At 42.1% G+C, this 288358-nt stretch overlaps 1 protein-coding gene, 1 long non-coding RNA gene and 1 other non-coding gene across 11 annotated transcripts; 1 reads left to right on the top strand and 2 right to left on the bottom strand.

The window, feature by feature from the left end:
- Nucleotides 1–56961: 56961 nt before the first annotated feature.
- Nucleotides 56962–103147, bottom strand: LOC124088827 (uncharacterized). Its single transcript, XR_006850478.2, has 3 exons — nt 102834–103147; nt 69755–69802; nt 56962–58246 (listed from the first exon to the last, which is right to left on the bottom strand). It is a non-coding gene; the product is annotated as an uncharacterized LOC124088827 (long non-coding RNA).
- Arnt2 (aryl hydrocarbon receptor nuclear translocator 2) lies at nt 102004–276380 on the top strand. Of its 9 annotated transcripts, none has more exons than XM_046438588.1 (19): nt 102004–102146; nt 152253–152367; nt 159126–159173; nt 171902–172115; nt 175989–176202; nt 206977–207079; nt 211044–211109; nt 211436–211521; nt 230553–230629; nt 231988–232122; nt 234546–234620; nt 241856–242007; nt 250354–250426; nt 251290–251416; nt 255241–255340; nt 258920–259058; nt 259754–259919; nt 270594–270730; nt 272491–276380. In XM_046438588.1, the coding sequence occupies exons 1-19, from the start codon at nt 102116–102118 to the stop codon at nt 272587–272589; spliced, it is 2157 nt and encodes a 718-aa protein (XP_046294544.1). In that variant the 5' UTR covers nt 102004–102115; the 3' UTR covers nt 272590–276380. The 9 variants fall into 9 exon arrangements, with proteins under 9 accessions (XP_046294544.1, XP_046294515.1, XP_058433617.1 ...); XM_046438559.1 differs by lacking the exon at nt 102004–102146 and adding an exon at nt 107796–107922; XM_058577634.1 differs by lacking the exon at nt 102004–102146 and adding an exon at nt 140862–141019.
- An 8672-nt stretch (nt 276381–285052) lies between these two features.
- On the bottom strand, nt 285053–285154 carry LOC124089548 (U6 spliceosomal RNA). Its single transcript, XR_006850779.1, has one exon. It is a non-coding gene; the product is annotated as a U6 spliceosomal RNA (small nuclear RNA).
- Nucleotides 285155–288358: the final 3204 nt, after the last annotated feature.

Here is a 288358-nt window from a genome sequence, read left to right as displayed (position 1 = left end):
ACTTCCTGGAACTTAGAGTTTATTGGGGGATGGAGGACTGGCTATAGACAAGTCAACAAAGAGTCTTCAGAAAGTGGCCAGTGATATAAGAACAAACAGGACAAGGGGCATGGTGAGTAGTGGGACATGGGGTGGAGGGTGGGTTTGCTGTTCGTGTGGTGTGACCAGGGAAGGTCAGCACCAGAGACTTTCCATCAGATCCCATTTCAGATGTCACCTCCAGGAAGCTTGTTTCTACTTGGACTTTGGACTCTTGACCCCTTAGATTCAAATCTCATCGCTGCATTTTATCAGCTGCATAAACTCAAACAAATAAACACCTTAGATTCTTCAGCTATAAGGTACAAATTATAATGGGTCTTATAATAATTATAATAAATAATAATTATGATAGTTGTTATAATAAATTAAATAAGTTAATATAGTGCACATGGAACCCAATGAATGGTACCTGACCACAATATACCTTTTTTTCTTGTGCTTTTACTTTTTTGCTTTCTATTTCTCTTTCTCCCAATTATTCTTTGCTATGTTGCTAACATTTTTTTCATGCTGCTTTTTTTTTCCTCATGTGTTTCAGAAGCTATACATCTCATTTTATTGCACTAGTTATTACCTTTAAGGAAAAATATAGAGTTGAACTTGTGTTTTTCTGCTTAAGTGAAAAATAAAATAAAAAATTTAATATGATTTTAAGACTCTCATTCGCCCCTTAATTTAACACTATATTTTGTCAAAAAAAAAACTATGCTCTTAGATCTAGAATATTAGCAGCTTTTTATTCTATAATTTTTGAAGATATATTTAGTGTTTTCATTAAGTTAATATCCATGTTAATAGAAGCTGTTTAAACACTGTCTATGCATTGTACATGTTTAACTTCTATAATTTGTCTCCACCATTCTTGAAGTCTTATTCTATCAGTTTTCTTTTGGGGACTATGGAGCAGGCAGAGCACCGTCAGTTCTCCACTAAAAACTGGTTCCTTCTTAGGGAGGCAGAGGTGCCGGGATGAAGAGCAGGCTCTGGGGTCAGTCTGCTGGATTCTAGGCCAACCCTACCTTCTTCTACTCTACTGTGGTCATACCTCTACCATAGCCTCATCTAGAGTGGAAGTCACTTCTCTTTCCCTTGACTTTGACCATGAACACGTGGCTTATGTTGGCCAGTGATATATTCATGAAAATGAAAGCTGTCAGTTCTGAGTTTGGACTTCAAAAGCCTATTTCTGCCTTCTTTTTTGCCCCTTTGTTTGCACCAGGAGAGCACAAGCCCTTGCTCACATATTGATCTCAGGCTGAGGGTAACAGATGTGTACAGCAAAGCCTGTCAACCAGCAGACCTGTAAGGAGAAGTAGCACTGTTCCACCATGTCCCTTCAGTGTCTGCCAAACCCAGGAACCACAAATTTGTGAGTGCCAACAAATGACTGTGTGATGGTAATTTTATGTGTGGCTCTCAGTGGGCCACAGGGAGCCCAGGCCAAACAGAGTTTCTGGGTATGCCTGTAAGAATGTCTTTGAACATGAACTGAGTAAAGTGTGGTTTCGCAATGTGGGTGGGAATCATCCAATCCATTGAAGGCCTGAAGAGAACAAAAGGTTCCTCTTCTGACAGAAGGAGGAATTTTCCCCTTTTTACCTGCTTCCTGCTTGAGCTGGGACATCTCATCCAGGATTCTTCTGCCCTTGAACTGGAATTTATACCATTGGCTCTCCTGGTTCTCAGGCCTTTGGCTTGGACTAAATTATATCATCAACTTTCCTGAATCTTCAATTTGCAGATAGAAGATCATGGGACTTTTCAACCTGCATAATCATGTTACCCAATTCTTCACAAATCTCCTCTCTCTCTAATATACTTCTATCTCTATATATCTGTCTGTCTTTCTGTTTTTCCCTCCTATGAGTCCATTTCTCTGGAGAATCCTGCTAATATATTAGTTTTGGGGTAGTTTGTTATGAAATAATAGGTAACCAGTACATAGGAATTCTAGACAGGATAAATAAATGGTATATTTTCTAAACTCTTTCACATTAGAAAGATCTTGTGCTCTGTTGTTTGGGGGCATTTAATATTGTGAAAAAGCAACTGAATTTTACCTTTTACCCTTGATAGTTCACTTCTCACAACTTCCTGGCACTCCCCCAAATGAGATGCTTAACAATTTCTTTTTTCTTCAGGATGTCTGGGTACTAATCTATTTTCGTTGTCCTTGCTCTTTCAATCTTGTCCTCTTGTTTTTTGTTTTTGTTTTCCACAGTACAATTTTTTTTCTTTAAGTATTTTTTCTTCCCCATCCCCTCTGTTCTCTACTTCTGGAATCACTTTTGCACCTTTATTGGAGCTTATACCACAATATTCACACTCGGCCATAGATAAATCTTTTTCTCCTGCCTTGTGAGAAAAGGGGCTGAGTTCATTTTCTTATTCTGTGATGTTGTTTCTGCAAAACCCAATCTGTTTTCTGTCTACTAACTTTTATCACCTCTGGTTTTAAAATTTCACAATAGCATTTTGCATCTGAAAACAATCTTTCCTGGTGTTGGATTGTTTTTTTCCTCTTCTTATGTATAAATTTTTCCACATAATATCAATAAAAAGGGAAAATAGAGATTTGGGGGGGATTTTTAAAACTTTTTTCCTCCTCTTTCTTAAATGTGTTTCATGGAAGAATTGTGCTTTTATTCAATGGATTGGTTCCTTCTTAGGGAGCAAGCAGGTACAAAGGTGAACAAGATGGGCTCTGGCATCAGACTGCTGGGTTCAAGGCCAACTCTACCACTTTGGGCCGTGTGGTCTAAGGCAAGTGACCTGATTGCTCTGAGTCTCAGTTACTATACCTTTTAAGTGGAAACAACTACAGGTCCTGCCGCATTAGATAGTTTTGGTAATGAGATGAGTTTAATATTCATTTAGCCTTTAGGACAGTCCTGACACTTAGTATCATTACAATCACATTTGATAAAGAAAATGAAGGTGTGGATTCATTCACATTTCTCTTTGCCCACCTTTATCTTTGCCTACTACTGAGAGTTTATGTTGGATCCACCATACTTAAATCTTATGCTATATATATTTTTGCATTGCTGCTTGGCAGTCTCATGGGCCAGGAACAAGAGAAGGAATACAGAGCCACATGCAGAGAAGTTCTCAGCAGGCTGTTGGTTGCTGTCTCATAGTCGTGGCAGCTCCTGGTGAGTAGGACAGAACATCCTGATCCAGCTGTGTCCCTGTGTTCCTCAGCTGATACCTGCACTAGGGGAGGCCCTAGGAAGCCTGTGTTCATCCTAAACAGATACTGGCTGTTTGCAAAGTTTTTTCATTTGTACCACACCCACCTTCATCCTCAGTCTCTATTGTATACAACAAAAAGAATAGATCATAAATGGAGAGTCTCAGTTCATTAGTCCTTAGGTAGAAGAAATTTCTTTCATTTCTGACCTGTTGATGGACTCCTTTCATTTTATCTGGCATCAATGCAGATATTTTTAAAAACTTTATATATATATATATATATATATATATATATATATATATATATATATATAGAGAGAGAGAGAGAGAGAGAGAGAGAGAGAGAGAGAGGAGAGAGAGAGAGAGAGAGAGAGAGAGAGAGAGAGAGAGAGTTTTCTTAATTTCAGTAAGAATTTGGGAAGATTTGGAGCTTAGCTGTGGATTCAAATCTTTCTTGTTGGAAAGGACAGTTAAAAGGATGGTGGAATGTGATAGACATCATCATCCAAAGTACATGTACGAAGACACGAATTGGTGTCAACATACTTTATATACAACCAGAAATATGAAAATTATGCTGTATACATGTAATAAGAATTGTAATGCATTCTACTGTCATTTATTTTTTAATCAATTAAAAAAGGACAGTTACAGTCTCCTAACTGGTCCACTCTCCTCCCTCTCCGTCCATCTGTCTTCCTGCAGGTGAAAGAAATTATCCATGCAGCCTGCTGGTCTCTCTTCAAAGCATCTGCCACATGATAGACCAAGAACTCAGCAAGGACACAGGCCCCCATACTGTGGCTTGCTGGACTCAAGATTTTTCCATCTCTGTGTAGCCCCTTTCTCTAACCACATGGAGTCACTGTGCCTCTGGTACCTTTGGAACTTCTTATGTGCTACCAATAGTCTTTGTACCCATCCTCATAGGCCTGCCAAACCCCTGCCTTTCTAGGGCCTTAGGCAAGCTCTGGAGTCCAGCCTTTCTTGTTCATTTACTGTCAATTTGTTATTACTTATCTACAACCTGTTCCCTTCCTGGACCGCCAGTCCTTGGAGAGTAAAAATTGTGTCCTTTTTAGTGCCTGACAGAGGGCTTAATACCTCCTAATGGATCTTTTTCTGAGTGTTTTACCATCCCTTAGAATTCTTAGTGACAGTCATGCTGTTTAAGTCAACTTTTGTACCACTGTGACCAAAGACCTGACAAGAACAACATAAGGAGGGAAAGCTTATTTTGGCTCATGATTTCAGAGTTTCAGTTCATGGTCAACCAACTTGATATCTCTGGGCCTGAGGTGAGGTAGAATATCATGGCAGAAGAGTATGGTATAGAAGAGCAGCTCAGGTCCTGGGATTGTATACACAGGTAGAAGTATATTTCACTCTTTTTACAGTCTAGGCAGGATGTACAATATGGCCCACACCTGTAATCCCAGCAACTCAGGAGACTGAAGTAAGGAGGAGTTTGAGGCCAGCATCAAAACTTAGCAAGACCCTATCTCAAAATAAAAAATAAAAAGGGCTAGGGATGTAACTCAGTGGTAGAGCACCCCTGGGTTCAGTCCCAGTTACTTCAAAAAATAAAAGTGTAGGCTGTTACTGTAGCTCTGCTCATAGTCATCACACTAGCAAGTCTCTGGTCAACATGTCCTGTTGATGCTAACTTGTAACTCCCTTTTGCTAGTACAATTAGGTGCTATTTCTGGGCATAGACCTTAAGAGTACTGGCAGTTTTGTCACTATTTGGGGATTCAGTCTTCATATAAAGAAACTCGGATGAGACTACTGAATTATGAGAGACTGCTTGGGGACAGTGAGAAAGAAATGGGGGATCCAGCCAGTCCCCAACCTATTCCAGCACCCCCAACACATGCACCAACTAAGATACCAGATCTAGCTACTTCTGAATGTAGCTGCCTATATACTCGCTACCAAGAGTATCCAGCAGCAGAGTGCCACAGATGATGTTTAATGTGAGAAATAGTAAAACCTTGTTTAAGTCACTAAGTTTTGGGGTGATTTGTTATTCAACAATAGATAATGATTAAGCAAGGAACAAATGCTGAGAGACAATTAGGAGTTCCATTCATGGAATTTCATGAGCTCTTCTGTATTTATGACTACCAGGCATATATAGTGCAGCTCTGACCCTAAGAGACATATGCTGAGGCTGAAAGCTTGCCGTGGCCCTTAGTGTGAAAGCAGCCACCTTAACACAAAGCCTGTGGTACATCCCATACAAACACATTTGAGGACCAGGAACTGGCTCAGAAGGGTATCTGGGGAGCAGATTCCATTGCTGATTCTAGTGGTTTACCTCTACCAAGGACAAGAGAGAGGATATGGCACTAACCACCCACTAAAAACTAAGGCTGAGGGGTGTCCTCTTTCCAAAATCTGCAAGGAATCCAAGTTTTAATAAATATAGTGGGGAGGGAAAAAGAAAACTTTAAAAAAAACACCTGAGGGTGTAGCTCAGTGGTAGAGCACCCCTGGGTTAAATTTCCCATCAAGAAAGAAAGAGAGAGTGAAAGAGAGAGAGAGAGAGAGAGAGAGAGAGAGAGAGAGAGAGAGAGAAGAAAGGAAAGCAGAAGGAAGGAAGGAAGGAAGGAAGGAAGGAAGGAAGGAAGGAAGGAAGGAAGGAAGGAAACGAAACATAACAGAAGAAAAGAATATAGTGATATTCCATTAGGTTGCTACAAAAGCAATCTCCTTGCCCACACCTCAAACTTGAGATACTCAGGCTAGGTGACATCCACCACACCGGGAAAGTTAAAGGACAAGGAGTTGACTCTGCTTATACAGAACAGACTGGAGAGAAGAGAATGTAAGAGGTGAGAGGAAAATAACAGGGCATTGGGCATGAAACACAGACTGCCAGGCTTCCTGCCAGGCTTCCTTTTATGATGGCTCAACTTATAGTTCTGTGACTTCCTGATGGTGTGAAATGATACGAGTTCAGTAGGAACCATACTTCAAATTTTTTTGGTACCAGGGATTGAACTCAGGGGCACTCAACTACTGAGCTACATCCCCAGACCTATTTTGTATTTTATTTAGAGACAGGGTCTCACTGAATTGCTTAACACCTCACTTTTGCTGAGACTGGCTTTGAACTTGCAATAATCCTCCAGCCTCAGTCTCCAAAACCGTTGGAATTACAGACGTGCACCACTGCGCCCAGCTCACACTTTGAATTTTGAATGTGAATCTTTTCCCTGGCTAGCCACGTGCACTATAATCATCTCTCCAGATGCTGGACAGACTGCTCCCAATCAGCCCCACCATCACAAGGGGCATAACTAATGTCCTACTGTGCTGTGTTGCTAAACTAGGTTGTTCAGCAGGTTAGGAGTATTCAATGCCCTCTCAGCTTATTTTCAACTTGCAGTGGATTTAATGAGACATAATTCCATCTAAGTCAAGCAGCATCTGTATAATCCCCCTACGGTCTGAAGACAACATGAGGATGTCGTTTAAAAAAAAAAAATTCAGCTGAGAGAGGTGGTTCGTGTTTGTAATCCCAGTGACTCAGGAAGCTGAAGCAGGAAGATTGCAACTTAGCAAGGCACTAAGCAACTGAGCAAAACACTATCTCTAAATAAAATATTTAAAATGGCTGGGGGTGTGGCTCAGTGATTGAGTGCCCCTGGGTTCAATCCCCAGTACCAAAAATAAATAAATAAAATAGAATAAGTAAAAATTCAAACGGAAAATGTGGAGACATCTAGTTATATGAAGAACTGAACACCCATGCAGGCTCTTTCAAGAAACTAAGAGCCCCTAAAAGAGAAGACTTTTCCACTCCCCATCTCTATGTCCACATGAATGATGAGAGTCACTGCCTCACTGGCCAGAAAGTTAGGCAGACTTGTCCCTGACCACAGGTGTAATCTGGAAGTGGCCTGGTCCTAGTGTACTTCTTGTCATACTTCTATATGCAGAGTCTTCAGAGCTCTGTTGAAATGCAGGAAGGCAGGTGAAAAGTATAGTAAATGTGGTTGGTGACTGTACTCTGCACATTGCATTTAGCATTGTCCCTACAAGGAGTGCTTCCAAAAGCAGAGCAAGAGGTGGACTCATAATGGTTTAAGAGAATTCTCTAACATGAGGAAGAATAACTCTCAAAATGATAGCCAGACTGTGATGGCTTTCCCTTAAAGCCAGGAACAAATGGATAACCCTTAACAATATAACCCTACTCTATCACTCAACCAAGAAAGAGAAGGAAGGATAGCCATGAGAAAGAAGGGAAAAGCATTCGAAATTCAAAAAGACATATTTGTCTTAGCAATAAATACATAGAAAATAAAATACACTCCACGAAAAATAGCAATACAATTAATAAAATACATAGAAGTAAACTTAACAGTTGGCTGGGTCTTTATTTTTAACAATGGTCTGCTTTCTTACTTAATAATCTACTTGAATAATTAAAGAAATACCTTCAGGCAACAGAACAGTTATTGCCAAGATTCTCCCCAAACTAATTTCTAGGTAAAATGTGATTCTAACAAAATTTAAAACAAGAGGGTTATATTTAGAAACTTGTCAAATAGATTAAGTTCATCTGAAAGATTAAAGGACCCTAAAAAGTCAAGGAATTTTTGAGAAAATAAATACAATAATGCCAGTAATTGTGCTACCAGTGTTCATTCAAAATTATGACAACTAAAATGGTTTGGTTCTGGAAATCCATATGTAGCCAAATAAAATTAAACCTTTATCTCTCACCCTGCACAAAACTCAACTCAAAGTGAATCAAAGACTTAGACACTAGACCAGAGACCCTGCGCCTAATAGAAGAAAAGTAGACACAAATCTTCACCATATCAGCTTAGGAACTGACTTCCTTAACACCACTCCTAAAGTGCAAGAAGTAAAATCAAGAATCAATAAATGGGATGGATTCAAACTAAACAGCTTCTCAGCAAAGGAAACAATCAATAAAGTAAAGAGAGAACCTACATAATAGGAGAAATTCTTTACCACTAGATAGAGCACTAAACTCCAGGATATATTTTATATATATCTCAAAAAACTTAACTCCAAAAAAAAAATAACCCAATCAATAAGTGGGCTAAGGAACCGGACAGAAGAAACACAATTGATCAACAAATATATAAAAAAATGTTCAACATCTCTAGCAATTAGAGAAATGCAAATCAAAACTACACTGTGGTTCCATCTTACACAAGTCAGAATGGCAATTATCAAGAATATAAGTATTAATAAATGTTGGCAAGGATGTGGGGGGAAAAGTACACTCACACTTTGCTGGTGGGACTGCAAATTGGTGCAGCCAAATTAGAAAGCAGTATGGAGATTCCTTGGAAACCTGGGAATGGAACCACTATTTGACCCAGCTATCCTACTCCTTGGTTAATACCCAAAGTACTTAAAATCAGCATACTGTGGTGACTCAGCCACATCAATGTTTATAGCAGCTCAGCTCACAATAGCTAAACTATGGGACCAACATAGGTGCTCTTCAACAGATGAATGAATAAGAAAATGAGATATATATATACAATGGAATATTACTCAGCCTTAAAGAAGAATGGAATGATAGCATTTGCAGGTAAATGGATGGAGCTGGAGAATATCCTACTAAGCAAAATAAGCCAATCCCAAAGAACCAAAGGCCGAATGTTTTCTCTGATATCAGATACTAATTCACAATGGAGTATATTTATGGAAAAATAGAGGTATTTTGGATTAGATAGAGAAGAGTAAAGGAAGGGAAGGGGATGTGGGGGTAGAAAGGACAGTAGAATGAATAGGACATTATTACCCTAAGTACATATATGACTACACAACCAGTGTGATTCTACATCATGTACAACCAAAAGAATGAGAAATAATACTCCATTTATGCATAACGTGCCCAAAACTTATCTACAAAAATGCTCATAGAAATGAACCATCAAAATGCTCAGTGATAAAATATTCACTATATACAGATCTATATAAGGAGAGAGTATGCCATCATCAAAAATAATATTGTGAAAGATAACATGTTCTGGGAAAATACTCAAGATCAATTGCTGACTATTAAGATGGAGCTCAGGGCACATGTTGAGTCTGATACTGCTTTCGTAAAAATTACATTTTTACATATGTGTTACAAAGACTGAAATTATAGATGATTTAAATTTCCTTCTTTTTGTTCTGTAAATTTCTAAATTGTCTTTGATTTATGTAATCAAACTTATGTGATTACAAAAAAATTACATGATTAAAAAAGAAAAGATGAGGTAGCTGGTAGAGGAGCTCGTCATACGAGGAAAAGGTTAGACATTTTAGGACTGGGGGTGCAATTCCATGGTGCACACTTGCCTATCTGGGAGAGGCCCTGGATTCAACCTCCAGTACAGAAAGAAAGAAAAGAAAGAAGGAAGGGAGAGAGGGAGGATCAGAGGGAGGGAAGGAGTAGAAGGGGAGGGAGGAGAGAGAAGAAGGAGAGCAAAAGAGAGAGGAAGGAAGGAAAGAGGGAGGGACTGAGGGAGGGAGGATACCATTAGTATAAAGGCCAAGGATTCCCCCATCTAGGTCTTCCTCAGCAGTGAGGTCCTGACCACTGTGCCCTCCTTAGCCTGCTTCTCTACTGTCCTTGGTCCTGAGACCTATTCCTAAGAGGTCTAGGACCTTACCTGGAGAGGTCTCCAAAACTCTCCTAATCCACCCACACAACAGTCCACCTGCTCTATGACTTCTGGCCACCTGAGACTCATATGCCAAGTTGAGTTATCATTTTTACTTTCACTTTTAAGAATAGAACAAATTTGTCATTTAATGAAAGACTTAAATAAATATCATATGCCATGTATTTTATTCTCGTTGCAAATTTAACCAATTCCCCTCAAATGTATTTCTGCCTTCAGTAGCATTTGTCCAAAATAAACTTCTTTAGTACTATTTTCTTTCATTCATTCCTTTTTTATTGTTTTATTTTAACAATGGGAAATAAGATTTCTGTGACCTAACAAAGGTTAACAAGTATTAACAAATAAGATTTCTGTGACCTTGGGTGCCAGGAGGCATCTGAGTGCCATGTATTTCAAATCCCATCCTGGTCACTCCTTTACAGGAATAACACTGAAGCTCAGAGAAGATAATTTCTTACTATCCCAGTCAGTTGATGGCTGAATCTTTTCTCTGAATTAGGCACCACTGTTCATTTCTCTTCCGCTTTAAGTGGCTCCTCGGCTAGAATCTCCCACCAGCTTGTCTTCTGATTGCTCGTCTAATTGGTTAGTCTCAAAGTCTTTTTTTTCTCCTGCTATGAAAAATCTTTGCTGTGATGTGCACAAGAAACTAGATAGCCATGACCACTGCTGCTGAGTTTTCAATGACTGAATGACAACCTGGATTAAATACCTGGGTACCACAAAAAGAAAAGGCGCGGGGGGGGGGGAAGCTTCTTTCTAAATGGTCCCCTTTCCTCTGCAAAGGAGTTGGAATCATGTGAAAAGAGTGAAGAGGGAGCCAGGCGTGATGATGAATGCCTCTAATCCCAGTGGCACAGGAGGCTGAGGCAGGATCACACATTCAAAGCCAGCCTCAGCAAAAACAAGGCACTAAGTAAGCAACTCAGTGAGACCCTGTCTCTAAGTAAAATACAAAATAGGGCTGGGGATGTGGCTCAGTGGTCAAGTGGCCCTAAGTTCAATCTTTGGTACCCTGACAAAAATTAAATAAATAAAAAAGAGTGAAGAGGGAGGAGTGAGGGGCAAGGTATTTGAGCCCTCATCATACTCACCTCCATTTATCATCTCCATCAGGGTCAATTCTGTTTGACATTAACAACCTGCATCCCATGAGAAGTGACTGTTCTTAGAAAAGGCAATGGTGGCCCTTGAAGTTTGCCTGGAGCTCACCCACACAGCAAGTGGCAAAGACAGACTCAGCTGTAGAACCTTAGAGAACTGTCCTGTGTCCAGACACCTATGCCTAGTGGCTTTTTATGCAATTATCTTTCATTTTTCCTCCTTCTGCTGGTTATAAATATCAGTGTATACATTATCTTTCTTAACTTTATTCTCAATCTCATATAATCTCCTTCCAGAATTGTGAGTTCCTAATTCTACTTTCCATTTTCCTTCTTGAAATTTTGCCACTTTTCTGATTGTTCAGCCTGTTTTCATCTTTACCTTCTCACTACCCTCCTCTTTTGAAGATATTCTTCACAAATACTATTTTTTACTTAATCTGATCATCTTATGTAATGATGTTGTTTGGTAACAATTTTACTGAGATATAATTCATGTGGCATACAATCTACCCATTTAAAACATTAAATTCCATGGCTTTTAGTACAGTCATAGTTAATGTGACCATCCATACAATCCATTTGAAAATATTTTCATCACCACTGCAAAAACTCCAGCCATTATTAGTCCCTATTCATTTCCCCACATTCCTTATTCTCAGGCCACAAGTTACCTATGTCCATCTTTATGGGTCTGCCTATTGGGGACATTTCATGTAAGTGGAAACATATGAAAAGACTGGCCTCTTTCACTCAACACAGTGTTTTCAAGGTTAATCCATGTCCTAGCATGTGTCAGTATGTCATTCCTCTTTATTACTGAATAATATTCTGGTCTATGGATATATGTTTTATTTATACATTTATCAGTTGATGGACATTTGGATTATTTCAATTTGGGGTCATTATGAGTAATGCTCCTATAAATATTCAAGTGCAAGTTGTTTTGTGGACAAAAGCTAAGAATGGAATCAATGGGTCATATGGTAACTCTACATTTAGCCACTTGAGGGCGGACAGACTGTTTTCCAAAGTGGCTGCATCATTTAAATCTTTTATTTTTATTTTTTCCTTCTTATGTGAATATTTTTTAAATTGAGAAAAATTTCATATGTTTGTAATGTGTGATATGATGCTTTGGAATATGCATTATGTATATGTATTATGGAATAATTAAATTAAACTTACTAACATATCCATTGTCTCATATATTTGTCTTTTTTTGTGGTGAAAACACTTAAAATTGACTTTTACCAATTTTCAAATATATAATGCATTGCTATTAAGTCCTGTTTGTCCATTTTTTCTTATGTTGCTAGTGATTTTGTCTTATCAAGGAAACCACCAAGTCACAGAGGTTAATGTACATATGACCTTGTGAAAGTGTTGCACTTTAACTCTTTGATTTATTTTTTAGTTATATAATATGAGGTAGGAATTCAATTTATTCTTTTAGATATAAATATACAGTTGTCCCAGCATCCTTCGTTAAAAGAATTTTCCTCATTAAATTTTATTGTCAGAAGTCAATAGACCACAAATATGAAAATTTGTTTCTATACTCTCAACTCTATTCCATTGACCAGTCCTTATGCTCTAAGTCGATCCCCATTGACTCTAGTCCATTGACCAGTTCTCAAAATCACACTATCTCAATGACTATAGTTTGAAGCAAGCTTTGAAATCATTAAACGTGAATCTGCCAATCTTGTTCTTTTTTCAAGAATGATTTGGTTACTCTGGATCCCTTGATTTCTTACAAATTTTAGACTTAGCTCATTAATTTCTGCAAAGAAGTCAGCTAAAGTCTTGGTAAAGATTGTGTCAAAACCACGTATCAATGGGGCTGGGGTTGTGGCTCAGTGGTAGAGTGTTCAGCTAGCATGTGTGAGGCACTGCATTCAATCCTTAACACCATATATAAATAAATAAAATATTGTGTCCACCTACAACTAAAAAATAAATAAATAAATAAAAATAAAACTGTATATCAAGTTGGGATTTATTGCCATCTTAACAATAAATCCTTCAATCATAAACAAAGATTGTCTTTCCATTTATGTGTTTAAATTTTATTTTAACAATATCTTATAGTGTTTAGACTATATAAGTTTTACATTCCTTTCATAAAATTTGTCACTAAGTGTTTTATTCTCTTTTTAATGTTACATTAAACCCAATTGCTTTCTTAATTTTCAAAGTGTTCATTTCAATGTAGAGAAATGCAACTGAATTGTTATTGTATTAATGTAAATGCAATATTGAAGTTGTACCATGAAAATATGTTGAACTTGTTTATTACTGTTGGCTATGCCTTTCTGACTTGTATTTCCTAGTCTATTTTATCTACAATTAATATAATCTTCTTTTTGATTCTTCTTCTTCAGTATATTTCATTTAAAATCTATCTATAAAAGGAGACCAAGACAAATTAAATAGGCCAATGTGAAAAGTAAACTAAAGGAACCTAAAGTATTAAAACTTTAATAGAGACAGAAGTAACCCAAACTGCATAGCTATTGCTGGTAAAATCAGGATTATATTTGCCTTAAAATTTTCTAAAGTCAAATTTATTTCTAATTAATGATATTTGAAGAAAATATAGAAATAAAAGTGAGTGCTTTTCATTCCAGTGGAAATGTTTATTTCTTTGATAGCAAAAGAATGGGTCCTCTTTGAAATTGTGGCTTATTTCCAACAAAGAGACCAGTTTCTTCTACCTTAGTACATTCCCTAATGGTGATATTTCCAGGATTCTAACAATAAATTTGCCATCTTCAGAAAACTCCCAAGGGGCTAGGCAAAAATGAAATTGTGGCCATGCTGAATTTACTTCCAGCCACATGTGAACATTGTCAGACGCTTGAATTGACAGGACCTGATCACTTTCAGCATCTGCTACCCTCATTGGCCTTAATTCTCTTCTTGGTATCATCTGAAAGCCATGTCAGCTCTCATACTCCTCAGACAAATGTACATATAAGATGCAATTAGCTCCAGACAGCTGGAATAATTGAGGAACTGTAATGAAGAAATCAATGCAATTGAGTTGTACAATGCAATGCAGTATCAATAATGGATGACTACATGTCACACAGGTCTGAAGAGAATACTGATTCTAGTGTATCATGAGGAGCAATTTCTAATGCCAAATGAGGAGGAGAATGTGGATACTCATAAACTTTCCCATACACTTTCAACTTTTGTACTGAGATCATTGAAACTGATTTACTGGGAGTCTCTGAGACATTTCCAAGTTTATGAAAGGAAGATTAAATTCATTTGTCATAAAGGCAAAATAAATGGTATCTTAATTAAATATATAAACTCAACAGATTAAAATGCACAGCTACTATTTATCTGTGCCGTAGAGTCAGTGTTGCCAAGCAACTCTATGTCAAAAGTTGTTAAATTACTAACTTACAACTCATTCCCTTGATTAAGTCAAATTTGTAACATTTTGTAAACAGGAGTCCTGGTGTGTACGTACATTATTTAAGAAACATATATAAAGAACACTTGAGGAGGCTCTTCTCTAGGGTCTTTTCATCTCCTAATGGCAAGACTAGTAAGACTTCCTCTAGGAACTTCCAAGTTTAGGTCAAAGCCATCAAGCAGCAAAAGGAGATGAAAAGCTGCATTGAATCCATTTTAATTCCCTCCCTCACTTTCTCATTCCCTTTCTCCTCTGTTTCACACATTGTGTCTTATAAGCCTAAGAGTCTTTGGAGATATATGGAACAAATATGAAGTGAATAGTCTCTATAAATAAGAAGGTATCTCATATGTCTCCTCTTTTCAAATCAATCTCTTTCTCTTCCATCAATCTATTTTTCTATGTATTTCCTCACTTCAGTTCCACTGTCATTAATTTCTTACATACCTCTCCAGAGTACAAATTCAAATATACATCTAATTTCCCATTCTCCCTCTTTTATATAAAAGGCAGAATAGTATCCACAGTGTTCTGTACTTTGTTGTTGTTGACTCTCTAATTCAGCAAGAAGATTTATCTATTTTCAACCCTTGGAGGCAGAGTATTCCATCTTAGAGATGCACCACCATATTTTCAAAATTTTAACCTGTTTTTGTTTGATGGGCATTTTAATCATTTGTAATATTTTGACATTACAAGTTTAGAACTGCAATGAGTGATTTAGTATGTATGTTATTTTGTATAGGTGCCAGAGTATCTGTGGGATGCATTCCCAGAAGTGAAATTGCTGGATGAAGGAGAAAGCACATTCATAACTTAGATATGCCCCATTATCTTCCTGAAGGAGGAAAATGCATCAATTTCTCCTCCTGCCCAGAGGCATAACAAGGGCATAGAGATATGGGAAGCCTGCCCCCAGTGCAGGTAAAAGAGATGCAATGTCTATATAAAATTTAGGAGCCAGCAGCAGGCATTGGAGATGTAGCTCAGTGGGAGAGCACTTGCTTATCATGTGCAAGGTCCTGGGTTCCATACCCAGAAATAGAAAAAAAAGCCAATAATAAAATCAATGAAAATCAGTGTGCTTCTTATTGACACCCTGAACTAAAAATTCTACAAACGTGGCTTCCTCCTATGTTAGTCAGATTATCATTGCTGTGACCAAAGTACCTGGGGATAACAACCTAGCGAAGGAAAAGTTTTATGGGGATCATGGTTCCAGAGCTTTAGACTATGGTCAGCCCACAGTATTGTTCTGGGTCCAAGATGAGGCACAACATCGTGGCACACAACGAAGGAAGAGGAGTGCTATTCATGGCTGCCAGGAAGCAGAGAGAGAGGAAAGGAGCCACAGAGAAGATGCAACCTTCCAGGGCATGCCCCAAAAGACCCATCTTATCCAGCCACTCCCCACCTTGTCTTCAGTTACCACCCAGTCAATCCATTCTAGTTTGAATGGACTGGTTAAGTTTCACCTCTCATAATCTAAAATTTCCTCTCCTCTGAACATTTCTGCATTATTAACACAGAAGGTTTTGGGGAACACCTCATATCCAAACCATAATACCCCTCAAAATCCTTGATTAATTTCCATTCTAAATAATTGTTGTAGTTACTTTGGGGTTATACCAACCTACATGTCATTATCGCATTTTAGCTTCAGGGAAGTTAATTTGGAGAAGTCTTAGTCATGTGGGTGGCCCTCTTTGGACTTGATTCTACATTCATGTTTTACAGTAAGAGCAGAAAGGTTCTGAAATCAAAGTGCACAGGTCCACAGCAGCTTGCTTCAAGCTCACTTCAAGTCTTCAGACCCCATGGTCCTACACATGCCTGCTTTTAAAAGTAGATTCAAAATGGTCAGGATAATGCAATGAGTATAAAGAAGAAATGGAACACTAGTTACCTATTACCTCAATTCTGCCCTTCTGTGTGACCATGGAAGCTTCAATTAAGCCTTAGAAAAAGTTAAGGATTAAAAAGAAAAGCCTCAATGGTTTTATTTACTACTGTGACATAGCAATATATGGACTAAAAATGTTAATGAAATTAACTTTTGCTTTCTGTACCGTAATATTCACCTTTTTTTTTAACCTTTTTACCTTCCTTACTGGTATGATTGATTATGTAAAGGAAATTCAAGAACAACAACAACAACAACAAAACACATTTCTTTGCTGACCATAATCATAGACCTTTGCTTTATTTCATTTTTACTGAAAATAATTCATATGTATAATAATTCATAAATGATGCATAATAACTCACATATATAGAGGAGGGAATATTTAAAGTTATCTGCTTTGGCTGTAAAAAAAAATACACCTTCTATCTACTCTTCCCCAGCTAAGTATCAGGGCTATATCAGTCACCTTAACATTGAGTTGTGTCATGTAAGTTTTGAAATGTAGCTCAGTGGTGGAGCATTTGCCTCGCATGTACAAGGCCCTGGGTTTAATCCCAAGTATTGAAAAAAAAAATGTGTCTTGTAGCATTCGGCCCTCTGCCCACCTGGATGAACATTGAAAAAAATGGGATTTGTTTTCTATTTTTCCTATGATGAATGTTATGGTTTGAACTTGTGTTGTCCCCCTGTATTAATGAAGGGTTGCTCAGAGATGAAATTAGTGGATTGTGAGGCTGTAACCACATTAGTCTGTCCTAGTTTGAATGAACTGACTGGATGGTAACTGTAAGCAAGTGGGGCATGGCTGGAGGAGGTGGGTCACTGAGGCTCGTCCTGGAAGGGTGCACCTTCCCTGTGGCCCCTCCTCACTCCTCTGCTCCCTTACTCTTGTGAGCTGCTTTCCTCCACCACACCCTTTCCCATGATGTGCTGCTTCATCAGCTGACCATGGACTAAACATCTGGAACTCTGAGCCCAAATAAACTTATGCTCCTCTAGGTTGTTCTTGTTGAATATTTTGGTCATAGTAACACAAACCTGACTAACATAGTGAATGAGAGCAAGCACTTATTCACATATTGAACAGCCTTTTGCATTTCCTCTAGTTTACTAAACTTGAGACACAAGGCTTTTTAATTCTTGAGTTGTTTCCTCTCGTTTTCTTCTGGATAAGTTTCACTTTCAGCTGTCTGAGCACCAAATGAAGTCCTAGTTCATCTTCTCCCTTGTTGGACACTCCACTTCTATTAATACAGCCTCAGTATCCACTATTAGCAGCTTGTTCAACTGTTGGCTAATACTGAATTTAGAGTCAACCTAACCCCTTAATTCCACTGAATAATGACCTTGCTTAGTTATTATATCTACATTTCTGTATGTGAGCAATCAACTCTTTGAACCCAATCAAGAGTGTATTGTTGTTTGAACATTTGGTTTCATTAAATTTATAATATTGTTCCAGCTTGTTGAGATTATTTTAACTTTTGCCTCAGGCATCTGTGGCAGCTTCTAAGGCAAATTTGAATAATCAGAATCATCTATCCTCATTCTGACCATTTAAAAAAATTGGACCATAAATGGCAAAACCAGAACCTTGGGGCCTGTTAGGAGATGATTCCATCAGCTGGCATTCTCCCACTTGTAAACACTGCACAGGAATGGCCCTAACACATTTTTGGTGCTTTACCATCATTTAGGAATAAATAGATGGTTATTAGAGAAAATTTAGAAGATATAGGAAAACATGAAGTAAAAGGTAGAACAACCCCCTCCAGAAAAGACACGGCTAACACTTTAGTGTTCTCATGATATGCACCTATGCTGTTTAATTCAGTAACTATTAGCTATGTGAGCTATGAACCACCTGAAAATATGGCTTGCCCAAACTGAAATGTGGTATAAGTGTAAAATACACACTAGAGTTTAAAGACAGCATAACAGAATACAATATCTAGTTAATATTAATTTATTACACATTGAAATAATATTATTTTGATGTTAGGCAAAATATATTAATAAAATAAACTTGAATTGCTTCTTTTGACTTTTTAAATTTTTATGACTTTTTTCTCTTGACAATTTTTTTCAATTTTATGCATTATATAGTAGTGAGGATCGTTTTGATATGTTCATAAATGCATATAACATAGTTTCTTCCATTTCAATTCCCAATACTAATCCCTTCCCACCCTTCCCCCATACCCTGACCCCCTTGATCCCCTATTCCTCTGGTCCCCTGATCCCCTTCCTCCACTGTATTGATCTTCCTTCTATTTGTTTATTTTTAATTGGTGCATTATAGTTATAAATAAAATTGGAAGTCATTATGGTGTATTCATGCACTTATTATAATTTAGTCAACTTCATCCTCCAGTTCTTCCTCTTTTTCCCCTTCTTCCTCCTTCTTGGTCCCCGTTTCTGCTCTACTGCTCTCCCTTCTCTTTTGGCATGATTTACATTTTTTATTCTTTTATTTTTCTTTGATTTCTACATGTGAGAGAAATATTTCACCCTTGACTCCCTGGGTCTGGCTTATTTCACTTAGCATGATGTTCTCCAGTTCCATCCATTTGTCATTCTCTTTTATGGTTGATTACAACTCCATGGTATATAGGTACCACATCCTCTTTATCCATTCATCTGTCAACTGCACCTAGGCTGATTCCATAACTTGGCTACTGCGAATTGTGCTGCTATGGACACTGGTACAGACAAATGATCTACCACTCTCAAAAAAAGAAATTATCTTTTTAATTTTTAAAGTAAAACCAATTATCTTAGCAATGGATTGTGTCACTACACTGTAGCATGTCTGCCAATCTGATTGAACATTGAAAAATGTCTTCTCAGTGTTGCTTTGTTTTAGATTCCTCTAATGTTGGTTGAGGATGAAAATTTAAAATTACTAATGTTGGAGACACCTCTGTTGTATATTCTTTTTTTTTTTTCAATGCTGACAATTGAACCCAGGGCTTTATGCATATTTGGTGACTGTTTTGTCCCTGAACTATAGGCTCAGCCCTATTTTCTGTGTGTTAACCCTTCTTGGTTTGATGATATCTGAGAAGTCCTGAAGGAGCTTGACATGGATGGGAGCATCCACATACTTTTTTAGCCATGAATCTATGCAGAACTCTGTAGGAAAGCACCTTGCCACCATCTTAGTCCTTGAGACTCTGGTAGACCTGAATTCACACATGGCTTAGAGATACGACAGTCATCCAGGCCTGGCCAACTGACATAGTCCACTCTTCAATCAGCCTAGGCATGTAGACAGAGGAGACAATTAGAGCCATTCTCTGTACTTCTACAACTGCTGGGAAAGAGACAAATTATTTCTGTTGGCATGACCCACAGAATAAAATTCTGATCTTCTAGTGACCATTGCTAACTATGCACAGAATGACTGCATAAGAAAGAAGTCAGCAAAGAAGACACAGATGGGGACAGGCCACCTTTTTAGTTTACCTGAGTATAGCTCTTCCTAAAGTTGGCAGCCTCTGACTTTTTGCGTTATAAGAGTCAATATATTCTCTTCTTTTTTTTCCTGTTCTATCCTCATATTTCTTTAGAATATACAAATATACAGATCAAAAATCATTTCTTATAGGAAAATATGTTGTATTTTCAATTTAAAATTAGTAATTTATAATATTGTATCTTAAATTTTAAGATCCAAAAAGTAGTTACTGCAAAATGTGCATTTGATCCTTTTGATGCAAGAAAACTATAAAATGTAAAATCAAGAATCAACTGTATATGCAGTGACACTCCCCAAAATTCTACCCAGTTAAGGAGGAGAAATGTTACTATATTTATATAATTGAATAATATGAGTTATTAATTATTACATTTTCAAGCTGGGGACAGAGGCCCATGCCTATAATCCTAGCAACTTGGGAGGCTGTGGCAGGAGGGTCACAAGTTTGAGGCCAACCTCAGCAACTTAGCAATATCCTCAATTTAGATCCTGTCTCAAAAAACAAAAAGGACTAGAGGTATATCTCAGTGGTAAAGGGACCCCTAGCTTCAATCCTCAGTAAAAAAAATCCATTTTCAAATGTTTTCAACAACTCTGCGTTAAAAATTCATAAGCTTTATAGATAGCATGAAGTATGCACACAGAATAGATCCAGACACAAGCAGTATAGATAGAGCCAATGAAAGGCAAAGTAGACCTCTGAACTCATGCTGACATTTTCAGCAGCTTCTATCTCTGCTAATAACATCTAATAACTGCCTAAAATACAATAAAATATTAGAACACTTCAGTTTTTCCTCAGTTGTATCATCAGCAGAGCAGTTGGCTTGGGTGGGTGCATGAGAAGAAAAAATTCCCAAAATTCATGTTTTTATTAGTTGCAGCAATTAATAACATAAGCAAAATAATAATGAATGGGAGTGATCTCAATTTAAGACCTGGCCCATTGCCATGTTCTCTTACCGCTGAAACATTTGGCTCCACACAAAAACTTCATAGGATATAAACTAGCCAGGACTTTTCAGATTGCAAGTGACAGAAACTCAACGGAAATGAAATTAAGGGTCAAAAACAGGTGGAGAATAGAATATATTGATTCTTGTAACTGAAATGTCCAGAGGCTCCCAACTTATAAATTTATGTATACACATGGAGTTCTGGTGATTCAGTAAGAATTTAATCCCTTAATTTGTCTGTTTTATCTGTAATACATGATAGCACTGTGATAAAATCTCCCAGTATTAATAAGGGCAAATATAATGGGTGACTTTGAGAAGGGCTTTTATTCTTTCTTATTCTCTATAAGCTTTCAACTCCCAAAATCCCAAAGAAACATGACTTCAGTAAAAACCTAACTTGTTCTGCTTTAAGATAAATCCCCAGTCTTTCTTCCAACCAAACTGCTATTGTAAAAACCTTTCCATATGGATAATTTGAAACCTACTGCAAATGTGATTCTGGTAAGTTGTTTTAAAATCCTTGAAGAAATAGTTTCTTTCATTGCTTATACTTTAAGCAATGTGGAAGATTTTAGTTTCTCTTTGCAAGCTAAATAAGTTGGGCTTGAACTATGTTTTATTCTAATTTATATATAGTTTTATGCCTGTTATACCTTTTATTGATCACAATGCCTCTCAATTTCAATGACTTTTCCCCATGTATAGGGACACACAATGTATGGGCTACCATTTTATCCTCTCTCAACTCCCCATATACCTTTCATTGTTCTGCTTTGTTTTACTGGAAACTAACCCCATAAATGTGATATATGGTATGTATTTGATACTGCTACTTGAATGACAAATTTTTTCTATAACTTAAATATTGCCCCTCAAACTCAGTGATTCTATTCCATCAAAATGATCAATATTATCTGACTCCATGTAATAATGCCTTTGTTATTACTATAACAACCTTTGTAGTCACTAACTACAGTCTTCCATCGATTGAATAATCAGCAAATGTTTTCTGAGGCCCTTATATTTGTACAGTATTATTTAGGGAAAGGATCATAAATTAATTCATTATGAAGTACTTGCAATTTGCCAGGTTTTAGCCTAGGAATGTGAATACACAGGTGAAGGCAAGTGTGCATTTGTAGGAAGATGGATATAGGGATGAAGGCAGGAATGTGCTTCTGAAGGCAAGTATGCACCTCTGGGAATGTGGGTACAGAGATGAAGGCAACTTTGCACTCTGACAGCCCCTGGGAAGGTGGGAGGGAACCTAAATGCTCTGCAAGATCCTTTTTAGCAGTGGAAACAAAGAGCAATGCAAAGAAGGAAGAAAAGGGAAGTTTTCCTGCTACAGGAACTTTCCAGCCTCCTGCCCACCCTGGAGGTGGACTGCTCCTCATCTTTGGTGTTCTTTGAGACCAGCACAGTGCCCATCAGGGAGCAGGTTCTTGGCATCATCAGTAACTCAATATGTGAGTGGAGCTCGAACTCAAGCCATAAATAAAAGCTACAATAATTTTCACACTATAAACCTGTTTCCACTCACTGGGGAAATAGGACTTGAATCTTTCCAGAGAGGAGTGCTCAATACCTTCAAGTAGGGACACACCAATTATGTCTCAGAAAATTCTCAGTTCTGCACCATGCTTTGGAAACTATTTCTATCACTGAGTCATATGAACAAAGAAAGTAGCCTAGTCAGGCATTTAGTGACAGAGGATGGCAGGCAAAAGGGGACAGAGTAATTTATGTTGCATAGTCCTTCATTCCTTTAGACCAGTGATTTCAGAATCAAGGAGTAAGGCCAGAGGTGGTGGCACACACCCATAAACCCAGCAAACTGGGAGACTAAGCAAGGAGCATCACAAATTGGAGGCCAGCCTCAGCAACTTAGAGAGACCCTGCCTCAAAATACACAATAAATGGACTGGGGTTGTGGGGATGTAGCTCAGTGGTAAAGTGCCCCTGGGTTCAATCCCCAATACCAAAAAAAAGGAAGTAATAACTTGGAAAGCAATTGAGTTAGGAAATGAAAAGTGTAAAAGAAATGATTTGTGCCTGAATGAGAGTGATTCATCGGCTGTAATTTCATTTTTAATTTCCAGTAAGCTTGCCTAATCTCACTTCCTCTGCTATCAACTGAAATATTAAGTGTAATTTCATCACATTTATTCCTAGTGATATTAAATAAAACTGAAAGCTCAATGACACCTTAGTATGCACATAGAGTGTGGACTACAGACTAATAAGCCTAATTTAAAGGAACTCAGGTCATGGCATTTATTTTTAATTAAGTAAAAAAGAACTTGGAGGTATTCTCTTGAGCAAATGCATCTCCTTTAAATAGACCAGTAACCACTCCAGCAGGATGCTATAAAAATCCATGCCTCTGAAAAGCTGACACTTTAATTTCTAATTAAATCTAATTTAATTTCTAAATTCATTTCTACCTAACTTACACTTAATTTCTACTTAACTTATACCATAATTTCTAATTCTGTGGTCAATAACGTACAAACATCAGGCTGAGAGATGACCTAAATGGAAAATCACAGGATACTTAAATGTTATAACTGAGCTATCCTTACATCCCCTGCCTCACTTCATAGAGGGAAGATAGAGACTGGGACTGGGTGGAAAAAGTGACTGACCCAAAATGGATAGCACCCAGCTCTGCAAAACCAGACAAGATGAGAAGAAGAAAAAAAATAAAGCAGCAGCAACAACTGGAAAGAACAAGACACTCCTTTCAAACAAAAGTAAGAACAAAACTTCTAGTTCAAATTCCAAAATGTTTTGTTAAAGATTAGTTGTTAAAGCACTTCAAGAAGAATGTGCCTCTCCAAATCATTTATTTCATCTGAGGATATTTGTCTTCCTCCTTCGATACTCTCAAGCATGAATTTAATAACTTTACCCTAAAACAAATAGGCCCATAAAGCTCAAAGGACAGGAGAGATATTACAATCCACAAAGTCCAATAAGATCATTAATTATTTTGCTGACCACTGAGCACTGATCCTCTGAGTTGCTTGAAAAATTATAGGCTAAAAGCCCATCAACATGTCCTGTGTCATTAGAATCCATTATCCACACGCTGAATGCATATGGGTCCTCAGTAGATGGTCTACCTCCAGTCCCTTGTCACCATCGCTGAACAGTGTTTGGAGTGTCTGTTGCTTCTGAGCCTCTGCACATGCTCAAGGCCTCAGGATCTGTCCATGTGTCTTGACTCTAGTCACATCTCTGCCTGGTCTTCAGTGGGACTCCTACCTCCTGGTCCAACATTCATCTCAGACTCTCTTAAATAAATCCCCCATCCCAGGCCCCAGAAAAACTTTTCCTTAATACTCTGTGAGCACCCCAGAAGGGGGAGTCTGTCCCTCCACTCCACACTCCATAATGACCTTCTTCTACCCCAGCCCTGTCCTCAAGTCATAAATACATAGATACCAGAGTGAATTATCAGAGGTGTTCTTGTAAGCCACCTCTTATTTTACATTTTCCTATAGGATGGATATTACAACCATAACCTGGTGATGCCTGATGGTTTTAGAATATCTCACCAATAGAGGTACCAACCGTTAAAAGTTGTCAAATGGTCTTTATTCGCAAACAACTTCAGGGTATTTGGGGGAAAAAAATAAGAGAACCAGAGAAGAGAGAATGTCTGAATAATCATGTGGATTCTGCCAGGAAGCACTCAACACCAAACACACAAATTTTCCCTCTTTAAGTCACAGACAAGTCTCCCCGGCGCCCCCACATTGCAGTTGTGCCAGGGCAGTGGGATAGGATGCAGACAGGCCAAAGAAGTGCCCAGAGGCAGTGTGAACAATATATGGTTTGTTGAGGAAAGCTCACAAGAGATCAGTGACTGCTCCAAGAAGAGCTCAGTGGCAATGGGCTGACAGGACCTCAGTCCCTCATGGTGTTTTTCCATCTCCCTCTCAGTATATTGTCCAATGGCGGTCAGCAGGATGAGTAACACATACCCTTTCCACGGTGTCCTCAGATCTGTGCCTGTCCTCCCAATTCAGAAAGAAGTATTATATGTTAGGCTGCAGAAGCAATGACATCATCATCATTATCTTACTTAGTTTGCTAGTCTGACCAGCATCCCAAGGAGCAACTGTCCCAGTGTTCGTGCAAGCAAGTAGTTTTCTACAGATAACACTAACTTGCCCTAGTTCCCAGTGTACATAAGAGAAAGCCAGTGGCCTTTAAAATAATATGTATCTGGACTTTCCAGCCCATAATTCCTCTCATTGTTCTCTTAACTTGGCTAGGTTCTGGGGAACAGAAAGCGGGTATTCAGGAACATAGTGTCCTACTGTTCCCCTTTGCTTTAGGGATGATGATACCTTCATGGTTTGATGGTAGAAGTAGATATTCTAGTACAACACAAGTGAGAAAAGACAAGCCCACCCCTCGTGGTACTAAATAGAGAAGAGTGAATAACAAGAGAAACTCAGTTGGAGAAATCTGCACAGTTGAGACAGGCCACTTTTGTTCTTGGAATCATGATCAGGGAAGCTACTGAACCAAAAGACTGAGAATGTCCTGGAACCAGATTGTCAGTTCTGAGACCACAAACATGAGTCAATTTGGCAAGCAGGAACAGGAAACACAGGTGAAAGAATCATGAAGAATAAGGAGGATGAAATAAGCCAAGAGCCAGGGCATGATCAGAATGTGGCTATGCTAGCACTTCAACTGGCTGAGAGGAGGCAAAGTTTCAAAGGAAAAGGAATGTCCAGATCCACGCTGCAGTGTCTGGCAAGGGCCTTTGAATGATTCCTCCTCATCCACCTCTTGTTCAGGAGTAGGCTTTACTTTAGAATGGAGTAATTTTCAAAAGTAGGTTTGGTGAAAGAAAAGGTTGGGATCCTCCCTCATCCCAATGTTCGGATGGAGAACGTGCTGGGCAGGGGTTCTGTGTTCCTCAGCTCTCCACTGGCCTCTCATTTTAGGCATGTATTGAACAGCTTTACCAGTGAAGGGCACACAAACTACTTGGACCAGCATTAGGGGAATGGGTGCGGCAGTTACTACAACTACCTCAGTCTATTTGGAAGGCTACAACAAAATACCACAGGCTCATAGATGGGTTTGTTTATAAACAACAGAAATTTATTGTTCACAATTCTGGAGGCTAGAAAGTCCTAGATCAAAGTGCCAGCATATTTGGCATCTAGCAATGCCTGTGAATGTTAATTTTATAGAATGAAGCCAAGAAGTCATGGGGGGAAATACTCATGTGCCTGTTTCAAAAACTACCTCACTAACTCATTCCAAAACTGCAGGGTTCTAGCCTTAACTCCAGATTACAAATCCTACCTAGCAACAAGAGAGTCACCAAACAGAACTTTTCAGCTCTTGTAAGCCACTGCTGGCACCAATAAACTTTTCTTCAAAACAACTTATACCACCTCCTCTCTCCCCAGTAAAACCCTAACATTTCCTCCGATCTCTGAACATACCAGAGGCCCACCCTCGGCTGCATATATTCTGAACTGAAATTCAACTTCTTATATGTCATTCCCAAATAAATCCTTTTGTGGGGGATTTTTGTCCTCTGTAGACAAGGCCCACCTCTTGGTTCAGAGGCCACTATCTTCTGTGTCCTTGCATGTTGGAAGGGACAAGAGAGTTTTCCCAGGCTCTTTAACAAAGGCACTTATCCCAGCCAGGAGGGCTTGACCTTTCTAAGGCCCCACTTCCAAATACAATCATTATGGTGGTTAGGATGTAATATGTGAATTTCAGGGGAGCATAAGCATTAAACTTAGGAGCAACTATCTGGGAATGTGGAACATGGAAACCTTGGCTCTCATGGGAAGTTGGAACCACCTGGCCTGGGTATATCTCCAGGGATCCCTGGTCCTATTCAGGTTAGTGTTGGGACCATCAGTGGTCCCAGGGTTATTTTCTGACTCTCTCTGTTTCTGTATCACAGTAAATCAGGGTAACTTCCTAGAATAATGGCGGATTCCAGTCAGGTGTCAAATTATCCAAGTGGGAAATGTGAGATGTGGGAACTAAAAAAGCATGAGTTTCATCAAAGGGGACAGCATCCATGAGGCTCAGGCTACTTGTCTTCCAAAAGAGTCTGGATTCTGGGAAGGGAGGGAGGGAGGGAGGGAGGGAGGGAGAGAGAGAGAGAGAGAGAGAGAGAGAGAGAAGGAAGGAAGGAAGGAAGGAAGGAAGGAAGGAAGGAAGGAAGGAAGGAAGGGAGGGAGAGAAATAAAGGAAGAAAAGACAGAAAGGAAGAAAGGAAGAGAGAGAGAGAGAGAGAGAGAGAGAGAGAGAGAGAGAGTGAAGGGAGGGAAGGGAGGGAAGAAAGGGGGAAGAAAGGAAGAAGAAAAACCTGATCTCCACATCCTTTTAATGTGAAATCTCCCCTGTAATCCCAGTGACTCAGGAGACTGAGGCAGAAGGATCACAAGTTTGAGGCCAGCCTGGGCAATTTAGCAAGACTGTCTCAAAATAAAAATAAGAGCTGAAGATGTAGCTCAGTGATAGAGCACCCCTGGATTCAATCCCCAGTAATACAAAAAAAAAAAAAAAGAATCTCTTGATGTTAAGGAACTCATTAATAAAAACTGCATGAGCCTAATAAAATCATCCATGAGCTAGATGCAGCCATGGCTGCCACTGTCAGCCTGTCCTGTAAGCTATAATTTGCAATGTGTTTTAATTCAGCAAACATTTTCTTACTACTCATTTTTGCAAATTTCATTCCCCTCTCCCTGTGAACACAGATATCAGTCTCTTATCTAGAATCCCATGGGTTTTGGAGTGGGAAAAGGCAGTGCTGCCCAGAGCAGGGCTCACAGTTATTGGTTTTGTTTTTGTTTGGTTTGGTATTTTTTTTTTGTAGCAGAACTCTCCTTTTCAAATAAAACCTTCTGTAGCACTCTAATATATAAAGCCCATAAAAGTGATAAATGAGTTCTTTTATTTCCACAGTTAAATAGATGTTTTTTCCCCTGCTGATTATAAAAATAGCACATGGTTGCTAGGGTAGGGAGGAATAAAAAATATAATACACTGTAAGGGGAAAAAGGGCTAAAGTCACTGAAATCAGATCCCCTGAATGGAACCTCATTACCTTTTCCATCATCTTCCTTTTGTGCATCTCCTTGTGTGTGTGCAAATACACATGCACATATATACACATACACACAAGTTTTCACAAATGGTCATATTCTGAATTTACTATAGATAACATTTCAAATGCTTATTTGAATTTTTTTCTTGCCCATCCCCTCCTCTCTTCTATCTTTCCCCTTTACTTTCCCACTTCTCTGTCTCCATTCCTATCTGCAACACCTGTTAAGAAACTAATGGGCTTGCCTTGCATGCACAAGGTCCTGGTATCAATCCAGCACCACAAAATAATAATAATAATAATCTAATGAGTAATTTTCCATTTCTATTTTTCTTTTTCTCTTTATATCTATGTCAATGCTTACATGTACACCTTGTATTCATCCATGTATCTGTGCACCTGTATGATGTGTCTATATCATGTGGGATAAATATTTTTTAAATCTCTAAAGTCAAATTTGGGGGATCATTGATTTTGAAAAATGATCTCTGCATGCTTTCCTGCATGCTGCTTTTGTTACTGAACCTGGGCACTGGCACACAAACTAGTCTTTAACTGCACGGGCTGCCAGGGTCCTAATGCATCCACTTAGTTCACATCTCCTTTACCAACACACAGCCATGTTAATTATGGGCCACTACAAATACACTGTGATAAGCATCCTTGTACATGAGATTTTATGTCTTAGAGCATATTTTTCCCTGTGGGTAGAATCTCAGGCATGAGATAATAGGATCAAGTGTATATTGCCAATTTTAATTTTAAAATATGCTGAGAGCCATAGCCAAGTAGGAATGACGCATGGCAATTTCCTTGTCAGCCTACCCAATGTTGCTTAGAGGGACGACTCTCCATTGTGGAAATGGGCTTGCCTTGGACCCAGGTCATTTGCAGTGACATTGCATGAATGTTTGAGAGTTTTGATTTGAAAGGTGACCTTGCTCAGGGATTAGGGTGGATCTGGGTTTAGGGTGGATCTGGGTTTAGTGTGGATCCTGCTAGGAATAGGGCATATCCTGCTGCCTCAGGCGCCCGCTCCTTGAGTTCCCGTTCAGTTCTCACTGGGTTCTGAGAGTTTTTGGGATGCAGAGCCCGGTGGAGGAAAAATTTTCCAAGAACGTGCGTGTAGAGAGCCAGTGAGAGTCGGGAATAAAGAGTTGCTGTTGGAATCTACAAGTTTGTGTGGTGGCTCGGTTATTTTGTGCCCAGCCAGACTGCGGCAAAAATATACTTTCAGATTATTTTCTAATAGTCTAAAATAATCCCCATTTCTATCAGCAGTGAGTCAGTCATCTGTTTCTCCGAAAGTTTACCAGACAGAGTGTTTGCAATTCATCTCAATTTTGCCAGTTGGTCTTAAGAGAATAGCACATTATTTGATTTGCAATTCTCTTATTTCTAAGGGTTCTGGGCATCTTCTCATAGGCTCAGCCACCATTTGGCTATGCTTGGCCTAATCTCATCCTTTTAATATAGATTTGAACACTATGTATAACTGGTTACTTACAATATGTGTTGAGTTTTCCCTAGTCAATTTATCTGTTGAATATATGGGTTTCAGGTTTTTCTGTGAAATTAGAAATATAAATCAGTTACTTTGATTTTGGTGTCTTTTGCCATGGAAAATTAAAACATTGTGCAATTGGTTCTCCACATGTGCAGTTCCCACATCCATTGATTCAACTAGCAGTAGATTAATAATAGTATGGGAGGAAAATGCATCTATACTGAGTATGTACAGAATTTTTTCTTGTCATTATTACCTAAATAATACAGTATAACTTCTATTTACGTAACATTTACATTGTATTAGACATTGTAAATACTGTAGAATAATCTAATGTAGATGGGAAGATGTGTAAGGGTAAAAGAAATTGAAGTTAAAGTGTAAAAGTTAAAGTATAAAAGACCGGGCATTGTAAAGTTTCTAAGCTGCAAGGCCTGAGTTAAAATGTAAAGGACCAGGTATTGTTAAATTCCTATGCTACATGTAAAACCTGAAATTCCTGTAGCTGTTAGGACAATTCACTGGAACTGCCCGGTAAATATTCCCCCGACCGCCTGGTTGTTTAATAACTTAGGGCCCTGTGTGACTTGGCACGTAGGCATCGCAGGGCCTGAACCAATCAGTTTGAATGTGTACTCTGCTTTAGTACTGACCTATCACTCCCGCCCAACCTGTTCCCGCCAATGAATGAACTAATCATGTTTAGGAGTTGTTGTTTGATTTTCCCGCGGTGTATGATGATTTGTTAAAGGAGACTGTGATGTATGTAAAGTCCCCGCCCTCCCCAAAAAGTGTACTTAAGCATTGCTCAACCCCTGCTCTGGGCTCTGGGCTGCTCTCCCTTCTTGAGTGAGCATGGAGCCCCAGCGCACTGGATTGGATCCTCAATAAATAAACCCCTTTTGCTGTTGCATGAGCCGCGGTCTCGTGGCGGTCTCTCCCTCCGACGTTCACCAGACCCTTACAGATGCAGGTAATACTACACTATTTTAGATACAAGGCCTTATACATGCTAGGGAAGTACTCTACCAAATTGAGCATTTGCAGATTTGGACAGTGCCAGCCAAGAAGAAAGTCTTATTGAAAGTGATACCAATCACTTTTGCTATATTCTATCTTTAGAAACAGGTCACCAGGTCCATCCCCAGCTAGGGAGAAAGTATGAAAACCAGGAGATGGGAATCATTGCAGACCATCTTAGAAACTCGTCTGCCACCAGCACAATTACATCAGTGCATGCGCTTCTGTTTGGAAAGGAAAGTTATTTTGTCCTGAAGGAGAATCTCACATTTGGTTTTTTGTTTGTTCTACCTCTAGACTTTACATTGAGTCAATTTATTTTTGTGATGGTGTGTGTGTGTGTGTGTGTGTGTGTATGTGTGGTACTTACTGGGGATTGAACCCAAGGCCTTATACATGCTAGGGAAGTACTCTACCACACAGATATCAGCCACATCCCCAGCCCTAGTCAATTTATTTTTATGAAAATTGTTGCATTGTTTTTGTGGGAATTTTTTCTTCTCTGTGTATTAAAAAACATATCTTCAAAGACCTCATTCATTCAAAGACTGAGTTTGGGAACCACTGGATTAGAAGTTCCTTTCTGATTTTCAAACTCTACCTCACTTTCCCACCAGAAATTAACTTTCAAATGTAGCAGTGCTCAACAAAATGCATTTCATCCATTACAGATGTGGCTTTATCATCTAATTAAGCTGCTTAGGATTTAGTGAGCAGAGAGTCCATAACCAGCTTCTCTCTCCATTCATTATGCAGATGCCATTTGATGTGCATTTTGAAGCTGATTCATTGACTTTTTATATTTTCATTTAAAAGAGAAAGGCTTTATTTAGCCTTGTGCAAACTACATCAGAACAAATTCATCAATAAGCATGGAAATGTGAAACTTAATCAAGCCCCAATGTATTAGGAATTACACTTACACTAATATTTTCTTAGTAAATAAATGTTAGCTCAAAGCATAAGACTAAACTGGAAGGGCATTATTGTGCATTTATAATTTTATTTAGCTGCACATATTTGTGAATTTGTTTACTTGCTGGAGTTTACAATAACCAGGATAGAATGTTGTTTGAAGCTGCTTAAAGAACTAAGTAAAGAAAAGAGGATTTATTTTAATGTGGGGAAAAATGACCCATCTTAAGGATGCTTCACTGTACTTGAAGGGAAAACAAAAGATTCATGAAACATATGGTGAGAGACATTTTATTATGAAAAGCAGCCTTTGTTCAGGGAAATAAATTATGCTACTTTAAATCATCTCAAGAGGATAACATTTGCATAATTAAACTAGTAGTATAGACATCAGATAAACACAAGCATGACAGATTTATTTCAAAATTAATCAGAAAATAAAAAGGCATGTTAAAGATTTTCATAAATGTGTGTTATTCTGATACCCACAGAATACCAGCCTAATTAATGCTACCCAATGCATGTACTCACCACTCATTCTTATTTCATTTAAATTTTTAGACCTTTTTTTAGACTTTTTATTTTATTATTAATTTTGAGACAGAGCCTTGCTAAGTTGCTGAGGCTGGCCTTGAATTGAGATCCTCCTGCCTGAGCCTCCCCAGTCACTGGGATTACAGGCTCGTACCACTGCAACAGGATTTTTAATTAAATTTTTGCACATTTATTGAGGTATATCTGACATTCAGTGACTTGTACATTTTAGAGTGTACAATTAGATAAGTTTTGACCTACAAAAAAATCAGCAGCACAACCAAGATAATGGATTTCTATATCAACTACCAAGGTTTCTTTATGTCCGTGATTTCCTCAACCAACCTCACTCCTACTGTCCCCAATCAGCCAACCATCAATGTTCCAACACTTCACATTGGTTTTCATTTTACAGAATATTTCATAAATGGAATTATTCAATATCTTTTCTTTGTTGTCTTGTTTCTTTCACCGCACAATTACTTTGAGATACAACCATGTTGCTCTATATATCAATAGCTTTGTTCCTTTTCTGATGCTAAGAAGTTGTCTATAGTATGAATATCCAAAATTTGCTATCCATTCACCTATTGATGAACATTTAGATTGTTTCTAGCTTGCAGTGACAAATAGAAGTACCATTAACATTCATATATAAGTGTTTTGTGGACATATATTTTCATTCCTATTGAGGAATATTTAGCAGTGGGATGTATGAGTCTTATGGTAGGGCAGTTATAACCTTTTAATAAACTACCAAATCTCATCTTCTAAAGTGTTTGTATAATTTTACACTCCCCCTACTTAGCAGGCACAAGACCACCACCTCTTTTCAGTAGCACCACCCTAGGGATCAAGCCCTTAAAACATGGGCTCTTAGAGGGATTTACCCAAGCCAGGCAGTCCCCATTTCTTCTTAATTCAATGAGACTCAGAAAGCTCCTATTTTAATTTAAAGAGATTTTCTGTGTGTGTGGCAAGGGTTGGGGTTGCATTTAGAGTGTGAGCTTTGAAATCAGGTTGCTTTGTTTGAACTCGACTTCTGTCACTGATAATTGTGTTGCCTCAGTTTCTATACTGTAAAATGTATTAAACAACAATGTCTATCTTACAGAATTTGGGGACAATAAATACTTTAATACAGCAGGACACTATGTTCTGGGCACATAAAAATTAATAAGTGTTACTTACATTTATACAGAATAGATGAGCTATAGTCCCTTGCAGTTCTTATTTTAAAAATAGGATTTGAGCCTTTATCCTAGAGATGAGAAAGGGATTACTTGTAAAGTTATTGGATCTCAATTTTTATGAACATTTTTTTATTGACTATACATACTATATATTCATTATACAGAATTTGGAAAGCAGAATTTTGGCAACATGTCAGGTGGGCTGACATACAAAAATTTCTCCTATTACAACTACATGGAAATAGTGGATATAATAAAATGAAACAATTTTGAAAAATATACAACTAAGCCTCTGGTAATAGTAAGCTAGGGAAGTCTGATCATCTTTTTTGAGGAAAAATACTGAAGTTGAACAAAATACTGAAACTAAAACAAAGCATCTATTGGAGTTGCCATGTTGCTAAGAAGATAGAAAAGAATGACAGGAGTGTGGGACCCCATAAGCACCCTTTACTTGGGGCTGGGACCTACAAGGGCTGCAAAATGTGAGTGAGAGTGGGAAGTAGGAAGGCTTTCAGTGGGATTTAGCTCAAATCATTTGGCTCCCTGGACCTGCTCTGAAGGGATTCTGGATTGGTATTCACCCTAGGGACCCAGCAAAAATAAACATAAATTTGCTCTAGACAAAGATAAGAACCCCTTAGACATCAAATTATTTCTGTAAACAACTTTGCAAAAATAACCAATAAGCAGTAAGCAATAAAGAGTAAGCAAGCCAAGAGGAGAAACAGCAACAGGAACAAAATAGAGCAAAAACAATTAACTGTGGAAATGAACTCACAGAGACTCAGTTACTGAGTTTTTAGAAGAGATGTCTTTAAGACACCTATGTTTGCTAGAGTCAAGGAGAAAAAAGTTAAAACAGAACTTTGACAGAGAACTTGAAACTGCAAAACAGAAAAAAAAACCTGTAATTTTTAAAATTTGACATATAATAATTGCACATATTTATAGAACATATTGTGATAGTTCAATACATGTATACAATGTGTAATGACCCAAACAGGGTAATTAGCATTTCCATTTCCTTAAATATTTATCACATCTCTATACTGGGAATTTTCAAACTCCCCTCTTCTAGTTCTTTACAAAACATGTCATCAATTTTTGTGAAGTATAGTCACTTTACTGTGCTATAAAACACTAGTACATATTCCTCCTAACTGTGGAGTAAAAAGTAATTCTTACATGCAAAACTAATCAAAATTAAAAATTCCCAATAAGTGAGTGTGATAGTAGAACAGACACAACTTAATAACTAGTAACTTGGAAGGTCAGAATATCCAAAATGAAGCATATGGAGACAGAGGAGGTAACAGAAAAGAACAGGAACAAATGATAAAGGATACAATAAGGAGTTCTAACACACATGTATGTGGGTCTCATAAGGAAAGGAGAGAGAATGGATCAGAAGGAATAGCTGAAGAGAAAATGACTGAAATTTTTCAAAAGCTAATGAAAGACATCAAGGTACTGATCAAATCCCTTTGAATCTCAAGCTCAAAATGTAAAAACAAAACAAAAACCCAAACCAAAACAACAGCATGAAAATAAAACACCTGGGACTGGGGTTGTGGCTCAGTAGTAGAGCACTTACCTAGCATGTATGAGGCACTGTATTCAGCTCCACATAAAAATAAAATAAAGGTATGTGTACATCTACTACAAAAAAAAAGATTTAAATAAGAAAGAAAATAAAACACCTAACAGTACCATTTGAATTTTTTTGAAAAAAGTCAAAAAGAAAAAATATTAAGTGACCAGATTAAAAAGATAAATGTTCTTGAAATAAGTGATAACTAGATCTAGCAGCTGAACTCTTAATGGAAATCATGGAAGAAACCTAAACTGCAATGCGGTACTGAAAAAAGAAATAAGGACATTTTCAGATATCATCAGCTATTAAGAAGGCTGAGATAGGAGGATTGCAAGTTCAAGGCCAGTTTCATAAACTTAGTGAGATCCTGTCTCAAAATGAAAAATAAAAAGCTCAGCTCAGTGTAGAGCACCCCTGAGTTCAATCCCCAGTGCGTGTGTGTGTGTGTGTGTGTGTGTGTATGAAATACCTTCCAATAATAAGGAAATTGAACCTTTAAGAAAAAAAAACACCTAAGCATGTTGGTAAATCTAAATGAGATTCAATTACTAAAAATAAGGTTCTAGTTAGGGATAGAAGAGTAGTCAGGAGGAGGAGAAGAAGAAGGGAGAGTTATGGATGAATGTTGAGCAAAGTATGCTATAAGCATGTACAAATATGCCACAATGAAACCCAATGCACTGTGTTATTAAAAAGCACTAGAAAGAAAGAGAGAGAGAGATAAACAGGCACACTCTAGGGTAGGGCTGCAACCCAGTGGAAGAGCACTTGCATGGCATGCAAGAGGCCCTAGATTCAATTCCCTTTAAAACACACACACACACACACACACACACCCCACACACACTTGTGCTAGAGGTAAATCCTAAGCTACTACTAGATAGTAAATGACTAAACTACTTCACAACATTAGCAAGAAAAAAAATGAATAAGGAAAGTTTGAGCATGCCAATAAGAATCTGGAATGGTAAGAAAAGTAAAAAAAAAAATGAAGTAAGCAGAAATATAAAATTTAATATTAGCAGTAAGCCTAAATATAAATACAAATATATATTTATAAGAAATACAACACACAATAAGAAAAAATTTTAAAGAAATAAAAAATTTCCTAGCAGGAAAATAATAAGAAAACATTAGTTGTAGCAACAAACATAGTCATTCAACTTATGCATAGAGCACTGTCCATTAAGATGATCTGGGCATTGTTCTTAAGACATTCTAGGAAAGTCCAGGGAAAGCTGCACTTGGAGAATTGCCAACTGCCCAGGTTCCTGCAGATTTCAGTCATCATGTGATCCAGAAAAGAAGTTCTGCATTCTGAAATCTCCAGGAGCAAACAGAGGGCCATGCACTGGGCCCCAGAGACAGACAGGAATGACTAGTCTCCCTGATTCTCAGGTGGTTCATTGTTGCTCAGCCTCTGTGGAGGTCATCCTCGGGGGCTGAAGTACAAACTTAGATTACAGAGAAGCAGTAGCATCTAAAAACAACTAAAATCTCCTGCAGGGACCATATGATGGAATTTGAATTCATCTGCTTGGCTACAGCCTAAATCTTCACTAGAGGTTCTTGGGATAGTGGTACCTGGTCAACACAGGGGCACTAGTCAGGAATCATGAAAGCTAGCTAACTGGCTGTATGGCTTCAGACAAAACATACTCCCAAAAAGGCAATAAAACTAGTCAATTCCCAGTGCCCTTTTCAGATAATTTTGTGACATAGTAACCTTGATGAAGGCAGGAATGTTTGGAAGATGGCAATGACAATTCTTGGCCTTGAACAAGCCATTCAACCTACCTAAGTAATAGCCTGCTATTCCCAAAAATAAGAGAAATAATCTCTCTGACTTTGAGAGTGGTTTTAAGTGGAAAAAATTGAATATATACACATAGGACTTTGACATATGTTTTGTAGAGCCACAGCATATTATTGAAAAGGCTGTGCACTACACAACCCTGGGCATGGCTTTTGTGCAGACTGTGAAGAAAATGGCAAACCCTGGCAGTTGTGGAACACCATGTCCTAGGTCACGGACACTCTATAAATAACAGTAGAAAATCACAACTTATGCCCTCTCTTTAACAATCTGCAGATCTGCTCATTTCACTCAATGACTCCTTGACTCTCCTCTTGTCAAAAAATCAGATGTTAGAAAATTCAGAGATTATATTGCTTTCAGAACTCCTGTTTACTCACTTTGAAAACTTCTGAAGGGTGAGCTTGAGCTGAAGCAGGAATTTTTATTTTGAGGGGATGACTTTTGAACATTTGTATACACAGCTAAGACAAGGCATCTCAGGGCTCCAAAGTCCTGCAGTGTGAGCCCAAGAAGCTCTCTCTCCAAAGCAAAGGGAAAAGTGGCCATTAAATTGGTGCAGGCAGAAACTTACATTTTTCTATTGCTTCATTATGTAAACTTCCTTCTTATTTAATCCAGAATCATATGAAAATACCCACCATTTTCTTATCCCTTTTTCACTGATGTAAAAAAATACAGCAGGGCAAAGTTAACATACCCACCAACATTCATTTATTCATACATTTTTTCATTCATTTAACAAATATTTTTGTGTGCTTCCTATCTAGATGCTAGATACAGTCCAGTACACTAGGGACACATGGACAGAAGAGACACATTCCCATCTTCTCAGACATTCCTGGGTGTGAAAGAGGCAAGCAAAACAACACATAAATAAAAGAATAGCAGAGTGGGGTACCTATCATTTTAGAAGAGTGCCACATTATCTCTTCCTCATTATGAACTTGTGAGCTCTGCCAAAAGGATTCTGTGAACTCAAAAATATGAAAAATAATTTTCATTTATTTTACTGATTTTATCTGATGCCCTGTTGTCTCTCTTTATCTTTCTAACTATAGTTATGCAGCTTACAGTGGACACAAAGCAATTATTTCAGGGAATCTGAAAGACGTTCTTCGTGGAAGTATGAGGGACTAATTCATAATTCTAGTAATTTCCAAGGGGTGAAGATGCTGGATGGCAAGAACAGAGAGTTATTGCAGGAGCTTGACAGAGCCATCTCTCCTCTTTGCATCTCCTCCCTTATATTATGACACTCTAGAAATTCTGTTTCTATTATCTTATAACTTGTAAGAAGCCTACGGGGATTCTTCTGCAGGGCTCTTTTAACATGTATGGCAAGATAATTTATTAAACATGAAATTGCATATAAAATCTTCCTGTATTTTCTTTCTGCTCAACTTCATTTCAAGGAAGTGAGTGGGCTCAGCAAAACTGCTTAAGTACATGTATTTAGGATCTGTTGTAAAATCCTCATGCCGCTGAAGTGAAGGGTAGGAAGAAGTGAATTTTAGGTACTCAAAGGGGCAGACTCTGTTTCTGGACTGAGCCCTGGAGTAGATGACCATATATACCCTTCGTAATGACAATACCTAGGGAGACACAGATCCTGTCATGAAACTTTGAGCTTTTTCAGATGCTGTTATATGGAAGCCAGAGAGTTGTGTTTCTAGAGATACCATGCAGGCTAGAATAAGAGCCTGAGGATCTTCCCCAGTACCTTCCTTGTTTATTAGACCCTAGCACAAATCTGTGTGAGGTAGACTACAAGAATAATCAAACTTAAATTCACTACTTATTGGAGAAGCAAGAAGACCGGAGATGCGATGGTTTAATATCATAAATAAGATATCTTTTGCATTCCTGACATTATGAATAGTTTCACATTTTCATATATATAGTTACCCAGCCATTCCTTGAGGACAGATTTACTGCAAATAGATAATACCAGACCCTGCCAGAGATGCTTTTTTAAAAAAATTTCTTAGTTGTACACAATACCTTTATTTTGTTTGTTTATTTTTAATGTGGTGCTGAGGATCAAACCCAGGGCCTCACACGTGCAAGATGAGTGCTCTACTGCTGAGCCACAACCCCCGCCCCCAGAGATGCTTTTGATTCAGAAATGACTTAGAGAAGGTTCCTCACTGTAGGTGAGGGACATGGCCAATTAACAGGCGTATCAATTATCTGATGCTGGGTAAGAAATTACTCCAAAATGTAATGGCTTAAAGACACAAACCTTGGGGATGGGGATGTGGCTCAAGCGGTAGCACGCTCGCCTGGCATGCTCGTGGCGCTGGGTTTAATACTCAGCACCACATAAAAATAAAAGTAAAGATGTTGTTTCCACCAAAAACTAAAAAATAAATATTAAAAAATTCTCTCTCTAAAAAAAAAAAAAAAAAGACAAACCTTGCGCAGAACAGACCAGCTGAACAGCTGCTCGCTACAGACAGGCGGAATTGAGCGCTGTGGAGTTCTGACAGCATAGAGAAGCAGAGTTTCAGATCCTGTGGAGATAGAGTGCACCAGACTGCCACCTGCATCTCCACAGGGCACCAGACCGAGGACTGAAGTTTGGACTTAGTGGAGAAACAGCCCAGTTCCCTCCTCCGCACCAGACACCCTGGCGCAGAAAAGGGCGGTGGCCGTCTTGGAGAATCTACCTCATCAGCTTTGGGCGGGTCTCACAGGCAGCGAGATTGGCGACAGAACAGGTGTGTGACCCCCAGTCGCCACCTCCACCCAGCTGGGATAACTCAAAAACTTTCTCGCCAGCTCTCGGTGGGCATGAAAATCAGAGCCGAGTGAAACTGAAAAGGTGCCTGATCTCCAATTCCCCCTCCCTCAGCAGCAATAACCAAAACCTTTCTCGCCAGCTCTCGGTGGGCATGGCTATCAGAGGGAATAAGTAAAAACAGGTTGCCAGTTTCCAACTCCCTCTCTCCACAGCGTGATGATGGGTGACTACCCAAAAAAGAGAGCACTCAGTTGATCACAAGCATGGGGCGGCCAGGGCGCCGCATGCCCAGAATAAACCCAGAGCTTTGGAGAAAAGTCCCAGTAATTGGGGCCTGGTGGGAAGGAGAAGTGAGGGGGGATAGAGACTGGGAACAACCCAAAGAGACCGGGATTGGAGAGGCACCTGGCAGGGGAGGGAGAGCTGTCCCATACGGATTGCTTCCTACATCCTGAGGGCAGTGACTCAACCTGGAATGAACAATGCCACCTACTGGAGGAGAAGAAAACAGAATTTTAAGAGAGCATTTTTTTCTCTCTCTTTCTTTCTTCTTCTTTTCTTGTACTTTGTACTTTTCTTCCACCTTCTCTTCCCCTCCCAACCTCCCAACCATTACTACTTCTACTACATGTAATTTACTAAATGAAAATATGTGAATGTTTTTGTGCTTCTTATAGTCCTCCCAAGTACTTAGCTAACCCAAAATACTCCTGTCTATTCTCCTCTTAATAATCCCCTTCATTAGAGCTCTCCTCCAAAGTAGTAGATATATTAACCCCCATATCCTCACATCTTTCCCTCTAAACATAAAGTCCTACGTCCAACCCTCAGTTCTCTATATGCCACCGGAATCTGTATGCCTTTTATGAAGCTAATGAATTTACTTTAAATTATGACAAAACCCAACATCTCTAGACGTTGTCTCCCATCACAAAGGAGAGACCTCGAAGAAAGCAAAACAAATTTATAGGAGAAAATAATAACACAGCAGTCACACAGAGATGGAAAGAAACGTGAGCATCATTTAAAAAAAAAAACAATGCAGGACAACTTAACAATAGAGTACTTGGTAGCTACAGCAGAGAAAATGTCAGATAAATATTTCAAAATATACATGCTTCAGATGATCTTGAGTCTCAAGGAAGACCTTATACAGCAAATGCAGACAATGAAAGATCACTTTGTAATACAAGGGGGAGAAATGAATGACAGTAGAGGGGGTAGAGAGAGAAGAGGGGAGGGGAGGGGAGGGGAGGGGGGGTAGTAGAGGATAGAAAGGCAGCAGAATACAACAGACACTAGTATGGCAATATGTAAATCAATGGATGTGTAACTGATGTGATTCTGCAATCTGTATACGGGGTAAAAATAGGAGTTCATAACCCACTTGAATCAAAGTGTGAAATATGACATATCAAGAACTATGTAATGTTTTGAACAACCAACAATAAAAATTAAAAAAAAATAACAAAGAGAGGGGCTGGGTGGTGACTCAGTGGTAGAATGCTTGCCTAGTATGAATGAGGCACTGAGTTCGATCCTCAGCACCACATAAAAACAAACTAATGTATTCACCTAAAACTAAAGATACGTTAATAAATAAATATTTTAAAAAATTAAAAAAAGAAAGATCACTTTGATAATGAATTGCATAAACAAATCCAAGAAGCAAAAGATCAACTCTAAAGGGACACAGAGGTTATACAAAAAAATGAAACAGAAGTCCTGGAAATGAAGGAAATAATAAACCAAATTAAAAACTCAAATGAGAGTATCACCAGCAGAGTAGAACTCTTAGAAGTCAGAACAACAGACAACGAAGACAAAGTATATCTTCTTGAAAAGATTGTAGACAGCTCAGAAAGGTTGATAAGAAACCACAAGCAGAACATCCAAGAAATTTGGGATAACATAAAAAGACCAAATTTAAGAGTTATTGGGATAGAGGAAGGTATAGAGATCCAATCCAAAGGAATGAGCAATCTGTTCAATGAAATAATTTTAGAAAACTTTCCAGACATGAAGTATGAAATGGAAATCCAAATCCTAGAAGCTTACAGGATGCCGAATGTACAAAACCACAAGAGACCCACACCAAGACACATTATAATGAAAATGTCCAACATACAGAACAAGGAGAGAATTTTAAAAGCCACAAGAGAAAGGAGGCAGATTACATTTAAGGGTAAACCAATTAGGTTAATGGCTGATTTCTCAACACAGACGCTGAAAGTTAGAAGAGCCTGGAACAACGTATCGCAAACGCTGAGAGATAATGGGTTCCAACCAAGAATCTTGTATCCAGCAAAATTAAGCTTCAGGTTTCATGATGAAATAAAAACCTTCCAGGATAAACAAAAGTTAAAAGAATTTGCAGATAGAAAACCGGCACTGCAAAGCATCCTGGGCAAAACATTACATGAAGAGGAAATGAAAAACAACAACAAAAATCAACAGTGGGAGGTAGCACAGTAAAGGGAAAAACTAATCAAAGAGGAAAAACAAATCAAGTTAAATAACAAAAATAAACAAACATGGCTGGAAGTACAAACCATATCTCAATAGTAACACTAAATGTTAATGGCTTAACTCACCAATCAAAAGACATAGGCTAGTAGGCTGGATTAAAAAAAAAAAAAAAAGATCCAACAATATGTTGCCTACAGGAGACTCATCTGATAGGAAAAGATACACAGACTGAAGGTGAAAGGTTGGGAAAAATCATACCACTCACATGGAACTTGGAAGCAAGCAGGGGTATCCATACTCATAGCACATAAAATAGACTTCAAGCCAAAGTTAATCAGAAGGAATAAAGAAGGACACTATATACTGCTAAAGGGAACCATTCACCAACAAGACATAACAATCATTAATATATATGCCCCAAACAATGGTGCAGCTATGTTCATCAAACAAACTCTTCTCAAGTTCAAGAAACAAATAGACCACAACACAATAAACATGGGTGACTTTAACACACCTCTCTCAACACTGGACAGATCTTCCAAATGAAAGTTGAGTAAAGAAACTATAGAACTCAATAACACAATTAATAACTTAGACTTAATTGACATATATAGAATATACCAACAAACATCAAGCGGATACACGTTTTTCTCAGCAGCACATGTATCATTCTCAAAAATAGACCATATATTATGCCATAGGGCAACTCTTAGCAAATATAAAGGAGTAGAGGTATTACCATGCATTTTATCTGATCATAATGGAATGAAATTGGAAATCAATGATAAAATAAAGAAGAAAAATTCCTACATCACTTGGAGAATGAACAATATGCTACTAAATGAACAATGGATTACAGAAGACATCAAGGAGGAAATTTAAAAATTCTTAGAGATAAATGAAAACAAAGACACAACATACCGAAATCTATGGGACACTATGAAAGCAGTACTAAGAGGAAAATCCATTGCATGGAGTTCATTCTTCAAAAAAGAAAAGCCAACAAATAAATGATCTCACACTACATCTCAAAGCCCTAGAAAAAGAAGAGCAAATCAGCAGCAAATGCAGTAGAAGGCAAGAAATAATTAAAATCAGAGCGGAAATCAATGAAATCAAAATAAAAGAAACAACTGAAAAAATTGACAAAACTAAAAGTTGGTTCTTTGAAAAAATAAATAAGATTGACAGACCCTTAGCCATGCTAACGAGAAGAAAAGAGAGAACCCAAATTACTAGCATACAGGATGAAAAAGGTAATATCACAAGAGACACTACAGAAATACAGAAGATAATTAGAAATTATTTTGAAACCTTATACTCCAATAAAATAGAAGATAGTGAAGGCATCGATAAATTTCTTAAGTCATATGATCTTCCCAGATTGACTCAGGAGGATATACATAATGTAAACAGACCAATATCAAGTGAGGAAATAGAAGAAGCCATCAAAAGATTACCAACTAAGAAAAGCCCAGGACTGGACGGGTATACAGCGGAGTATTACAAGACCTTTAAAGAAGAGCTAATACCAATATTCTTCAATCTATTTCAGGAAATAGAAAAAGAGGGAGCACTTCCAAATTCATTCTATGAGGCCAATATCACCCCTATTCCAAAACCAGACAAAGACACTTCAAAGAAAGAAAACTTCACACCATTATCTCTAATGAATATAGATGCAAAAATCCTCAATAAAATTCTGGCAAATCGGATACAAAAACATATCAAAAAGATCGTACACCATGATCAAGTGGGTTTCATCCCCAGGATTCAAGGCTGGTTCAACATATGGAAATCAATAAATGTAATTCACCACATCAATAGATTTAGAGATAAGAACCATATGATCATCTCGATAGATACAGAAAAAGCATTCGACAATATATAGCATCCCTTTATGTTTAAAACACTAGAAAAACTAGGGATAACAGGAACTTACCTCAACATCGTAAAAGCTATCTACGCTAAGCCTCAGGCCAGCATCATTCTAAATGGAGAAAAATTGAAGGCATTCCATCTAAAATTTGGAACAAGACAGGGATGCCCTCTCTCACCACTTCTGTTCAACATAGTTCTGGAAGCACTAGCCATAGCAATTAGACAGATGAAAGAAATTAAATGTATAACTATAGGAAAATAAGAACTTAATCCAGAACCATTTGCTGATGATATGATCCTATCAGACCCAAAAGGTTCTACCAAGAAACTTCAAGAACTAGTAAATGAATTCAGCAAAGTGGCAGGATATAAAATCAACACCCATAATCAAAGGCATTCCTGTATATCAGTAACAAATCCTCTGAAATGGAAATGAGGAAAACTACCCCATTCACAATGTCCTAAAAAAATAAAATACTTGGGAATCAACTTAACAAAAGAGGTGAAAGATCTATACAGTGAAAACTACAGAACCCTAAAGAGAGAAATAGAAGAAGACCCTAGAAGATGGAAAGATCTACCTTGCTCATGGATAGGCAGAAATAATATTATTAAAATGGCCATATTACCAAAAGCACTTACAGATTCAATGAAATTCTGATCAAAATCCCAACAGCATTCCTCACAGAAATAGCAAAAGCAATTATGAAATTCATCTGGAAAAATAAGAGACCCAGAATAGCTAGAGCAATTCTAAGCAGGAAGAGTAAAATTGGCGGTATAACTATACCAGATCTTAAACTATACTACAGAGCAATAGTTACAAAAACAGCATGGTACTGGCACCAAAACAGGCTGGTAGACCAATGGTACAGAATAGAGGACACAGAGACCAACCCACACAATTACAGCTACATTATATTAGACAACCGTGCTAAAAGCATGCAATGGAGAAAGGATAGCATCTTCAACAAATGGTGCTGGGAGAACTAGAAATCCATATGCAACAAAATGAAATTGAATCCCTATCTCTCACCATGCACAAAAATTAACTCAAAATGTATCAAGGATCTAGGAATCAAACCAGAGACTCTGAGTCTAATAGAAGAAAAAGTTGGCCCTACTCTCCATCAGTGAGGTTAGGCCCCAAGTTCCTTAATAGGACACCTATAGCACAAGAATTAAAACCAAGAATCAACAAATGGGACGAATTCAAACTAAAAAGTTTTTTCTCAGCAAGAGAAATAATAAGTGAAGTGAATAGGGAGCCTACATCCTGGGGATAAATTTTTACCCCTCAAACATCAGATAGAGCTCTAATCTCTAGGGTATACAAAGAACTCAAAAGTTAAACAACAAAAAACCCATAACCCAATCAACAAATGGGCCAAGGACCTGAATAGACACTTCTCAGAAGAGGATGTACAATTAATCAACAAATACAGGAAAAAATGCTCACTATCTCTAGCAATCAGAGAAATGCAAATTAAAACTACTCTAAGATACCATCTCACTCCAGTAAGAATAGCAGCCATGATGAAGACAAACAACAACAAGTGCTGGCGAGGATGACGGTGGGGGGAAGGTACACTCATACATTGCTGGTGGGACTGCAAATTGGTGCAGCCAATTTGGAAAGCAGTGTGGAGATTCCTTGAAAAACTGGGAATGGAACCAACATTTGACCCAGCTATTCCTCTTCTTGGACTATTCCCAAAAGACCTAAAAACAGCATACTATAGGGACACAGCCACATCAATGTTTATAGCAGCACAATTATAGCTAGACTGTGGAACCAACCTAGTTCCCTTCAATGGATGAATAAATTTTTAAAATGTGGCATTTATACACAATGGAATATTACTCAGCACTAAAAAAATAACAAGATCATGGCATTTTCAGGGAAATGGAAGGCATTAGAGCAGATTTATGCTAAGTGAAGTTAGCCAATCCCAAAAAAACAAATGCCAAATGTCTTTTCTGATATAAGGGGGGTGATTCAAAATGGGGTAGGGAGGAAGAGCATGAGAAGAAGATTACCACTAAATAGGGAAGAAAGGTGGGAGGGAAAGGGAGGGAAAAGGGGAATTGCACGGAAGATGGAAGGAGACCCTCATCGTTATACAGAATACATGTATGATGATGTGAAGGAAAAAAAAGAAGTGTGTCACATTAGATTGGGTAGAGAGAAGTGATGGGAGGGGAGGAGAGGGGAGGAGAATGGGGGAAAGGAAGGACAACATAATAAAATAGACATTATTATTGCTGTGTGTATATACGTGACTGCATGACCAATGTGATTCTGCAACCTGTTCACTCAGAAAAATGAGAAATTATACCCCATCTGATTCAAATATCATATATCAAGATCATTGTACTGTCTTGTGTAATTAATTAAAACAAATAAAAAAGTTAAAATTAAAAAAAAAAACACAAACCTTTGGAGCTGGGGTTGTGGCTCAGCAGTAGAGCTCTCACCTAGCACGTGCAGGTTGCTGGGTTCGATCCTCAGCACCACATAAAAATAAAATAAAGGGATTGTGTCAAACTACAACTAAAAAAATATATATTTAAAAAAAACACACAAACCTTAGGCTGGGCACGGTGGTGCATGCCTGTAATATCAGCAGCTCAGGAGGTAGAGGCAGGAGGATCACGAATTCAAAGCAAGCCTTAGCAATTTAGCAGGGAGCTAAGCAATTCAGTGTCTCTAAGTAAAATACAAAATAGGGCTGGGATGTGGCTCAGGGGTCGAGTGCCCCTGAGTTCAATCCCTAGTACTCCCCTGCCCACCCTCCACAAAAACCTTTAATAAGCTTATAAATTCCCAGGTTGACATATTGGGTTCTTTAGGCCATGCTCCACTGATCTCAGCTGGATTGACCCATAAGTCTGCAATCCTCTAGAGGTTGACATCTCAAAAAATCATCCAGCTACAAAAGCCCCCTCCTATCTACAAGGTCTTTCACCACTTAGCAAGCTGACTAGGACTTGTTCCCAAGGGTTCTTTGGATATGAAGAACATCAGAGGGCTGCCCCAGTCGATCAGCCTGACTCAAGTCTCAGCTGCTTCAGGTTTCATACTGTCCCAGAGACCAATCATAAGCTCAGCTATAACTCAAAAGAAGAAAAAAGACTCCCAATATCAAAGGGAGTGGAAGAATTGTACTAGAAAGGGGCAGATACAGAGGCAAAAAGATTATATGGACATTTTCATAATCACAAGATATAAATGCAATCAAATATATTTCAAGCTATAGAAAAGTATTTCCTGAGGAAAATAGAGTCCACTAAAGGGAGTGGAAAATTCTACGTGGGACAAATATGGGGAAGGCTTCAACCTAGAAGTGGTTCTTGAACCAGATTTTAAAATTCAAGTAGACAGTAAGGGCTGGGAAATGGCCTGTTGTACACTGGAAACTCCAAGGGCTGTTCTGAGAGCACAGTGCAAGGTGAGAATTAGCATGGGGAGGGAAAATCCTGAAGAGACAGGATGGGTTCCTGAGCGTTTCCTTTATCCATAACCAAGCCCAGATCTTCCCTGTTCCATGTGCTTCTGACCACTTGTCCCTGTATGGCCCTCTCTCTTCCCCATTTTGCTTTGCATATTCAGTCTCCTCCCTTCCATTGCCCCAATGTTATATAACGTTCATTGAAAGTTTTGCAATATGCTGCTTCCTGATCAAGACAGCCTCCAGAGCAAAAACAGAGTCCAGGCAAAGCAGAGCTCAAAAGCTTTCCCCCACATGTCCTCCTAACCTCCTAGACAGGGCCACAGGAAAACACAGGGATACTCAGGAGCTTTAGATCACATTTTCTGAAACCTGAGGTTGGGGATGCACAGGTTGTGGAGCAGCAGCCCTGGGCCCACCCTTGAGTAATGGCACCAGAACAGAGTCAAATTCTATATCAAAACCTGTGGAGGATACATCTTTTGGAGGAGTTTATTATTCATTTATTCAACATATAATACACTGAGTATCTGCTGTGTTTATTACCCTGTATTACTTTCTGGGATTCCAGACATGAGATAGACCCCATCTTTACTCCCAAATTGCATTCAATTAGACAGTAAGGGCTGGGAAATGGCCTGTTGTTATCATTTATTCATTTATTCAACAGATATACACTGAGTATCTGCTGTGTTTATACCCTGTCTTACTTTCTAGGACTCCAGACATGAGGTAGAGGAAGGTTTAAAAAGAAGTTGTGAAGACACTGAAACGGGGCTTTTGGGGTCATGAGCACAGGGAGTAGGGACATCACCTAGTCTGGATACCTTCCATCAACTGTGGCTTATATGGGGTGTGCAGTAGCTCTCACTCTTCTAAGTGTTTCATGTGGATTAACCAGTTCCAAGTCTACCCTGTGAGGTGGTGGGGTCCTCTCTTTCTTACAGATGAGGAAGGAGGCAGGAGAAGCCAACTCCCCCAGGTCTCCAAGGCAGGAATGCCATTGCTACATTGACTTTAGAGGATGGTGAGGAAAGGCCACCACAGCTACATCATCATCTGAGATTCTGGGCATGACTTTTCCTATGAAATAAGACCCAAAGCTTCAGGCAGAAGTCCCCCCAACACTGCAGGAGAAGTGAGGGTGGGCTAAGGAGCTGGTATGTTCAATCACATGCTGCCATCTTTCTATTTCTCATTCTGATAGTTGTGCACTGTGCATGTTATGCATCTGGAAAAGAGGAGTAGGAAAGAGATGTCCGACTTAGAGAGGACTCTGCACTTTCTTAAGGCTCATAGAAATGACTCCAGGCTGATCTGAGCTGCAGAGAGAGGGTTTGGCATACCTGGGGGTAGGCAGAGACTATGATTGGGGACTGCACCTGTGTGAATGACATATCACAGGCAGACAGCATCTGCTCCAAAAAAGCAGCATCAATCAAGATAGTGCCCTCTGAGCTTTCTCTTGAGAGTAAGTTTTGACCACAGTAGGTATGTTTTTTGTGTGTGAATTTTCATTTTGGTGCTAAGGATTGAAGCCAAAGCTTCATATGCTCTATCACTGAGCTACATCCTCAACTCAGGGTGAGTTTTCTGAAAGAGGATATTCTGGAGCAAGGAAGTAGTAGCATATCTATTATAGATACTCTTTCAGTAATGCATTCACAAAGTATTATTTCACAGAATCTTTCATTCACTAAAGTGCACATCAAATATTCTTTACAAATATATGCATTATATTTATAGTAAACATCAGAAAAGTAATTTTTGTCATTCTAGGTCTGGAGACTAGAAAAGTATGTTAGATCTAAAGAGAAAGAGATAAAACTGCCTTACTCAAAGAATATAGGTTGTGAATATGTCTATCTAAATATATTTGTTGGTCATGTTCTATTTCTCTACCTTCATTGTAAATTTTGTCTACTGGTTATATTTGATTCTGAAATACTTACATTGAAGATATCCAAGTTATAGTCTTGTTATTCTCCATATATTTGTCTGTATTGGGTATTTAAACATCTATGCATTTTTTTGTATTAAAATTATCTATGTGCATATATGTATGTATATGCATAAATGATAAATAACTATTTTGAATGCTTTAAACTTTATGTAAGTAGTGTAATTCTTTGTTATTCTTCAATTTAACTCTAAGAAAAGAAAGCATCTCACCATAGCCCATATTTAATATCATGAACAGAAAATAAGAATATTTTCAGTAATATTTCAAGTAATCAAAAGAGGATCTGATATGCTTTGAAAGGACAAATATTTTTTAAATGCAAATAATTTTATCAAGCAGAAATGGTGTCTTATCAAAGGGAAATGGAAATACTAAAATGCTAAACTGGTATTGTTCCTCAAATAATTCAATAAAACTAAAATCCCCAAACAAAAGCATAAATCCAGAACACTCTTTGAAAGCTCCATAGCAAAACTTCATGAGAATTATAAAATTATCTTTTTCTAGTTTTCTTATTCTTTGAATAACTGTTGTACACATACAACACAACTGCAAACTCATCAGTAATTAGTTTCCATTTTTAGGTATATATTATCATTATCAGAAACAATTGCTAGAAGAAATCTGAGGCCACAATATAAATAGCAAATGAGAAACATAGTGGAATTTTGACCATATTATTGTCAGGGAGAAGCAACTGTGCTGTGTCTTTGTCCAATAAAAAATTACTTGATGCTGAGCAATTATACTAAAAATTTTTAGTTTGGAGCCTAATTTCAATCAGTATACCAGACTCCAAAATCTTCTTCTCATTTACACGCAGAAATTAAAATTGATCTTGTAGAAGTTAAAGAGCATGGGAAGGGTTGGGGAGTAAGTAAGGGGATGGAGAAAGAATGGGTAATGGGCATATTGATGCAGTTGGATAAGAGGAAGAACTTCTAAGGTTCTTTATCACAGTATGATAATTATGGCTTATAATTAATAATATATATAATTATATTTCAAAATATCGAGCTGAGAGGATTTTGAATATTCTAAACACAAAGATATGATAAATGTTTGAGGTGATGGATGTGCCATTACCCTGATCCAATCATCACACACAGTTTTCATGTTTTGAAACGTTACCAAGTACCCAATAAATAGGTATAGTTACTGCATCAATTAAATATATATAGGCACATATATGTATATATCTATGTATATTTTTTAAAGAATGAGAAAGAACACACAAAAAGAAAAATACTTTTGTCTTTTTAAGGATAGTGTGTATAATATTCAGTTAATTATATTACTATCCTCATCATGCCCCTAGAAGTTACCTGTCGCGACCCCTCGCCGGCAAGGGAAAACACGACACAGGATTCTTCTTTCAGCAGTTTATTCAGGCCTTGTTTCATGTATCATCTTCTAGCGACCCCCCCGCCGAGCGACCAAGCATAGCCTAATAAAGCTTACTCAAGTCCAATCCAAAGCTGCCACGCGGGGTTTTCTCATAGGGTGTTGAGGGACAGCGCGCCAACTTTCCCTAATAAGGAGTTGTTTACCAAGATCCACAACGGAGACCGGCGCCATCTTCTAATGGCGGCAACAGTCTACAAACACGGCTCACCACAGTTCCCCCTTATCTCTTAAAAAACAATGCAGGCGAAAGTAGAGGTCCTATCCCACTGTGCAAACATGGCTGCAATGTATGGCTCAGTCCTAAGGAGGCGCCTTCCCTAGATCTGACACCATATCAGCCGACGCCTTTTTTCGTGGGATGGGGCGTGGACGCCAAACCCGTATGCAATAGGACATGCTTCCCTTGAGGTCCGGAGATCGGATCACTCAAGTGCAGTGCCTTGCCTCGCATCCTGCATCATGATGACGGCGAAAAAGAAAGGGGGATTTTACAAGTAGCCGGTCAGTAACTATGAGGTTGGAAGTGGCAACACCATCTCTCAGCCCCTGAGAAAACAAAGGGTCCAAAGCATAAAGTGCAGCACCAGCATGGAAGCCCACCTGCGTGCAATGGCAACAAGGCCTGCAGAGTGCATGGGCCTTCCATAACTGGGAAAGCAGGAAGAGGAGGGCATGCCAATCCCAGTGCAATGTCAAAGATAACTTGGGGTGCAATGGCCAAAACCCAGGAAATCATTGCTTGAGTTGCGCAAGCCAAACTTGTGGAGAGATACCATTCTCTAGAGCTGCAAAAGCCTGGACGATCATAGCCTTTTCTTGGCTACGACGAGCTCTTAGGTGACATAAAAGCCACAGACAAAGGACAACCCCAAAACAACACATAGCTCCAAAAATGCGTACTCCCACCCATTCCTTAAAGAAAGAAAAAGCAGAAGACAGCCAATTCGTAAATTGGCCCAATGTCACAGGGTCCACATGAGTGTTATTCAGCATGGCAATTTGTGTCAGTTGGGTCTGGATCAACTTCTCTGCTTCCATGGACCAGTTTCCGGCCAGGTACTGTCCGATGATTTGAGAGGTATTTCTGGAATCATTAAATCTGAGAGATGTTATACATAAATGTGCACGATGATCAACACAACCCAAATGTACTAGGTCTGACAATTGCTCAATCTGAGCTTGGAGGAGATCCACCCTTTGATTAACGGCCAAAATTCCTGATAAAATATGTTGATTGATTTTACTTTGAGATTCAAGTATGGTGGATGTTTGTTGAATAACCTGATTAATAGTGGCAGCAGTTTGAACCTGGCTGGCCATGGCTACTCCAGCTGTAACTGCTGCAGCAGCAGACACTGCCACAGCTGTCACTACAGCTGCCGTAATTCCAAAATCTCTACGGGCTCTAATCAGTTCAACAATAGGAAATGACTCTGGATCTGCAGTAACCGGGATCGGGACAAAAGTTGGAATTTTCATAACCACTGCCATAGTCCAGGAGCCATTCCAACACTCAGACAAGTAACAGGTAGTATTAGAACAATTAAGCATCCCCTGTGATGTAACATTAGCCAAAAGGAACAGAAACGGAGATTGGAGACAGACTGCTGCAGAGGGTAACGTTGCATTACCTAATAGTGCATTGTGTGAAATAGATTTGAGTCTCCTACCCCACCCCGAGTCTTGGGTACTGCCAGAAACATTAAACAGCCAACTTTGGACTCCTCGTAATTGAGCCAAAGCGGAGATGTCGGCTGTGGCCCCCTTTTCATTGGAAATCAACCATTGAAACCAGGACCAACCCGCTCCTATAGAGGAATTATTGTTGGAAGAATTATACAAGTACCTTTTGAGAGAGGGGGAAAGGGAAAAACCTTTGGTGACCTGATGTTTCTCCCAAGAGTGATCTTGACAAGGTGTAAATATAGGAGGGAAGCCATACTCAGGGGTGCAATAAGGAGAAGCCTTAAAATGAGTGGCATTAGAGGTCTCATTAGAAGGAGACAACGGAATTAACACCTGGGAAGTAATGGCCAAAGTGGTTATATTTAACTCAGATGTATTTGTCGGGACTCTTCTTGTCAGGCGTTCTGGAACCCACACCGGCTCCGTCCGGTCCCGGCCCCCGGCGGCACTCCGCTTTCTCCGCAGCGTGAGCCCGCTCCGCAGCAGTGCAGGCAGGTCCTTCAGCCGCGGCCGCAGCGACGCCGGCGGCTGCTCGCGCTCCAGCTCGCAGGCGCTGGGACTGCGGCGCAGAGCACTGTCCGCCGCCGCCACCACCGCGGCCAGGGCCGGGTTCTCACACGGCGGCTGCATCTTGACTGAGCCCACCGCCATCCTCATGCCCAGACCGCGGCCGCGGCCCCGGCAGCTTCTCTCATAAACATCTGCAAAGTGCTCTGCTTTACCTTAAGTCCTTTTGAACATAGCAACCCATCTAGGGCCAACAAAATTGGGCTTGAAGAGGTAGCGCCCATAATGTTTTTAGAGCTATAAAGAAAGTGAAAGTACAAAAGCCCCGCTCTCTCCTTATTTACAGGGGAGCGTCCTTTTTCCCACTCTCTCTTTCTTTACCGAGGAGCGTCCCGCTATTAGCTTGCGGATTCCCACTTTACCTGGGAACTTACTGGTGCACCACCCTGACTGCTGAAAGTTCTGGATCCTGGGTTCGAGGAATATAATTCCCCGTCCGGGCCACCAATTGTCGCGACCCCTCGCCGGCAAGGGAAAACACGACACAGGATTCTTCTTTCAGCAGTTTATTCAGGCCTTGTTTCATGTATCATCTTCTAGCGACCCCCCCGCCGAGCGACCAAGCATAGCCTAATAAAGCTTACTCAAGTCCAATCCAAAGCTGCCACGCGGGGTTTTCTCATAGGGTGTTGAGGGACAGCGTGCCAACTTTCCCTAATAAGGAGTTGTTTACCAAGATCCACAACGGAGACCGGTGCCATCTTCTAATGGCGGCAACGGTCTACAAACACGGCTCACCACAGTTACCCAATAAAAAATTTTTCCTATTGTGATAACTGAAAAGTGTACATTAAGAGAACAAGCAGTGAAGAAAAAGGTTGCTTATTTGAAGGGGAAAATCAGAGAACATAAGTTTCTTTGAAATTAAAAAAATATACGTCACAAATATTTTTGTGACGTATATAAAAGCCACCCACAATTCATTTTATGTAAACATGGAAGTCAAAAACTCAATTGAACCATTTGAAAGTAGATTAGTTCCTGCTTGTACAGTTTTGAGTTTCATGAGTGGTAGATCAGAAGAAGACAACATTGTTAAATGTCCTGAAGCTTAGAAAAGCCTTTCACAAGTTACATATTCACTATTTGCTGTTTAATCACAAGTTCAAGGCATGTGATGAAGGTCCTTGTATATCTCTTTCCAAAAGACAGCCTGCTGGACAGATCTGCTTTGCCTTCCCCAGCTGGGCTCAGCTTTCTTCAGCACCTCTTGGTTGCTCAACAAATGGTGATCAAAGCTATGACATTGAAGGATCCCAAACTCCTAGTAGGTCTTCATTAATTGACCTTTAGCAGAATGTGGCCTTATTTTAAATTGGACTACTGATTAATCCTGCCCACTAAATATTACATTGATGAGATAATTATCTGTCCATATCCATTTTGAGGCCTTCAGTAACACATCGAGGAAGGTTTACACTCCCTCTGCTAGGAAAAAAAAATCATTTCCCACTTATTGATTGAGTTATTTATTTATTTATTTATTTATTTATTTGGTTATTAAGTTTTTTGAGTTCTATCATATATTCTGGATATTAATCCCCTGTCACAAGAGTAGCCCATAAAGGTTTTCTCCTATTCTTTAGGCTCTCTCTTCATGCTCTTGTTTCCTTTGCTGTGCAGAAGGTTTTTAATTCAAAGCCAACCCATTTAAAGAAGAAATACAAATAGCTAACTAATATACAAAAAAAAAGTTCAACATCCTTAGTAATCAGGAAATGCAAATTAAAACTATAATGAGATTTCATCTCATTCCAGTTACAATGTCAATCATCACGAATACAAAGAATGAAAAATGCTGGCAAGGATGGCTGGGGGGAGGGGGTGGGTTTACACTCATACATTGTTAGTGGCACTACAAATTAGTTCAACCACTTTGGAAAACAGTATAGAGATTCCTCAAAAGGCTAGGAATAGAATCACCATATTACCCAGCTATCAGACTCTTCAGTATTTATCCAAAAGAACTAAAATCAGCATACCATAATGAAACATCATACGAATGTTTATGGCCACACAATTCACAATAGCTGAGTTATGGACCCCAGGTGCCCATCAACAGACAAATAGATTAACTCCACACAGTGGAGTTCTATTTAATCATCAAGATGAATGAAATTACTCCATTTGCTGGTAAATGGATGGAACTGGAGAACATCATGCTAAATGAAGTAAGTGGGACTCAGAAAGTAAAGGGTTGAATATTTTCTCTCATATGTGGAAACTAGAAAGAAATAGGAATTTTAAAAATTGTGAGGGGAGTCCCTTGAAAAACAGAAGGGTGAAGAGTAAAGTGGCACTAAAACTAATATTTTTAAAAATCCATTTTTCTTGACAGTTCCAGAGACTCACTTTGTTCCGGGCCCTATAATAAAGGTCCTTCCTTTGTCCCATAGCTAATACCCAGCCTACGTCTCATCTGCCAGGGGCTTTTCAGCAGATGAGTGACTGAGGAGTGGACTCAGGGAGGGAAAGCCAGTCAAAGATTTTATTCATCATTATATTTGTGAGTTGCATCTATATACATAATTAATTCACTTTCACTACTGAATATTCATTTTTATTTATTCTTTTTTAGATATAAATGACAACAGAGTATATTTTGACATATTACACCTACATGGAGTATAACTTATTCTAAGATAAGAATTCTAAGATCCCATTCTTGTGGTTGCACATGATATAGAGTTACATTGGTTGTGTATTCATATATAAGCATAGGAAAGTTATGTATGATTCATTCTATTGTCTCTCTTGTTCCCATCCCCCCTCCTTTCCCTTCATTCCCCTTTGTCTAACCCAATGAACTTTTATTCTTCTGTTCTTTTGCAGGTGGCAAAGATTTCTCCCATTCCGTAGGCTCTCTGCTCATGTTCTTGATTGTTTCTTTTGCTGAGAATCCCATTTATTGATTCTTGATTTTACTTCTTGTGCTTTAAGAGTCTTATTGAGGAATTTGGTTTCTGAACTGACATGATGAAAAGTTGGGCCTACTTTTTCTTCCAGGGAGCACAGGGTCTCTGGTCTAATGCCTAGGTCCTTGATCCACTTTGAGTTGAATTTTGTGCAGGATGAGAGATAAGGGTTTAATTTCATTCTACTACATATGGATTTCTAGTTTTCCCAGAACCATTTTTTTATTTTTTCTTTATTTATTTTACTTATTTTATTCATTTTGGTTGTTGAAAAACCCTTTATTTTTTAATTATATGTGGTGCTGAGAATCAAACCCAGTGCCTCACACATTCAAGGCAAGTGTTCTACCACTGAGCCACAACTCCAGCCCCCTAGAACCACTTTTTGAAGAGGCTATCCTTCCTCCAATGTATGTTTATGGTGCATTTTTCTAGTATGAGATAACTATATTCATGTGCGTTTTTCTCTGTATCTTCTATTCTGTTCCATTGGTCTTCATGTCTATTTTGGTATCAACACTATGCCATTTTAGTTACTGTAGCTTTGAGTATAATTTAAGATCTGGTATTGTGATGCCTCCTGCATCCCTTTTCTTGATAAAAATTGTTTTGACTATTCTGGGTCTCTTATTTTTCCAAATGACTTTTTTCTATTTCTGTCAAGAAAGTCATTGGGATTTTAATAGGATTTTCATTAAATCTGTATAGTGCTTTTGGTAGTATGGCCATTTTGACAATATTAATTCTACCTATCCAAGCACATGGGAGATCTTTCCATTTTCTAAGCTCTTCTTCAATTTCTTTCTTTAGAATTCTGTAGTTTCCACCTCTTTTATTAGATTTGATTCCCAATGTTTTGTTTTGTTTTGAGGTTATTCTAAATGGGATCGTTTTTCTGATTTTTCTTTCTGCTGATTTGTCATTGGTGTATAGGAATACCATTGATTTGTGGATGTTAGTTTTATATCCTGCAATTTTGCTGGATTCATTTATGAGTTCTAGAATCTTTCTGTGGAGTTTTTTTGAATCTTCTAAATACAGAATCATGTCAGCAAATAGGGATAGTTTGAGCTCTTCTTTTCCTTGAATATTCATTTTTAAATAGCTATATGAAGGTTCAATTATCCAGAGCCAGGCATGGTGATGCATACCTGTAATCCCAGAAAATTGGAAGGCTGAGAAAAGAGGATTGCAAGTTCAAGGTCAGCTTCAGCAATTTAGCAAGGGCCTAAGCAATTTAGCAAGACCTCATCTAAAAATGAAAAGGGGTAGGGGATGTGGCTCTGTGATTGTCCTGGGTACCAAATAAATAAAGAGCCACATCCCCTAGCCCTTTTCATTTCATATATATATATATATATATCCACTTGCCTGTTCACAAATGTTGGCTATTTCTGAGATTTAAGTATTGCCATGTTTCCAAATTCTTGTGTATTTGTCTCTCAGTGCACTCTTATACATATCTCTCTAGGATATATATCTGTGAGTGGAACTGATGGTTATAAGTCATCAACATTTCCCACTTTACTTAATATTATGATATTGATCTCAAAATGATTGTTTTTGTGGTTATAAAGGACTACAATTGCTCCAGACATCTGATCCATTACTACAACAGCCAAAAGAAGAAATATTTTTTTTCTGGTTCCTCTGAGGAATGAAAGAAACTTTCTCAGACACCTTTTGACTGACTTTACCTCAAGTCTGGAACTGGGATTAAGTCACACACCTATTTCTAAAGCAACCATTGGTAAATGAGACCCAGAGACCAGGATTTCCCCACCTTGGCCCTCTTGATATTTTGGGCCAGGTCATTCTTTGTTGTGAAGAGCTGACTTGTGCACTGTAGGATGTTTAGTAACATCCCTTATCTTCTACCCATTAGATACCAGTAGCACCCCCTAAGATGTGACAAATAAAAATTTTATAAAGGGCAAAACAATCTCTGCAACCACTGACTTAGACTAATCATCTGGTCAGGACCAGATGGTAGGGACCAACCAGCAGGACCACCACAGAGCCCAGCAAGTGTCAGTGCAGGGTACAAATGAGCCTTCCAGAATCTGGTGTTAAATCACCTACCTCCCTGCTTCCAGAACTGCTGCTTCTGCTAAAGTTTTCTTCCCAGGAGATGTGAGAGCTGTAACTGTTTCTGATTTTAGCCTGGCTCCTGGAGTGCAGTAGAAGGCACCCCTGGAAATGAAACAATTTCAATTGTGCAAACAGGCGAGCTGTAGAGACAGCTCAAGTCATTACTATAGAGGGTTTATTTCATTTTCAGGTCAAAATGTAATTGAAAACCAGATTCTAATATTCCTGAAGGTCCAAGACTCTTTTCAGCTCTTTTCTTTCAAGGTTCTTTAGAGATACTTAAAAATATTGCTGAATGTTAAAACAAGATGGACCTGATTTATTTTTCCCCTTCCAGTTTATATGTTCATGCTCTAATTTTCAGTCTTCTGTTTCAGTGACAGTGACATATACTGTTCCTTACAGATGACAGAATTGCAGTCAGCTTTTTCTGAAGTTATAGGAGTATCATTTAGGGTGTCTCTTCCTCTCATAACTTCTTCTAATAAAAGAGGAGAAGGCTCATCTCAGAGGCTGTCACAGCAGCAGGAAAGTGTACTTCCATCACTGAGGAAGTGCTCTCTGAAAGCTTTTTGTGGGTTTCCTTTAAAAAAAAAAAAAGATTGATGTGATTTTTCTATACCTTTATTTTATTTATTTATTTGTTTGTTTGTTTATATAGTGCTGAAGATAGAACCCAGTGCCTTGCACATGTTAGGCGAAAGCTACTGCTAAGCCCCAGCCCCAGCCCCAGCCCCTTTTTGTGGGTTTCTATAAGCTTGTAAAAATTGGGGAAATTGAGCATGGTAGCACATGCCTGTAATCCTATCAGCTCAGGAGGCTGAGGTGGGAGGATCACAAGTTCAAAGCCAGAGTCAGCAACTTAGTGAGGCCCTAAACAACTTAGTGAGTCCCTTGCTCAAAGAAAAAAAAACAGACTGGGATTGTGGTTCAGTAGTTAAGCATCCCTGGATTCAATATCTGGTTATAAAAAGAAAAAAGTGTCATTTGCCCCAGATGACACTGACCAGCGAACCCTCATATAACTAAGTCTAAAACTTTTCTCTGAGTGCCCAGCTTGACCAAACAAAGGATTCAGAAAACTTATATTCAGCAAAAGCTTCAACAGATGTTTTTTTTATTATTATTTTTAAGAGTCAAAGAATTCCCTCTAGATGTTTTTGGTTTTAAGAGTCAAAGGACTCTTAAAATGCTTCCCCTTCTCCCACTACTCGCACCAACCCCAGGTCAATTCAAGCTGTTTCTGAGCCCTGTATTCTCAGTCCTGTACTCCCAGAACAAGATCTGGTCTTTGCTCTCAAGGAACTCATGGGGTGGAGGAAAAAATAAAAACCTCTATGCAACAAATCTTTTATCATCTATGAAAAGCTGGTGTTGTGGATGTCCTAAAGAAGGACAGCTCCATGCCTGGGCTCCTTAGAGCAGAGGTTGGGTGTGAGTGAAAAAGCACTAGTATGGGACCTGAAGGGTTTCCTGCCTAGCTTTCCCTCCTAGCTTTGTGAACATGGATGCAGGAAGGGTATCATCTGACATTTTGACTCTACCATTTGTCATCTGCAAAGTAGAGATAGTAAAATATATGCATAGGACTGGTGTGATGATACAATGACTTAAAAGATGGTAAAGACCCTAGTTCAATAAAGTGACATTCCACTTGAATTACTATATAGGGAGTTCTCTGTTCCTGAAAAACTCAGAAGAAGCCAGACAGCAATATGTGTTGTGCACATAATAATAATTAAGACTTATTGAACACTTGACCATGTATGTGCCTGGCACTAGTCTTCCTAGATTGTTCATGTATTCTGCAGACATTTACTAAGTATTTACTGTGTATTAGAGATGTTTTAGGAGTTGAAGACAGAGCAGAGAATGAGACAGTCCAAGTCTCTGTCCCTATGGCCCTTCCAATCTGCAATGAAAGACAATGAACCAACTGCTATATCAGGAGTTATGAAAAAAAAAGTGTTGTAACAAGACAGAGAGGAGCTGGTGGTGCTAACCTCAGGTAGGGTGTTCAGGGAGTCAGAGATATACAGGAAGTGAGACTGTGTGTAGGTAGGTATTAGAAGAAAGAACTTGCAAGAACAAGACTGCCAGATGCCCAGTGTGCTGGAGGACCAGTCAGGAGTCAGCATGGCTGAGGCAGAGCAAGCTAGAATGAGAGAAGAGGAAAATAAGGCAATACACATGGTCAGGAGCTAGATATATAAGGCACTGGATTCTTCCGTAAATGTGATAGGAACCCATTGGAAGGTTGAAAACAGAAGTGTCCCCCAGCTGCTGTGAAGGGGTTAAGGATGAAGGCAAGGAGTGTGGAAGGAACTATTGAACAATCCAGCACAGACTAGGTCTGTGATAGTAGAAGTGAGAAGAGGACCAGTATACTGAGGAATTGGATGTGCAGTGTGAGCAAAAGAGAGTGTTGTGGGCCGATCACTCAGAAAACACTCTTAGAATTTTGTGCAAATTGGAGAGTTTTTATTAGCCAGCTGGCAACTGCCCCTCAGCAAGAGGCTATTCACTGTACAGTGCCCACCTCTGTGCACACAAGCTTTTTCAAGTTAAAAACCACTTCCACCTTGTTCAGGAGTCTGCGATTGTGCAAAGCAAGCTCCATTACAGAAGCTAAATTTAGCAGTTATGCTGGCAGCTACAATGTTGCAAGTGTCTGTCTGCAGTCACTGAGGATTTTTCATTGGTTGGCCAGGGGTTGCAAAAATAAAGTTTCTTAATCAGGTTAACTGCCCACTCTAACCAAGATGGTTTCTTTTTTAAAATGGAGTTACTTAAGCTAAAATCTTTAAGTATAACCAGAATAGCTTAATATTACTCATCCTATAATTTTACCTTATCTTATTTATTGATATCCTATAATCTATAGGGTACTTACTGATTAAGCTAGGCCATAACAAGAGGCAGCAACATTTCAGCCACAGCAACTGAGTGAATGACAATGCTGCTCACCAATAAGAGAAACTGTCAGGGAAAAGCAGGATGAAAGGTAGAGAACTGAGGGCCTTGATTTTATTTTGGCTACATAAAATTTTAGGATCCCCTTCGATATAAGTTAAGATGTTATGTGTGTAGCTGTAGACATGAAACAAATTCAGTTAATATACTTTTCACATATTAATGATCTTCTCAGAAAACTGAGCCACTTGCTCCTATCATACCCATTTTGCAGATCGGAAAACAGGCTCAGAGTAGTTGAGTAAATTGAAACTCTTTGGATCAACTGTCTCTCAAAGCAAAAGACATGATTCATAAATGAAGCAGGTAGAAGAATGAAGAAGTTGTCCATATCACATCATGAGAGACACTGCATTGCACTAGAGCAATGACTATTTGGGACTTAGACCACAGAGGTCTAACCACCATAACAAAACAGATTTGAGTTGAGACTCCCCAACTTAGCCTTTTCCATCACTCCCCATTACTACCTTTCCCACCACTGATCATCAATAGTTTTCCCATGCCTTCCCTGTCCATGGATACTGGACATGCTTAACTAGTTGGTAGTCAAGAAGAGAAGTGGAGGGGTTAGGGTTGTGACTCAGTGGTAGAGCACTTGCCTAGCATGTGTGAGGCACTGGTTTTGATTCTCAGCACCACATATAAATAAATGAATAAAATAAAGATCCATTAACAACAGAAATAAAATTTTTAAAAAAAGAAGAGAAGTGGAAAGATCTATGTAACACAGGATGTTCCCTGTGTTAGTCAGCTTTTGGTTGTTGTGACTAAAATACCTGACAAGAACAGCTTAAAGGAGGAAAAGTTTACTTAGGCTCATGATTTCAGAGGTTCAGTCAATGGTGGACTGGCTCCATTGCTCTGGGCCCAAGTGAGGCAGAAGATCATGGCAGAAGGGCATGCAGAGGAACGTGGCTCTGTTCATGGTGGTCAGAAGCAGAGAGAGGGAGAAGGGGAGAGAAGACTGTAAGGAAGATGCACTCTTCCAGAAAACATCCCTCAGTGACTCACCTCCTCCAGCCATACCCCACCTACCTACAGTTACCACCTATTCAGTCCATTCAAGCTAGATTGGACTTATGAGGTTACAGCTCTCACAATCCAATCATTGCACCTCCAAATATTCCTACATTAACACGGGAGATTTTGGGGGATGCCTCATATGCAAACCATAACATTGTTCATGGCCAAAGACCCCTAGAAAGAAAAGAGTTTCTTAAGAGCTAGAAGCCAAGGAGAGCATCTTTCCCCACTGTCTTCTTCAAGACACACCATTTCAGAAGGATCTATGGTGAGGAATAGTATCTTCTACAAGAGCTTGGTTCTTAATTCTCTATTTAGGAAGAGGTTAAAACTTGCTCAAGATTGGAAAGGAATACACTCCCTCAGGCATCTTGCGGACTTTGGATTTGCTCTCTGGTGCTAAAATCACAGGAGCAAATAGTAGATGGAATACGTCTTTAGTTCTGCCCAAGCTCTGAAACGCCTTTTGTGTTTCCTATAAATGTATTCACTCTATTCACTGGATGACCATGGAAACTGGCAGCAAAGGCATTTTTATTAAGTTCTAATTCAAAAAGCTTAATCACATTTTGGCAGCTTTTCTCCATGACATAGAAGTAGAAACCCTGTTCTCTCTTCTCATGCCCTTTGGGTTTGGGCATTAGGTGTGTCTTTGTAGAACATCTCAGCAGTTAAAAAAAAAAAAAGAAGAAGAAATCTGTCAAATTCCTAATGCATGGGTTTAGCTTTGCTTCTATTCCATGAGCAAATTCCTCAGCATTTCCTCACAGCCAACTTCCTCCATAGATCAGTATCTCCCTTTGAATCTGGAAACAGTCTGGGAGAAGACCTGTGAAATGTCATTCCGGAATCAAATACGGAAAGGATCCTTCTGATCTCACTCATTTTGTAACATGCCAGATTCTCCCACATGTTGGGGACTGAGCAAGGGGAGGAAAAGCCAGAAAGCTATAGGATTGTGGAGAGCTCACAGCAGGTCTACAGCTTTAATAAGAGACCAGCCTGGACCAGGCTGGCACTGAGACTTGAATGAAGGAAGGACACTTGAGGGGAAGTGGGGCACCTGGAACAATCCCAGAACAATTGCAGTGATGCAGAACAAGAAATACAAAAGAAGGAGCAAGAAATAAAAGCAAGAGAGGACTAACTCTGAGTATAGGGCTAGTAGGAAGAATAGAAGAAAGCTAGCAGGCTGGGGAAACAAGCCCTAGTATGCTAGAGTCTACTCACACTGGCTCATGAGAGCCATTGCTAGATTTTTCAGGATATTTCTGCTAAAATTATACTGGTCATAGAAAGTTGGTTACAGTGCACTCCTGCTACAGAAGTTAGCAAATCCAGGTGTCTGCCCCAGTTTTCCAAACCCTCAATGGCCAGTTAAAATTTACCAGCACACTACTGATTGCCAAGCTCTGAGATTCCAGTGGCTTGAAATCCCATGATATGAAAGATTCAACTGGCAAGATGATTTAGTAGCCAAGCCTCTTCTCTTCTCCTTATGCTCCAAAGGGTCTACTTCCTAAGAACAACATGAAGGTACCTGTCATCTACCCCCACCCCCACCTACAGTTCCCAGGCAGGGAATCCCTCTGAAAGAGAAGTGGTAATCACAGCCTAGATTAGTTGTTCTCAAGGTGCAGTCCAAGATTAGCAGCATCAACCTCACCCCGGAACTTGTTATAAATGCAGATTCTCTAGCTCCTTCCCACACCTGCTTAATTAGGAACCCTGGGAATGAGGCCCTATTGATGTTTGACCAAGCTCTCCACATTACCTTGATATTTGCCTGACTTTGAGAACCACAGGGCTGGGCAGTGGTAATGATAGGGCACAGCAGACATGAGCAGTGAGAACATAAGGTTAAGGGAATAAGTCTATAAAATGGGCTTACTGTGCTGAACTCCCACATACTTTCTTTTTAAAAGCAATTTACCTTGAGCCAGGCATGGTGGCACACATGCAATTGGGAGGCTGAGGCACAAGGATCATAAATTTGAACCAGCCTCAGCAACTTAGAGAGAATCTGTCTCAAAATAAAAAATAAAAAGGATCTGGGATGTAGCTCAGCAGTTAAGAGACCCTGAGTTCAATCTTTAGTACAAAAAAAGAAGAAAAAACAATTTACCTGCAGCCCTGCCTGGCTTTTGTCAACAGAATATGTTACTTACCTCTGGAAACTGTTATGTGCAAGAGAAATACAAGCCCTAAATAATGCTGATAAGAGAAACACAAGTTACCCTGCAGGGAGGGAATTTTGTGACTCTTACACAGACCAGATCCCAGAACTCAGGGAATAAGAATAATTTCCCCTATTCATAAAATTCTAAGAAGAGGTTCCAATTAGAACTGTCAGTATGGGCCAAAGTGTCCTAGGGTTATCATGGTAGTGTTATCAAGTCCCATTACTTGATAATATCAAGTCTGATGTTATTCTGTTGTCAATCAGAAGTCAGGCAGTGTACCTGGGCAGGACTCTCCCTGGGACCCCCAATAAAACTGGAGGGTAGGAAAGGTACAGCATGCCTGTCCTCTCTCAGAGACTCACTCGCTCTCTTGAGAATGTCCCCCTTTCCCCATTCCTATCCATTCTAATAAACTCATGCCTCTTACTCTGAGTATCATGTCTGAAATCTTTCTGACTTGATCATAAGATTTGGGGTTTGAAGTTCGTACTGCTGGTTACTGGTGATGAGTTCTGCTCCCTCACCTGTTGAAGTATAACATTAGAGAAGCACACCCAGGCAAGCATATAAAGCAGGGTTTATTTAAAAAGTGGTAACATAGACTTCTCCCAGGAGGGATAAGAAGGTCATAGCTGGTATCCTGGTATCCCAAGAATCGAGGTTGTTTTGCCTTTTTATATGTCCTGTGCTTCCTTTGTTCTCCTGTTCTCTTCCCCTTATCTTCCTGGCCCAGGAGATGCTCAGTGGGATGGCCAAAAGGTGAGAAGCATATGGACAAGGGTTGGGGGCAGGTTGGATGGAGCATCCCAGGACACGTTTATTAACAACTTTTACAACTCCAGGTTTTTCAAAAACTAATTCTAGTTTCCTTTTCTCTATAGGGAGGGGGCAATTCCTGGGACAGGTTACCTTAGCAACAGGTTGGAGCAAGGGCAGGTTCTTGATAAGGGTGGAAGAAGGGCTCTGAAGGAATTAACATTTCAATCCCCCCATTTTCTGGATCTGACCCCTGCCTGTCTAATTCTGGCTTCAAAGGGGGGTCTGCTACCCCAAAGGGGGAAACTGCTACCTCAGTTTCTCAGAAGTCCCCAGCCCTGTAATATTAATGAGAATTGGTAATCTGTGAAGCAAGGCAATAAATTTAAAAACAAGTCACAATGTCAGATCAAGGATTGGAAAGAAGTTGAAGAATGGAATACAAGATGGCAGAGCTAATGTTTCAGGGTGAAGTTGTCACAGATGAAGATTTTGGAAGAGTTGGAAGGCTTTATAATCCCAGGTAAAGGAAAGAGCTAATTAACTGCTATATCAGACCTGGGTGATTCCCATATATTACTCAACACTATGCTACAGTGAAGTTCACAACGTCTGTCACCATTCACCGATTGATTCATTCATTAAACAGTTATCTTGGAAAACTACCATTATTTGAGGGTTCTGTGCTTTGGAGGAAGAGAAGTGAATAAGTTACTCTTTCTACTCATAAACAACTTATGTTCTGAAGGGGAAACAGTGGGCATAATAATATTATGAGAATTAGACATCTGAATAATAAATGCCACATGATCTCAGAGGTGGGCAGAGCCTCCTGCCTACCCGCCCTAGCTGGGAACGCTTTCCAAATTATAGCATTTACTTCTTGCAAATAACATGCCAATTATGATTTTCACTTCTACATAGAGAAGGAAACAAAATCTCAGGGAAGTGAAGTGACTTTTCTAAGGATTCACAGCCTTTAAATAACAGAGTCAGGCTTAAATCCAGGTTTTTCAAAAACTAATTCCAGTTTCCTTTTCTCTGTAACTGAGGCCTGAAGGTTAAAATATTTACAGCTTCATCCAGTGTCCACCCCACCCATGGTTTGTAGCATTAATAATGATAGTGTAACTGAAAGCTGGGTCCCTGTTGTTAGGTCGGAGGAGGTGGCTGAGGAACAAAGCACCAAGCAACCCGCGCAAAAGAATGACCAATCAGGCACCAACAGAACTGCCTGTCAATCAGCGGGATCTCCTGGCCAATCCTAGATCTTAAACAGCTTCCCCAACTAACCCCAGTAGGACAAGGAACTCTAAAACCCCCCTTTTCCTGTCCCAAGTCCTCCCTTCCTGCCCTAAGCCCAATAAAAAATTCCAATCTGGTACAACCCTGCACTTCTCCTCAGACCTGCCCTGTTGGTCTGAGGTGAAAGGAAAGTGACCACAACATTCGGAGTGACCAAGAGATCTTTATTGCAGCAGTGCAACAAAGAGAAAAGAAAGAGAGAGAAAAGAGATGAACAGGGAGAGAGCAAGAGCAAGAGAGAGACAGAGAGCGCGCATAAGAAAGATAAAGAGCAAGAGAGAGAGAGCAAGAGAGAAAGAGCAAGAGAGAGGGGGGGCCTGGCAGGAGGGAGTTTTTATAGCCCAAATCTAATGGGGCCTCTGGGTCTGGAAGCTGCCTTGTTGGCCCAAGGGGGCGTTAAGTGTTCAGCCTTAAGCAGGGTTGAATGTTCAGACTTGAGGCAAACAGGTGATAAAAGGACCAGATAGAGGGGGATTTGAGTGCGTGGGCTATCTTGCAGCCAACATCTGTTCAGCCTGCCCAGCAGACAACACAGTTCAGCCTGCTCTGCACCCAACATGAGGGTCTTACCCAGGAGCGAAATCTCAATAAAGCCTCATTTAGCAGCCTTTTAAAATCTGCCTCCTTTTAGTTGCCGCTGCCTGACCTTACATCTGGTGCCGAAACACAGGAGGGATCTTCAGGCCTCTCCCTTAGGGGATTGAGGTCCACCTCCCACCTTCAAAGGAATCAGAAAATTCCTAAGCTTCTCCTTCTTTCCTTCTCCCTTCATCCAGGCCAACAGGAGTGGGGTAAGTTCCCTCATCTCCCCTGACATCCCAGCCCCTTTCCATCTGGGAGGAGGGTCTATCTGTAAGTCATGTGCTTGCCATAGACCCCGCCTGTTCCATTCAAGGCCCTGGGAACTGTGGAGATGTCCCAGTCCTCGTGTGAGCCACTCTGGTTTGTTTGGGCTCCTGGTGGGTTGCTGGGACACCTCAACCCCCGCCCGGCCCTTATCCGTTCCTTGGGTAAGTGCAATCAGAATTTGGGATGCCTTTTTCTGCTCCCACCCACCCCTGAGGGTGCCGGAAGGTCATGGGAAAAACCGAGTCCTCCTGAGACCCCCAAACTCCTTTGGGTGTCTATATTCAAATTTTGCCAAGTTAGGACTCTCTACTCCATAACCACCTAGTCTTTTACTCCACTGAGGCCTCAGTGGCCTCCACTGAGGGGCCAGGCCTCAATGGGTCACAATGGCCCCAGAAGGAACTTTTGATTTTAAATCCTCGCTGAATTGGACAATGTCTGTCACTGGACAGGGAAGTGGGCAGAAGTCCCTTACATCTGGAGGCACATTCAGGCTTTCTGAGGTTCACTCCTGTCTTCCCCTCTGCTCTACCTGTTCTACTGCTAAAGTTTTCCTTGCTAGGGAACCCTTTTCCCATTGTTCTTCTACTTCTCCTTCCTCATTCTCAGATCCACCTGAGTTGCTCTCAGCCCCACCTTCCCATCTTCCCCCTCCCTACTCAGGCCAATTCTCTCCCTCCTTCCCTCCCACACCTGCACCCTCCCCCTCCCCCTCCTCCTGCTACCATAGCTCCTCCTTCCCTACTCCAGGACGCTTCCCCTCCATCCCTCTCCCCCTTCTCTCCCTCCTTTCCTGTAGCCATGTCTCCTCTGCCCACCTCTTCTACTAATACAACCCTTCTCCCTCCCCCCACTCACTCCTCTCTTCTCCTGTCAGTCCCACCAGACCCTCTTACTAGCTAACTCAAAGCTTCTTTGTCCTCTCAGGGAATTGGCTGGTGCGGAAGGGATTGTCCAAGTACACATCCCATTCTCACTTCAAGATCTTTCCCAGACTGGAGAGCACCTTTCTGCTGACTCTTCTACTTATATTAAGGAATTCTGATACCTCTCTCAGACTTATAATCTTACCTGGCATGATGTCTATGTCGTTCTCTCCTCCACTCTTACTCCCAATAAGCAAGCCCACATCCAGCAGGCCACACTAGATCATGCTGATCAAATTCATCTAACAGATATGACTCTCCTCACAGGTGAAGCAGCCGTTCCCCTAACTGAACCCAACTGGGACTACCAAGATGGCCAACAAGGTGGCTGTCACTGCACTTGCATGGTCCAATATCTTATAGCAGGCATGCAGGCAGTTTCTAATAATGTGGTTAGCTTTGATAAGCTGAGACAAATCACCCAGGATCCAGATGAGAATCCAGCCTTATTTCTTAGTGGCGCTCACCAAATATACTAAGCTGGACCCTGAATCTCCCTCTAGTGCAACAAGTTAGCAACCCATTTCATTCCTCAATTGGCCCATGATATTTAAAAAAAAAAAAAGTCAGACCCCTATCTGAGATCTGGTGAAAATCACCTTTAAAGTCTATAATGCCCAGGAGGAGTCAGCTGAACTAGCCAGGCAGGCTCAATTGCAGAAAAAGGTAACACTCTAAACTCAGGCTTTGGCAGTGGCCCTGATGTCTATAGCTCAAGTGAGAGCTCCACGGGGGAACCAGCATTATTCTTTATCAGGGGCTTGCTTCAAATGTGGATGTGAGGGTCACTGGGCTCACCAATGCCCAAACCCATGCTGCCACCCTCCAGGCTGTGCCCCGCCTGTAAGCAGACAGGACATTGGAAGAGCGACTGCCCCATGGCCCACCCTTCCTCGGAGTCTCCACATGGAGACCAGCCAGGTAGGCCCTTCTCTTGAACTACTGGAGTTTGCAGAAGACTGAAGAAGCCCAGACTCAAGGACCCCCATCACCCTCGCCAAGCCCAGGGTAACACTCCAGGTACTGGGTAAATTCATAACTGTCCTTGTGGACACAGGGACTACCTATTCTGTCTTGCCTGCCCACTCTGAGCCTCTGTTTCCTTCCCAGGTCTCAGTTATGGGGATTGATGGCAAACCCTCCTCCCCAAACTAAACTGCTAAGCTGGCCTGTGCCCTTGAGGGTCACCCTTTCACACACTCTTTTCTAGTCATTCCATCCTGTCCAGTTTCTCTCCTAAGCAAAGATGTTTTCCAAGTACTAGGAGCCACCCTCCAACTATACCCCAAGAATAATACCACACATTTTCTTCTGCCTCTAATCCTTACCCTCTCTAATAACCCAACAGTACGTATCATACCATTGCCCCCTGACCTAGTCAATCCCCAGGTGTGGAACATCTCCAAACCGGTCATAGCCTCCTACCACAAGTCAGTCTGTATCCAGCTGAAACCCCAAACTAAATTTCCTTCACATCCCCAATTTCCCATCTCCAAAACCCACAGGGAGGGACTTAAACTCATCATAGACCAGTTACTTGCCCAAGGACTCCTCATCTCTACTGACTCCCCCTGCAACACTCCCATATTGCCAGTATGCAAACCCTTTGGAGCCTATTGCTTAAGTCTCCTGCCTTAAAAAAGCACTTGTTCCAGACCTCTGCCTAATTAGTGAAGCAGTTATTCCCATCCACCTGGTGGTTCCCAACCCTTACACTCTTCTTTCTCATATCCCCCTTCAACCACTCACATTACTGTCCTGAATCTTAAAAGATGCCTTCTTTACAGTGCCTCTCCATTCTGACTCTTATTACCTTTTTGCCTTCACATGGGAAGACCCTACATCCTTTAGGTTTCCACAGCTGACATGGACAGTCCTACCCCAAGGCTTCAGGGACAGTCCCCACCTCTTTGGGCAAGGCTTGACACAGGACCTAACTGCTTGTGATTTGGGGGATAGCACTCTCTTACAGTTGGATAGAAGTGCTACCCCCAACCTGCATGGGCAGCTGAACTTAAGGTTGCTCGTGTGAACTTCCAGGGACACCAAATAAAACACAGACATACACTTTACCTTTAAACAAGCTTCAGGACAGCTTCTTCACTCTTGGCCTCAGACTCCCTAAATTGGAGAGCAAGAGAAATTCATGAGAGGCTGTTGAAAGAGAGAGAATATTCCAAAGTGGGCTTTTACTGGGGGGACCCTTGTTCTTAGAAAGTTCTATCCAAAAAAGGCCAGACGGGGCAGGGTTACAAGGGACAGGTGAGTGTAATTCAACCCAAGGGGTGTCACTTACATCTGAAAATATGCCCTCAACTTCCTGAACTGAGACAATGTCCAAGTCACTATGAAATGTAGTGATCATTCAGAGCCTCCCACTTCAGGATGGAAGGCGTGAGTCATTCAGAGTGGCTTCCCACATAAGAAGCCTTCCCTACTTCCAGGGAAACTGCTGACACTGTTGTCTTCACCCCCATAGAGCAGATCATTCCCAGGTTCAGACTTCCCACCTCCATCCAGTCAGACAACGATCCAGCCTTCACTTCTCAGATTGTTCAACTAGTCTCCAAAGGCCTCAACATCACTTGGAGGCTTCACATCCTCTAGTGACTCCAATCCTTGGGTAAGGTTGAGAGGGCTAATGGCATTCTCAAGGATCATCTCACTAAACTTGCTATTGAACTCAGGCTATCCTTGCCCAATTTCCTGCCACTGGCCCTCACCCGAATTTGGGCAGCCACTAGAGCCTCCTCAGGCCTTAGCCCCTTTGAGCTACTCCATGGGCACCCTTTCTTAATCAACCAAAGCTTTCCAATCACTCCTCTTCCTCTTGTGTCCCACCTGCCCTATCTCACACTTCTACTCAAACTCCTAAGGGAACACGCAGACCGGTACCTTCCTGCGCCATCCGGTACCTCAATCCCAGCACAACCACTGTTATGCTCGAATTCGGGACCCCCAAAAGACCACCAGAGACCCAACCAAGATCCATGTAAGCAGCAAAGAGGTGTTTATTGCGAGCTAGCTCGGTCCTCTGCGCACGCACACAGCAACTGGTGATGCTGAGAGGCCCCGAGCCCAGGGTTTGCAGCAGTTTTATACATTCTTTGGAGAGGGCAGGGACTTCACATACATCATAGCCTCTCTTAGCAAATCATCACACACCGCAGGAAAATCAAATAACAACTCTAAAACATGATTAGCACATTCACTGGTGGGAACAAGTTGGGTAGGGATGATTGGTCAGTACAAAAGGGGTATTCATTTGAACTGATTGGTTTAAGCCAAGAGGGGTGTACATGCTGAACCACATGGTTTCCCAACATGTTATCAACCACCATAAACTACTGGGAGGGTCATCTGGCATCCCAGGTATTTCTCTGTCTCATGCTGATTGGTGGCTGCTAGGGGGTTACTATGGGTCTCCACCTAGCCTGACTGAGTCAGGGACACCTGGTGCAAGTGCTCTGTGGGTTTTTCCAAGGACAAAGGCCATGTCCCTTCCTTGGACAGGCTTTGCTCTGAGATAGAGGCTGGATTTTCACCACAAACTGAATCGGACCCTCTTTAACTGGGTGATGCAGTCTTACTTCAGAGGAACTGCATCCTCAATTATTGGAATCTCTCTGGACAGGACCCAATACAGTCATACTTACTACCCCAACAGCAGCCAAGCTTTTGGGCCACTCCCCTGGTACCATGTCTCCTGCCTTAAAAAAGCACTTGTTCCAAATGTCCAGTCCTGGACTTCCACCATGCTGGGGCCCACCAAACTCAAGATTTCTTGCCAACCCTCTTCTTCTTTTACTAATCATAAATCTCTCCCAAGCTTCTATCCCAACCCACAGATGGCACTTCTACATCCAAGTGACATGGCACCAGGATGGCACCACCCACCTATGTGCAGCAATGCTATGCTTCATATCAGACCAAACTGAGGAATCTTGTAAGCGCTGGCCTAACACCTTTGGCGGGTGCCCTTATAATTCATGAGAAATGAGAATACACCAATTTAACTATTTGGGACCTCTACAATCCCAAATGGACTTCTGGTGCTGATGGCAAATTTTATTCTTGGGGTTTTGCCAAGCACCCCTCAGCCTCTATCAGAATATGGAGAACTTATATACAAGTGTTCTCTCAAATTCACATAACCAACCAGGAGCAAGAGAAAGAACTCCAACACCGGCTGGATGCAGTTGCCCATCCTAAAGCTGACCCTTTCTCATGGATGGTCCTAATACATCAGGGCCTCCAGCTTCTCAATTTATCCAAAGTTAATAACATTTCAGACCATTTACTCTGTTCAGGTTTCAATAGTACTCCGTTAACTGCGATTCCCATTGATCTTTCTCTCAATATCTCAACCATACCCTTTGAGGAAGTACCTCTTTTTCATAACTCATCAGGAAATTTCCTCTGCTGCTACACTTCCTCTGGTTCAGCACCCTATGACCAGATCATTCAAATTTCCTCCCAACCTTTGCTCCACCAGGGTTCTTTATCTGGTGCAATGGTTCCCTAACAAAAAATCTAAGCCTCAACATGCCCTTTGCTTTTTGTGTTCCTTCCACATTGGTCCCTCAATTAACTCTACAGTGAAGCTGAATTAACATGGCTTGTTACTACTTCCCTTTCCAGGACAAGACAGGCCGTTTTTCTACCAGTAGTAGTTGGATTCTCCCTGGCCTCCTCACTTGTTGCCTCTGGACTGGGGGCAGGAGGACTTGGTTATGCAGTAACTGCTACTCAGAAGCTTGAACAACAATTTCGGGAAGTGGTAGAGGTATCGGCCATCTCTCTTGCTTCCCTACAAAGGTAAATGAAAGAATTCCCCACGCAAAGACACTTCGCCGGGAGAATTCCAATTTTATTGCAAAAAGCAGTGTGCTTATATAGAACTAAGGGGGAGATGGTAGGGCTTAGATAAATGGCAGGCAACCCGTTTGTTGGCAAGTTCTTTCAGATATCAGCTCTGGAGCCCAGGAATTAGTTCTCATTGGGGCTAAGGTTCCCCGCCAGCGAGATTTGAAATTGGTGCCAGAGGGAGAGTTCACACAGGACGAAACTTTTCGCGCCACTGCAGAAAAGAAGAAGGTAGGAAGAAGAGGTGCTTAGGCACCATGTTGGGGTTTTTTCTCTGGGGTATGGCTGCCGTTTATACTTTTCCCAACATTCCTCCCTTTTTGTTTTCTTAGGAAGTGGGGCATCGTTGGTCAGATCTGGCTGCTTCCTGCTGTGTGGGGGTGCTGTGGGGCCTAGAAAGGGAAGTGGAGGAATGCTCGGGGGGCAGGTCTAGGGATATCATGGCAGCCAGAAATAAAACCCAGTGGCTATAGACAGCTACTTCCGTAGGGGTGAAGTCTGTGAAAGTTCCCTGAAGCCACAAGTTGTTGATGGCATCGAACCAGTCCTGGATGGAGGAGATTGTTGGTATCAGCCACTGGTCCTGTAACAGAGACTCTAGGAAATACTGGAAGTGTTGCCTGGACATGGCGTCACCAGCACCTGAAGAAGATCAGAGCGAATAAAAACAGAATGAAGATAAAAATTAAAGCAAAGGTCAATTTTTGGCAGAAGTTCCATGTTGGGGGACTGACAGAGAAGAGGCCAAGGGCCATGAGGAAGCTTAGAAGGACATAAAGACTCATGAATCCAGGATGGCAGATTAAGAGGTTCTCCAAGCTCGTTGTCTCCCGCTGTCTGATATCTGTTGCATTCCATAGTGCCTGGTAGTGAGCTTTAGCACTGAGTGAACTGTTCTCTTGGAGATGTTGAGGGTTCATCGGTCATCAGAGGCTGGTAGTGCCTAAGCAGAAGCTGGTTGAAAGTTTGATTAGAAATTTTCTGCAATTGGGTTTGAAGTAACTTCATTATGCAGGGCAAGAGAGCACAAAAAAGGAGCATCCCAATAAGGGGCCCCAAGATAGGTAGTAAGTACGTGGCAAGAGAGTATTGGAAGAACCCGTTATAGGATTAGAGGAGGTGGGTTTGAGCAGTTGGGTCAATAATTCCTGCAATTCAACAACATTTTTTTCTATTAGCCCAGACTCATTAACATAGTAGCAACATTCCTCTCTGAGGAACTGGCATGTACCCCCTTTTTCTGCAGTGAGAAGATCAATCGCCCTTCGGTTTTGTAAAGCCACTTGTGCCAATGAAGTAACCTGCCGCTGCAAGGAGCCCAGAGACTCAGCAGTGGTATCGAGTGCTTCCTGCAGTTTTTGTTGTAGGTCATTGGATGCCCATAGAGCATGACCTATAGCTCCACCAGAGAGTCTGAGACTTGCCACTGAGGTTGTTAAAGTGAGGCCTACCAGAACCGGCAGAAAGACTGCCCTACAGGTGCGGGAAGGTAGGGCCAGCTGCCAGAATTCGGTGGGAGTATACAAAGACAGCTGAGGAACTACAGTAACCAAGAAGCAGGTGCCAGAGACATTGATCGTTGAGGTACTTAAAGACCCGTTACACCAGAGGAAATGTCCAGGTTGCATAAACGCAGGGCTCGATGGGGTGCTATAGCTCAAGGAACAAATGGGTAAAGGATTCATTGTTGGCAGATGGAAACAGATGAAAGGAAATGAAGTACTGGTGGAATAACTTTCCCACAGTGGGATATGTGTCACATGTAGGGGTTGTCCTTTCTTAGAGAAATTGTAGGTTTTTGCTGAAATATTTCCTGCCACTAATGGGACCGCTGCTAGAAGTGGATGACTAAGTGAAGCACAGAGAAAGCACTGAGAAGTAGGCACAGAAAGAGGGGTGGAGTTTAATAATCGAAGAGTTTGGTGTAGCAAATTGAGCCATGTGGGAGGGGGGCCTAAGGGGGTTGAAGGCTCTGAATCCTCTTTGGATGGGCTATGGATAAGATCTCAAAGTTTTGATTCTGACTCCTTGATGTGTTCGACTACCTGGATAGTTGCTTTAGGTGGCGTAATCAGGGTGCGGCCAACAGTCATCCACCCTGTGGGTCTGGCTGAGGTTGTCCGAGCATAGACAGCAAACTCAACATAGTCCCAACGTTTGGCCTTGGGGTCAGGTATATCTAAAGTATACCATCCATTGTTATCGGATGAAGAGCCTTTATGCCACTTTAGGTAACTAGAAGTCCACCCTTCAGGGTAACCAAGTGAGTGGTAAGAATAGCTACCACATTCATCATGGAACCTGCATGACCAATAGGGGCACCCATTATATATCTCAGGCCACCAATGACAATAGTCTTTGGTTTGATCAAAAAGGAAGCAAATGAAAGGCCAGTTCCAGCTACCAGGGACGAAGGTCCTTGAAGGTGACAATTTTAGGGAAATAGAGGTGCAGTTGTGGATGAAGCAAGTAGTTGCATCCACTGCGCGGACTTTCTGCATGCCATGTTCTGAGTATCTTTCCCGAAGAGTGAATAAATACATGGTAGGAGAGGAGGGTAAAGGCCAGTCCCGACAGAGCACAGAAAATAAGCAGAGCACAAAAAACAAGCAGAGAGAGAAGACTAGGGTGTTGGGAGAGCTCATTGTGCCTTCTTTAAGAGGAATTGGGCTGCGGAGAACACCGTGTGAGCCGCAACTTAAAGGGGTGAGATGGGTGTGGAGAGCAGGAGTAAAGGGGAGGTTCAGGAGGTGATTCTTGGAGTTCCTCTGGGGTGGTCCTGTCATCAGCAGGTGGGGCCTCCTGGTGATATGGCTTCAACCTAGAAATGTGAATCCAGGGAGTGAGACGGTTGTCTGGTAAGGAGAGTTTGGCGGCGGTGGGGGTACAGAGAATGACAGGATAGGGGCCTTCCCATTTTGGGGCAAGAGGCCCTTTCTCCTCTGGGGTGTTATAATAGACTAGACTCCCAGGTGTTAAGGGAGGAGTGTTTGGAGAGGAGACTGGGTCCGGAAGAAGCCAGTCCTGATATTTCCAGAGTTCCGAGCGGAGATGAAACAAGAGAGGCAAAGACAAATCTCGGGTGAGAGGTCCTTGTGAAACGACCAGCCCAGGGGGTATAAGAGGTCTTCCATACATTATCTCAAAGGGAGGCAGTAAAGATGGTTTCTTGGGGAGAGCTCTGATTCGAAGCAAAGCCAAGGGAAGGAGTTTGACCCAGTCTAAGTTTAATTCCATTGTCAATTTGGTAAGGACTTCCTTTAGAGTACGATTTACCCTTTCCACTTTCCCTGAAGCCTGGGGGCGATATGGACAGTGGAAATGCCACTTGAAGGAGAGGGCTTGAGAGACCTTTTGTGTGATCCTAGAAATAAACTCAGGGCCATTGTCAGATTGTAAGGAAGTGGGCATACCAAACCTGCGGATAATGTCTGTCAGTAAGATTGAAGCTACAGTGGAAGCCTTTTTACTGGAAGTGGGAAATGCCTCAACCCAACCAGAGAAAGTGTCCACAAAGACAAGGAGGTATTTAGTGCGCCATACTGTGGGCATGTTGGTGAAGTCTACCTGCCAGTCAGCAGCGGGAATGTGTCCCCGGGCTTGGTGGGAAGGGAAAGGTTTGGGCCTTAAAAGAGTATGAGGGTTGGTCCGCTGACAGATCTGACAATTAGAGGCTATATTTTGGAGCATGGCTTTGTCAGAGGGGGTGAGGGAGAAGAAGCTCTGTAAAAAGAGGGTTAAAGACTGAGAATTGGAATGGAATAGAGTATGAAGGAAATTGAAAAGATCCTTGTTCTTACTGGAAGAAGTAGGGGCTTCAGATGAGCTGTCTAAAGTGGCCATTATATGTCCCCCAGGGGGGCCATAATTGGAAGTGGTAGCAGCCATTCATGCCGCCTGGTCAGCTTTGGCATTGCCCTCAGTGATAAGAGAGCCGTCCTTCTGATGGGACCTACAATGGACAACTCCCAACTGGGTGGGTAAGTGGGAGGCCTCTATCAGATTGGTTATAAGAGCCGAATTAGTGATCGCATTACCTTTGGTGGTAAGTAGGCCTCGCTCCTTCCATATTGCAGCATGGGATAATAAGATATGGAAGACATATTTTGAGTCAGTATAAAGGGTGAGGGATTTGCCTTGTGCTAGAAGGCAGGAATGAGTGGCTGCTATAAGTTCAGCCTGCTGGTTGGTAGTTCCTGAAGGCAGAGCTTTGGCCTCTATAATCTCAGTGGCTGAAACTACAGCGTATCCAGAGTAATGAGTGCCATTCTGCCTAAAGGAACTGCCATCAGTGAACCAGATAAGGTCAGGCTTGGTGAGTGGTCCCTCAGAAATGGAAGAATGACAGGGGAGGAAATCATCTAAGGTTTCCAAGCAATTATGAGTTGGTGTGTTAGACGTGGGAGTCATTGGGAGCAGTGAGGCAGGGTTCAGTGCAGAGCAGGGGAGGAAAGTAATATTAGGGTTTTCCAGAAAGGAAGTGAGGAGAGACAGAACTCTGGATGGAGGAAGGGTTTGAAGGCCCTTATAAGCTAAAAGATCCTTCAAGTGATGTGGGGAGTGGATAGTTAAAGGGGCCCCAAAAGTCAGCTTAGAGGCTTCTTTGTGTAAAATTTGTCCAGCAGCCAGAGCTCTTAAGCAAGGGGCCCACCCACGGATGGTAGGGTCTAGTTGTTTGGACAAATATGCCACAGGTGCAAATGTAGGCCCATAGTTTTGACCTAAGACCCCAAGTGCTTGTCCCCCTTTTTCATGGACATATAGATGAAATGGTCTTGAAAGATCAGGAAGGTGAAGGGCGGGTGCCTTTAGGAGGAGTTGCTGAAGCCTGCGGAAGTGGTAGTTGGGGGAGGAGGCAAGAGATTCACTAGGGGGTCCCTTTGCTAGGTCATACAGGGGTTTGGCTAGAAGAGAATAATTTGGGATCCAGGCCCTAAAATAACCTGCTAGTCCTAGGAATGATAGTATTTCGGCTTTCGTATGGGGCACTGGAAAATTGGAGAGGAGTTGTCTCCTATCCAGTGTTATTTCCTTTTTCCCAGGTGTAAGACAAAAACCAAGATAGGTGACAGAAGACTGGGAAACCTGGGCCTTGTGGGGAGACACCCTATATCCCTTATATGCTAGGAAATTGAGAAGCTGGGCGGTGTGGGATTGAGAGTGTTCCCAAGAGGGACTACATAGAAGAAGGTCATCGACATATTGAAGGAGAGTAGAGTCAGGACAGGTGGGGTGAAAGGATGTGAGGTCCTGGGCAAGAACTTGGCCAAAGAGATGGGGGCTATCCCTGAATCCCTGTGGGAGGACAGTCCAGGTAAGCTGACGAGAATGGCGGGTGTGAGGGTCAGTCCACGTAAAAGCAAAGATATCCTGAGATTCTGAGGACAAGGGAACAGAAAAGAATGCATCTTTTAAATCTAGGACCAAGAAGTGGGTAGTAGTGGCAGGGATCTGAGAGAGGAGGGTGTAAGGGTTGGGCACTAGCGGGTGGATGGGGACCACAGAGGAGTTGACAAGGCGAAGGTCTTGAACCAGCCTGTAGGACTCATTAGGTTTCTTAACTGCCAGAATGGGGGTGTTGAAAGGAGAGTGTGTAGGCCTAAGATACCCCTTTCGTAATAAATCCTGGATGATGGGTTCTAATCCGAGGAGGGCTGTGGTTGTGAGTGGATATTGTGGTTGACTAATATATCTTGAAGGGTCCCATAAGACAATATGAATAGGACTGCATTTAGCCATAGAGGGTGTAGTTGTGTCCCAAACCTCAGGGTTAACTGGTTTAGATAGTTGTGGAAGAGTGTGTGAAGGAGGTGTATCTGCCCCTAGGAACATCATGAGGAAATGAGAGGTAGGAGAGGTGTGGGGTGATATGTGAATGGTGACTTTCAATAGTGAGAGTATGTCCCTTCCCAGAAGGGGAATGGGGCAATGGCTCATTACGAGAAAGGAGTGTGTGAAGGACAAAAGGGATCCCTGCATATAACATGATAAGGGGGGGGGGGTTGAGGGAAAATCTGTTTATCTCCTACCCCGACAATAGGAGTTTTTGAGGGTGTGGTAGGACCCCAATACTCCCTCAAGACCGAAAAAGCGGCACCAGTATCCAAGAGGAAGGTAATGAAGCGTCCATCCACCAGGAAGGTGACCCTAGGCTCTTGCTTCTTGATGGTAATAGTCGGGAGGGAAGGCCCAGGGCTACGTCAATCCTCCTCTGCCAAGCCCAGGAGAGGCTGGGGTTGCCGGGCAGCTGACCAACCTCCCTTCTGGGTTGTTGGGCAGTCTGCCCCCCAGAGTCCCCTTTGATGGCATTTTGGGCAGGGGTTGGAGGGTGTCCTCGGCGAAGGACAATCCCTGGCCCAATGTCCCTCCTTACCACATTTGAAGCAAGCTCCAGGGGGTGTCTTATTAGGACGGCATGGTGATGACCTTCTCCGAATGACCTGGGCCAACATTTGGAATTTGGCATTTTCAGCCCTCTGCCTGCGGCGTTCACTTTCATCTTCTCTACCATGAAAGACCTTGAAAGCGACAGCAAGGATTTCGGCCTGAGGAGTAGCAGGGCCCTGTTCAAGCTTTTTAAGCTTGGCTTTAATGTCAGGGTAGCTTTGGGCCAGAAAATATGTCATTAAGACATGACAGCCATCAGGGGTTTCTGGGTCGAGGTTTGTGTACTGTTGAAGGGCCTTGGTTAGTCTATCCAGGAATTCTGAAGGTGTTTCCTCCTTCCTTTGAATGACCTCCTGCACCTTTTGAAAGTTAACAGCCTTGCGGGTGGCCTTTTTTAGGCCCGCCAAGAGGCAGGATGTAAAAAGGTCACGAGACTGTAAGCCTTCAGGGGTGTTGTAATCCCATAGGGGATCCTGCTCTGGGACAGCATGAGGGCCCGTGGGGTGGTTAGGATTGGTCCTATGATTTTCATCAGCATGGGCTTGGGCTAGCTCCCAGACCCGTCGCCTTTCCTCGGGGAGAAGTGTATTGGCCAAGAGCATGTAGATGTCATGATGAGTGAGGCTATATGCTTGTAGGACCCATTGAAACTCCCGAATGTAAGTGGTGGGGTCAGTGGTGAATGAGCCTAACTTCCTCTCTAGCTGAGTAATGTCCGACATGGAGAAGGGCACGTGGACTCTGATGACACCCTCGGGACCAGCTACCTCACGAAGGGGTGCAATTGTCTTGGGGGTGGGAAGGAGTCCCTTAGACCTGGTAACAGGAGGACTGAAAGAGGCAGGCGGCAGACAGGAAGGAGAGGGAGGGGAAGGGAGTGTCTCTGTGGAGGAGGAGGAGGTGGAGCAGGCAGAATAGGGCGGAGAGGAGGGGGATAAAACGGAAGGCTGAGTATCTGTGGAATCAGGCAGAGGAAGAGGAGGATATAGCGGGAGAGAAGGGGCAGATGGGGCTGGGGGATAAAGTGGGGGTTCATCTGCTGGGTCAAATGAGGAAGAATCTGCGAAGTCAGGAGTAGAAGTAGGGGAAGAGAGGGGTTTGCAAGCAAGGAGGACCTGAGAGGGAGGGCAGGAGGAGCAGAGAGCAGGGTGCTGTGCGAGATGGCTAAAACCTTCAACGCAGGGAATCTCCTTCCACTTTTTCAGACGCTGGCAATAGTTAAAAAGGTCCCGGAGGAGGTTGGGATCTAAGGAGCCTTCTGGAGGCCAATGATTGCCATTATCCAGTGGATATGTAGGCCAATCTTGGGTACAGAATTTGATTAGAAATTTGGGCTTGATGTCTGGTGTGAGGGAGAGTGTGGCCAGATTTTTTATTAAAAATTTGAGAGGTGAGGCTTCAGGTATAGACGAAGAGGTGCCCATAGTCACAGGGAAAGATGGAAGAGAGAGAGAGAGAGAGAGAATAAGAGTAAGCAAGAGAGACAAAGAGAAAACCCGGGCTGGACCGGCTTCCAGGAAGCCCAGGGCGAACGGGGGTCAGGTGGGCGTCCCCAAAATGACCAGCCGTCACGAGGAAATACAGAGGGCACTACCTGGTCGTCACCAGTGAAGTGCGATCTGTGAGACCCAATGGGGTTGGAGCCACGGGCAACCTGACGTCAGGAAAGTTTTTGACCGCAGTGGAAGAAGTCAGTAATGAAAACAGAACTCCGGCTCCGGCAGAACGCAGTTCCAGGCCGGGAGTTCAGTTTTCCCAGAGCAGAGAGGCAGCTTCAGCCAGACACAGCAGCCCCGCAGGAAACAGCAACTCTAGCCAGCAGCGGCAGCGGCAGCGGAGGAGGGAAAAAACCACAGAGCCTCTCGTGTAAACTCAGAAGCCTCACGCCCCAAAGGGAAACGGATCACCAGAGGGTCCACTGCAACCAGTAAAGGTCTTAGTGGGAGGAATCCCCTCCCCCCACCGGGCGTCTGGAGTGTGCCGGACGATCACGGTCACAAACCCAGCGGTAGTCCGAAGGGAGTTGGCGAGCTGGGGTCAGGGGACTCTTACCTATGCCAGATCAGTGGTGAGTGCAGGAAGCCAGCGTCTGAAAAGAGCGGACCAGGGCGGAGCGGGGGACGGGGCTCTTGTTGGAAAGAGCTCACCCGTATCCTCACACTGGGCACCAGTATGAAAGAATTCCCCACGCAAAGACACTTCGCCGGGAGAATTCCAATTTTATTGCAAAAAGCAGTGTGCTTATATAGAACTAAGGGGGAGATGGTAGGGCTTAGATAAATGGCAGGCAACCAGTTTATTGGCAAGTTCTTTCAGATATCAGCTCCGGAGCCCAGGAATTAGTTTTCATTGGGGCTAAGGTTCCCCGCCAGCGAGATTTGAAATTGACGCCGGTGGGAGAGTTCACACGGGCGGAAACTTTTCACGCCACTGCAGAAAAGAAGAAGGTAGGAGGAAGAGGTGCTTAGGCGCCATGTTGGGGTTTTTTCTCTGGGGTATGGCTGCCGTTTATACTTTTCCCAACAGTAAATAACATCTATTGCCCAAGTTTCACTACAGAATCATGGAGCTCTAGATCTCCTGATGGCAGACAAAGGAGGAGCCTGTCTATTCCTTAAAAAAAGAATGCTGCTACTATATCAATGAAACTGGATTGGTCGAAAAGAATGTCAACACCCTCTGTCGTTTGGGTAAAAGGTGTAAACAGCAATAATCAAATGATCCTTGGCCAGACTGGCTAAACTCAACCCTCATTAAGTGGCTGACTCCCATTCTCACTCCTATATTAGTCATAGGGCTTCTATTAATGATTGCTCCCTGCCTCCTCAGGTTCGCCAGAAAGCACATGGGTAAAATTGCCAGAGTGACCTACAACCAGATGCTCCTACACCCCTACAGTTGCCTCCCCACCAAACTGACACCCGAGCCACACCCTGCCCCCCAGCACTCTAGCCAGCAGGAAGCAACCAGATGAAACTCACTGCCCTTATCATCAAAAAGGCCTGGATGTTAGGTTGGTGGAGGTGGCTGAGGAACAAAGCACCAAGCAACCTGTGTGCTCAAAAGAACCACCAATCAGGCACTGATGGAACCGCCTGTCAATCAGCAGGGTCTCCTCGCCAATCCTGGATCTTAGACAGCTCTCCCAACCAACCCCAGTAAGATAAGAGACTCTAAAATCCCCCTTTTCCTGTCCCAAGCCCTCCCTTCCTGCCCAATAAAAATTCCAGTCCAGTCCAGCCCTGCATGCTTCTCCTCGGACCTGCCCTGTTGGTCTGAGGGTCTCTCCTGGGAACAAAATCTCAATAAAGCCTCCCTCTTTCAGCAGCCTTTTAAAATCTGCCTCCTTTTGGTCACCACTGCCTGACCTTACAACTGTCCCCCATGCCAATCAATACCAATTTAATAATGAGGACATGGTTTTGAGAAAAAGAAAAAAGAAGTTTTATTGCTTTGCTAGCAAAGAAGAAACACAGGGGCCTCCTATCCCAAAGTCTGTGACTCTCCAGATTGGGGGGGGGGGGACTTCAAGGGTTACATTCCAGGTGTGCTCCCATGGTGCCCTGATGATGTGTTAGGATTCACTTGTTAATTTGGGAAATATTCACTTCCCAGATCCTCAGCAGGCATCTCCTTCCTGTAGTGGGTGTGTTCAAGGGCAATTAATTAGAGGAAGAAAAGATAACACTGTCTCCCCAATATTTTTAGGCGGGGCAGAAGAGAGAAAAGAAAACATTTAAAAAAATAAGCCTTAGAGCAATGAGGGCTACATTCAGGAGGTGAAGGTACCACTCTTAGAATAGATATCTAATAAGACCATACTAAGTCTTCCATTTTTATATATGCAACTCTTAGAGAAACAGCCTGCCCATCTCATTAAAGCATGAGTCCTCTTGTTGAAAAATGCAAAGAGAAAAATGAGGCTTCTTTTATGTGCAATTGTATACTTATGCCAATTTTTGAAAGAAGTTTGTTCTATTAAAATTTCCTTTGTGAAGTGCCATGATGGGGAGCAAGAGCCAGACAGACCCAGGATGATCTTATTCAATATCCACTAATATTACTGCTCTAACCAACAGGAAAAGCAGTGGGCAGGGTTGTGGAAGAAATGGAAATAAACTGAGGCTTGAAGGAAAGTTTCAACTCACGTAACAATGGGAATGAACTCCAAACCCAGAAGGTGAAAGGAAGTCTAAGGGATAATTGGACAGCAACCACTGATAGCAAAACCAAGATAACCAAGTGCCAGGAATTCATAGAGACCAACAAGTCAGAGGTTGTCCTGAAGTTCTCCTTTTGTGATGTGCATGAGGAAATCTGCGAGCCTGCCAGGGCCCTAGATGTAGAGAGTCGTTCTGTACATTCTGCAGGAATCATTAAATCCTAGCCTCATTCTCTGGAGAGTTAATATCTATAGAGCAGTTTACTGTTGAGCAGCACAGGCATGGTGCTGCCTCTATTGTCTCAATCCATTGCCATAATCATGCAGTGAAATCAGTGTCATTATTCCCTTTTTGCATATGAGAAAAGAGAGGCTTATGCTTAGCAAACTGTTTAGGGGCGCACAGCAAGTAAGTAGCAGATTCAGGTTTGTTGGACACCAACACCTGTATTGGTAGTCACTCTAGTATCTGTTCTCCAAATATTCTTTTAACCCGTTGATTTGGAAATTGTCACAAAATTAGCATCAGATGCACCAAATTTTCATTGGTTCTGGCCTGCTTGCCTCAGTTAATTCCTGGCATTCAATTCTATTTTATTTTCACCTGAATGGATTCACTGAGAAAAATGACCTATAAATTGCAGATCAACTAAGTTGGTTCAGGGGAAGGGGCAGAAAATGGTAATCTAGGTAATACCTGGAAATTTTCTAGCTGAAACTTCAAAAATTTCCATCAGGTTTTCTGTCCCCTTTGTGTCTTTTGGGTTCTGGGCTCTTAAAATTGACACAGTCACCTGTTTTCATTTTCAAAATTTCTCCCAGTAGCATTAAAGCTTTGATGAATGCTTTTGAAAGCCAAAGAGCATGTACATTTCGCATGAAAGGTTTTAAAAAGTACTTCAAAATAGAATATATGTGTGCTTAAACTTTTGACTTGTTTAACTATTAAGATAAATTTAAGCACTCTTAGGTGTCAACCTTGTAAATTAAAAATAACCATAGTAAATGCATGAACAGCATCGAAGCTATCCTTTTTGGGCCTAATTATAAAGCATGGGGCTGAAAACATTTGTGTTGATTTACTCAATTTCCTATTGTCAAGTTCTATGTCTATGCTTGATGTGATTATGTTAATGTACTAATTAAGTTTGGTGTCCTTCATTGTACATTCAGCTCTCAGCAAAATAAGAAACTGCTATGAGAAGTATGTTTTCCTTGAATGTGGTTCAGAATAAATAGGGCATATGCCCTGTGAGAGTAGGAAATGTTATCTTCTGGGTTGAGCTGGCTTAGATACAATTTAATTTGAACAATTGAACATATTTATAAGGTGCAAGAAGCAAATTTAAAAAAAAGAGAGAGTCCCAGCTGTGAAGCGTGACTTGTTTTCACCATTCAAGCTGGAACAACAGTGAATATGCCTCTATGTGGGCCAGAGCATTGGGGGACACCGCAGGGAGCAAAAAGCCAAGAATAATCTGCTTATATATTTTACCGAAGGCCACCCTTAGCTTTAATTTATATCTTGTTCTATTTTTTTCCTGACTTAATTTATGCCAACATTTTCATTTTTCGCACATTGATATTGCTTCTCATTTTCATCCGGAAACTCCAGAGAAAGGCCAGAGGCCCAGGTCCTGTCTGAGATAATGAGATATTTCTAAAAAGAGGCAAAAAGAGTCAATTGTTTCAATTTTCAAATTAAACTATAATATGATACTTTGTTAATACTTAAAAATTAATTTCATATTATTGAAAGAGCCCTTTTAGATTTATTTAGACAAAGACTTTTATCATCTATCACTCTTAGGCATATATTAGTTATGCTTTTCCTAAAATTGGAATTGCATTCATAGTTTTTCTCCCAAATCACTTTCAAGTTACAGTCAGCATCCATGTTTCTTTTTACAGTAGCAACCTCTGGACCAGCAGACTGTAGGTGGTGGAGGCATGGAGAAATAGAGCAGTGGTAGAACATTTGCCTAGCCAGTACCACAAGGAGGAAGGGAGGAAGGGAGGGAGAAAGGAAGGAAGGAGAGAAAAAAGAAAAGCATGGATGGTGGAGCATTTCTCATAAGAGTGTCCCCACCAGGGTCTCTAGAACATTCTGCAGGACTCACTGCTGAACTTTCTTATCCCAAACTTACCCTATATGACTCAGCACTTGCACTCCTTGGCATTTGCCCAAATAAGTTGAAAAACTTATGTCCACACAAAAACTTATGCCCACACATATGGATGTTTATAGCAGTTTGGTTCCTGACTGCCGGAACTTGGAGGCAACCAAATAGTTTTTCAGTAGATGAATGGATAAATAAACTGCAATACATCCAGATAATGGAATATTATTCAGTGTTAAAAAGAAATGAACTATAGCCTTGGCACAGTGGTGCACACCTGTAATCCCAGTGGATCAGGAGGCTGAGGCAGGAGGATCTCAAGTTCAAAGCCAGCCTCAGCAATAGCAAGGCACTAAACAACTTGGTAAGACCCTAAATAAAATATGAAATAGGACTGGGGATGGGTCTCAATGTTTGAGTGTCCCTGAGTTCAGTCCCTGGTACTCCCCACCCTGCCCCTGAAAAAATAAATGAAATATAAAGACATGGAAGAAAATTATATGCATTACTAAATGAAAGAAGCCAATCTGGAAAGTCTGCAGATTGCATGCTCCAAATTATCTGATTTTCTGAAAAAGACAAAGTTAGAGAGAGCAAAATATTCATGGTTGCCAGGGGTTGCCTGGGAGGACTGGAAGAATAAATGGAGCACAGAGAACTTTCAGGGCTTTGAAAGTACTTTGTATGATAGTAGAATGGTGGATCCATGTCATTACATGTCTGTTGAAATCCATGGAATGTACAAGAGTAAACCCACAGGGCAGCTATGGGCTGGGCAATGGTGACCCATCAGTGCAGGTTCATGGCTTGGAACAGAAGCAGTGCTCTGATGTAGGACATTGAGGGTGAGAAGGGTATAAACAGAGGGGCTCAGGGTTATATTTGAGAACTCTCTGTACTTTCCACTCAATTTTTCTGTGAACCTAAAATTATTCTAAAAATAAAATCTTTTTTTTTTTTTATAAAAAGTAGAAACATTCCTTCTTGGAAGGAGACTGAAGAGACCTTAAGGGCCGTGACAACTAAACACAACATGGGGCTCAATAGGACCCTGAACAAGGATTTTATTTTTTTTTCTATGAATGTCATTTTTGAGGAAACTGAAAACAACTAAGTAAAGTTTTTAGCTGAGATGATTATAGCAATGACAATGTTTTGGTTGGATAATCATAATATGATTATATAAGAAAATCCCTTATTCTTAGGAACAACACTGCAATGTTCACACAGCAAGGGCTGCAATGTCTCCAATGAGTCTCAAAGTGTTCTGAAAAAAAATAGTGTTGATAAATATTATATATCTTGGAAAAATTATAAAGCAAATGTGGTAAAATGTTAATAGTTGGAGTGAAAGGATTATGATAGTTATACCTATTATTTTTAATAACTCTATTATAAGATTGAAATTATTTCTAATTTTAAAAAATTGAGGAAGTAAATCACTTCAGAGGAAATAAAATGTACATGGAGGGTATTAAATTCATCTGTAACTAACTACAACATTCTAAATTTCTTTCCCAGCCAGGCGCAGTGGCACACACCTGTAATTCCAGCCAGGCCCAGAAGTACAGGCCTGTAATTCCAGTCACTCAGGAGATGGAGGGAGGGGGACCAGCTGGAGATCAGCTTGGGCTTCAGTGTACATCTTGATCTATGTGTGCTAAGCAAACTGTGGGTGTCTTCTTATCCTGCTTTTTGTTTGCTTCCTCTATTTACCTTCTAAATCTCATCCCAATTTATATGTCACTAGGTTAACAAGAAAAGTTACATTTCAAGTTTTTATGTTAAAATGGAATAATGTCTGTCAGTAGGGAGGGCTCTATTTTGCATAAATCAATACTTTGAGAAAGAGTGAGCAAGACTATTAGAGTCAAACCAATCTGGGTTCACAGATTTAGCTAAATCACGTACTAACTGTGTGACTATAAGTAAATCACTTAACCTCTCAGAAAATTAGTCAAACAGATCTTTAAAATAGCATTAATAATAACTATACTAGAGAGTTACATCAAAGGGTTAAGGATTACGTGAACTGTATATAAGATAATTTTGTGATCATTTTGTAGTTGTTGTATATGTTATATATTATAAGTAATACTTCTATATATAAAGACATTGTGTGTATATGAATGTAATATAGTTGTTTTATAGATTATATTGAATAAAAGTGAAGGGAGGGGCATGGGGTTGAGGCTCAGTGGTAACATGCACAGGGTTCCACCCTCAGCACCACATAAAAATAAATAAATAAAGTTATGTCCATCTATTGCTAAAAGTATTTTAAAAAGTAAAAAGTAGAGGGAGGCCCAGGGCTGCTCAGTATCATATTGGGGTGGTATGGTCACTGTCCTTAGTCAGGAAATTTGTTTTGTTTTTAATATATCTGAAGCATAACTCATCAGGCCCTGAGGGACAAACTGAGACTTGAACTGAACAAATGTTGATTTTGGGGGGAGGGCGTGGGGGAAGGCTGCTGGGAATTGAACCCAGGGGTACTCTAACAATGAGCCTTTTTCACATTTATTTTGAGACAGGGTCTCACTAATTTGCCCATGCTGACCTTGAACTTGTGACCCTTTTGCCTCAGCCTCCCCAGAAGCTGGGATTACACACCCAACTCTAAACTGTTTTTTTAATGGGGAGTCAAAGTGGTAAGTATACCCAAGTGATCCTGGAAACTGATCATTACCTTCTCACAAGAGTGTCCTTGGGATACTAGATCATACTCTGAAGGTTGTGAGGGCAGAGAGGGGAGTATGTATATGGGGGAGGACTATAGGCCAGAATCTGAGTGGCTGAAGATTAGAAAGTTGGATTTGTCAGCATGGGCAATTTATGGAGACCCTGTTCCAAAACAAAATAAAGCGGGACACAGTGGTACACACCTGTACAATCAGGTACTATAGCAAAATAAAAAATAAAAAGGGCTGGGGATGTAGCCAGTGATAGAGTGATTGTTTAGGATATGTGGGGCTCCTTGTTTTGATCAGACGCGCACGCGCACACACACGAAAAACTACCCAACTATCCATTAAATGGGAACAAATAGGTAAATATGGTGGATGTACCTGTACAATGAAATATTACTCAGCAGTAAAAAGAAATAAAGTAGTGATATATGCTATGACTTGAACTTTGTAAAATAAACATGCTAAGTTAAAGAGGCCAATCATAAGAAACTATATGTTATGTGACAGTTATCTGAAATGCCCAGAATAGGGAACTCTAGAGAAAAAGTAAATTAATTAACAGCTGCCTAGTGTTAAGTTGGTTTAGGGCAAGTGAAGGGTGACTGAGTGTAAGAGGTGTCTTTTTGAAATGATGAAAATATTTTAAAAATGTGGTGAATATGAACTGTGTGTGAATATGAATTATATACTTTAAATAGGTAAATTCATGGCTTGCAAATTATATCTCTATTAAAAAATACATTTTAAAAAGCAAGGGGAAAAAAGAAGAAAAATGACTTTGTGACCAATGTCATTGTGTCTTAGTAGCTCTACCTCTCAGGGAGAGAAACCAGCCATGTGATTAGGGATCACTTTAGTTCTGACCCATTTTATTCTTTTCATGTTTCTTTTTGGTACCAGGGACTGAACATAGGAGCACTTAAGCATCAAGCCACGTCCCCAGCCCTTTTATTTTTGTTTTGAAAAAGGGCCACACTAACTTGCTGAGCCTGGTCTCAAACTTCTGATCCTCCTGCCTCAGCTTCCAGAGTTGCTGGGGATTTCAGGTGTGCACCACCACGCCTGGTTCTATTTTGGTTTCTTTTGTGTTCCTTCAAAAGATTTCTCATAGACCATCCTTTTCTTTTCTGTCAACAAAGGAGTCCTTGGTCTCAGGATATAGCTCAGTTGGTAGAGTTCTTGCCTGCATGCAGGATGCTTGGGTTCAATCCCTAGCACCACATAAAGGAAAAAAAAAAAAAAAGACCAAAGGTGTTTTAGAGTATGTTTGTTTGTTGCTTGATTTTTGGTTTTTAATTGTTAGTTGTAACAAGTTTTATTCTCTCTCCTCCTCTCCTCCCCTCCCCTCCCCTCTTCTCTCTCTCCTTTCCTCCCTCCCCCTCCCCCTCCCTCCCTCCCCCCCACCCCACCCCAGCCCCCTGAATATGTATTTATCTTTAGCAGGTCTTGCTTAGATTTTCTAGACCTGATCTAAACCAGGAAAGATTTTAAGTTACCTTGAACAATTCTATCTGTTTTGTGCTGATTTCTGAAATCCTGGCTTTAGTTTCTGTCACTATAGTCAGAACTTCAGAAACAGCTTCTGATTCACATACCAACTCAGCAAACAACCCTTCCCCTTTTGGGGCACTTTGAGTAGGGTGACTGTTAGACCTATCCCAGGTCTAACTAGAAATGGACCTAGCCTCAGGGGAAAAAGAAGGAAAGAAGGAAAAGAAGGAAGGAAGGAAGGAAGGAAGGAAGGAAGGAAGGAAGGAAGGAAGGAAGAAAGAAAAAATGAGGATTTCAAAGATATTACATATTGATAGTGCCGAGGACATTTCAGATGCTGGTGGGCTCTGCATTTGACAATTCTTCTGACTTTGGTTAACAAATCAATTGCTAGGGTGAAAATAAAGAATGGTCCTCACAGTGAACATTCAGATTGCCAGTGACTTCCCCATTCAAAGATATGATGAATATAATTTGATTCACAAAGTTTGAATTTAAAATTTAATTAATTCAATTTTGGAAGTTCCTGTAATGAAAAAGAGAGTAGGAAAATATTTTGTTTTCTCCCAAGCATTTTCTTTCCCTCAGTGATATGCTGTGCTATAGTTTATCAAGGAGGGATAGGAGAATGAGACTCTAGCTTACCTTAGCTACTGTCCCACATTCTTACAGTGGGAATTCTCTGCAACAAAGTATTTGATTTATAATCCTGTGTGAGATTGAGGAACTCAGACCTAAAGAAATGTACCCTTATCAGTTCTCATCCCTGTGTTAATGAGAGCTCAGGTGTTAGGGAAGAATCCACATTCTGGTAGGTCAGGAAGGAATGGAGACTCCCACTTCTAGGAAGGTTGATCATCTTAAACCAGAGAAGGAGGTGGTGTAATATTATGATACATATTTTGGTTTTCATTCATGGTTCCTGGCTCCCTTCCCCACAGACAAGTCATAGAAATTCTAATCTTCCTCTGCCTTTCTGACCATAAAGAAATTCCCTGACTGGGCTGGGGCTGTGGCTCAGTGGCAGAGCACTTGCCTAGTGTGTGTAAGGCACTGGGTTCCATCCTCAGCACCACATAAAAATAGGCAGATGAAATAAATCATGTTGTTCATCTACAACTACAAAAAATTGTTTTAATTAAAAAAAAAAAAAGAAATTTCCTGACTTACCTTGTCTGACAGTAAATTATAAGATCTCCACCTCAGAAACTTCCTGTCCCATACCCTGGAGGAAGGCTACCTGCACGTACAGGCCAAGTGGATGCTGCACAGACTGGCCGTGATGGGTTTCTCCACTCCATGTGTAAGGGTCCGGCGAAGTGTCGGAGAAAGAGACCACCAAGTGACTACTCATGCAATTGGCAGAAGGGGATTTATTGAGGATCCGATTCAGTGCGCTGAGGCTCCAGGCTCACCCAGGAAGGGAAAGCAGCCCAGAGCCCCGAGCAGGGGCTGAGCACTGCTTAAGTACACTTTTTTGGGGGAGGGCAGGGATTTTACATACATCACAGTCTCCTTTAACAAATCATTATACACCGCGGGAAAATCAAGCAACAACTCCTAAACATGATTAGTTCATTCATTGGCGGGAACAGGTCAGGCAGGGGTGATAGGTCAGTTCTAAGCGGGGTACACATTCAAACTGATTGGTTTTAGGGCCTAAATGACTACGTGACAAGTTACACAGAGTCCCAGGTTATTAGACAACCAAGCAGTCAGGGGAAATATTTACTGGGCGGTTCCAAGCATTGTCCTAACAGCTACAGGGATTTCAGGTTTTGCAGGTAGCACAGAAACCTAACAATACCTAATCCTTTACATTTTAACTCAGACCTTGCAGCTTAGAAACTTTACAATACCCGGTCTTTTACCCTTTAACTTTTACACTTTAACTTCAATTTTTTTTACCCTTACACATGTAAACATTAGATCATGTCCTTTCTGTCCAGACAAATTTCTACACTGTTTTCCATGCTTCAATAATTCTAACACAATGCTTGTAAAACCTAGACAAACTGGAGGTTTCTGGAGGGTGGCATGCCCACAGAGGGCAAGAAAGCTCCTTGTCCCTTCCCCACTGCCTATGTCCCATGCATCTCTTCATCTGTATCCTTTGTAATGTCATTATAATAAGCTGGTAAAAGTAAGTGAGCATTTTCCTGAGATCTGTGAGCTGTCCTAGTAAAAATAAATCCCACCTTGGGGTCATGGGGACTCTGATTTATAGCCCGTTGGATCAGAAGCAACCAGTCAGTTGGCATCTGAAATGGAGGTTAGTTTTCTGGGACTGAATCCTTAACCTGTGTTATCTGACACCTATCTATCTCCAAATAGCTAGTGTCAGAGTGGAATTCAATTAGGGATACCTAGTTGGTGTCCACTGCAGAACTGATTGCTTGGGAGAAGCGATCTGCATCATGAGTAGGGTGAGAGAAACTGAGTTTGAGTGTTGTTTTTCTTTTGTATCTCCTCAGGTAGACTCTGAATTGACCACTGTGGGACCTCCTTGTTTTCCTGTGAGCTGGAAAGAATTGAGGCTCCAGGATTGAAGGACTTAAGGCCAGGAGTATGCGTACAGAGGCAGGCCAGGCAGTGGTACCAACATTCCTACGTGTTTGATGTGGTCTAGCTTGACTTGTTTTCCAATCTGGTTTGAAAGCTGGTTTGCAGCAGCAACTAGCCCGTGAATTAGTAGTACTGAGAAGTACCAGTTCTAGAGCAGCCAGCAGGTATGGGAGCAGTAGCTGGAGACCCTTCTGCATTCTGGCACCACATACAGGTGATAAGAAGCAGCAGGAATGGCCCTTTATAAGTGAGAACAGTGACTGCCCTAAGGTGATGGGGGCTGGCAGGCATGTTGTTGGCAGGGTGTACAGGAAAACAGAAATCTGGAAGTGTCTCCAGAAAAGGCCAGGAGAGAAGCAGGCTAGATGTGGCAGCAGGGTGGCTGACTGGGGTGGCAAGAGGCAACCAAGATAGATATGTGGGAAACTCAAATTTCTTGAGAATGTCTTGGAGTGGGAAACCTTGAGAAACACTAGGGTTTCTCCTGCCAGGGGAAGGTGGGTATGTGTGTTATACTTTGAGACACATAAATGGCATGATCATAATTGCTTCTCTTTCCCTCCAAACCATAACTTTCCTAACTCATCCAAGATGCTAAAGTGATACTTTTCTGTTCCATCTCTAACCTTTAATTTCCTAAGATACAATAATAGGAAGATTTTTTTTTTAAGTTTCTAAGGTTTAACTCTATGATTTACCTCTTACGGTTTTTTTTTTAACAGTTCATCTCCAGATTTACATGACTGTGTTTAAAATAGCCAGATATTCAAAAGACCAAAATCTAACACCTCAATGGTTAGATGGAGCATTCTCAAAATAAATTTTCTCCAACAAAAACCGTGCTTGGTTCCCACTGACATTGTGACCTACAGGAAGGAAGTCGTTGTCACCTGTCCTTTGTTGTAGTAATTTGCATGCTAATGATTGAGCAGTCCCAGACCAGTCGGTTGGATAATGAACTTGGTCTAGTTGTGTTGGATCAGAGTAACCAGTGGGGAATGTTGAATATCACATGAAAAGAGAGATTAACCATTAACCCACTCCATTAGTTTACTTTGCATTTGTAAGCAAAAATTACTTCTTTATAAATAACAAAAGACAAGATCAAATACACACATATTTAGTGTTACATACTAAAAGGTCTGGAGAACTGTATTATGCTAAAACAAGTTTGTTCTTATTTGTGAGGGAGGTTTCCAAATTGAATTAATACAAAAGAAAAGTGATTATAAAAATCTGAATAACTTCATGTATGTGACATTTCTTCACTAATAAAATCAAAATCAAATGTGCCTAAGCCAGTGAAACAAAGTCGTTAAAGTGAACTGAAGGTAGAAGCACTGCACAGAAGAATTGTTATAATTACTGGTAAATGAGGCAGACATATTTCTCATGGACTGGAGGAAATGAAAACTTACACGGAGGAGGGTTGTAAGTACTAAGAAGAATATCTTTATTCATACTCATTTCCCTTCTGTTCTCCAAAAGTAATTGATATAGCTTTTAGTTTGAATCAGAATGATAGCAGGAAATTAAAAATAAAAACCTAGCCCAGAGGAGTTAAAAAGAGAGAGACATGCAGGATGTGTTAGCTATTGCAGAGGGACACCACATTCAGCTCCGTGCACCTTATCACAGAAGAGACTGGGTTACATGATCCTCCATGTCTGTTAAGAAATACTCACTCTGTAAATATTAGAACACTTCATATGGGTCTGGCTATGAGCTGGCTACCAGGAAAAGCAGTAGCTCATAGTTTAATGGAATAAATAAATGTAAAAGGCAGGGCATGGGGGCTTAAGCCTATAATCCCAACTATTCCCAGGATGAGGCAGGAGGATCACAAATTCAAGGTCAGCCTAGGCAATTTAGCAAGACCTTGTCAAAATAAAATAGAATAAGTTAAAATAAAATAAAACAACAAGGGCTGGGGAAGTGCTGAAGCACCCCTGGATTCATACCTCAGTACTAGAAAAAAAAAAATGTAAGGAAAGAAAATCAACCCAGCACAGTGAAAGTGTAGAATAAGTGGTAGAATAAGGGGAAAGGGGGAATCTGGAACTGGAGGTCATACCTGCCCTGCCTGGAGGAGGGGAGGCAATCAATACATGGTTCCTGATGAATGAGAAGGCACTGGGAAAGGGGCATTTTGAGCAAAGGAAGTATCATGGCGTATGTGGGAAATGATGAATTTTATTGAAGCATATTTTGGGAGGGGAGTGTTGGGTTGGGGGTCAGAAAGTAAGTGTCAAAAGATAAAAATGGACAGGAAGGTGAAATTCTAGACCCAGAGGTTCTTTCCAAGACTCAGTCCTTGGGCTTATTTGTAAATGTTTCTTTCCATGCTTGCTAAGGTTGTTCCTGCATTTATCTTTGCTCATTTCCCTCCTGCTTTAATTTTTGTCTCACTTTGTGTCAGATGTCTGCGGAGTCTGTGGTTCTCCCAGCCCTCCTGTCCTTTTGCAATGGTATCCCTATTCTTTCGAGCTCTCTGCTTCTTTGTGGCTCTAGTCTAAGAATTCTATCAGGAGATGTGATGCTTCCTTCTCACATGATCCTATCTCCTCTCCCAGCTGGCACAGCCATGGTCACCTGCCCCTTGGTTGGTCTGCAGGAGACTTGTGACCCAAACCAGTATTACCCCAGCCTTTCCAGAGATGCTCTTCCTTTCCTGAAGTGCAGGAAGGGATGGAGCCCATCTCTGACCGTGGGAGCTGAAGGTGGTTTCACCTTTATCTGCTAGGAGCTATGTTCTTCACCACATGGAGGAAGTGGTGTGGAGTGAGAAAGAACGACATGAAAAAGAGGAGGAGAGCTGGGCATGGTGGAGCACACCAGTGACTCAGGAGGCTGAGGCAGAATGATTAAAAGTTGGAGGCTAGCCTCAGAAACTTAGTGAGGCTCAGATTCAAAATAAATATGAAGATGGTTGGCGATGTAGATCAGTGACAAAGCACCCCTGGGTTCAATCCCCAGTATTGAATGAGGGAAGCAGGGAGGGAGAGGGAGAGAGAACAAAACAAAACAAAAAAACCTCAGGAGACCTGTTCAGGTTCAGAGGCCTGGTTCCAATTTTCCTGAAGTCTAATCTGTATCCTGATTACTACCTCAAGTTGGGGAGATTTCATGTACAAAGTAAGAAATTCTTATTAATTTGCCCCAAGATTCTTTTTTTAGCTAAAAGCTAAGTTCATTTATATTCATTCAGTTCTATTAAATAAACAAGTATTAGCAGCTATAGATTTTTCTCTGAGTATGGCTTTTGATGTAGTCATTATTATACTATTTTCCAAATTGTCAGTAACCCCTGCCACCCCCACCAATTTGCTCCATCTCATTCTTGGCTATTGAAACTTATCTTGTATCAACAAATACATTATACACTCACATGCCAGATAACATCCTAGGTTTTTTCACAGATTTCAGCTCATTTTATTCTCACAAACCCTTATGAGGTAAGTACTATTATAACACTTTCATAAGTAAATAAACTGAGGCACAGAGGCTTTGACTCATACAGCAGTTGCATAAAGTTGCTGAGATTTGAGCATGGGACTATGTGGCCTCCATGATCATGTTGAAAGACAGCCTAGAATCTAAACTGCTCACCATTGTCAGTCCAGAAACTGCTGAAACCTAGAGAGCCATGGTAAAAGGGCCAGGGCAAGCATCTGCCAACCTACACATAAAGCCCACGTTCTTCCAGCAAGAGAACAATTCCCAAAGACATCTCCAGGGAAAGAGATATGTCTGTAGCACTTTGGGCTAATCACTGTCTCCAAGCCCACTCAGTCATAGCTATGTCTTCCCCTTGGGCCTGGGGTGATTTCGTCCTGCATTTGGAAGAGGAGTTGAGAGTAAATCCAGAGGAATTGTCTTACAACATAGCCACAACATAGGGGTTACAACATAGCCCCCGGCAAATAGCAAGACTTATCCTTTGTTGTTGTTTATTTTATCTATCAAAGACTAGAAAAACTTGGTAAAAATCCACCACCGTTGTGATATTTGTCAACTTCTCCTTAAAAATGTAGGTATTTTTGTTGTTCACATTTTAGCATCATATTAATTGGTTTTGATTCCAAGAGTTCATGGATTTTTGCTATAGATATGTTTGTTCTATTTTTATTTTAGTAGGAACCTGCCTCACTTCTCCTCTTCCCTCTGTGATGCTATCAGAAGAACATTTTAGTCTCTAAAGTGTATAGAGTACATGGATTACCTCATTACCTTAGCTATGACTTAGCATGTATCAAGGTCAGAAACTCAACCACCTCATACTCAGCTGAACCCCATGTGCCTTGTCATTGACAGCTAACAGTGGCCCTTTGTTTTTGACTTTTGAAAAGTTCAGCATCTTTCAGATGAGTGGATGGATAGCACTCTCTCATTCAAGTGAGTCCCCACCATCCCACTGTGCTCCTCTTTAACAAAAAGTCCAGGTGATGCTGGAGGGAGAGGTTGGGGAGAAGGGAGTCTTAGATCCTTGCTCTATTTTGAATGTCTAGGATGGTCTTTTAGGAAGGTGACCACTAAGGTATGTTTGCAGTGGGGGTGGAAACAAGTGGCCCCTGGTTTGGGGCTTTTGTTCTTCCAATCCTGCCCACTGTGGCCACTTAGTCCTCACTCAGCTTTTTCTGAGTCTATATTCTAAATATCTTCATGTCCCCTGGCAGAGAGTCCAGACCTGATTATAAAACAAAATTATAAGAACTTTATGATAAAGAACCAATGTCTGGGGAAAGGGTTAAATTTCCCCCTTCCCCCTGCTAGCCTCTCTTCAGGGAACCTAATTATCTATTTGATTGTAAATAGCTGTCTCTAGGAGTCTCTCTTTCAAAATGTAAACATCCCTGTGAAAGGCTTACAGGCCAGAGATTCAACAGGTGCCTGTAAAGAGTGTAATTTCTTAAAATATATGTATATATATACATATATATGTGTGTGTGTGTATACATATATTTATTTATTTTTTAGTTGGAGTTGGACACATACCTTTATTTAATTAATTTATTTTTATGTGGTGCTAAGGATCAAACCCAGGGCCTCGCACATGCTAGGTGAGTGCTCTACTGCTGAACCACAAAACCAGCTCTTGGATCAAGCCAGTGCCTCACAGGTGCTAGGAAAGCACTCTATCACTTGAGCCACAACTCCAGCCTCTCATTTCTTCTTATACTTTGAAACTTTCTGAACTCTGTAGAAATGTAGCTACATCACATAATTGCTAGGCCAATTAACTGCTATTTAAACTACAACTTCTTTGACTTAGTTCTTAGAAATCTCTCTTAAGAAGATAAACTCAAGTCATATTGAGTTACTGTTGTCTGTGATGAAGGCCTCTTCAAGATAATGCTCACAGATATTTTACTGTCTTTGTTCTACACCTGGTAGCTATTTATTATAATTTCCATGTGCATGGTCTTTGATCACATAGGCCAAGAATTCAAACCCACTGATGTTGTAATGGTGAAGAAATGATGTCAAATTTCTTAAAAGCTCCATGTAACTTCAGCTCAGGGGCCCAGAATGTCAGAGCACTAGCCCATCTTAGTTTGCTGGAGTAATAAATCTGAGTTCTCCAGTCTTTTGAGTGATGCTTATCTCTTGCTGAGTGTGATTTCCATGACCCTCTCACTTAGAGGACAACTAGTACCACAAGGGCCATGGGGGCAGGAGCACTACTCAGGCCCAGCTCTGGAGCCACACCTGAATCCCTGCAGAACTTTGTTGGTCTCCTAGTCTCCCAAGGGGACTGAGCCCCCAACTCCTCTGCATTTGGCTTTGTTGATATGTCTCTACTAGGACTAAGCCTAGAATGCAAAAATCAGATCATGTGGGGCTGACTCTTTTCTCCATTCTCTCCCTCTCTCCTTTCTTCTTCTCCCTCTTCAAGAAACTCAGCATGATGAGCTTCCCCATCTGACCTCTCTCTTGGGCAGGAGCCTGCCTCACTCCTCTTCCCTCCGTGATGCTATCAGAAGAACTTTTTAGTCTCTAAAGTGTATAGAGTACATGGATTACCTCATTACCTTAGCTATAACTTAGCATTGCAGGTAACATCATCCCAAGATTACAGATGGGGAAAGTGAGACTTAGGGAGGTTTAACAAAGTTCTGGGGGTAGAGTAACTCAGCAATAGAACAAAGATCTGCACCACGCTTTTTGCTTCAAAAGAAGAAAGGCTTATGCCTTTTCCTTTTTCTCCCATATCTTTTGTTGGTGCATTATAGTTGTATGTAATGGTGGAATTTTTTGTTACATATTCATATGTGCACACCATATAACATTATAATTTGGCCAGTACCATTCCCCAGTATTTTCCCTTTCCCTCAGGCTTATACCTTTTTTTGTATAAAACTAAGGCTTCATCCACCTCTGGTGTTTTGTCTGTGATTCTTGGTGTAAAAGAGAGACCTTAATAGAGAAAGCAGGGTGGAGAGGTAGAGCTGCTACATAGAGAGCCTGCTGGCAATTGTTGCTTTTGCAGAATTAAAAATGGGCGGAAATGTAGCTCAGTGGTAGAGCACTTACCTAGTATGCATGAATCCCTGGGTACAATCCCCAGGAACTCTCCCCTACCCCAAAAGGAATGAAAGATGAGAAGGTAAGAATGGGGATAACAGAGACCTATAAATTTTTCTCTCCAGCAAAGAAAGAAATTATTAAAAAATGGAGGAGTAGGGAAGAGCAGAGAAAAAGTCTGTGATTATCTGCACAGCAGTCCATTATTTGCCCTTCTCTTCCCTCTTTTTCCATAGAAGTTCACGCTGCATTCCAGTCTCCTGCCATTTTAAAGTGAAGTTAAAAAGAGATAAAAATCCCTTGAATCATTACATTTTTTTAAAGAAAAAAATTCATAGTTGTAGATGGACACAATGCCTTTATTTTATATGTTTATTTTTATGTGGTACTGAGAATCAAACCCAGTGCCTCACACATCTGGGCAAGCATTCTGTCACTGAGCCAGAACCATTACATTTTATACACAGAAATTCTTTGTCTCCAGTGTTAAGGATATGAAGTAGAATGGGGGTGACTACTTTCTCTCACCAAGTTTAAAGGCCAGGGGGAGAAAGGCTTGGGGACTTTGGTGTTTATTAACAAGTGGTAGGTCAACCCTGATCATTTCTGGGTTGTTTCTCAGTGATTTGTTGTTGTTGTTGTTGTTGTTTTGTTTTTTTTAATGCAAATCTTAGCCTTAAATTCAACAGTCTTCTTTGGAATTTAAAAGAGTTCTAGGTTGTTTAAAGGTTGAGTGGAATTCCTAAGCCTGTTAACTGGTCACAGTCTACTAACTCTCATAATTAGCAGGAGACCACTGTATTGTGTAAACGCCACTCAGTATTCAACAATGCCTAACTGCTGCATTTCAGACTGTTTACTTACGAGGGGGCCTTTCATCCACAATCAATGTTTCTGAGCATTTAGCCTATTTAATACTGGGAGACAAGAGAGGAGGTGGGCCAGGGCCCAAATCATCTATTTCTCTACCACTTTTCCATTGCTCCCCACACCACACCACCCCATCCCAGTCTCCAAACCCCAGCACTTTGAGTGACTCAGTTCTAAGTCTTATCTGTGGTATGAGCTACATGACCTTGAGAAAGTCACCTCTTTACCCTGAGTTTGTTTCCTACTTTGCAAACTCTAGGGAAACTGAATTGGGTGAAGGCAAAGGTCCTTTCTGCCTCTGAGGTTCAGTGATGTGGAAAAGATGAAAGTGACTCTTCCTTGTGAAATTCAAACATATTCATTATTTACCCAAAACTACAACATGCAACAGACTTACACTGACTATGGAAAGTGTTCCCATTTCTAGCAGTTGTCTACCTGCTGTCTTTTATTGCAGTGAACAAGTAAAAGGTGGCTTGTGAAAGATTCAGTACCAAAGATATTTAGACAGTAGGGTTTAGAAAAATGGTCAGAGGAAAGTAAGACTTGTCAACAAACATGCATGGCTAGATGTATGTGGGTAACAGTCATACCAGTCATACCAACTGCAATTTTATTTTTGAGGGAGAATATTAGAAACATATTGGAAACAAAATTAGCCACATGTAGTGGCTGCAATGCTTGCTAAATGGATATATATAAATGCCAAGAAGGGGAACTTGCTCAGTTTTTAAGGAAGTAGAAAGCCAGAGAAGGGGGCCAGGGTTGTAGCTCAGTGGTAGAGCGGTTGCCTCGCATGCATGAGGCCCTAGGTTTGATCCTCAGCACCACATCAAAAAAAGTAGATTAAAAAAAAAAAAAAAAATATATATATATATATATATATATATATATATATATATTTTGTTTTAGACAGAAAGCAAGCTGAAAAAGGGAAAGAACTTGGTAGGAGACAGCTGCAGTGATACTGGTGCTGTGATTATAAATGGGCTGCCAGGGATAGATTGCCTGTGAGGCATAGGGCCAAGAAGGCACTCTGAATAGCAGAAACACCTGAGATGGAGTTCTACCTTGTTTGATGAGTGAGCAAAGGGAACTTCTTCTTAAGAAACCTTCATTCAAGTATATATTGTGCATTAACTAAGCACACATAGCTATTAATGTGTTGCTTTGGGGACATGGACAAGAGATGCAGAGTTCTTCTTTGGCTTGGTGCTAGGAGAATCAGAGAAGTATACTTTAATGTGGGATGGAGTTATAGCCCAGCTGATATCCAGGTTGACCTTAGCCTCTCTTTTTTGGCTTGAATGCACAATGCTTCACTTTTCTCTTGAAATGTCTTCTCTTTCTATACCCTACTCATTTTCTCCAATTGCTAGGGCCTCCATTGCTCTAGCTCATTTGGCAGTGACCACTGGCTGGAGATGTGTATCCAGGAACTCTGTCTCAGCCTCCAAGCAGCTGCCTTTTGAGTGCAGATGCCTTGTTTCATCCCCTGCATGCCCAACACCCAGCTTTGAGCCTAGTACACAGCAGAACTCAACATTTGTCAAACTGAAACTATTAGACCAAAAGTGACAAATAACTCCCCAAAGAGTGTTTATTTGGAAATACATTTCAAGCATTCTCTATTTCCTCAAATGCTTCTTTGCAAAGATTTAAGGTAGTGTGATATTTTTGTAAACATGTCTATGTTTAGGAGCCATCTTGCCCCTCTGGGCTCTTACCTGAGGCTGTATTCATTTTTCCATCTCAGCTTTATAGGGCACCTACTGTGGTGGTGTCATTTCTATAAGCCTTGATCTCTCTCAGAGATCCTAGTGGCCAGTAGAAAACAACCCTTCCAAGTTCCCTACACCCTACCTTCACCAATATATGCAGATAAAACTATTTAAAAATCTTTTTAAATTCTCAATTTGCAGTGTAAATAAGGCTCTTTCAAGGACCTCAAAAAATAAACAATGACAGTCACCACAGCAAGGGGAGCAGAACTGAGCGACTTACTCAAAGCCAAGCCATTCTCAATTTTCTGGGCCCGCTGCCTGTGCTTGGGTGTCTGCTGAGTGCCCTTTGCTGCTGCGTGCACTGGTGGCCTTGAAGTGCGATGGTGGGGGTGGGGGAGTAGGAATTTCTGGGCACCCGGCGACTCCCTTCGGCACTGGGACGGCGTCCCTGGCCTTGGGATTCAAGCAGAGCGGCCCTGGCATGCTAAGTGGGCAGCACTGGGGCGCCTTTGTTTCTCGTGGCCATCTCTAAGGACCCGTTTCCCTCTGAATCTAAATGGATCTATCCCTCACCCACCCTGCCCCGGCCCCCAGAAAAGACAGCGCCTTTCAGTGATGCGTCCCGAACACCTGGAGGGTGGGCGTGGGGGATAACCTAGGCTGAGCGGGTACGAAAAAGAGGTGTATACCAGCAACCCCCAGCCTGGGCAGCCCCAGCACTGCGCGGGCCTGAGGGGCTCCAGGCTGGCCAGCGGCCCCAACCTGGGGGGTCCAGTTGCCGGCAGCCCCAAGTCTCGCGGTGCTACGTCTCGGACCCGGGAGCCCGGCAGGGCGCTCCCCGCCGCGCGACAAAGGCTGAACCGGGAGGAGGAGGCCGCGCAGGGAGGAGGAGCAGATAGAGGCGGGGGCGGCGGGCCGCGGCAGTGGGAGGCGTGGGGGAGCGGCGCCCGACCGCGCCGTCCTTTGTGTGGCCGCGGCGCTGGCCTGCGCTGGTCTCCGCTGCGCGCTCCGCGCGCGCCGATCCTCCCAGCAAGATGGCAACCCCGGCGGCGGTCAACCCTCCGGGTGAGTAGCGGCCGCGGCCCCAGACTGCGCAGCCCTCAGGGCCTGCCCGGGCCGGAATGGGCCGGAGCGCACTGGGCGTCCAGGGGCCGCAAAAACCAGGCGCGCAGCCCGGGTGGGTGGGGGAAAGGCTGTCACTGGGCGCGGCAGCCTCAGCATCAGCACCAGCATCTCCACCCTGCTTTCTGCCCCATCCTAGTTCTCGCCTGGCGCCGGCCAACACCCCTGAATAGCGCGACGCTTGTTCGCTTTCTCCGGAACATGAAGGGCCAGCCCCGAAGCTCTAGCAATTCCTCAGTCACCTTTGCCTTCCCCATCCCACGCGTTTTTCTCTTCCGGTTCTGACTCTGGTAGTGTAGCGTCGGCAGCGGGTCCCGGCGGGTGCCTGGTACCGCGCTGTCTGAGGGAAAAGTTTGGATCCGGGATTCAACAGGGTAGAACTCCCGGGATTCTCCCCTGCCTGCCCCGCCCCCCCCAAGCGCCGGTCCTTTGCGCGTTTTTACAACTGGCCACTGTGTATATGAATCGTTCCTGGGCACGAAAATCCCACTCTGTAATAATGTAGCATGGAGCATACCTGCTCCTGTCCAGGTCATCATCTGCCTTCTACAGCCGTAATCCTGTAACAAGTGTGCTCCTTTTCGTGATTTAAAAAAAAGAAAATAATCATGATTAAGGGGGAATATTTACCTGTTTCGGAATTGTGGCATGGAAATTCTGTTTTCGTTGAGAAAGTTTCCTATGGTCTGAGCAGTACTGGCTGCAGGATGTCTGAGAATGGGACACTGAGACTGCAGCAAAGTTTTGGGTGTTGAGTAATGACTGCTGTGGGCCTGGTAGGTCACTAGGTCCCCACAGGGACAATCACAGAGGTCAGCCTTCAGGAAAGTCCCAGTTGAGGGAGTTTATGAGACCACAGGGGTGAACAAGCACATTGCTTAGCAGAGAGAAGTGTCATCAAAGAGGAGTGAGGGATCACTTCCATCTGTGGTGGTCAAGGAAGGTTTGGGGGATTAGACTACAATTAAACTGTCCATCTAAAAGGTGAAGTTTGGCTATACAGAGCTTGGGACTGAAGGAAATTGCAGGCATGAGTTATGATGGCCTGGATCTAAGCATGAGTGGAGGTCAGTGAGTGGCTGGTGCACTGGGGATTTAAGGAGAACAGAAAGATTTAATATTAAGCTGTGTGGTGAGGCTAAGAACTATGGACTTCCCCCACGTTGAGAGAGAGTTCTTAATGGTATTGAACAGGGAAGTCTCATGATCCCTGCTTTTTTTTTTTTTTCCAGGTTAATTTGTCAGCTATATCTAAGTAACATAGAAATAAGGTAACCAGACTGGAGGCGGGGAAGCCAGGTTTCAGTGAAGCATGAGGAGGTCAGACTTAGCAGAAGTGGCTTGAACAGAGAGGAAGGAAAGCACCATTGAGTAGGTAAAGGAGTTCAGATTTGATGCTGATTATATTGGAATAATGGCAGAGGAGGAACCAAGGAGACACTGAGGTTAGAAACCTGTGTAATTAAAAGGAAGGAGTCCCATTAACAGAAATAGGGAGTCCTAAAAGAACAGACAAGGAGTTCCCTGTTTAGAACACTGAGTGGGAAGATGGTTTGTATAAAAACCAATGCCAGGTTGTTTGTCATTGAAGCAATTTCAGACCATTCAGCTACTTAGAAATCAATAGAAAATTAAGATTTAAATGTAATGAAATTAGAAAAAGCAAAGAAAGTTAAATGAAGATATTTTAGCCAAGTATGGGTTTATATTGGGAAAAGGAATAAAATTTCAGGCAATTCACATAATTCATGTCCCATTACATCACCACTGAAAACTGTTTTATCTATTAAAAATCCCAAGATCAACATAAGATGGGCGGTTGCCTGTCTTAATGGTGTTGAGCATGTAGCGCCTGTGCCTCTGGCTCTGGGGAACTTGGTACAGCCACAAGGTCTCATTTGTGCTGTTGTAAATTCCTGATTAGCGTGATAGAACTCTCTGGGTCTTTTCTCTGTTGACAGCAGAGATCTTGAGCATGGCGAGAATGTCTCAAAAGAGCTTTCCTTGAGGTGGCTACCCTTTCTGTTATCCATCATCAGTTCTCTTAGTGGTACCCATAGTAGCATGCAGATCTGTGCGGATACATTGTTCTTCCCCCATATACATCTCTAGCTTCTTTAAGGGAAAGGTTTAGTTTAATGGATATGGCCAGAGATTCAAGCTAAAGAGAGAGATTTCAGATTCTATGAACCATTTACAACAAATAGAGGCATGGCCCTTGGAGGCCATCCTCATGAGAAAAAGTTACAGGATTTTTGATTGTCGCCTCTTCCTCCTGCCTCCCCCCTCTCTTTAGATGTTGTTCCTTTGCACTGAGTAAGAGCTTGGTAAACACAGCTAAATGGACTAGGAGATAGCAGGATTTATTCCTATTTTGTGTTTAGGGTACAGTGGCTGCCTCCCCACATCCACTCACTTGCTCCTTGTTTTTCAGTTGATCACTGAGTACCATTTACAGTGACACTGTTATGTGATGTAGTGAGGACCCTCTGGAGCCTTGGTGATGTCAAATGAAGTTGGAGTCTTCACCCTCTCATGTTACTAAGTTGATATGATCCAGGTTCAAACCCACTTTAATCTGCTCTTTATAGGTCTCCTGTTTGGGACTTGGGTAAGAATACTCCTTGTTACTCTAGGAGAGAAGAGGTCTCTGAAGAAAGAAGGGCCTGACTCCCAGGTATTTTCATGGCTCCTGCCACTGAAAGTCCTGGGTGCATTTCTTGCCTCCTGTGGCTCTTGACACTTCCATACTTCTGTGTCATTTCCAGTCTTTACACTGGTCACTGATATTGTTGTATTGGCTGTTATTTTTTTAAAGTTTTTAATTGAGGGATTCCACCTCTTGGGTCCCCTTCTTCCTCCAGGAGAAGTCTTTTCTGCTGTCCTTTAATAAACTTCTAATTTCTACTCTGAAAAAAAATTTTTTTTAATTGATTTTTTTTAAAAAATAAATGACAGCAGAATGCATTACAATTCTTATTACACATATACAGCACAATTTTTCATATCTCTGGTTGTATACAAAGTATGTTCACACCAATTTGTGTCTTCATACATGTACTTTGGATAATGATGTCTATCACATTCCACCATCCTTGTAACTCCCTGCCCTTCCCCTCCCACCCCTCTGCCCTATCTAGAGTCTGTCTATTGCTCTCATGTTCCCCCTCCCTACCCCACTATGAATCAGCCTCCTTATATCAGAGGAAACATTCAGCATTTGTTTTTTGGGGATTGGCTAACTTCACTTAGCATTATCTTCTCCAACGCCATTCATTTATCTGCAGATGCCATGATTTTATTCTCTTTTATTGCTGAGTAATATTCCATTGTGGATATAAGCCACATTTTTTAATCCATTCATCTATTGAAGGTTGGTTTCATCTAGGTTGGTTTCACAGTTTAGCTATTGTGAATTGTGCTGCTATAAACATTGATGTGGCTGTGTCCCTGTAGTATGCTCTTTTTAAGTCGTTGAGTATAGACCGAGGAGAGGGATAGCTGGGTCAAATGGTGGTTCCATTCCCAGTTTTCCAAGAAATCTCCATACTGCTTTCCATATTGGCTGCACCAATTTGCAGTCCCACCAGCAATGTCCCACATCCTCACCAACACTTATTGTTGTTTGTCTTCATAATAGCTGCCATTCTGACTGGAGTGAGATGATATCTTAGAGTAGTTTTGATTTGCATTTCTTTAATTGCTAGAGATGATGAACATTTTTTTTCATATATTTGTTGATTGATTGTATGTCCTCTTCTGAGAAGTGTCTGTTCAGGTCCTCTCTATTTGTCTGGCCAGGGATGACATTCTCTGGATTAGAGAATGGAATTGTGGAGTTGGGGGAGGGGCATGCTTGTGCATTATTTGTTTTGCTATCTTCTTGGATGATATTTAAGCATATCTGACTTAAATGAAATAGTGAAGGTTTGAATTAGTTACATGCATGAAAGGATATCTACAGCTGACATGGCACAATTAAGAAGGAGACTGTTTTCTCAGTGCCATTGTTTTATCGTAGCCTTTCATAATTTTAAGTATGGAGGAATAAGGTACACATTCAGATTAGTAGTCATTAGGAGTTATGCATTATCCAGACAGTGTCTGAAATTAGTATTTGCAGAATAGACTTAGAGGTTCACTTTTTTTCTGGAGTCTTTTTTTATACTCTCCCACCCTTTAGGCTTCTGGTCTTTGACATTTTAAATTGGAATTAATTATATAATACAGGAAGATTCTCAGGGCAGAGTACTTTAGATGGAGGGATGTTTGGAATTATTCAGCAACACATTGGATATCTTTGATGTGCCAAGCACTCTGTAGGATACAGAGTAATGCAAAGATAGCAAGAATTTTCTTGACCTTGGAAAGTTCTGAGCCTAATAGAGTAGGCATAAGTAGATCAACTTTCTAGTTGGGAAAAAAAAAAGATAGAATGAAATGAATGTTGACTAGGTATGGCTATATTGTAACAGGGACCCAGACAAAGTCTTGTTACCAGGTAACTTGTTACCATCCCATATATCCCTGCTCCCACACAATAATCCAAAAACAAGCCTTTTGCAGAGATATTTTGACCTAAAATTTCTATTTCCTAGAAATTTTAGGAAGGGTCGTTTTGAGCTGGCAGTTGAGGCAGGAGATGGGCAGATTTGTGCAAGTAGGGGGTACTATCAAGTGGTTGTCTCCTCAGTGCTCTTGAGGCCCCAGCAGGTCACCCAAGAAAGAGGTGGATTTAGAGCTGTTGAGAGACCCACGCTGTGTCTGCAAGCTGTCCTGCTTTATGTGGAATTAGAGCACCCAAACTAGCTCAACAGAGAATTAAATCTGACTTCTCTAAATACAGTTTTCATTGAATCTACAAGCCCATACATTGCAAAATGCAACATTATTTTGCTTTTTTCTTAGAAGAAACTGCTACCAAGTCAACTCTTTTGCAGTGTTTAAAAACACTTTTAAATTTCAGTGATGTTAAAAAAATGTGCATCTTGAAATCAGTAAAATATTGTGCCTTATGAAAAAAGTCAACTTTGCTGACTACCTGCAGTTAAAATACATGGTCTCCTTTTCAATAAAAACTATAAAGTGTGCCCTTAGGCATGTGTCAGGGAACCCAATGATGGGCTGATGTCCTTTTGGCTTCCATCAAAAGAAAGCAAAAAAGAAAGTAGAAAAAAGGGAGTGATATCCATAAAAGAGGTTTATTTTTTTTTCTCTCTGTATTTTTTTAAAACAACTTTATTTTTTTAGAGTATTTTTAAGTACATAGCAAAGTTAAGAGAAAGATACTGAGATTTCCCTTCTCCCACACAAGGCCATCCTCCCTTATTATTAACTACATAACCTTCCAGAGGTCCATTTGTTAGAGTTGATGAACCTACACTGATATGTCATAATCACACAAAGCCTGTAGTTGACATTAGGTTCACTGTTGGTGTGCTTTCTGTAGGTTTGGACAAATGTATAATGACAGGTATCCATCACTGTAGTATCATACAGTTTCCCCACCCTAAAAATCCTCTATGCTCTGTCCCTTTATCCTTGCTCTTTCCCAGCCTTTAGTAACCACTGATCTTTTCACTGTCTTTACAGTTTTGCTTTTTCCAGAATTTTGGAACCTATGTGGTTCAGATATGATTTGAGTGTGTCCTTCAAAGCTTCATGTGTTGGAAGCTTGGTGCCAGAGTGACAATGTTGAAGTGGTGGAAACTTGGAACAGGTGAGGCCTACCTAGTGGGAGGTGATTAGACCTTTAAGAAGAATTAATGCTTTTCTTTTGGGAGTGTGTTTTCCTTCTCATGGGAATTTCTTTGGAAGTTGTTGTTATGAGAGAGGCTGACACCTCTCCTGAATCTTTCTTGCTTCCTGTCTCGCCATGTGACCTCTTTCTTCGTCTTTCACATGTACCCCCGCCATTGTGATAGTATCCCCACTGAGGCTCTTATCAGAGCCAGGTAGATGCTGTCACCATACCCTGGAACCTCCATAAGCTTCTTTTCATTATAAAGTACCCAGCCTTGCTGATTACATGTGACATACACCTGTATACCTAGCTGTTCAGCAGACCTCGAAAGTTTGAGGTGAGCTTGGGCAACTTAGAGAGACACTGTCTCAAAATAAAAACTAAAAAGGACTGGAGATGTAGCTCAGTGGCAGAGAATTCCTGGGTTCAGTCCCCAGTACTGGGGGAAAAAATTACCCATTCCCACATTGTTATAGCAACAGAAAACAGACTAATACAGAACTATACAGTATATCCCCCTTTCAGCTTGACTTCTTTCACTGGGTAATGTTCTTTTATATTTCCATCGTGTCTTTTAGTGGTTTGATAGTGCATTCTTTTTACTGCTAAATAAGATTCCATCATCTGGATGTACCACAGCTTATTTATCCATTTACCTATGGAAGGACATCTTGGCTGTTTCTAAGTTTTGACATTTATGAATACAGCTGCCGATGGCCAACACTTATGAACAACTACTATGTGCTAGGTACTGGGGTTAAAATGATGAGCAAAATAAGTACAACCCTGGCCATCAAACAGTCACATTGCCATAAAACAGTCACACAAATTTGTTATAAAATGTGTTAATACTATAAAGAAATGATCCCCTGAGGTAAAATAATTGAGGGACTTAATTTAGATTGGAGGATTGGCATAGGCCACTTGAAGTCAGTGAAGCCCTCTTTGAGGAGTGACCTTTAAGTCAAGCTCTGAGGAGTGAAGAGAAACATAAAGAAGAACATTCCAGGTACAGGGAGAGCCCTGTGGTTGGGAAGAGCTGAGCAGGTTTGAACAACCAAAAAAGGACAGTATTGAGGGAAAATGGTGAGCATGGATAGAAGTGGTGTGAGAGGTTGGAGAGGAGGATGGAGACTGGCTCCCACAAGGTGATGGATCTTGGGTTAAGGGTTCTGATTTGATTCTAAAGGAATTAGAAAGCTTTTGAAGGGTTTTGTGTGCGGGAGATACATGATACAACATGTACTTTTTTTTTTTTTTTTTTTTTTTTTTTGTACTGAAGATTGAACCCAGGGGTGCTTTACCCCTGAGCTTCCTTCTTTTTATTTTTGATTTTGAGATGGGCTCACTAAATTGCTAAGGCTGGCCTGGAACTTGCAATCCTCCTGCCTCAGCCTCTTCAGCAGCTGTGGTTATAGGCGTATGCCACCATGACCAGCCCATTGTGCACTTTCACAGGATCCCTGTGGCCTCTGTGTGCAGAACAGATTGGAGGGAGTCTCAGAAGCAGCAAGACTCCAGTTAGATGATGCAGATGAGTGTCAGTGGAACTGGAGCGAAGTCAATGGATTTGAGATGTATATGGGACAGGAATGTCATACTGAGCAACCCCTGTTCCTCCTTGCCCATCTTTGCAGTTGGGCAAGGTCTGTCCTGCTTGGGGTAGAAAATCATCATGACTTTATGTGAAATGTAAGGGGAAGAGGTGAAGGATGATTCCCAACTTTCTGGTCCTGACACTTGGGTGGTTGAAGGTGATGGGAAGATGGCGAGGTGCCGGTGGCCAGTAGGGTATGCCCAAGGCTTCAGTATTTGACATTTGGCGAGGTGCCGGTGGCCAGTAGGGTATGCCCAAGGCTTCAGTATTTGACACTTACTATTAGAGAGGCTGTGGGACACATGGCCTAGAGATCTGGGCTGGAGAAATAAGTAAAAGGAGATGTTAGCATTTCCCAGTTTCCCTTAGAGTATTCTTTGGGGGTAAATTGGGTCACAGATTGTAGGATATTTAAGCCAAATAACTTAGTTCCCAAACAGCACTTCTGTTTACGGCTTTATAATCTGTCTTTCTTGAGATTCACTAGGACACAAGGTCATAGGGAGATTATTTCTGCATTTTTTTCAGAGCCATTAATACACTCATACACGTATACAGACTTGTGCTGGTTTGTAATGTAAGAAAGGAACATCCTTACTTAGAGTTGCCAAGAAGTGAAATGTGCTGCTTGGGAGGCCATGAAATTTTCCAGTAGGATCTGGTGGGCAATTTTGTGGAGCAGGTCTGGCTATTGAACTAGGTTTTCACACAGAACTTTTTGTTCCATGAATAAAAATTATTTCCCATTTCTTGTCAAGCTCCCTCCCACTGGAGGGCTTTTGCTTGTGCTGTGTCCTTGGAATGATTAAATACTCCCCCGACTTTCCTTCCCTACTCCCTACCCCTCCTCATACCTAACCATTTTCCTGTCCAATTCCATTTTCCCCTCCTGGTCTCAGTGTAAATTCTTATTGCATTAGGGAAACCTGTCTTGGTGCCTTTATTCAGGTAGAGTGTGTTTAGAATGCTTCCTGCCAGAGCCCTATAGGGCTGTACTTTGTCTTGGAACACTTGGAGCACTTCCCCTTGCCTGGAACTAAGTGGTAGATTGTGCAGTTGTTTGATGGGTGGATGCCTATGTCCCTGCCTGATGGAAACTCATAAAGGAAGGGAGGCCACATTGCTGTGGCAGCTCCAGTACCTGCCGGATCGCCTTCCCCATGGCAGACCCCAGTAAGGTTTTATTAACAGATGAATGTAGGATTCTAGAGAATTGTCTCATATTTTCAAATGTGATTAACTTCAACTACATGTCTTGAGGAAAAGAAGCATACATTCTATATTTGTGGGTCTCTGTAAAAGAATAGGCCAGAGCTGACTTGATTTAGATTCTGAGTTTAATTTGTAGAAACTGATTTTGATCTGAAAAATCTTGCCAGCATAATCTCTATTCAAACCATTCTTTGAACTTTCTAAGGCAAGGGAGCCTTGAAGGCACATAGACTTTATAAATCTCCCCAGGAGGACGGAAAGTCACTTAGGTAAAAGTCCTTGTTAACATCCCACTAAGGTTTACTAGGAAGAGGTCTTCCATGGTGGCTTAGTTACCAGCAGCTATAGATGGGGCAGACTGCATGCTGGCTTTAGATGTAGCCATTGTACAGAGATGGTGGCCTGGGACTTGGGAGGCAGCAGCAAGGTTAGATGGTATATTCAGTGCCATTTGGTTGAACAAAGCAGGTCTGGAGTTGGAAACTGAGGCCCTTTGCAGAAAACAGCACCTCTGTGGCTGCCAACACTGGAACAGTTTGACCATTTCCAGTCAAATTAATAAAAATGTCCAAATGTTTACAAGTAGGTAGTTCTTGCCTTTATGTGCTGTGTGGAAACACTGGCCATCCTATTTACAGGTATGGCTGTGTCTTCAAAGTGGGCAGTGCAAAGCAGGCTATGCTAGCCCTGCTGAGGAGTGACCTTCTCCCTTCAACACTATCACTGAGTACAGTGGACATACACTTTGATGTAAAAAATTTGGAAAATATGCAAAAGTTCTAAGATAGTTTCACCACCCTCACATTTTTGTATATGTCCTGAAGATATTTTTCTAAATATCACACACATATGTATACATTGCTGAATTGTTTTAAACATATTTTCATTACTCTCTCCTCTTCATTAATGGTATAGCCTATCAAGAATACTGACTTGAGTGTCAGTTCATAATTGGTTAAACTTTGTTTCATGTTCCATATTCACTGTGCTGCTTCCTAATGCCAGTGTCACTAACTCATCCAAAAAGCTTTGACCACTGTTTGTTGTTTATGTCTCCTCCTGAATTGAACTATAGATTTCCTACCAGCTCAGCTGACAAGTCCCCAGGGCTTGGAAAGCCTGGACTGAGGTGATTTCTTGTCCTTCCTGTCTGTATTTTGTGCCATTAGACAGATCATGGTAGTTATTCCTGTTTCCAATGCAGATTCAGGAGCTGTAATAACAGATGATGAATGTGCTTGTTTGGGGTTTGCTTATCCCTGTTTTTCTTCTTTTCTTTTAAACAGTAGGGAGTAGCTGCAAGTGGACCTGGGCACCTTTCCTTCCAGGTACAGGCAACAGAAGAAAGACTAGAAAGTAAGACAGCCAGGGAGGAGTCCGGATGACATGTCCAGGGTGGGTAGCACCAGAGGAGCTGACCTGAGTTGAAACTGAACTTTGAGTAGATTCAGGGCCTTTGGGTGTATCTGAGAAGCAGACTGGCCAATGGCCTTGCTGATGGCTGAGTGAAGGAGATGGGAACAGAGAAGAGGGTGGTCTTCCTCACACCAGACATTCATGGAACCCTGTGGTGAGTCATTTTGTCCATCAGAGCCTTTCTGCCAGGTGAGTGAGGCAATTTCCTAACTGTTTGTTTGGACCTTCAAATTGCCCTAATAGCAGTTAAGTAAGAAAACCATGGAATTGTTAAATGACTGAAGGTATCTAGGAGGGGTACATGACTTCCTGGAAAAAACAGCAGTATATGATCTTATAATCAACAGGAAGCCTAAAGTTAATCTAATTTTTAATTTATAGAGTCACAGCTATATAGAATGGTATTCCCTTTTTATATTAAACAGATCACTGTGGCAGGTGGTAGGGCATCTGAGAAAACTGGCCTAGGGGCCACACAGGTGTGTCCACATGGTGCTTCTCAGTGGGGGGCATTTTCAATGTCTGGAGACGTTTTTGGTTGTCATTTCAAAGTTGTATAGATGCTACTGGCACCTGTGTATAGCAGCCAGATTTTCCAAAGAATTGTCTAGCCTACCATGTCACCAGAATTGTGTTTGATAAGCTTTGTCTATGGAGAACAAACCTTTTCTAGGCCTCTGGACAGTGGCAATTGGAAAAGAAACCCTAGAGTGCCATCCAGATGATGGCCTGCATGAAACATGTCAGAGACACATGGCAGCTTTAAAACCAAGATGGTTCTTTTGAGATAGTTATAAAATCTGTGATGGAAGTTAATTTAAATGTGAAGTAACAAAACTGCAAGAAGTTTTTCTTATTATTTTTAGAACAGCATTTATGTTTCTATCACATCAGCAGTTTGAAATGAGGCATAGTCTGGAATCATTTGCCATAATTTGATATGCTTGATAGATTCCAAGTCCCCCAAAGAATAAAATGAATGAATGTGATCAAGGATCACAGCTGTGTTCTCCATGTTTTTGAAAGCATTTCACACCAGAAAACTTCCAGTTCGGTTCCTCCAATGTCCCTGCCCAAAGGATGCTGTGCTAGCTGCTAGGGGGCTAGAAAGATGTGGATCAAACAGGTTGGCTACGTGTGGCCTCTGTTCAGCCAGTCCTGGAAGCAGGCAGCCCTGGGACAGGTTTATGCAAATTTGTGCAAATGACCAACCCTGTTGGTGTGTTGAAGAGAATGGGGCCCTCTCCAGTTCTTTTCTGCAGGCAAAGAAAGAATGCTGAAGGAATGGTTCAGAAGTACAGCTCTTTGCAGGACTAAAGTGTGTATGCTTTTTCCTAATCAGCATCACAAACAGCAGGTCTCAATTTCCAGCTGCCCGCTGAGTCTGTAGGGTCCTGCAGATTCTGGGAAGCCTACATCTCCCTGGTTTACTCCTTCCCCCACCAGGTCCCCTGTGGCAGCGAATGGCACCACTCTCCATTCATTGACCCAAGCCAGACATTAATTATTTTAATTGCCTATCCACCTAATTAAACAAATATTAATTGAATGCCAACTGTGTGCTCACAGTGGTGTGCAAACCCAGGCGTGGTTTCTGCTTTCACAGAGCTTTACTGTGTGGTTGGAGAGTCAGCCATTTATTAAATAATCACACGCATGAGGATATCATTAAAATAAGTATTATGAGAGAAAGGAGTCTTTGTTTCCTAATGCAACAGGAAACCATTGAAGTGAGCCCGAGTAGGGATGTTTTGTGATCAGAGGAGCATTTTGAAGAGATCTTTCTGGCACCTGAGTGAAGAGTATCCTTAGTGGCAGCAGGCAGGCTGGGTGAGAGAAATCTGTTGCATGACCATCTTGACAGTTCAAGGAAGGGATGGTGGAGGACTGCTCCAGGTGGCAGTGGATGAGAAGTAGATGGAGCCTTGAGATAGTTAGAAGTAAAGCCAACAGAACCAATAGAACAAGGGATGGAATGGATATAGATGAAGGAGGCAAGGTTCCTGATTCAGGCATTAGCTGCCATTTCTGAATGGTATGAAAATAGTTTGTATACAACCAGTAATTTGAAAACTTGTGCTCTATATGTGTAGTATGAAATGAACTGCATTCTGCTGTCATAACAAATTAGAATAAATAATTTAATAAAAAGAAAAAAAGAACACTAGGTGAGATCTGGAGTGTTTGGGGCTTTTTTGGTGGGAGCTGGAGAGACACGAGTTTGCTCTTGGACACATTGAGGGAAAGCCACTTTCAGTTCAGAGATGGGGACTTGCTCATAACCTCTGAATTGCTCCTGCCCCTGGAGTCAGGATCTTCCCTCTCCTCTTCCTCCTCTGTACCTTGAGCAGATCTGGCATGTATGTGGTGCTTCATAAATATTTGTTGAATGAATCAGTGTATTGGTTTTCAAATTCCCCAAATCCCAAACCAACAAGGAGAGCTGGGGGTCCATGACAAGGATTTTTGTTTGGAGGAATTTTTTCATGCTAAGATAATTTCAGGCCTATGGAAAAGTTGCAGAAATGGTTCACAGAGCACCTGCATGCTTGTTACTTAGATTTCCTAATTGTTGTTACATTGGCTGTATCCATTTCCCTCTTCATTTCTGTACTATTTAAGAATAAGAGGCAGATATGATGCACTTGCTTAACCCTAAATACTTCAGTGTATACTTCCTAAGAATAAGGACTTTCTCCCTTAATTTGTAGCCTGAATTAGGAAGTTGGCATTAATCTAATAGCACTATCTCATCCATAGACTTTATTCATAGTTCACTAATTGTTCCTTGTAACAAAAGAAAAGAGTTATTTTCTGGTCTTGGATTTAATACAGGATTACAAGATACATAAAGTTGTCTCCTTTAATTCTGAACAATTCCATAGTCTTTTTAAAAAAATCTTTTATAACCTTAATATTTCTGGCAAAGTACAATTATTTTTAGGAATATCTCTCCATTTGGTTTTGTATGATATTGTCTCACAATTAAAATGAGGCTGTACTTTTTTAAAAATAGAAAACGAATTTTAATTTTTTTTTTTTTGGTACCAGAGATTGAACTTAGGGGCACTCGACCACTGAGCCACATCCCCAGTCCTATTTTTGTATTTTATTTAAAGACCGGATCTCACTGAGTTGCTTAGCGTTTCTCCATTGCTGAGGCTGGCTTTGAGCTAACAATCCTCCTGTGTCAGCCTCCCCAGCTGCTGAAATTACAGGCGTGTGCTGCCGCACCCGGCAAATTTTAATTTTTTGAAACAAAAATACTACAAACTACTATTGTATCACAAGTTTACTTCTAACAGTCCTGTGGAAGCAAGTGTCTCAGTTGGTGACATCAACAGATGATTAGGACAGGTGATTAGTGATATAAAATGCCATTCCCTACATGCCTGACACACCTCATTTGGGGGTACTCTACACCATATTTAGGCATGTCACATGTTTCTGGGGAGTACAGGTCCTGAGGATTATTATTATTTTTTTTAAGATTGTAGGGTTAACACTTTCCTAAACTGAATATCAACTTTATTTGACAAGTAAAATAATTATAAGCTAACTTTGCAAAGATTACCATATCTCTAATAAAGTCAATGGGGAGTTGAAGTATTTAATTACCAACTTTCTTGACATAGAAATTGAAAAGCGTTTCAGGTAAGTTGCTCGTGTGGAATGCCTGAAACATATTGCAATTAACAATTGGATCTTCATTCAAACAGTAATTTCTCTGTGATTTGTCCTGTTTTGGTTTCTGGTACATTTCTAGGATTAGATGTGCATTTGCATTTATTTTAGAAAGTTAATTTACTACTTCCCTTAAGTTTCTTTTAAAAACAAGGGCGCAGTTTACTCTGCTTTGTCAAAAGGGGAACACCTTTTGTTTTCTGACTTAGTGATTTCAGGGGATATAATTTGCCTACAGAGATTTGCTGAATTTTGCATTCTGAGAATTCTCCTGCCCCATCCTGAGTTTTAGAAGTATTTTGTTATAGCTATAGAAAGCTGACTAAGTTGCAGTAAGGCTTAAATGTTCTATTCACAGTGTTTGGGATGGGACTTAGCACACAGCAGGTGCTCTGTAAGCGCTGCCTTCCTCATTACAATTGTTCTCTTAGTACCTTCACAGTGGTGTGGAACACTATACTGACTTTGGCATCAAAGAACCAGTTGTGCCATTGAAGAGAGGGCTCTCTTGTGAAACAGCCCTTGATACTCCAGGGCTGTCAAGCACATGCAGCATCATCAACTGCCCCCTCTGGACATTCCTCCTTCCAACCTCATTTCAGAGAGAAACTTGGAGCCCTGCTTCTGCTGTCCCTACTCCGCTCCTCCCAGCCCTGGGAAGTGTATCAGTGGACTTTAAATAGTCCTTAACCTTGCTGGATCAGGCTGCTCCCTACTCTCAGGTTGTGACATCTTTCTCACTATTTTTCCCATTCACTGAACTGGCCTTCAGCCCTAACTTCTTGCAAGTCCAGATCTGCACAGCTTCATCACCCACTCCTCTTCTGCCTGCCCTCACTGGCAGAGGAAGAGCATCCTATCGCCCAAGGACAGCTATCCCTCCCTATGTTCTGGACAGACCAAGGTGGAATCTGCCCACCATGAGGGATCCTCTGTTGATGGCCCAGGGGCTACTGTGCTCTGGGTGGGATGCTGTCCCTGGCCTGCCCACACACCTGGAACTTAACTTCTGCAGCTACTTGGTGTCCTGTCTCCTTCTACCTTTCACTTGGCCCTCCTACCCTCCACCTGGGTCCAAGCCATCTGAATTTTGTGCAGTACTTTGTGGACAGACTGGAAGTTAGGTCATGTTCTTTTTTGGTTCAGATTTTTTCATTCACTCTCGTTCATAATCCAGCAAATATTTATTAACTCTCTGCCCTTTGTTAATTTTGTTCTTGGTGCTGGGAGTAGACTGATTAGGAAGAATGACAGTCTGTACTTTTATGATCTGTAGTCTCCTGAGGTCCCCCTACCCTGTTTTGCCTGGAAGGCAGTTTCTCCCTGTGTTCTCCACACTAAATGTGCAGTTGGACAAACCTTTTTTCAGAATGCAAGGGCCTGTGAGGTCTGTCTACCACCAGAGGGTGCCAGACCATCCAAGTAATTATGTCTGGGATCTGCCACTTGACTATGCACAGAACAACCAGGAGGGCTTGTTAAGCACTGAGGGTTGCCCCACCTCAGAGTTCCTTCAACAGACTTGAATTTCTAACATGTTCTCAAGTGCTACTACTACTGTTGCTACTGCTGCTCCAGGGACCACAGTTCAGTTCCACAGTGGCAGGGACAGCGCTAGGTTAGTACTGTGTCCACAGCCAGCTAATCTGGTTACTCATACCAGGGCTTCCAGGTTCATGAGCCTGTTGGATCCTATTGTTTCAGAGTAAGGGCCTATCATGGAACCAAGACAGCTGCCTGGTCCTTAGGTGCCATTTCTTATGATTCTGCTGAAAAGAATTCAAGCAAACCACAGTGTAACAAGCAAAATTTAATAGAGTGAGAAGCAGGGGTGGTGTGCTATATAGGAACTGCATGGAGACTACTCTGAAGAAACATTGGTGTGGTGCTCACAGAGTTGGAGTCTTTAAGGAAATGAGGTCCCCCCACCCCATTTTGCCTCTATTTTCCTGCCCCCCTCCTCCATTGGTTTATTACCCTTTGGATTGCCCTCAGCAAACTTCCTTTGTAAGGGTCTTGATGCTCTGATTGCAAGGGAGATTGGGTCATTATGACATAGTTTCAATGTTAAGGGAGGGTCCTGGTGACCTGGTTACAAGAGATAATGAGGACATGGTCTGAAAATAGTAGTTTTCCTTGAGGGGTTATAATTAACTATGATTAGAGGATATCTCAACATATCAGACCTCACTTTTCTGAAGCTTATCTGCTTCCATTAGGGTTCACCATGATTGTAGGTATTAGTACCCTGGAGAGATTATAATTATCTGCAGCTTGGGAGGGTGGGGCATTCCTGCTCTCTTTCCCTAGTGTTTGCCTGTTTACATAAAGCTTTTTGTGGTTTCAGTTTTATGACTCCTAGATTTTCCTTGATGCATAGACTTGTCCATCATTGTTCCTTTCCCCACCCACCTATTCATGGCTAACTAACCTACCTAACATCAAAGATGGTCAGACTAAGTTGGCTCATTTCACAGATGAGGAAATTGAGATTTAGACAGTGGAGCAGAGACTTGGAACCCATTCTTCTGATCCTAAGTGTACCTTCTTTTAAATGTTACTCTGGATTTCCCTGGACAGTCTGAGGACAGAAAGGAAATGGACTGACAAGTGAACTGTACTGAGGATACATGAACCAAAAGTGTCAGCTAGTCATCCTGCAGCATGACAAGCTGGGAAGAGCCCATTCTCAGTGGACTAGTCCTGGCTTTGGATGGATAGGTGTGGGCCTTTGGACCTGACCCTGTTCTCTTAGTCACCCTGATCTTTTCTCTTTGGGCTTTCATTTTCCCATTTATAACCTGAAGGGTTAGTTACAAAAATGCCTCTGATGTGGCTGGGTTCAGAAAGTCTTGGGAGAAAAAGCTGAATAGTCACAGTTTGGGTTCTCAGGGAAATTGGGGGGTACTTGGGGAGGTAAACCTAGAGGATCTTCTTGTGTAAGTATCCCCTGGTTTTCAAATCCAGTGTAAACCTTCACCAGAGGGTCTTATGATGAAAGGTGTAGTAAGAAGAACATAGGAGGAGACCTCAATAAGCTCTGTGGGTTAGAGCCTGAGGCGATGGGAGACTGCAACAGAGAGATAAGACACTTGACCCCCCTCACCCAAACCACTATCCACCTATTTCTCTGAGCCTCTCTTCCCATTTTGTATTCTTACACCAGAGCCCATGTTCTAGTTGTCTTTCTATCATACCTTCTTCTTGGTTTAAAAGAAATAGATTTTATATACATATGGATATACATATATAGAATATAAAATATATATTACAAACATATGAAAAAAATAGAATTCATTTCAATAAAAATGTCTTATCCTTGCCCTAGGAGAGTCAATGAGGTGTGATAGTGAGACATAACCATTCCAGGGATGGAATCCCATTTCTGCCACTTGGAGAAATGTCTTAACCTTTTTGGGCCTCACTTTCCATGTTTATATAGTAGAAAAACAAAAACAATGCTCATGTTCCTCTAAATAATTCACACATTGGGAACTATTGTGGGAATTAAATAAGATAAACATGTAAGACATGTAAAGCCAGTGTCTGCCTCTTGGTAAGAATCCAGCAAATGCTTATTACACGAGAGTCTATAACAGGACTCTGATCAGGAGTCACTGGGAGGGCTTTCCAGTAGCAGGTGCTTTAGAATCTAAAGGGAAGAAAGGCCTTGTTGACTATACCATTGTTCAAACTCTGGGTAAAGTTTTCTCCTTAAACTTTAAGATTGATAGTTAAATGCCCTAGGGCACAACCAGATAAGGAAGGAAGGCTTCCATCCTTCAAGCTGCTGAATTAGTAAAACAAGGGGATTAGAGATCTCATTCAAGAAACTCCTAAAGGCGCTACTTCTGGAGATGGGACGTGACTGCCAATGGAAGTTCTCAGGTGCAGGGAGGAATGACAAGACAATAAGCAGTGAACACAAGAAATATAAATATGCTCTGACCATACATAATAACAGGATATACTTTATAGGGTGAGTAGAGAGAAAGCTGTGTGGTTCAGGGCTACTAAACTTTTGCTAAATATGTATAATGGTTTTAGAATGATAATCGATGCCTTTACCATAAGGAGTTTCTAAACTAGTGGAACAACAAATAATAGAATGAAACCTGTATTTTAGTTAGCTTTTTCGCTGCTTTGACCGAAAGACCTGACAAGAACAATTAGAAGAGGAAAAGTTTATTTTAGGGCTCATGGTTTCAGAGGTCTCAATCCATAGGCAGCTTTATTCCTCAGGGCTCAAGGTGAGACAGACATCAGGGTGGCAGAGTGTGGTGGAGGGAAGCATCTTACATGATGATCAAGAAGCAGAGAGAGAGTAAGCTCAGGGCAATAAATATATAACCAAAGTCATGCTCTAACATGGCTCTTCTAGCCACACCCTTCAGTTACCACTCAGTTAATCCCCATTAGGGGATTAATTCACTGTTTGTTTAAGAATCTTACAACCCAGTCTTTTCACCTCTGAATGTTCTTGCATTGTCTCTCACATGAGCCCCTTTGGGGGACAATCAAATCCAAACCATAACAGCCTATAACCCTTTCAATAAAATAGTAATAAAGCAGGGAAAAAGAAAATGTATGACAAATAGCTGAAAAATGGTAGAAATAAATTTGTCTATCTAAATAATCTGAATAAATGTACTATTATTTCAGGTTAGGAAACAAACGTTGTCTAAGTAGATTTAAAAAGAAATAGAGGCAAATGTGGTTTATAAGAGATATAATGTGAATTCCCTTTAGAGCTTTAATTGTGTAGATAATGTTTTTTAAAATTTTTTTTTAGTTGTAGTTGGAAACAATATCTTTATTTATTTTTATGTGGTGCTGAGGATCGAACCCAGTGCCTCATACGTGCACGGCTGGCACTCTACCACTGAGCTACAGCCCCAGCCCCTGTAGATAATGTTTTATTTCTTAAGATGGAAATCTGTATAAATTTTTGTTCCCTTTTCTATGCCTTAAATTTTTCCAAATGTTATGTTTTAAAAATCTATTTAAAGTTAAATGACAATGAAGAATATATTTTAGGTAATATGATAGTTAATACCAGCTGGGCATAGTGGTCCATGGCTGTAATCCCAGTGACAGTGACAGGTGAGGCTAAGGTAGGAGGATCTCAAGGTAGAGACCAGCCTCAGTAACTTAGTGAGGCCCTGCCCCAAAATAAAAATTAAGAAAGGGCTGGGGGTGGAACTCAGTGGTAAAGCAGTCCTGGGTTCAACCCCCAGTTAAAAAAAATAAAGGTGGATACCAAATATTTTTAGGTATGTATTATGGATTTGTGACTGAAGTCTATATGTATGAAGAATAAAAGGAAAACAAAAACCTCAAGAGGAATGTTTTTAAAATATAAAGACAGACAATTCAAAAAGTGTAAAAAATAAAAATCACTAAATCATGTTTAGTTTCATTAATAACTAATGAAATAAAAGTTGAAACAAGCATACTTTTGCCCATTAGCTTGACGATAATTAAAAAGCCCTCTAATATCCTGAGTCAGTCAAGAAGTTTGTGCATTTTGTGGGAGTGAAACTTAGTGTACCATTCTGGTGGTGGGCAAATGTTTATAAACTCTGGTTCAGTAATTTGAGTATACTAATTGATTTTTAAGAAAATAATCAGTGTGAGAAAAAATGTCATTAAGAAATTATATTGCAGTGTTGTTTATAAAGATAGAAGTAAATAAATATAAATGTGCAACAAGGATGACTAGTAATGGAATCTAGATGTCCTTCGGTAATATAAACTTTGTGTATGTACAGTATTTCAATGGCCTACCAATTAGGTATAACATTGATGAAATAGTTCTACTTATTTGTATTTATATGTGTGAAGAGAACAGTCTGGAATCATCTGGTAAAAAGTTAATCATAATTATCACTTTATGTGTCATGATATTTTCCAGCTGTTTTAGTCGTGTAAATTATTAAGAGTTTAAAAAGAGAACATGTTCCAAATTTATATGTCATATTTTGTATTAGGTGATTAAAAGCATTAACTTTTAAATCAAACATATGTTAGTTTGCATGCATTTCAGCTCTGTCACTTAGCTGCATAACTCTAGGCTGGTCACTTAGACTCTTTGATTTCTTTAAATCTGTAAAATGGTAAATGTTCTCCATTGAGCATGTGTGTAAATGGATGATTCATGTAATGTGTTTAGTATAACCTTCCAACAGTGTCTGTGCCCAGGAACATTAGCTGTTATCACCATCAGGATTGTCAGCACCATCCTGGACCTGAGGATGTTTCACAAGGACTTGAGCAAGGTTCTCAAATGACCTAACAATAGCAGCATTGAGGAGTACATGTGGGAACATTCATAATTTCCTGACACTAGGAACATGTTCCTGACACTGGAACACTCATTGTGAGTAAAACAATAAGTTATGTCCAATGTCTTTATATATAAAGACTCTACCTGCCTACACTTATCTCCCAATATAGTAGTCCTTTCAGATCATTTTTTAAATCTTGTTTTTGTGGTATGGGGAATTGAGCCCAGAGTCACTTTTTATTTATAATTTGAGACAGGGTCTCACTAATTTGCTGAGTGTGTCGCTAAATTGCTGAGGCTGGTCTCAAACTTGAGATCCTCTTACTTTAGCTTCCCAATTCACTGGGATATCAAATGCTACCATGCCTGGCTCCTGTTAGATTATTAATCCATCAAATACATTAATCCACTGATTAGGTTACAGCTCTCATAATTTAATCATGAACTTTGGAGGGATACCTCATATCTAAACCATAACAATTACTGAAAGATATACTGAGTGTATTGAGATTGCTAATTCCCTTCCATATTAATAGTGAGACTTTTCTGCAAATATACTAGATTTACAGTGCACTCAGTGAAGCATTTGGTGATTTTGTGTGTGTGTGTGTGTGTGTGTGTGTGTGTGTGTGTGAGAGAGAGAGAGAGAGAGAGAGAGAGAGAGAGAGAGAGAGAGAGAAAGTCTTACAGTATGTTTTGTTTTGTTTTGAGTACTGGAGATTGAACTCAGAGGCACTCAACCACTTAGCCACATCCCCAGCCCTATTTTGTATTTTATTTAGAGACAGAGTCTCACTGAATTGCTTAGTGCATCGCCATTGCTGAGGCTGGCTTTGAACTTGGGTTTCTCCTGCCTCAGTCTCCCCAGTTGCTGGAATTACAGGTATGTGCCACTGCACCTGGCAATAGTATGTTTTACTAGGATTCTTTCATCTGTAAAAGACAGCCCAATATACACTAGATTATACAAACTGTAAAGGAATTATAAAACTAGATATCCAGGTGAGCATTTGGCTAGGGAAAGATACAAGAGTGCTAGCGATATACTTGAGATACTATGTCTCTTCCCTGTAGTCCCTTATTCAATTTCCTCCTATATTGGTCTTTTTCTCTGGTAGGTTCTACCCACATGGTGGTCCAGTTTCCTCTTGTTAGTGGAAAGTCCTGCTGAGGTCCTGGGTGCAATAGCTAACTGACATCCCTGTCATTAGAGTACACCATGTTGTGCGTGGCTAGAGGTGGGCATGTGTCCACCCGAGGAGCCCCCTTGGGGGTACATACCCAAGCCACATGGACCTGGAGTGAGAGAGGGGACATGGCTCAAATGAGGCTTTGTGTGGTCACCAGAAGAGAGAAGCAGACAGGATGGGTGGTTCAACAGGTGTCGGACCCTGACTGATAAGGTACTTTCATTTGTCACGGGTTATAGTTGCTTCATTAAGTTTGCACAATACTCCCATGAATTTTTATTCTGTGATATTTTATTCCCCCCACCTTTTTTTTAAATTGAGGAGATGGCCCCAGAGATGTCCAGAGTCTTGCCTACTTTGGCAGGAAGACATAGTGGTCACCTCAGGTCTGAATAGAGGTCTCTCTCCCTCAGTGAGCTGCTTCTCCAATTGAGATGTCTCCTCTCTCAGCACCATCACAGTCCAGCCATGGCAGTGGCCTTTTCAGTGTTTTATTATGGTGTCCTTTTGTCACAAACAGGTAAAATTTTACCTGTGGATGGAAACCAAAGCAATCATATTCTTACTTTCCTTTGGCCTAAAACTTTCCCTTTCAGTTGTCTGAGTAATAATTTTTCTTTTGCTTTATTGATGCAACAGTTTTTACTGTTTTCTTCCAAAACCGCCCTTAAAACACACACACACACACACACACACACAAATAACAGAGAATAGATTTTTTTATTTGAAATATTACTGTCATTCATTTTTTAAAAAAAAATTTAAATTTTAATTTGTTATATATAACAACAGAATGCATTACAATTCATATTACACATATAGAGCACAATTTTTCATATCTCTGGTTTTACACAAAGTACAGTCACATCCTTGTGTCTTCATACATGTACATGAGGGAGGGGAAGGGAGGGGGCATATGGGTTGTAAAGACAGTGGAATATAATGGTCATCGTTACCTCACTGATTGTTTCTTTTGCTGAGAAGAAGCTTTTTAGTTTGAATCCATCCCATTTATTGATTCTTGATTTTAATTCTTGCACTACAGGAGTCTTATTAAGGAAGTTAACCTGTCACACAAACTCACTTCCAGAAACCAGTGCAACCCAGGGTCTGTGTTTGAAGGCTTTTAAAGTAGAGCTGTCTATATCTATGGCTGCTTTTAAGGCTCTGACATGAATTCTGTACAATTCCTTGAATAAAACAAATCCTGTTCTGTAGCCAGGATGGTTGAGATTGAAGGCTCAAGTAAGACATCCAACAAATGAGTTATTCAAATAAAAATATTTAATGAAGGTATTTTTGCAGAGTAATTTGGGATATCAGGTCATAGTCAACTGCTTGTGTCCAAGGCTTGGCATACTGGTTTGTGTTCTGTATATGGTTGAAATCTGCTTATGTAACTTCAGACTGTTTCAGGGATTCAAACATGCCTTCAAATAGCTACATGGCCATGGAGTCTTGGTCTTTTTAAACATGTAACAGACTTGCTGTTTCTGCAAACACAGTTCTCCAAATGGCTATTATTTTATTTGGAAAACTAATGGCTGGGTTTCTTTTTCACTGTTTTCCATAAGGATTGCTATTTCAGTTGAGCACCATTGCTGCAGGATGACCTCTGAGGGACAAGATCCATAACTTACTCCCAATTTTAAGTTCCTAACTCTATCCACAATGCTCAATTGAATTAAGCATTTATCAGAACTGGACTTTAAAAAAATGAAAATACCATTTATTGGGTGCATGGATAAAAAGAAAAACTAGAAATGTGATTGGTTACTTGTCTCCTTTCATTAACAGTAGCCAGGGAAAGGACTCTTGAGGTTTGTGCTGCCGCTGCTTCTGTTGCTGCTTCGACTTCTTCCTCTTCCTACATCCCCAGACCTTTTTATATTTTATTTTGAGACAGGGTCTCACTAAATTGCCTAGGCTGACCTTGAACTTGTGATCTTCCTGCCTCAGCCTCATGAATTGCTGGGATTACAGGTGTGTGACACCAGGCTCAGCCTGTGCTGCTTCTTAAGATTATTGGTGGCTCCTCAACCATACCACGGACATGAGTATTTTCCATTTTCAGCACAGAGAAGTAGAGTTGGGTTTCAGGGTGTTGTCTTAATAATATAAATGCAGTATCAATTGTAGCTGCTCCAGAATTAAGAGCAAAACTCAACTTCTCAATTTCCCCTTTCTCCCAAGGCTACTACATCACAAAGGAGAGGGCTGAGGAAAAGGAGAGTTGGGTTAATGCAAGAGCATGATTATCTCTCTCATTGGGTGGGTTTTGTTTTTGTTGTTGTTGTTGTTGGCACCAGATATTGAATCCAGGGGCACTTAACTACTGAGCCACATCCTCAGCCCTTTTTATTTTATTTTTTTAAATTTTGAGACAGAGTTTCACTAAGTTGCTAAGGGCCTTGCTAAGTTGCTAAGGCTGGCCTTGATCTTGCAATCCTCCTGCCTCAGCCTCCTGAGTTGCTAAGATTACAGGTGTGTGCCACCATGCCTGGCTAATTGGGTTGTTTTTTTTAAGGAGGTTCATGAATAGGGAAAAAACATGTTGTTCTTGACTTTGTTAAATTATTTTATTTAGAGGAACACATTCCACAAATTAAAAAAACAAAAACAACAACAACAAAAAAGTCCTTCTGGCTAGGTGCTGTGCTGTGCAGCAGCTATATTAATCAACTCAGGCTACATAACAAAATGTGGCAAAATATGACTGGGTAGCTTAAACTGCATAAACACAGTATGACTAGGTAGCACAGAGATTTTCTTACAGTTTGGAGGTTGGGAGTTTCAGGATTAAGATGCTAGCCAATTCAGTTCCTGATGAGGATCCTGGCTTATAGACAGCCATCTTCCTGATATGTTCTTACATGACAGAGAAAGGGGGGAAGCAAGGTCTCTGATGTCCCTCCTCCTCCTCCTCCTCCTCCTCCTCCTCCTCCTCCTCCTCCTCCTCCTCCTCCTCCCACTAATCCTATCAAGGGAGCCCCACCCTGATGACCTTATCTAAACCTATTTGCCTCCTAGAAGCCCCATTTCCGAGTACCATCACATTGGAAGTTACAACTTCAAAGTAAGCATTTTGGTGAACACAACTTAGTAGCACTAGCACAAAATTATTTTAGTGAGATGATATTGTAATGACCCATGTTTGAGCAATAAGGACATAGACTTGAGTAGAAAAGAAAGAAAGACAGACATCAGTCATTAGCAAATATTCTGACCCATGAGATTAGTCCCTGCTTTGAGGCTTGTGTCACTTCTCTGCCTCTGTGAAGACACATTTTAAAATTATTTCTTCATTCACAGCTCAAATTAATTCTGTATTGAACTGTCTTACTTTGGTTTTTGTATTTTTATAAAACTAGGTATTTTACTTGTTACTGTTTTGGGAATCGACATATGTAAATGATAAGAAATACAAAATATGTTTAGGTCTTATGTCCAACTTTTCTTCAAATACTTTCCCAAGATAACAAGATGTGCTGCTTAGTTTTGAACACGAGTAGTTGGTACGTGATCTCTGATACAATACAGGTACCCAGAAAACCTCAGAGGAAGGAAAGCAGCATTGAAACCTCAAGATATAAAGAATGAGGATGTGCTAAAGGAGGAAGTGGAAGTCTGATTGCCAAATGGTTTGGACAGGAACAAAATTCAGTTCAGTGTTAGAATGTACAGTTAACTGTGAGACTTCTGGTATAACCATAAGTAGAGTTATTGAAGATGATCCTTAGGAAGATACAGGTTTTGGAGTCATAGATAGTTCCCCTGGAGTCATAGCGGGGACTCTTAGGACACACCATGGCCTGACACATACCTGGGCCTTGTTTGGTATTCTTTAGGGACATATGACGCTTTCATTAACAAAGCAAATTGTTCTACATTTAGCTCACAAGGAACTCGCCTCTTACTGTCCTCACTTGCCCTCACTGTCAAGGTCACCCACCATCTAGGGCTTGGGATGTGGCTCAGCAGTAGAACAGTTGCCTAACATGAGTGAGGCCCTATACCATGAATCCCCTTCACTGTTCCTTTATCCCTAGTACCCCACCCCCACCACACACATATACACAAAAGATCGCCCATGCTCAGCAGCTCCTGTGGATGATGCTGAGGGGCAATCTGTATTGTCCATTGTGTTTGTCCATGAGCTTAGTACTATGCCTTGTTTACCACATTTGCACAATAAAGCTGTGTTTGTTGAATGACTGAGGGAAAGATTGGCATGGGAGAGAAGGTGCCAAGATTTAGGTGCTGTCTCCAGTCCTGAAAGAGACAGCACTGTGGAATCTTTTATCCTGACCATATCTATTCATGGGTTTAAAGGGCTCTAGGGAGATTGTTGAATAGTATCATCAATACTCATATATGCACTGTCATTTAACCTTGCTTTTCACAAGGTTTTGGACATTATCTCATGAGTAGAGGTGGTGCATAATTATAGATGGAAGGGAATCAGACTAATGTGTGGTTTCATGGGTGAGCAATTGAGGAAGCTGGATGTGATCCTAGTTCTTCTGGCCTGTGTTCTCCTACCCCTGCCCTGGTATTGGGGATTCAATCCAGGGGTATCACTGAGCTATGCCCCCAATCCTTTTATTGTTTTGAGATGGGGGTCTTTCTAAATTGCTAAAGCTGGCCTTGAACTTGGAATTCCCCTACCTTATCCTCTCAAGTAAGCTGGGATTTCAAGCTTGCACAACCACTCCTGGCCTCAATGGCTTATTTATTTATTTAGTTGTAGTTGGACACGATACTTTTATGTTATTTATTTATTTTTATGTGGTGCTGAGGATCAAACCCAATGCCTCGCATGTGCTAGGCCAGCGTTCTACTACTGAGCCACAACACCACCACCCCCCTTCCTTCCCCATCAATGGCCTATGTTTTCAAACACTATATCATGTTGAACTTTGAACTTTACATAGTAACTGCAGGTCTTAGAGATCAGGTCCTCGGCCCCCCTAGTGTTGAAGATTAAACAGCACAGAAATGTTGAGGCAAGCGTAGAAAACAAGTTTTATTTAATAGAAGGACAAAGATAGCAGACTTCTCTGGAGAGAAGGGGACCAAGTGCCCATGGGAGTGAATGTGTGTTTTGCTCTTTTATAGATACCAGACCCCATCTTCTTCTCTTTTTTCTCCATTTTTGTGCCTAAGGGCAGGAAGGAGCAGCACAAGGGGTAATCTTTAGCAACTCTATTGTGCTGGGAAGTGTGACCTGGAGGTGTTGGCTGTTAGCCAGCGCTCATCTTCTCAACCCCCATCATTTATTACCCAGACTGCTGCCTCAGTTTGTTAAGGAATGTCACATTTCCTGTCCCCTTAGGCCAGGCAGGGCTGCAAGCCAATTGCTTTTTGGCAAAGAAAGCATGTGGGGAGTCAGTACAGTGGACTTGTTTTATAGACTTATTCTCTTAATCTCATGTTCCCACATCCTCATCTTCATTTGTACCCTTATAATTTATGTGAAATCTGTGTCCACTGAAGTGCCCTTAGCTGATAACTGTGGAAACTGAGGTTGAAGAAGGGCGTGGTCACAGGGAGGAGGAACTAGGAGAACTGGACTTTAAACCTTGTCTTCATAAGCCCCTGTGACATGCTATTTTTGGAAGCAGACTTTTCAGTTTTTAATAGGAGTGAATTCTGCTCTCTTCTATAAGAGAGAGAAAGAGGACCTGAAGAAGGCAGAGAACACTATTACTTTAGTATACAATTCCCAACTTTTATTCCCTGCCATCTGTCAATATCCACTTCTGATCTCTGGATCTAGAAGTATACACAAATAATTTGTAATGTATAATGAACTGAATCCTGAAACATTCTTTGACACCTATTTCTTGCTAAGAAGTATATTGAAAAAGATGTGGGATTTATTTGATACAATGTACATCACTGGAAGATTCTTTCTTAATCTTAGAATACCCTCTCTGTATTCCAGGACTCCTTTTAAGATAGAAGAAATTAACTTGACAGATGTAGTTTTTCATAACAAAGGAATGGTATAGCCTGATAGGCTTCCTTGAAGTTCCTAACGTCTAATAAGAAGTATATATTTGACCTTCCTCTATTTCCTGACATTAGCTCCTAAAATCCTTGGCCTCTCTGGAATTATATATAAGAGTATCAGATGAGATGGCTGTGACTGGGACTTCTAGGTGGCTTCAGGATAGGGACTGTCACCAGAAAGACCTAAGCAGGACTAGAGGACTGGGACTTTCAACCCAGCCCCCTGGGTTGAGGATGAGGGGCTAGAGATCCAGTTAATCACTAGTGGCCAATAATTTAATTTTTCTTACATAATGGAACCAAGGTAAAACCCCCTAAATGTTGGGGGTCAGGGTCATTCCTGTTGGTGAACACATGTAGGTTCTGGGAGGGTGGCAGAATCCCAAGAAACTCAGAAACTCCAACCCCCATTTCTTGCCCTACTCATCTTTTTCACTTAGCTGGTTGCATCTTTGTGTGTGTGTGTGTGTGTGTGCGCATATTGGGGATTAAACCCCAGGGCACTTTACCACTGAATTACATCCCCAGCCCTTTTTATTTTTTATTTTGAGGCAGGGTCTCACTAAGTTTTTTAGGGCCTCCCTGGTTGCTGAGGCTGACCTTGAATTTGCAATCCTCCTGTCTGTCTCCCAACTCCTGTGATTATAGGCATGTGTCACCATGCCCAGCTTAGTTTCATCTGGTAATAGGACTAAAATGTTTTCGTGAGTTCTGTGAACTGTTCTAGCAAATTATCAATACTGAGAAGGGGGACTGTGGAAACCTAAATTTTTAACCTGTTGATCAGAGGTAGAGGAGGGTCACTTATGACTGACTGGTGTTGGAAGCAGGATAGTTTTGTGGGACTCTGCATTAACGGGGCAGTGGTGTTAGAACTGAGTCAAAATCTAGGAGATCCAGTGGTATCTGGATAGCAGAGAATTGGTTGCTATAAGGAAAAACCCACTTACATACAGAACCGGCCCAACTAGAGCACACCAGACCTTCTTTCTGGGTCATCAGACACTGTGACTACTCTACTTTCTCAGCAGGACCCCACACTCCTCAGGTATCTCCTCCTTCTCAGTTTTTTTCTCCTGTAGATATTGTGTCCATGGGACATTCCTGTCACCCTGAGCAATATCAACATGCAGACTGTGGATGAACATGCCCATTCTTGAGTTCCCACAGCCATCATCAGGATCTTCCTTTCCTCTTAAAAGGCTTCCTATGTTCACCAGGTCTCCTCTGCAGAATGAGAGCCACTATCCTGGTGCCACTATCCTGGGCTTCCCAGGTCCCCAACTTGATAGGATAGCTATACATTGTGCTTTCCTAGAACACCCTCTGTGCTAGATATAGCATGAATATGTTTGTGTCTTGGAGACCTATGTGGTCTCCCCACTTCCTAGGCCCAACCAGTCTCTAACTCACTTGTTCCCCAGGCATGGCTGGCCAGTTTTTCTTCTAGACTGAAAATTGAAGGTAGGCTGATGGGAAAACAGATCAACTAGGTATCATTTATATGCTCAAACCAGTCAGGTCCCTAACAAGGCTCCTAAGCCAAGTTCCTGCCCATCCTGGAAATTCTTTGGACTTGGTCCCTCTTGGGGTAGCCCAGGGCCAGGGGCACAGTCTCAAAGTGACTGCAGATGCTGTCCAACCTCAGTTTGAGATGTAAATAGTCTCAAGGCCCTAGATCCTGTTTTCTTTAAACTATCTCTCTGTCCAATACTGCCCCCGCCTTGAAAGACTGGAGTCTGCTGATCCTTCAGGGTTCTGTTCTCGTGGTATCTTTTGCTTTAGAGGTGCGGGAAAGTAATTGGAATTGGGAAATACAGAAATGAAGGATCACAATCCCTTATTAATGCCCAGCTCAAATGCAGTAAGGACAGGCCTGTGATGGGCACTGGTATATAAATCCAGCACTGATCTCAGTCTATACCTGCTCTGAATTGGACCTTGCTTGCGGCAGTGCATATTTATAGTGCTGAGTCATAATTTCTCCTCCCCAGACTGGGGTCCCAGGGTTTTCCCACTAGCTGTCAGCCTTCCCATCCTCATGCATATCCTTCACTAGAATTCCCTTTCATTGTGTTCCCCTGCATGGGCATCAGTCAGGGGTACTTAGTAGAATTTTTCTTAAGAAAGACCAGCCACATGCTGCCACTGTAAATGCTTGCCTCCAATTTAAAGGCAACAACCAAACCATGACCCCTAAACGCCAGATTTTCTATGGGTGGCCAGCAGCCTTGGGGCTTATAAGCAGCTTGCTTTCAGTCTGCTTTCTATTCTTGCGTGTCCTTCCAGAGGGCCCTGCTGGGAACAACAGAACTGTGGTAGTGGCTGGGTGCAATATTAATTAGTTATTCTTGCATGTGTCCTGGTTATAGCAGCTTCAGGTCTACCCTTTCCTACTCCCACAATTTGGGCCTTCCCACAACCGTATCCCTCTGAGAACCCCACTAACAGTGGGACCTCCAGCCAAAATCCTGGAGATGGCACAGAGGCCAGCCTGGTTTCCTTCTAACCTGTCTTGTCTCCAAGGCCAGGTGTCCTGAGCTTCCCCCCAGAACACCTATTCCAGGAACTTTCTGGATTAGGGGAAAATGGGGGTTGGGGGGAGGAAATGGAAACAGCTTGATTAGCAGCCCTTACAGATCCATCCAGGTTCCTGTCTTTTTTTGTTTGTCCTCCTCATTCCCCCTCACTTGAGTGCTTTTGCCTCAGGGCTTATGGCCTTCATGTTTCAAGACCCTGTCTCTGTATCTATCTGGCTATTTCTTCAACCTCTCTGGCAGATGATCCACTCATCTAGTTGCTTCTGCATGTCTCTACAGTCTTCTTTTATTTGTCTCCACTTTTTTCCACATAATGGTCATTAATGATGCTGGTCTATCATGTTTTTCTAGTTGGGTGCTGAGGTTGGGCTTTGTATCTCTGATACTTCCTCAAAAATCATGCAGTGACTGAACACCTTTCTGACATCTGGTGAGGAACACCCAGCAGGAGGTCCAGCAGTTGAAGCAGCTCTCTGAAGTCACTGGGAACTCTGGGGTTGCTGTTTAGGTCCTCACCTCCTTTGTCTCTGGGACAAGCTCAGGTATGTCCACCTCTAGCCCCTCCTTAAATGGCGCTATGGAACTGACCGCAGTTGTAGTGAGTGTTTTACTCCACAGACTCTTTCCTGAAAGCTCAGCATCAAAGTTTTGGGGTCTTTTCTCGGTAGATAAAAATGCAGTGTCTATGTATTAGGGCTCTCTAGAACCAACAGGGTGTGTACATGTGTGATTATAAAAGGGGATTTATTAGATTGGCTCACATGATCAAAAGCTGGATACCCCCCCATGGCGTCTATAGGGTAGAGAGCCAGAGGAACTAGTAGCGACTCAGTCCAAGAAGCTGGAGCCTCAGGACAAGAGGGACCAAAGATGCAGCCCTGCTCTGAGGCTGAAGGCCTGGAAACTTCCAGGAGAATTGCTGAGGAGAATCCACAGTGGAGTAGTCTGATGCCCTGGGGCCATGGCAGCAATTTATTACACACCTGCTCAGAATGACTTTCTCTATCTGCCATTTGTTCTCTCCAGGCCCCTAGCCTATTGGACAGTACCACCCACATTCAGGGCAGGTCTCCTTGCTCACTTTGCTGTCCCACATGCCATTCATCTCTGGAAACACCCTCATAGACATCCATAAATATTCTAGAGCCCAATGCTTAGACCAGCAATTGGCAAAGTATGGCCAGTGGGCTGCATCTGCCCTGCCTCTTGTTTTTATATAGCCCAAGTAGAGAATAATTTTTACATTTTTAAGGGTATAGAGAGAAACACTAAAAGAATATTTTATGACACAGGAAACTTGCATGAAATTCAAATCCCAGTGTTTGTAAATTGGAACAGAGCCCCACTCACTCATTTACGTACTGTCTGTGGCTCTTTTTGCAGCATAGCTACAGCGGAGTAGTTACTGCAGGGACTTTATGATGCCACAGAGGGAACTTCTGACCCAGTGACAACAGAAATGAAATGTTCTCACTTATGACTTGCAGACCTCACAGGAAAAGTTCTCTGACCTCCAGCTTAGGTGGAGCTCTGGTTCCCTCCCTTCAAGTCTTAGGGTCCCATGCAGAAATTGGGCCATGAGGGACAGGTCTGCTTGGTCTGTAGTACCAGACAGTATAAAAATAATACCTTAACCACTTTGACAAGAAAAGTGATTTTAATGCCTTGCATGTAAACAGTTTTACTATTTTGCATATTTTATATTTGTAGAGTAATTCACTGTTTAAAATTTAACACAAAATGTTTTTGTTGAATGATGGATGAATATATTCATCAAGGAATATATTCAACAAGGAAACCACTTTCTTTCATAAAACTTCTTAAGGGGAAATTTTACATCTATGGAAGAATATGTGATTTTCTTAATTTGTTTTGTAAACAAGGGAAATGTTCATATTTTTTTTCTTTTTAGAAAAGGCATTTAATGGAAAGATTTGTTTACTGAGTGTGCCATTTGTTTTGGTTTTAAAAGATTCTTTGAATGCAGTGTTCTTCTTTTCCTAGTTACAGGGTAACACTGGGTATCTATTTTAAAATGACAAAATTGGGCTGGGGATATAGCTTAGCTGGTAGAGTGCTTGCCTCACCTGCACAAGTCCATGGGTTCAATCCCTAGCACACCACACACACACACACACACACACACAAAATTGCCTTTCTCCATTATACCTTCCTATGCAGAGTGTACTTTATTGACATTAATTTGCATATAGAATCAAATGATTGCATGGTTACATCTGGAAACTTGAATCCAGAAGCAAAATCCAGAGGGAAAAAAAGAAGAGAGGGACCTTAGGAAGAAAGTATATGTGAAGGTGTGTTTGTGTGTTTATTTGTGCTTTTTATTTGGAGGAGGCCGAGTATTGGTAGAAATCAGAGATATCCAGAGGAGCAAAGATGCAGAAGAGAAAGCAAGCCATGGAGAGGGGGATCAAGAGCAAATTGACAAGTGGGCAGAGGAAGAGAGGGATGCAGGAGAACGGAGAGGATGCTTGGGGGGAGTGCAGGGGAAGTGGAGTAGCATAGAGGAGGAAAGTAGAACAAGAGGGAGAAGGGAGGGAATATCTGGCTGTAGGATTATAGGGTTTCTCATGAATTTTTCTGAAGTCCTGGTATAGAGCGTGGGTAGGGGGCAGCTGTCCAAGGACAACTCCTTTATATTTTCCAAGCCCTGCTTCTGAGAGACAGCACCTGGATTCTAAACTCCAGGTAAACCACTGGGATTCTCAAGGTCTGCTCACCCACCTCATGACCATTGACAGCTCGACAGCTTTCTACTCTCACTGAAGCCCAGTTTCCAGGTAATTCCTAATCCCTTGATGTATGCAGACAGCTGATTACCTGCATTTCCATCTGCCATCTGACCACACATGCCTTCTGCCCTCCTTCATCCTTCATTTCCCCAGCTATCAGTCTAGAACACCTATTACTGCCTCCATAGGTACCAGTCTCCCTGGGGTTCTCTCTCCCTTCTGAGCTATGGAGACTGCTTGTCTAGAATACCATTTGCTTTATTTTTTGGGATATCACTGTTCACTGAGCCATGAGTCAGGACATAGTAACTGTCTGAGAAAAAAACATTATCTACTCGTTTCTCACTCTGGAAGCATCAAGGCCAGTGCTGTTGATCTGAGGCTGCTCAGTCTTTTGAATTGGTTTCCTTGCCTCCTGGGATCCCAGGCCCCTCTTTTCTACCTCTTCTACCCCTTATCATCACGACTTCTTCACAGTTCCAACAGCAGCCACTTCTGTGCACATTTCTGACCACAGAACATGTCCCCACATTCCTCTGGCTCAGGGCCTTGTGTGCCCCTCCATCCCATCCTATGGAACAGGCAATGATAGAAATGGGCTCTCCGAGGCCATTACATGGGAGGCCAGTGGGCTCCAGAGATAGCTTTGACACTGCTGTTGGTCTCTTGTCACTGATTTTGTACCTAAGTAATGGAGAACCTCATATGTGCTTATTTGGCCATCACCTGAACTTCAAGTAAAATGTATCCATTCATTAACTCTTGAGAAATAGGTATTTAGTGGCCAGTATATCCCGCTTACAATGCTATGCCCATGCACAGCCATGAACAAATTATCTTCAGCTGCACAAGAAACCTCCACTTATTCCCTGAAGTCATCCCTGCCCAATTCCATTGCTGTAGAGCATTCCCTTTCCCTCTTTGTCTGAAGACATGGGCTTGGATCTGTGCTTCATCCAGCTTGGACACAGCAGCTTCATTGTGGCCCCAACTTTTTACTAGGAGGGTAAAAATGTTCTTGTCATATTGCAGGGCATTGACAGGTAAAGTATTCTTGCACAGAAGAACAGTTGGGATCTAAGTGCTTATTAAGGCTTTTGGAAACCCCTTCCATTGGACTACTCAATTTTAAATATGGCAACAAGGAAAGCATGGCCATTATTTAAGGGTGTGGTGATTCCATAAGAAAAATGAATAGACACCACCCCACATCCCCAGGGAACTTATCTTGCCTGGGCAAACAGAGATGCACCCTCAGCAGGTGATAGATGTTGCTGTTGCCACATCCATTCATGTGTCTCCATCACAGTGTCACCTCCTTAGAGTTTGAGTGGAATTCTAGGTGGTTTGGGGAGTCTAAATTAAGCTATGATATTCTCAATTCACCCACATTCCCCAGATTATTAACCATCCAGTGTCCTGGCAAGGACGTTTGCTTCATGATTTATATGGATACTGGTTACTCCAAAAGACGGAGGCCACTTTCACTGGGGCTGGGCCAACAATCCATCCACATGAAGAGTGGACATGTATCCTGGATTTCCTGGAAGTTTCCTTGTGTGCCTGAGCTTAATGTTTCTGCATGCTCTCTGGCTTAATTTTTGTCCCATTCTCTTTCAGAGGCTCCTTTTTTGGATGATAATTAAGAAGGCCACAGTAACCATGATCCCAGAGTCCTACTTCTCCTCCTTGTCTATTACTTACAATGTTCACCCACAGCCACCAATTTGTCACCTCCCCAGAGCCTTCTGGACCTGCCACTCACTGTCCCTTCTACTTTGTGTTGGTGACACCTCAGGTCCCATAACTCTATACTTACCAGTGGGTTCACTTTTCACGCAGCCACTTATCTTTCTTCCCTGATCTAGTGGGCTTCATCTTTCCTTCCTGTGACGTGCAGGGACATGAGGTTTCACTCCCATTGCTCTCTGGAGAAATCATAAGGTGGGAAATAGAGTCACAGGGTTGCTCCCAGGAGGAGGAATCGCAGTCTTCTGGCCACTGCTGTCCCTTGCCCTGATTTTTAAGCTGATGGTAGCATCTCTTGTGTTTTTTTTTTTTTTCCAGTGTGGGAATTGAACCCAGTGGAGCTGTATCACTGAGCTACATCCCCAACCCATTTTATTTTTTGATTTTGAGACAAGATCTCTCTTGCCTAGGCTGACCTTGAATTTGCCATCTTCTTGCCTCCTCCTCCTCCTGTGCCACCACAGCTGGCTTCCCCCACCTTAACCATCTAATTTCTCTGTATTTCTTTACTAGAGACTCACCTTCAACATCTCTGTAGTCTCATCGCCCCTCACCCCCATCCATACACTTGTCTAGCCTCATTCTCCCATTCTTTAATGCTCCCATTTTTAATGCTCCCATTCTTTAATGCTTCCTGAATATTCCAGATTGTTTACACCATTTCTACTGTTCTAATCAGAAAACACTAAATGCAGTCACACCTGGGCATGGTGATAATGTCACTCCTTCCATAGCCTTGCTGTGAGGGCTCAGGAACCTGCTCAAATCTGGCACCTCTTTGAAACTCAGTAGATATTCCATCTTTGAATCTTTCTCTCTTCCCTCCCACCATCCCCTGTGGGGTAAGTTTGTCCAGCATACGTACTTGTACAATGTCAGACCTGCTGCTTCCGTGATACTCCCCCAGCTCTGTGCCTTAGTTCCAAGCAGCCTGCCTTGGGGTCCAATGTCTTGGGATGCTATTTACTTTCAGTTACATCATTTCCATTGTTTCCCCATCATGAGAGTATTATATTCTAAGTTTTAAAAACTTAGCAAAAAAGGAAAATGAATCATATAATCTTAACATTCAGATACTACTTTGTTCCCTTTTTAGTGTGTTCACCTCACGTGTGTAGGCACACACACGATCACACATATACACACACTCAGACATTCTCATACATACTCAAACACACACAGACACACACAACCATTCTCTATATTAAAATATATTAGTTAATTCATTTTGATAACGCTAATGGCAGAGCACCAAAGTCAATGTTTGGCTGTAATTGAGGCAGACACTGAATATTACCATCACTGGATGAAAATCTAACATTTTAACAAAAAATGGGTATTGTTACTATTTGATTGTAGTTTCTTACCAGGAGTCACACTGTAAAAGTTTGATTTCAGGGTCAGAGACAGTTCTGACTAGGCACTGTCCCTGCTTGATGCTTTTGTGCTCAGTGCACTTCAACTTGTGATACTAAGTAAGTACTCATTTGCAACTGAGTTTGGTGGGAAATAAGATAGGGTGACGGGTTCTTTTTATTTCCCTAAGATTTTCTTCTTTGCTTTGCTCTGTTTGTTGTCTTAATTATATCTGGGTTGACAATTATTTACATCAGTTGCTACAGTGTGATTCTGAAGTGTTTGCCCCCTTTAAATTTTTGAGGTAGCAAACTTGACAAAGCTGCCTGTTAATTCATTCTTGTAAATATATGAAATGTTCAAATATGACTGTAGCTGGAAAGATTTGTGGTCTAAATAGAAACAAATAAAAAATGTTAAATCTTAAAGGTTGCTTATTGTTATTAAGTCTAGGATACCAAACAATTCCACAAAGATTTGGGTTATTATATACTCTAATAATGTATTTTACTCTGCTTTGTAATATTATTTCTGGTTTGATACACTGTTTTGGTTTAGAAAGGATATGACATCTTTATAAAGGGAGCAAGCTAATGTGTTCTCATATTTGTTTCATTGCCCCATTTCCTTTTATATTTGAATATTTGTTAAAGTTCTTAATAATTATTTTGTACATAAAATTAATGGCTTTCAATTATTGTGCATTTTGCTCTTACAATGATACTTTTATATTTACAAACTATCTGATTGAGAATATAGAAACATACCACCCATATAAGGAGATTTTCAATCCAAGTACATCGAAAATGCATATTTACATTTGAAAGTGAGTATTCAGACATGAACAATAGGTTCAGGTGGCATGCGTTGTTTGTAGTATTGGTGTTTAATACAGTACTTATTGATGTAATGGTGACCTGCATGTCCATGATCATCACTCGTGTGTATATAAATTCAGGGTGCCAGAATGATGTTGAAATAGTCATTTGACTATTTATTCTTTCAAAGGCAAGGCATTTAGATCTGAAATAGGTCAGTCCATTTTCACTCACTGTGACAAAGTACCTACAATAAACAGCTTAAAGTAGAAAAGGTTTGTTTTGGTTCATGGTTTCAGTCCATGGTCACTTGGCCCTGATGTCTTGAGCCTGTGGCGAGGCAGTATATCATGGTGAGAGGGTGGGGCAGAGGAGGCTGCTTACCTCATGGCAGCTAGGAAGCAAAGACAGGGCAGGGATAGGGCCCAATATTCCCCAACTATCTAACTTCCTCTTCATAGGCCCCACTTCCTAAAGGCTCCATCGCTTCCCAATAGTGCCACAGGCTGGTGACTAAACCTTGATGGACATTTCAGATCCAAACGATAACAGAGAAGCTGAGGCCAACTAATAGGTTTTAGGCAAATATGGTGGCTGCAACCAAACTCTGATGGATTTCTGACAAATTAGTTTGCATCAGATTTTGTATCCTGCTCTACTGACTTACCCTTAGCATTTTTTTGTAATCCTATTCTTTTGAAATTGTGATATTTAATGGCTGAGTGGTTCTTATCTCTTTATATATATTCCATAATTTATTAGTTTTTCCATTTTACATCAGACACATTCATTCATTTGTTTTTTGTTCAACTTTAGACTGTATCTGTATGGTCAACATGCATCTGGATTAGTCTTTTTTTTCCCCTTTACCCTTCATATACTTAAATATTGTGAGGAGGCCTTTGCAGTAATCAAAAACTGCCTCTTCCCTTTTATACAGGGGGGTCTCTCGGGCACTTGAAGATGGTTTTATCTCTCCTTCTCCCTCAAGGGCTCTCATTCAGGCTGGCAATTTTGTCTCATTAGCAGGTTCTCTTCCATAAACATTTGAACCCTTCTCCATCCATGGGCTGTGTCTTTTTGAACCTGGAGCATCTGAGCTCTGAACCCCTTGCACACCCTCCCACCAGCAATCCATCCCTTGTTTTTTCTTCCAGGGCCTCTCCTAATTAACTGGGCCCCTGATTCCTTGGGCTTAGGAATAACTTAGGCCATAACTTTTTCAGAGGCAGTCTGTACCCAGACACCAAGCTCAGGTGTTATGTTCTCTCTTATATGTGGCTGATGACCCCTGCTTTCCCCTAATAGTCTGTGGTTGTTAGGGTGTTAGATTTGACTTAAGCATGAGACAGCTCATGGGTGGGTCCCATTGTGGTTATGGTTCTATTCCTCTCATCTCACTGAGTAGGCCATGCTGAATGAATATTGCCTTGTTCCAGAATCATATCCTTGACAATGACCTCCCCATTTTTACTTCCTGCTTCTGGTACCTCTTGCTGGATGTGTGTTGTTCACCATTCTACAAAGTCCAGCACAGAGATGCTGGGTCTTCAGCTAGCAGGGTGGCAAAGGAAACTGTACCCTAGTGGGAATATGGTGGTTTCAAAAGGGCACAGTTCAGTGCATGGTGGGACCCAGGGAGCCAGGGCTCTGCCTACACCATCCATCTCAGGGTATCTCTTCTGGGCTGCCTTTGGACTGGTTTCTATTCCCTGTCAAAGCCTGCCTGCTGGGAGGGCTCAGGCCTACATCCAGGGCTCAGTGTCCAGGATGGAGGCATCTGGAGGAGGTAGGACCTGGCCTGTCCCTCCCTCCCTGGGTCTAGCAGCCATTCCTTTCATAATTATGCTACCTCTGCCCAATTGCAGAGCTACAGGGCCAGCCTGTCTGTGGGATAGGGATGTCTCATAGAGCACCACACAGCTGGTTAAAACCTAGCAAGGATCTGGACGCAGAGTCCCCAGACTCCCAATCTAATGATTTTTCTGCACATTGTGTTACAAAAAAAGAAAAAAAAAATCCAATGCCGAGGAGGACCTTTGGGAACTGCCTGCTCTCCCTCTATCCTGAAGTAGAAGGGACCCTCCCTTGCTAGCATTTTAGGAACATCCTTTATGGTCTCTCACTGAATCATTTTGATAACAGTCTAGATATTCCAAATGTATATCTGCTTCAACTGCACAAGAAATCTGAGTAACCAGTTTTTCAGAACCTAAGCAGTTAATGCTAGAAATTTTGCTGCAAATAAATTGATCAGTATGCAAGACAGTTGTCACGGCTGAATCATGGTCCACAGTTAAGGTAAACAGAGCTGTGATGACATCTTCTGAGCAGAATACAAATGCAGCTACATTTCCTCCCAGAGGTTTCTGACATTCCTTCTACACGGATAACAGACTCTCCTAAGAAGGTGTTGGTCACAAGGAAGAAAGATCTTTGTTTAATCCCTCTGAAAAGGTAGGGTTGTGGTATTTGATGTGCTTTCTGTGCAGAGAATTGTTCTAAGAGAGCTGAATATTGAGGAGAGCATTTTTTCTTGGTTAGCTGCCTCTCCTTGCTCCTCTCCCACCCGTGGAAGAACATTGTGATTTTTTCATTTATTGGATGATCATTAAAATAGTATATGTGTTTGTATTATGGAAGGTTGCATGTCATTAATTTTTTTTTTCCAATGTGAAGATCAAGGAATATTTCCCTTATTTGGATTCACATGAAATAACAGGCTTAGAACAAAATGTCCTTTTTCATTTCCTCCTCTTCCTTCATCTTAATGCTCTCAAGTTTCACATTTTTCCCCAGGTTTTTCCTGCCTACGTCATATTATAGAAATTGCTCACAATATGTCTGCATTTGAAATGTAGAATGATCTGTAGCTAGATGCTGCATCACAAGCCAGATATGTTTTCTGTGTTATGGTGAAGCTTGTAAAATCCTTAGCTTGTACTGATTTTAGAATGAGCTCAAAATCTCATTGCAACTTTGTGTAAGAGCAGGCAGTCATTTCCCCCTGTGTGTAATGGAAGACAGCTTCTTGGTGGTATATTTGCGTTTGGGGTTGGACTGCTGTGGGTACAGATGTTTTTTTTTGTTCATTTGCCATGATATCCGGATATCAGGTGATATCAGGAACACTGATTAGAGAGCATTAGAAGAGGGTTGCATTTGCAGTAGGGAAATAACTAGATCTGTATGGAGATGCACCTGGGGTAAAAGGCCAGGAAGCAAGCTCCAGTGGCTAAAGGGAACAAGAATGCATAACTCCTCAAGTGAGCTGGCATCTGCTAAGAAATGCAGGAGCAGTCAAAGGAATTCATTTAGGAAAGAACATCTTTTATATTGTGCTTTAGTCCTATAGCATTGTAGCATTTTTGTAACCTGTTGCCAGGTTAGCACAGTTGTGGCCTCCTCCAGAAAACCTTCTTAGATCTCCCCAGTTATCCTCATAACACAGTTCCTCTCCCACAGCAGGCAGCTCTCTGGACACATGTCTGCCTCACACTGTCTTACATCCGGTCCCTTAGTTTGTGCCTGTTGCACAACCCCTGGCTCAAAACAAGAGCTTTACAAACACTGCCCATTTGCTTACTGCACCCTAGCAAAAGAAAGGAGCATCTGAATAACTACATTTCTAGATGGAGAAATTGAGTCTGATAGGGACGAAGTGAAAACTGGAAACAGACTCCTGCTGGGTGTGTGGCACCATGAATAAATGACCCAGGAAGGTGTGAATGTTTGTGTGTGTACCTCACTCCGAAAGTTCCCATGTACAGAGTATGTGTGGCATGGTAGATGTAAATACACGACCAGCCCAACCATATGTTTCTGCCTCCTCTAGAAATTTTTTTGCACTGTGCAGTGTAGGAGGATCAGGTGACCAAGGTTTTTTAGAATTTTCCCTTTTGGGACCCTGAAGATGACACACCACGATTTTGAGGCAGTGACATCATTGCATTCCTTTTTGAGCTCCGCCATCCTGGCCCTGTCTTCCACCTGGGCTGCTTTGCCTGCCTTCATTCACAGGAGAAGAACAGGTATAGTGCCCATGTCATAGGGACCAGTCCCATGCTGGGGAGGAGGGGGCTGATGGAAACAGGCCTCCTTGAGAAGGGATATTTGAGCAGAATGTAAATGACTGAGGAGTGAATAGCGAAGAGATCATTATAGAAGGATTGCACTTGAAATTGGGGAGTAATTAGATCTGTAGGGAGATGCAGCTTCCTTGCCAGAGGACATAACATATGCAAAGGTCCTGAGTTGAGAGGGAACATGGTATGCTCAATAAACTTACTGGGCAGTGTGGCTAGAGCTGGAGGTGTGGGTAAGAGAGGCAGATAGCAGACTGGCCATACAGGAACTGGTTGATCATGGCAGGGAACTTTGCATTGTGCTAAGAGCAAAGAGAAACCCTTAGAGGACAGAAGGGCTGGGCTTATCCCATCTCGCTTCCAAGGGGGAGCTCAATAGGAGGGTCAATGATAGGTGTAGGAAGACTGAGGGTGGGGGTGTTTTATGAGGCAGGCCACAGCAGAACCTAGAAGGTGGAGAGATTATAGAAGGTGAGAATTGATGACTGGGTTTAGGAATCATCAGCAAAGAGACAACACTGATGGCCCATGCCTGAGTGGTCACCCAGGGGAGAACATAGAGAAATAAGACTGTGTATGATGGCTTGGCATCTGGAAGTGGAGCAGCAACTGGCAAATGAAACCTGAAAGGAGGAACACGAGGCCAAAAACATAATGCCTGGATAACCAGGAGGGATGCTCAAAGTGGGACTGAGAGAGCCACAACCCACAGAGAAGGAGGGGGAAGAAGAATGACTATGTGCCTTCACTAGATGTTAGGATGGTGGCTCTCCAGTGATGGGGACCAAGTCTGGAGAAAGAGGAGGCCTGGAGGATAGGCAGTTTTTTGGTGGCATTTTGCTCCTCAAGGTGGGGCAGGATTGCTGTGCCACAATTACAGACTTGCTTGAGCAGTGGAAAATTCCACATCTTTTTCTAAGGTTGATTTGAATTTGATGCAGGGTGGTATTGTCTTAGGATGCACTCAAGTTTCTAGGTGGCACCAGGTGCCCTTCCTTGCCAACTGTGGCAGTACCTCAACTGCATAGGAAAAGTCAAGGCAAGGATCCTGACCCTCGCACTCCATTTAAAGTTGCACCCCTTGCCAGACTCTGCTGGGCCTGCCCACAAGGATGTGGAGTCAAGGGGATTGATGACTGATGCAGAACTTCTGGGTTTCCTGCTGGCACTGGGCAAGACAGCTTCTGAAGGGTGTGTGCACTGTGTCAGGTTCAAGTACTCTCTTCTCTCTCAGGTGAGGCTCTCAGGTGTGAGCTTCCTTGCCAGTGAGAGAAAAAGTTCTGTGTCAGGTGCAGGGAGTGTGTTTTGTGTGGCATATATGTACGTGTCATATATGTGTGGTGTGTGTGTGTGTGTGTGTGTTATTGTGTAGCATGTGTAGTTTATGTGTATGAAGCCCTGAGAAGAAATGTGTGGTGAGGCTCACAGCTCAGCACAGCTGTGCCCCCTGCTGACCACTTCCCTGAGGTGTGGGTGGGCCTGCCAGCTGGCAGAACCTTAGTGAGGCAGCAAGAGGTGGGGAGGGAAAAGGCCCTCATCTCAGGCTGCCCCTTCTTTCAACAGTTGTGGACAGCATCCCCCAAGTGAGTGTTACTAGGCAGAAGAGTCCAGGCTATGTGGCTCACCACTCCACAAATAAATATTCAGAGTCAAATTGGTAGGAAAATAGTTTTATTCAAAGCCAGCTTTGAAGGAAGATAGAAGAAACTGTTTAAAAAATTTTATGTTGGAAGGCTTTGGGGAGAGGGAAAAGCAGGAAATATACATGTGCTGACTGAGTTAGCCTGTGCTAGACGGGCCGGGGTGACCCTTCAGCATGAACAAGTTGCTCTCAGTTTCATAGGGGCCTCCAACTTCATGGGGAACCCACTTCCTGGCACTTCAGGAGCGGTCAGGAGGCCTAAAACAGCTGCTCTCCCTGCACACAGTGCCCCACCATTGCATTTTGTGCGCTGCTATGAGATAGAACCAGAAAATCAGAATCACAGAAGTGTTTTAATTCCTCATAATAAGAAAATGGCAAAGTTTTGTTAGCATCTCTGTGTGTGCACCTTTTTTTAGTGTGTGTGGGGGTACTGGGGATCTAACCACTAAGCAACATCCTTAGCCCTTTTTATGTTTTTTGGTTTTTGTTTTTGTGACAGGATCTCACTAAGTTGCTGAGGGTCTCGCTAAGTAGCTGAGGATGGCCTCAAACTTGCCATACTACTGATATGCCTCAGCCTCCCTGATATATCTGGACATTTAATGTATTTTTATTGATATTGAAGAGTTGTCTTCCAGGAGGGCCATCCTCGTGTACCCAGCTGCAGGATGTGACAGCCACCTGTTGGGGTCTGAGGCATGATTTCCTTGCTATGCAGTGTAGTGGCCAGATTTCCCCTTTTCTTTGTTTCAGAGTGAAATTCAGAGACCCTGGAGCAAATTGACACTATACTTACATGACAACTGTTCACCTGAATGGTTCAGCTTCTCTGCTCCATTTTATACCAGGCCCTGCCTTTGAGACTGCCACCGCTGACCTGGCCAGGGACCTTCTCTGGGTACAATCCCAGGAGCTTTGCTTGCTTGCACTTGAGTCACAGAAAAAAAAAAAAAAACTACAGATTTGGGAAACAGGTGATCACTTTCCCAGGGAAAGTGTGTATCCCACTTAGATGGATATGGACACTGACAACAGAGGAGAGAAGCCTCTCCTGATTTTACTTTTGTTTACATTTATTAAGGGTAGCTCCTAAAAATCAACCTTAGAGAAAACATGTAACCTTTAATATAAATTTTAGCCTCATAGATTGCACCTTCCCTTTGGTTTTTCAGTATCTAGAACACTGTTTTAGTTATCAACAGGACTTTTGATGAAATGAGACATCTATTCTGTTAGAAATGCCAGGATGCTGTAAGGAATCAAACATGTATTTGGAAGTGGCTCAGCAAGGCAAACTTCGATTCTGCAGAAGGGTGTACTACCAAACTGGCAAGCAAGCACATTTGGGAAACAGTCCACCTGTTTTTATCCCTAATCCAGCACTGCCCCTTGCTCTGATAGGAGGAGCTCAGGTTACAATCTACGTAACTGGCTAATTTAAAACCAGGGACAACAAAGAGAAGGGCTATAGTTAAAATGGCTACAATTGGAACTTACATCCCAAATAAGACTAAATACTACATTCTCAAAATGGACCACCAGACTTTCTATTTCTCACAATTCCTTAAATAAACTAAAAAGTAAGCAGAGGAGCAGATTTCCTTGACATCATAAAGAATCTCTATCTTTCAATCAGCATCTTATTTCAATTAAATTCAAGGACCAAGCAAGACCACCTACTATTGTCTTCACCTCCCAAGGTCACTAATCCTTGCCATAATTGCAATTTTAATTATTGTTGCTTGAGTATTTATTTTTTCCAAATATGTGCTCTTCACACATATTATCCTTAATTTTTAAGCTGTCCCTGCAGGGTACAGATTATGAACATTTTGTAGGGTACAGATTATAACACTTTGCCTTAGAGTGGTCCAGTCACTCAAATACATTAAAATGATTGAGTTGTAATTTGAAACTAGGAATGCTTGACTGAAAAGTCCTTGGGTGTTTCTCTTAGCCCATTATAATTCATTTACTACTGAATGTTATTCTGGACACTATGGCCAACAAAATAAGATTTGAAAAATAAATTGAGGGGCTGGAGTTGTGGCTTAGCGGTAGAGCACTTGGCTAGCATGTGTGAGGCCCTAGGTTCGATCCTAAGCACCACATAAAAATAAAATAAAGATATTGTGTCCAACTACAACTAAAAAATAAATATTAAAAAAAATTTTAAAAAAGAAAAAGAAATTGAGCCTTCAACTATTAAAAAGGAGAAAATATTAATAAAGTATTAATGTTGTCATCAATAGGATTTGAAAGCACAAAATTTAGAAGATTTAGTGAAAAAAAATTATCAGAACAAATAAGGGAATCTGATAAATGGCAGGAAACATGATAATGACCCCAAATTTTCTTTACCAGACATGTAAATTTCAAAAGGACAATACCTAGAACATTGAGGGAGAGGAGGGCAACACCTATGTTAGTTGCTGGTCAAATCAATTACTTCAAGCCTCATAGACTACTAACCAGTTAGAAAATAAGATGGGAAAAGATCATGTTTACTTTAGTAGCAATGATCATAACACACAGCACAACATCGCATATAATGACACAAAATACATAGAAACAAACCAAATGGGGAACTCCAGAAACCTATATGATGAAAGTCAAAAACTTTACTGAGCTGAAAAGGGAATCTTCAGTTAGTTATAGGCATATGTCAATTAGTGGTTAAAAATTCACAATGTTGTAAAAAGGTCAGTGTTCCCTCAATGAATTCCCAGCTCTCGAAAGAGACTTAATTGCAAGGGTGTTAAATTTAATATCTTAATCAAGTTAAGTCAAAATTTAAATGGAAGAATATATTAAAAAGGAGAGCAAAGACTTCTGAGAGTTGGAGTAGTGAAACTTCATCCCTAAGTGTGTTACGAAGTACAGTAGAGGAGCAAGGATGCATAACTAGGTAATTGAGGAGGAAATAGATATGCTAGAGACAGACACTTTCATGTGTAAATAAAATACAGCATAGAGGGAGCATCAACAAAATTTATGGGAAAAAAGGCAGGATTTCTGAATAAATGGGGTTAGGTCAATTGATCTTGTCTTCTTAATTCTACTTCTTAAAGCTTTCTATAGTATTAAAAAGAATCTTTCAACTTGTAAGACAGCAACAGATTGGAAAAAGTATTGTAAAATATTTTCAGAAAATAGGACAAAGTTCCAATTTATTAAAAGAGATTGTACAAAGATAAGAAAGATATTCCAAATCTTAGTAGAGGAATGAGCACAAGATATACAAGTGCAGTTTACAAAAGAAGCAATCAAATTAGAAAGAAACGTTACTCAAGAAATGCCTTATGAGGATATTGGAGGTATGAGCCACCACTTTCAGATATCGTTTGTTTAGCCCCCTTGGCTGGGGTTAAATATGAGCCTCTCCTTTTCAAATCATGTCAGTACATTTGTATATTAAGCTCACTTGCTCTCCTTCTCGTATCCCAATGGCTTTATGGCAAATGCCTATCACATGTGAAGACAGTAGTTCTCTCCGAGCACATTATACTCCATGTAAGTAAGTGTAAAATTTCTTCATAGTAGAAACTCCACGTGTCCAGTTGTCAACTTACACATGGAACCTTGCATCAAGCTTGGAGAATATTGGGATATGCACAGTGCATGAGTCAAAGGCAGGCTGGTGTGGGGCTACTTTCAGGAAGCTGGCTCTTTGGCTGGGCAGATGAGACTTACCACTTACCCACAGGGAGCAGCCAGAGAGCAGAATGAGGTCTAATGTGCCTGCAAGTCACCGAATCTCTCTTTGCCTTGTGTCCCCCTCTATCTAAGAAAGGATTGGATCTTCAGTATTCCCCATCCGTTGCCCTTCAAGTCAGCACTTTGGGGAATTTCACTTTCTGCAACTTGTATTGTTATAGGGCTGGGACCTTCTGGGAAACTGAAGCAGCATAAGGCCCCCTATGTCCCTGATTCTTGGGACCAGGTCAGAAAGATCTTAGACATGTTGCTCAGGGTAGCAGGCATGAGTTCATTAGAAGAAATAGGAAAGGGAAAACAGGGACACTGTCAAGGGAGAGTAAGTCCTCTCAGAGGGGAGGGGGGGTGTCTCTCCTGCTCTCCAGTATTTTGGGGATCCCAGGGAGGTTTCCAGAGTCCTACTGAGGTTCTCCTCTTGACTTTTGACTGACGATGACATCAGACTTTCAAATTCCCACTGCCATGACAACTCTAGGTCATTTTGGCCCATGCTGACCAGTTCTAAATAGAACCTCTTCTTACAGGAGGTTAGGGGGAATTATCCTTATCTCTTTGAGTTCTGGGATCTGGTCTGCGTAAGGGTTGCCACTGCCCCCTAACCCCACAGGGTAACTTGTGTTGTTCTTGACTGCACTTTGTGCCTGCATTTCTTCTGCAGACAACAGGTCATTTGCTTAGGAATGTAACATATCTTGTAGACTTAAGCCAGACAGAGTTGCAGGTAAATTGCTTTTTAAAAGTGAAACTGTGTGGGGATCAGCACTGTAGTCCCCATTGATAGAATTATCCCATTAACCTCATTTTCCCACCATTCATGTCTGTCCATCCCCTATTAGTATCACAAAAACAATTGGCATGTTTTGTTTTCCCAAAATAAAAACAAGTGAATGTCCTTTTTGTCAAACTACACATTGCCTGCCAGCCCTGAGCTGGAGGGCAACTGGGACAGAGGAGTCAATGGCTAAGATCCATTCCAATCTAGAATTTCCTTAACTCAAAGGTGGGGTAGCTGGCTTTAACATACTGAAACTAATATCGTGTGAAACATTAACTTGGCAGGTACAAAATTTTTAAAGTTTCCACAAATACAGACATTGATGATATGCTGGATCAAACAGTTACATGCAATTCTTTACATAGAATTTCTCAGTGTTTTTAATGGACATTGGTATATCCAGAAAAGAAGTAAATGCACAGCTTTTTGCTAACTCACTGATTTTTTTTTTAAAGATTTTTAAAGATTCCTGGAGAATCTTAGGTCTGCTCTTCTGTGGAAATTAGGAAGTAGTGACTTTCATTTTCACCTGCTTGTTCTAGTAGCAATGGGTCTTAATGGACACAGCATGTTTTAACATCCACTTCAGAAGAAAAATAATTTTATATATATATATATATATACATATAAATTTCTCATCAGAAGCAGGCAGATGGTAAGGTGGTTAGGTCATCATTGTCACAAACTGTCTCACTGTCACAAACCCAATGCAGTCATTTTTTAAAGGGGAGAGACTTTTACAAAGGGATTTTTCCTTGAATTCTTTTCAACGCATACACTCGTTAAAATCAAAACAAGATTGTAATTGTTCTCAAAGTTTTGTGAACATAGCAGAGTGGCTGAATTAATATTTTGTTTATTAGTATTACAAAATTCTTCTTCAACAGTTTTGTTTTGGTTTGGTTTGGTTTTTGATACTGGGGGGTTAATCCCAGGGATGCTTAACCACTGAGCCATATCCTCAGCCCTTTTTATTTTGAGACAGGGTCTCACTAAGTTGCTTAGGGCCTCGCTCAATCACTGAAGTTGGCTTGGAACTTGTGATCCTCCCCCCGGTGCTACTCAAGTCACTGGGATTACTAGTGTGCCCCACTGCATCCTGCACCTTTCACTTTTCAGTGAAAGACTGGGGGTGCAGCTCAGTGGTAAGCACTTGCCTAGGTTTGATCCCAGGACTGGAGAAAAAAAAGAAAGAAAGAAAAAAGAGATTTGAGTGTTTGAGTGGAATAGTTCAAGTTGACCTTCAAATGTGTTTATTAAACACAATGTCTTTGGACCTGACTGTGAGGCCACTGTCATGTGACTCCCTGTTTCTGCTGGAAGGAGACAGCAATAACTACACCAAATGTCCACTTTCAACATACTGGACATTCCTTCTCTACTAATAGTGGCCCAAGTTCCTGCTGTTATCTTGAAATGTTTTATTGAAATATATTTTTATAGACTGTTGCTTCCCTTCTATCCCCAGTAAGAATCAAGCTAAGAAAAGTGAACACTGTGGAAGTTATTCCCAAGAACAATGAGCAGAATCAGAGAAGCTGCTTAAAGTGTTTATCTTGTCATGGAATGATCTGAGAAAAGGGTTGCCTAAATTTAGGAATTCTCTAGAAATTAGGAAGGAGAATCTTCAAAATCAAGAAAGCTCACCATGGTTCCAAGAAGCTTGCAGAGTGTCTGGCTTATGAGAAATGAATGTTAACCTGTACAAGACAGGTACCCTTTTTCAGTGTCCATTATTCATATTTTTTAATATTTTTCCCACCAAGGCCTGGCTCAGGAGAGCCAGGGCACATCATCCTGGTGCCATTACTGGCTCATTGTGCAGTGTGACATGATTCTTTTAATGCCCCATGCACAAAGCGGCCAGGCAGGGCTCCCACACTTGGGAGTTCTGAGTCCAGACTGAGGGTGGGGACCAGCCTTTCTGCTTGAGCACGATCTCCAAGGCAAGGGTTAAAGAGCATCAGCAGTTGCTGTGGCAGGATACTGACTTTCAGGGAGTTTGCCCCATCAAGGGGGCCAGTCGTTGGTACCAGCTGCAGCCCCCTCCCCTCAGGCTCCACGCTGTCTGGATTCCTAGACATCATACCTCCTATCTCTAGGTGACCAGGAGACTCTTATGAAAGCAGCTAAGCTGCACCAATTCTTTATTTAAATTTTTTTGGGGGGTACTGAACCCAGTGATGCTTTACCATTGAGCTATATCTTCAGCCCTTTTAATTTTTTACTTTGAAACAGGTTTTGTTAAGTTATTGAGGGTCTTACTAAGTTGCTGAGGCTGGCCTTGAACTTACTATCTTCTTATCTCAATCTCCTGAGTTGTTTGGATTACAGGTGTGTGCCAGCTTCATAAAATTATTATTATTATTATTATTATTATTATTATTATTATTATTAGTTTTAATTAGTTACACATGACAGTACAGTGATCTTGACATATCATACATTTGAATCAAATGGGGTATAATTACTCCTTTTTCTGAGCGTACAGGTTGCTGAATCACATTGGTCGTACAGTCACGTATATACATACAGCAATAGTAGTGTCTATGTTATACTGCTGTCCTTCCTGTCCCCCCTCCCCTCCCCTCCCCTCACTTCTCTCTGCCCAATCTAATGTGATACACTTCTTTTTTTTTTCCCCTCACATGGTCATGCATATAATCTGTATAACGATGAGGGTCTCCTTCCATCTTCTGTGCAACTCCCCTTCTCTTTCCCTTTCCCTCCCACCTCTTTTTCCTATCTAGAGGTAATTTTCTTCTCATGCTCTTCCTCCCTACCCCATTTTGAGTCACCTGCCTTACGGAGAAGACATTCGGCATTTGTTTTTTTGGGATTGGCTAACTTCACTTAGCATAATCTGCTCTAATGCCATCCATTTCCCTGCAAATGTTATGATCTTGTTACTTTTTAGTGCTGAGTAATATTCCATTATGTATAAATGCCACATTTTTTTTATCCATTCATCCATTGAAGGACATCTAGGTTGGCTCCACAGTCTAGCTATGTGAATTGTGCTGCTATAAACATTGATGTGGCTGTGTCCCTGTAGTATGCCGTTTTTAGGTCTTTTGAGTGTAGTCTGTGAAGAGGAATAGCTGGGTCAAATGGTGGTTCCATTCCCAGTTTTCCAAGGAATCTCCATACTGCTTTCCAAATTGGCTGCACCAATTTGCAGTCCCACCAGCAGTGTATGAGTGTACCTTTTTTCCCCGCATCCTCGCCAGCACTTGTATGACTGATTCAAGTACTGTTTGCGAGTACAGCCCAGGGGGAAAGGGCAGAACCCAGATAGGGAGGAAGGACTCACTGAGTCACGTAAGTTGTGATGGGTAGAGTGACTGCAGCACCCGGATCCTGAACTGTCTTCCAGGTGGTACTGCTGGGAATTTGCGGCAGCTTTTCTTGCTTGATACGGGGTTTTCCTGGAGTTGACAAAAACCTCTTGTCTTTGCTGAATTTTAGAAATGGCTTCAGACATACCTGGATCGGTGACATTGCCTGTTGCCCCAATGGCGGCCACTGGACAGGTGAGGATGGCAGGGGCCATGCCTGCCCGTGGAGGAAAGCGGCGTTCTGGGTAAGCAGCCTCCGCATTTCCAGGAATTGGACATAATAAATGTTGAGCAATGATCTTGACCTGTTGGGAAAGTATTGTTTTTTCCCCTCCTGTAGAATAAGAACTCAGCAGCTCACATCCTGTTTAGATTTTGCAAGATTCCTAAATATGCACATGATTTGCTTCTAAGTGTTTTGGGCCTTGGCACCCAGCTGGGGACTTCTGTTTGCTTATCCTTGTGGTGGGAATGTGCTTAGTGACCCTGCTTGTGACTTCTTCAGGCAAGGAGGCTTGCTCTTCACCACCACAAGTTCCCCTCTGCCCCACAAGCTCTGAGGCCAGATTTGTTAGCTGAGTTCCAGGCCCTATGGGCTGCAAAGTATCACCCTGGAGCCCTCCATCATTTTCTCTGGCTGCCCATCTTTTGTGGGCAATGTACAGAATTCCTTTCAGAATAACTGGCTAAAGTCTGTGTCTGAAGTCCAGACAGCTTGAATCACATACTATTACTGGCTAATAAAGTTGAGAACAATAATAGTGCTATTAACTATGCCAGTTCTGAGAGAGACAGAAAGACCAGCACTTTTGAGCAGATAGGATCAAAACTGCAACTATTCATACTGAATTAGAGCAAACAACCAACCACAACTCTAAGAAAAAACATTACTGACATTTCAGACTCAGTTATCACTTAACCCCTTTCCAGCACCAAATCTATTTTATTTTCAGTGAAATATTAGACCAACAAGGTTTCTCACAAAGTCAAAGCAACTTTTACTTTTAATGCAACTTCTGGTTTTAATTATTTACACATAACAATAACCTTGACATATCATACATTTGAATCAGATGGGATATAATTTAATTCTGAGAGTTTGCTTTAAACCATTGTGATTCTTAAAGGGGACAGAGACAAGAGATAGATGTGTATTAGCATCTGGGATTGAGTGGGCCTAAGAAGAATAAGATATTCAGCTCTATAATTTCAGAATGTAAAATAGACTATTGTGTGTGTGGTATAGTCTGAAGGTGGGGCCTGAGATTTTCATGATTGTTAAGAAGGTTTAAAGGACTAAGAACTGGAACTCAGAGCTTAGGCTACCTTCACCTTGCTTTAGCATGCTCACTTTTGGTGCTGATGTAGCCAGTTTTGCATTTTCAGTTTCGTTATTTTGGCAGAGGGACTTGCAGAGCTGGGATGAGAAATGTTGGTGCCCCTAGGCAAAACTCCTCAGATCAGCTCTGTAATAAATGATGTGGCTTGCCTCCGGGGCTCACTGCAAAGCAACCTTCCTATTTTAACCAGCCATTCTTGCTAACAAGGTGCTAAGCTCAGCAAAGTCTGGGTTGCTAAAAGAATGTGCATGTTTGGTATCAGTATATAGATCATATAAATTTATTTTTTAGTGGTTGACAGACATTTATTTATTTTTAATTTATTTATATTCAGTGCTGAGAATCAAATGCAGTGCCTCACACATTTCAGGCAAGTGTGCTACTGCTGAGCCACAAACACAGCCCCAATTATATAGATTTTTAATTGATTTTTAAAAAACACCAGGTCTTATAAAAATTATTTTAAATGTTTATGTGCTCTAACTGCATTCTATAGAAAAAGCTTTATCCATCACCCAAGTCCTTTTTTAGAAAAGGCTAGCTCAGGAGTCTGTTGAAGGAAGTAGGCCAGGTCAGGCCCAAGTCTAGGCAAAGATGCTCTGATGCAACCCAATATTTTCAGGACTAAGAGCCCTCTCTGTGCTTGAGGGTGGGAGGGTGTCTTTGAGCCTCCCTCTGCTGGGACTTTCTGCCAGCTCCTTCAGGGACTGGGCAGAAATAAGCCAAGGCTGTGTTCCTCCTGGGCCTCCACGTTCCTGACCTGAGTCCAGCATCCTTACCCTGATCTCTGGTTGTTCCCTGGGCTAATGATTTGACCAGGGACTCAGTCCCATTTTTAAAGAATTCCTCAGAGCTGTCCCTTTTCCTTCTGGGTCTCTCTCTCCTTCTCTCTTAGGTGCATGTGTACTCACACACACACACACACACACACACACACACACCATCAAGAGAAGAATCAAGAGTCTGCAGAGGATGGGAGCACCTGCTGATACCACATCCAGTGGCAAGGAGGGGGCAAAGCCCCTTAAAGGCAACTTAACCTTCCCCTAGAGCCTGTCCAATATTGTCCTCATTTTTAGGGTCCTTCTTCCTCCCCATCAGATAGAAAGAGTAAGCAAATGAAGATTCATTCCATTTGCTAAGCCTCCATGATTTAGTGATTTATCCTGTGTTTTAGCAAAGGAACCTCCATTTTTATAGAGCTGTTTCCATAGTAATTCTTGCATCTGACATTTTTATACATGTTTTGTTGAAATTCTGTAATTGAAGCCACCATGGCTCTGGAAGCTTTGATAACAATCCCTTCAGCCAAACCCACTTATTAGCTCAGTGCATAGGAGATCCAGGTAGAAGCCACATTCATCAAAAAGCAGATGACACCACAGTGGGGCTCTGCTTTAAGGTCCACATTTGTTGCTACTTTCCCTGAGATTGTGGAACACACTTGGAGAGGTACAGGGAGAGAGGGAGAAGAAGAAAGAGAAATGGAGGTGATGGGAGAGATCCTTATAAGATCTCCCACTCTGACCTGATTACTCTGGTTGAAAGAAATGTCCCAAATTTTCAGGAGAATCACCCAGCCCACTATATCTCAGGCTTGCAGCCAAGTGGAACTCATGGCTCGAGGGTTATAGACCTTCCTGGCTGCATGATTGGGCCAGCACTGTGGGTCCTTCCTGGATGAACTTTCTTCTGCTTCCCTGACAGCCCTGCATAGGAAGTGTCCCAGCAGGCTGGATGCTGTCCTGGCAGTTAGGACACAAAGTGAAGTTTCAGAAATTTCAGATTCCTTCTAGTGTGGTTGCACATTAGTGGGAGAGATGAGCTGAAATTGGTTACCTGAAATGAATTTCTGCAGTGACCTCCCTGATCTCAGAAAGGGTGGCCAGGAGCAGGGACTTCAGCAGAGCAGAGGCAGTGTTTCTAATATTAGGGAGAGCAGCCATGATTGGGGAGAGTCTGTGCCTATGCCCAGGCTAGACATTGATGGGGATGGAGTGTGGAAGTTGAGGGCAGAGACATATCAGTCCTGTCTCTCTGTGTTGGAGTCCAGTTCTGGGCTTCTAAAATATCAACACTGAAGGAAAATTATTCATATTGCATCCAGCCAATATACCAGGGTCTCCTGACATAACCCCATGAGCTATGAAAATGTGTTCAAATTAAAGGCATGTTTACATAGTGCTATGTTTATAAGTGCATGTTTATAAGTGCTAACCAAGTTGTGTCACTTGGTTAGCACTTATAAACCAGCATTGCTGTTGTAGAGTGTTTCCTAGCATCTGTCTGTAGCAGGATCTTTGGGCTGGCCCAGGACGCTCCTTTGCTACTGCTGTTGAAGCACTCCTGTTGACATGACCTTTTATCTTTCTCATTAGAGCATAAGTGAATTCTATTTGATGACTCATATTGTATGATGCATTATTATTATACAGCCCCAGTTAGGGAGGGAGATTCACATTACTCCCTCCTAACTAATGGCATATTCAGAAGTGATATCCTGGCTTGTTATGGAGATAAAAATTTAGGCTCCTTGACAGGGAAGTGAAGACAGGTACATTTTCAGCTCACCTTTTGAATACTCATATCATCCACTCATTGTGTTGAACTCTTTAAAGTGAATACAATAGGGCTTAAAAGTCATATTTTGATTTCTCTTTTTTATTATACAGATGCTTCAGTATAATAGAGAGGCATAAAAGACATAAAACAAAGGATGATTTACTTAGGCTTTTTATAGCAGAAGAAATAAGTGTAGTTTATTGTAGTCGTATTTAAAGTAGAGAATTGGAAATGGTGACAGAAGATACCAGCAAGTGTTGCTCTGAGAGACCCTTTGTGTCCTTAGGATGGTTGCAATTTTTTGTCTGTGTTGCCGATAAGCAGGTAATACTGTTTCAGGTAGAGTGAATTTTCCTGAGAATTTGAATAATCATATGGGTCTGAATTTATCTCTGTGTTGGATCTCCGTCTTTACACTTTTCTAAATTCCTAAATCTGATTGCTGCACACTGTGACTGCATACATGCACAGGTAGGAGGCACAGTTTCTTGGTTTCTAATTTTTCGTAGGCAAATCCTGCTTCCCAAGTTCCCAGTGGACTTCAGAAAACTCCAGGGCCCAGATCAGGGCCATTCCATTTTGTTTTCCTTGTTCTTTTTCTTTCTTTTCTATGTTTTTCTTGTTGTTTTGCTCTTTTTTTTTCTTAATTTGGTACTGGGTTTGAACCCAGGGATTATTTTCTACTCAGCTCCATTCCCAGCTCTTTTTAATATTTATTTTGAGACAGGGTCTCCTTATGTGCCCAGTCTGGTCTCGAACTTGCAGTCTTCCTTACTCAGCCCCCTGAGTCACTGGGGTTACAAGTATGCACCACTGTGCCCTCCTAGGTCCATCTCTTTCTTTCTTATCCCTTCTGCTTGATTGAGCCCCAGCCAGCTTGGCCAAGCTGGGACCCACACAGTTCACTTGCCATGTCTGCTTCATGGAAGATCAAGAAAAGAATAGGACTGTCTTTGCTAAAATGAGGTGACTGGTCATCCTCATTGTCCCAGAACTCTTTCAGTTTTATCATTAAATCTGAATCCCATAAATTCCTGGAAAATCAAAACATTTGATCACCCCAAATATCCCAAAGATCTGTAGCCTGAGGAGGGAGGACTGCCAAATACATTGCATTATGCAGAGCCTGAAGATCACATTCATATCAACTTAAGCCAAAAGGAATTTTAAAGATAACTTGAGGTTTTATTAAATACTTACATGAGTTCTTTAGAATTTTGAAAGTGCTACTTTCCACCACCCACCCACCCACCCCATCCTCTGCCCGGCCCCCCACCCCCAGCCCCTTAATGCTGATGTTTTTGATGTGGGCAGCAAAATTGCTCTTCCCCATTATGAACACTGGGTGGCAGTGTGGCCCTGTGGCTCAGTAAAATGTCCCGTGGATTTGGTTTCAGTATTCTTGGTGGTTGTCTCCCAGATTTAATTTTCTGAAAGGTGAGATGATGGCTTACCAGTTATGAAGAATATTGATGGCTTTGTTTCATTTAGAAATTTGTACATTCAGCTCCCATTTGTCTACAATCTAGACAACTGAAGCCAATGCCTAGCACCTGGCTTCCCAAACTGCTTTGTAGGGAGTGTGTGTGTCTGGCCCCCTGGTGGTGTGTATGTGGTCTTTTACCTGTACTATTTTGTATCACTTTTCTTGTTCACCTCCTTCTCTTTTTTGCAGTGTTTTTTTTTTTTTTTTTCTGTTATTACTGTCATTTTTACAATTATCTAACTCCTTTTGTTCTTTTATTCTTAGCAGTTAGGATAGCTCTTGGGTCTGAGAATTAGGGATTCCAAAATGGCAGAGGATTAAATCAGTTGATTCTGAATAAAATGATGCCCAGATTAGAACTCTGACTGCCGTGGGCATTTAAACAAAAAAAAAAAAAAAGATTTTTTTATAGCACAGCAAGTACGATTTGTCTCATGGCAGGGGGTTGGGAGGCTCTCCTGGGGTATGCTTGTGCAAGGATGGCTCTTTCTCTGCAACTTGGCCTGACTGTCCTGTGCTATCCCCAAGTCACCCATTGGCTACTCTGGGCTTTTAGACCTGGGGAGGTATGGTCATGCGTCTGTGGGGCCAGCAGCTCTGGCATCTGTAGTTGTGGTCTTTTAGCACACACCTCAATCTTACAATGAGCTGTTCTGACAAGGTATTTTCCAGTCCTGGCTGCCAGATAGGATGGCCTCCCTTTGCTTGGATTCCAGCAAAACAGTGCCCCATCCAGTCAGGCCTACTAAGAACAGGAGGGGAACATGTTTTACCCAGGTGACCCAGTCACCTGGATGTCCAGAAAGGGTCAATGTCAGTCAAGTCCTCTTTCTGCCTGACATCTCCAGGGGTAATAGCAGTGCCCCTCGGAGAGGCTCGGTGTCTCGAAGGGGCATTTGGGGTATTAGTCAAGCAAGTATCCATCAAGACTTTGTTTTGTGTATGTTGTGAGGCCCAGTAAAGAGGGAATCCCAGTAATTATGTGGTGAGTTACAATAAGCAGACAGCCAATTTGAGTTAATTTAGGCCTCACATGACCATTTTCCCCTCAACAGCCATTTGTTAGACTTTGGACTTAACAGGACAGTGGCCTTGATTGAGCTTTCCACCAAGTCTTACCATGTCTCAAGACCTACCAGGTTTCAAGCAGCACAATTACTATTTGTCTCCTTTTCTGTTAATCCTTTTATCACCCTTAAAACTTTCTATTTTCAAAACCCCTTGAGCTTTTTCAGTCTGTAAACATACCGTAAAATAAACAAGTAAAAAAAAGGAAGTGACAAGGTGGAATGAAAGACATGGAGGCGAGGAGGTTTCCCCAAAGGGAGATAAGGAATGTTTCTCTTTCCAACACCAGCCTAGTCAACCCTTTGGTGGCCTGTGTGGGGTTCCACAGGGGCAAGTTGATACTTGAGCACCTAAGACCTTTCATTTTGCTTCTTCCTATCTTGAAGCTCTTTGATGACTGTGTAGAGATATTGCTTTTAGTCTTACAAAAGATTGGGAGCATTAGAGAGCAGTCTGAAGGAAAAAGTGCCCCTCATTCCCACAGCTCAGGTTACCAGTTACAGTGCCCTGCCTATAACCAGCGTTTATTGTGACCTTGACTTTGCAGAATGGACTTCGATGATGAAGATGGTGAAGGTCCCAGTAAATTTTCAAGGTAAGTTTATTTTACTTTCTTTAAAGAAGCCAATAGCCAGCAGTCACCTTCCTGGGCACACAAGGATTTAATGTCTTTTGCCATTGAAAAGCCATTGCCCTGCACTCTGGCCTTCTTGCTTGTACCTCCTTCTGTGCCAGGGTTTGGCCTAGTGGCAGCTAGCTATGAGCAGCCTTACGTACCCCAGCCTAGATGATCAAAAGTTAAATTAGAAGTTCTTAATCCCCTTTGCTTTTTTAGTGGAACAATAACTAGTAACTTTAATTGACTCCTTTTTAAAAGACCTAAAGTTCATTTAGAAAAGAACTGCTATGATGAGTCTTCTTTTTCTACTACAGAAAATAAGGAGAAACATGGGTGGCTCTGTTCTAGATGCTTGTAAAACTTGGTTTGGGGTTCTTTAGAGCCATCACTCACTGGCCATGTGCTGGGCTCTATGGGACTGTCCTGAGTACAGAATAACTGGTAGAAAGGACCCTGGATAACAGGTGCTGGTGGTATTGTAACTGTTAGGTACACAAAGGCTAAGGCAAACCCAGCTCTGTTGCACCACATTTCCCCCTTTGGTGTATTCTGTTTGAGGCATGGTAGGAAACATGGCAGTGTGGAGAGGAAGGCACCAGCCATTCTGTCATTCTAAGCATAGTTCCCATCTTTGCCCAGTTTAATTGTGGACAGTCTTGCCTTGATGTTCCTCTCTGTCACCCAAGCCTCCAGCCTCCCTAATTCTTGGTTGTTGGTGAACTTGAAAACTTGCCACATTTGGTGGTTGCTTTTCTCCTGCTTCCGTGGCCCATCATTTGGTCTACAGCCTCAGCTGTTCAAAACAGTTTTGAGAAGAATGATGTCTGTATCATCCCCCCTCTCCACCAGCTCCCGGTCAACTGAACTACCTGTTTGCTCTTCCCTGTGGTAGTTATTTTTTGGTTATGGTTCCTTTTATCCAGGACCAAAATGGTCATGGCTGTGAATTTAGCATTTTTCTCACAACTCAAAGAGGGATGCCTGCCTCATTACATTTCAGGGATTACCAGAATCTTGAAGTCCATAGTAAAATTCTTACTACCCCATAAACATTCTTCTCCAAGAACATGTCCTTCCATTTCCTAGTTTCTGCTTGGGGTGAAACAGTAAAAAGAAAATGGAAAACAGTTCGATCACTAACAGTCTTAGAGTTTCCAGTTGAAACAAGGCATGAGTTTCAACCCCTCAGCGCAGACAGAAGCCCAGCTTGCACTTACCCCCATTTTCTAGGTTGTGTTCTAGCAGAAGGGGGTGTTTTCTTCCTGAAAAGGAGCTGGCCTTGGGAATAAGGACACCCATCTCCCTGCTCCACTTCACTCTGGCCATACACATCTTCTCTGTATAAGGAAACAATGATTTTGATTCCTCTGTGTCAAAATTCCCCTTGCGATTACATTCTATAGCATGTTTACCTCAGGAAATGATAACTCTGGGGTCTCAGAATATTAAAAGGAAGGAGATGAGGAGCAACATTTGTGTAACTTTGAAGATGAATATCATTGATGAAGTAACAGAGCTGGAGACAAAGAGTGCATTGTCTTGGGCCTCAGTGCTAAGAAACAGAAGCCATGGACTAAGAAACTTTGTGAGCCACTCGGTGCATTAGAATTTAGTTGGGATTTACACCTAGGCTTCTAGGAACTGCGTCCTTTCTTCTATTACATTAAAAGTAAGACAGGAAGCCAGGATTTGCTTCCAACATAGCATTGTTCTTATAGGGCTGAGTTTGTAGGACCCCAGAGTCCACTTCCTCTACACAGCAGGGGCACCCGTGGGTGCATCTGAACTGCTCAGAGCTGATAAGATGACTGAATCTCTCTCCACCCCCTCCACTTTGCAAGTAGCTGCTGTCCAGGGGAAGATGATAGCCTGTTTCAGACCATTTCCTGTGGGTCATAGTGAGGCAGGCCCAGGCCCTGGTGAGACACACCCTGGGGCCAATCCTGTTTCCTCCTCCTCTACTTGTAGTCAGTCAAGAGAAACCCCTTAGGTAAGGCCTGGAAGAGATGGAGGCTGAGATATGAGCCAGTACCCACTGAAATTTGTTGACTCCAAATCTAGGAAGAGTGCAGTGCCATGATTTTTATCTCTTGACGTGTGTATAGTCAACTTTCCTTGCATTTCTTGAAGGTGGTCCCAAGTTCAAGTGTTCTGCCTATCATCAGACCTTGTGTCTCAATTTCAATTTTTTACTTGAGAAATGTGGCCAGTAGTCACTTTGAGCTAAATAGTGCAAGTTTGGTGTTTCTATCTTAAAGCTGGACCCATCACAGCAAGCCTCAGATGGAACAAAGTAGTAGACGTGAAGCTGACACTGCTGCCTGGTCTCCCATGCATGCACATGCACACCCATGCATATGCACACACACATACTTGCATTCACACACGCACTCCAGGATCCCACCTCCCAGGGCCAGGAATGCTGTCAGCCTCCTTCACCACATCCTGAGGCCTGAATTGCGTCCTGCTCCTTTGGGGTTATGACATGCAGGACATGGCTCTATTGGCACTAGTTGTTTCCCTCCTCCTGGAAGTCACAGAGATGGTGTGACAGAAGCCAGATTTCAGTGGGCTGACGACTGATTGTCAGATAAGAAAATGAATGGAGATGACTTTTTGAGTAGTTGGATATGGGTAAAAAAGGAAGAGGGCATGTGGGACTCGAGGAGGAAGTATTTTTTTAGGGTGGGAAGCCCATGAACACATCTACATGAGAAGGAGAAAGAGTGAGGATAGCCTGGAAGAGTCTGGATAAGACTAGGAAGAGATGGGTCCAGAGGATTGGGAAACATGAGAGATAGCTCCAGGTCCACCAAGAGGACCACTCATTCTTTGAGACAAAGGAAAGAAATGCAGAGACAGCCAAATGTGAACCTGGTGGATGTGTCAAAAGTTTAGAGAGTTAATTCTGATGGTTTCTACTTTCTTGGTTAATTAGGAAGTGAGACCATATGCAGTAAATTGGTCAAATGTCTAAGAGTATGCTGAAAGAAAAATTTGGGATGCCCCTGGGTTGAATCAAAGGAAACAAACTGAAGAAAGAGGTGTAGGAACTTCAGAACTCCCTTGACATTATGTACCACAGATGTTAGGTGGCACCAGTCTGCACCATGGACTATTGCCCTCCGGCACTAGTGGCTATAGACGTCACCGTCTTGGAGTTGGGGTCGGGCAGGGTGGATACTAGGGATAGATGCAGACGTGGTGATTGGGGTGTTGCAGAGAGTGCAGCTGAAGAGACTAAGCTAGAGATCCAGCTATAGAGGATTCAGGAGAAGCCAGGAGCCAGGAAGGAGCAAGAGCTAATCATATGAGAGAAAATAGGAGGGGGACAGAAAGTGCAAGTGGCAATGTGGTCAAGGAATAGTTCTAATTTAGTGGGAGTCTGGGAAGGCTGGAAAAGAGGAAGTTGTGGTCAAATAGTGGGGAGTGGCTGAGGTCTGGTGGAGTGGGGGAAGGAAGGTTCTGGGCAAAGAGGCAGTGAGAGCACAGAAAGGTGGGGCATGTGCTGCCCCACACTGAGGCAGTTGGAGTGCTGGGTGTCTCTGGGCAGCTAGTGGTGATAATGATAAAGAGCCCTAAGGGTGGCAGAGACAGACACCACAAGCTTCAGAGGAGGAGGCCCTTTTTGCCCAAGACTCCAAAGGAGTAGAGATACAGAGCTGGCTTTCCCAGGCCAGGCCTAAGAAAGCAGCCTCCACACCCACATCCTGACATTCTATTATCAACTCACCAGTCCTGACAGCACAGGGTAATGAACTCTTCACCTCTTGGAAAACTCTGATTACGCACCAGAAAGGGATCCTCCAAAAATGAACCTCCCTGATGGCTGGTAGTGGTGCCACAACCTCCTTCAGAGAAAACAGGGTGGCCCTGTCTACCAGGAAGGCAGGTGCCCATCCCACCAGCACCACCACAAGCCCACACTCACAGAGGCTGAAAACCTCCCCAATGCACTGAACCACTGGGGCAATTTCCTGATTTCATGGTCCGGGTTTAACATTCTCTGTGGAGTCTCAGGATTTCTTTCTATGTATGTAACCACAATCAGCTGCCACCCGTGGAGAATGGCCTCTTGAATGTTGTTTCACAGTTGGCCAACCAATATCCCAGAGCCATCACCAAGCATCTGAGTTATGCATCAGGCTCTTGATGTGATGTATGTAATACTTCATTAAAATGAAAGAATGGATGCTTGGTGCAGTCATCCCAGTGACTCAGGAGGCTAGGTAGGAGGATTACAAGTTGGAGGCCAGCCTCAATGAGGCACTAAGCAACATAGCAAGACCCTAGCAACTTATCGAGATCCTGTCTCAAAATTAAAAAATTTGAAGGGCTGGGGATGTGGCTCAGTGCTTTATAGCTTTATAGCATCCCTGGTTTCAATCCTCAGTACCAAAAATAAAAAAGGCTGGGATGTAGTTTGGTGGTAGTAGAAGCATAACTAATGCAAATATCTTCTTAATGTTAGATTTATAACTTATGAACTATCAAGTATTCCCTCCCCAAACTTTATTATTGTCACTGTATGTTACCGCCCTGATATTTGTCACATTTAGACTTTGTTGCCTTTCTCAAAAGACCCCAAAGACCTTCAGAGTCATTCCTTATAACCATTACTTCAGATTCAGTCCCAGTGCTCAAGCCCTCATTGATGGCTTCCTGGCCTTTCTTTAATCCCTTAAGGGATGGCTCTCAGGTGATCTCCATCTGGCATTCCCTGGTGATGCTGAAGCACCCAGTTGCACCAGACCAAAATTATTTCTTATATTTTGTAGGGTTTAGCCAGGGGACATCTAAAGTTACTTGAAAGCAAAGGGATTCATAATAGGAAAATTTCCACCAAATCAACCTTTCATTTTGCACAAACCCTTGGTTTGTGGCCATATTTAAGCTTGTGGGTATTTTTTCTCCTGGCTTTATAGGCTTTGGTGCTATTTGATTATTTAATCTTTCCATCTGAATTTACCACCCTGTTTTGTTAATAGTCATGATAACCAAAACCCTGTTGATAAGGAAAAATGTGCAAGATAGGTGTGTCCTGCAGAGATCCTTCCTGGCAGAAAAAGAAGAGGGTTGTCAATGCTGAAAATTCTCAGTCTATGCATTGTAGCTTAGAGGGATTCTGCTTTCACTTCTAGGTGGAAAGTGTTCAGAGTACTTCTGATGGCAGAGGATGATCAGGCAGCAGCAAGGATCACCATGTTTTGTTTGGTCTTATCAGTCATCATGGGAGGGACATACTGGATGGGCCACAGTGGTTGCTTGAAAATAGGAAGAGATCAAGTGTAGCCTTTTTGGCTCCAGCAGAGCAGACACCCAACACAAGCCCTCTCCCTCTTCCACTGAAATGCTCACTTTTTCCTTCCTCCCTTCCTTCCCTTCTTTTTTTCTTCTGGGGATTGAACCCAGGAACATTCTACCACTGAGCGGCATCCCCAGCCCTTTTTTGAGACAGGCTTTCTAAGTTTCTTAGGGTCTTGCTAAGTTGTGGAGGCTGTCCTGGAACTAGCAATTCTCCTCTCAGCCGCCTGAAGAGCTGGGATTATAGGCATGTGCCATAGTGCCCAGCCATCCTTGGTTTGTCTGAGTCAAAAAATCTTGCCAATAAGTCAAATGGCACTTGGTACATTGTAGCACTTGCACAATGGAATCACAATCTATTTCATGAGTATCTATGTCATGTCAATGGGTTAGGGATAGTTTGGGTCAGGACACAAAGGCATGGAATATGTTTTAGAAGGAGGTAATTCCCTAACGTTAGCCAAAATGGATCAATTGTTTCTTCATATGAGATGTTTGGCTCTCATGTGTTTGATTTGTATTTCGGTGCCTTTTTTTACCATGTTTTTAAAAATTTTTTTTATTTGTTTTAATTAGTTACACATGACAGTAGAATCCAATTATATGCTTTAATATATGATACATAGATGGGATATAATTTCTCATTTTTCTGAGTGTACATGTTTCAGAATCATATTGGTCATGTAGTTTCATATATCCATACAATAATAATGTCTGTTTCATTCTACTAGATTTCCTATCCCCACATTCTCTCCTCTCCCTTCCAATCACTTCCCTCTTCCTAATCTAAGATAATGCTATTCCTCCCTAGTGCCCCCACCTTATTGTGAATTAGCATCCACATATTAGAGAAAACATTCAGCCTTTGGTTTTGTGGGATTGGCTTATTTCACTTAGCATGATATTCTTCAACTCCAACCATTTACTGGCAAATGCCATAATTTCACTCTTCTTTAAAGCTTAGTAATATTCCATTGAGTATATATACCACATTTTCTTTATCTATTCATCTATTGAGGGACACCTAGATTGGTTCCATAGTCTATCTATTATGAATTGAGCTGCTGTAAACATTGATGAGGCTGCGTCATAATATATGCTGATTTTAAGTCCTTTGGGTATAAACCAAGGAGTGGGATAGCTGGGTCAAATGGTGGTTCCATTCCCAGTTTTCTGAGGAATCTCCATACTGCTTTCCATAGTGGTTACACCAATTTGTAGTTCCACCAGCTGTGTATGAGTGTACCTTTTTCACCACATCCTCACCAACATTTATTGTTGACTATATTCTTGATGATTGCCATTCTGACAGGAGTGAGATGAAATCTTAGACTAGTTTTGATTTGCATTTTCTCTAACTGCTAGAGATGTTGAACATTTTTTCATATATTTGTTGATTGATGTGTATCTTTTTCTGACAAGTGTATGTTAGTTCCTTAGCCCATATATTGATTGGGTTTTTTTTTTTTTTTGGTGTTAACTTTTTTGAGTTCTTTGTATATCTTAGAGATTAATGCTCTATCAGAGGTTCATGTGGTGGAGATTTTCTCAGAATCCATAGGCTCTCTCCTCACATTATTGATTGTTTCCTTTGCTGAGAAGAACCTTTTTAATTTGAATCCATACCATTTATTGATTCTTGATTTTACTTCTTGTGCATTAGGAGTCTTGTTAAGGAAGTCAGATCCTTAGACAATGTGGTGAAGATTTGGGCCTATTTTTTCTTCTATTAGGTGCAAGATTTCTGTTCTAGTGCCTAAGTCTTTGATCCACTTTGAGTTGGTGTGCACGGTGAGAGATAGAGGTTTAATTTTATTTTGCTACATATGGGTTTCCAATTTTGCCAGCACTGTTTGTTGAATAGGCTATCTTTTCTCCAATGAATGTTTTTGGTACCCTTGTCTAGTATGAGATAACAGTATTTATGTGGGTTTGTCTCTGAGTCCTCTATTGTATACCATTGGTCTACAAGTTTATTTTGGTGCCAGTACCATGCTGTTTTTGTTACTATAGCTCTGTAGTATAGTTTAAGGTCTGCCATTGTGATGTCTCCTGCTTCACTTTTCTTGCTAGGGATTGCTTTAGCTATTCTGGGTCTCTTATTTTTCCAAATAATGTGATTGCTTTTTCTCTTTATATGAAGAACTATTCTATTTCATGAAACACTTTGAGGAGTACTGGTGTTTGTAATTCGATGCCTTTCTTACCTTATTTGTTTGTTTGTTTTTACCATTTCTTTCTCTCTCTCTCTCTCTCTCTCTCTCTCTCTCTCTCTCTCTCTCTCTCTCTCTCTCTCTCTCTCTTTCTCTTTTTTCCTAGAGAGATTAACCTTGACTTGAATATGAGTCAGATAATACTAGAATTTTTGCACAAAGGGGAAGAAATAATTTATAGAATCTTCAAGTAGTCCTAAACTGTGTCTCCTTGGAAGCTGCCAGGCACCTTCCATGAAGCCTTAAATATCTTTGCCTTTTGCTCTCCAGACATCTTAGCTCTGACTATAGAACCAATTAGTGCTATGTAGAGGAGAGGTTGAAATCAGGGGAGGTCTGGCTCAAGTGCTCATAAGTCAGTGTACCTCTTTGAGCATCAGGTTCCTCTTCCATAAATAGAAGAGGTATTTTCTTACATGGCCATTATGAGGATCAAATGCAGCAATAGGTAGAAAGTGCTTGGTGAACTGAATGATGCTGTAGAAACATGAAGGACATGTGCACCCTTGAGAATGAGGGTTATCAGAGGCTCTGGGCTTGGGCCTCCTTTTTGGAAGATCTGGGTTTTCTCAGATTCCTTTCCCCTGTGTTTGGGATGAGCCTTGTGTTCAGCCTAGACACACAGGTAAAGAAAGACAATGAAAGCTCTTAGGTTCTGTTTGTGGCTCCTCTCAGCCAGTCCTGCATGGGAGCTGTCCCTGTCTCAGAGTCCTCAGGGACCTGGGTCTGTCCCTGGGACATTTGCTTAAGGGAATCTCCTTATCACACACTCTCACAGTATCCTCTCCTTCATCTTTAGGACTCGAGGGAATGACAGGTAAATGTATCAGCTCCTGCTTAGCATTTTATGGAGATTTTGTGCAGTTCTCCTTTTTAATTTTAATCAATATAGGCTTATGCTTCACTGTTCTGATTAAACTTAAGAGAGTGCCTTTGGAGCAGAGTTGGAAAAGAAACCCATTGGCCAGCACTTGGTTGCACCTCTTCTTCGTGTGCCCTTGATTTCCATATCTGTGTCCTGGGGGTCATGCTGTAGGTCCTCTTGCACCAGCGAAGCATCTCTGAAGATGACAGATTTGCCTGTGTCCCCAGCTTGCTGCAGAGCCCGATCCTCTCCCAAATATATGGGGGCCAGTTTCTTTATTGATGCTACTCAGCTCTTACTAGTTCGTGGGACTTATGCAACTTGAGACATCAAGTTTGCAGCCTTATCCCTGCAGTTCCTCTGGGCAGACCCCAAATCATCCCCTTCCCCTCAGGAGGAGGTAAACTTGGCTCAGCAAGCCTGATGTTGGAGATTTGCCTCTCATCTTCATAAGATGCTATTTTCTTCTCTTCTTTGCTTCCATGAAAGCTTAAAAATGAAACTTCACATACATATATGTATGCCACTTATTTATCAAATCTTGTTGCTAGGTAACTGGCAGCTCTCCATCCTTTTGACATTCTGCTAGTAACTCTGTCATATTTCAGAAGATATAAAATGGTGAGAGCATTTTCTGGACTAGTCACTAGTCAGTGAGTACAATCAGTTTTAAAATATCAGTTTTTAAATCAGTTGTCCTAATGTTGTCTTCCTCATGCATCTTATCCCTCAAATCAAGTTTATCAAGCACTATAGTAAAGTTGTTTTATATATCTGTTTAAGAACCTCACAAAGACACCCCTACCCCTGTCAAATGTTCATGGTCCAGGGCAACATTGTAAAGTGCTTTTGGAAAATAATATCAGAAGCAAATGCACTTTGATGTGCTTTATTGGAGCAGTTGTGAGGGGAAAGTAGCTGAGGAGTTTGAACTTGACTTATTGGTTTGGGGGTCATCACTGAAGAAGTTTAAGGGAAGAGTCAGATTTACCACAACACTAGGAGTGAATGGGAGGGAGAGGAGGAATGAGAAAATGCTTACCCCCACGGTGACATTCACAATGGACAGCAGGGATGGGAAAGGAAGAAGAGAGTCAAGAGATTTCTGCTCAAGTTTTGACTTAAGACAAAAGATTGAGTCAAAGAAGCAGTTCACCATGGATGAACTGAAGAGAAGTGTGTTCTGATAGAGGCATTGAATGCCCAAATGTGTTGGAATAGAGAAGGAGGTAGTGTGGAGGGCTTGACTAGGGAGCTGTTAAAAGTCAGACTGAGGAGTTAGCTTGTAGACCTCAGCTGGCATAAGCAAGTTAACCTTCCTAAGATGCTTTGAGTAGAGGATCTTGGAGGAGAGGAAAGCCCTTCGTACAAGGTCCCCCTGGAAGAGAGTACAGGCAAGTGGAAAGGACATCAGGTCCTGAGTGGGGTCCCATATGGTGAATGGAGTGTCCTAAGTGCTGGAGTTCCTGTCTGACATCCTCCCCACGTGCATTCTCTGCCTACCATCTTTCCCAGGTCTGTCCTAAAGAAGTATGAGCTGGCAGGATGGGGAAAAGCTCCTCTGGGAGCTCATTTAGGCCTCAGGCCTCAGTGAAAAGGGCTACTTGAGGACACAGGGCAATGGGCTGCACCACTCATCTGCTCTGGGACGGGGGAGTGAGAGAAAAAAAGAGCTCCCGTGTCTTTTCCAGAAGATTCCTGCCAACACTAGAGAGCTCAGGAATCCCCTAGCCAAATTCCCACATTCACTACTTCTTCCTCTCTCTCTGATTGCGCTCTCCCAGCACTCTTCTTTGGTTACCAGTAAATAAATCCTGCCAGTTTCTCCAGAACCTTTTCTCCAAGAGCAGATAGACCCTTCCTTCCCAGGAGGGTCTTTGCTCTGTGAAGCAGATGCATTGGTCCTCAGGCTGGTCCATTTCCACATTCTGGTTAGTCACCTGGGACTACTCCTGGAGGTTCTATCCTAGCCCACCTCACACCCCACCTAAGGAATTCCTTGCCGGTCTCAGCCTTCATCTCCTCCCTTCAACAAGACTCACCCTCCTCTGGCTTCTCCCAGAAGTCAGCTGCAAGAGCACATAACACATAGCACCCAGGTCCTTATCAGCCTGGCTTTCTTCATGGCTTGCTCTTGTGGTCTGGCATGGATCCCCAACTTCTGTTGCTCCTCAACTTCTATTGCTCCTTTGGGCCCAGGGCAAGACCTGTTTCCTCACTGCCCTCAGTGCTTCCTTCCAGTTCCAGGCCTTTTTTGGATCCTCCTGATCCCCTTTCCAGAGTCTACTCTCACATGAGGTCTATCCAGCCATTTTCCCACTGCCCTAGCCACCTTTTCCTGCTTCTGACCCCTGGGCCACATCCTCCTCAGCTCTCTCCATCTTTTCTGTGGCTTGTACTTTCCCTGTGCCTTTCTGAGCATTTAAAATAGTTTGCCTTTGGTTCCCACTGTGCAAAGTGTATGTTTTACCTTCCCTATTAACCCCTCTGCTGCTTGGGGACCGAGACTGGGCTTTTCTTAGTTTTCTCTACTGTCTCTTCCCTCTTGGGGCCTTGCTGAGGGCCCTTTGTATGGAAGGTGCACACCTGCAACTCATGTCATCTCACTGCAGGGATCTCTCCTGCAGCCTCCTTGCCCCTGTCTTTGCTCAGAGGACCTCAACACGTGCACCTTGCATGCCATCAGGCCTGACTGGCACATCTGTCCCCCAGACTGGGAAGATGGAGTGTTAAGCTGATTAATACATGCAGTGTTTGGAGGCGGCCTTGCTTGAGGTTGTTCCTTTCTTACTGTTAGTGTCACTCATTCTTTTTTTTTTTTTTTTTTTTTTTTTTGTGGTGCTTGGGATTGACCCCAGGGCCTTATGCATTGCAAGGCAAGCGCTCTACCAACTGAGCTATATCCCCAACCCTGTGTCACTCATTCTTTGAGCATCAGTAAAACCCTAAATCCTGCAGCAGACATGGGACAGTTCTTTTATCCCAAGTCACAGCTTTGTCTTAGTGTTGTTTAACTGGGTTGGCTGTTACTCTCTTCCAAGCCTTAAGTTAATAATCCCCAGATGGAAACATGCTACCAACCCTTCTGTTAGCTTTTCATCTTTAACACATCACAGTGATTTTTACAAAAATTGGGTATTTGTTGTTTAATATGCCAGGGGTGCACCTGTTCTGTTACTATGTTATAGAAAATGTGTTATGAAGAACAAACACTCGTTCACAACCTTATACCAAGTAAACACATGAACGTTTTGGTCTACTTAGTGACACAAAGAATAGTATGGCTGTGTATGTGCTCCTTGACTTACTTGGCATCATATCCAGCTAACCCTGTCGTAAGTTGAAAGTATTATTAAGTCAAAAATTCATTTAATCTCACCTCACCTTCCAGACATCACTGCTTAGCCTAGCCTACCTCAAACAGGCCCACAACGCTTATATTAGACTGCAATGGCTAAAACCATCTGTGCAAAGCCTATTTTATAATTAGTATTGAGTTTCTTATGTAATTTATTGAATATTGTACAAAAATTGAAAACCAGAATATACCATTAAGACATGTTAAAGTATAGTTTTTGCTGACCTGTATCACTCCCACACCAGCATAAATTTTAAGAATTGTTGTCAGAGAGCATTTTATAGTGCTTCTTATCATAAGGTAAGACCATATATATAAGCAGTCAGTAACTGCATTCATTGTATATACAGGCATGTATATACAGGATGGCAAACCTATACGTGCACATCCATATATAGGTTCATGTGTGCCCATGGAAAGCATGTTGGGGACTTTATTCTTCTGAATATCATGTCTTAATTTTTTTTATGCCTATTTAAAACTCCACAGGCACATGGGAGTAATTAAAAGACTTCAATACTTTTTTCTAAAAAAAACAGTGCTAGTATTGAACCCAGGGGTACACTTTACACTGAGTTATACTCCTGGCCCTTTTTATTTTTAAATTTGAGACAATCTGGCTTAGTTGCCCAGGCTGGCCTTGAACTTACTTGTGACCCACCTGCCTCATGTTTCTGAGTTGCTGGGATTATAGACATGTACGACCATGCCCGGCTTTAATACTTTCTTAGAGATTGAGGCTGTAGTGGTTTGTGCTCTCCATACACAGAGACAGGAACTCACAGAGGAAGGAGTCAGAGTGCTGCTTTGCCCAGCATGTATCCAAAGCCCTCAGTTCTTACAAGTTAGCCCCTTGCTCTTGGTCATTTGATGTGAACAATGTGCCATTTCATCCCTTTAGATAGTAACCTCTGGTCTGATACTTCTCTTTTCGCCCCCTCCTGATCTCCTGCTTTCTGGGAAGAGAGAATCACAGTGAGATTGAACGGCGCAGGCGGAACAAGATGACCCAGTACATCACAGAGCTCTCTGACATGGTGCCCACCTGCAGTGCGCTGGCCCGGAAGCCAGACAAGCTCACCATCCTCCGCATGGCTGTCTCACACATGAAGTCCATGCGGGGCACAGGGAACAAGTCTACTGATGGCGCATACAAGCCTTCCTTCCTCACCGAGCAGGTACCCACCATTACTCGTCTGTGGTCCATTCTTTTTGGCAGCATCATTCTGAAAGCTGGGAGAGTGACAGTGTCATCACACTGAAATAAGCTATGTGGGGAGATGGGATTTGAGGTTGAGGAAGGGATGAAGCCAAGAAATTTTGCTTCTACTTCTCATCAAGAAGCTCTCTTCAAGAATATCAGGTTCCTGTATCTTCTGCTTTTATAGTTCCCATATACCTTAATGAGGTATCCCTCAAAAAAGATGCCATGCACTGGGACAGTGAGATTTTGGTGACACAGGAAGAAGTCAGTTAAAGACACAATCCCGATTACCAGGACAGGTGAGGATAATCATCTTTTGAGAACCATGGTAGCACTGATGATGGAAATAAGTGTCTTTGCTACTAGCACAAGCAGGCATTTGCTCAGGGACCAGAGTCATATCTTTCTGTACATTGTTTAATTTACTCCTTATTCCAGTTCAGTGGATAAACCACTATGATTCATACCTGTTTTATAGGTGAGGAAATCAGGCTTAGAAAGCATCAGTAAATTGCCCAAGGTCAATCAGCTGCTTAGTGAAGGAGCCAGGAGCTGGTCTAATGGAGACAGGTTTGAAGGACCCAAAAGCTATACTTTTTTTTTTTTTTTTCAGTATTGGGATTGAACCGAGAGGTACTCTACCACTGAGCTACATCTCAGCCCTTTTTCCGTTTTACTTTGAGACAGGGCCTCACTGAGTTGCTGAGGCTGGCATAGAACTTGTGATCCTCTTGCCTCCCAAGTCACTGGGATTACAGGTGTACACCACCATGCCCAACCCCAAAACATATTTTTTAACTCCAACCAAGTCTTTGAATAGTTGGGAAGAAGAAACACATGTGACAGTATCTAGTAGTAGATTTACGTGAATCAGAGGGCCTGTGTTCAGGGTCCTGGTCTTTACATGTGCCTGTCACAGGGCAAATCAGCAAATGTTGTGTGTTTCAGTTTGCTCATCTGTAATAAAGGTAAAGCTTTTTGACTTTCTGACTCTAGGAGCTTTTGCAGCATAAATGAGGCAGTGCATTTGAAAGCAATTTGCATATGGCAAAAGGGAGAAAGGGAAAAATTATGTGGTTGACAGGGAGTGTAGTTAGGAAGTACAAAAGGATGTGCAGTGTAGCATCCTGAGTGTTCAACAAGACCAGAGCATGTGGGCAAAAAGAGAGAGAGAATAGATATGGCAGGGTTTCATCAGGGTGCATATCAGGACAGAGACAGCATTGACAAGCCATTGCAGGAACCACATAATGTATATAGAAAGAGGAGAACAGAGGGACTTTTTTAAGTATGCATAGAGTCTCAGAGGAATGATGGCGAATTGTTTGTACTTCTAGAGTTGAGAATCTTCATATCATGGAAATAAGTTTAGAAAAAGAACAAGGAAAAAGAACCAACATTTTTTTTTACTGTCTGTTCTGTTATATACATTTTAGCAAGTGCTAAACAATGTTTCTGAAACCCTCCTAGGGTCATGTGATCTGTCACTCTGGAGATGTTGGGAAAGTATGCTACTCATATGAAGACACGGAACAGGGCGGTTCAGGACATGGGCTTCAAGCCTTGTTTCTACCTCCATAAAAAATGAATGCAATGATTATCCCATATCCTGCAGATGAGGTGGCCAAAGCAATAAATGTATACTGCTTGGAAGATAATGAAGGATGAATGGCAGTTAGGTAACCAGACCTTATTAAGCACATTTCTTTATTCCTTACAAAAATCCTGCAGGACCAAGATTTGAAATAAACCCCTTTATCTCTAAATACTGAAAGTGAAGAGATGAAGATAGAGGAGAGAGAATGCAGGCTATACAATCATATGGATCCTACCAGTGTTTCTCTCTGGGTTATGTGGAAGATAATGACACATATACTTATGGAATATCTACTGTGTGCTTGACCCTTACTAAGTTCTTCATACACAAATTAATTAATCTCCCCAAATCTCATTGAAAATGGAGCTGCATGAAATACTGAAAATGAGGGCATTAAAAGTATCCTGCCTAGAATTGCTCAGTTAAGTGAAACAGCCATGGAGAACAATCTCCTTTTACTCTAAAATCCCTACTCTTAACCCCTGCCATCTGTTCAAGTGGAAGAGAGGGGCAGGTTGGGTTCTGGGTCTCCAACACAGAACTTAGGTTATGAGCAATGAGCTCCCAGGAAATGAACCATGGGGATGAGGTGATAGGAAGAGAGGTACATGATGAGGGTATGGCTATGTCCCATACGACCTTCACCCAATCTTTGCGAATGGATGAAAACATGAATGCATAAAAAAAGCCATTCAGCCTTCTCCAGTGGCAGAGTTCTCCACTTCCTCAGATATCCTGCTCCATTATTTTTTAAAACAACTCTTCCTGCTGGAAAAATCTTCCTGATACTGAAAATAAAAATGCTGACCCAGTCCTCTGAACTGAGTAAGCATCTGAGAGACCTAGAACCACAGAAGTGCAGAGTATGGGAAATGGGCAAAATAAACTTTTCCTTAAAAAACAGTACTTCCTTCCTGGGTTCCCAGGCTGAGGATATTTGAATTTCTCTCCAGACAAGTGCTCAGGGAGATTCTCAAAGATCCTCAGGTCCTGTTCCCACCGATCAGAATCTTCTAGGCTTTAGGTCCCTGGAACTCCCTCAGGGATTGGGACATAGAGTAAGACCAGAGTCTCCACATCAATGAATGGGCTGCAGAAGCCTTTACCTCTGCTCAGGGGGCCCTTGCCACAATTTTATAGTAAGGCTTCTATATATGATTATACTTGAACAAAGGATTCATAGCAAAAGATGCTTGCTAATTGCTAAAATACAAAGATGCCTTTGTTCTTCGGGGTCTGATCAGTTTGTGAGGTGTTTGGCAGGTGGTTGTGGACTCTACTGCATTGGAAGGGTTAAATTCTCAACTCTTGCAGGTATAGAACCCCTTTCATTCACTAGAAAAGGACTCCTTAGCTTGATGTGACAACAGTGTAGGGAGTTATACTTGAGCTGCTTTTAGGCCCTACAAAGAAAAAAACATCTCATGTTAGCAAGGTTGATTTTGCCCCATCTGTGTCCCTCTGGGGATGATGGCAAAGCTTCCTGCTGCTCATTCATTGATTCTGAACCACTTTGTTCCTGCTTTCAATGACAGTCGTGACTTTACCTGCCTGTGTGATCCCAGAGCTGATTCTTCTAACCTCTTCTCACTATAAAGTGATATGTATAGTGGTATATGCCTTGCTGCCTCCTGGGCTACTCTGAGAGTCTGTCAAGAGTCTGATGATGATTGTCAGCATTCTGGAAGCATGACAGACATGAGAAAGTAAGGGGATATTTACATCCAGTGCCAGTGTTCAGCTCAGAAATGTGGAAAGAGAAGAGAAGCAAGAGTGCACTGTCAGCATGGCAGGCACTGGCAAGAGATGCAAGCTCTCTTTCCTGCTCTCCTTACCCTCCTGTTTTCCTTTCCTCCCTTCTCTTCAGCACCTTTTGTGCCAGGCACTATGTTCTGGGTGCTTCTGGCTGCAATAACATGATAGTGGTTACAGCATGTGGGTGGAGCTGCTCACTCTTCTGGCAACTCAACACCTGCTGATCACTGCCTGCTCTCCCATTCTCCTAAACTGAAAATGTCCTCCTTCCTAAAAGGACTGGTAAAGAGAGAGCCAACAGTATTTAGAGTGGCTGTGTCTTAGGGACAGTACTAATTTTATGCATTTTTCTAGCTTATATTCCAGTAAAACTTGGAGTAATTTTCCAAACTATTTGTGCACCAGAATGAGTATACAAATAAAAGAAGTTAAGGGTTGCATTTAATTGGTCTAGAACTGTCAGTACCTTATGTTAATGAATCTTTTTCTTTGTAGGAACTGAAGCATCTCATCTTGGAAGCAGCTGATGGGTTCCTGTTTGTAGTAGCAGCTGAAACAGGGCGAGTGATTTATGTGTCTGACTCTGTCACCCCTGTTCTCAACCAGCCCCAGTCAGAGTGGTTTGGAAGTACCCTCTACGAACAGGTGCATCCCGATGATGTGGAGAAGCTGAGAGAGCAGCTGTGCACCTCAGAAAATTCCATGACAGGTCAGTAGGTTCCTTCTACAAGTCTATTTGGCCCTAGAAAAAATTTTTTCCAGTAGACACACTAAGAAGTTGGGTATTACAAAAAGCTTCTTTGAGCTGAGGGGATGCATTTTACTTAGTGTGTGTAATGGCTTCTTTTACCCTGTAACATTATAATAAAATGCATTTTAATACATTACTTTCCCTATATTTTACATGTAATAAGTGTACATCGTCACTGGGAGTCGCCATTGATAACATAATTAGACCCATATGAAGTTTGTGCAGCAACTGAGGGGTTATTTGTGATCCTGATTATAGACAATTACTACCCAGGCCTTAGTTACCTGAAATATAGTTTTTTATTAAAATATAGTCTGTTCCGCTATAATCTAACACATGCAGTCTTTCTAAGAAATCACTGCAATATTCAGAAGAGTGCAATAAAAACTTAAGGGCTCACTGGAGGAAAGAGGGTTAGGAATATAACACTCAATAATTTGACAATGGCAGATAAAAGCAAAGATAGGGACCTATAAAAAATGCTAGCACAGCTTTACATGTTAAATAGTTAAGAAATTTATGAAGATTACTAAATATGGCACTAAACCTTGAAAGTGACCTAAAATTTGCTTGTGGAAGTGGGTCTTAGAAGGTGTTGCCACTTGTGTGTTATCTTGAAGGACAGTTGTATGAAACCAGAGGGAGATTTTTAACATCAAATTAAGACGAGTGTAGCTTATATCAGGATGTGAGCTGAGCTGGCAGAGGTCTGTGTTATGTGCATTTTGTGTGGTTTTGTTCAGTTGGGCAGTTTTTTGTGTTCATCTGGTATCTTTCACAGCAAAATCAAAATTAATACCATGCTCAGATACATTACTCCCTACTGTATTAGTCAAATTGGAACAAATTTAAATTTTTATAACAAGAATTGTAATGCATTATACCAAGATTGCATTCTGCTGTATGACAAATCTGTTTGTGCTATGTCATTCTCCCTTATGTTGCAAGGTGCTAAAGTTCACTTTTGTCTGTCCACAGTGCCTAATCAGTGCTTTGCACGTAGTAGGCATTTGGCAGATGCTTGATGGGCAAATGAGTCAGTGTTTTGATCATTGTCGTCAGCTCGGGCCACCTAACAAATACCACAGACTGTGACTTAACAGAAATTTATTTCTCACAGTTCTAGAGATTAGGAAGTCCAAGATCAAGTCCAGGATCAAGCAACCTGGACCAACTTTTGATTCTTATATGGTACTTTTCTAGCTTTATCAATATAAGGTTGAAAGGGCTAATCACCTAATCTCCTCCTAAAAGCCCACGTCCTAATACCATTAGCTTGGAGTTAGGATTTCAAAACGTGAATTTGGAAGCAACAATTCAGCTCATTGCAGCCAGGATTATGGTGTCACCAGGGTTGATTTATCCTAAGGCCTCTCTCCTTGGTTTGCAGATTATTGCCTTTTCTTTGAGTCCTCACTCAGTTTTTCCCCATGCATGCATCCCCACTGTCCCTCCTTTTTGTAAGGACACAGTCATACTGGATTAAGGCCTACTACATGACCTCATTTTGCTTTAATTACTTTTTTAAAGGTCCTGTCTCCAAATGCGGCCACATTCTAAGTTTCTGGGTGGCTAGGGCCTCAAAATATGATTTTTAAAATATTTTTTTTTTTTAGTTTCAGGTGGACACAGTATCTTTATTTTATTTTTATATGGTGCTGAGAATTGAACCCAGTGCCTCATGCATGCTAGGTGAGCACGCTACCACTTGAGCCACATCCCCAGCCCCTCAAAATATGATTTTTAATGGTGGCAGGGAGGCACAGTTCCATCCAAATCACAGAATAAGCCTGAATCAGATGTTGCCAGAAGTAGCAAGAGTACAGGTTTTGCTGGATGATAATAGTAATTTTCTCAATGTTGATGTTCACTGCTGTAGATAGGAGAGAGAGGATAGAGAGTGGGTACTGGGTGTAGTTTTATCTATTGCTGTGTCGCTTTATAATGTGACACATCACCTGCAGGAAACTTCATCCACATCCTTGTAAAACAATGATGCTAACATAGTCTCAGAAAGATTTTCTGCTGCCCCATTCCCCTGGCTGAATTAGAGAACTCCATATAGAAATCCTAAGAAACATACATTATAAAGTGACATATTTGGGAAGACTGTAAAAGGAAAAGCGAATCCACCAGGAAATATTGATTTGACAGCTAAAATCACCTCCTATGGAAAGAGCTGTCTCTCCTTAGACTTCTGTATTTGACCACAGGATGTGGCTTTTTGAAACCCAACCCTGAGACTCTGCTGGGGCAGATGGCATGAGAAATGGTGGTTAAGGGCAGGAAAGGCTCCAGTGAAAAGTGTGGCTAACTGATTCACCAGGATCTGATGGACATTGCTATTTTTGTGTGAAGTCAAAATGCATCTGTCAGAGTTTAAAGAGGCAGTGTGAACCATATTTGGCCAGAGATGTTCTTGGAGGGGATGCTTGGCAGTGGCCATGGTACCTGGGGCTGATGTACACAAGAAGTCCTCCAGGATGTCAGAGGAGTCCCTGTGAATGGTGAACAGCCAGGCCTCTTGAGCTCTTCTTCTGGTCAGGATCCTCTTGAGAGGAATAAGATGTGGCTGGAGAAGTGGGTTCTTAGGCTCAGAGCAGAGAAGGTCAGTGTCTCTCAGAGCTTCAGAGTATACATATGAGTCCCAGGACAGAGTCTGAAAACTTGTTGAGAGAGCCTGGAAGAGTTCCTGCAGCAGGCCATGTCTCAGGGTTCACTGGTGTTCAAGACAAAGCAGGGGCTAGCCTTTGTGCATCACTGACCAACATGTAGGTGTGATATATACAGACTTAATAAAGGAGCCACAGGGGTGATATGACCCCTTTGATTCTTGGAGTAGTGTTTCTCAAACTCTCCTGTTCCTGATATTTAGGCCAGAAAGAGGTGACATGGTTCACTTTGAGGGACTCAGGCTGAGGGGGTGTTGGGGAAGGGAGCCAGATGGGATAAAGGGGTGGCTTAACATGAGTAGTCTAACCCTCTCTCCTCTGAGCCCCTTGGTCAGTAGGAAGTTCATGTTTCATTTGATGGATGTGCAGGGCCACTTGCTCTGAACATGGGATGGGGTTGTGTATACACAGTGGGACAGAGAAAGGGACAAGATGTTGGACTACAGTAGGGCTTGCAGCCTCCTGCTAGCTCAGGGCCCGAGCAAATTGATGCCTGCCCTGAGTACTGTATCTGGGGTGGGGGTGGTGTATTTCTTTGTTGAATTAAGTCTTTCCTCAGCTGAAAGATGGTGACAAATGGTGAGTGGGAAGATATATAAATGTATAAAAAGATACATAGATCCTTTGGAAGCATCATGAAGTGATATGGGTCATTGCAAAGATTTGATTCACTATGGATAAACACTGGACTCAATGTTGGGAGAGAGTGGGGGGACTCCTCACATAAAAACAGCAGCATTGCTAGTTGAGAAAGTTCTGGAAAGAGAGTCAGGAGCCCTACTCTTTGTTTTTGCCTTCATCTTGGTAAGTCCCTTTCTTCTCTGACCCTCATTCTTATCACTTTCCAGGAAATTCCTAACTAAGGCTCATGCCAGCTCTGATTCTATTCTTTTGCCTAAGGTTTTTTTTTAATCTTTTTTTTAATTGGTTGTTCAAAACATTACAAAGCTCTTAACATATCATATTTCATACATTAGATTCAAGTGGGTTATGAACTCCTAAGGTTCTAGGGTAGAATTTAATTCACTGATTAAGAAATGGTGGAAAGTTGGAGGAAAGGGACTTAAAGCTGTAACAACAATTAAACAGAAGCAACTGCTGAGGCTTAGGCCAGGGGCTGCCACGTTTCTAGGACACCTCCTTTGAAGAGCTTATTTGAAGTGGAATATTTCTGGATGAAACCAGGCAAACCCTTTATGAACTACCTGGGGAGGATTGGACTTCCCCTGTGAGGAGTGGCCCAGGATTCTAGAGGACCCAGAGAGCCAGCTTGTCTTTTTCCAAGAGAATTTTGTGGTCATGGAGAAGAATGACTATACAGCCAGACTAGGTTTAAATGACAGAAACACCCCCAACCAGCTTGGGTGGAAAAGAAATTAACTGACTCATGTAACTGAAAATGGATTCTGGTTTTAGGTGTAGAAACATCCAGGTGATCAAATCACACTAAAAAAAATAATAGTTATTTATTATTTATGGATTCCATGTTTGCAAATTTATCTGCTAGCCAAACTTATTTGCATCCCCCAAATTAATATTCCCAGGGCTTTTGTGGGCATATGCACAGTGGAAGAAATTTGGGGCTGCCTGATGGCATATTCCCAGCTGAGGTCAAGCAAGGTGATGTTTGTTGTGCTTTTTTGTTTTAGCTTTTCTGTTATCAACTATGCTCTTTTTGTGTTCTATTTGATGCCATTTTTTTTATTTTGCTTGTTTGTGCTTTTTGTGGGTGATTTAGCTGTTTAAAATTGCCCAAGTGTTATGCTGAAGTGCTAATATTCCCAACTGCAGGAAGTCTGTAATCTGCCTCATGGAGGAAATAGTATGCATTACATAAATTTCATTCAGACATAAATGATAGCCTGTGAGTGCAATGTTAGAGAATCAACAATATATGTTAAGTAAGGTGTCTCTAAACGGAAACATGCATAAAACAGATTACGTATTAACTGGCTGACAAGTGTGGTGAGAGTGTTTCATAGGAAGCAAACTTTGTATACCTCCTAGGAGCTATGGTTCAGTGTTTACTAATTCAGTGTTTACTTTACAAAATATAGCTATCTTGAATAGTGTGAATTGACTATGTGCCTTTTTCACTATATCTAATTTTGCTTTCTTCTGTGCAGGGTAGATTGTCAAGCAGGCTTTTTTCATACAACAAGATGTTGTTTTGCAGTCCTAGGCTTGAGGTCGGTGGCCATGCAATGCCACAGAGGCACAGTGATTCCTGCAGAGTTTCTGCAAGTATCTTAGGGTTGCCTCTGTTGGCTCAGTTTGGACCCCCTGTTCTGCCCTGACCAATCCCTAAGGCTAGGGAGATTTGAGGCTGGGTATGAGGCCCGCTTCTTAAACCCAGTTGAGGAAGGTGACTCCCCAGAAGAGAAGGGGTCTGTCACCAAGAGGAGTAAGAGATGCTGGGCAGGCAGAACAAAAGGTACACAGTGGCTAGACCTGGAGAGCAAAGCTCAGTGGTGTTATGAGTGAATCTGATGGAAAAGTGGAGTGTTCTGGAGGACATTGTACCCAGAATGCTAGGAATATTCATATTATAAGATTCTGAGCAGAAGATGGAGTAGATGTCAAGAGCAGAAAAGGTCAGGGATCAGAAGCAAAGACTGTCAGGAGAGGAGCTGCAAAAGTAACACTGATGGATCTCTGAGAGTCCAACCTTGTCTCTTGGAAAAGGAAGGAGGAGAGCCAAAGAGAGGCCCAGGGCATTCCAGGTGATAACAGGATCCCAGACTCTTACTGTATATGCCTGAGGGGTAAAGTTGAGTCCCAGTAGGGAGCAGGGCAGAAAAACCACTTAGCAGTGGCCACCCAAGGGATGTAGAGTGAGAGGATTCTTTCTTAAGTGTCTCCTAGTGGCTGAACTCTGAAAAACCTTGATCCTGATAAGCAGAAACAGGAGGTGCCTTGTCAGCGAGCCTCAGCCTTACACTGGGGAGAAACTGGCTAGATTCTAAGGTCATGGTTGTGGAAGAGGATGGCTCTCCAAGATAAGGTGCATTTAGCCCATTTGTCCTGCATTACACTGCTGCGGTTTGATTTCTACTGGACTCTCCCTGCATTCATAGAATTGGGTCAGCATTTTATTTCAGTATAGGGAATAACTTTGAAATAAAACTGTTCAACAGCAGAAGATACAAGCAAAACCTGAATTCCTTTCTTCCTCCCTTCCTTTTTTTACTTTTTCCTCCCTTTCTTCCTCACTTAGTCTTTCTTTGTTTATCCAGTGACTACTGCACTTAACCATGTATTCATATGATTAACAAATACCTGTTTTGCATGGCTGTGGAAAGGTCACATGGTATGCATCTTACAGGATCAGCCTCTTCTGACCATCTCCCATAGGAGTTAGAGCTGTTATGAATGAATGACTCCATTTCTCAACCATCCCAGCCCAGATTCTTTGTATAATTCAGAGTCCTGAGCCAGGTTGGTCCCCAGGGGCTTCATCTGGAAAGCCCCCATTCCATGAGTCAAGCATCTCAATCAGCTGTGATTAAGCTTTCCTATCTATCTCCCCAAGAGCTTTGTCAAAGTCCACAGATACTTTCAGCCTTGGATCACAGGATTTGGCTAGGCCATGGTCTGGGCACAGATAGCAGCTCATGAGAGCAGGCCACCAGGGAGCCATTTTCAGGCAGCTCTGCAGCTCTGCTGGTAGACTGTCATCAGACTGTTTCCATGAGAGCTTAAACATGGTGCATTCGCTTAGGAGTCTCTATGCCTGTCTAGAAGAGAGGAAACTCCTGGAACACTGGATGCTGGTTACTTTTATTTTCTCATTCAACATTAATAGTGAAATATTAATCTCTACAATTAATTCTACATTCTCTTGGCATTTTCTATCTTCTATAGTAGATATCAACCCTGAGTATATAATAGCAACAATCACTTGAGGTGATTTGACAAATATACTCTCACAGGATTCAGGAACAGTATTGAGCATCTGTATTTTTTCAAAGCTTCTGAGTGATTCTCATGCACAGGGTGAGTTGAAAACCCTTGTCCTCTGGCCTTATGATGGCCCTGTGTGGGGGTTACTGACCCCATTTCACAGATAAGGAACTTGGAGTATCTGAGGGGTTATCAGGGCCACACAGCTGAGGCTAAACAGCTGTTACAAAGTAGAACTTGTATATAGTCAGTGCAAATGAAGCTCACTGACCTGGGGACATCTCGATATAAGGAAGCCTCAAGGTCTCAGCAGGCCTCTTGTCTCTGGAGGCACTAGCAGCCAATCTAGCCATAATAGCTCAACCTAGTGCTTTGGGGACCCTGGTTCATTCAGGGCAAATCAGGGCAACCTTCAGGAGATTCTGGGGAAAATGAGTGGTGAATGACACTAAATCTTTGAGATTAAGGCAGATTGGGGGGATCTGCAGAATCCTGTGTTGGTTCTTGGTGACATGATTCTTAGTGAAGTCCTAGACCAGCTGCGTTAATGGACTTGCTAAAAAGGCAGATTCTCACCTCTACCCTAGAAAAACTGAATCAGAAGGAATCTACATCTTTACCCAAACTTGGAGTGATTATGATGTATGCTAAAGTTTGAGACCCACTGATTTAGTGAGGCCATCTTGGGGCTCAGTGTCAAGTCACCTAGAGTGAGCTCACCTTTATTCTTGGCCTTGTCAAGCTCTTTCATGCCTAACTTTAGATGGGGGATATATGATTTTGTAAAGGGCCTATTAAATATAAAAATCCATAAAAATGTTTATCTGTACTTGGAAGGTACCACCCCGTAAGATGTGGCAAGTGTGCTGTGTGAACCAGCAGCAACCTGCATCTCCCAGAAGGTTCTTAGAATTCCAGGCCCAATCCTAGGCCTACTAACTCAAAGTCTGTACTCCAATAACAGTCCCAAGGGACTTATATACTTTAATGTACATAAAGTTTGAAGAGAGATGAAGTAAGGAATTTAGCAAGTTGTGCTGGAAGGGGGACATGCAGCTGGAAGGGGCATCCTTTGGAATCTGGGACTGCCATGAGGTGACAGGATTTTCCCCAGTGACTTCCACTGCCCCGATGTACCTGCCCAGATCTCAGGGGATAGGGCCAGGTCTTTGGAGAGAGTAGTTGGAGAAACATTTTTCAGAGGTTTGCTGACTTCTCACTGTCCAGGGCACATACTGACCAGTTCCTAGTTCCTAGCATCAGACAGGTGTCTTCTCTCCCAGACAGCTAAAGAGAATCCTGAGTAAATGAATCTCATTTAAGCTGTCACAGAAACACACCTAGCTGCCTGAAAATGTCCCCCAAGTAAGTGATAGCAGTGCAACTGGGGGGTCATTGCTCTGCAAGCTCACACATCCCAGCTCTCCACCAGTATCTATTCCAAGTTTGCAAGGGAAGAGGGAAGAATCTCCATTATGGCTTGGAGAAGAAGAAGGAACTGAGGGTGTGCCCACACTCACCCAAGGAGGACCCCAGGAAGAGCAAACAAAGCAAGTTATACAGGACGTACTAAAGGACAGACAGCAGGAAACACATAGGACGTGTGTGGGAAAATAGCTGGCAGTTGTCAACGTTCAGTCTCAGCCCACCCACTGCAGCTGGGCCTTCTTCCTAACACTTTGCAAAAAAGGGTAAGGACAAACTGTTAAACTGAGCCATGCAGTTGAGTCCTTCAGTGGAAGAATGTCAGGCAGATAATTGGCCCCACAGGGTTCCTGTGAGCTGAGCCCTCCACCCGGATGGTGTCAGTTCTGGGAAGAGACAGTCTGTTTCCAAATGTCACTCATGAAGGTCAATCCATGAAACCCATGCTTTCTAATACATAGCTTATTTTCTTTGAGATATCAAAACTTAATCTTTGGACTGATGCCAAAATCTGAAATCCTAAATATGGTCAGCAGTCCATTACTTTCCATATTAGGTAACATAGAAGGAAAAAAATCCAGATTTTATCTCAAGTCAACTATTAACACTGTTATTGACTTTCTGTTTTTTGCAATAGAAATAAAACATTTTAATAGTAAGGAAAGCATGTTTATTTGATTTAGACCCATTGGAAATTGCCCAATTGTGTAGTAAACACTTAGGTTACTGGAAAAAGCCTTTAGAGGTACATTGCCAGAGCTGCCTCTTAAATTCACGTGAGGGTGAAATCTGAGAACCACAGGGCTGGTTGTTTTTCCTCTTTTCACAGTGACTTTCCCACTAGAAACCACAGCCTCTTTAGATCTGTTATCCCAGATGTTTCTTTGGAGCCAGTTCAGTTCTTTCTCATTGTTAAATATTTATACAACCTGCCTTGTTTTGCTTCGCTACATACATTGCATGCTGATGCCGCTTGAACTGTTTGTGTTTTTCTCTCATATTTTATGTTGAAAGATATTTCATGAATATGGACAGATTTTTCAGCCTGGGCTGCTGGGATCATTATCACTGTAATGTCACAGCTGATAAAGGAGCCAGGGCAGTGTTTTTGCACACGTTGCTGTCTCCGGCTGGAGGGCTGGATTCCCTGCACATCCATGTGCCAAGCTCAGTGGGCGGGTAAGGGGGTGAAAGAGAGGCAACCAGGGCAAGTGGAAGTAATATCCCTGCCCTTGGAGCCAGGTGGCCCTGGTGACAGTTGCTGTATATGGCGCTTAATCTTGGGTAATGAGCTAACCTTCCCAGGCCTCAGTTACTTCACTTGAACACGCAGACCATGTGTCTAGTCCAGGACTACTTTGAAGCACATCTGATGTTACATATGGGATAGTAGTAACAATAGTGTTTGGAAATTGTAAAGATTTCATTCATTATTTAATAATTGAAAATTGCATTTAACCACTAATATAGATTGGTGATTTTCCAAACTTTCTGTCTTACCCTGCTTTATTTCTATTCTTTTTTTTTTAATTTTTATTGTTGGTTGTTCAAAACATTACATAGTTCTTGATATATCATATTTCACACTTTGATTCAAGTGGGTTATGAACTCCCATTTTTACCCCGTATACAGATTGCAGAATCACATCAGTGCTTTATTTCTATTCTTACTTCTCAAATGGATCTTAGGATTTTGGTGCTGTTGACAAGGGATGATGGGTGGCCTCTTTTTAAAGGGCAACATTTCTCTTTCTACCCTGTGCTGGAGATTATCATCAGAGGTGGGGGGTGGAAGAAAGGGGAGTAAGGATGTGCTTTCTGTCTTCCTCTCTCTGTCCTATTCTTTCATTCATTCCACCAGCATACATGTATTGAGCAGTGACTAATTTTTGCGAGATGCTGTGCTAAGTGTTGGGGGTTTAATGATGAGTAAAATTGATATGGCCTGGCTTTCATGGAGTTTATAGTTTAGTGGGGAAGAGAGACAACAAAGAAATAATCCCACCCAGTATACACAACACACTGTGATAGGTGTCATGAAGAGAAAGTCCATGAAGCAACAAGAACCAATCATATGGCATTAGACTTGTCCAGGTAGGTTAGGGAAGGTTCCTGTCAGTGAATGCAGCTTAGAGGTTTGGTAAGGCACTGAAGACAACCTGGTGAGGGAAGGTAAGGCTGGATAGAGGGCTGATTCTTCCCAGAACATTTGTAGTCCACCAAGAATTTCCAACTAGAAGAATCCTATGAGTGTGTGAGACGTGAGAAGCTCACCCTAGTGACAGAGTGGAGAACATGATATAGGAAGACCAGACTGACTGTGGAGCTGGGGTCAAGTTTAGCAGGGTGTTGGATTTACCCAGAGAGGGAATGATGCAGGCTTGGGTTGGCTGGCATATGGGCTCCTCTGGCTGCTATGACAAATTATCACAAACTGGACAGCTTAAAAACAAGAGTGTATTCTCTCATAGATGTGTAGGCCAGAAGTCTGAAAGCGGGTTGTCAGTGAGATTAGTTCTTCCTATAGGCTCTGAGAGAGAATCTGTTAGAGAACTCTTTCCCAGCCTCTGGTGGCAGTTAACAATCCTTGAGGTTCCTTGTAGGCTTATCACTCTAGTGTCTTTATCCAAATTTCTTTCTTCTTATAGACATATTAGTAGTGATGGATTAGGGTCCATCATAATCCAGTATCACCTCATTTTAACTTGATTATCTACCAAATTAGGCCACTCTCAGGTTCTCGGTGAACATGAATTCTAGGGAGATACTACAAAACCCACTACAGGTGGTAAGGGTGGGGGTGGAGAGAAGTAGTTATATTTGAGAGATTTTTAAACAGAAAACCAAAGGAATGGGGGTTGATCTACTCACTCTAATTCCTTCTTTATACAAACAATATTTAAGAAGCTGCTATCTCTGGTCTTTGGTTGACCTTTGTTGCTGCAATATGTTCTCACTGACTAAATCTCTTCTACCAAAATGAGTTTGGTCAAAGAGAAAGCAGGAAACCCCTCCTCAGTGTCCTTGGCTTGTCATGTTGAATCACCTCATTGATGCATTTGCATTCACTTATATATCCCCTTGGACTCATCACCTTATTTGCATAGATCACTTTGGCTTCAATGTACAATGTGCTCGGTGGTACCCTGCTGGGAAGTAAAAATGCTCCATGCTGTCAATTTTTTATAACTATTAATCACCATGCTGTGTGAGTTAACATTGTCACAATCTCAGGAATGGGTCTTGCAGGCCTGTGGGTCATGTGTGATTTTTTTTTAATATTTTTTTAGTTACAGATGGACACTATACCTTTATTTATTTATTTATTTTTATGTAGTGCAGAGGATTGAACCCAGTGCCTCACATGTACTAGGCAAGCACTCTATCACTGAGCCTCATCCCCAGCCCCATCATTTGTGATTTTGCTTGCCCCACCATCTTGGCAGGGTGCCCATTCAGAGAGGAGCTTCAACACAGGTAGAGCCATGCTCTACAATCCCTGTTGCTACTTTTTGCCCTCTTCTTCATTTCCTTCCAGCTGGACCTGCTGTTTAAACCTGTAGGTTTAAGCCTGCCCTTAGTGAGATAAAAAGCAGCATGTTCCTCTCCACAACTCTCAGATCTGATAGGACTTAGAATTCAGACACACACCCAGACCCTGGCAGGCACTTCAGTTCTTTGGGTGTCCCTCGTCAGCCCTGTGCCTGGGCTTCTGTCTCTCTTCACCTGTTTTGTTCTGATCTGATTCATCATCAGATGCCTGAGTTCTGCCCATCTCCCCCTGCCTTAGGCCAGTTATGCCACTTTGCTCTCTCCACATGGACAGAAGCAATGCCAGACACAATCCAAAGTCATGGACAGGCGCATTTTCTGCTGAGAGCAGTGTCAGAGTGGGTTCAGATGCAGCCCATGGGTCCAGGGTGGTGACTGAAGCAAGAGAGGAAGATGGGAGATGGGCCAGGATACTGGAGGGTTTCTTCCAGCTTAGGATATACTCTGTTGCAATAGGGACCAGGCCTGTCTCTAACAGTCTGCAGGGACACAGTTGGGTTCCAGATGCAAGGCTGATGTTTAGCCACTGTGCCCATGGTTCCAGAGGTTTCCTTTGTACTTGGAGTACCCCAACCCCTTCATTGTCTTCTTTCTCTTCCTGTCCTCAGGTCCTGCCTGAATACCTATCATGCTTTGTCTAGAGTAACAACTTGTTAGGGAAGGGATTATAACTTGTTGGGGATAGAACATACCTTGGCTTTGCAAGATTTGGTGAGGAGACTTGTCTATTCATTAATGTCCCCAAATGATTGGATTTTGTATCCATAATAGGCTTTCCTCTGCAAGAAAAGCACGTGAGATACATGCAGTCTCCCCAAAGAAGGGCATACAGGGAATCATGGTGCAGCCAGGGATGCAAATTGGAACAACCACTACTGTGAGCCTGTTACTAATTTTATTTATGTACAACCAACTAGATTTTCCCTTTTGGCATTAGAAAACAAACAACACTTTCTCTAAACAAGTTGCTGCATAGGTTGTTCAGTGGAGCTCTCTAGACTCTCTGAGCTTGGCTGTTGTGAATCCTGAAGCCCTTTCAAAGACAGGAGGGAGGAGTGCCCTGTAAGGCCAAGTTTCACCCAAGGTCCTAAGAGGAGCTTCTTTGTCCTTAATAAAGTGGAATGAGAAAGTCAAAGCTCTCTTAAATGGATCAGTGCACATATTTTCCCACCCCATCAAAAATATATGTGAGTTAGACTTGAGAACCCTAAATCTCACTTTAAATTCATGCAATGTCACCACATAGAAGAACCATTGGTGCATTTTTTTTAAAATGCTGGGGCTTATCTCCTAAAGATTGATTCTTTACATTACCATTTTCATACCATGATTTTTCCTGAAATAAGGAATATCCAATTGTATCTGAAAAACATTTATTACAACTTCATATGTAAGTTTTAAAAATTCCCAGCCCTGAGGTATATAGCTCAGTGGTAAGTGCTTGCGTACCATATGGGAGGCCCTGGGTGTAATTCCCCCAGCACCAAATCCTCATCATCACCATCATCATCACCATCACCACCACAACCTCATTTCTCAACCTCAATGTACATCAGAATTCCACGGAATCTTTTAAAGATTCAGACATCAGGGATCTGCCCCATTTTTCTGAATTGCACTGTGTGAGGAAGCCCAGGTATCTATCTGTGTGTTTAAAAGTAACCTTATGGTTCCAGTGTGAACCAGGGGCTAAGAACTGTTGAGCCTTCATGTGACCCCTGCAAAAAAAAAAAAAAAAAAAGTACAAAGGAAATAAACCACAGATAAAATAAAATATAGCCCAATCTGTTCTGCATCTAGGAGAGAAATTTCAGGAAAATGAAAAAAAATTGTTTAATGTACTATACCAACAAAATGTTAAAAATGTAATCAAATCAGTGATACAGTTAAAATGTGCATTATCAGCATTTTAAACTGAATTTGCAAGAGTCTTGATTTCTTAATAAATTATCTTTCATTTTAACTTTGAGAGCCAAGAAGTAAATAGACAAAGGCATTTTTTCTCCTTCTATAAAAGGAAACTGTAGCAAAAATAACCTACAAGTAGTAATGTTTTTAGGCAGATATAATTATTTTTAGTTAATTTGGAACATTTGAAAAGACATTGAATCATTGCTTCCTGCTGGTATGATTTAGATTTCAGTAATAGTCTCATGTGATGGTCATATTTTATACAACTTCAGTTAAAAATAACTTGATTGCAAAAACCCAAGCATGATCAAGAAAATTAAAATAGTTTCCTTTAGCTTCACCGAAGAAAGACACGTTTCCCTCTGAAATGTTCTGACTCATGCCAAATGGTTAAATAAAAATGCACGTATAGCACTGATCTTTCCTGTTTATTGCTTTTTTCAGTCGAAGCTAATTGAGGAAAACATCTGCATCCAGTTTTCCCTTTTATTTTTGCAGATTCTTTTCTTATACTCAAATGTAGAGACTTCTCTGCCACTCGTTTACTCGGTCAGTGATCTGACCCATGAATGGCTTTCAGTTTTCTCCTTTTGGGTGATGACATAAATTACTCTCTAGTGAGCTATTTACAAGGTCATTCTTTAACCCTGAACTGAGTGCATACATATTCTGAGGATCTAGAATCCCAAGAGCTCTGCGATGTGGGGGGTCACAGGGGTGAGCTCTTCTGTCATACAGCTCCCTCTGTGATAAACCTGTGAAGTAGCCACCAAATTTCATTATCTCCAGTGGCAGAGCTGCCATCTTAGTGGAGAACCCTTTTCACTTTGCAATAGTATTCAGTTTGCAGTCCCCTCCAATAGCCTCTGCCACTGTTTTAAGACAAGTTACATTGTTTGGTGGGACCAGAGGTCCGCAGACCCGTGGACACACCACTCGCCAGGCATCAAGCTGAGAGCAGGGAAACTGGAAACATATTCTGCCCTGTACTGAGTCTTGCTTCCACCCTGGTCAGCTGGTGGTCTTGATCAAGGATCAGGTTTCCCAAAGCTCCACTTTCTCATCACCAATGGTGTCAAGACCATATTTGACTCATCTGAGGTCTCAGTAAATACTTGTTGCCTTCCTTTTCCTTACTGTAAGTACCTTTGTCTTTGATGGAGTTCCCTAGACACAAAAGCAAGTCAGGGATTCATGGACACATTTTCATGAGCTCCCTCAGAAGAAAGTGGGGAGGGCGAAGATATATAGGTTAGGACAGGTCAGAGGAGAAGTCAAAGATGTGTTTCAGGAGAGGTCTGACCCACAGGGACAGAGCTCAGGAGTGTACAGTGTTTGTCACACCTGGAGGCAAGGGAGTAGGCTTTTGTAACCCTGTCCCAGCAGTCACTGATCATGGGCCTTGAAGAAGTGTTTAACTCCCAGGCAACATTAGGCCAGGCAACTTCTAGGACAGTCCTCTGGAGATGAACTATTAGCAGCAGCTGGGATAGGGATCCACTTATCAGACTGGTACAGGAGATCCTGGGGATCTGGATGGGATGCCTGCAGTAAGGAAGGAAGCTGTAGGTAAAGCTGGTAATCCTCAGGCTTATCTACAAGAACAACTAAGGTTTGTCCAAGACAGCCTGACAAAGCCAGTCTCTGGAGTACTGGGGCTGGAGCTGTGTTGATGTGGTCCCCCCTCTCTTCAGGGATGCCAACAACTGAGGCCAATCCCTGGGGCTTGGCCACCATGACTTCATGGATGAAGAGCCATCTTCTTTATAAGAGGCAATTATATGTATTTAATTCCACAAATTGTGTTTTATTGCCTGTCATTATGCTGGAAATAGAAGATACAGCAGTGGGTGACAGATGTGGTCACTGTCCGTGATAGAGTGCTCAGTGTGGCTGGGGAAATGGACAAATGCCACACAATGAATCTAGAATTAAAAGGTGGTATATTCTCAGGGAAAAGAACAAGAGGCTGCAACAGTAACAAGGGCCCTAAGTCCCATGTTGGAGGAGGTGGGTGTGTGTGTGGAGTGGGGACAGAAATCCCTAAGGAAATGACTCTTTGGCTAAGAACTAGAGGGTATGAATGGATGAGGAGTCAGTTTGTGGGGCCCATGAAGAACCTTCCCATCCATGGGAATAGCCCTGTGGCAGGGATGGGAAGGCTACCATGGAGTATAAACAGGGGAAAAGCCAGCCAATGACAACCCCAGAGGGCCATTTTGCATTTTGAATTCATTCGTGGTGCAAGAAGCAATCTCTGGAAGAACGTTATCATGATCTGATTTGTATTTTTATATATAAAGACTATTCTGATGACTGGTAAAGAAATGTGTTTTTTGGAATCTAAGAAGACCAAGAACTAATATTTATATACTCTGTGAGGTGACTTCACAAATATTTCTCATTTAATCCTCATGATAGACCCCTTAAAAACATTTTTTTTTTTTCAGATACGGATATCTACTTATTCCAGCATCATTATTGAAAAGTCTGTCCTTTCCTGCTGGATCGCATGTGCACATCAGTTATCTGTAGTTGTGGGTCTGTTTATGGACTCTGCTGTTCCCTTCATCCTTGAAAACAGCATTTTTGTCTTCTTGAAGTTCAACATTATTCTTTTCTCTCAGTGGTCCCTCTCCTTCACTGCCTGACATCCAGTGTTTGAGAGCTTCTGTTTGACAAAGTTGAATGGCTTTAGCAGGGAGGGTGTATCTGGTCCCTGGATGGAGCAGATGCCTGTGTGATGTCCCTTGACATGCCTCTCAGCTGCCTCCACAGTGGCTCAGTTCTGCCATCCCTGAAGTGGTCTCCTGATTCTTATCCTGTAGTCTTATCCTCCAGTTTATCACACTGGCCTCGTTTTTGTTTGTTTGTTTCTTTGTTTTTGTTTTTCTCTGCTTTTTCTGTGATTCCTGGGAGAGTTTCTCAAAGGTTTCTCCTAATTCATTGAGTTTCAAGCAGTATCACTCACTGTTAATTGCCTTCAGTTCTGTAATCACGAAATTCTAACTTTTCTGGTCCCAAGTTTCTCTCTCTCTCTCTCTCTCTCTCTCTCTCTCTCTCTCTCTCTCTCTCTCTCTCGAAGTTTTTCTCATATACCACTGATATTTAGCATTTCAACTCATTGTCTTTTGGAGATCATTTTATGGAGTTTTACTCCCTCCGATTCTTCAAATCACTTCTTTTTTTTTTCAATATTCCAAATATTTTCCTGAATTAAGCTCTCCTCCCCTCCTTTTAAGTTTCCAGTGTTTAATAAAATTGAAATGATCACAGTTGTCTTTCTCTTATGCTCAGTGTTTGGGGATGGGGGTACACTGCAACCAGGTGTAGCTGGGTGCTCTGGTCCTAGTCACCTGAAGTTAACAGGGTGGTTACTGGAACTGTTCTTTGGAAGCAGCCACAGCAGGCTTTTATCCTTTGCTTGGTGATTGGCTGTCGTCTTAAGTCAGAGTGATGTGAGTGTCCCTCCCCAGCCTTTCAGAGCCAGGCTCTAGGCAGCTCATCCTTTGCTTTCCTGAATCTCTGCTCTCCCTCTTAGAAGCTTATATTAGTAATTCTTCCACTTTCCTTCCAGTCAGTTCATTGTTTGTACAGTTGTCCCCCAGTATCTGAGGGGCATTGGTTCTAGATCCCCATAGAGATGCTTAATCTCCTTATATAAAATGGTGTAGTACTTGCATATAACCTATACACATCCTCCCATGTATCTCTAGAATACTTATAATACCTGATACAATGTAAACACTATGTCTTTTAGTTTGGATCTTAAGTGTCCCTTAAAGGTTCAGGGCACTAACTAGGCTTAGTCCCCAGGATAGCAGTATCAGGAGGTGGTAGAACCTATAACAGTTGGTGCCTACTCTGAAATAGTTAGCCAAAACAAATTTTTCTTCAACTTAAAAAAAGAAGAAGAAGAAGAAGTGGGGCCTAATAGGATGCCTTTATGTCATCAGGGCCATGCCTTGAAAGGGATTATGGGACCTTCAGTCTCCTCTTTTTCTCTTTCACTTCCCCAGCCATGAAGTGAGTGGGTTTTCTGTACCATGATCTGGCACCATGATGTGTTTCCTTGCCACAGGCCAAAAGCAAAAGGGCCAACCATTATGGACTGGAACCTATGGGCCAAAATAAGCTTTTGTCCTTTTCAAAGTTGATTATCTCAGGTATTTGTTATTGTGAAAGAAAACTAACACAGTATGTAAATAGTTTGTTATATCTTACTTGGGGGATAGTTATAAGGAAATGTTCAGTACAGATGCATTTTTCTTAGTATTTTTGATCCATTGTTGGTTGACTCTGCAGATGTGAAGTCTGCAAATATGGAGACAAGGCCAACTGTATTTGTTAAACCATGGTGCTGCTTATTCTTGCTTCCATCCCATCCCAGGTACAGTATTTATCTCTACAGAAATTCCTCAGTGTCTCTCTGATCTAATTAAGGCCTCTTGCACTGTTTTTCTGCATGGGTGCACATTTTCCTGCTATTTTTATATTTTTTAATCATTTCATTAGCAAATTACAAAGGCATGGCCCGAAGTTGCCTTCTTGAACTCCAAGTCAGCTGGCCTCCTGCCATACATCATGCTGCCTTTCTACAGCCCAGGAGGGATAATCATTTACCATTAAAATTAAAACCCTTGGGCTTGCATTTCTGGCATTTTTGTAGCATGATTCCCCCAACAGGAATGTATTTCTTTAAATCTCACTCCAGCATATTCTAAACAAGATGAGGAATTTGTACTTTTGTCTGCAGATTAAATAGCAGAAGAGGTGCCAGCCAGGAGAGACTGTGGGGTGATGATTTTATAATGAAGAGCAGAGCAGCCTGCTGCAGCAGGAGGCCCCCCTGTGACTCCACATCACAATTGGAATGCAAATACAGGAGAAAGTTCTGGGGCTTTACTGAGAGCTATGGGAACAGTTATGGAGGTAGTAGAGGTGTCTCTTATGTAGGAGCTGTCTGTCCCTTGGTAGGGATGCCCCCAACCCTATGTTTCCATCTTAGTTTTTTTATTGCTCATGAGAGATTATCTGTTTGATGATCTCTGAAGACTGTGGGTGCCCTTCTTTTGCCATCCTGTTGCCTGCTCATTGCCTCGTTAGCAGCTCATTAACACCTTCCCCAGATGGTAGGGCGGAGGGAATGAAGGCAGTGCCATACAAACCAGACTTGTTTGGCAAAAAGGCTTCTTTTGCCTGTCTATGGGATGGGAGCCTTAAGAGTTACAGTGCTCTGTCCCTTTTGCCAATCTTATTCAGGGGCCCCAGAGTCATCTTCTTTTGTTATTCTATAGCCCTCACACCAGTGCCATTTCCCTGGGTCAAGAGGGCTCATGGGGTTGGTTACTCACAAACCTATTCCTCCTCCCTGGAAGCAGTGCTGCTGGTGGGTCAGCCAGAACATGATCTGCTCATTGAACACAACTTTGGTTGCCAACTGCTCCTTCTTCCCAGTGTGCTTTTTGTGTACATTGGCACTATCCCTGGATAGCCAAACTCTTAGTCCCCAGGGTAGAGTATTCTCTTCCCTTGCACATTGAATATAAATGCTCATCTTACAAGTTTTTGCTTCTAAAATGTAACTTCCTAATATTATATTTTAAAATGCAAATCATGTGAATTTCCCCAGACTGATATTTTGCTTTTACAATATGATCTGGCCTTTGCAAAGCACACTAAATATTTATTGTCAACAACATAAAGGGGCAAATGGGGCCATTGGAAACATAGTTCCTAAACATCTGGAGTCTGGATTTTCTGCCTGTGTAACAGACAGCAAAACCATCTTGAAAGCTTAACTCTTCTGTTTCCTATCCTGAGGCTCTATGTCCTACCCTGGGCCCCAGACCACCTCTAGCCTTTCACCCACTGAGCCCCAGCCCAACAGGACTTTGCCTCATTCTCAGACCCCTCTCTCCATTCTTCCACATCCATCTTCCCTTGGCTTGGGGCAGCCTTTCCTTCCAGTTCCACCTCTGGAATCCCAGTGCTCCTTTCTACGCTTGCTCTTTTAGGAAGCATCCTTTGATGCCCCTTTTGCTGTCTCTTCATTCTTACCTTCTTTCTTTCCTCTTTGTGCAAACTTATCCTGGGTCTTCTCCAGATCCTAGCTAAGTCAGTTTTATAATGAGGTGGGAACAGTATCTTGTTTCACCTGTGAGCTGCTTTGCATGAAGCTGTAATTTGTATTTCGTGGTTTCTGTTGGATGGAGGTAAATCATAGGTCCTTGCTTCCCACCCAGCCTCTAGATGTTCATGAACTTCCATGCACTCTCTTTTAAAAATATTATTTTGAAGAAAAGAAAAAGAAAATCAATTGCCTGTGGTTTTTGAGGCCAAGGAGGCCAGAAGGTGAAGGAAGCTGTTTTTTGTACTCCATTTTTATCTGAATTCACCACACGCCCAATACCCTTTATTCCCCTGTCAGTTTGAGTTGCCAGCATCATGTGTGATGTGAGAGAAACCTGCTTAGCACATGGTCTGGTGGGTAGAGTTTAGCACTGCCTGTCTCTCCAGCTGGATAAGGAGGATGCACTTGGTTGCAGCCATTAAACCATGTATCCCTTCTTATGTAAATGCTTTCATATGTTAGTGTCAGTGTTCCCAGTGGGCAAATAGTTGAAAATGGCTAGTGGGACAAGCATAGCCACACCACAGGCTCAAGATGGTATGGAAATGCTTGTAAGGAGAAGCCTGAGTTCTAAATCTTCAAGGATCCTTTAGAAAACTGGGGGGGGGGGGTGGCGGGGCGGGGGGGGGGTGGCGGGGCGGTGGGGGGGAAGATACCCGTGGGAGTTGTAATTCAGCCACCTGCCAGTTGTGGCAGCTTAGCCTCCACAATAGGTGTCATTCAGAACAGAGCTATTGGAAACCCACTGTGTGAGGTTCTCTGACCTGGGGAGCATGGAGATGCTCAGCCCCTGGCCAGAATTTGTAATCTAGGAAGAGAGGCTAGCCATCTGCCTAAGTAGCAGTAATGGTCAGTGCTGTGGTGGGCAATGTACTAAAAGGCCCTCTCAGGTTCCCAACCCTGGTTATTCAGACAGTAATCTAAGTAGTGCTGTGAAGGGATTTTGCTGACATAATTGAAGTCCCAGATCAGGTGACAGAAGGGAAAGTAACAAACATTCAAAGAACAAAAATAATTTAATAAGTCATTACTGGTTTTGAAGATGGACTGGGACATGAGCAAGAATCTGTAGTGACCTCCTAGAGTGATCCTCACCCAGCAGCCAGCAAGGAACTGGGCACCTCAGTCTGACAGCCACAGGGAACTGGATTCTGCCAAGAACTTGAAAGGGCTTGGAGGTGGATTCTTCTCCAAAAGCTCCAATAAGAGTGCAGCCCATCCAATCCCTTGATTTCGTTTAATAGAGACCATTGGTATAGAACTCAGTTAACTGTGAGCTAATAAGTGGATATTGTTTTAAACTGCTCAGTTTGTCATTTGCTACAACCCGTAGACACTAATATAGGTCAAGGGCGTTTAGTGGCATTCCCTGGGTCACAGAGGATTCCTAGAGGAATAGGACAGGGTCCCTGCTGTGAAAAGATCACAGCTTGTCATGACCATTAAATAGTTGGATATGGATTTGAAATAATGGAGCAGCATTATGAGGTAATTATGAATATCTTTTTGCTAACAACAGTATGAAGAAGAAAGGCCTTCTTCATGAAGCAGAAATTTGAGAGAGGAAGAATTTTCTTATAGATTTCTTGTGATTTCATTTTCACATTAGTCTCCATGTGTTCATAAGAAGTTGAGCCTCTGAATGTGGGTCATGGAAAGTTCTTGGTGTAGTGTTAGACTTGGAGTAGTTCAAACCAGAATAGTATGAGGTACAGCCAACTGCTCCAGCTGGGCACCTGAGAAAGCATTTCTTTAGAAGAATGGAGCTTTCTCCCCCTATCCTCTTACTGAATCAAACTCAAAGAAACTTAAACACTGAGTTGCCAGGTCCAGCTGCATCCCTCCTCCTGCCTGGGAACTAGATACTGCATTGATAGCAGCATACCATTTCTTTTCCCAGAGGACCTTTTGGATTTCCCTGTACTGTTAAAGACAAAATATAGCTCTATTTAAAAGTGAGAGAAGGAGGCTTGTTGGCCTTGGATCTACCTGAGTTTCTTAACCTTCGTGGACTGGCATCTATATCTCAATGATTCTTTCTTTGCTCTTTGCTGCCACTTTGCAAAGAGTGAAGATATAATTTTTTTGTCCAAGTCAGCAGGCCTTGAGAATGAGAAGAAACTCTACTAATACATATGCTGGGACAATAAGCAAAAGTCAGGATTGTCCTTGGCAAAACCAGAAGATGTATTTGCTCTAACCATGTCTACCCCAAGAGAAGCTGCTGTGCCTATAGCTCCACCCAAATACAGAGGTGAAACCATTCCCATGAGTCTCCTAGGAATGGCCAAAACAGGCTGGAATGACCCAAAGATTTCTATTAAATCAAAAGGAGAAACGGAAAAGCAATAAACAAATATACAGGAAGAATTACCAAACCAAACCAAAACCAGATTTTCTAAGTCTAGATCTCTGATCTTGAAAGAGACACAGGCTGGCCACAGTCCCTTGCAGATGGCTAACCTCCTGATTCTCACTGCCCATCTGCTTCTGTTTGGTGGGTGCTGCCTATCTTCAGTGGGGAGCAGGCTCCAAGCCTCTGAGAACAGTTGATTCTGCATACAGCAGGGACTCTACAGCCAGGCATCCCTTGTTCAAAATCCAGGTCCCCAGTTCTAAGCTGTGAGATATTATTGGCTGAATTATTAGTGCTTCTAGGTTGTTTCCTCATGGGAAGAATAAAGCCTACTTGGGGCTGCTAAGGAGGGAGCATTGCTGGGAATGTCTACCCAGGGCATAAGCAGATAGGACCTACATTGTCCAGAGAATATTCAAAAACAATAATAGAACCTCCTGAAAGTTAATCTGCTTTTTATTACTACTGTGCCCCAGCAATTCTTGGCATATCAATGATACAATATTTTTCTTCTCTGAGTCGGATTGCCCTTCTCCCTGCCCCACTTTGGTGCACCACTGTGACCAATTTCCTAGGTTGTTATATAAATCAAACAAAATAGAACATGTAAATCTTTCATAATACCTGGGCCTTAGTAGAGTATCAGTGAGGGAGACATATTCCTTTGTCCATCCTTTTCTGTCAAAGGCCAGAGAACCTCATATTAAGCGGCTTGATTTCAAGTGACAGAGCTGAAGTTTAGGCATACGCAAAAAAGACAATTTATTGGTGATAATGACTTGAGCAGCAGTAGAGTACTCTGTTTTTTTTTTTTTATTTTACTACCTTTTTAGAATTAGTTTTATTCTTTCAGACCTAATTTTCCATGAAGCTGATGATGATCATTGCTGCTAAAAAAGAAAAAGAGGGAAGGTAGCTAAGTTCACACTTTGCATGTGGGGGACTCTGATTGGATCATGTTTAGACTTGGGACCCATCCACATGGGCAAGTTACTATCATCGGTCCAACTTGTGTCAGATGCCCAGTCCTCAACTAATTGCCATGGCCAGGGAGGTGGGATCTTATAAAAAGGTAGCAGCATCTTTTTTAACTGTCAGAATGAAGGAAAATAGCATGGGATCTGTTTCTCAAAAATCTTTGCAATGGAGTTGGTAATGGGTAAATGGAATAGCAGATGTCCCTCTACTACTCTATGGATACCCAGAGTCCCTTCCTTCATTTGGGAAAAAAATAGTTTGGTTACAGCTTGAGAATTGAGCTATTTATACCCTTAGCCATTTCTAAATACTTGCCAGAGATAATGAAATCTGAGGGAAAAGTACCCATCTGCTGTGATCTGAATGTTGGTTCCCCACCCCCCAAAAAATTTTTCTATGCTGAAACCTATCCTCGGTATGATATTATTAAAAGGTAGGTTCTTTTGTTCACAAGGGCCTAACGGGATGGACACCCTTATAATAGAGAGCTGAGGAAGCCTGTTTGCCCTCCTACATTGGGAGGATGCAGTAAGAAGATGCCATCTATGATGAATGGGTTCTTAATAGACAGCAGATCTGCCAGTGCCTTGGTGTTGGACTTCCAAGGCTCTAGAACCAAGAGCAATAAATTGTATTATTTAGAAGTTACAGAGTCTCAGGTATTTTGTTATAGCATCCCAAATAAACCAAGATGCCATCTTTAGTGGTAGAAGGCCCATTCTCTCCCAGGTTCACTTGTCACAGCCCATGGCTCTGGAGTTGGTTCAGGAGCAGGCCTCAGGAACAACACTTGGATTCCTATGCTATGGTGGGTGTTCTTTTTACTGTGTGCACAGCTGCTGTGGCGGCTGGGGTCAGCCTTTTGAGAATGAGAACATATTGTCACTGGAACAGTGACATCTTCCAGCCTCTGTGTCCCCCTTTCAGGGGGCCCCACAGTTTTGGAACCACATCACATATTGTCCATCATGGGGCCACTGCTTTGTTTTTGTTGTTAAACATTTTTTCTTGCTTTCTTCTTACTATCTTGGTTTTCCTCCTTTTTAAACCAAGATAAAATGTTTCCAGTTTTCTTAAAGATTCTTTTGATGAAATGATTCTAATTTATATTTGTTTTTCTCTTGTAGCCTGGGGAGCATTTTTACATGCACACAGTCTTCTTTTGTGATCTTATCCAAGACAAACTTTTGATTCTTCTTTTTTAAAAAGTTAACTGCTAACCAAAATCATACTTTAAAATCAGGTTACTGAAAACAATTGTGGGAAAAGATGCTCTGTTTTTGGAATTTTTATAATCATTCTTCTAAAGCAGGAATCAGAAAATGTTTTTTGGGGGGCCAGGTAGTTAATATTTTAGGCTTTTTGGTCTGCATAATCTGTTACAATTACTTAACTTTATCACTATAGTATGGAATTAGCCATGGATAGTAAATAAATGAATAAGCATGGCTGTTTTCCATAAAACTTTATTTATAAAAATAAGATGGTGGGCCAGATTTGAAAGTATAGACTGAAGGCTATAGTTTCCTGACCCCTCTTTTAAAACATTTTCTACTTGTCTGGAAAAATTATAGTTAAAAACTTTGAGGTGGTATGAGTCATAATTTTTTCCCCTTTTTATGAGGTAGAAAAACTGAATGTAAGTGTTGACAGTGGGTTCATTGTGAGCTTTAAAGGTAGAGTAGCCTATTAGTATTGATAGCCTTAAAAATATTTGATACAATGATCCCATTGTGGGGAACCTACCTTAAATGGGGTGTGTGTGTGTGTGTGTGTACATAGATGTTTCACCACAGCATTATTTGCCATATGAAAAACATGGGAACAACTTAATTATCCAATAGTAAATTATTCATTCAAAATAATATTATAAAGCCCTTAAAATTAGGTTTGTGACAAAATCCTCATGAGTTTATACTAAGTGACATGGAATGGATAAATACATCCTTGAGACCTCTAATCAACTGAAATACAGAGCAGATTGATAGAAAGTGTACCAAATGTCAACAGTGTTTTTTCTGTTGAGAATATTATTTGGGATCTTTACTTCATGAGTATGCAGAGATACTTTTCTAAAAGATCATGTTAGGCACTATAAGGAGGAAAATGAGTAGACCAAGTTCTTCTGCCTTTTGTGCTCAGGCAGTGTGCTGCATGATTCTAAGCCAGAATGCCCTGTTTCCTAGAGAAACCAGGAAGCAGGGCCTGGGCTGGGCCAGTGGTGGCACATCATGGATATTTGAATGTAAAATTTCAGGTGGAGCAGTCATAAGTGACCTGAGTTCCCAATCTGGTGGTGAGAACAGGAGCCTGCTGAGAGGAGAGGAGACTCTCCAGAATAGAGGAAGGAGATCAAGTGCTGAGTTGGAGGTGTTAGGTGGATCTTCCACATGGATGCCAAGACCATGTAGGACTTGGAATCAAGAGAAAGAGTGGGGGTGATGAGCCAGGGTCTTAAGTGAGGGAAGATTGACTTATTAGCAGGTGGACATTGCAGGTGTTGTGAGTGGGGAAGGAGCAGGAGTAAGAGCAGAGTAGAGCAGCTTTGGGAGGGGCTGGGGACAGAGGACAAGAGCCAGCTTGTCTCTGGCCCCATGACCTATGAGTGTAAGAGCAGTGACCTCCTCTCTCTATAGAAGGGGCCACTGCTGGAAAGTAGAGCATCAGTCTGGCTGCTGTGTGAGAGCGACAAATTTTCTGTGAGGAGTCGAGGATGTAAGAGTTGGCTTCTCTCAGGGTGTGCACTTAGAAGGCACCCTTGAGAGCATTAGGAGGCAGGTGAGCAGGGGCCTTGGAACAGGCATGAGTACCCAAAGAAGAGGTGGCCAGGGTGGCTGGTAGTTTTAAGCATCAGACAAGGAGAACAGGATGGATGATACAGGTGGGATCATCTCAGAGACAGGATTATGAAAGAACGAGTTTTCCCAAGCCCAAGGATGGAGATGCAGGAGGGACCTTGGGAGGATCAGCGTTGACCTAGATTGGTTGTGCCTCTATAGAGATCCACAGGGAGACAGCCCAGGGAATACAGACTCATTGTTCTAAGTAGGCCCAGGTTTCTATGAGTCAGAAAAGAAGGTTAGGGGTGGTGTAAATACAGCCATGTCTCCATGATTGCTTCCCTGTTGGGAGCCCCATTATAAGTCAGTCCAGTACCCTATGACCTGTGGACAGAGACTGATTCACATCCCAATATGTCAGTTCACTCACAAGCTTTCAGTAACACGTCTAGTAGACGAAGTCAGGCATGCTTTCATTCCAGAGGAGCCTAGAAATGGGGCTCATTGTGCCCAAGGAAACCAGAGAAGCTTGCAGAGAAATAAACGTTGAAGCAGTTGTCTCTCAGGGTCATGACAGCAAATCATGGAAATGTGTTTTTTCATTTCCTCATGTTCCACCGCTCATGTGCTACACAGCTGTGATTTATTTTCAGAGCACACTTTGGAATTTGACAGACCTTCATACTGGCCCGCTTCACAGCTGAAACCTGTAGATGAGAAATCAAGTGACAATTTACACTAAAAGGGCTGTAAAAAGATACTGTCTGTGAGTGAGACAGACAGACAGGTGTCAAAAACCTGAAACAACAGAGAGCATAGGACCAGCAAAGCTCAGGTCTCCTCCGCAAAGCTATGACCCTTCTAGGCTGAGCTCCTGGCCTCTGGTTGGAGTAGAGTTTTGGAGTACACACCTGGGTTAATGGTGAGCACATCAGCAGTAAGTATGATGGTGGTTGCTGGTGTTGGTTTGGTGCTGCGCATCCTACAAGCCCTGGGGACATATGAGGAAAACACCTCTCAGGAGTGCTGCAGTGCTGAGGACAGCGGGCTGATGAGGCACAGTCCAGGACCACAAGTGCCAGACAATTCTAGGACAGAGTGGTAGAGCTGGCCCAGGCAGCACAGCATGCTGCAGGATGTGGACCAGGGAGGTGGCTGCCCTGTGTTGCACACTTTGTTCCTTTACCTCCTTCTCCATTTGGAACAGTGGGACCCAGGCATGGGGAGGTATCTTCAAGGCCCATTTGATTTAAGTGACAGGAACTCATTTGAGTATCACAAGGGGTGGTCTCCAGTCACTTTCTCACACTTACTCTACCTTATTGTTGTCCATAGCACTTACCTCCTTTCAAAAATCTATTCTATTTTAGTTTATTCCATTTCATTCTGTTCTTTATTTTTGTTATTTCTCTTACCCATTAGAATGTAATGGGGCTGGGGATGTAGCTCAGTTGGTAGAGTGCTCGCCTGGCATGCCTGAGGCCATGAGTTTAATCCCTAACACCAAAAAAAAAAAAAGAATGTAATTGCTTTTGCCTGTTTCTTTATGCTTGAATCATTACCTAGCAGGTTACAGTAGCTGATCGAATATTTATAAGGAATGAGGTGAAATGACAAACAAAGGGAGTGGGCTGCTGAGGGCAGAGGGAGCTTCCAGAAGGCCCGGAGATATGAGAGGAGCAAGTGCATGGGGAGTAATGGGTTGACAGGAGCAGCCTGGGCCTGAGTGGAGCAGTAAAGAGGCATTTGGTGAGAGGGAGGTATAAGGGTGAGCAGAGGCCAGCTTTCATAATTTTATATAAGACTGCAGGATAGATTTCACTGGGACTCATCAGTGGAGAACATGAGAGGTTTTCAAGAAAGGGTGATATGACCATTTGTTTTAAGTCTGCCATGTGGATGTTTGTCTCCTGTGTGCAAACCACTTTCATGTAAACTGTCTAACATTTTGCAGAAGAAAACCTCAATGACCAGTGAGTCTGAGTGCCCAAGGTCTCAGAAATGATAGGACCATGATAAGTAGCAATGCAGAGGTCAAATTGAAGGGTGCAAAACCTTGGGAAGGGACATCCACCTTGTTGCAGCCATCCTTCCAGAAAAGCAATGAGAAGGACAAACCTGAGGCATGATGCAGAGAAAGTAAGTGCATGGGCCAAAGGTGAATGGGAGGTACACTGACAGAATGTTGGTGACAGATCAGATGTTAGAGTGAGTGTTTCATGTTCTTTATATAATAAGCATTTGTAGAGCATTTTCTCTGAGTCATCCATAGTAGTCACATTGTAATTCATTTAATGCTCACAACAACCATCTAAGGAAAGTACTATTATTTCTTTCATGCTACAGATGTATCACAGAAATGTTAGGTAATTTGCCCAAAAATCACACAGTAAGTAAGGGAGGCTGGTTATAAATATAGGTAGGTGAGCACTAAAATACATGCTCTTAACTGATAATTTCAAGCTTAAACAACTGAGTAGTAATGGTGCAAGTGACTAAGGTAGAAATTGTGATGAAAGACAAGTCTAGTTTTGGAGATGTGGATTTTAAGTGTCTGTGAGATGCCCAAGACACATAGAAACTTCCAAGAGAGGTCTATCTGTGTTTTTAAAAATAATAATAATAATTGATGATGCTTGTTTAAAATGATAAGTAAGCTGGAAGTGTTGGCATCTGTCTGTAATCCAGCAGTTCAGGAGTCTGAGGAAGAAGGATCACAAATTCTAACCAAGTCTCAGCTAATTTAGCAGGGCCCTAAGCAATTCAGTGAGACCTTGTCTCAAATTAAAAAAAGGGCTAGAGATGCAGCTCAGTGATTCAGTACCCCAATCCCTGGTACTAAAAGAGAAAAAAAGGTAAGAAAGATGCTGTTCAAGAGAGTCAGGGTAAAAGTACAGGAACTGTTGCAATAGGGTATTTGCCATTGGGTAAAGAGATCAGACTCCTCTATGACAAGTGGGGATTCAGGAACAGCGTGGGGTCACTAAGAGGAAACATCAGGGGTAGAGAGAATTCTTGCTAAACTGACTCAACAGAATTCTTGATAAAGTCAGGCTAAGGTGATAAGATATCAAGGGTGGTCAGTAACAAGGGTGAGGGACTTTTGCCAAACTCTGTTAGACAACTTCCTGTTATCGTAACAAAATACCTGAAATAATTAACCTGAGAAAAGGTTTATTTTGACTTGTAGTTTTGGAAGTTATAGTTTAAGAATGCATAGATCCATATTTTGAGCCTCTGGTAGGGGTGCTGGATGACCATATGGGCAGGCAGCACGTGGTAGAGCACACCAGCTCCCCTAGTTATTGAGCCAGGAAGTAGAAGGAAGAGAAAGAGATTGGGCTCCCACAATCCCTGTTGTGGGCACGTCCCTAGTAACCCAAGGACTTCCTACTAGGTTCCACCTCTTAAAGGCTCCACTGCCTCACAATAATGCCATAATGGGGACACATGGACCTTTGGGAAACACTCATCCAAACCATTTCACTGACTTAGCAGAATCTTTCTGAAACCAGCTTCTTTCTATAAGTACAAAGAGGGAAGCCCGAGTGTAAGCCTAGACAGACGGGGGTTCCAAGGAGCAGCCTGACCACAGTTTTGGTCAAAGGAGAGAAGCCTTTGTCTGCTGGAGACGCTCATCTCCCTGTCATTAACATGTACGGGTAGTACAGTCAAGGATTACCAGGGGTTTATGGGAAACAGTGGAAAAGAAAAGGGCTAAGGCTCTGGGAATGCCGACACCATGGCCAGCAAGGGCTGAACTGAGGAAGAGAAACCATCACCTTCAAAGGTGTCCCAAAGAGGGCCAAGTCAAGAAGAGAGACAAGATGGAGAGGAGCTTAAAGGTATTTGTTAAATTTGACAACAGAGAGACCTGTGGCCTAGGCTAGACAGTATCCGTAGGACTGTAGTGAATGAAGGCAGATTGCAGTGAGCTGAGCCTTCGGGAGGAGTGGAGGTGCCAATGGTGACTTGGATGGAATGCTCTAACTGCAGATGGAGAAGGAGGGCAAGAACTTCATGGTCATCATATATTTATGTTTGCTTTTCTCCCTAAAATGAAAGAGATGTGATGATGTTTAGATACTGGAGAAAATACACAGTAGGGAATGGAGAAGCTAGAAATAACTGAGTGGAAAGAGGTTGGGAATGGAATAAAACCCCACTGGGGTGTGGAAAATACCCTGAGATACAACACTTTCTCCTCTGAGAGGGGAACAGGTGGGTGATGGAGGCAGGGGAGGTGGAGGGACAGATTGTATGCAGCAGTGAGAGATAAGATACTCAGTGAAGGCAACTAGATTTCGGACTCAAATTTCCATGTTGATGGCAGTGTTATTGCTGATGTTCAGGGTGTGTTTTAGAGAAGTGGGTGAAACTGCCTTTGAAGTATACAGTCAGATTCCAGTGGTGTAGGTCTAACCAACAAAGGAGATGGATGTTTGTTGCTAGAGGTGTAGACGTGGGGTCACCAGTCTCCAGAAGTGACCACCAAAACCTTGGAGTGGATAAAATTGTACAGGGTACTGATGTATGAGAAGAAAAGGTGGTTGAGAGCAAAAGAGCACACAGGGAAAGAACAGAGAGTGCTGTGCAGGAAGGCAAGAGATGGCAACATTTTTGGAAAGGATCAGTGTGTTAGTTGTGTAGAGCTCAGCAAGGCAGTTGGGAAAGTGCATATTACATTTAGCAATGAGGAAGTCATTGGTGACCTTGGCAAATGAGCTTCCATGGAGAGATGGAGGAGACAGCCAAACTGGAGTGACTTGAGACTATGGAATCTGACAGCAGAAATGGCGAAGTGTAGATTGTTCTGAAGAAAACAAGGCATTTTAAAGTATGTGGATTTCATCGCTCTGAGTTTCCTGCCAAAGAATGTTGGGAATTCTAAGAAACAAACAATTTGTGCAGCCCCACTTGTCCTCATTGGCAGAGCTTTGGAGAACACTCTTCCCTACCTCTCCTCCTCCATCTCCCAATCTAAAGCTGAGGCTGACGCCAATGTCCTTCTCTTTCTCTTAGGCCGGATCCTGGACCTGAAGACAGGGACAGTCAAGAAGGAAGGGCAGCAGTCATCCATGAGGATGTGCATGGGCTCACGGCGCTCCTTCATCTGCAGAATGAGGTCCGTTTGGGGCAACAGAGGGCTATCACTGTGGTGGTTTTGCTGCTTTCTGATCTACCATTAAAACTCTTGACTAATCACCAGGAACAGTGTCGCACACCTGTAATCCCAGCAACTTGGAAGGCTGAGGCAGGAGGATAGTGAGTTCAAAGCCAACCTCAGCAACTTAGCGAGGACTTAAGCAACTTAGTGAGGACTTAAGCAACTTAGTGAGACCCTGTCTCAAAATGAAATATAAAAAGGGCTGGGCATGTGATGCAGTGGTAAATAGCCCTAGGTCCAATCCCCAGTCCCAAAAAGGAAAAAAAAAAAAAAAAGCCCTTGATTAATTCTGCAAAGGTCACACATGCTGATTTGGTTTCCTTCCAATGACTTCATCTTCTCCTCCTGAGCCCAGGAATATACAGACTCCCTGATCTGTGTTGCATCCCTCTTTGTCTGGTTTTTTACTATCTTCTGCCTCTTCTTAGATTCGTGACCCCTCTTGCCTGTATGTTTTAACTTTCTACCCATTCTTCATGATCCTTCTCAAATCCAGCCCCTCCAAGGTTCCATATTTCTCAACATGTGTATTAAAACCATCAACTCCCCAGTATCTCTTATATCTCCTGTGACAATTCATATGTTTTATTGATCTCTAATATATCTGTCAAATTGTTGATTGATACTCTATGTTTAAATATCTTAGCTTCATAAATCAGTTATATGTCCTGAAGCCAAAAGCTTTGATTTATACCTCTTTGCGCCTCTTTGACATCTTTCAGAATGTTCTGTACATGCAATTATCCCTCATGTTCATGGCAGTTGGTTCCAGGACCACTTACCAATACCATAATCCACAGAACTCAAGACCCATATTTCAAATACCATATATAGTATTTGCATTTAATATGCATGTATCCTCTCATGCATAAGTCGTCTCTAGATTACTTATAATTAATGAGTGTGATGCTGATGCCATTCATTCATTCATTCATTCAGCCAACAAATTTATGCAGAGGGACACCCTATGCTGGGGCTTCCCATGGTATGGGAAGCCAGTGTTAACTAAAGCATATGGACCTGCTTAATACTTATTTTCATGGGAATGTACTCAATAGACAAAAGAACCATGTTAGTATATGTGTCAGATGGTGGTGAAAAACACCATCAGCATAATGGAAGAAAAAAGGCAAATTTGGGGAGTGGAAATAGTAGGCCTTGTTGGTCTACCTGTTGTATAGGGTGAGTAGGGACAGGCCTTATTGATCAGGTAACATTTGAGTAGAGACCCAAAGAAAGTGAATGAATAAGACATGGAATATCTGGCAAAGAGGACAACTGATAGAGGGCTAAGCCCGTGCAAACACACTGAAGCTAGATTATTCTTGCGTGTTCAAGGAACACTAAGGAGATTACTATGTCAGAAGTAGGTAATAGGGGAGAGTCATGGTGAGAGATGGCAGATATTAGGTCATGTTGATCTCAAAAGATTTTAGCTTTGACTCTAAATGAGATGGGAGGTTATTAGAGTTTGAGTATAAGAGTCAAATGTTCTGAATGACATTTTAAAAATTGTTCTGGCTTTGTGTGGAGAATAAGCCTGCAGGGGAGAAGGCTAGAAGCAGAGACTACTGTAATGATTCAGTTGAGAATAGTAATTGTAGTAAGCAGTGCTCAGCTTTGAACATATTTTAGAGATAAAGCCAGGCTGCAGGTAAATTATGAGAATATGAGAGAAGTCTGAAATGTTTACCTGCCAAGTGGAAAAATGGAGCTGCCATTTACTAAGATGGGAGAGACAGTTAGGGGAGCTGGTTTTGGATAGAGGGCAAATGTCAGCCCTTGAAAGATGAAGATGCATGTCAGACAGCTAAATGGAGACGATGACTAGGCAGTTGGACATGAATTCTGGAATCCAAAGGAGGAGCTGAAGATAATGTGCTTGGGGATTTTTGAGATGATATTGGAAGCCACAAGAATAAAATGGCATGAGGTCACCTGGAAAGTGTGTGTCGACAGGAGATCAGGGAACTGTTCCTGTGCACTCCTATACCAGGGAGGTAAAGGAGAGCCCACAAAGGAGACTTGGGGCACTGAGGCAGGTTGGGGACAAAAGAGGGCCAAGGAAGTTTCTAGAGAAAGACTGCCAAATTCTGCCAATGAGTTCTAAATAATAGAAGGAGAAACAGCAGGAGCTGGAGATGTAAGCAGGTGAGCAAGGCTGATCTTGGCTGCCTCCTCCAAAGTAGGCACCTACCCAGCCATCCCTGGTACATGATCTCGTAAGCAGACTCTTCCTTAGCACCTCTTCTGACAAGACTGCCTGATTCTACACCCATCCTGGGTTACTCCCCCCCCCATCCCTGCACAATCTGAGCACCCATCCTCCCCATCAAGCTGCCTGACCCTGGGGATATTCTAGTTCTCAGGTCTGGCACCATGGAGCCCTCACTAATGTCACTCTTATCCAATTCTTTGCTGCTGGAACCAGGACTTGCCACTTGCACATTTGGTGGGTACCATGAAGTTCCATATGATAGATGCTTTAAAAGAATTAAGTAGTTTCTCTTTTTTTTGTACTGGGGATTAAAACCCAGAGACACTACCACTGAGCTACCTCCCCAACCCTTTTTACTTTTTATTTTCAGATATTGTCTTGCTAAGTTGCCAAGGGTCTTGCCAAGTTGCTGATCTGGCCTCAAACTTGTGATCCTCCTTCCTCAGCTTCCTGAATGACTGGAATTTCAGTCCTATGCCATCACACACAGCTAGAAATATAAATCTTCAATGCATCATCCAAGCAATGCCCTTCTGAATTAATTGCTTGGAAGTGCCATAGTGTGCCATTTGTCTTAGTAGCCCGTAATGCCATTACCAATGTCCTTTCAACCAGATTCCTACAGTCCCCTGCCTGCCCTGGCATGCCTCTGGGTGCTTTTTGAAGTGCCAGGCTATACTGCCTAGATGGACCTGAGAAGTAGGCTGTATTGCTGTTTTCTGAAAGTATAATTTCTCCTCCAAATAAAACAACTTAATTTCAGCAAGACACAGGGCAAAGTCTACCAGTAAAGGGCAGAGGACCATGCTGGCATCCCTGGGCAGCACTGTCATGGATTGATCCTGCTGTGAAAGCCACATTAATTCTGGCATCTGTCCAAGGTCTCAGAGTATAATTGGGCTCTCATCTTTGCTATGTTAAAAATTAAGACATCAGGATGTTAATTGCCGTGTGGTTGGGAAGTGGAAGTGCATGTATTGAGTGAGTATGCCAAGCAGTGGTCAGAACCTGGCCACAGTCCAGGCCTTGGATGTTTGATGCCTAGATATTGAGAGGATTATAGAGAAGGGAGGCAGGAAATGACCTACCAGAGTGGGCAGTGTGATGCCTCACATCTCCTGGCTCTCAGACAGGGACCCATAGAAAGACCTGTTGGCCCCTCGCTCTCACCCACCCCTGCCTCAGCAGGCTTCCAGCTGTGTAGTTAGAGCCAAAACATTACAGGGAAGGAGGGAGAGTTTCTACAGCTGTGATGCTAAAGCCTGAGAAGATGCTACTGTTCATCAACTGGCAACATCTGTTTCCAGTTGCTGTGTCTGCTCAGGGCTAAAGAGACACTGCTACTGTCAACACCCACTTCTCTCATTTTCCTTGAAGCCTCCCGGTTCCACTGCAGTGATCTGGTGGAACTTAGCGTGGCTGTGTTTCTCCAAGAGTCTTTTTACAGGTTTCCAGCTCTGGGCTGGGCCCTGAAACTCTTTCCATGTATATTGCAAAGTGAGTCACACTCTCCTTCCTCTGGTGACAATCAAAAATCCAAAGGCATGCTAGCCTGCTTCTCCACTTTGGAAGGAAATTGGTCACAGGTTTCATCTGAGTAAATATATAAGTGTCAATTGAGGGCCATGTATTTGACAGCAGCATTATATGCTTTAAAAACGTATTTGGGTCTTCACTCATTCTAACACATTTATCAAATCTTAGGTGTGGAAATGCTCCTTTGGACCACCTTCCTCTTAACAGAATAACCACCATGAGGAAAAGATTCAGGTCAGTATCCCTTTCTGATGTATATTTTGAGGTTGTTCTGGCAGATAGCTTCAATACCCTAAGCTGAGGAGTAACCCAGCTTTAAAAGAGGTCTGAGTATAGAGAGGACCAAGAGACAGTGGCTGAAATGTGAAGTGGGAGTTGGTGGAATTCATTTGGAACTGTCATACCACACAGAAGGAGGGAAAAGAGGGTGGTGGGAAGTTGAGATTCAACGTCATAAAGATAGTCAAGGGAACCCAATAGCTTAGATGCCAAAGCAGTCATTGACACCCTTGCCTCACTCACATGTGTTAACAATAATTTCACAAATGTTCTTTCTTTAGGAATGGCCTTGGCCCTGTAAAAGAAGGAGAAGCCCAGTACGCAGTGGTCCACTGCACAGGATACATAAAGGCTTGGCCACCAGCAGGTGAGCTTAGCTGCAAATGCAATCCAAGTGTGTATTCACTACCATTAACATGGTATCCTGAGAGGAACATATTCTTAGAGGCAGAGGCAGGACAATCTTATTCTCCTTTGTAGTTAGAATACAGTGGTCTTTGTCATTGGGAAAAAACTGCTGTCTGAAACAGAGATTTCCAGAAAGAGCTCATTCTACAGAAGTCATCAGAGAGAGAGCCTTTACAACTCATTTCTAGGTTCTGTCACCCACAGCCTTCTGTAAAGTCAGAGTGGCAAATTGAATTCCAAATCATCAGAAAAGTACAAATCAAAACCCAAGAGTACTCTTACACTCATTAGGATGATTAAAATAAAAGGTAATAACAATTGGTGTGGATGTGGAGCAATTGGACCCTCGTACATTGTTGGTGAGAATGTAAAATGGTGCAGCCACTTGGAAAAAGAGTCTGACAGTTCCTGAAAATGGTAAACAGAATTACCAGATGATTCGCAGTTTCACTGCTAGATATCAATCCAAAAGAACTGAAGACCTATGTCTTCAAAGAAATGTATATGCGAGTGTTCATAGCAGCAGCAGCATCATAATGTTCAAAACAATGAAAAGATTTGAATGTGTGCTAACAGATAAGTAGATAAATAAAATGTGGTCTATCCTACAATGGAATACAAAACAGCCATGAAAAGCAGTGAAGTACTGATACGTGGTTTGTTAACAAACTTTGAAATTATCATGCTAAGTGAAAGTGTCTAGACAAAAAGGCCACATGTTATATGATCTCACTTAAACCAAAATGTCCAAAACAGGCAAATTGATCAAGATAGAAAGTAGATTTCAGGGAGAAAAGACAAGGCATGACTGTGAAACGGCACAGTAGTTTGGGGGGCGGGGGGGGAGTACTAGAAGTGTTCTAAAATTAGATAGTAGTGATAGTTTCACAACTTTGTAAATATACTAAAAACTACTGAATTGTACACTTTAAGATGGTAAATTTTTTGGTATATGAATTGTATCTTGATACACTGTATATGGTGGTGGGCTGCTGGGATCAAACCAAGAGTCTTATGCATGTTAAACAAATACTCTACCACTGAACTATACACCCAGCCCAATAATTGTTTTTAATCAAGAGCATATACAAGTCAGACCATGTGTACTGTATAAAGTACACTTCAGTGAATGTTTCATTTAGCTTGAGAACAATGTATATTCTGTAGTTGTTGGATGGAGTGTTTTCCTAAATGTCAATTGTATCAAGTTGATTGATAGTGCTGTTAAGGGCAACTATATCCAGATTGATTTTTTTTTTTTTTTTTTTGCCTACTTGATCTACTTGATTTATCAGTTATTGAAAGAAGAGTGTTGAAGTCTCCAATTGTGATAGAGTATTTGCTTATTTCTTCTTGTATTCTATCAGTTTTTGCCTCACATATTTGGATGCTCTGCTTTTTTGGTGCACATATACTAAGGATTATTATGTATTTGGGGGAAATTTTTCCCCTTTTATGTAATGCCCTTCTCCATCACTGTACTTTTCCTTGCTCTCAATTCTACTTTGCCTGAAATCAATATAGTTTCTCCAGCTTTCTTTTGATTAGAGTCAACCTAAGTGTGTTTTTATATTTAAATGGGTTTCTTATAAACAGTATATACTTATATCTAATTTTTTTTATCCACTCTCACAATCTGCCTTTTGACTGGTGTATTTACACCATCACATTTAACATGATTATTTATATAGTTTCATTAATAGTTGCCATGTTTCCTGTTCATTACATTTGTTCTTTGTTTCTCCCCCCACCCCCCGCTTTTCCTGCCTTTTCTTGGAGCATTTTGTATTTCATTTTCTTTCCTCTTAACATGTTATATTGCTTTCAAAATGTTTTCATTATTTGTCCCAAGTTTGAAGTACACATTTATAATTAATATGAATCCACATTCAAATAATGTTATGATTCATGGTAACACAGATACCTACTAACAGAGCACCCTGCCCCTTCTCATCCCTGATGATGTTGCTTTCATCCCCTGCACTTGTCTTTATCATCACACAGGACATTTGTACCATTGCTCCTTTGAACAGAGACCTATTAAATTAGTTAAGAATAATAAAAATGAAAAGTTTTATTTTACTTTCATTTATTCCTCACCAATGTTCTTCTTCCCTTCTTAATATAGACCTGAGCCTCTAACCTACATCATTTCCTTCTTCCTGATGAAATTATTTACTTATCTATTTATCTATCTATTTATTTATTTATGCTGGGAGTTTTAAAATTTATTTGTTCTTTTTCTTATACATGACAGTATAATGTATTTTAACATATAATACATATATGGGGTACAATTTCCCATAATTCTGCTTATACATGATGTACAATTACATTGGTCATATATTCATACATGAACATATATGAACATTTCCCCTCCCTTCCCTTTATTCTCTTTTGTCTAATCCTATGAACTTCTATTCTTCTCTATCCCCTTCTTATGGCGAGTTAGCATCTGCATATCAGAGAACATTCAGCCTTTAGTTTTGGGGGGATTGGCTTATTTCACTTTGCATGATAGTCTCCAGTTTCATCTATTTACTGGAAAATACCATAATTTCATTTCTCTTTATGGCTGAGTAATATTTCATTGTGTATACATACCACATTTTTTTTATCCATTCATCTGTTGAAAGGTACTTAGTTTGGTTCCATAGTTTAGCTATGGGGAATTGAGCTGCTATGAACATTGATATGGCTGTATCATTATGGTATGCTGATGTTAAGTACTTTGCATACCAAGGAATGGGATAATTGGTCAAGTGGTAATTCCATTCCAAGTTTTCTGAAGGATCTCCATACTAGTTTCCACAGTGGTTTCACCAATTTGCAGTCCCACTAGCAATGTGTGAGTGTACCTTTTTCCCCACATTCTCACCAATATTAATTGTTACTTATGGTCTTGATAATTGCCGTTCTGACTGGAGTGAAGTGAAATTTGTATTTCTCTAACTGCTAGAGATGTTGAACATTTTTTCATATATTTGTTGACCAATTGTATTTCTTATTCTGTGAAATGCCTGTTCACTTCCTTTGCCCATTTATTGATTAGGTTATTTGGTTTTTTGTTGTTGTTGTTTTGTTTAGGGTTTTTTTTTGGGGGGGGGGGGTTGTGTGTGTGCATGTGTGTGTGTTAAGTTTTTTGAATTCTTTATAGGAGATTAATGCTCTAAGGTGCAGGTGGCAAAGATTTTCTCCCATTCTGTAGGCTCTCCATATTCTTGATTGTTTTCCTGTTCTATTAAAAAGCTTTTTAGTTTAACCCAGGGGCACTTGACCACTGAGCCACATCCCTACCCCTTTGTTTTTGTTTTTGAAACAGGATTCTGCTAAGTTGCTGAGGGCCTCACTAAAAAAATCTGAGACTGGCTTTGAACTTGCAGTCTTCTAGCCTCAGCCTCCTGAGTCACTGGAATTACAGACATGCACCACAATGCCTGGCTGAACAACTTATTTTAATATTTCTTGCAGAGCAGGTTTACTGTTATAAAATCTCTGGTTTTGTTCTTTGTAGAAAGCTTGCTTTCTTCTTAGAATTTGATGGAAAATTTTACTGGATATAGAATTCTATATTGGCAGTGACTTTCTTTCAATATTTTAAATATTTCACTCCATTCTCTTCTTGTTTACATGGTTGCTTATGAGAAGTCAGCCTAATTCTTATTCTTGTTGTTCTCTGATTAGTAGTGTGAGTTGTTGTTTTTTTTTTGTTTGTTTGTTTTGTTTTGTTTTTTTCCTGGCTCTTAAAAGATTTTCTCCCTATATTTGGTTTTCAGCAGTTTAACTATGGTATACCTGAGTATAGAATTCTTTTTATGCTGCTTGGTGTTCTCCAAGCTTCCTGGATATGTGCTTTGGTGTCTCTCATTAATTGGGGAAAATTCTTGGACACTATTTCTTTAAATATTTATTCTGCCTTTTCTCTTTTTAATTTAAGTTTTCGAATTGTGCATGTTATAAACTTGAAATTGTACCACAGGTTTCAGATATTTATTCATTCATTTCTTTCTTTCTTTCTTCCTATTGGTATTTTAGTTTGGGTAGCCTCAAAATGATATATTTTCAGGTTAACTGATTTTATCCCCCCTCGCCCTACCCCCCAGTCATGTTTAGGATACTGATGGGTCTATCAAAGTTGTTCTTCATTTTCTCTGTAGAAAATCATCATTATTTCTTATAATCTCCATCTCTGCTTACATTATCCATTTTTTCTTAACATATTGTCTACTTTCCCCATTAGAGTTCTTAATTTACTAATCATGGTTATTTAAAATTCCCCATCTGGTTTTCAAAAACTGTCACATCCAAGTCTGCTTTTACTCTTTCTTTGTCCCTTCAGACTGTTGTTCCTTGCCTTTTAATGTGACTTCTGATTCTTTGTTGCAAGCCAACATATATCAGGTAATAAGAACTAAGGTAAATGGGCCTTTTGTGTAAGGTTTTATATTAATTTTGCTAAAAGTTGGGCTGTTTATAATGTTGTAAGTGTCAATGCTAGAAGCTATAAATTTCTCTCACAACGTTGTTTTTCTCCCCTACTGCCTTTGGATTTCCTCAAGAGCTCCTTTTTTTTTCCATTTAATCTTTTTTTATCATTGATTTTATTATTTTTTAAATACATGACAACAGTAGAATTCATTACAATACTTATTACACATATAGAGCACATTTTTTCGTATCTCTGTATATAAAGTATGTTCACGTCAATTTATGCCATTATATATGTACTTAAGAGCTCCTTTTTAAATAGAGTCTATGCCTTGCAGCTCCTCATCTGTAATCCACTGTTATATAAGAGCTCTGTTGGTGTGTTCTAATTGTTCTATAATCTAATGATTAAACCTCACTCTTTTAGTAGGTTTGTGTCCCAGGGCCAGGACATTTACAAATATATCCTCCTTTCCCTTCCCCTTAAGTTGGTTAGGAAAGAGATAGTGGCAGGAATTGGGTGGGGACCTTCCCCTGCCATACCAACATTGTTTTAGTCTGTTTTATATTGCTATAACAAATACCACAAACTAGATAATTTATAAAGAAATGAAATTTATTCCTCACAGTTTCAGAGACTGGAAAGCCCAAGTTCAAGGGGCCACAACTGGTGAGGGCATTCTTGGTGCATCATAACCTGAAAGATAACATCACATGGTGAGACCTTGTGCGCTTGAGTTTCTCTTCTTTTGAAGCCACTGCTCCCATTATGGGGGTCCCAACCTTATGAAATCATTTTCTAATTATGTCCTAAAGGCCCCACCTACAAATATAGGAATCATCAATGTAGGAATCTGGGGGTTGTGTTTCCAACGCATGAACTTTTTGAAGACATTTTTAGACCATAGCAACTATAATATTATTATTATAATACACAAGATTATTCAGGCTGTTGTTTTCCAAAGACCTCAGCTAGTCTCAAGAACAGGGAGCTCTTAAGAGCCGAGACCTTAGCTTTGTGGATCCACACATGGCCTGGAAACTGCTATAGAACTGATCAGACCCAGGGAGTATGAAGGAATTCTCAGAAGCTGAGGCATTAACCAGCTACAATCAATAATGGCATGAGAGTCTCTGTGTAAGTGGCATGGATGCTCCTGTGTGATGTACAGGGGACCTGTCAGGTTTTGAAGTACTTGAGACACTAGATTTGTATTGGGAGGTTGCTTGGTGAAAGGAAAATAGGAACAAATGGACGTGGGCCCTTGGAGGTAGATTCCCAGCAGTTTGGTCCTCTCAGCACATGTGATGGACCCTGGCATGGCCGTTGTTAGACAAGACTCTAAGGGCTACAGGGCACAGTGCTCCAAGGAGTGCTTAGTCAGGCATGGTGGCACACATGTAACTACAGGAGACTCCAGAAAAGTGTGGCTAGAGTCTGTGGTCAGAAGAGGCCACCGGGAGAAAGCTTATAATAGTGCTGGTCAGTTCTGCCAAATTCTGCTTCTTAGGACTCATACCAAGGTGACCATCTCATTCTTACTGAAGATTTCTTCATTTGAATTGGTTCATTATTCTCATTATACCAAGCAACTTCCTCTTCCTCTTTCTGACCTCCAGATGCTCTCTTTCTTAACTGCTTTATTTGAGCTCAAGGACTGTGACCTCACATGAGAAAGGCTCTGATCATTGTAAATTCACTGTCAGAGTCCTTGTGGATGAGGGGGAGAAAGGAAGCTGAGGCCAGGACCACAGATGGATGGTCGCATTCCAGAGTCTGCAAAGCTGGTTCAGGATAAGTCTCCCTGAAGTTGCACATGACTGTGACTGTTAGTGATGGCAGTCACAGGGGAGTAGGGCTTATATGCCTTAAATTTTCCACAGTGGCCCTTGAAACACTGCCACATGAGAAACGGTTGAAGGAGCCAGCTAGAGGTAGGTGTTTAGGTTGGAGAAAATGAGACATGATTTCTGTCTTCAAGTATTTGAGGGGGTGTCATATGAAAGAGGAATTGATCTCACTTAGGATAGTTCCAGAAGGCACAATTTAGACCAAAAGGGAAAAGTTAGTGGAAGGCAGATTATAACTCAATAGAGACAAATGAGCAAACATGATGTTCATAATGTATACACACACACTAAGCATAGGGGAAGATTTTTAACCTTGCTCTTAATAAGAACTGCAAGTTAAAACAATTTGATACTATCCCCTCTTTCCCATCAAATGACAAAAATTAGAAAAGATAAAATGTTGGTAAGTTTCAGTAAAATGGGCACTTATATGTACACCTAGTAGGACTCTTAGTTAGTACAAATCTTCAGTAGAGTAATATGGCAGCAGAAATTAAATGCCTTAAAATATACATTCCTTAAGATGGAAGGATTATACTTCTAGGAATGTATTCTAAGGCATTAGTCAGATCTGTGAATGTATTATGTTTAAGCATTGTCTATAATTGTTAAAACCTCTAATTCCAAGAGGGAGAGTTGGTCAAAAATGACATGGAACATCTGTGTGATAGAATACTTGGCAACTATTAGGGGGCATGCTTCTAAAAGATGTTTAAAAGCAAAGCAAAGTATTTAAAAATATTTAAAAGTAGTTTTTAAAGCCCCAATTTTATTTTTAAAATATAGGTGAATTAATCTATGCATTGAAGATTTACACATAGTATATTAATCACTGTTATTTCTGTAGATTTTTTTTATTTTTGCTTTTTCATTCATTTCTGCTTTTTCCAAATGTTTGCATAACTAAAAATCAGATAAAATCGTATTTTTGAGAAATCAATCTGAATTTTCTAAAGGGACGTTCCAGACAATTGGATTGAGTGATTTACACTGAATTTAGAAGTTGTGTCTTTTTGTTTGTTTGTTTTGTATTCGGTTTTGTTTTTATCTTTAATTGGTTACATTTCTGTGAAAATAGAAAACAAGACTACCTTCATACACAGTGACTATGGCATGCTTACAAGATACTTAGTAGGCACTACCCTGTTCTGTGACCATTAATACTCTGCTTCTTGACTGAGAACTACATTCCTAGCACATGTAACACAGTTCCATGCTTATTGTTGAGATCCCTCAAGACCCAGGGGCACAATGTGTTCATCTTGCCGTCCTAGAGAATAGCTCAGAACTGTCACACGGTTTATATTCAGGAAGACTGAATGGATGGACAGAAAGAAGAAAGGTATCGAAGGAGAGAGGAATTCTTGCCTAGACAAAAGAAATAGTCAACATGGAAGGATGTTTTATAGAATCCAGAGGTTTTAGAATGCACTTTCCCAGGAATCTTTTAGAATGGGTAGAGACCGTCATCTGACCTAGATGAGGGGGCTGAAATGAAGTCATAGCATTTTCACCCTGCTCTAAGGTCATGGAATTGGAGCATTGGAGCAGTCTGCAACTCACTTAATGACTGAATTAAGTGTAAATTTACAGGGCTGCCACATCTTGCTCATGAGCTCAGGCTCCTTAATTATAAACAATGACTTGGTTGGGAAGTTCAAGCAAAAGTCCTGGTAAGGAAGTATGAAGAGTTATGGAAGCCAACCAGACTCACTGTGAATATCTAAAACTGACCTTGAAAAATTTATAAAGGTAAGCATCAGAGGTAGATTTCATGTTGCTAACAGGGGCTAAACAGATTCTTTAACAGCTCATGTTTTCTTAGGTCTGAATGGCTAACTGCATTTGTGGTTCTTCTTCCTGCCTACTGACTCCATGTTAAAAGTAAATGTCACAGTAGATTCTGATATATTCCAGAGCCCTTTCTGCTACACAGTAGCCTCTCAGCCTCACAGAAGTTCATACTATAGAATTCTTGTTTTAAATACTTGGGTGTGATTAAAGGAAAAGGAGAGTATCAAAGACAATAGTTCCCTTGTCAATTCCTTCAGTTGTTGAGTTTGTGAGAAATTGTCACACACATATCACAATGAATCCCATTTTTATGTAAAACTATCATGCACTGATTTTTTTAAAAAATCATCCATAACAGGTTGCAGTTTACATTTCAGGGGATGTGTTCAGAATCCCAAGGACACTGAAATTCTAAAGGTGTGAATCACCTACACCCCATTGTCACCACCCAGCACATTGCAGTTTCGCAGACATTCAACTTTGACCTGGAGTCATCTATAAAACAGAAGCATTCCTCTCCAGTCACCATCATTGGATCTGCTTGGTCCTTTTTGTAACAGTTATGGAGAATGTCCAATTAACTGGTGTGTGTGTATGCACAGGAGAGCTCAAGGAAAAGAGCCTTACCCTGAGCTGGTGACCTCCCTAGGATCCTCCAGATCTGGAAGGGGCTTGTTACTTGCACCTAGTGTGCTTTTCTCACTGGTGACGCTTTGCTTTTCTTGTCTTTGCTGCTAGACTTTCAGTAAGCGTTGGCTACAGCATGCCAGAGGCCTGAGGTCATGTTGGTGTTTGGCTAGAATCTGCTGTGGTCAGGCCAGTGCTGTCACTGTGCCCAACAATTCAGCCCTGCCACGAACTCATCTGTAACAGCCCTGCACTTCTTGCAGCTTGCTCATTGAATACTGTGTTGTTTTTTCACCACTTGAAAATCTCTAAAAGCTACTTCTCTGTATTGAGGCCACCAAGTCACAGCCTAGAACCCTGCTCTCCAGCCCTGAGCCTTTCTGTGGGGTAAACACCAGGTCTCCTGCTCAGGACCTCTCCAGACATCAAAGCCATGATCTTGGCCTGAGATAACAGGGGGGATCCATTTTGTAGGGTCACCAGTCAGGATCTTGATCTGCAAAATACCTGCAGGATAGCATTTTTCAAAATACCTTACAAGATCAAAAGGATTTCATGGCCAATATAGTTGGGGAACTGCCCTCTGTATCCCCCTGCTAGCAATTGTCTTCCAAAGTTTTTTCTTATATTCTCTGAGAATCCTACAGTGATGAAAACTTTTCTTTGTTAAAACTATGTTTCCCAAATGTGTTTTACCAAAATTGCTTTTTTTCCCCCTGAAACTTACTAATGTTCCTCAGGGAACCCCTTGGAAGTAAGCTGTGAACAAGTGCCCTGAATTGCTTGCAGCCAGGAAATGGTTGTTTTCTTCCCCCTGTGTTTTGTGAAATGCAAAAATGACTTAATTCACATATGAAGGTGTAAGTCCAGGCAGCCTCTGCCCAGTGTTACTGAAGGGCAGTCCAACTTTCCAAATGTTTGCACAGGGTTAATGCAATCCCTGGTAAGAAATGAAGAAGCATTTATGGTCAGGACTGTGTTTCATCCCAGACAGCAGTTTCCAGTTACATTTCATTTGTGTTGTTTATATTAGTCAGGATTTATTTTGTCCTGACATGAGGGAAGAGTCTATCCAGGAAGAAGATAAAGTAATGTAGGGCAAAATGAGCTTGTGCAGCCAATTAGGGAATCATCAAAACCTGCTAAGATATCTGGAATTATCCTGTTCATATTAAAAAACCACTTTGATAAGTGTTGCAGCTCCTTCTAGGAAGCGCTCCCTCTGGACGGTGTTCCTCTCGACCCTGGCATCCAGCCTTGGCTGTGTGCCCCACCTGGAAGCAGTGTTCTGTTATAATACTAATCACATGGCATCATAATGCTCTGGGTCTCCATTTCCCACATGAGCTGGTAAACTCCTTGAGAGTAGGAAGCAGCCCTCATTCACTGCTTAATCCCTGGTCTATAGCAGAGTATCAGATGCATACCTGGTGTCTGGACCCACAGAATGTCAGAGCTCAGGAGAACATCAGTATCATCTCAGCCCCTCTGGTCTTACAGAGGGAGAACCTAAAGCCCCACAAAGTTCTGATTCTCAGCTCCACAGCATCCCGGGCCCTTGATCATGGCCCAGACCAGGCAGAACTGAGCCACCCAGGGAGCCAGCTTGGCCATGCCATAATTCCTGTCCAATGCCAAGTACAACAAGGTCACTTCACTGGGCTAACAAGACCAGGATGATTGACCCTCAGATGTCAGGCACTGTGCTGAACGCTTCTTGTGCGTTTCCTCATAGAATGCCCACAGTAGCACTGTGGAATGGGGGCTGCGGTTATACCCATTTCACAGATTAATAACTGCTGCCTTTATCATTTCCTGAAACTTTTGAGGGTCCGAAGGTTTTTGCCATTGGTATCTGGTAGAGTCAGGACTCCTGAGTCGGGACAACTCTAGTGACCCCAGAGTTGGAGCCACACTGTCCTCATAGATGTATCTTCTGTCATAGTTGGTGCCGGCATAGGGACCATTTCCCTTTAAAGGATCCTTTTCTAGAGGCAGTTTTGCCACTGAGTGTGTTCATTGTGAGTCCTCCATAGTGACAGCCTAAGTCTCTGACACCTAGAGAGAATCTTGTCACCATCATTTCTAACATAAAAAATTTGTGCCTTCTTCCTGTATAGAGAAGCAACCCACAGAGCTGTGGTGCGGGCCTCTACCAAGTCTCTCCAATAGACACAAACACCTGTTTGCTCCAAGTGCTTAAGCTGCAGGTCACTTTCCACATGGCCCTCGTGGTAGCCAGTATGCTGTGGGGAGACAGGAAGATGCTTTTAGCAACCTAGAGCAGAAAGTCATTTTATTCTTCTAGCATATATATTTGCCTTTCTGTCATGCATCCCCCCTAACCATTAAGATTCTTACTTGGATGAGCTGATCGCTAAACTAAAACAGATCCTGAGATGTGCTTGTAAGGGAGTAGTCACTAGAATCTTTTTCACAAATGGAATGAATGGTGGTGAAATTGCCAACCAAAGGGGAGCCTTTCAGATTTTTCAAAATGAGTTCAAATACTATCAAGGTTGTACTTTGGCAAGATGAGAGTGGCCATAGGATGGACTGTAGTCATGGAGACGTGGGCAGGAAAGGAGAGAGAGAGGGGAGTGAACACTGGGAGTTGTTTGCAATGAGGAAAGACTGTTCAAGGCAGTAAGTCAAGGAAGGATGAAAGGATGCTTGCTTTTTTGCTTCCCTTAGGAAATGGCCCACTATGTTCCCACTGAAATCGCAGGGCTCCTGTTTGTGAAGATAACCCAGATTCAGAGTGCTGAGCAGGGGCCAAGGAGGCCTCAGGGCCCACTCCTCTTTTTACTGATGAGAAGACAGAGGTCTAGGGCAGGGCCGTCACTGCGACCTCATTCCATCCCTCTGATGCCCCACTAAACCTCAGTGTGTCTATTGTTACAACCCTGTAGCCAGTGCTCTGTTTACAGTTTTCTATTTATTGGAAATGGAGCTCTACCTTCCAAGTCCAAGTTTAGACAGAAAATCCTCATTTGCAACCTCCCTGCTGGGCCAAAGAAGATGCCTTTTGATTTCATGACTTAGTGGCAGTGTGTTTGGAAAACTCTACATCTCTGGTAGGTGTTTGGGTGAACCCTCTGCTATCCTCAGGCATGGTACCCCTCCACCTGCTAATCAGGTACAAGGCTCTGAAGTCTGAATTTCAGCATGTCATGCCTGTGTTTCTGATGTTGTTGGAGAATGAGGGGTAAGGTAGGAAAATTCCCTAAGTATACGAAGTCTGCCTTTTTGTGGACCAAAGTATCATATGCTGGCCTTCTTTTATTTTCAGTCTTTTTTTTTTTTTTAACTATTAGAAGAACAGCTCCTGCTCATTAATGAAATCTGGAAGCTGTAGAAAACCTTGCAAAATAAAAACTAACCTGTTGACCCACTTTAAAAGTTTTTTGAAGATTATAAAACCAAAACTACAGCCTCACTTCCTACCCTTGTCCTGCCCCCAAGAACCAGTTGACAGCCCCCTAAGGCTTCTCTTTGTAGAGTTTCTTCTATTTTTTTAATGGAACTCATGTAGTCTGTTACTACACAGTCTTATTTCTTTTTAGTTTTTCAGGATATCATTTCCAAACCAGTATCAATAGTTCTACTTCATTCTTTTAAACAATTACATATTATTCCACCAATCATTCATTCTCCAGCTGGGCAACATGAAAGCTATCTTTAGTTTGGGACTCTTACCAAAGATATTGCAGCTGTTGTAGTTGCCACATGAGTCTTTATCCATGAATGTTGGTATTTATGAAAGATAATCTCAAAAGTGGTATAAGGATGACAAATTTAAGGTATAGTAGCTACCATTAAATTACCCCCCCCAAAGGAAGATAAGAATGTCTCTTATTCCACTCTCCTATGAACTCATTTTCCTCATTTTGTAAATTGTATTAGTCTGAGTGGAAATGAGGGGAGAAGTTGACATATTTAAATTAAATGTTCTTTACTGGTGAAATCAAGCATTTCTTCTGGGTGCATTCATTGTATTTCCTGTGAATTGCTTATTTATTATCTGCTCATTTTCTTACTCGCCTTCTTATTTCCTTCTATAAAGTCTTTATAACATTATGAATATTAGCATTTCGATTACTATATGTGTTACAAATATTTTCTTCCAACCTGACATTCATCTTTTATTTGTGCTGTTTTGAATCACAGAGAATGTTTTGTCAGCTTAAATAAAAGACTCAGTACATGCTTTTCTTTTTCAGAGTGCTCATTACAAACGCAGAGCTCTCAATTCAAAGATGACCTCAAGGCTTCTCTGAGTATATGGAGCTTTTCAGCCAAAGGGGCTGTTGTGTTTTTTTTCTTTTTCAGCTATTTTTTATACTCTGGAAGAATCCTCTGCTCTACCCCCTGCTGGTGGCTGACACTTCCTATTTCTTTGCATTTGCTATTTCTCATTCTTCATAGCTTAGAAAATGGACAACCAGCACAACTTGAAGGGATGATGGATAAAAGGAAGCAAAATAGGCTGAATTATATCAGGATGGGCAACCTGTTCTGAGAGAGCAGTGCCCAGGCTTTAGTGAAAGGCCTGTGGGGCATCTGTTGGGGATGCAGGAAGTCCACGCTCTGCTCAGCTGAGACTGATAAACGATGATTGACAGGTGCATTGGTGCTTTTGCAGGCTTGTATCTTGCAGGAGAGGTGGAACCTCTGCCCTGATTACAGAGGTGCTCAGAGCCTTCATCTGTAAACATCAATGCAATGCCGTGTTTGACTGCGTCGGACCTATCAGTGCCCAATACTCTCTTTCCCCTTAATGTTGTACAGAGCCATGGGAGCTCTTCCTTATCTCTGCTGATCTCAACAAGACCCAATTCTGATAAATCCTGTTGCATAAAACCTTGACCAGGATCCTATCAGAGACTTCCCAGACATTTGGTCTATGTGGACTTTGTCACTCTGTACTTTCGTTTTGGGGTTTTTTGTTTTTGTTTGCTTTTGGTTTTGTTTATTTTGTTTTGTGGTACCAGGGATTGGACCCAAGAGTGCTCTACATCTGAACTACATCCCCAGTGCTTTTTATTTTAAAATAGTGTTTCCCTAAGTTGCCCAGGATGGCCTCAGCCTCCCCAGTAGCTGGGATTACAAGCATGTGCCATCTTTCCCAGACTATATTATAGTTAGTTTGCATCTCTGTTGTCTCCCCCTGCTTACCAAGAGGGTAGGACCATATTATTTAAACTCCCAAGCACAGAGCTTAGAAAATAGCAGAATCCTAGGGATATTTGGTGTTAAAATTCCTCTTTGCATCTCCCAATCCCTGAAATGCCTCCCCAAAAGGTCCCCAGATTTACCAATATCACTATTTAAAATTGTTATATAATCATAAGAATTTGTATAACCTTATATTAAAACACTTAAGTTTTTAAAATGGCAAATGGACTTTAGTTTATGATTCATTTTGATTAACTGATTTGGATTTGCTTCTGTAACTATTTGGAAAATATTCATGATCCATGGCATTGTCTGTCATGGGTTCCAGAAGGATGCTCTCAGTTCATGTCCTTTTTGAATCACACCTGACATGGTAGAGGAAAAGCACTAAACAAAAAATATTCACAGAAGCTCTTAGGAATTGAATTGTGTCCCTCCAAAAATTCCCAACCCCTGGGACTTCAAAGTGTGACGTTATTTGGAAATAGGATATTTGCATCTATAATTGGTCATATTGGAAAATGCTCATATGACCGATGTTCTTATGAAAGGAAATTTGGACACAGACTTGACACAAAGGGAGAACACCTTTTGAAGGTGAAGGCAGAGACAGTGAGATGCAGTGACAAACCAAAGAACACCAAAAATTACCAGGAAATCACAGTCTGGTGAGGGGTATGGAGCAGATGCTCCCTCAGTGCCCACAGAAGGAACAAACCATGTTGATACTTTGGCCTCAGACTTCTGGCATCCAGAACTGTGAGACAATACATTTATGTTGTTTAAGCCAACTATCTGTGGTACTTTGTTACAACTAGAAAACTAGTACAGAAGGAAGGAGAATTATGGGGAAAGAGGGAAGAAAAAAGAATAAAGAAAAGTAATCAAATGTGGAAAATAGAGATTAAGTGAGCAATGAGAACTGGTTTCACTTTAGAATGCCCTTGATGAAACAGTAAGAATTATGAATTATATTAAATTCTGTAATGGAAAGTATGCATAAGCAACTTTTCTGCATGCCAGATCATGACCAAGGTGTGAAGCAGCACATATGCAGTTGTTTGGCTATGAACTGAGCCAGCTGCCTTTTCCATGAAACAACAATTTTTACTTGAAACAATGACAGAATATCAGCAATCAAACTTGTGTATTTGGCATTTATCTCCTAAAAAAAAAAAGAACAAATAAAATGAGCCTATCAGTTCAGAGGAAACAATTGACAGTATGGTAGAATGCAAGTTTTTATAATGAAAATTCAAATTTTAAAAACATGTTCACCAGTCTTATCTTGATCAACATCTAGAGATGTTTCTGAGGAGATCGATGGTGATATGAACAAGCGGGATTTTTTTTATGTTGTATAATGTAATAAATCAATATTTTCTAAATGACCAGTACATGGTGTATACAATCATGTGGGGGAAGATCCATGAGTTAAGCCAGTCTATTTTATAAAACTGTATGAAAAATTAATTAATATAGTTTTGGAATTTATGTTGCTTTGTCCCCTTTTGCAATTAAGATCTGCCAAGATTTAGGAAAACATCAAAGAAGAATATCCACAATATTCTGAAAAAGTGTCTCCCTTTTCCAACTACTGATCCTGTGAGGCTGTTATTTTCTTCACGTACTTCAAATAAAGCAGCCTTTTCTAACACATTGAGGGCAGATTTTAAAATCCTTTTGTCTACTGTTAAGAGAGGCATTAAAGAGATTTGTAAAAATGTTAATCAATAATTGAGAGATAATTTCTTAACTGAGTAAGAGTTATCTGAGTCCATAGACAGTATTTATTTAATAGAGAAACACTGAAGTCATTTCTGCTAAGACCAGAAGCAAGGCAGAAATACTTGCTACCTCTACAATTGCACCACACTGTAACAGCAGTGTTAGTCACACAATTAAATAAGGAAGCTTAGAGGCAAATGAATATGTAAAAAAGAAAGAAAACTGTCCTTTCTTTTCAGATTATCAGAGAATATAGCTGCAGAAGCCCAGTAAATCAATGATAAAGCTAACTGAAGCAATAAAATAATTAAGTGGTGTGGCACAATGTGTTAATATAAAGAAATCAATAATCTGCATATGTGTGAATAAATAGATGATATAATACTGGAGAAAACCCCATTTATAATACCAACAATGAAGATTCAGATACTTAGGAAGAATTTTAATTAATGTAAAAGTATAAGTTTATATGAGAAAAAAATTTTAAATGCTCCTGAAAGACACAAAAGTAGGTTTTAACAAATGAGAAAAACATTCTCTGTGCCCCATTAGGTCAACAACATTATAAAGATGTCAATTCTCCTGAAGTTAATTTACAATTTTAATACAAACCTAATAAAAATACCATCAAGCTGTTTTATGGAGTTAGATAAGTTGACACTGATAATAGTATTCTTGGTTTCAAGAATAGCCAAGCCAGGCTTGGTGGCACACACCTGTAATCCCAGTAGCTCCAGAGGCTGAAGCAGGAGGATGGTGTGTTCAAAGCCAGCTTCAGCAGCAGCGAGGTGCTAAGCAACTCAGTGAGACCCTATCTATAAATAAAACACAAAAATGTGCTTTGGATGTGGCTCAGTGTTTGAGTGCCCCTGAGTTTAATCCCTGGCACAACCCCCCCCCAAAAAAAAAAAAGCCAATAAAACACTCAAAAAGAATTACTAAGGAAATGCCATCAGACATTAAATCATAGAGGAAAGGCTTTAATTAACATGGTGTGGCACTGGGCTGGGGGAGCTAAGTGATCAACAGAACAGCAGGGAAGGTCCAAAATGAGCAAATAAAAGGAAATTCATTAGGTGGTAAATGTGGCACTTCAGATCACTACATTTTAAACAAATATCAGCAGATCAACTGAAGAGCCCAATTAGAAAAAATTAAAATGATTCATATCTCACATCCTATACAAGAATAACTCCAACTGAATTAAGGATCTAAGTGCAAAAAATGAAACCGTGAAAGTGTCAGGGGAAAAACAAAGGTGAGTTTCTCTGTAATCTCTGAGTGGGAAATGGCTAACTGTGGCTCAGACTCCAGACATTAAAAAAAAAAAAAAAAAGCTTGGTAAATCTGACTACATAAAAATCTTAAAAGCTTAGCTCATCCTAAAAGTCAAAAGACAGAGACGTACCTAAACGAACGTATTCACAACACCATAAAGGCCTAATAACCCTAATATAGATAGAACTCTCAAAAATTGATAGACCAAATTATGCTATGTACATATATGAATATACAAATGAATTCTGCCTTTATAAATACCTGTAAAACATCCATTTTAAATACAAATAAAAGGAATATCAGTAAAGTAGAAAAAAAGGGAATAGGGGGAGGTTAGAGGGGAAGAAAAGAAGCAGCACTGGGTGCAGAAAATTATATGCCATTCATGTATGATTATGTCAAAATGAGCCCCACTATTATGTAACTGTAATGTTCTGATAAAAACACTTTAAGAAATTGATCGATGACCAAAATCCCAATAGAAAAATGGGAAACACAAGCACATAGTTCAATATAAAGCAAGATATAAAAGTGGTCCTCAAACAAAAAAATAATGTTCAAATGCACCTATAATTCGAGAAATGCAAATTAAGACAACATTAAGGTGTCATTATTTCTCATCTGTCACAGAGACAAAAATTAAATAATGTGACAGCTCATTCTGTTGGTCAGAATTACAGAGAAACAGCCCTGTCGTGCCTTGCTGGTGGGAATGCAAATTAATGCTACCCTTCTAGAGGGAAATTTGGCAAAACAAAACTACATCTGTATTCATTTTTGACCCAGTAATCCACTTCTAGGGATCCACCCTGAAGACACAACTCCAGTGATCAAAAAAAAAAAAAAATGTATGCACAAGGTTATCCATTGTGGCATTGTTTCTAATCACAAAATATTGGGAACACCTGAATCTTCATACATAGAAGAATGTGATTGAATAAACATGGCATATCAACACACAACCAACCACTGGGAAGTTCTGAAAAAGAATTGAGGAAGAGCCAGCTCTATGAATAAGTGTGGAGGAATTCCAGGACATACTGTTAAATTCAAAAATCAAAGCCCAAAAGAATATGTATTGTACACGCTTCTTCATAGAAGAAGGAAGGAGATATGAGAAAGTAGACATCACTGTGCTCATTTGTACAAAAGAAATACAGCCAGAATAAACCAGAAACTAAAGAGATCAGTGGCCTGCTCTGGGGGATGGAAAGAAGAGGGGGGTATGCAGTGGAAGGAGGCAGAGAGTCACATTTCTCTGGCTCTCAGAACCACGGTGATATTTAACATTCCCTTCAAAGTCTGCATGGTGAACTGCTACTGTACTTGTGTCACTATTACACCATGAGCCTCAGGTCTGATCTAGTGTGGAAATATTTAATGCTAAGTGTTAGGCAGTATTAAAGGAACTTTTCTATTTAACACCACTTGCCCAGGAGGTATGAAAATGGAATGCTTTTTCTCTCCAGTAGTTCTAATCAGCTGCAGATGTTCAAGAACCTTGTATTACAAGGGGCCTTGGAGACCAGACCCTTCCTGGACCAAACAGAGGATCCTTTTCTGAAGAGTGAATAATGAAGATTGTTTTAACCAGCTTCTCCCCTTAACACTGGTTTTCTGTGCTTAATCAGCATAAACATCACTAATTTTTCTTCCTAGACCTTAAGGGAAACACTGGCTGTATTCTTTTGCCTTTAGAAACTTCACCTTCAGTAATTTTTATTTGTTTTTGGTTTTTCTTTAATTCTTTGTCAACAGAGGGTTGAAATATTTACATGACCTGGAAGACCCATTTAAGCATCTTAAAATTCCGTAAGTAAATGTTTTAGCCAAATTGTGCAAATATATTTAGATGAACAATCTGCATTTCATCTTCCTTAATATTTTCTGCATCATCCACAGATGGAGATGATAATGGACCATGAAATTATCAAAAGATATCTGGCAGAGAGATGAGCAGGAAACGAGCAAGGGACTATTAGTTCATTAGGTAGTTTCCCAACCCTGAGTGGCCAGCAGCAGATCTTTACTTTTGATTGCATAGGTGAAATCCCCCTTTTCCATTTCCCCTGGGCATGTTGAGGATGCTGGCATTTCTCGTTTCAGGAATGACAATACCTGAAGAAGATGCTGATGTGGGACAAGGCAGTAAATACTGCCTTGTGGCAATTGGGAGACTCCAGGTAAGAAAATAATCAGAGCTGTTTTCATCTCAAAGGAGAGCTTAGTGCAAAGAACAAGAAATTGTGAGCTTGGATACCTGTTCTCCTCTGTACCCAGTGTTTGTTGACTTTTGTGTCTCACTCTGGGACAAGAACAAGGCCAAATCTCGGGGGAAAGAAAGGGACTATGAACTGTAAACAGCAGAGGTCTTGTTGGGTGAGGGTTATATCATCCCATTCCCCTAACAGAGTCTAGATCTGCCTACAGCACATCCCTGATTAACCATTTCAGTGTTTTTCCCGGAGCCAAGTGATGAAGTCCAAACTCCTTATTCCAACCTCATCTCCTTCCCTTTGTCCTCTCTCACCACATCCTATTCCCCTTCTCTATGAACCCATCATGTGATTTCCCACCTCTATTGGTGTTCACAGCCTGTTTCTTCTGCCTGGGATTTCCTTGTTCCCTTTTTTCTTTCAAAAATCTCTTTCTTCCTGGGTACTTCCTATCAATTTATCCTCCAAAACCCAACTAAAATGATTCCCCATCTCCATAGTCAAAATTAATCATTCCCTCCTCCTCCTCTCTAGCACTGGGTTCCCACGTTAGCCATCATCTCTTTGCTGTCCCTTGTGCTACTGTTAGCTGAGTGCAGGATGGCTTTGTTAACCAAGTGTGTGATGGTTAGCTGAACATGAGATCGTCCCCTATGAGATCCTCTGGGGCAGGGAATGCCTTTTTATCTTGTGAGAGTCAGATGTGCTCAGTGCCTGACACAGAGTAAACTACTCAGTCAACTGGATTGTTCATATCTTTGTGATAATTAGGGTCTTCCTATCCTATTGAGAGGACACATGATAGACATGGGCAAAGTAACCCTTCGTGTCCCTGGTTTCCTAGGTCTGAGTGTTTTCAGACAAATAAATAAGCAGTTTCATACAATGTGACAGACCATGGGCAATCCTAATTGATTAGTAAAGAAAGAATATTTGGGCAAATTCAGTCCACAAACATACACTTTCCAAATATTTTAACCAGTTACTTAGGCTCATTTGCCATTTTCAGTGAAGGGAAGACAGGAGAAGGAAGGTGTATTAATGTTTATTTAGCAACAACTTTGTGCCAAGGCTTAACCTGCAGTGTCTCAACCTATGAGGTTATGGGTTTCATTATTCCCATTGGCTAATCAGGAAACATAAACTCAGAAATGTAAAGAAAGAGGCCCATTGTTAGTTACTGTTTAGTTAAAGGCATAACCTGGCCTCTCTGAACACTTTACATTCATTGCACCAGTCACATGAAAGAATGTGTGATGTTAGATTCCCATTCTCTATCACCGTCTCCATCAGTAGCACCTAAGCTGTGGATTTTCCCATTGCAGGTGACCAGCTCTCCTGTGTGCATGGACATGAATGGGATGTCAGTGCCCACAGAGTTCTTATCTCGCCATAACTCTGACGGAATCATCACATTTGTGGATCCAAGATGCATCAGTGTGATTGGCTACCAACCCCAGGTAAGTAGATAGTTTCGAGCTCATTGGGCAGTTGGCTAGAGATTTAACTTTCCTTAACACATATGTCCCATTTGTTTGAGATACAGCATAATGATATTGCAGAGAAACACCAATAAATCTAGGTGCCTTGCCCAGATTAGGTGATATCCTTCCAAACAAGAAAATTCACTCAGCAGTAGTGTGCTTGCTTAGCATATACAAGGCCCTGAATTTAATCCCAACACCACACAAAAGAAAAAGTCCATCGTAAACTTTTCCCTAGCTTGTGCAGTTTCTGATTCTCAAGCTGGTTTTTCACAAACTAGAGTTAAGATAACTTTACAAAATTTATTAGCATGAGAGAATCTTGTAAAGATGCCTACCTCATTTTTCCTAATTCCTCTCAGAAGCCTATTTTGCATGGGCCACACTTTCAGGTCTTTGTTCCAGATTCTTTGTGTAAAAGTCAATGGCAACCTGGTACAATGGCACACAGATATAGTGCCAGCAGCTCAGGGGCCAAGACAGGAGGATCTCAAGCTCAAGGCCAGCCTCAGCAACTTAGCAAAGTTCTAAGCAACTTAGTGAGATCCTGTCTCAAAATAATAAAAAGGACAGGGGATGTGGTTCAGCCAGTGGCATGAGAAACACAAGGCAAGAGTGGTTGTCCCAGGTCAAGACCAGAGAAATAAAATGGCTAAATACAATGTGAAAGCCTGAACTGTGTCCTAGGCCTGAAGACATCTAGCTTGAAGAGATACATGGGAGACAATGTAAATATTAACACATACAGATTATTGAGTGATCTTATTGAACAATTATTGGTTTTAAGTTAATAGTATGGCGCCTTGTGGTTTTGGATGTGATTTTTTTTTTTTTTTGGATGTGATTTTAGGATGTGATTTCTATGAGACATGCTAAAAATACTTTCGGGAGGGGCTGGGGTTGTAACTAAGTGGTAGAGCACTTGCCTTGCATGTATGAGGCATTGGGTTCAATCCTCAACACCACATAAACATAAATAAACAAAACAAAGGAATTATATCCATCTACAACTAAAAATATATATATGTATATGTGTGTGTGTATTATATATTAAAAAATACTTTGGGGAGAAGTGTCATGCATGATTTCTACAACTTCCCATCAAGTGGCTCAGGAAGAAATTATAAGCTATGTGTATATGGATACATATGCACATATACATATAGATACATATGTGAAGAAAAATAAATGCAAGAGTGGCAAGATATGGGCAGTTCTCAAATCTGTATAAAAGATACGTAAGTGTTTTACTATCCTTTTAACTTTTCTGTAGATTTTAATTTCTTTCAAAACAAAAAAAATTTAAAAACAAAAGAAAAAGATGCTGTTCTGAGGAAAATACTTTGGAAATATTGATAGAATATTAATGACATGGATATTTTATTGATCTTTTGGAGGTGCTGGGAATTAACCCAGGGCTTCACACATGCTAGGCAAGTGTTCTTCTACTAAGCTACTTTCTTAGCCCTACATATGTATCTTAGAACTAGAAGGAGTTCCCATCAGAAATATTAGAACCTTTGCATAATTCTACATGTCTAGGTTTATACAAACCTGGAGACTCTTGGATGGAATAAAAAGGAAACGTGATCTGTTTGCAAATGCACTGATGGCAGCACATTTCTATCCAGATCCATTAATCCTCCAGCACCTCCTGTGAGCATCTGTTTGTTCCTGAGCACAAAGATAAAACTTGCTGCGTTGTTGGTGTCAGCTCACTCTTGGCAGTGTGTGCCCATGTGGGTTCCGATCAATGAGTTAGTTTACATCCTTTGCTATTTAAGATGCTTCCAACTGGACCACTTTCCAGAACACATTTGAAGTTGGCCTTTGATGGTTTATCTTATTCTGCTCTGTGTCGTTGTGAAATGTACTTTTGTTTTGGGTTAAAGCTGGGTCCTTTGAGCAAACCATAGACCATAGAGAAGGTGGACAGTAAACAGACTTTTAACAACCACAGTTATTTTATGATAACCTCATTTCTTCAGCCACAAGGCAACTACAGTTTCAACATTTAAACAGTTTCAGTTTTCTTAGGCAACACATCCGTCCATCTGCTAGCCTTTTGCTTTCTTTCAATGTTTATTAAAATATGTTGATTATAGCTTGCATCTCCAAAGCAAACAAAAATAAAATTGCATTCTGAAGCTGCTGATCTAGTGACTTAGCAAAATTAGAAATTGGTATGGAGTGTGCCAAAGGAATTTAGAATGAATACAAGGAAGCCAGACCCTCTATGGCTCCAGGAAAAATTGGCATCCGCTTTTCTTTTTTTCAATCTGTGGTGGTGCAGGCTGAAGAGATGAGTTAAAGAAGACATAAATGAACACTCTTGACTAATAGTTATAAATAATTAAAAATGGAATTTGGGGCTGTTAAAGCTTTTCTCTTTCATTTAGGATCTTCTGGGAAAGGACATTTTGGAGTTCTGCCACCCTGAGGATCAGAGCCATCTGCGTGAGAGCTTCCAGCAGGTGCTGCCCATTCTTGTTCCCAGCTGATCCTGGGTAACCTAGGTGCATGTGGGTATGACTGGTAGGAGACTAGTCCTGCTATGTGCTTGGCAGGCAGCAATTTCCTAACCAAAGCATCAGTCAGGGGCCTGCTGGGAAGCAGCTCACTATCCAGCAGAGAAGACAGAAACATGAGGAGGTCACTAGAGGGTGATGGGAGAAGAACTCTAAAGTGACATGGAGAAAATGCCATACAGCACAAGATGCTGAGGTCAGCTGTGTGGGCAAGAGGCAGGAAGAGTATCCCAAAGAAGGGGACAATTGGAATGAGTCTTCAAGGGTGAGCATGGGAGAAATGAGAGAACTCCCTGAACTGGGGGTTCTGGGGGCAGGGTAGTACCAGAGATGCAGAAGAATGTGGCCTAGCAGGAGGATCCTCAGCAGTTCTGCAGCTGGATGACTAGGAGGGATGATGTGGTGGGAAGTGATTGAGAAGGAGCCTGGCACAGCTAAATTTTTAGGGCCTCTTATGCATGCCATGCTAAGGCATTTAGATTATCTCCTCAGTCACCTAAGGGTAAGTGAAGATTCCTTTGAGGATTTTAAGCAGAGCAATGTTTTGAAAAAAACACTTTGGTGATCCAGGTATGCAGATGTGGAAAATAACTGGAAACAAAGATAACTCAGGAGCTTTGTAAATTCCTGTGGTAACAATGAGTCCACACTAACCAAAAAATAACAATAATAATAATAATAGTAATAGAAGGGATTTCTGTAGAGAAAACAGATCAGGGAGAGGAAGGCAAGGAGGGAAAGGGAAAGGACTGGGGAACAAGACTGATCAAATTATCAAATGTTATGTCATGTATGATATGGCATAATGAATTCCACTATTGTAAATACTTATAATGCATCAATAAAATAGGGAAAAAAATTAATTGCCTGGGCAAGAGTTAATGAGGCCAAAAGTTGGGCAGGAACCATGGGAAACAAACTTGAGACAGTTTCATTGGTAGTGATACTTCAGCTGGAGATGGTGAAGGAGAGGGAGGGACTTAGGATTACTGGGAGCCTGACAGGGAAGCCACCCTAATAACAGTATCATGTGCATCACTACTGTTAGCTACTGTTTCCTGAATGCCTACCATGCACTGGGCACATATGCTATCTTATGGAATCTTCACGGGAGTTGTAAAAGGTAGGAGCTGACATCTTGCTGTTCCAGGTGAATTTAGTAGGGCCCAGTGCTGAAAAGTGCCAAGTATCACACAGTCAATGAAAGAAAACTGACTCAAAGTAAGGATCTGTCACCTGCTGAGCTGGCTCAGCTGTGGTGACAGAGGATACACTCTCTCTCTCTGCAGAGCACTAAAGTCCCCCTCTCAGCCCTGGGAAAGAAGAGAACATTACAAGAAAGCAGACAACATTACAAGAAAGAAGCCTTTGAGTTTCTTTTCAAGAGAGAGTAATAATAGCCTGTCATTCATCTGAAGGCGTACACACTTGACATTCTTCTTTGCAAGTGTTTTAGATGGAGCCTCTCTGGCAGCCAAGCCCATTGAAGGCACTGCCATGTCTGCACAAAGATTTATGTCCCATGTGTGGGCAAAGCTCCTACTCCACACTCTGCTTATTCCTTCTGGAATATCACCCACTCCTGGTTTTCTTTCCACTTCTCAGCCTCCTTTGTGGGCTCCCCCTCCAGTACATTCTTCTTCAAGCCATGATGGCAAGGACCCCATTCTTGCTGCCTTCTCTTCTTTTCATTCTGTGCTATCTCCCTAGGTGATATCTAGTAGAAAACTCCAGCCCAGCCAGGTGCAGTGACACATGCCTGTAACCCCAGCAACTCAGAAGGCTGAGGCGGGAGGATCACGGAATCCAACCTCGAAACTTAGTGAGACCCTGACTCAAAATGAAAAATTAAAAGGGCTAGGGATATAGTTCAGTGGTCAAGGGCCCCCACGTCCACATCCCTAGTTCCAAAAAAGAAAACTCCAGCCCAGCCTGTCCTTCTGGCTTCACATCTGCTTCTATCCAGGTAGCTGTTCCACATCCACCCAAATGTCCAGTAACCTTCAGAGACAGAGCTCTTCTCTCAGCCTTCATCCTCCCTCCCAGCATGCTCACCTGGCTGCTCAGGCCAGAAATCAAGCCCCTCACTCTTCCCTTTCTCTCTCTGTACACCCAGCCCCTCAGCAGGTCCTCTGGGACTCCTCCAAAAGACACCTACAGTCCATGCCTCCTTTGCTCCTACTCCCCTCAACGAGGCCATCCCCATCTCCCATTTTGACTACTGCAATAATTCCCTCCATGGTCTCTCTACCTTTACTCTTGTTTCACTTCAAGCCATTATGAAAACATAAGCTAGGTTTGTCACATTTTATTTAAAATCTGCCAATAGTTTTTCAGGTTATCTAGAATCAAATCCAAGTTTCTTGCCACAGTTTCACAAGTTTCTGCATGAGCCTTGTCCTTTCCTTAGAAACTGCTCTTCAGTCACACTGGCTAGTTCCTTGAACATGGTTTCTTTGCCACCACAAGGTCTTTGCTCATGTCCATACCCTGATGGGAATGCTTTTCCCTCACTTTTTACATGACTGACATTTTATCCTTTAGGTTTTAGTTTATCTCAGAGACATGATAAGTGAACTACTGTAGCTAAGAAAGAGGCCCCAGCCAGCTCAGCCCCTTGTCTAGTTCACATTGTCTTATATGTGGGCAGCAGCTGAGCAGCACAAGGACATCCTGGATGTTCAGTTTTATTTATTTGTCCATTGGTTGGTTTGGGAGTTAGTTGGTTGGTTGTTTTGCAGTACTGGGGATTGAACTCAGGGGTACTTTAACTACTGAGCTACATCCTCAGCCATTTTTGTTTTATTTTATTTTATTTATTTTTTAGTACTACAGATTGAAACTAGGGGCACTTTACTAGTAAGCTACCTTTCCAACCTTTTTTTTTTTTTTCACTTTGAGACAGGGTCTCATTAAGTTGCTGGGGCTGGCTCCAACTTGAGATCCTCCTGCCTCAGCTTCCCATGTTGCTAGAGTTATAGGCATGCACCAACATGCCTGATCTTTTTCCCTCTTCTTTATTAAAACCTAACTTCTCGGGGCTGTGGATGTGGCTCAAGCGGTAGCACGCTCGCCTGGCATGCGTGCGGCCCGGGTTCGATCCTCAGCACCACATACAAACAAAGATGTTGTATCCGCCGAGAACTAAAAAATAAATATTTTAAAAAAATAAAATAAAATAAAAAGACCTATGATGACAGAAAGATTTCTCAGAATAAAAATTTTAAAAAAATAAATAAATAAAATAAAATAAAACCTAACTTCTCTGTGGACAGACTCCATATTTGTGCTTTTCATCATTATCTCCCTCACTAAGTGTAGAGTTCAGTAGAGGGTAGCTTAAAACAGCCTAAGTGGATCAAAACCAGAGCAGGTAGCTTTTGTTTTAGAAAAATGTGAAAATAGAATGATTAAACATTAGGAGTGTGTGTCTTTTTATGCCGTATGTTTGCTCAGTATGTGTGGTGATGATAAGCTGCATCACCTAGTATCATCAGGTGTGAGTTGGGTTGGCTTCATTCTCTTTGGTGTATGGAAATGGTTTCATCACTAACAGTAATGGAGCCTCTGCTCTGTGCCCAGGAATAAGCCAGACCCTCCTTCATCCATTGTCTTATATAATCATCAACCTTACACAGTATGTGTTGTCATTCCTGCTTTTTCCCAGTAGATACCAGGACTCAGAGAAGTTTGGTTGCCTGCTCCAGGTCACACAGTAAGGCAGTAACAGACCCAGGCTGGAAATCAGGTCCAGGTCCATCTCCCTCCAAAGCATTCACTGACAATACCACACTCCACACCTGGCTCCTCATTCATCAGATGGGAGGGGAGGCCAGGGAAGCACCACCCAGGTGCTGGCAGCCCCAAGCCTGGTCCCAAGGCTTAGTGGGCAGCAGCTGAGCAGCACAAGGACATCCTGGAGCATACCCCACCTTGGCCCTAGGTGTTCTTTTGGCTCTAGCCACTGGCAGCCAAGGCAAGGGACAAATGTGGCTTATTCTTGCAAAAGCAGAGAAGGGGCTGTCAGCTAAGACTCAGCCTTACATTCTGGATTTAAACAAAAGTATTTAGTCACTCAAACCAGAGTCCCTTAGAACATGATCAGGTTTGTAAGGAATTTGAGTTTGGTGTGGGAATAGTGCATCAATCCAGGGCCAGGAAAGTTTTGTGTGCCCTTAGATTCCTTCTCTAGGTAGTTTACTGAGGAGTCAGTTGTAGGAGCTGAGCGCATTGAAACTTAAGGCAGGCTCTCGCATTCCCTTCCTTCTACTTTCTGCTGAGACATCTTCCATCACTATAGTGATGGTGATGATTACAGCAGAGCTGGGTCATGAAGACCTATGCTAAGCTGGGTTTCATGCTTGGTCTTTGCAATCACCTATATTATTAGCATCACATCTAAATTATGCACGGTTAGTTGTGTCTCTCTGGTCAAAGACCTGGACCATATCACCTGAACTGCCTTATAGACATAGTCCAGCTCATGCTGTGCTTCCTGCCAGAAGAGCACTTGGAGCATCTTCACTTGCCAACACTCTACCTACCTTTGTAAACCCATCTCCCACCAGGAACCCCTTCTGGATCCCAGCAACAATCCATCTTTCCTTGCCTGCCTGGTATCCCCATGGAATTTTTTTTAAATGTATTTTTAGTTGTAGATGAACATAATATCTGTATTTCATTTATTTGTATGTGGTGCTGAGGATTGAACTCAGAGATTTGCACATGCTAAGTCTGCATTTTCCATTTAGCCACAACCCCAGCCCAACCCCATGCCATTTGACCTTAGGTTTGTGCAGTGGTATGTAGCAGACTCTATGGGTGATGGATATCTGCCATTTTGCCTGCTGTTTGGGGTCAGAGATTCTACCTTGGCAATTGGGATCCCTGGAAAGAGGATTGAGGTCAGTAGATTCAGGACTGAGCCGTTTCTCTGCCACTTCTTCATCTTGAGCCCTCAGGCCGTGTATCTGTCTGCTTCAAGGTTTGTTTTCCAGGTACACAAAACAGTTGTGAGGACTACGTGACAGAGCACACATAAGGTGCTTAGCTGTGACTTGGCCCCAGGAGGTGCAGAGCTGGCGGCTCCCTTTTTCTTCCTTTCTCCACAACTCCTGGGGCCCAGCTTGGTGCAGATGTGCCTTCTGCATGCTTGTAAAATGCAGCTTAAGTATTCTGCACTTCCTCCGGCATTCTGATTAGAAGAAACACAGAAGGAACATACCCTCCACAGGTGTCCCCAGAATGCAGCGGGTGTGGATATCAACTCATGGACAGTGGCTGCCTCTTTCCCCTGTGTCCAGTGCAGGCACAAAGGAATCCCCTGGGATTCTGTAAACCTGAAGGGCACATGGCCTTGACCTCTGGCCCCTGTGAGGGACAGCCAAGTTTCTGCTAGAGCCACAGACTCACTGCCAGCAGCAGCCTCTGAGTGGGCTAGGTTCACACCATCCTTAGCTCTGCCTCCTCTCCCACTATGGCAGGAGAGCCCTCCCACCCTCCTCAAGCTCTCTGTTCATTTTATTTATCACTTGGGATTTCCTACGAGGGAGCCTTGTCTGACACCCTCAGGCTTCATCTGTCTTCCTCCAAGGCCTGTTGAGCCATAGAGTCAGTCCAGGAAGTGGCCTTGAGTGCCACCTCAGTGCCAGGCACCAGGCTGGGGTCAGGGAGGCTTGCATAACCAAGATGCCACTGTCTCCGTGCTGTTTACAGTCTAGTAGGGATGGCAGACACTCAAAAGGAGGAGAGTACAAATGAAGTGTATGTTAGGAAAGGGGAAGTCATTTATTCCCTGGCCCCTGGGACCAAGTCCCCATTCTTATCATCAATCACTCTGTGATCTTTCAGGCAAGAAGCCTGGAGATTTACCAGCCCTAGCCAGTCACAGGAGAGAACTTATGCTTGTCTTATCTTGTCCTGAGGGTTTAAGCACACCCAGGCTTCTTCTACCTACTAGTCATTTGTCATTGTCATTTCTCTTTCTTCTGTTGATGCTTCAGGTGTGAGAGCTGTGCCTGAAGGCTTCCTTCAGCATGCGCGCGCGTGCGCGCGCGCACACACACACACACACAGGTCTCTGCATGTCTTTGTGTGGTTGTGTATGTCAAAACAGAGCAAAGAACAAGATGTATGACTAAAAAGAAGCTTGTGATTTGGAAATAAGATCTTGGTTCCTGTCCCAGCTTTTTCACCAAAAGTTGTCAGATCTTGGGCAACCTATTTCATTTCTCTGGGTCTCAGTATTGTCACCTGTAAATAGTAAAGCCCTCCTCCTTAAACTCTTGTGAGGATATACCTGAAGTAATACATTTGAAAGTCTGTTGGAAAACATTAACTGCAACTTAAAAGTGGTGATAGGTACATGCAAATAAAGAATGTATACAGGACTTGGAATGCGGCTCAGTGGTAAAGTGTTTGCCAGCTAGCATATGCAAGGCTGTGGGTTTGATCCCCAACATCACCAAAAGAAAAAAAAAATAATGCCTACAAATTTATCATTTTTTAACATCTCCTCCAAGAGTACTCTCTGGAATTCATTTTTCAATGTTAAACAGAGGTTAGGAATTTTTTACATGAGGTATAAAGAAATAACTTGATGAACAGCAAGGGATAATAGCATCAAACCCAGAGTACCCACGCAGCCAAGAAAAGAAGAAAAACTCAAGTGTTACAGAGCTCTCATGATCTGATTTGTAAATTAAAAATCCTGATATAGCCAGGCACAATAGCACATGCTTACAATCCCAACTAGTCGGAAGCCTGAGGCAGGAGTATCACAAGTTCAAGTCCAGACTCCTCAACTTAGCAAGATCCTGTCTAAAAATAAAGAAGGACCAGGGATGTAGCTCCATGGTAGAGCACCTCTGGGTTTAATCCTCAGCACCAGGTGGGGGCAAAAAGTTCTTATATAAAGTGAGCATTCACCAGACATTTTCTCACATAGTGGTGACAGCATGACCTGTTTCAGAGGGAAAGTAGACAGAGTGTTCCAATAGCTAGCAGCCACCCTCATTTCCCCCTCACCCCACTCCTCTTCCTCTCCTGCTGTCTTTTGGCTACAGTGCCCCTGTTCTGAGGTCCCGCTGAGGTCCCGCTGAGGTCCCGCTGACCTTCCCGGTGACCACCGCCTGGTGCTTCTCCCTCCTCCTGCTGACTTCCGTCTCCAAATGTTTTCTCAGGTGGTTAAGCTGAAAGGCCAAGTACTGTCGGTCATGTATCGATTCCGCACCAAGAACCGCGAATGGATGCTGATCCGTACCAGCAGCTTCACATTCCAGAACCCTTATTCTGATGAGATCGAGTACATCATCTGCACCAACACCAACGTCAAGTACGTACTCAGCCTCCCTCTCTGCAGGCCTCCCCGTGACTTCACTTGGGTCCAGAGCTGGAAGTTTTACTTGGATTCTTTTCCCCCTGCAGGCTGTACTTAAAGCTAGAAATCCCCCAGGGCTAAAGAACAAGATTGGGGACACCTGGGCTGAGTCTGTAGCTCAGTGGCAGAGCATTTGCCTAGAATATGTGAGGCACTGGGTTCGATCCTTATCACCACCTAAAAATAAACAAATAAAATAAAGGCATGCTATCTGTCTACAGCTAAAAAACAAAAAAATGAATGGGGAGAGCTGGGGGAGGTGGCACAGTCCTGTAATCCCAGCTACTCCAGAGGCCAGCCTGGGCAACTTAGAGAGACCCTGTCTCAAAATTTAAAAAGCTGGGGATATAGCTCAGTGGTACTGAACCCTAGGGGTCAATCTACAGTACTGCAGAAGAAAACAAAAGGAATTGAGAGTATGGATCCCCCATCACTTGGGAAATATCCCTCCTGTGTTCCTCCTTCTCAGTTGTAAGAGCCCAAAGGACTGAGTGGCCCATGTCAGTCCCTTTCCTTTAGGCCGAGGTGCTATGGTCTCCATTCCTCATTGTTTTGCCTCTGAACACAGAACCCAGCAGAATGGAGCTATTGGGTGCTCCCCCTCTGCTCTCTGCTGTGCCCGGTGTATATGCCTGGTTTCTTGGTCCTGCTGGTAAAGGAAGTGAGACTGAGCCCTTTGGCAGCTCTAGGACATGGAGCAGGTGGCCTGTGGTGGGGACTACTGCCCATTCACCAAAGCATTCCTTCCTACTCCTTCTCAGAGCCTCAAGCCCTAGTGTCTCTGCTGGATTTTGGGATTCCCCAGTATCCTGTATAAGCTGGCAGACAGACCTAGGCTGTGAACTTGGCTCTGCTGCTTCCTGGCTGTGTGATCTTGAGCAAGTCACTTGTCTCTTAACTTTCACTTCCTTACCTGTGATTTGTGATGATCCTCCTTCGGGCAGTTACTGTGAGAACTAAATGATATTGAACTCAGAACTGTGGGCCAGACTCTGCTCAGCACTCAGCACAGTGAGCATGATCATAAGCAGGTTGCATCATCTCTCTGGTTTTAGTCTCAAGGACATAGTTTCCGACTAATGATAGTTTAACTTTGCGATAGCATGAAAATGATACACGTTCAGTGTACACCATGCTTTAAATTTTGAAGCTGGGTCTTTTCCCCAGCTGGCCATATGCAGTATGAACTTCTCAAAATGTTGAACAGCAGCAGCCACAGCTCCCAGCCCATCCCACAATCACAAAAGGGAACAACCATCACTCCACAGTGCATGGTATTTATCTAAAATGATTGGTAGGTCAGAGCTATTAAGTGCAGTTTTGACTGATGATATTTTCAACATATGGATTCATCAGGATATGACCCACTGTATGTCCCAGGAGCATCTGTACCAGGCCAAGGAACCAACAGCAGTAACAACATTTGTGCAAAGGCTAACTCAGCTGATACATGTGGAAGCCATGCCCAGGTGATGAGGAGGGCCACAGCTAACTGGGTGTGTGACAAGGCTGGCATGCTGAGAATGTCCTCATATCTCCCTGTTGTCAGTTATGTCCTTCATTTTCCGAGGTTCAAAACATGTCTGTTCTCCAGCCCCACCTCCTCCTGGAACCTACCTGGTGATGCCTTTTCTCGGCAGCCTCCCTGGGGACTGAGTCTCCTGCAGTCATTCTCACCTCATGGCACCCTCAGTGTTGCCTTACCCTGTCTCTTGTTGCATCCTCAAACCCTTTGAATGTGGACGCTCCCATCTGGAGACCACAAAGCAGCCTCCCATTCAATCAGCAGCACTCTGTGGCCCTCAGCCTTGGCCCTGCTCCTGGGTATAAGGCACAGAGCCGAATAAACAAGTCCATGCAAGATCCCTCAGAGAGCAGATGTCCTGGGTTTCAATGTCATTTCCCAAATAGATGAGTCACATCCCCTTTCTGAACCTCAGTGGCCTCATCTACACTGTGGGGAAAAGACTCCCCTAGCATCAGGAGTTTTTGTGCAAGTTCTGCAGGACACTCTATGTGTGAGGTGCTCCAGCAGGCTGCCACACAGGGACAGCACAGACCAGTGTCTGCCCCAGCTGTTGCTGATGCTGTCAGCAATGGCAGCAGGGACTCTGCCAGCTCTGGAAGCAGATTGACAATTTAGGGGCAGCTCCAAGAAACTGGAACTCAGCTCCTCTTTGTCTCTTCAGTGCCCTGCCTGTGTTCTGACTCTCCTTCCAAGAGGAAGGCCAGGGCCCTACTTGTGCCTCCTCATGCTCATAAGTGGGTCTATCTCAGGCCCCTTTGCTCCTCTTCTTCTGCCTTTTCCTTCTAGAGCCAAAACCTTCATTTTCTTTATCTCCTGGCATATTTTTTCTCTCCCTGGCCCAAATGTCTTGTCCATCCCTCCTGAGGATGGGTAATTCCCAAGGCCTTCAAACAGGCACACAACTTCCTAATCATGGAGGACCCCTGTCCTGCCAGTCTACAAAGGCACTCTCTCCTGTCTGCCCTTGCTAAATGCGCCCAACAGAGTTGCCTCCTGACCATTCACCTCTTACAGCCTGGATTTTGCCTCAACATTCTTGAAGTTGCCAGCATCCTCTAGTGACCCACATAGGATAACTCATTGTCATGTTTCTTCTCCCCAAGCGGTCTATTTAACCAGCTCTTCTTTCTTAACATCTTCTCCCTTGAGTTACTTGATAGAGTACTCTGATTCTTCTACCTTCCTGTTGCAGTCAAGACTTTCTTGATTATAAGTTTTTCAAGAACAAATATAAGAAGTCATAGCTTCAGGTATGTAAAAAGAGATAATGGTATCAGAGTTTATCTAGTTAAGCTTGGAGAACTCAACCAAGTTGAAGATATTTTATTTCCCTCCTTCCTCCAACATGGAAAGGGGGGTTCTTCATTCAAGGAGCATAAAAATACCCTCTAGTGCCATGCCTGTGTTTGGCTCTTGCCTTGATGAAAACAGGGAAGGTTGAGAAGCAGGGGTAAGACTCAGACTGGGCTCAGGGTTCCATGACTTTTCTTCTGTTCAACAGATAAATAGGGTATGGAGGGTGGCAAGCTGGGTTTCTCTTTCAGGAGCTGCTAAGCCAGAGGTAACAGGTGTGCCTGTTGACTGGATGGAGCCAGATATGGGGCAGTGGGATACCAGACTCGTGTCTCCTGTTGTGGCCTTCCTCCAGTCACTTCAGGCTGAGGCTGCCTGTGCAAAAAACCATGAACATAGATAAGCACCTCTCTCATTCAGAGTCACCAAATTGACTAGTTCTTGGTTAGAGCTGCCTCCTCTCACAGTCCTGCCTGCCTTTTCTTCCATTTATCACTCTTTTTCTCCCTTTCTATACTCATGTCCTTGCCCCAGTTATTCCCACAGTCAAGTACATGGTGCCTGTGCACACCAGGCTTGAGGCTTTTTGTTACCTAGGTTTCTAGGGTGTCATCTGAACAGCCTGTGCCCTTCTTCCAAACTCAAGTCCTGCCTGTCTTTGAAGCTTCTTACTTCTACAGCAAATCCAGGTCACCCTGCTGGATCCCTGGCTGGACACCCAACAGAGTCTTCTACATTTGGGTCAGAAAAGCAGACTAAAGCTCCCCTTTTTTTGAGTTTTTGATACTTTAAAATTTTTCATCATTCATTCATTTCCAGCATTTATGCAAGATTCAGTTGTCAAAGTCATATGGTTTTATTGCCACTAATGCAGCAGAAATTTCCTGAAGGGACACAACCTGCACCAGCCGAGATCAAGGTGCCACCATTGTGGTTCTTGCCTTCAGGGAGGAGCCCTGCCCTGGAAGGCTAGGGCTTGGACTTCAATAACATGAAGAACATGAGAAGGGACAGACAGCATGACAGGTAAAGTTCAGCAGGGACAAAGAGGAGACAAGGACAAGTGCTTCTGCAGAGCCAGAAGGTGTCCCCAGGGGTCTGTCCTGCAGTGAGGCCTGGAAGTGAAGGAACTACCCACCTCTGAAACTAGTTGTATCTGGGGTTTTGCTTTATTTTCTGAAAGCCAGGCAGCAGGGACAAAGCAGAAACCATTTTGTGCAGGGGTGCGCCTGTGTGTTTCCTCAGTACAGTTGCTTGGCAGCTTGTGGAAGTTATGTGGATCAGAATGCACCAGCACCTGTCTTCTAAACCAGAAGGTCTTCAGGGCAGAAAAGCTCATTGTGGACAGTAGAGGGCAGTGATATCCACAGCAGTGAACAGGCCAGCCCTTCTTTTAAATTTGTGAGGCTCAACCTTGCCAGCAGTAGGCAGGCTTGTTGTAGAAAAATTGTCTAATGCTCTGTGCTCAGTGGGGATATTTGCAAGCTGCTCAGTTGCATTCATTTGATAGCATACCATACCAAAGAAACTTGCTGGGACCATTTGTGTGAAACTGCTGAGAAGAAAACCTATTTAGCATCTCTGACTGTCCTGTTATATCTGTACAAAATAAAGCCAAGGAAAACACAAACCAGTCTAACATGTAGATGTGCTTCTTGGAATAGTGACTGGGTCTTAGTGTCTAGGGATCAGTACTCTTTCAGAGACTAGCTGTGGGCTGGTTCTGAGTGTGGGTCTTTGGTGTTTTTACATTTTCACACCTACTTGCTGTGCTTGCTTCTTTTCCCTCCTCTCTTCAGCAGAGTGATCCAAGGTCTTCTCTTTACATCTGCTTGGGCCAAGCCCTCTTTCCTGCCATGGCATTGTTTCATCCAAGTTGTTATAGTTTTTCATAAACACAAGTGCTTCTCATGCGCGCTTACTTGTGTGTGTGAAAAAGAGGGAGCGTGTGTTCCTAAAGCCTCACTGTGCCTGGACTAAGACTTGGGTCTCTCTGAACCTATCAACTATCACATGTATTTAGTGGTGGTTGGTACTAAGCAAAAGGTGCAGAGTAAGGGTAGGTATTAAAAAAAAAAAAGGAAGATTGCATTCCTGGTTTCTACTAAGCCGTCAGCCAGTCAGGGGCTGATACACCCAGTCATCAAGCCCCAAACCTGGGAATTGTCCTGGGTTCCTGGCTCTTATTCCCCTGCAAAAGGTAGCCTGGCATAGAATCAGAGCTCCAGGCTCTAACAGAACTCTCTCTAAGACATCTCCTCCTATACCTCTTCCACCAGTGGAAGCCTTGTCATTTTGCAGGTGACTATTGGCCCTGCTAACCAGCTCCCCTGCCTGCCCTCAGGCCCCTGTTGAGTCGACCCACAAGGCTCAGAGAGCAAGTGCTCTGAAATATACATGGGACCATGCTGCTCCCTGCCCTTCATCAAATCAATTCCAAACCCTTTAATAGGCATTCAGGTTCTTCGCAATAGGTATACAGACGGTGCTCAACCCAGGGTGGATATTAATAACCTCTCTCTGATCAGCTGAACTCTCCAAGTGCCAGATGCCTCAGCCCAATTCTGGCTATTCCCAGGGGCACAATCACATTGCCTTTCAATGCCCCCCTAATGGCTTCATGTTCACTTACATAGACTAAGTTTTTTTTTGTTTTTGTTTTTAAAAAAGAAAGAAAGAAACTGTCCAGGGAGAGTCAGAGATTATTGACAGCATCTGCCCAACTTCCTGCACCTTCCTGGCAGGAAGTTGGGCTGAATGCATTGAGTTTCTAGTCATTATCCATTGGCCCCAGCTAATGGAGGGCAGCACTCTGCTGTGGTGGGAGCCTGCCTCCCTCACATGTGCTGTGTGGTCAGTTTTCTCTCAAACAGATACGCTTTCTTCCTCTCTGGAATGTGCCAGCACACCAAGGTTTATTTTTATACCAGTACTATGAAATATCTGAGAACCCTCCTTGGGCCCCTTCTCAGGATGAGGTAGCCGGAGGTCAGCACTTCTTCCATTTGCCCTCAACTAAGGAAGTGGAAACCCAAAGCCTATGGGATGGAGATACTGATGTCTGGACCCCAGAGCCAGTAAGTTTAGGACACGGGATTCGCGAGCCTTAACTGAGACCTTACTTCTATTTCCCAGTGAAAGGAGCTTTCCCTGCTCTAGAAGTCCAGAGAGGAACAGGACTGACAGCTAACTCCTAGCCTAATACCAGGTCCCTTCCTATCACTCCTTCATGCAAATGAGAAGCATGCAGCTTTCATACAACACACACCTGCACCAGGGTACATGGTAGATCCTGGGATAAAACTGGGTCTGTGTCCCACACAGCCCTTGGCTGGATAACTGTACAGAGTGGCCCTGCCCACTCTCTAAGCCTCTGGGCTTGGGCTGAACATGGGGTAGGTGTGGTTGTTATTTTTTAAAGAAATGCTTGTGGGTTGAAAGTTGGGCTCTGGAAAAGGGGTGGAGAGCAGAAATACAGATTTCTGCCATAGAGTGGAAGGGTTCACCATTCCAATCCCACAAAAATCCCAAGGGATGCACTATTTTTCCCCACCTTTTGGTTCAATATGTTGTCTTGTATCCTGGGTGGGGGCAGCAGCCAAGACAGATGGAAGAGTTCAAGGTCCACAGCCAGCCAGATTGAGCTTGAATCCTATAGGTGGCCGTATCATAAGTGTGTCACACTGGATACATCATTTAAACTCTCTGGACCTCCATTTCTTTATCTTTGAGGTGGGAATATACAGAGATATGAAGATGTTGGCAAAGTATTGGCAGTCCATCTTACATTCAGATTTTAGAAGCCCTACAAATGAAAACATGACGGTACTCTCAAGAACTAAACTAAAAAAATTTTTAAAGTGAAACCATAAAGTAAGAATAAGGACATAAAATAATGATTTTTTCCCTATTGAGTCTTGAAAAATTTTTTGGAAATATCAATTTGTCTGGAAAATTACTTTTAATGTTCCTACTTTCTTGTGTAACAAGCATGGGCTTAGACTGCCTGATGGAAAATCACGTGTTTCTGGTTTTATCTTTATCCTTTTTTAGGACTCTCATCCCAAGTTAGGAGGCAGACCACAGGTTCTCACATGCACGTGCTCTGTGGTTTTAACCCACCACCTTCCAACCACATGCCTACACATTTCTCTCCCGCTGGGGAGACAGCTGCATGAGGGCAGAGATCTTGTGGGCTCCAGGTCATTGTTCTGTTTGTTCCTGATGCCCAGCATGGAGCTTGGCATGGATCTTTCACTTAACTCAGTAGAGTTCACTGAGTAGATGACTCATCTGGGTTTAATCCTAAACAGACGATTCACAGGGTCCTCCAGCTGGAGTTCTTTCCAATGGGAGTATTTAAAATTGAGGAGCTGGTTTCAGTGGTGCATGCTTGTAATCCCAGCGGCTCGGGAGCTTGAAGCAGAAGGATCGTGAGTTCAAAGCCAGTCTCAGCAAAAGCGAGGCACTAAGCAACTCAGTGAGACTCTGCTCTAAATAAAATAAAAATAGGACTGAGGATGTGACTCAGTGATCGAGTGCCCCTGAATTCAATCCCCGGCAACCCCCTCAAAAAGAAAATTGACAAGGACACTCATTCCATTTCATGTGTGAGCTCTGAGTTGTAGAATTTACTGTCCTTTGAAAGCAACCTAGTTTCATATTTTAAAACTTAAAGCATCCATTTATTCTTATCAATTTTTCCCTTGCCCAAATGGAGCAACTTGCACTATAGCAACTTAGATCCAGAAGTGTGGGCTCAGACGCTTGTTCTGCTTTATCAGAATCACTTCTAGTCAGCCAATTGAGCTTGACAACCACCTAACTTCTTCCAACTTTAACTTCTTAATTTTTATATATAGTTAAAGTACAGTATAAAAATTTAGTATGAGGATTAAATGAGATGATATAAACTTCTACTACGTTGTAGGTAAGCATTATCTAAAGCCAGCTTTTTTAATCATCTTTAAACTCAACTGAATTTTTTAATTTAGCCTTTTAAAAAAAATCTGTTTTTTTATTGTGTTATCTTTTTACCCTGCATAAAATGAAGTCATACATCAAAACTTATTTCTTAAATAGTTCAGTGTGGCAATCTAAATTTGAAATATAGGGCTCAGAATCTTGATTTGGGAAATTAAAAGTAAAATAGCTAGGCATGATAGCACATGCCTCTAACCCCAGTGACTTGAGAGGCTAAGGTAGGAAATTTGCAAGTTTGGGGCCATCCTGGGCAACTGAGGGAAACCCTGTCTCAAAATAAAAAGTAAAAAGGGCTGAGGATGTGGCTCAGTGGCAAAGCACTTCTGGGTTCAATGCCCAGTACCAAAAAATAAAATAAAAAATAATATAAAATAATTTTTTAAAAAAGGAAGATACGTTGTTGTCACCCTCTATGACTTTGGGGAATGGGAAAGTTCTGGTGTAAGCCTGTCACCACCTCTATATTCTTCACAGCACTCTGACTTTTTGTTTTACAGGCAACTTCAGCAGCAGCAGGCAGAATTGGAAGTGCATCAGAGAGACGGGTTGTCATCATATGACTTATCTCAGGTGAGTTTCTGGGAAATCCTTTCCCATTTGGAAGTGTCTCTAACCCAATGGATGGGGGACTAAATTCAGCCTTTAGCTTGAGCCCCTCCACCCAAAGAGTCTCTTGTCCCATCCACCCTCTACAGTGCAAAGAGCATCTTGGTCCCCTGGGAATCTGTTGTGACTTTTCTGTGCAGAAGTGAGCCATGAAACGCCTAAAACTTGTGAAGACCAGGGGAAGAACTAACAGCCATGGTCAACCAGCATTGAGAATTTCACAGGGCTGATGGACATTTCAAAAGGCCATATAGAAACTCTAGTACTCACATACTCAGAAGCCACCAGAAGCAGGTTCTGAACTCCTTTGGCCCTCTGGCTTCCTGGCCATCTCTCCTGCCTTTGGTCCTATGTCCCTTTCTCCTTGATGTGCCTTGTCCTATCACACTCTTTCTCCCAACATACCTAAATGGTCTTTCTCCTTTTCTTCTCCCATCTCCTCAGTGCCCCCTTCTCCTTTTTTCTTCTTCTGCTCCCTTCTTCTGATAGCTGGACATACATAGAACTGGCCTGTGTCAGTATTTGACCTCTTCCCTAAGTTACTTTACGTTCCCTTTTCCTGATATGTGGAGTAAGTTGATTCCTTTCCATTTATCTCTAAGAAAGTAGTCAGTGTGATTCTGGTGTACTTTCTGTGACCCCTAGTTCACAATCCCCCCCACCCCCAACCCCATTGTCCTTGACCTTTCCCCACCCTGTGAGAATGGTCAAACCTGAAATGCCAGTGATTTCAAGGGGAGGCAGGGCTCTGCTGCAGGAGAGCTGGTGACTCCTGCAACGCAGTCTGTGCCTCACACATGGGTTGCCATTGTGCTTTAATGTGCCAGCAGGTCCCTGTCCCCAACCTATCTGCTGGTGTTCACGAGGCTGGGAAGACTGTAGAAAAGGCAGATGCAATCTTCTCCCAAGAAAGAGACCCACGGTTTGCTGAGATGTTTGCAGGAATCAGTGCATGTAAGTTTCTAGATGGCACTAAGTTGTGAGGATATGGGATTTACAGTTGCTTTCAGCCCATGTGGAGACAGCAACCCTGAGGGAGAAGAGGTCAGGGAAAGTGAATTTTGAGTGACTGCTGCAGGGTACCAAAAGAACTCAACATACAGGAGTTGGAATGGATTCTCCATATTCCTGGCCTTGCCTTTTACTTACTGGTTTTCTGCAGCAACCAGCCTGGGGTACTGGAATTTCATCTTTAAAATTTAAACGGTTAGCTGGGTATGGTGGTACACACCTATAATCCCAGAGACTCGGGAGACTGAGGGAGGAGGATCACAAGTCCGAGGCTAGCCTTAGCAACATAGCAAGACCCTGTCTCAAAATAAAATGTAGAACAAAAAGTTTGGGGATGTAGCTCAGTGGTCGAGTGCCCCTGGGTTCAATCCCCAGTACACACACACACACACACACATAAAAAAAAGAAAAGAAAAATAAATTAAATTGAAGGGGTTAAGATGAATGAAATCTATTAATTCATTGTGCAGTTTAATTTTGTTATCAAGTCGGAGACATGCCCCCATAAAAACTACGATTTAATTCATAACATATGATGGCCCACATTTAAAATAAAAACATACAAAAATTAAGAAAAATAAAAGTGATCCACTCTCCTACCTTGTGAATATTATCATTTTAACTTTCTAAACTAAAGTAAGTCCTTCTGTCTTTTCCTACACATGTATATTCTTTATATACACAACACTGGACTTGTCCTGTTGAATGGCTTGCTTTTTTCTACATGACAATTTGTTATGAATTTATTTCCAGATCATTAAACAAACTAAAGCACTTTTATTGCCAGCATGGAATTCTATTACATGGATGGCCATAATTCACTTGGCGGATCCTCTCTGGCCATCATGAAGTAGTCTACCTATGTCAGTGTCGCTGTTGCAACAATGCAGTTCTGGTGGAAGGTGGCATGTAGAGCCCATATGATTAGCTGCCTTGCTTTCCCACTTGTGTCTCCTCTGAGATTAGCAAAATACAAAATTTGAAAAGGTCTTGCTGGTTCCAAATTCCAGAAAAGAAGAGACTGCAAGACACAGTGTAGTCAGTATCAAAGGGAGAAAGCCTTTGGGCTCCTGAAAAGGAAGCATGGGAGATGCTGTCAGGGAAGGAATTTCAGTATGGTTCCAGGAGAACTAATGAGTGGAAGATAGGCAGATCAAGAGTAGGACAGACAGACATCTAAGAGCTGAAAGGGAGTTACCTTGGTCCACCTAATGTAGCAAATACTGGAAGAGCAAAGCCTTCATTCCCACAAGACTAACCCAAAGTTTCAGGAAGCAAAGACAGTGCCAGAACTCACTCCGAGGACAATAGGTGCCAATTTAACACAAGGTCCAGTTGCCAAAGCACAACAAAAAACAGACCCTTAGCAACCAGGGAAGCTCCCTGCTGGTGGTTTCCCTGGCCACTCAAATGTGCCTACAGACCATTTCATCCAGCAAGAGGAGACAAGAGTGCACCTAGTAGGTCTTTCCTCCTCTCCAGTAAGCCCAGAATACCTAATCAAAGGCCCACAGCATCTCTGAGAAATCCATTTGGATTTTTAATCTTATGCAGACATAGACGTCTTCCCATAACAGTGTCAAAACAGAAAGGGGATGGGGGAAGGGGGAGATAGTCAAGAAAAAAGAAGGGCCAATGCAGAAATCAGAGCAGATGTTCTCCTTTGGCAATTAGTTTTTATGAGAAAAAGGAGAAAATTCAGAAAATCTTCGGCTTCTGTTCTCTGGGGAACTAGAGAGGACATTATTGCATATGAGAATGTGTCATCTGAGGTGGGGAAGGGACATTTAACAAAGTCAGGACAAAGCAGATAGCCAAGTCAGGGACTTTGAAATATGAATGTCCCCAAATGCAATGCTTGCATCTTCCCACTGCAGGCACTCCACAAATACCAAACTAAAAATGTTAAAAGACTCTAAGACCTAGACATAGTCTTTTGTGTTATGTTTTTAAGCTTGAAGAATAAAGAAAAATTCCTGCAGACATTCAGAGAGGAAAAAAAATTACCTAAGAGGGAAATCTTCAGTTAGATTTCTCCAAGTTAACTAAATGTCAGAACTCTGGGTTTAGGGGATATCTAGAGAATTCACAGGGAAAATGTGCAACCCCATTTTTTTTTCCACCAGCCATACTGCTTTCATGTACAGAATGACATCTTCAAGCATTCACTGTCTATTTACACTTTCTGAAAAAATTACTTGCAAAAAATAGTGCTTATTTCTGAAACGGATCAAAATATAAAACACAGGAATGGAAGTAATAGGATGGAACAGCAATGGTGAAATAGAAATAGAATTGTTAATGCCTAGAATCAACATATAAATTGTTAACCACTATGAAAGATAAACAGTAAAAACCAGAATCTCAAAACAGTTCTACAAAGATCCAGGCATCTTTTGGACTATGGGTTGTGAACAGATAAAAAAAAAATTTTCAGCAGTAGGTATTATTTTATTTGTTAACATTTATGAAGAAAGAACTTCAAGTATATTTAAACATATTACTAATGGACATTTAAAAAAAAAAGGAAGGCAGGCAGGAAAGGAAGAAGGAAAGACATTTTATTTCCAAGGAAATTTTGAGCAAATCAGGAATCTCTCAGAAGAAAAATAAAGTGAGGTAAGCAAGAAAGTTATTGATGGTAAGGATTATAAGAATGAGCAATGACATAATCGACATTCCCAGAACTCCTGATTAGTTACTCCTAATATTCTATCAAAATACAACATAATCAAAATAGAATGAAATGAACTGTTGGGCCTGAAAGAACAGATGGTAGAGATGCTCTGGAAACCCAAAAAAGTAGTAGAGTGGTCACTGTCACCAGAGGACGCAGACTTCAGGGCATCCCCAGGGGAAAATAGACTTATTTGGCACAGAAGATGTGACCTGAAATGAGAGATATAAATATCATGAACTTTGAGAGGAAAACCATACTCCAGCCTGGGCCCGAGTATTTACAGTCCTATGAGGAGCACAGTATCTCCAGAGAGCTTGGTGAAAGGCCAGGGAACACAGGTCCACACTGCCCCTGGAGAGACAGTCTGAAGTCCACTGCATCACTGGGGTTGGGGGTTCTGGGGGGCAGTTGAGGGATCACTGGGCTGGAATTCAAGCCCTGGGTCCTTCCTTGCTTTCTCGTGACAGCAGCACCTCAGTTTTCTCATCTGTAACAAATGATAGCAAACATTTAGATGCTACTGGGCACTGTTCTGAGCACCTTGCTTACATTAACCCATTTGATTTCCTACCGCAGCTCTATAAGTAAGACACTGTTTATCACCTTATTTCCAGTGGGGAAACTGAGGCAGGGGAAGGTTAAACATGTCCAAGGTGACACCTCAGATACATAAGACAGAGCTGGGATCCAAGGCCAGGGGCTGAGTGTAAGAATGGATCTCTTCCCCATTACCCTATGCTTCCTCACCCATTAGATGAATAATTATGGTTCCTACCATCAGGGCTGGAAGGATTGGATACAATAATGAAGCACTTTCATTCATTCTTTTAATCTTCCCCACTCTCGAATAGGACCTTGCCTTCAGGTGGCTTGTAACCACCCTGAGTCAGGGAACAACAGCCAGATGCTCCCTCATGCCAGGGAGGCCCCAGGAGAGGTGAGATGTGGAGGTAAAGGCAAAGGAGTCTGCCCCAGTGTGTGCCTCCTACTCTTCCATGCCCACCCCTGCACCTGTTCTGGGGCAGCCTCCCCAGTGGTCTGCAGGGCAGGGAACGCTCACATGTGACTCCTGTTTTGGTTTTCCTAGCGGAGAAGAAGATGATGAATTCAGCCTCTGCAGCAGGAACCCAGCAGATCTACTCTCAAGGAAGCCCATTCCCTCCTGGACACTCGGGGAAAGCCTTCAGGTAGTAGATGTAGTGGGGAGGGGTGGGACTAGTCCTCCCCTCAGGAAAGCCCTGTGTCTCAAAGCTCAGCTTCGTGTGCTGCAAACATTGAGTTAGTGGCTCCTGTTCCACATCTCGGAGGCAAGCTGAGGATTATGGTGTCACTGGCTCAGCTCCATGAGCCCTCTATTAGTTGCCCTAGATGCTTGATGTTAGCTATTCATTCTCAGATGGGAAGGGTACCAGCTACTGTCAGCAGTTCCTGGTGGGGAGACGAGAGTGAGTTGATCCCTAGCCAAGATTTAGGTGGGGAAAAGCTGGATCCAGACAGCTGACAAGGGACAAGGAAGCTGCCTCTTCCCTGGTTCCCAGAGGCCATGACCAAGTCCAAGGATAACAGAACACAACCCATCAAGTCTAGACCTCACCCTAAAGGAACACAAGGGTAAAGCAGGGTGCCTGGCCTCCCCAAGATATGGTCCTTTGTATCCAGACATCTTGTAGATCATTGAAGAAGCTCCAACATCATTACTGAAGGCAATACCTGACTCCAATTTCTGCTGAAGGAACAGGAGCATAAACTGGGGAGAGCAGGTCAGATGAAAAACTGGTGGCTCTCAGAGATAGGGTCTCTCACCTGTATACCAGACCCCCCAAGTTCACAACATTCCATGCCCAGCAGATAGCATAGCCTCTGGTAAAGTTGGACAGAGCCTTAGCAGAGCTTCTAGGTGTAGGCAGGAACCTGGATTAGGCAGGTGGACCTAATGCCCAGGAGGGAGGCCCTGCCAAGAATGAGGTGAATGGGTGACTCTGCAGCTGTGCCCTGGATTAACAGAGGTTGGAATGGCTTTAGCTGATCCCACTGGTGGACCTCACTGAAGAGCAGCTGCTCTGAGGCTCTGGGGAATTCTGGCAGCTATCCTGTGGTCTGGGGACAGTAGAACAAGAGGGCTTTGTTGAGCAGTGGTCAGACAACTCTCATTACTCAGCCTATCTACACACATGAACTGATGGCAGCCTGTACAGCCCTGCCAGACCCTCACGTTTATTTGCTCCTTGTCCTCCAAACTGGACAAAGGGGAGCAGGGAAGAAGCATCAGCAGGAGGCAAGAAGAAGACAAGGAAGAGAAGGCCTGGCTGGCTCTGAAACAAAAGTGAAGTTCTGTCTCCTTTTGTGGAAACAGTGCACAGGCACAAAGAATATGCTCAGCAAAGCCTAGAAGGCAGGGGTGACTGGGGGAGACTTCATGTGCAGGGAAGCCAATGTGAGGCTACAGAGTCTCAGAGTAGCATGCTAAGGAATTGGGATTTTATTGTTGATGGATTTTAGAAGAGTGATAAGATAATGTAGCCTTGGAGGCAGTGTGGATCAGAGTAAAGAAGTGAAGCCAAAGAGAGGCACTCAGGACAGACAGTTCAGTTCATCATTATTTAGTTGTCATAGAAATAAAAGATGCACTGATGAGAGTGACAGAGAAGAGGCAGGCTTGTAGCTGGCTATGTGGGGAGGGGTCCAGGGAGCACCCCAGCACCTGGGCAGAGCCCAGCATGGGAAGCAGCTGCTCAGTACTAGTCTGTGAAATGCATCTGTGAGGGCTAATGCCTGCAGAATGGGTAGAATTTCCTATCATTCTAAACAACCTAAGCTGTTTGAGGATGGAGAAGGGTATAGGATAAAGGATTCTAAATCCTCCACAGTCATAGGAAGCCTTAAACCCCTAGTAGAGAGCCATTACTGACATCCCTAAGTATGTCTTCACCCAGAGTTCTTCCCACAAGCCTTGACCTGTCTGGGCCCAGGCAGGCAGCCCAGAGGCCCTGGGGAGGGCTGGACAGCACTTTACCCCAAGAAGCTCATCTCTTCTGGCCAGGGCATCTTTCCTAGGGCACTGAGGGCTTAGCAGGTAACAGAGAGACTTCTGTAAAGAACAGTGATCAGAAAATAGTCTATAAAGTCATACATTCATCAGGAAGGAGATCAGGCAGGGAGCCCTTGTGTGAAATTAAACTTCATGCAGGAGGCTGGAAATGGCATCTTCTTTTACATTAATAACTAAACTTGCTTTGTGATTTTTAAGAAGGACCAGCTAGCATAGAAAAAAAAATGGATGGCATTGGAGAAGATAATGCTAAGTGAAGTTAGCCAATCCCCCCCCAAAAAAAAAAAAATGCCGAATGTTTTCTCTGATATAAGGAGGCTGACTCATAGTAGGGTAGGGAGGGGGAGCATGGGAGGAATAGATGAATTCTAGATAGAGCAGAGGAGTGGGAGGGGAAGGGAGGGAGCAGGGGATTAGCAAGGATGGTGGAATGTGATAGACATCATTATCCAAAGTACATGTATGAAGCCATGAATTGATGTCAACATACTTTATATACAACCAGAGATATGAAAAATTGTGCTATATATGTGTAATAAGAATTGTAATGCATTCCACTGTCCTTTATTTTTTTTAAATCAATAAAAAATAAATAAAATCAGAAAAACAAGAATATACTTAGTGAAATGGTACCCAATCTTATCAATGATCTATAACCTACCTCTTTTAAAATTTAGCTGAAAACCTGCATCTGCCAAGAGCCTTCTGGGATTGGGCCCAGCCACCCTACTCAAGTTTATTCTTAGGCATCCAAGGACCTTACTGTACACCGAGTTCATCCCTAGGAGGCAGGAGGAAAGGCCTGAAACAAAAGGCTTCTCCCAGCCTTTCTATCTTTTTTTATCAGATCTCACATGGGGGCTGATTCCAAATACTTGCCCAGCCAGCCAGGAGAGCCAGGGGTGTTTCTGTCACCCAGAGTAGATACCAGTGGTAATGACAACCTGGTAAATGGGTGGAGATCCCGGGGTGATGCTGCCATCTTTTTGCTTTGTCCTGACTGTAGCAAATCCCATCTCAGAATACAAATCTATCTTTAATGAACTTATCACATAATTGGCATAGCTGGGAAAAATCTCCTGGAACAAGTACCTAGCAGCACAGACAGTATATGCCTAGGAGTGGGGACAGTGTCTGGGACTGAACCTGCAAAAGGCATTCAAAGAGCACTGAGCACTGTCATGCACATAGCAGGTACCTAATAAAGACCTACCGAGTTAAACTGAAGGCAGAAGAGGTAAACAAACAGCCAGGCACTTGCAGAAGCAGGATTGAGTCCCATCCAGCAGCTTTCCATTGATGGGCTTGTTTTTCTGCCTGAAACTAAGTGACAGCCTGAAGCCTATTTCCTGAGTCCTTAAACCTTCCAGCGACCCCAAAGGGACAAATTAACCAAAGCACAAAGAGCATGTTAGCACTGAGACTGACTTGTATTCTGAGATACTTTATCTTCTTGGGAATCATATCATCTGTTGAAAGCAATAAATGCATAGAAGGGATGAGCAGAGGAGAGAGATGCAGGATCCTGTGGGAGGAGGAGAAGGCTGAAAATACAAGACTAGACATAGCAGGTCTGCTCAGGGAGTACCAGAGGAAGCTATTCCTAGTGTCACTGGAGGGTGAGCATAGGAAGAAGGGCCAGCATGGCAAGGTGGGCACACAGGCTCATGCAAAATAGGGCAGTCCCTCAGGATAAACACATTCTCTTCTTTTCTAGCTCTTCAGTGGTTCATGTACCTGGAGTGAATGATATTCAGTCCTCCTCCTCAACGGGCCAGAACATGTCCCAGATTTCCCGGCAGCTAAACCAGAGTCAGGTGGCATGGACAGGGAGTCGTCCACCCTTTCCGGGACAGGTATGTGCATCTGTAAAGGCATTGTCTCAGGTGTCCATTGTGGCAGACCACCCACCATGTGCTTCCTGTGAATCCCAGTTGTGAGGATGGGTGGTACTCTCAGATGGATCCAACTACCCTGCAGTGTTTAGCTACTCAGGAGCACCCACCCTCATCAGGGCACTTTGAAAGCTAGGTTCCCAAACCCTTTCAAAGGCTGTCTGACCCAGCAGCCTTTCTCCTTACAGTCTTGCCCTGAGGGAATCAGGCAGGAACAGGTCAGGTACTCATCAAGAATGAGCCTCTCAAAAAAATAAAAATTAAAAAAAAATAAAGAGCTTCTCATCACTCTGGATCTCTGTTGGGTCCTGCATCAGGAAGATCTGTAAACACAACAGGTGCTATGCCTGGCTCCCTAGCAGTCACTGCTAGAATGGATGTTGAATGGGCAAGCAAGCTCTTGGTATCCACAATGCTAAGACGCCCTCAAGCAGAAGTGAGAGGACCCTGATCATTGTAGCCTGGGGGGTACAATGAGTCTGACATCAATCAGACTCTCCTCAAAGATCTCACATGGGGGCTGATACCAAACACTTGCCCAGCCCGCCAGGAGTGTTTCTGTCACCCAGAGCAGATGCCAGTGGCAATGACAACCTGGGCAATGGGTGGGGGTCCCGGGGTGATACTGCCATTTTTTTGCTTTGTCCTGACTGTAGCAAATCCCATCTCAGTCCAGCAAGACCCAGTCATCTCCCTTCGGGATTGGAACAAGCCACACCTACCCGGCAGACCCCTCTTCCTACAGTCCTCTCTCCAGTCCAGCTACCTCCTCACCCAGCGGGAATGCCTACTCCAGTCTTGCCAACAGGACTCCAGGGTTCGGTAGGTGGGGAATGAGGGAAAGAATTCCTAGCAGAGTCAGCAGAAATGCTTTCTGAACATACTGAATTTGAATAGCTGGGCCCCAAGTTCCCAGAATACTTGGGACAAGGTCCAGAGGTCTCCAAGTGCCTTCCTCTCTCAGGCTGTAAAGAGGAGGCCCAGGGTGCTCCTGAGACACCTGGTGCTTAAACCTTGACTTTAAGACTTGACTTTAAGACTTGATAAAGTTTCTATGCACTCATGCTATCTAATGCTGTTTTGATCCTTTATGGCCCTTGGCAAGGACTTTCAGGTCCACCAAGTCTTATTTCAAAAGACTAGAGAATATGGGGATCATCAATTATGTCAATAACACTGTAAAGTTCTCCCTATTTTTAATATCATGAAAGGAATCCTGACTCATTAGAAGACCATCTTTCTCAACTTTGTTAACAAAGAGTTCTGGGACCTACTGTCTCAGGAGCCCTGCCTGTTTTTCACTCTGTATATTGACAAAGCCCCTGGGGCCTCTCTCACCACTGGGACTCCATTTCACCAGAGGGTCCTGGTAAGAAGCCCAAGCTGCTACTACCTCATCACAGTGCTGTCATTGCATGACATTGAACAATAAGGTGCACAGGGCTTTTCTCTGCAGAACACATCATTCTCAGATGAACATGAAGCTCAGCCCAAACATTCAAATTTCCATTTGCCAAATCACAGGCTTCTCTTTAAGCAGCTTATCTGACAGCCTTAGGAAAAATGCTATGCAGCGACCCTGGTCATAATATAAAGTTGCCACCTACTCCCCATTCCCTTTACCTCCTGCCCCACTCAGCCCATAGTCCTGGGAACTGCATCTATTGACACCTGCCTGTTATCTCCCTGGAATCAACTGTCCCTCCAACATCAGTCCCATTTACTTTGGCATGTTCACATTCTCAACCATTGTGTGTTATTAAATGGCACTAGGTTTAGAAGCACAGTGTCTCTTCAGAAAGGAGCAACCTCTGCCAGGTGCATTCAGGTTAGCAGCCCTTAGCTTAGTACCCATTCTAAGGCAGAGGTCTCTAGTAGCCAGGAGAGTACCCACCTCCCCTGCTGTAACATGCGAAAACATCCTGTACAGCGGAGTCTGTGGAGAGATCCCTTTGCCCCCTCCTAAAGGTGGGCCTTTGCAGACTCAAAGCACGATAGGTATCTAGACATTCCTGGAAGCAAGAGGGACCTTCTACTTTGACTTATTCTGATTTATACCTTTGTGAGCACCAGGCCCTGTATGTCCTACATGGCCCTGGCAGCTACCAAATAGAAGGGTTGACCAGTGTGTCTCATAATGTTAGGAGAGTCTCCAGAGGAGACTGAGCATCCATCCCTGGGAATGCCTTAGAGCATCTCATTGTGACCCTAACAAGACAGGTGGAAAGGCCACTTCCCTGCCCCAGTAGTCCATGCCTTTAGCTCTGTGCATCTGTCCAGTATCCACCAAGCAACCACCGGGGCCAGAAGTGTAAATGGAAATGAGACACAGGAAAGACAAAGCCCTACGTAGACATCACTGCCCACCTCTGATGCCAAGAATAGGATCATACATGGGACTTTAGACCCAGCAGCCATTTCTACAGCAGCCTCAGTGCTGTCTCACTCTCTAATGGTAATGATTATGACAGCAGGTAATCATTATTGGATGGTTACTATAAGCCAGACAGTAAAGGCTATATTAGACATTTTATACATTTGAATTCTTTTAATGCTCACAGTAGCCCTAAGAGAAAAATATCTTTGTTATTCCCATTTCACAGAAAAATACACTGAGGTACAAGGTTGATAAAGCTCAAGGCTATACCGAGGTATTTGGGAAGCCAGGGTCAAAGACTGTGCTCCCACCCACTGCTTGGTGCTTCCCATCCCCTTCTCGTCCATCCCTCAGGAGATTTAGAACTAAGGAGGCACTAGGTGCCCTAGGAGATACCCCATGATTTGTATTCATGAGAAAGGAGCTGGAACCCTTTCAGTGAGGATGTGAGAGACTAAAACAGAGACATGAAGGACTGAGAAGCTTCACATGGCCTGACCATGGCTACATTATGTGTTAACTTGGACAGAAGCAGAATGTGAGACTCCTGCCAACTGTGGGGTCAGCTTCTGCTCCACAGGGCTTCAGGAAATAGACTGGCAGTGGAGGCACATTGGTCAAGGTCAGAGGAAAGAGGGTGTATGATTAGGAACAGAGCCTAATGGTTGTTTACTCACACCCTCAGAGGTTGTTCTGAGGGCACAGTGGGGGGATGTAGGGAGCAGAGCAGATAGAAGGGTGGATAGAGAGGGAACAGAGCAGTCTCCATTAATGGTCAGTTTCATTAGGTATTAAATAAACATAAACAGCTAAAACAACAAAAGTGCTTACATTTGCAATGGACACGGTGCCCTAGCCCTGCACATGCATGGCACTGAGTGCATGCATCAGACAGCTGCGGCCTAGGGGCCTCTGGTAGGCATCAATGGGACCCCAAGCATGGTAGCACCCAGGCAACATGGCCTCAGCTAGTTACTTTCAACCAGATGCCAGAATCCAGAGAGATAGCATAGTCAATCCTGTCCCTCCTCACAATGGGCAGGAGCAGACGGGTTTGAAATACCTGCTGAGCAGACACTGAACATCACCTGCCACAACCCAGGTGGCTGACATCAAGGGGCAACCACATAACATGTCACTTTTGAACAGTGCTTCAGTAGTGCAGAGCTCCTCAGGAAACTTTATAGATTGAATTAATACATTGAATGGGAAAAGTGCCCTGTCTGAGTTTTGCCTTTCTGTGAACCACGTGGGTTTTGTTCCACGAGCTTTCAGGCCTCAGTCCAAAGCAATTCTTCCATTTCTGGTCTATCGAGTTATCTTAAGCTGTACACTGTCACATTTGTGTTTCCACACTTAGCTTCACTTTCATTTTGGCTTAGGTCACAGCAAAACCTTGTCATATGAAATGCAGCGTCCAGAAGTAGAAATAGGAAGCCACTCAACTCAATGATGTAAATGCTGACATATCCAGGCACTTGTCTCCTTAACCATCCTGGTACAGGGTATATAGCAGCCCGTTCTAATCAGGAGATCGGTGATTTGAACAGGGAAAGTTTAAACATTTTTTTTATTAATAAAAAATGGTAAACAAGGAGCCTGAGGAATACGATAGTAACACAGGTGGGCAGCAGCTTCTGCCTTTGAGGCCAAGGGTAGGTAGACAAGAAAGAGACAAGAGCTGAGAGCTGAGTGCAGTTGTGGAGTCCTGTTTGCAGGCTGAGACAGGAAGATCACAACCAGCAACGTGGGAGGATTACAAGTTCAAGGCCAGTGTGGGCAATTTAGCAAGACCTTGCCTCAAAATAAAATTCAAAAAGACTGGGTATGCAAGAACTCAGAAAAGGAGACCCCACTCCACAAAGCCTGAGATTCAGCTTGGGAAAGGTATATCTTTCACAGAGACTCACAGCTGGTAAATTTGCCAGAAGCAGCCTGCCATCTGGCTGAGAAACTCACTAGGGGGTAGTGATAGACCAAGACTAAACTGCAGAAATCTCCCACCAGGTGGCCAGAAGTTTCACCCACAGGTGAAAGGAGACGCAGGCAGGTGAACACAGGAAGCAGCCCTTGGTGTGGTAGAGCCACTCATCCTCTGCATTCTGCTTGCTACTAGACACCTAGGAGGAGGAAACCCCACCTGAAACCAGAAGAGAAACACTTCTGCTTTTTATGCTAATTTCTCCAGCACCCTCGATTAATGAAACCTAGCACTGGGCCAGCCAGTACAGGAGAAAAGTTCACAGGGCCCAGTTCTGGTGTGACAAAGCAGGGCAAGGAAGGGCAGACTTAGAACCAAGAGCAAGAAATTGGTAACTAACACATGTACGCATGATCAGAATCCCCAAATTGGTCAGTTTCTGTCTCAGCTACGACAGGCATCTGCTCATTGATATGATGTTTCTTGGAGAAATGCAGGGAGCCGGGCACACAGGTTGCTCAAAAGGAAGTGGCTCACATTTGCTGCAGCATGCTCAAGTGTGGCATATGTGTGGCCCACATTACATTATTTTCTTAGCAGCATGCTTTCAGATAAAATGGCTTGGCAAGCACAAGCATTGCCTCCCTGTTCAGCATTTGCTTTTCAGTTTAGGTGAAGTTGAGGTAACTAAAGAAATTCACTCATGCATGATCAAATCGGGTCATAACACATGATACTGACAACCCAAAGATGGACCTCTTGCAAAGCATAAGAAACACATCCCTGATGTTACCCTTCCTTAAAAGATCCATGTCCATCTAACCTGCCCCACTCAGCCCAGATTTACTTTAGAGAGGGGAATGTAGTGAATTTGTCATTACAAAAATGTCATTTCTCAGAAAGAAATAGGATACATAATTACAGAGTGGAGCAGGGGAGGATAAACTCATTGAATTTCAGTAATCTGAAATGTTTATAAACACCTGTCCCTACCTATTCCCAGATCTTGATCCTGGCCCCAAATTCAGCCCTGTACATTTTCACTAGCAAAATTTAAAGGATTGTAGACCTCCCTGATCCTATTAGTTAGTCTTGAAAAGGTGAGTTTCTAGCCAGAAAATTCAGAAAGTTTTTGGTCCTTGCTAAGATGCCTAGAAATGGTCCTTGCTAAATGCCTAGGCATTTGTAAGATAAGCTGCCCCTCTGGTGATCTTCGTTAGCTTTATCCAGCAGGATTTCTCAGCCTCCACACTATTGACATTTGGGGCTAGATAATTATTTCTTGGGGGGGGGGGACTGTCTGTATATTATAGGGTATTTAACAGTGTTCCCAGCCTCTACCTACTAGCATTCTTCTGTTTATGATCATAAGAAATGTCTCTGAACAATATCAGATGTCTCCTGGTGGTTTGAAAAATCACCCTTGGTTGAGAACCATGAGCTAAATAGGACCAGATAGAACCTCTGAGCAGGATCTCAAATCAGGTTTGAATTGCTGCAAAGCACCTTTCCAAATCACCTGAATCTTACAGGGAAAAGGAAGTTGTCATCTCTGCCCCTTATAGCCTAGGAATCTAAAAGTTCCTCAAGATCTGACCTGTGGTCTGCAAGCCCACCTGGCTGTCCCAGGGGTGGCAGCAATAATGACCCATGTAGGCACCAGGCCTGGCAGTGGCCCACCCATCTAGCTAGGGCAAAGCAGCCTGGCCTGCCTTAGGAACCCAACAGACCAGAAGAAACACATGGCTGGAGCCCAGCTTATGGTTTGTAACTACATATGGCTTTCAAAATAACAATGTAACACCAGGATATTGGGAACCAATGGGTTTTTGTCTAGAAAGATGCATGTACATTTTGGGTGCAGGCCATTTGTAGCCCTTGCTGACTATCTACTTGCACTGCAGTGGTCATGCTGTTGGTCATACTTAGGCTAAAATCCCACATGCTATCATCCGGGAGGGTCACAGTGAAGTTCATGCTCATAATCTAGCCAGAGAGATCACTGATCCAACGTAGGGAGGGAAAAGTAAACACTTCCAGTAGCAGAACTTTTCAGTATCCCTTAATTGCCCTGTCTCTTGGCTGGTGGGCTCATCCTTCAAGTCATTGCTTTGAGGTCATCTCCTCCAGGAATACTCAAGGTTGAGTACTTTTCTGCTTTCATGCCCTCCACAGCTGCCAGTGCATCCCTTAGATGAGCTCTCAACCATGCTGACTGCTTAGTTCCTTATCCGTTGTTCTCAGTGGACTGTCCAGTGTCCGTCACCCATCTTGCCACACAGGGTATCATATCCAGTACATACTAGCCTTTCATTTTAAATACTTTCTTTACAAATAATACATGGACTTCTGTATCAGAAAGGTCTAGGTTCAAACCCTGGGTCTGGCATTCATATGCTAAATGAGTTGGGCCAATTGCTTGACATCTTTGAGCTTCATTTTCCTTATCTGAAAATGTGGATAAGGAACACATTTTTAGATCTAGAAATGAATCAAAATAAAGTACGTAAAATATGTAGCATCATGCATTGGACACAAACAGTTCTCAAAAAATACTAAGTCCCTTCCATTCTTCTTAACTATTTTATGTATTTTTGCCACGATTTTTTGCATTTCAAAGGCAATTCGGTTTATGGATTCTTTCTTATTGCAAACATTTAAGAAGAGCACCTCCCTTGGCAAAAATTTAAGAATTTTTATACTGAAATTTTTTTATCTGTAAATAATATAATCAAGTACCCCCAAATATGAATAGAGAACTAGTCTTTTCTACCCTGCACTGTCCCTGACTGTCACTGAGGTAGGGCTGATGAGAGAAAGTGGAACTGTTTCATTTACAAGCCAGGAAGCCTTGAATGCACAGAAATAAATGTTCATGGGTTATCCATGTTCATCTTACTCCCCTGTTCATTCCTCCATCCCTCCTTTCTTTCTTCCTTTACTTCTCTTCCTCCTTCCTTTCTTCCTTCTTTCCTTTATTCTTCCTCTTAGCAAATGCTCATTGAAGCCTCAGTATTCCAAGTAGTTTTCTCAGTAAAGCCTGGGGTAGACATAAATAAGATCCTTGGCCTTAATTTACTCCAGTTTAGGGTAAGTTAGTATGGTATGATGAGCATTGTCATGAGAAATGATGATCACCAGAGGTAAGCAAAGAAGAGACAGTGACTGAGGAAGTCAGTACCATGGGGCCACATGTGATTAGGGCTTTGAGCATGAGTAGAATCCTCTAGGCACATGACAGAGCACAGGTACAGTAGCATAGAGAAATAACTGCATGTGATATTGGGGGGCAGGTGTCCAGGTGTTGTCATGTGACCAGGGGAAGAGGTAGGGTTACAGAGGCAAGAAGTGGAAGATAAGGCTGGAACAATAGAAGCCACATTACAAAAGACCCTGAGATTGTGTGCTTGACCTCACAGATGGTGGTCAACCATCCAGCATTTTGTAAGCAGTAGACTCTGCTTTGGGTCAGCACCAGGAGATGCATGGATCTGGGGGGACTGGGTGCAGGCGTAGCTTCAGAGCATTGTGTGGCAGTGTGATGGGGGAAAAAGGAGGTAGGAGTTGAGAGTTAGGGTTTTTTTTTTTTTTTTTTTTTGGTGGGTGGGAACTTGATAAACCTCATGATTGGACAAGAGGTGTTGAGAGAGAAGAGACAGTGACAGTCCTGGTCTCCTGCTCTAGGCTATGTGAGGAGAGGAAATGATCACTTGAGGCAGGAAGAATTGAAATTGTCTTTCTACTATTCAGCCATGTGGCCCAGGCACAGACAGATAATGGATCCAAAGCTCAGGAGAAAAACCAGAATGGTAAATATCACCAGAAACCTGATTTTGTCATCCCTAGCTCCTCTCACTCCCATCCTTGGTGCAGCCATTTCAGTTGGCAATTCACAAGTCTAGGCACTTCCTTCTCCATCCTATCCTCAGATTCATCCACTTCTTTCCAGCCTGCTCATGTTCCATAGCTCAAGCAACCATCCTCTCTTGCAAGGATTAGTATAGCAGACTCCTCCTCACTGGTTTCCTTTTCTCTCCTCTTGTCTACTCTATTCCTTTTTTTAACTTCTTTTTCCCTGTCATATTGTCCATTCACCCACTGATACAGTGACCTTCCTGAATTTACAAATCTATGTGTGCTGTGCCCACACTTTAAAATTTTCAGTAGTTCTCTGTTACCCTCAAAAAATTGGTCACACTGGTGGTTACACCTGACCCTGGCTTGCCCTGCAACCTCTTCTCTTATCGCCTGCCTAGTTCCATGGTTCTCATCCATCCTGAGCTACCTGTGGAAACCTGGATGGGGTCATCCTCTTTCACCCTTAGGCCTTTAAACCTATCCTTGTGTCTGAAATTCTTTACAAGGCCTACACCCAGTTAGCTAGTCATTTCTGAGATCTCTGCAAAGCCTTTTCTCTTCGCCATGACTAAGTTAGGTACCCTCTGAGGGTTCTTATCCTTTTTCTGGAAACCCTTTAATAGCAACTCTCCTCTGCAGAACTTGTGCTCACTCCTCTCCCAACCATGCTGGAAGGTGCTCAAGATAGAAGCATTCTTGTTCTCCAGTGTGTACAGTGTCACACGGAGCCTGTGTCATCACGGGTGCTCATGAAACATTTGCCACATGATAAGTGAGAGGTCAGTTCATGGAATAGAAAAGGTTCCTCCCAGCTTTCCTGCTGATGGGAGAGAAGGAATCCCATAAGGGATAGTAGAACTAACATCAACAGCAGTCATGGAAGTCAACAAAATATTACCAAAATGAGTAGCAGTATGTTGAATATTTGAGAATGATTGAGAAGAATGAGAACTCTGAATGCCTGTTGGATTGGTTGTGGCAATGCATAATCGTGTAGTGAGTGACCAGGGCTCAGCAATATAGACACACAGCTGTCAGAAAGGGTTGTAGACATTGAATCATGATGGGCAGTGTTCAATAGGAGACCTCGTTGGAGCAGCATCCCAGAGCAGACCTGAAGGCAGTTATTTCCTTCAACACCCGAGGACATTCCAGAGCCTGCCTGGTGCATCCCACAGCAGAGGTGGCCACTGTGTTCATCCATCTTCCCACCAAGGAATGGTAGACCAGATTGTGTCTAGCCTCTGAGGCTCTAGAATGGGACTGGTGCCTGTCAAGTGGGAATCCTAGCTGCTCATTTAATTTGGCACAGTTGTGAACCAGGCCTGCTCTCTACCCACAGCCAATTCTAGACTTTTTTTTTTTTTTAAGTACTGTGAATTGAACCCAGGGATGCTGTACTACTGAGCTACATCCCCAGCACTTTTTATTTTATATATTGAGACAGGGTCTTGCTATGTTTCCCAAACTGGCCTTGAAATTGCAATTCAACAGCAAATTATTCCTTTTAGAGTTCCTTCTGGTCCTTGAGTTCAGTTTGGGAGTCTCGGGAAAAGACATTTCAGATTGCCAGATGCCCTCTATACACAGTAGACTCCATTCCCTGTTATGCTGAGCCAACCGTTCTCATCATGCACAATTTGAAAACCGCCAGTGGTTAAGGTGTTAAAGGGAGGTTACATGATTTATTAAAGCCCTTTACATCTCAGGCATTAAGTACAGAGTTGTGTGTAAGAGAGGAAGAGAGAGAGATTCTTCTCCCTGGATCTCACCTCAGATTAGCCAGGCACCCCTGCTAAGGATGGGTAGGTGAGTTTTGTCGAAAGTCAGGATGGCCATTGGAAAGAGCAAGATAGGGCAAAATAGAACTGGGCACAGTGACATACACCTATAATCCCAGAGATTTGAGAAGCCAAGGCAGGAGGATTACAAGTTCAAGACTGGACAACTTACTGAGATCCTGTCTCAAAAAATAAAAAGGACTGAGGGCATGGCTCAGTGATAATGTGGCCCTAGGTTCAGTCCCCAGTACCAAAAAGAAAAAAAATAATAATAATGAGCTCAGTTCAGAGCTTGACAAAGCACCACTGTCTCCACACTGCACAATGTCACTGAATAATTTGACACTGATGGTGGCAAGGGGGGTTCCTAAGGTTTGAGATCTGCCTTCAGATAACTTTTTTAAATGGTATTCTTTCAGGCTGGTGTTGTAACTCAGTGATGGAACATTTGCATAGCATGTGTGGGACCCTGGGTTCAATCCCTACCTAGTACTATAAAAAAAGAAAAAAGGAAGGAAGGAAGGAAGAAAATGAAAAGTGTAATTTTTCTTAAGAATTCTCTTTGGGTAGGCTGGGGTAGTTGAGCTCAGTAGTTGAGCGCTTGCCTCGTATGCATGAGGCATGGATTCAATCTTTAGCACCTCATAAATAAATAAATAAATAAAACAAAGATATTGTGTTCATCTACAACTGAAAAAAAAAAATGGGGGAGCTGGGGATATAGCTAAGTTGGTAGAGTGCTTGCCTTGCATGCATAAGGCCCTGGTTTTGATCCCTAGCACCATCAAAAAAAAAAAAAAAACAGAATTCTCTTTGGTTGAATCTTTAAAATGATTTAGAGAAAATTCTGCTTATTTTCAGTTTTCCTGTTGAGTATTTTTAGTAAACTGTAGCAGGAAGCAAAGTGGCTCTCATTTGTAAAGTAATTTGCTGATTCCACAGAGGAGCTTTATCTTCCCATCTGAGCAGTGCCCAAATTCCTTCCTTCTTAAACAAACTAAGAAATATTAAGATGCTGAGGAATACTTGACAGAGAGCCACAGAGAATGGGACGGGGTGGCTCTGCCCTGCAGCAGGACCAGTGGTACAGCTTGGTGAATGTGAAGACAGCTGTGAGGTGAGCCTCTTCCCTAGTAGGCCAGGTGAGAGAGCAGCCCATGAACAGAGGGGAGTCCAGGAATCTAGAAGGCTGCATCTGCCTTCACATGCTAGGGAGAGGAACTCTCCAGCCCATGCTGCTGGTCCCAAATGTGGCTGGAATCCAGATGAGCAGCTTCATGAGCAGCCACAACAGAGCAAAGGGCTCCAAGGCTTGGAGCACCCAGTCATCTGGGAGGTGCTTTCCATGGAGAACCACACCCCAGCCAAGTCCCTGCACCATTCTGCAGAGGCCCCATGCCTTTCACCCATTTATCTTGCTGTCAGTCAGTCAGAGAAAGAAAGATGGGAGAAGAAACATGTTCCTAGGAAGGTGGGGCCCTTGGAGCTGGAGTGGTTCTTAAGTCTCATGAAACCAGGGATGACTTTTAAAGAAGTGTCCTGTACGTCGGCTCTTTCAGCTGAGAGTGGACAAAGTAGCGGGCAGTTCCAGGGGAGGCCCTCAGAAGTCTGGTCACAGTGGCAGAGCCAGCACCACGGCCAGCAGAGCGGTGAGCAGCACTCCCACCAGCAGCCCGGTCAGACTGAAGTGTTCCAGGTAAATCGAGCGAGCACCGCCTTCTCGTAGGTACCGGCGCCTTCTCTCTGCTTCCTTTCCCCCTTGGTCTCTGCCGCACCACCGCCCACCCGCTAGCCAGTGTGAGTTCTGGCCTGGCCTGGGGTTAGAAGGGGGTCCAGGAGTAGAAGGTCCCATCCTGTCCAACCAAAACTGTGATGCACTCAGGGAGGGGAAGGGGCCTTTGAGCTGAGGAGGAGGGGCCTTTGAGCAAAAGGGGAGACTACAATTAGAGATTCCTCCCTGCCCCAGCTCAGAGCTGCCCAAGAGAGGTGCATAGAGTAGAAGGCTAATGAGGGTTGGCCCTAGTGCTGGGTCCATTTCTCCCCTGCGAGCTTTCCTCACCTTTGGCTGTCCTACCTGCTCCTCACCAGCCTATACCCAAGATAGGAGGACGTCCCTCTGCAGGACCTTGCCCCAGTGCCAGGCTGGCCCTGGTTCAGCTCTCCTCTTGGTTAGGCTAAGGGTGCTGCCCACTGGCTAGATACCTGAAATCCTTTCAGTTCCCTACTACCAGTTCTCTGGGCTCCGCTTTCAGCCAGAATAGTTTTCATGGGAGGTTCTGAGTACATTGCTTCCCCCTTCACCTGCAGTGAGGTCCATCCCACCAGATCCTTGCAACCAGAACCCAGGCATCTCCAGTGGGGTCATAAAGCCCTGTTCTGTCCTGTCCTGGCTGCAAAGCGGGGCTAGGTGCAGGAACCGTAGCATGGGAGGCTATGCTCAAGAGTCAATGCTCCATTTACTTCACCCTCATCCCAAGCTTCTTTCCAACCAGGTCAAGAAGTACCCTCACAGACACAGATCTAGAGCCCAGGTATTGATGAGGTTTCCACAGAGGCAGCATACTATTCAGTGTGCAGAGGAGTGCCTAACCAACCCTTCCCTTGAGTCCCCTTATCTACCACGACAGCCCTTCTTCCTCCTTCTGTAAGGCATTTGCCCATCTATACCTCCTAGCAGAAAACAGAATTTCCTAATGGTGGTCTTCAGGGTCACACTGTAAAAAGAATTCTTGGTCAAATAAGTTTGCAAAACACTGGTTAAACAAAATTTAACACTGGTTAAACAAAGTTATTCAATTTCTTTCTTACAGGACTTATCAGAACCTTTATTATACCAATGAGGACTGTGGATTTCTAGGAGATAGACAAAGTATGCCTTGTTTCCCAAACTTATTTGTCCACAGAATTCTTTTCTCATGCAGCATTATATGAGTTGGGAACTTAACAACACAACAGGACATATCCCATAAGGAATTGAGATGTTGCTACTCCTGTATCCTAAATGGGTAGTCTGAGGTCCAGAAGACTTGTTTAAGCTAAAGTCTGCTACACACGGTGAATACAGGCCGCAGATCTCTCCACTCACTCTTAAGTTTCATAGTGTTAGTCACATTTCGACCACCTGTACTTGCTTGGTGCCAGGCTGGGTTGTCCCCACCAGTTGGGGCTCATGCCCACCCTGTGTCCCTGGCTCCATGTTACATGTATAAAAGTTGAGTCCTACTGCTGTTTACCAGCTGGCATGGCAGCTCCCTGGGGAGGACAGTTTCCTAGGGTCTCAGACATTTGAGTATCCCTGCAGAGCATCCCTTGGAAGGTTGGGGAATACTCCTGAGCTGTCCATTAGAGAGACAGCTGTGAGGGTGAGTGGCAGGCTGGGCTCCTGGGACGTACACAGTCCACGGGCAAAGAACCTGACTGCCCCATGGCTTTCTTCTCTTCTCTTCTCTTCTGCAGGACATGCTGCCAATGCCAGGAGATCCCACCCAGGGGACTGGCAACTATAATATCGAAGACTTTGCTGACCTGGGCATGTTCCCACCATTTTCTGAGTAACTGCGGGCAGAGCGAGGCTCCCACTGTAGAGTGCTACCCACGCCGTGACACCAATGCCCATGTGAATGGGACCCCCCTAGCCTGGCTTGCCCTGATGCAGGACCCCTCACCAAAAGCACCCCACCCCCACATACCCTAGGCACAGCATCGCTCAGCTCTAATCCACAGCCATGGCTTCTCGGCCACGGACCAGGGGCCCTGCTTTTAGATGTTAGGGAACCCATTGTATTTATTGTATTTTATCTGTGTGTGCTTAGAAAGTGAGCCTATTGGGTCCTTAAATTCAGTTGTGAATAGTCTCTTAATAGATAATTTACACACATAAAAAGTTCAGTCAATGCCTAGAGCGACTAGCACACCATCACACCTGCTGGGGGTGCTGAATCACATTATGTCTTGCTTTTCACTACTGCTGACTGGGTGGGACTTGGGGGGCGGGGGGTTGGAAGAAGAGGCCAGCAGGATGCAGAGCCTTTGTTCCATGCACTGGAGCCAAGTGGCACAAGGATGCAGAGGTGGATGCCCTTCAGCTCTGCTAATCTGTCTATGTGCCCATTGTGCTGTGGGACATATTTACTTTGTGCAGTGAGACATGAACTTTCTGTCCTAATGAATGTGTCGTGCCTCGTGTCTGTCATGTGTGGCCAGGGTGAGTGTATAGAATCCAAAGTCTATAGTAAGCATGAGAACTGAAGTGAGTGGCCCCAGTCTCCAAGCTCAGGAGCATCCTGATGGGAAGATGATCATCCTGGGGCTCAGGAGCTGGCCTGACCAGCAGGACTCAGCAGGCTAGCTCTTCAGTAGTGTCACCAGGAGCCAGGGCTGGGGACCTGCTTACCTTAATAGGTCAGTTCTTGGTCCACCTACCTACTGCAGATCCAAGCCCTTCCTAGAGGAACTAGCCCCTGTCCTCCTTTCAGAGCCTCATAGGAGTGCTTGTCCTTCCTACTTGTCCTGAACACGTGCTTCTAATTCCATGTAGCTGTCTCCAGCCCGACTCCATTGGGAGAGGGAGCTTGTCCCCACCCAAAAACTGCAGGGAAGCACACCTTGAGGTCACAAAGGCATACAGGTGTGGATGGCAGGGGCAAGATGCCCAGCCTCCTCAGGTCTCATGCCACATTCTGCTCAGTGACCTGGAGGAGGCTTGGGACCACCACCCCCCTTTGTGTGGAGAAATGCACTCTGGACCACTTTCCTCCTGGCCACCTGAGCCTCTGTCCTCTGCTTGGCAGCAGGTACAGAAGTACTTTGGGATACAGATCTGTGAGGCAGAAGACTCAGACTCTGGTTCTGGTTCCAACTCTGATTCTGCCACATGTCCACAGGTCCTGAATTCCTCTGATTGTCTCAAGACAAGAATATGATCTGACTTCTAGAAGTTTCTACTTGGGTAACCCCTTAACCCAGAGTCCCTGGCTTACTGTGTTTTACTCAGATTTGAGAAGATGAGTTTAGGACCCCATCCCCCCACTTTCACGTTCCTCTACTTCCTCCCCTACCCTTTACATGGACAAGGACTCCCTTAGTTTCCCTCATTTTCTTCTTTTCCTATCCATCTTTTCTAATCCCCATCCATCAGCCCACTGATGCCTACGTGAGAGAGAAGTCACACAAGGCTGCAGATGCAGGGACCCACCTTGTGAGAAAGCCCTGGAGTCTCTCCTGTAGCCCCTTAGGAACCTCTCACAGGTACTGCTTAGTTTTACAAATGCTCAGAAACAACCCAAGTGTCCCTACCCATTGATTCTGGTGTTGGTTCTAGGCTGCCTGAGAGCAGAGTAAACCCAGTGTGCAGGAAGGAGCCAAGGGGAGAATTGCTCTGGTACTTTGAAGATCCTGTTTTATACAGCAGCCTGTCTGGCATCCAGGGAGATCCATGTGCCCTGTGTTTCTACTGAACTTCACCTGGAAAGCCCAGTATAACCCAGTAGAATGCCCTTTACCAGTAACCAGCCTTGGTTTCAAGACTGATGGAACCCTGATTTTATGGTTTCTACAGCAGCTCTTTCCCTTTTGTAGTTGATGGTGAGTGGTCCTGAATGTAGGTGCATGAGGAGCTGGCTCCAACCCAGAGGCTTCCCTGCAGCTGGGGAAATAAGAGGTGCCTGACACTCAGAGAGCCCTAACAGGACCAGCCCAGAACAGTTGTCCCTCTGTGCTACCTACCTGCTATCCCCCTCTGCCCTAACAACATCAAGCTTGCCCTGGCAGTGGGCATGATTGTCTCCAAAAAAAGACACAAAAATAGCTTTTGAAGCAAAATGTTTCTCAATGGCATGAAAAATAGACTTCATGTGGCCTTTGGCTTGTGACTTTAGGAGTTTAGGGATCTTGTGTTTTCTTTTGCCTTCTGTTTTTTGGAGGGAAGTCAGGGACTTTTCTCAGGTGCCCACCAGAGGTGAACACCTTGGCCATGACTGTTTCTTGGCACTGAGGGGACATTGAAGAAATAAAAGGACCCTTCCTCCAGGTGACCTTGCTTCTATTTTTCTCCCTTGACTAAGAATTTAGGGGACTGACAACTCAGTTTTTAGTCCTATGAGGTGAACAGGGAGCATCACGATTGGATAGAACCATACTTCCCTTCTCAGCAGATTTGCTGCTAGCCTTTCCACTTACTTTCCTTAGCTAAGCAAGCAATAGGTTTTCCATAGAAGGGGGCCATGTAGTGACCTCCTAATCTGCTGCAAGGGCACAAATGCAGCTTTACTGAGACTCCACCAAGACTGCACAGGTGACTTGTGGGAGTGGCCAAGAATGGTTCTAGAATATTCTGCCTGAGTGTCACTCCTTCCTAGCTTTGCTTTTAGTGTTGGTTTCAGGGAGCAAGAGAGCCATTACAAACAGCCACCTTCTCTACTTTCTAACACATCTAATTCAACCTTTTTTTAATTTCAGTAATAGTCAATGTTGCAAATAGCAGAGATGGAGAGATTATGAAAGTTAATGGAATTTACACCAGGGAGATTAAATGTTCTGTGTCAATGAAGCAACTGTGTGTTCCCCAGATTACAGGTATTGGTGCACCTAGTTAGTTGGTTTAACCAAGAGATGAGGCAGACCCTAGGAAAATTAGTTGCTCTTTCCCTGACTGCAGTGTTTTACCCAACTAATGAGCTCTGTGAAAACAGAGATCATTCACCTGTCTAGGCCACCTGCTCCTTAACAGTCATGACCTGCCCCATAAACAAGAGCAAGCCTGTTACCCAACAGCTCTAGCGGTGACAAGTCAGACTAGAAAATCCCTTTGTATTATCAGAAAGGTGTTTGGTCATTAAGTTGCTGTGTCCTAACTTACCTGTTGCTAGTGAATCCTGTGCACTGAGGAGCCATGAGCCACCTTGCTGTCCACTTCCTCCTCTACTGCCTGGACCCTGAGAAGCTTGAAGAGCCTTACTTGAGGGTGCAGGCACATTGTCACATGTAGGTGTGTGCCTGGGCCTTGTGGCCAGAGCTGGTTTTATGGCCAATCAATCAGCCAAAGTCTGTGGGGCACTGACAAAAAAAAAATGGGGTTTTCAAGACTGCGCAGAAGTGGGTGGCTCATTTCTAACAATCTATTTCCTAAAAAAAAGATTCCACAAGCAGGCTTCAGTGGACATTAAGCACTTAATCATCTCTCCTTTAACCTTTCTTCTTATGGATGTGAACTGTGCTGTGGGTAAATCATTTGTATTTCTTGAATGTTCTCTATGACTAACAGTTATTAAGTTGGTTGTGTATATGTATAACTAATGTAATTGCCTTTTAAATTTTCATTACAATAAAAATGACTTTGCTCTGAACAACCCATGGCCCAGGCCAGCTTTGCATTGAACTTCTCACAGAACCTGCCTCTTGGAGTTCAGGGATATCTTGCAGCACACCTCGTCCCTGGAGCTGTGTTGTGTCATGGTCCTTCAACCGTATGCAGTGTGTGTATGTTAAAGAGCCATCCTTTGGGAGGTCTAGCTACATAGGATAGAAAGGGAAACTAATATAATCCTTGAGCTTCTGTGTCAGGTAAGGCTCTCTAGAAGCTTTTTTGTACATGTTATTTGCTTAATCATTACAGATTTATGATATGTGGTTACCATTCCTAGTTTGTAGAAAACCAAGACTCAGAGAAGTTAGTTGACATATCTAAGAACACAGGAAGGCAATGGTAGAACCAGGATTTGATCTTGGGTCTCACCACAGAACCCTGTGTATGTGTGCATGTGTTTGTGTCCCTCTTCAAACACTCTTACTTTTTTTAAATCTTCACAAAATTAAGTTAGTATTTCAATATTCTCAAACCCTTAATAAACACTTAAAATTCTAATTTTTCTCTGCTAATTTTCAAAGATGCAAACTAAAATCACTTGAATACTTTTCTGTCAAACACCTATTATTTCTAATTTTTTTAACAGCTTTATCAGTCTGATAGTGACACAAAATAAGCTGCACATATTTAAAGTGTACACAGGAGACAATTTTGTGACCTTGAACTGAGTAGACTTCTCAGAGGCTACACCAAACAGTTTCTTATAAAGCTAAGCATCCATTCATAATATGACCTACCTTTACCTTTTCTGTAGCTAATCTCTAGGAAAATATAAAATCAAATTATAGAAGGTTTTCTTTATTTCCTTTTTTTTTAATTTTGGTTACAGGGGATTGAACATAGGGGTGCTTAACCACTAAGCAACATCCTCAGCCCTTTTTATTTTTCATTTTGAGACAGGGTCTCAATTGCTTATGATCTCACTAAGTTGCTGAAGCTGGCATCAAATTTTGAGATCCTCCTACCTCAGTCTCCTGATTTGCTGAGATTACAGGTGTTCGCCACCATGCCCAGCTAGGGAAATATCTTAAACCAGGCATGGAGATAATGAACCATGAAGTAAAATGTTGATAATCTTGAACTCAATTTTAAAAAATGGTTGAAGTGATGGTGATGGTGCACTCCTGTAATCCCAGCCACTTGAGAGATTGAGGCAGGAGGATCCCAAGTTAAAGGCCAGCCTCATCAAGTTAGCAAGACCTGTCTCAAAATAAAAAAGGACTGGGAATATAGCTCAGTAGTAGAGCACCCCTGGGCTCAATCCCCAGTTCCACTCTTCCTCCCCCCCAAAAAATAGTTCTCAAAAAATGTGAAAGAAAGTAATTTAACTGGTAGAAAATTTGCAATTTATGAACCCAGCAGTAGTATTCAGAATACTAAAATTCAATTAATTCCTAAAAATGAATTAAAAATACAACAAAATAGATAAATGATCAAAGTATTTGAATTGCCAATTCATAAAAACTCAAAAATAGACATTAACTGTAATAGAAGAGACTGAATTTTACTGGTAATTAAGGGAAATGCAAAATTAATATTAGATAGCTGCTTATGTCCCTAAGATCAATTCAGTCTGCACATGGGATTGGCAGGGCTTAAAGAAACAGGTGCTGTCTTCCCCAGCTGGTGCAGCACATGAGGCAACATCCAGAGATGCCAAAGCCATACCAACCCTGTGCAGCAATTTCAGCTCCACATATCTATTCTAGGAAACTTCCCACATATACATAAGGAGACAGATAAAAGGATAGTCCTTGCTCTGTTGGTAATAGTGAGAAACCAGAAAACTGTCTCCACTTCAGTGGAGAAATGAATGAACTGGGATTTAGTCATCTGAAGGAATCTAGTAGAGCACTTAAATGGTCTAGTTGTAGCATGCAAAAATTCTGAACAATGTAGCACTGAGTCTAAAATGCCATGCGTATTTTTGTAGCCCAAAGCAATAATGTATTTTATTCTCTAAGTTGATAGGTATATACTAAAAGAAAGGTGAAAAAAAATCATAGGTGGATATATGCTACTGGAGAATGGCTATCCCTTGGAAGGAACAGATGGAACAGCTTGGATGGCTGAATTACTTTAAACACATTAAGAAAGGGGGAAGGGGTAATTGATTGAAAATAAAGTGAATTCAACAAGTAACTGTGATTATAACAAAATGTTAAATAGCAGTGATGAGCGTATATTTTTCTCAAAGTTACTATTTAATGGAAATATTCAATAATTAAATATAAATTAATATAAATCAGAAAGCAGATACTGAAACTCAAAGAGAAGTGCACATTACAGTCACAATGACATTTCTCACCCCCAATGGATTGATAAAAATGAAAATGCACATGAAGGGATTATTTTTGCTTATTTTTGGTTAAAAAAATATATATATATAAATTTTTACAATTGATTTCAAGAGTAATGTGGCAATATTTACTAAGTTAAATAAAATCATATTTTTGGTTCAACTTTCCAACATCTAGATATTCTCTCAGTGAAATATATATAAAAGAATGTTTATTGTTCAATTTTGTAGTGGGGAAAATCGTAAATTAAATTAAAGCCACTGATTTAAAAAAAAAAGATGAAAAATTGCAGAATACCATTATCACCATTTACCTCAGTAGAGTAATAAACAAAAGCAATAATCAGAAAAGTATAAATATATTAATCTATTTAGCTAAAACATGAAAGCACATTATGTCGATTCATTTGTGAGTTTGTTGGTGGTATATGTGCATACACATGTACATATAGAAAATGTATAAAATATTCACATTAGGCTACATTTGGAGAGGAAAAACTCACAAGCTGAGAGAGTAAGCAAAAATGAAAATAAGCGTAAATATAATAACAATGCATTCATATAAAATTATTTGGGTTCATTTATATGCATAAAAGATGTATGAAAAATATTTTCGGGGTAGTCTCCACATCTGAAATGAATTTCCTTCCATCCTTGTAACTTTTAATACAACTTATCACCAGAAGAATATATATTACCTGTAAAATCATAAAAAGTAATAAAATTGCCTGCCAGAAAAGAGAAAATAAATAAATGATTAGTCACTGTACATTCAAATGCCACAATACATAGGAATTTAGATGCATAGGGGTACAAAAGAGGAATATGCCCTTGTGAGATTAAGTTGCTCCAGAGCTGGACAATCCTGTGACAGATGGACAGGTGAGCAAATTGCAGAACAGGGACACAGGGAGAAGTACTTGCCATGACCTGAGCTGATTTACCTGGGTTTACCTGGGGTTCTCTAATTCTTACAATAAACAGCTAACCAAAGAAATATCTTGTACGTAGATGAAACAATCATATAGTCATTATTCTTATTTTATTTATTTATTTATTTATTTTGGTACAGGGGATTGAACCCAGGGCACTTAACAATCCAAGCCATATCCCCAGCCCTTTTTATATTTTTATCTTGAAACAAGTTCTTGCTGAGTTGCTGAGGACCTAACTAGGTTGCTAAGGCTAACTTTGTACTTGCAACCCTCCTGCCTCAGCCTCCTGAGCCTTTGGGATCACAGGCATGCACACCATGCCAAGCTCAGTCATTATTTTTAAAGTGGAGAATATAGAAAAATATAAAGAATAAAAAATATTATATCCCAATTCATTCTTATGAGGGAGGTGAGGAATCAAGTACCAGGGTGAGGGAAATGCTTTCCTTGCTCAGAATTCAAAGGGGGTGGGGCAGATAAAGAAACTGGAACAACCAGCATTCTCAGGTGCTAATTACACTTCTTCACTCTCTCCCAGCCTCTCCTCCGGAGAGGGTGAGTTTCCTCATCCTCCACTGGGAAAAGTAATACTCCCTATTATGTGGAGCAGGAGACTGGTAGGATTACTTCTGCACATCTTCTCAAACATGTCTGGTCATTAAACAATCATATGGTAACTATCACCTTCTGTGCACAGTCCTGGGGTTGAGGTGACACAAGGAGACCCAGCACACCCCCCTACCACCAAGAGGAGTGTTCCACCACTAGAGGAGAGAGACAGGCCACCTGAGGGTGACTTTCTGGCATGCGCTGGTTTGAGGTAGAGGGCACCTACCTTGTGCTGACAGAAAAGAGGGAAGAAGATATCCAGGAAGGGATGAGAAGCTCAGGAACTTAACCTAATCACAACCTCATGGTGGTCCCAGATGGGGTCCATTATAATAGAATCTACCCACTAGGCTCACAGCTTGTTGCCTCAGCTTTGCAGAAGTCACTTAATATGGTTCCCATCTCTAAGCTCAAAACCATCATAAATCATGACACCCATACAACCTCTCAGTAGGACACCAGAGTGAAATGCCTGGAATGCAGCCTGCCTCTGGTTCTACAGCCATGGCCTCTCAACCCCTAATTCTTTCCACACACTTTAGTTAGAGTCAAATACAAAGCCAGAAATAAAGGAATGTGGCCTGATGCTGAAAAGGCAGGGAAAAAACACTTCACCACAGTGATTTATCAGCATGCAAGCAATCTCTCATCCACATGTTACTGAAAGCTCCATCCTTGTCCCCAATGCCAATCCAATAATGAGGACACAGCTTTATGAAAAAGTAAAATAGAAGTTTTATTGCTTTGTTAGAAAAGAAGAAACACACTGAACTCCTTTCCCAGAGGCTGTGATTCTGCCCATCATCAGAAGTGGGGTGTAGGGAGGTGATTCAAAGGCTACATTCCTTGTGTTCTGTCAGGAGTTGTAATTCACTTGTTAATTTGGGAGACAGTCATTGCTTAAGGCTTCTGGTGTTATCCCAAATTACTTAGTTTCTGTGGTGGGTGTATACTCAAGGACACGTAACTCTGCCTAGGATGGGGAAGAAAGGTCATGTTTCCCGTGAGATTAGGAAGGGAGAAGGAAGAGAAGAAAGAGAAAGAAGCATGTCCATTTTAAAAATAAAGTTGCAGAGGCAGAGCAGCAAGGGCTACATTCAAAGCATAAAGTGGACCACTATTACACACAGGCTCCTTGAGCTAAGAAAAATGTCTACTCATTTTTTCTCATGAACTCTCCACACCATCAAATGGCTGCCCTATTTCCCTTGTGGCCATGTTTGGGTTTAAATTGGGTCTTCTGAGAAATGTGGTTGCAGGGCTCCCAGCAGAAGAACTCACAAAGCTACCAACTTGGTGAGGAGCCAGGATCCCAAGTGCTAAGGAGATGCCAGATAGGTAAAGTTATCCTAGGTTCACTCTCCACAGACAGAATGAGGTGTCAATTTGAGACATGGAAGTTTCTCTTCTTAGGTAATGGAGGGAGAAAGACTTCTGTTCAGACTTCTGTTCAGGCATGAGCTGACAGGGAGACTGGGCCAGCTCTTCTGGAAGTAGGACAAAAGCAGAAGAAAATGATTCAGGTTTGGTGCTGAAGAAACTTTTAGTGAAGATCACCTCAGACTTTCAGTTCATGGGTTTATGCTTAGCATATAGCATAGTACATGGCACAAGACTGATGGTCTTGAAATGATTAGGAATTCATTTTACCCGCCAGGACACTGTTCCATTGTCCATGTTTACAGTGAGTTCACAATGACTGGTGGCAGCTTGAGAAAGATTTCTTGATAGATCTCAAACCCAAACTCTGTGCTGGCTATGGGCAAGCAAACCTGTGTTTTTATTTCTGTCTCTTTCAAGGAATATAATAAGGAAGCAGACAGCTGGGTGGAGACAGCTGGCATTTGGTAATGATGAAAATAGGCTGAACTCAAGAGGGTAGGCAGAGGGTAAAGAGAGAGGACCAAGGTCAAAAAATGTGGGACACACTGACTCAGTTCTGGAGTTCTGGAGATTTACCCCTGGTGAAACTATCCAGAGAACTACTTTTCCTCTTAAGTTTGTGGCGTGGTGGAGCGTGAGGTTGTTCAGGGAGTAGACAGAGAGGTGGGGTGGCCTTCATCTAAATTGAATCCTCGCATTCAAAAAGGATTCCTAAAGAGAAACAGGGAAGAGTTGAAAAGCAATGGGTAAAGAGGCAATTCCTGCCTCCTGAGAAGACAGAAGACAGCCCAGGCAGATGGCCTGAAGATAAACAGGAAATGGAAGGAAAGTGGAAGACCAGGCTGTGTGACTGGAGCCAAGATGGAAATGCTGGCCCTGAGTGTATCTGGGGCCCACAGATCCTGTAGACAGCACAGATCCAGGACCCAAGGGAGCTTGGCCTCATTATGATGTTTGACATTGATGAGGAGGTTAGGGTCATAGGGAGGGTTGAGAGAACATGGCCTGCTGAGCAAACCACAGAGGTCCTGTGCCTCTGGTCCTCTTGTGGGAAGAACATGTCAGCCCTTGGGCCACTTTCACACTCACCAGCTCTCTCTTTGCTTTTACTCTCAAGTACCAGAATCCAAGTCTCTTCATCAAAGGACTGTCCTCAGGCTACAAAATCCTACTTTGCCAAAGCACACAGAGTCAGAGAATGTCACAACCCACAAGAATAGTTCCTTGCCAACCACTCAAGGGTGCAGGGGGATTAAGACCTCTTTTCCTGATGAGGGCATCTATAACTTGTCACTTATATTTTCTCCAGAGTATCCCTGTGGGACTGAGCTAGGGTTATCCCCTGTGGAAATATTACTTTCTTAATACTGTTGATAGTGACTAAATCATGCTTGGTTCTCTTTCTATTTAGTCCCATTTCCTGAGATGAGGTGTCCCTGGAACCCTCCTCAGGATTGTGGCCAGCTGTCCTGAGCTTCCTATGAGTTTGCATCTTCTGCAGAATTTGGGGATGGACATGGTAACAGATGGAAGTGACTTCTCAACTTTTCCTGGAAAACTTTCTCACGAAATCACTTTCACATACCATGTTTTTTCTTAGATAACACTTCTGAAGAACCCAACCTCTGACAGTGCTTTTGAAACAAACACAAACATTTCTATGTAGTTCCCTCTATGAAGAAGAATGATTTTTTTAAAAGCTATGAATATAAAGAATTTAATCGTTACTTTTCAATAAAAATAAGTAAGTTTTCACAATATTTGGTACTGTAGATGTGGGCAGGACTTTGTCTTAAAGATACCTATTTTTCCCAAGACTTGGGAGGGCAACCTATCCCCATTTACCTGGGACTTTCCTAGTTTTTACAGCGAAAGTCCCACATTACAGGAAATGCCTTCAGTCTCAGGAAAAGTAGGACATTTGGACATTGTTCTCGGACCCCAACACTCTGTTGCCAGGGAAGGCAAAACCCTGGCAAGAAAGGAGGAAGCAGATAGGATTTTGCCAGACCACAGAGCTTGTATGGGGTTTCAGTGATAACTGAGCCCACGTTCTCAGATGTCGGAAAGGGGTCCAGAAGTTTAAAAGAATTTCACTTCCCAGAAGCCTTAGCAAGAGAGGAAATGTTCACTCAGCAGGAAAGACCAACAAGGCCAAGTACCAGACCCACAGAAATCCCACACAAGGCTGAGGAGTTCTCCACATCAGATTCAATTCTGCAGACAGTGACCCGAACCTGAGAAACCTGACCACATCAAAGAGTGTGTATACTGCCCAGATCCTAATCATAATGGGAGTGGCACCTGAATGCAAACTCAGCTTGGAAGAAAATCCTGAGTCCTTTTGAAGCTAGACCTTTTGAAGAGAACAACATGGCTTCTCCCCTGAGGAAAGCCAATACAAGATCCCTGGTGGTCTCACCAGACCCTCTGAGGCCCTTGAAGAGGACAACCCTGAGGTTGTCCCTGTGGAAGAGAAGAGAGAGGCTCCAGTCAGAGCCTCTCCCTTCTCTGGAGACCATGTCCTGGAGGCCATATCAGAGTAAGCACAGCAAGTTAGTTTACTCAGTCTGCCCCTACAAATTGCCACAAATCTGTTAGCTTAAAACAACAGAAATGTACTCACTCATAGTTCTGGAGACCACAAGTCTAAAATCAAGGATTTGGCAGGGCTGGTTTCTTCTGGTGGCTCTGACACTGTCCCATGCCTTCTTCCAGTTGCCAGTGATTGCTGGGGATCCCCAATCATTTCTATGTAGTTCCCTCTATGAAGAAGAAGAATGATTTTTTAAAAGCTATAAATATAAAGAATTTAATATTTTTTAATAAAAATAAGTAAATGTTTTCACAATATTTGGTACTGTAGATGTGGGCTGGACTTTATTTTTAAAGATACCGATTTTTCCCAAGATTTGACATTCCTTGGTTTGCAGCTGCCTACCTCCAGCCTCTGCCTATCTTCACATGTCCTTTTTTTTTTTTTATTACATGCCCTTCTTCCCTGTGTCTGTGTCTTAAGTCTTTCCCTCTTTTCTCTCAGGACATCAGCCATTACATATGGCCCACCCTAAATTTAGGATGATCTCAAGATCCATAATGACATGTAATTAAGATTCTGTTTCTAAATAAGATCACACAGGGGTATGGAAGTGGACATGTTTTGGGGTAAACATGTCCAACCCAGGTGAGGCCAAGGAGGGTTCCAGTTGCCAAGTTTTCCATAGAGATATGCAGGAACTCAGATGCTTTATTTCATAAGTGTGGAGGTCCAAACAGAATACTCAGTGTCCAAGGAACTACTAAAAACATCCTTGCTAAGAAGTAGAGGCCAAGGAGCAGCACATGTCCATCTTGCTCAGCACAGTCAGTACAAAGGAATTTGAGATTGGACTCCATGCTGTGCCGGTGGCACTGGCTTTCTCTACTATAAAAATTCTGGAATGTTTCACAAATTCGTGTGTCATCCTTGCACAGGGACCTTGCTAATTTTCTCTGTATGTGCTGAGAAAGCAAACACAGAGCCTATTTTATAATAAAGTCCTGAATATCTACTATCATTTATTGAATGCTGCCCTGAAAGTGAACAACAGAGTCGTTTGGTTCATGTATGAACCATCTGTTAACGTATGGTTCATGTATGTTAAAGTATGGTTTCTATGCAAGACATATTGCTTTTGCAGCATCAAAAAAACTATAAGCAAACCATGGTAAGTTGAGAACCATCCATGCAATGATAGATAAATCTATAAGAATCCTTATTTAGGTGTTTACACAAGCAGGACTGAGTCTTAGAGAATGAATCTGTGACACTCTATACAATTGTCTTAAGAATAAAGGATGGGATCTGTGTGCACTGTCCTTTCTCCACTAAGTGGTCATCATTGATCTCAGTGGTGAGACTTGGAAAAGATCATTCCAGGTTTCTGACTTTTGTTAAATACTATGTCATAAGTCACACAGATCTGTATGTACATGCATTGACCCCTCATCCAGACCTAGAATGGTGATATATACAAAAAATAAGAATCACAGTTGAAGGTCAGCCTCAGCAACTTAGCAAGATTCTGTCTCAAAACTTCTTTTTAAAGAGCCAAGGATGTAACTCAATGGTAGAGCATCCCTGAGTTCAATCCTCAGTACTAGAGGCAGGGGGTTCAGGGGTGGGGAGAAAGAAGGAAGGAAGGAAGGAAGGAAGGAAGGAAGGAAGGAAGAAGGGAGGGAGGGAGTGAAGAGAAGGGAAAAAGAAAAAGAAAATATATTGTAAGATCCAGGCTCTATTGAAAGTTTACAGACTTTTCTAGGCATTCTAAACTCTGAATTTCAAAAATAAAAGGCCAAGCTAGGAGGAATTAAGTGGAGTTTTCACTTTCACTGAATAAAAGACTTCATGCTGACCAAATGGTGAGCTTGCACCCAGAGGGGTGAGAGTGACTGACAGGAAAAGGTTCAGAACAGGTGAGACTTGGTTGTGGATGCTAGTGGATACATCAGTCATCTCATGGAATATTAACCATGGCAAAGTGATAGAGTCCATCCCAAAATATTTGTGGGTGTTCCTGATACTGGGGCTGCACCTCCCTTTTTATGGCACAGAAAAGTGTCCATTTTTTGGCTTAGTGTTAAAACACTGCAACAGATTTTCCCAAAGGGAAGAAAACAAACTGAAAGAATGTCTAGGATTCAGTTCAGTGCAGGGCAGAACACATGGCATCAGCCTCATTAAAACATCCTCTCTTTTTTCTAGAGACATCCTGGGCTTCACATGTCCCTTCTAAGAAATTCCAGAAACCAGTGTTCCCTAATTCTCAGTTCACACTTCCCTCCATCTCATTGGCAGACAAGCAATTTAAATTCTCCTTGTTTCACCTCAGCTATTCTCACACCGGCTCCATCTTTTTTCATAGAGATAACTTTTTTATGGTTTTTATTGGTGCATTGTAATTATACACAATAGGGGGATTCATTATGACAAGTGCAAACATACACATAATTTGATCCGTTTCATTCCCCAGTGCCTCCCTTTTCTCTCCCCTCCTCACTGAACCTAACCCCCTTCCTTTATTCTCTTGGTCTCTCTTTTGTTTTCATGAGAGGGCTGCTTGTTCCTTTTTCTCTCTAGTTTCTGCATATGAGAGAAAACATTCCACCCTTGATTTTCTGATTTTGGCTTATTTCACTTAGTATGATGATCTCCATTTCCATCCTTTTACTGGCAAATGCCATAATTTCATTCTTTATGACTGAGTAAACTCCATTGTGTATATATATCTCATTTTTTTTTATCCATTCATCTGTTGTTGGACACCTAGGCTGGTTCCATAACTTGGGTATTGTGAATTGTGCGGCTATAAACATGGTTATGCACGTATCACTATAGTGTGCTGATTTTAGTTCTTTTGGATAAATATTCTAAAGAGTGGGATAACTTGTCTTTTAATAGCTGCCAAATATTCCTGCTGCCGCTGTCATTGCAGCTGTTAAGAATACACAGCCACACATCCTTTGTGTGCAAGTGTTCTGTGGCTGAATCCAACTTAGCCCCACAGAGGGTAGAGAACTCTTGCTCGATCACTCAATTTCTGTTGTAAATATTTGCATCTGGACTGGGTGTGGTAGTGCACTCCTGGAATTTCAGCAACTCAAGAGTCAGAAGCAGAAGGATTGCAAGTTTGAGGCCAGCCTTAACAAATGAGTGAGACCCTGTCTCAAAAATAAATAAAACAAAAAAGGACTGGGGATGTGACTCAGTGGTAGAACACCCTTAAATTTAATGCCCAGTAAATAAATAAATAAATATTAGTATCTTTTGGGTCAGTAGTCAATTCTCCCCCCATGTTGCTTCCCATCTTCCCCAAGGGAGTCTAATTTCCAGGGGGCCAAAGTGTTTTATCTTGACAATGGGGTGCTTTTCTAACTTGTGTCATCTTTTGCACTCACCAGCTTGAGAGAGTGTTTAACTGTATTTGTTTATACATGTGTGAGCATGTGTGTATGTATGAGTGTATGAGAGAATGTGTGAGTGTGTTTTTGTGTGTATAAGGAAGAAAGTGTGTGAGAACAGGCATGTGGGTGTGCATGTGTATGTGTGTGGTAGGTCACTCACCTGGCTTCTGTGCTAGCCCCTCTCTTGGAAAGACAGCCCAGCAAGTGAGCTATGTTCTGTGGACCCAGCCTTCTATCTTTGCTAGGAGTTCAGAGGGGAGCCCTCTCTATTGTATTCTGGACATGGACTTGCAACACTTTTACTAGACACATCACAGAAGGGCCAGTGCCTCACTGTGGGCCCTAGATGCTGTCACCTGATCCTCCCTCATGTTCCTCACTGGGTCAGTCTTTGAGGTGCTTGGTTGTCTCCAAGGCTACAGTAGAATATTTTTAGTCATGGTGCAGTTTGGCCCTAGCCTATACTTCCAACCTCTCTCTTCCTCCTTCACATTGTAGTACTTTCCAATCACATCTGACTGCTTATTGCTAGCCGTGTTAGTCAACTTGGCTGCCATCACCAAATATATAAAATACCAAAGACTGGGTGGCCTAAACAACAAGCAGTTATTTCCTCGAAGTCTGTAGGCTCAAAGTCCAAGATGGAGGTGGCAGCACAGCTGGTTTCTGGTGAGGTCTGTCTTCCTGGTTTATGGCATCTACTGTACTGTACAGCTCTCTTTTGTGCATGAACATGGATCTTTGGAATCTTCCTATATAAGTCCTACTGGACCCACCCTTAGCTATTGTCTT

Source organism: Marmota monax, unplaced genomic scaffold (genome assembly GCF_021218885.2).
Source record: "Marmota monax isolate L192 unplaced genomic scaffold, Marmota_monax_Labrador192_F-V1.1 WCK01_AAM20220418_F8-fsc00005, whole genome shotgun sequence".
NCBI lineage: Eukaryota > Metazoa > Chordata > Mammalia > Rodentia > Sciuridae > Marmota > Marmota monax.
Note: the sequence above shows the minus strand (reverse complement) of the source record. Positions and strands in the feature narration are given on the sequence as shown.

Coding starts and splice junctions, on each gene's coding strand:
- Arnt2 (XM_058577599.1), top strand. CDS start 142,476: ATGACACACCACGATTTTGAGGCAGTGACATCATTGCATTCCTTTTTG. Junction 172,116..175,988: donor CTTCCTTCCTCACCGAGCAG/GTACCCACCATT, acceptor TTTTCTTTGTAG/GAACTGAAGCATCTCATCTT. Junction 255,341..258,919: donor CACTCGGGGAAAGCCTTCAG/GTAGTAGATGTA, acceptor CTTCTTTTCTAG/CTCTTCAGTGGTTCATGTAC.